General features: G+C 44.1%; 3 protein-coding genes across 3 annotated transcripts in view; all 3 read left to right on the plus strand.

Annotated features, from left to right (window-relative positions):
• Window positions 1-2,323: 2,323 nt before the first annotated feature.
• PLCXD3 (phosphatidylinositol specific phospholipase C X domain containing 3) lies at window positions 2,324-153,928 on the plus strand. Its single transcript, XM_028524017.2, has 3 exons — window positions 2,324-2,673; window positions 93,762-94,470; window positions 147,308-153,928. The coding sequence occupies exons 1-3, from the start codon at window positions 2,571-2,573 to the stop codon at window positions 147,459-147,461; spliced, it is 966 nt and encodes a 321-aa protein (XP_028379818.1). The 5' UTR covers window positions 2,324-2,570; the 3' UTR covers window positions 147,462-153,928.
• A 56,371-nt stretch (window positions 153,929-210,299) lies between these two features.
• On the plus strand, window positions 210,300-272,208 carry C6 (complement C6). Its single transcript, XM_028524271.2, has 19 exons — window positions 210,300-210,361; window positions 215,074-215,146; window positions 215,538-215,699; window positions 217,119-217,275; window positions 218,538-218,682; window positions 225,568-225,709; window positions 230,961-231,099; window positions 235,204-235,404; window positions 240,735-240,975; window positions 247,859-247,981; window positions 251,204-251,370; window positions 252,790-253,015; window positions 253,891-254,062; window positions 254,550-254,661; window positions 256,189-256,321; window positions 257,221-257,409; window positions 262,335-262,425; window positions 264,706-264,947; window positions 271,655-272,208. Exons 2-19 carry the CDS (start codon window positions 215,115-215,117, stop codon window positions 271,834-271,836), a joined length of 2,856 nt encoding a protein of 951 aa, XP_028380072.2. The 5' UTR covers window positions 210,300-210,361; window positions 215,074-215,114; the 3' UTR covers window positions 271,837-272,208.
• Window positions 272,209-286,654: 14,446 nt separating this feature from the next.
• The window catches only part of MROH2B (maestro heat like repeat family member 2B), an 85,726-nt gene continuing 84,022 nt past the window's right edge, over window positions 286,655-288,358 (plus strand). The window contains exon 1 of the mRNA XM_036020055.1: window positions 286,655-286,715. Coding sequence (XP_035875948.1) covers window positions 286,655-286,715 — 61 coding nt within the window. The remainder of the gene's footprint in view (window positions 286,716-288,358) is intronic.

Raw genomic sequence — 288,358 nt, forward strand, 5'->3', positions numbered from 1 at the left:
CTTCCCAGGCTGGCACTCTCCCCGTTGCCCTCTGCGATGCCCACAGAGCACCAGCATTAGCCAGGAGGTGGGTTTGTAGGTCTCATGACTGAGAACCCCACAGTGAGCTAAATTCTCGCTCTCATCAAAAGCGCATGTGATTCTACTGTGTGAGCAAGAATACTAATATTAGAGAGATACAAATTAAAACCACAATGAGATACCACTTCACACCTGTCAGAATGGCCATCATAAACAAAGCAACAAACAACAAGTGTTGGAGAGGTTGTGGAGAAAAGGGGACCCTAGTGCACTGCTGGTGGGACTGCAGACTGGTACAACCACTGTGGAAAACAGTATGGAATTTTCTCAGAAAACTAAAAATGGATCTGCCTTTTGACCCAGCAATTCCACTGCTGGGACTATATCCTAAGAAGCCTGAAACACCAATACAAAAGAACCTATGCACCCCGATGTTCATAGCAGCACAATTTACAATAGCCAAGTGCTGGAAGCAACCTGGATGCCCATCAGTAAATGAATGGATCAAAAAACTATGGTACATTTACACAATGGAATTCTATGCAGCAGAGAGAAAGAAGGAGCTCCTACCCTTTGCAACAGCGTGGATGGAGCTGGAAAGCATTATGCTAAGTGAAACAAGCCAGTCAGTGAAAGACAAATACCATATGATCTCACCTTTAACAGGAACCTAAACAACAAAACAAAGACACAAGCAAAATATAACCAAAGACACTGAAATAGAGGACAGACTGACAGTGACCAGAGGGGAGAGGGGAGGGAATTTCAGGGGAAAAGAGGAAGGGTTTGCAGGGACAAGTATAAAGGACACATGAACAATAATAAGGCAGGGAGGAAACAGGAGGGAAATGGGGAGGGCTGGGGGGGTGTGGGCTGGGATAGGAGTAAAAGGCAGAAAACTGTACTTGAACAACAATTAAAATAAAAACAAAGAATTTAAAGAAAGGAATATTAAGGCTTACCTTGGAAAAAAATCCCAGTACATCTCCTTTTCATTCTTAACAATAATCGCACCATGTCCTCCTGAAGCTATAAACTGATTCCATGGGACAACAGCAAATAAAGAGAAGGCATTATCTCTCCTCTCTCCGTGTTTTCCAAAGTGCTTCCCCTCTGAAATATTCCCTGAATTCTACATCCTTGTATTATAGGCAAGCCTTAGTTGTTGTTGTTTTAGATTTTATTTATTTTTAGGCAAAGAAGGGAGGGAGGAAGAGGGAGAGAAACATCGAGGTGTGGAGGTGTGGTTGCCTCTTGCGTGCTCCCGTACTGGGGACCTGGCCCATAGCCCAGGCATGTGCCCTGACTGGGAGTTGAAGCGGTGACCCTCTGATTTGCAGGCTGGCACTCAATCACTGAGCCAGGGCTAGTTGCTTTTTTTTTTTTTTTTTTAGCACTATATGGCTTACTGAAGTGAAATAATCATTCCCGTGTTTCACAGCTCTCTCTCCTACCTCGGTTTTCATCTTCTCATCACATTTGCAAGACCTGATGATTTCTCTTCTCTTTCCCATCTGAGAGCAGGTGGGCCAAGACAGTTCTTTGGAGGCTCAACGAGTGATTTCTCTTGAGAGAGGCACATCCCCCTAGTCTGCCAAGGAGTGAAAATTTTGACAGTCACTCAGATCATTTTGAGTGGTGCCAAATAAGTTCCACCAAATGCTACTGGCAAGAATGACAGCATGTCAGCGAGAAACGTGGTCCTTTTCTTCCACCATCAGGCTTCGGGCTTGACCTGAGAGCCGTGATGGTGACTGAGCAGGGCCACAGGTAGCCTTCCCCACGGAAACCACATAGGCTTCTCCTGACGGGAGAAGCGGAGTCGAAGGGCTTCTCTCCCTGGACATGTCTGGAACCCAGCGCTAGGGATTAAGGAAGAAGCACCTAGACCTTACGCACACGAGTCACCTGCTCCCCAGATTAGGCAAGAGGTTGACGTCAGGCCATCATTTGGTTATTAGCAGGCCTGGGGGTGCCGCTGCAAAAAACATAACCTGTTGTCGCTTACAAAAAGGAAAGCTCTTTGGCGATAGCACGGAGTCCTGAAGCCAGTGGGTGCGTCTCCCCTTCCTGAGATGACAGCATCCCAAGGTCTGCTAAGATTTCAGGTTCAACCACAAGACTGCCCTGTACACGGCAGGACCAGGTAGTCACATCAAAGGGCGGAGGAAGACCACGGGCAAAGCAGCTGCTTGAACCAAGTTAAAAAAAAAAAAAAGAAGAAGCCAAGAAGAGCTGCAGAATGGCGAGAAAAGGCAGAGACGCATAGGAGGGAAGGACGGGCGGAGGGAGTCAGGGAGGGAGGGGAGAGAGGAGAAAGCCGAGCGCGGACGTCAGGAACCAAAGCTCCGGAGGAGTCTGGCAGAGGCACTGGGGAGCATGGGGTGTTTGGAATAATTATTAAAATCCGCGTGTGCCTGCGCCATCCTGTGGGTGTGGCGCAGAGCGGAGTGTAAACTCTAGCGGGGCTGGAGCAAACATTGGATTAGCGGCAGCAGCCTGCCAGCCTGCCCGAGGAGTGCGCGGACCCGCAGCACGCCACCGGCACCATGGCCTCGTCTCAGGGGAAGATCGAGCTGAAATTCGCCGACTGGATGGCAAGTCTGCCGGAGAGCATCCACAGCATCCCCCTCACCAATTTGGCCATCCCAGGTAGGCGCGCAGCATAGGCGCTCCCTCGGTGCCCGCTCCACCTGCCCCGCCCTGCTTTATCTGCCACTCGGTGCTAAGTTGCCACGGTGCCCTTGGGAGGCAAACTCACCCCCAGAGGTGGATCTCGGGCCACGAGAGCGCGCCCTAGGAGCCTCTGGCCTCCTGGCCTTTTCCAAACCTCTAGGGGCTGTGGCGCGGAGAGTCAAGGTGACTGGTTTTCCACTGGGCTTTGGAAGAAGGCTGTGTCGGAGGGTCGGGGCAGGGGGAAGCCTTGGCTCTAGGTGGGCGCCTGGTGTCTCAGTTTTCTCTGCAGATTTGGGTGGGGGGGCATCTGGGTCTGTGGGGTGACCGCGCGCACGCTGTCCTAAGGGCTCAGCGCCAGCGCGTGGACCTCTGATTCCATCCCTATCACGGAATCCAGAGGATCTGGTCGATTTCTCGGTACAGCCTACCTGAGTCATTTATATCTGTCCCCAGTCTCCTTTATAGAGACAAACCGCTTCCCCAAGAGTGACGAAAGTTGAGGAACCGGCAGCGGTGTGATCGCTGCCCTTGACCTAGGAACTGCTGGGGGCGAGGTGCGGAGGGCGCCGTATTGTAGTCTGTGTGGACCCGGAGGGCCTGGCCGGGGTGGCCACCCTCTGGATCGCTGTCCCGGCGCTGGTAGCAACGAGCACCCGAGCCCTCGGCTCAGGAAAGCGAGCCCTTGCGGACTCTGGGTTTGATGCTCCGGGCAGAGCCAGGCAGCGGAACCTGCGTGAGCAGTGGCGGAGGGGTGGTATTAGTAACAGGCACGCCCGGGGAGAAGGTGACTGCACCGTGTCCAGACCGCCCGGGAGACAGAAAGCCTGGCAAAGCCAGGGAGAGGCAGGAGGCATCCGCGGGCTCCAGCATGGCGCGCGCGACTTGGACCAGAGGACAGGGCAGGTCTCTGGGGCGTGTGCGCACAGCAGCCCCTACCTAGCTCAGGTGTGCAGGGGGGAGGACATCTCAGGACAGCGTACCATGGTGGTAGCTGGGGACATAGCCATACTTCCGCACCAATTTCACTTTTCACTTGGGCTGAGGGAGTGGACGCCTCATCCTTCTAGGACCTGGCTGCAGGAAAATCATTCAGGGACAGGTAGTCCCCCCACCCCTTACCCTAGCTGAGCCTGGTTATCAAGTTCAGTTCGGCCTTCTGTTCTGCCTCCTCTTGATTTGCCCCATCTAGCACCCTCTTCCAGCCACGGGGTTTGGAGGGAGGGGGGCGGCGGTTTGCAGCAATACTTTTTTTAAAAAGCAAAAGAAAGGTTCTCTTAGAATAGTGTGGTGATGAGTAGAGGGAAGCTGGGGTCTGGATGGATGTGGGCCACGTGGGGGGAAATGGGGACAGCTGTAAAAGTGTCAGCAATGGAAATAAAGATTAGAAGCCCCCCCCTCCCCGGGGGGGCTCTAACCAGCAGTGCTGGAATTGATCAGTAATGTAAATCAATGGCCGTTAGGCGAGTGGATCTGGCCGCTCTAACAGGAGCACCAACTCGGAAGCGTTTGTTTTCTTGTTGCTCTGCTTCAAGACGTAGCTTCCCAAGAGCCCAGGTGTCTCCAGGGAAAAGCACAAGCCAGCTTCCCCATTCTACGGTCCCTGCTACCTGGGTGAGCCTGGGGATTGCTCTTTTGAAGGAGATGGTAGAAAGTACACACCTTAGTTGGCAAAATGCCACTCTCCCTTCCACGGGCGTTCCTACCCTCTTTTCTCCTTTGGTTTTCCAAGTTGCCTTCCCAGGGCCTCCCCTGGGCATTTCTGTACACACGGAAGGTGGGAGAGGCAGCGACTCGGACACTAGGCTTCTGCTTTGTGGCTCTCCAGAGACGCAGGGAGGTTAAAAACTTAAATTCACATGGCTAGTTCTCAGAGATGCGATGACACCCTGTCTGGACCTCTGGCATTTCTGTCACGCCTCACTTTCCAGGGTGCATACCCACAGACTACCCAGTCCTTCCCCGCGCCTCACAGAGCAGGCGTTGCTGGGACTGTTAACTCCATTTCACAGACGTGAGAATTGCAGCTCCAGGAAAGCAAATGACCTAGTATCGGTTCAGGGATCTGACCCCCAACGTGGGCCTTAGGGAAGAGCTCCCAGGACATCTGGAGCACAGCGCTTCGGCATTCGCACCTGGGTCATTCAGCAGCAACAACTGCTGACCCAGCCGAAAGGGACACGGGGATGTGCATTAGCAGGAAGAGGGCGATTTTCCTTTTCTCCCCACGGAACACACTGAAAGCCTGAGGCCAGAGACTTTGACACTCTGGTAGACTTAGAGACAGAAGGGTGATGGCATTGGATGCAGTGGAAATTTCTAGTGCTTCCCCAGCCCCTGTTGCCATTATACTCCCTGCAAGCAGATCCCTGCAAAGCTTTCCGTGGCCACCCCCCAACACTTCTGAGAAATAAAACTGTTTCTCCGAGTCTATACCCCCCAATTCCTCCGTGATTCTGTAATGAAGATTTGGTAGGTCCATATATACAAATCCAGGTCTAAAAAATGGGCTGTGGTGCTTTTCTGCATTACTTATAACTATGAGAATTCTGGGAGGAAAAAAAAGACATTCAAACTGCCATCGTCAGAAAAGACTAATTGGAGACTATTAAACACTAATGGAATAATTGCCTTAAAATCATGCTAATAGCTTCCTGGCTGCTACGTGTTTACTTGGCCAGTTGCTACAGCGTGAATTAAGTAATTATCTCCACCATTTAAAACCACTCCTGACACGCCACGCAAGTGCTCCCGTGGAAAGGAGCTGCTCCTCTGTCGTCCTCGAAGCGTCAAGTTTTCATAGGTGACACAGCTGGAGAGTGAAGAGCTGCCTCCTTACAAGGCCACCCACTCGGGGCAGCTAAGCCAGGTGGCAGCAGGGCCAGTGCTCAGGGCAGTCCGCAGGTGTGTGATACTGCCCGGCATGCGTGCTGAGGCTTCCCGCCTCTAAACGTTCCTCGGCATCGGCATCCTGACTGTTTTCAGAGCCAGACCTCTCGGTAGGCTGTTCTGCATCTAAATGGCCTCATCCTTTGCGGCTGACTGGCCTAAGGAATGAAATTAATAGTTGGTCCCAGTAGTTTTGCTTGCAGGGATCTTTCAAAGGAATGGTGCTCTCAGGACACGTGGACAGGCCCTCAGATTTCGGTGCCATTTATAATTTTTTCTCTTCTCTCTGATGACACCAGACTAGGTTTTCATTCATACATGTTTGTTGAACTATACCCTGGTGTGCTGGGTTCTGAACGATGCTTCCTCTCTCCACGGGCAGGGGAGAGAGGATAAACAGGATGGAAGCAGGGAGACAAAGTGTAAGATGCAGGTGCAGGGGAGTCTGATGAATTCCTGGTGAGTCAGAGGGGTTTCTGGCATCGCCGAAGAGGTCTTGACTTCTGTGACCATGGTGGCCGCAGAACCATTGTACGGAGATCCATCAGGGTGGGGGTGGGACAAGCCAGTTGCTGCTTAATCTGGATAAGGTGTTGGCAATCTAGGTCTGTAACGGTGTCACACGGTCCCAAACCTCGAAGATTGGAAGGGTTTCGATTCCGCAGGAGGGAGCTGCCATGCGTTTTCTGATCTGTGATGAAAGTCTCCTTCCCATAGTTATAGTCCGTTGACCACGTGATCATAAAAGATTGGCCAGAATCTTGTGGGACTGGAACCCCGGAGAGAGTGTGTGTTTTGTTGAGGCGGGAGGGTTTCGTACACAGGATGTGACTGCCGGTGGACCCACAACTACAAGCAGGACTCAGGCAGCGGGAGGTCCCTCACACCCTCCCCCATCCTTGGTGTTTGTTCTGCCCACACTCCCAGCGCCCGTGTCATTTGCAAGGTCCCAGCCTTGCAAGAGCAAGGTGCTGTTGAGGCCGCCTGGATGGTGCATGTGGCTGAACCCAATGAAGGCCTCTGCCCAGACTTCTAGGAGTCTGGCAGGCTAGTGGGGAGATCTCATCTTGCCGCCCCGGGACAGGCCTTGTCTGTGAGTTCCCTTGCTGGTTAAAGCTGCCACCTACCAATCACACACCCGTCTGGAGTGCCCTGCCTCTTCCTGTGATCTCTCCCTGCCCTCTGGGCACTGTGGCCAATTTGCGAACCAATATTTGAACAGCCATTCTTGATTATACTTTACATAGGAACAGAGAAGTGCTTTGGGAATCAATAAATGTACTTGTCTGTTTTCTTCATTCCTTACAGAAAATGCCAAGACCCATGAAAAAGAACAGTTTTACTTCGGTCAAGTAGTTGTGCACACGGCCACACAGCTCTGACCTCCGTGTTCTTGTGCTGGCTTTCCCTCGTTTTTAACTTCTTCCCTGAAAGCAACCTTTTCTTGTTGCCAGTGCTCCTGGAGCCGACCGTCTCCTTCCTTTTCCTTGTAATGCACTATGTCTGTTTAGACTGGGGTGAGACAATCTACCGAACAAGTCTGGCACTGGGTCTAATGCACAAGTTTGTTTTTAAAAGCCAGGTGTTTTTTTTTTCATCTTTTAGGTTAAGATGGTTATATAGAAGTTAAGCTTTCCAAGCAACCCATAAGCAACAATATTATCAAGGATGAATATCTTTCTTGTGTTGCCTTTCCAATCCCCACTTTTATTTTTGATTTTGCTAAAGAGAAAAAAAATGGAAGAATGTCAAGAACATAATTTATTCTACTAGGACTTTTTCTTGAACAGGAAAACTGGTTCGCCAACTGTTTATAGTCAATATAAGGTGATGTGTATGTCATTCCAGACTTCATGAAGTGTTGTCTTGTGTACACATGTGCTTTTCACATGTTCTATCCATCATCTAAGGCAGCAGTTTTCAAACTTTTTCATCTCACGGCACACATAAATTATTTATAATCTCGATTCATTCACACCGATGGCTATTGTTGTGTTGGCTGTTGTCTTTTTTTTTTTTCATTTGACACTCTAAGGGCAAAGAGATGAGTGCCCCAGACTAAATAGTCAGGTGTTGCGTGTTCTAGAAACTCTGGCGGCGCACCGGTTGAACATCGCGGATCTGAAGGCTTGCTCCTCACAGCCGGGCCAGGCACCAGCTGCACGGGAACTCGGCAGAAATGCAGCCCCTCAGCCCCTCCCCTCAGGCCGATCAGCCATAGGCTGCATTTTAACAAGATCGCCAGGTGATTTACATACACATTTACATTTGAGAAATGCAGCTATAGGGCATCTCTCAGGCGTTCCTTTATGTACATGACAGAGCCAAATTTAAGTGTGTGTCTCTGACCACGCTCTGTCCTGACCACGGTCTATCTATGAGTGTTCAACTTCGCCATCAGGAGTCAAAGAGCCAGAACCCCCTATTCACTCCAGGCTAATGGCCCGGGTCGGGAACATTTCTGATAACTGATGTTGCAGTTCACCATGCTCCTCGAACAATAGATGGGACTTAATTGCTACTCAAGTGTTCAGATGAGGTCCTGTGATAAATGTAAAACCCTTCCCTTCATTTCCTTCAAGTCCGGCTGTTCATCGACATCGGCCATCAGCAGCACTTAAAATCGGTCCATCTGGTGATGCTGGTGGTCACTGATGACGATTTAGAAAACATCCTGCATTGGTTCTTCGTCCATCCGGGCTCCTCCCCTGTTGTGTTGCAGGCCCAGCTACCGAGGTTATGTTTATAGGTTACAGACTCATGCAGCTTACCTGTATGTTGGAACTTCTCAATACTGCTCTTGAGTAAAACAAACTTTGTGTAGGCAAAAATTAGTAATAGGCAGCAGCAGAAAGCAGTCAAAAACAAAGGTATGCAGTACATTGGTTGTTGATAGAAAGAAAACAATCAATCTTGTTTGTATTTGCTGACCACGCCTCATTTACTAGAAGTGTGGGGTACGTGGAACAGAAACGTGCATAATGTAGTTGTAGCTCACTTGTTTGAATTTTGGAGGTTTGGCGTAATCCACGTTCTAAAATCACTAAAATTTAAAAAAATACCATTTCAAATCGCTAAAATGCATACTACCATGTTGATGTGTTAAAAACCCACATGCTTTGCTCGTAGGAAAGTTTCTCATATTATTTCTTAGAGCTAATTTTTTCTTGCTTAATTCCACCCAACACCACCCAATCAAAGCAGAGTAAATTACAAAGAAGAGGGCTAAGACTATTAAGTGCCGTCCATCAGCAGTAACAACAGGGAATGTTCATGAGGAAAGACTGACAAATGAAGACACGGGGACACAAAAGACAGTGTTCTCCAGACCCTGCTGGCCCAAAGGAGAAATCAGAGTCAGTTTCGACGCCTCCCAGCTTCCTCCTGAATGGACTTCTAGAAATAGTTCTAGAAATCTCCGGGTAAATTCTTCAGTCTTTTTGAAGCCAGCTGTGGGGGCTACCACGCGGTATCTGCCATTGTCCTTCTCTCCCAATTTGGTTGTCACCGTCGCTGCTCTGACCCACAGAGGACCTGTGCTTCCGTAGTTTTGTACCCCCAAAACCGCCGCTGCTGGCAGTCCCACCAGGGCCTGTGCTCGGTCTGCAGAGGGCCAACCCTGGGACGTTCACTTGTAACAGGGCCCTGGGCTCCACTGTGGCCCAAGGTCCCTCACTGTGGGAGTTGCTGCCGTCCCCTACTCCTGCGGCCCCTACTGCTGTCACCGCTAAGCGGGGGGTGCCAACACTGTCAGACAGTTCAGTCTTCTGCGTAGTATAGATGCCAACCAAAGAGCTCTTGGAGTTAATAGTGATTCTTTTGTCGTTGGCCTTTTGCCCTAAGACTCAAGTGTGAATTTATGAGGGCGGGGCAGAGGACACCATGTAGGATGGATTTGATTCTGTACCCTGCCTCCTTCTCAGTGTTAGCTCTCTCTCTGTGTGTATGTGTGTTGACTGTCTCTTAAGAGAACTTCTTTGCCAAGAAGCTTCTTGACTTTTCTATAAGTAGATCTCTGGTGGGTGCGACCTAATGAATCATTCCCCCGGACAGGTCCAGAAGTAGGAATACAGCTGGGGTCCGTATTGTTCCAGGTGAGCAGCCTGGGGTAATGTAAATAGGGACAAATAATATGATATGCTTAAAGTAATCTCTAATAGTTCCATTGTTTTAAAGCACATTAGTGGAGTAATTGCTTTGAGCCTTCAAGAAAAGGTTAAATTTTATGCTCACATGCACACATATACACACATGTTAATTATTGTTGTTTAAAAGTGTCAACTCTGTTCATCTGGAAATTTCACCAATTACTACCAGTGAGGCTGTCCTCTTACCCATAAGCATTAGCTCTGGAAACCAGAGAACATGTCATCTTGAGAACTCCTAGATCTCAGATCATGAGATTTGATAGCCTCAAGAAGCTCGTATATTCTCTTACCTCTCCTTGTCTGTGTAGGATTAAGATCAGTCTCAAAAAATTGGAGACCAGAAAGGTATCAAAATCACATATACCAGAAGGCAGGGGAGAAAGCAAGAGAGAAATTTGTCATGGTTCAGACAGAACTCCGCCACCAGCCACTTTCTACAGCACCATATGCTTTTATTATGCTCTATTAAGAGAGGAAACTGGGTCAGGAAGAGGGGCAGGAGGAGATGGTTAAACGTTCTTGAGAATCAGCCAGGATTAGTCACCTCCGGAGATCAGGTGCTGGAGCAGATGGCCCATTGATTGGGTGGATGTGCTCTTGTTGTGTTCCTGCATTTCATTTCACATCCTAGGAGTGGACAGCTCTCACGCCGCTCTATCTTCAAGTCCAGCTAGGAGTTATGTTTCCCATAGAAGGATTCTTCCTATGAATTGGTTTCTATGAAGCAGCCATGTTCATCCTTAGTCAACATTATAAAGGATGGTTGTGCTCCTTCACTTACTTGGAGAATTTTTATTCCATGAAGGAAAGTGCACGATGATGAATGGCAATCTAGTTGCCTGCTAGGCTCCCTGGAGCCCCTTCTGGCTCGTTGTGTGGTAGAGAAGTAGATGCACTTGAAGGAGTCCTGATGGGTGAATGGGAACTTATCTCAATGCATGTCCCAGGTCATACTCTCCTGTTGCCATATGGAAGAGGAGGAGGAGGAGGGGAAAGTAGAGGAGGAGGAGGGGAAAGAAGAGGAGGAGGAGGGGAAAGAAGAGGAGGAGGACGGAAGGGCAGAGGAAGAGGAGAAGAGGAAGAAGACCAGGATGATCCTAGCACAGCTAGCCCTAAGCACACTCCTGCCATGAACTGCCCTGAGCTTTTCTCAGAAAAGAAATGTGGTCAGGGGATGTAAAGAGCCTGCCTTAAAAGCTGCTGGAAGGGTCACAGACTGGCAGCTATAAGAGGGGATGGGGGAGGTGGGGAATGGCTGAAAGAAGGTGAAAAGCATAGTCAAAGAACATATGTGCATGACCCACGGACACGAGCAACCGTGTGGGGATAGACTGTGGAAATGGAGAGTGGGCTGGGAGGAGGGGGATGAAGGGGGAGAAGTTGGGACAACTGTAATAGCATAAACAATACAATATTTAAATTAAAAATTAAGAAATGTAAATGAAAACAAAAAAAAGTTGCTAGAAGGGAAGACTACAAAACTGAAATTTTGTTCCATCTTTAGCATTAGAGTCCTACCCTTGAAAATGTCCTTAGTTCTTCTGTCTTACTCTTTTCTCTTCTGCTTTCCTGGAAAAACTCCAACTCTGTTAAACTCAGGGAACTTCAGTGGCTAAACATTTCTGGAAAAGTTATACAACCTAAATGCCTTGGACTCACTAGGAATGTCTGACTAGGAATCTTACTGCACATCCCTAGTAAGGTTATATTCTTTTTTAAAACATTTTTTTAAGATTTATTTATTTATTTTTAGAGAGGGAAGGGAGGGAGAAAGAGAGAGAGAAACATCAATGTGAGGTTACTGGGGGCCATGGCCTGCAATCCAGGCATGTGCCCTGACTGGGAATCGAACCTGCGATGCTTTGGTTCACAGCCCGCACTCAATCCACTGAGCTACACCAGCCAGGGCCATAAGGTTATATTCTTATTCTCTGAGATGACCATTTGGTATTTCTTTTTGCTCCTTAAATCACCTCACCTCTTACTTTATATAAAAAAATAGATGCAGATAAGAACTTTTTATTTTTCATCATTGATTCACCAACTCCCCTGCCCCTCACACATCTATTTCTGCTTTTTTTTATTGGGGTAAGAGGAAGAGATGGGCCTGTTTATACCCAAATCCAGCTTCTCCTCTGTGGTCTGGATCCCATTCATTCAAATCTGAAAGCTTACTCCAAAATGTATCCCTTCTCTCTCCTGCATCATGGGCTGTGTCTCTACTGCATCAGTTTAGTTGGTGCACAAACATATGTTGATATTACTCTTCTTTTAAAAAAAAATGTTCCCTTTGACTCCACACCTGCCTCTCTATACATTGCACTATTTCTCTAATTTTTATAGAAATATCTCCTCTGTCTTCAGGTTGTTGTTGCCCTTTCAATCTCTAGCCCACAGTAATGGCATTATTTCTTCACCACTGCACTAAAATTGTTTTTATCAAGTTTGCCAAAAATAAAGGCTAATTATTAAATTATTTGACCTTCCAGCATCATTTGATGTGGCTGATCACACTTCTCTTTTTGAAACATGTCCTTCTTTTGCCTCCTTAATGCACTTTTTATTTATTATGGTAAAAAACACTTAACGTGAGATTAACCCTCCTATCAATTTTTTAAGTGCATAGTATTGTTCGCTGTAAGCACAACAGTGTACAGCAGATCCCTGGAACTTCTCGTCTTGGATGACTTAAAGTTCATGACCATTCAATACCAACTCATCATTTTCCTTTCCTACCAGCTCCTGGCAAACACCCTTCTGCTTTCTGGTTTGATGAACTTGACTACTGTAGATTCCTCGTGTAAGTAGAATAATGTAGAATTTGTCCTTCCATGATGGGCTCAGTATCTTCAGGTTTAACCCATGTTGTAGCATCAAACAGTGTCCTTTTTCACAGATAAATAATATTCCATAAAACTTAAAGCAATAAGATAAGAATAGAAAAAAATCCTAAATTTTGTATGAAACCACAAAATACCCTGAATAGCCAAAGCCATTCTGAAAAAGAACACACCTGAAGCATCACAATTCTTGATTTCAAACTATATTACAGATCAACAGTAATCAAAACAGTGTGCTACTGGCATAAAAACAGGTACACTGATCAATGGAACAAGACCAAAACCCCCAAATAAACCCAGGCACACATGGCCAACTAATATTTGACAAGGGGGCCAAGATTACTCAGTGGGGATAAGATAGTCTTTTCAGTAGCGGTGCTTCTCCCAGCACGGGAAAACTGGCTGTTCACATGTAAAAGAGTGACATTGGATCCCTAGCTTACACCATACACAAAAATCAGCTCAAGATGCATTTACTTACATATGGACATAAAACTATAAAACTCTTAGAAGAAAACATAGGGAAAAACCTTCTCAATATTGGCTTTGACAATGACTTTTTGGATATGACACCAGAAGCACAAGCAATGAAAGCATAAATACGTGGGGCTACATCAAACTAAAAAAATTCTGCACAGCAAAAAAAAAAATTATCAACAAGATGAAGGAGCACCCTAAAGAATGGTAGAAAATATTTGCAAACCCAGTATCGGATGAGTTCATTTCCCAAATCTCTAAGAAACTCTTACAACTTATTAGCAAAAACTAAATAATAATGGTCTGATTAAAAAATTGGCAGAGAGGACCTGAACAGACATATTCCAGTGAGCATACACAATTGACCAATCAGTACATGAGAAGACGTACAAATCACTAATCGAGAAAGTGCACATCAAACCCACAATGCGGTATCATCTCTCTGTAAGGAGGAAAGACTTGTTTCAATGCCATATTTTTACTTGAGAATCATAAAGGTGAAAAGTTGGAAAAAAAAAACAAACAGGTATCACCTCACACAGATTAGATAGTTATTATCAAAAAGACATAATCAAGTGTCGCAGGTTCGATTCCCAGTCAGGGTACATGCCTGGGTTGCAGGCCACGGCCCCCAGCAACCACACATTGATGTCTCTCTCTCTATCTCCCTCCTTTCCCTCTCTAAAAATAAATTTTAAAAAATCTAAAAAACCCCCAAAAGACATGATCAACCTGGTTATAGATTCTGGGGTCCTCTCAGACCTCTTCTGAACATGTGCTCTCGGATTCCTGATCGGAAGGAGTTGCTGGTTATTTTTCCAGGATCTCATAGCCTCTCGCTCCCTGTGGTGTCCGTCATCATCAGGCTGCCCGTCTAGTTTTTGTTCTCAGCAGCTCCCAGGTGTCTCATGCCAGGTCTCATCAGGTCCCCAGGACAGGCGAGACAACAGCCAGCTCCCGCAGGCAGGCCCCCCCGCCCCCCAAGAGCCAGAGTGCTGGGCACATACTCTCCTCTTCTCCCCCGACCCCACCCCTGAGGCACGGGCTGCCAAGCTACGTTGGCGTGTGTCCGTGGTACTGCGGGTCCCCTGGAGAAGGAAAACGCCGCCCAGCTGTTACGCTCCCAGGGGTCCAGTCTTCTGGAGCGCGCTGGATTCCAGCTGCGCCCAGACAGGCAAGCCCGAAGCCGGTTGCTCAGGCAGCAAGGCGCCCCCTCCACCCGCACACAGTCACACTGAGAGCACGGTTCAATCTTCTCACCGCAGAAGAGGAGCTGGGAGCTGGGAGTTTCCTCTCACCTCTGTGGCTCTGTGTCAGGGGGAGACGCTTTGGTGAGACCGTGCCGCAGAAGTTTCCTCTCCGCTTCCTCGTAGCAGATGTCAAGCGTGTGTGGGCGCAGGCGCCTGTGAACTGGTTCCAGGATTTCTCGTGCGTCGTTGCATCCGAGTCTCCATGGGAGGAAGACGGGTTTGGGGCTCTCTGTTCTGCCATCTTGCCGATGTCACCCCTTACCCAGCTGTCTCATTTTCCAGACTTCACTGGTTGTTTTCTTTTAGGCCATCTTTGCTAGGCGTGTTTCTTTTTTCTTGAAAGAAATGTGGGAGCACCCAGGGCTCAGGCCTTGATCCTTTTTTTCCTATAATTTTCCCTTGGGTGACAATATCTAAACCGATGGCTTGACAACATATCTCTGTGCTAGTGGCTCCCAAGTCTGTGTCATCAGTCAGACCTCTCTGCTGCACTCCGTCCTCCTGTGTCTCCCTGCCTCCCCGTCCCTTGCGTTTTGATGCCGTGTAGACACAGGAGACTGAACAGGACCCCCAAAGAACTACTGAGTTCACCATCCATTGCCACGTTTGTTCCTAATCAAGTTTTCCTTATCTAAGTATTTTGCATCATTGTCCATCAGCCTTCAAGCCCAAATCCTTGGAGCAATTCCTCATTTCTCCCCCCCCCCCCCCCCCCCCCCGCCTTACCCCTTCAAAGCACCCTACCAGTAGATCCTGTTGGCTCTTCCTGCAAAATGTATCCTAAATCCTCTTATTTCTCACCACACCTATGTAACAACCCTAATCCAGTCACTCACCTCCCACTTGATTTACTCAAAGGCCTCCTCACCGGTTTCCCTGCCCTCATGTTTGCCTCTCTATACAGCGTATCTCTCCAAAGCATGAGTCCGGTATATCATTCACCGGTTCAAAACCCTCTGTGCTCACTTACTGAAATGACTGGAACCCATCTATCTACCTCTCCGACCTCAGCTCCGTCCACCCTTTCCTTACTCACTCATCGCGGTGGCTGGTCTTTCTGGCTCTCATACCCGCCAGGTTTTGTCTTACTTGGATCCAGACTTACTTGGATCTTCCTCCAGATTGTCCCTAGCTGGCCGCCTCCTCCTTCGGACCTCCAGGCTGATGCCTTCTCCCCAGGAGACACTCCCGGACTGTGCCGACCCGGGCAGTTTACCTCCCTCCTCACCGCTCCGTCCAATGGTTGTTTCATTTGTCTCCTTCAGAGTGTTGGAGTGGCAACAACGAACTGTTGTGTTCACTGATGTATTTATTACCTGTCAGCCGGGTGGAGTATATGCACCTTGAGAACAGGACCTCGTCTGGATCTTTCCTGGTGCCCAGAACATGTCTGGCCTATATCCTTTTTTTTTTAAGATTTATTTATTTATTTATTTTTAGAGAGGGAAGGGAGGGAGAAAGAGAGAGAGAAACATCACTGTGCGGTTGCTGGGGGCCGTGGCCTGCAACCCAGGCATGTGCCCTGACTGGGAATCGAACCAGTGATACTTTGGTTCGCAGCCCGCGCTCCTATAGTCCTTTTAAAAAAATATAATTTGTTGACTAACAAAGGACACAGCCAGTCTAGAGGGACTCTGATCCTACTAAAGTCTGTCCTTCTGTTCACTTGGAAACAAGGCAACCTGAAGAAAGTACTCAAGTCAGCTCCATTGACCAAAAACAAACTAATTTCAGCAAAGGGATTATCTGTAGGAACTAGGACGCGGAGTAAACTGGACCCGATGTCCTTTGAAGGAGACATGTGACAATGGAACAGAGGGAAGCAGGACTTTGTTTTACATGGCAGCTTTCAGTCTTTATGGCATGAGGTGTTCAACCAATGTTCTTATAGTATCTGCGTTTGTGGGCTTCATGCTTATTGAGCATAATAAAGCCTTTGAAGAAACATCAGCTTGGACTGTGTCTTCAGGAAAAAATAATGATGCTATCCTAGTACTGCTTTGGTTTTTAAGATGTGTATCGAAGTATTTATGGGTTGGTAATTCAAGTGTGATCTGTATACTGACTTATTTAACCAAGTCTAGTAATAATATTCAATCTAACAATTGTACTGAATAATGCTTTACGATCTTTGTAGCCTCTATCAAGGAATATGTGAAATTCTATTAAAATACAACAAAAGTAAACATGATAGCCAAAAAGCAAAAAAAAAAAAAAAGAGGATTTGTGTTAGAAGCTAATACAATAGATTTAAAATGCAATTTACAAAAGGCGTTTTAGAACCAGCATTCAGTTCCAGAAATGTGTCGGCACTGCTGAAGTCAGGGAAGGGCTGAGGCTGCAACGAGGAACAAAATACCAACATCTCCCTTTGCTGTGCTGGGAGCCGGTTCACGGGAGGGCCAGGACATCAGCTGGGGCGGAGAATGTGAACGAATGGATGATGGAAGGAAATGAGCCCTCCCTACTCCAGGCAGAGGAGGCGTGGTCTAAGCATGCCGGCTCTGGTTCCCGGGTCCTGGGTTTAAAGCCTGTCTTCCCCATCGACCGGCTCTGTGACTTGGGGAAATGCCTGAAATCTCGCTGTGCTTCAGTTCCGCAGCTAAAACATGGGGATAATAATAGTGCTTGCTTCTCAGGTTGTGGTGAGGCTTAAATGGGATACACGTGACGTGCTGAGCGGGGCCTGGCATCCGCTGTTCATATTTTATTTGTGACTTTCCATCAGGGTGAATAATCTTCCGTAGAAAAGGGAGAAGACGGGAAGCAAACGTGTTTTCAAATGTGTTCAAGCTTTCGTGCTAAGGCGCAATATATCTCCAGGTACTAAGAGAGTAAAAAAAACCTGATAAAATATCACAGAACCAAACAGCCATTTCTAGAAATTGTAAAAACTGAGGTGTGGAGATATGTAAATGTTACAAGGTCCAAAAAAGGAGAAATGGACACCAGCAACTTTGTAAAGGGATGCATGAAAGGTTTGTGGGCACCTCAAAAAGGAAGTGATAGTAATCTGTATCCCGGGTAAGGGATCACTTTATGTTGGGAAGAGGATACAAGATATTCTTGGAAGATGCAAGGCTCCTGTCTCAGCCCCAGATCTGCAACCAAGTCTTGGGCAAGTTACTGAACTCGGCCGGGTCCCTGGAGTTACGTCTGAAAACCTGCTCAGCAGGGGATGGTGTGGACAGACTTGGTTCAAGCCACGGCTCTGCTATTTACCCACGGACTCAGGGGAGCCACACACACAAACAAACAAACAAACAAACGCAAAAATACCCCTCTCTGGGTTACAGTTTCCCCAGCTCTGAAATGGAGATGGCAGCACCAACTCACACCTCCTGTGTCCTGAGAACTCAGTAGGGTGATACATGTAGTACGCCGGCCACAGAGTGAGGATCCATAAAGGTGGCTCTTTTGATCATTCCGTCATATCTAAGTAGCCTCATGTACTCTGCCATCAGGGTGTCTGGCAGTGCTTACCTGGTTTCCTTCCTCTCTAAGCCTTTTTTCTTTTAACCTACCTTCTGTTAAAGCCTCTTGACTTTTCTCCCTTCGATTTTCAGGCTCCAGAACCAGCTCAACCATAACCAGGGAATGGGAAGAGGGCTGTTTAAACGGCTCCCTTCCGTGTCCAGCGCGTGGCTCCTCTGACGTGGCTGGGTGCAGAAAGTGGGGTGCAGAAAGAAGGTGCAGAAAGTGGGGTGCTGGGAGAGAGCTGGCCGTGAGGAGCCCAGACAGGGAAGCAGATCTTCCTCTCGGTGGAGAAGATGCTGGCCAGGCAGACGCAGTGATTGGGAGAAGGTCCATATTCAGACAGGACGGTGAGCAGCAGTAGTCCTGGTCCAGCAGAGGGAACAGGATCCATTAAATGGACAGAGATCCTGGGAAATCACAAGCAGATCTCCCAGAAACACGGGAAACCTTTGGCCATGTTGAACTCCCTTGTAGGAAGGTTAGTTGTCCGGGTCTGAGCTTTGGACACCACTTTAGGTGACTAGACTCTTCTCTCTAAGGTTCGGTTCTTCAGCCCCGGACTGTACCCACCTCCGGGCATGACAAAGGTTCTGTGTGATTCCTCCTGCTCAGTCCCAGAATGCCTTGCACCTGATGACTGCTCTCTCACTGTGATTTATGAGAAAACGCCCATTTGTTACAAAACTGATTGATTCATGAGGTAATAAAGCCAAAGTTAAAAATGATTGATAATCATGAAAACTCATTGGAGGAGCTATTCTGATGAGCTTTAACAAGAGTAAAAAAAAAAAGAAATACAAACTATGTAAGAGGGTGTTAACAGAAGCCGGGGTTAAGTGTGGTTTGCGAGAACAGGACCCCAGGCCCATGCCCCCCGGACCCCTCCCGGGGCTGCCTGGAAGGCGGTGGGGGTGGGGCAGTGTGTGCAGGGCCTGCATGGCCAGGCTGAGCTAGTGAGCACGGCGTGCCATCGCCTGGCCGTCCCTGTGCTGGGCAGAGCCATCGGCAACACGGCGCTCAGTTCTGGGCTTCCGACTTTCACAGGGACTTTGGAAGGCTGCAGCCAGCGTGTTGGGGGAGCCAGGAATTGGGGGTTCCGGGGGAGACTCCGCCAGCCGTTGACTCGGGAGTTTCTGGAAGCCAAGTCACGCGGGAACAATGCCGCCTCTCTTCAGGCCCGAGGAAGAGGTTTCTGGAGCTCTGCATTGAAGCAATCGAAAATCGAATTTAAAGGGCTGAAGGTTCTGACAAAACGAAAAAAAGGAAAACCTTTTTTCACTGTGATTTTAAAGAGTGCATTCACCGTCTCTAGTAGGAGTGTGTAAAGACAGTCTCCAAACGTCTTCAATGACACGGCGTTGGAGTCTGGGGACCTCTGAGGCCTTCTCTGGGTCTGAGCTACTGTGCGTCTTGGGCGTGTTTCTTCTATGCAAATGGGGCCGGGACAGTCCCTGCCTCCCTGTGATTGCTATGCAAATTACGCGGAATCACTGGTGTGAAACATTTAGCATTGGGCCTGACATTTACGAAATTCTCTATGAATAAGTTATATAAAATTTCTTAATGAATTCCTGACAGACTGAATACATCAAATCTTCTCACCTATCTCCACTTCTACCTTACCTGGTTCGCTTCTATAGTGTGTTTTTGGTCTTTTACTTTCATTTTTAAAAAATAAGATTTCACTTAGGTTGTTTAATTGCCTTGAGGGAGTTAGCAATCTCTTTTAGAAGGCGGGATACGGACTGAAAATGGCACATGTACAGCAGGAATGAGGCCCATTTTCATCTAGGGCCTGAGTATGATTTCCCAGGCTGTTGGAGTAAGGAGGATATTTCAGCGTATCAGGAGACGGAAATTCTTCTTCTCTGGGTCAGTGTGACTCTGGGGACCGAACTCCTGTGACAGGTGCTGTGCAGAGTGCTGGCTGTGACCAGTCTGTCACCCACCCAGCACTCCGGGTCCCCTGGGGCTTTCCCGGAGTCAAGGTGCCCGAGTGACCCTGTGAGCAAAGTTCTCGCAGGAGACGCAACAACCCTGAGTTGAAATGTTCTGAAGAACGTTGTTCTTCCTCAGGCTGCCTACTGTTCGGACATTTCATTATGTCAGTGGACAGTTCATCGAGGGACCATTTCAACGATTTGATGGGGGTTCCTTGTAGTGTTTGGCAACAATAGCTGCTTATGAAATGTGGATAGAATGAAAGATGGGAAAGAGAAAGAGCTGCTGCTCTTAAAGCCTAGAAATAAATGTAGGAACAGACATTTTGCAAAAAAGTTGCTGAAAAATAAAGGTGTGTGATTCCTGGAGGCGGTGACTTAAACATGGCTCATCTACTTTGGTCCAATCATTCGGGGAATGCGCATGTAAATATTTTAGAATACTGAGCGTGCATGCACGTGTGTGTGTTAGAATCTTAAGTCACACACTTTATTAGTATCAAGAATTAACCTTACCAATCAACCGGCTTATAAGCTCTGGAAATCATACACAGGGAACCACCTCCCGACCCCCCTCCCCCAGTTAAGAAGTCATTACCTTTAGGGGTGATGGCTGGCCTGGTAGATGCCTAGGACGGAGCAAACCACTCAACATCTTTGTATTTCTGTTTTCCCACCTATTAGATGGTGCTATCAATAACTGCTTTCTGCAACTAAATAATAATAATAATAATAACAACTGCTTTCTCAAAAGGAGAAGAAATCTGTGTTAATGCATCTGGAGTCTTTACAATTAGATATGCTAATACCAGCATCTGACTATTTAATTTTGTGTTTATGGTGCTGCTAGTATTTTCGAGAGAGGAAGGCGAAAAATGGCAATTCAAAATCTAGATGCCACACATGACTATTAATTGAAACAAAATAATAAAACCTTTTACTTCCAAAATATGTGATCTAATGGAGAAATCATTTTTCAAGATTTAAGCAGTGTTATGTGTATACATTGAAAAATAATTTATTTTTTTAAAATTGTGGTAAAACACACGTAACACCAGGATTCACCACTTGAACCACTGTTAAACGAAAAGCTCAGTGGCGTGAAGAACAGCTGTGCTGCTGTATGGCCATCGCCGCCCTCCATCTACGGGTCAGCTTGCACCTCCCAAAGCTGGAACCTGTACCTACGGAATGAGAACATTTAAACACTACTCTTGAAATAATTTTGTCTTTCATCTGCAGAACACTTTTGATATTACAAAGGCATAGTAGATACAGTATACATTTTATCTTGCTTGCATATCGACAGTCTTAAGAAGGATGGGGACCCAAGGCTCAGAGACACTTGGTGCCACCAGCTGCCCCCGGAGAATCGGAGCGGGAGCTGAGGGCATTAGGCTCCCAGGCCAGTGTTCTTTCCTGCTTCATGCCGTGGCTAGGGACTCCTTTGTTTCCCCCGATCTCTCAGGTGGCCAGGATTACTTTTCTTTGTGCTAACTATTGTAAACTTTATACATACTTGCTTTCCAAGTTCTCTCTCTCTCTCTCTTTTGTAAAGATTTGATTTATTTCTTTTTAGAGAGAGGGGGAGGGAGGGAGAAAGAGAGGGAGAGAAACCTCGATGTCCAAGAGAAATACAATCAGTCGCCTCTTTCAGGCCCCCAACTGGGGACCAGGCCACATCCAGGCATGTGGGAATCTGGTGACCTTTCACTTTGCAGGGCGACACCCAGCCCACTGAGCCACACTAGTCAGGGTCTGGGTTCTCTTTCAATGCCTGGTATTTGAGACTCGTGTTTTTCTTTTTCTGATGGGATCATACTAGGTTCACTTTGAGATCCCTTGTGCTCTGGATGATGGATGCAGACACCCATCTAGAATAGTCAAGCTGCTAGAATGGGAGAGTGGAAATGTGGCGGGAGTACACTCCCGCCAGCCCCAAGCTACCCCCAGTTGTTGAATGTGCAGCGTTTTTGCTTTGCAAGATAACATTCTGGAGATCTGTTGCCCAAAATATGAATATACTTCACACGTTGAACTATACGCTTACAAGTGATTAAGGTGTTTTTTTTTGTTATATGTTGGTTTTTTTTTTTTTACCACAAACGAAATAGAAAAAGAACGTGCCCCATTAGATTGATTTATGATTTTTGAAAATAGGTTTATGGTTTTTGACATAAGCATCTCGAGGCTTGCTCCACGGATTTCTGTAGTGTTTGTGATTCTTTGAGGCTCTGACTCGAAGGAAGAGCTTCCTCTTTAGCTTTGCTCCCAGCTATAAGGCTAATCTTGTTTTGCCCTCTTCTTATCCATTCCTGATCTTACTGAAGATTAGTGGGATATCGCTAATGTACTTTGTCCTCTTAAGTGTCCTTCTGGTAAGGGTTAATGCAATAATATATGGGAAGCTTTCAGATTGCTTCTATCGAAAACACCTTTTGGGATTGTAAACATTTAGGATTCACTCTGCCCACAGTTATCTCCCAAGAACAGTTTTTCTTGGATGGAGTTGATGGCACCATATTGCAACTCAGACAAGATCAGGATTCATTCATTTAGAAATGACATGCTAAACACTAAATACATTGTATTCCAGGCTGTCCTAAGGGCTGGAAATGGAGTTAAACAGCTAGATGAGGCAATTTCAGTTGGTAGTAGGAAGGAAACCACCAACAACTGCAGAAGAATAACCCTGTGGGAGAATTCACCAGTGTCAGACGATCAGGTTGATTTTTATGGAAACGTCTGAGCTCCCGGTCAAAACAAGTCCTTCTGCGTGACTTTGGTTTTTTACTCACATTCAAATTTACGATGTGGGCAAGAGGTTGGGCCCTGTCACATGTTCCCAAAGGCATTCTTCAGCCCCTGTCCCTGCGGCTTGGGGCCTGAATAGCCAGTGACATGGTGAAGATGGCACTCTGTATTTTAGATAGTCCTCAGAACCCGGATGGAGTCCCTTCCTTTCCATATTCCCTGGGATGTTTCTGTGGGCTCGCCTCCTGTGCTTCCTGCAGGAAGTTGGGAGAAGGGAGGGGGCTGTGGCTGAAGTGCCCACCCCAGAAGCCTCCCCGATGACCTTGTTCCACACACACGGCCTCATTCAAGTCTGACGGGCTCCTTCCAAGCCCGGCGACAGTTGCATGCAGTCCCAGTGCTCTCTGTTTACCTGGGTCCTTGACTTCAGCCCTGAAGCAGGGTGACAATGAAAGAGAGTGTGTCTTCTTTGGCCTGGCCTTTTTAGAAACTGTTGATCTGGCTGGAGAGCACTTGTTCAGTTGTAGGGTCACCCCGAACCCTATAAGTTGGAAGGAAGTTGTTTCAGAGGTGATGGGAAGGGAATGTTGCTCCGTGTGTGTGATTCCGAAAGCATAACCTGACACCTGCGCGTTAGGCTGGAGGGTCTCCCACAGGCAGAAGCTCAGCTGCAGAGTTATAGGGAGAGATCCCGGCGATACCGACGGGAAGACCATTGTCAAGAGATGGCCCGTGGGAGGCACCTCCATACGTGGTCTCTAATCCTTGTGACAACCCTGTGCAGTCAATGTTATTTCCATTTTACAGATGCGCAACCAGAGCAATGAAATACTTGGACTCATAGAGGTACTAGGGGATGGAGACAGCTGCTAATTTTTGTAATCCAAGGCTTTTAAAAAAGTTAGATATTTTATACTGAAAAAAAACTCCTAGGTTTTGAGTAGCAGTGTTCATGATTTTTCTAGGGTTTCTTTCATGACACTTATAAATTCCATTTTTCTCTGTTGTTCTCATTTAAGTGAAGTGTATATTTATTTGAACTCTTTTAGAAAGAATCGGTATTCATGTGTTCTCATTTTTTAACTTACTTTTCCATTATGCTGTAACTTTAAAAATGGACCTCGGTATTTTCTTAAATCCTCAAACAAGTAAAACTCCAAACCTAATGGTACTTAAATTTAGCAGGAGTGAGATTGAAAGTTCGCTCTATGTCTTCAACTCCAAATTGTGTTTTTTTTTTTTTTCCTTTGCACCGTACCCTAGCTGCAAGATGCAATTGGGCCACTTTCTGTCAGACAGGAAGAAGCAAATGTTATAGATGAGAAAAATGTTCAGTGCAGCTCCGTCAACCTCGCAAGCACCAGAGGGAAACTTCAAACCCCAATGTCACGTTCAAAAGCACACTGCTGTGTGGGGAAGCTCGGACGCCTCCCAATGGGCGCCGTGTGGGTCCCTAACCCAGCATTTTGCTTTTGATTGCTTTTTTATCGCGAGTTTAAAACCTTTCCCAGAATATTACTTTGGGGGGATTTTTTCTGGGCTAATGTTTGGGCAAAAATCATTTTTATTCTTGCTAAAAGGAATCTTGTTTTTTTTTCAACCAGAATTCAGAATAGAAGATGACAAAGCTTTTGCTTCCTGTCTCTCTAAAATGGTTTGATTTTATGGTGGTATTTGCTGACAGTAATAACAAATGCATTTCCCAAACTTTAAGGCAATACTCGAATAGAATATTAAATGAAAGGAATTAATTTTGCTAGATTTGTTTTTCCATTCAAAAAACGCATCACATGGAACCAATGTTTAATGATTGCTTTCTATATTGTAGGCAGTGTGTTAGATGTTTTGGCAAATACAGGCTGATGTTTATATGTAATTAACTCATGGGGAATCATTTTTTTAAATTATAGAATTTGTCCCTTTATGATCATGATTAATGGTAACTATTTTAATTTAAAAAACTTTTTAAAGGAACTTTCTGCAGGGTGTTGAGAGCCCATATAACTTAACCATTTTATTGATACAGTATTATTGTTATTAGCATCAGTATTGAACTAAGTATCATGCAGGGATATTTGGAAGAAGCTATTGGAATGTGTAAGTTGTGCAAAAATTCTCTGAACTGACAACTATGTTTTTAAGTTTTTGTATTTGATTGTTACAGTTTTTTGGCAATTAAAATATTGCCAAAATTTAATTTAATTTAACAGTTTAATTTAATTTAAACATAGTTGATATACAATACAGTTTTTTTTATTGTGATAAAGCATACACAATGTAAAATTTAGCCCTTTAACCATTTTTTCTTTTTTTTAATTGTTGTTCAAGTGCAGTTGTCCGCATTCCCCACCCCCACTCCCTCTCACCCCAGCCACCCCCACCTCCCACCCTGGGTCCTACCCCCCTTTGGCTTTGTCCATGTGTCCTTTACACATGTTCCTTGACAACCCTTCCCCCTTCCCCCACATGATCCCCTCCCACCTCCCCTCTGGTTGTTGTCCGTGTGCTCTTAGTTGAAATTTAGTGACCATTTTTGAACGTATAGCTGTCTGGCATCGAGGGCGTTCACCCTGCAGTGCACCACCACCCTCCCTCCCCAGGACTTTTTCGTCTTCCTCAGCTGAAGCTCCACGACCATTAAACACGAACCCCCCACTCCTCCTCCCCGCCCCCTTCCCTAGCAACCGCCGTTCTTCTTTTCGTCTCTACAAATCTGACTACTCGCCGTCCCCCGTCTAAGTAGACTCCTACGGTATTTGCGCCCTTGTGACTGGCGGGGTGTTTCACTTAGCCCAGTGTTGTTCAGGGTCATCCGCGTTGTATGCAGCGCATGTCAGAGTTCCTTCCCTGTTTACGGCTGCGCGACAGTGGCCTTGCGTGTCGGACCTCCTTGTGTTTCCCCACTCGCTAGCTGGCAGACACGTGTTGCTCCCACCCGTGGGCTCAAGCTGCTGTGCACACGCGTGCCGGATATCCGTTCGCGTCCCTGCTTTCGCTTCTTTTGAGTGTATTCCCAGAAGTGGACTTGCTGGCTGCTGGCGTGTTTTGATATTCAGGGTTTTTTTTTTTTTTTGAGGAACCTAGTTGTTATAGTTTTGATCTCTCTTCTCTTCTGCCACGTCTTTGTACTGCTAGTGTGCCTGCCTCCGGAAAACTTTCCCTACCTAGCGATGTATACCTCTTAGGTGAGGAGGAATTTAGCTAAGTTGACTACAATTGTGCCTAGAAGTCAATAAACTCTGAGGGTCATTTAATGAAGTTCCTTAACTTTAAAATATAAATTTTATCACCTGTATTTTAACGCCAAAAGCTTTTTTAATTTTGTATACTTTAATGGGTGTAATTCAAAGTGTTGTTAGTGGTGTTTTAGATAATTAAGATCATACGAGTGGTATCTTCTAGATAAGTAGTATATTATAGCTATTTGAATCAAGATTCCTTAATCTAGATATTAACTGTGTGATTATATGTCCTGATAATGGACCAAACACTGGGTTATATTCACAGCAGAACTTTTTCTGAAAATCTGCGAATTGTTATTAGCTATAGTTGCTTCTTTTGTGTCCAAGGCAGTCCCGTAGCATGGTTTTAGATTAGCACGTGAAAATACTGAGTCTAGATCTTGAGTATAAAATGCAAATAGAAGCCTTTGTGCACTTGCCAAAAAAGTAAACAAGGCAGAATTTACTGATGCTACAATTGGCTTTAATAATAGCCAACAATTTCACTCAAAATAAATACATAACATGGCCAGAAGAAAAGGGGGTATATTCCGTTTGTTACGATAATTCAGTGTTAGATCTTTAGCCATGATCCACGCGCGTCCTCCGAGAGAGAGAACCTCTCAATGGTCTTGGTCCTTTTCCCCAGACTTTTGGGGACTCACCAGCACTGGGGCAGCATTTCAGCAAAGTGACTTCCCTGGCTCCCCGCCGTTTCTAGGCGAGCCAAACCGCCCAGCCGACACTAGGTGCCTCCCACTGCCGCCCTGCCCGGGACTGGTCTTGGGTCCTGTCTTTCCTTCTTCACTCCCGCTTCTGCTCTGGGGCCCCATTTCCATCCAGTGTCTGTTTCAAGTCTGACCCACTTGGCTTTGTCTCTCATGTCCACTTGCCTCTCGAAAAATAGAGACCTCTGCAAAACAAAATAGGGAGAATGATCTAAATTAGGACCTTTGTAAAAACAAGAACTGACATAGAGAAGACTTCCTTCCCTGAACTGGAGAAGCTACTGTATTGACGATTAGTAGCAGCAAATCAATATATCCTCCCTCCCTCCCCACCCCTCCTCCTTTTTCCTCCTTCTCCCCTTCTCCTCTTCTTCCTCCTCCTCCTTCTTCCCCTCCCTCCCTCCTTCCTTCCCTGTCATTCAGCCAATCCGCATTTACCTTATAAGACTTATTAGACCCTGGTAGATTCTATACTAACAACAAAAAGTAAGATAGCCTCTACCCTTAAGTAGTTCATATTTTTTGGAATAAGTGTGCATGCTAAGAACTAATTAACAGTACGCATGAACAAAACAAAAGTGGAGATCTGCCTGGCTTCTCTGTGATATATAGGTCCCGGGGGGAGTGGGCAGGGAAGATTCACCGTAAGGGGTAATCCTAAGGTTGCATCTCAAAGGATTAGTTTCCTTGGCAGAAAAGAAGGCCCAGGGGCAATTCCAGGGAGAAGGGCCGAAATGTGCAAAAAGCATCAAGGTATCGAGTAATATGGCACATCCAAGCAATCGTGAGTTGTCTGACACAAGGCGACACACCTGGAGATGAGACAGTGGTGGGTAAGAGCTCAAGGAGAATGAGACCGGGTTTCGGCTGAAACCGAGAAACATCCTTGCACCATGCTTAAGGAGCAATTCTGAGGTGGTACATAAGATATCCCGTGGTGAGGACTGCCAAGTCAGACGTCACTTCAGAACACCAGTAACTCTGGAGAGTCCTGGCTGGCTAGTTCAGCCGGGTGGAGTGTCCTCCCTATACATGAGGGTTGCAGGTTTGATTCCCAGCCAAGGCATGTACAAGAATCAACCAATGAAACCAATGAATGCATAAATAAGTAGAACAACAAAGCAGCGTTTCTCTCTCTCTCTCTCTTTCTCATCAACAAAAAAATAAAAACAAACAAACAAAACCCGTATCACTGCATTCCTTGGTGTTTACAACTGGGACCACTCAGACTTCACAGTTTGGGCTTCTGGCTCCGGTCTTGGATGAGGTGCCTGGGCAACGAGGACCCTCCCGAGGGCTTAGTTCCTGAGCAGCAGTTTGCCTTCCTCTCCACGTGCATTGGTTTCTCAGTGTCGAAGAGGTTTTGATTTAGCTTCTCAATCCGCCTGATGACCTCACTCGGACTTCTACAAGGGACAGTGCTGTGCCGGGAGCCTAGGCTCTCTGCCCTGTGTTGCTAAAGGGGGAGGGGGGCTAAGAACAGTACTCTATTTCCAAATAATTTGAGTTACTTTTGGAAAAAGTGGTTTATATTTGTAAGCAAATGGGCTTCTTAATACAGAATCCTGGAGTTAGACTGGCTTCCTGGCATTTAACTTTCCTGGTACTGAGAAGATTTCTTTAAGATGTGGGGGTTAACTAGATGGCCCCTAGATTCCTATCACATTCTATGACTCTGTAGTAAATTGAAATATTGGCTTCAGTGTTTTGCTTCTTTATACATCCACTTGGAATAGCCTCATTATGAGCAGAGGATGCCTCCCTAACCCTCGACTTTGGACTTGGCCATGGGACTTGCTGAGAATAGGACAGAAGGCACAATATGCCAGTTATGAGCCCAAGCCTCAGAGAAGCCTACCTCTCCCACCTCTGCCATTCCTATTTGCGTAAGGCTCCCTGGGTAGCCCGCCAGTCTCAGGAGGCAGATGAGAAATGCGTGGAGCGGGGCCATGCACACCGCTGCCGCCTAGAGCCGGGCCTTCTCCGTCTCTTCAAGTTTGTAGATGCTTGTGGTTGTGTGCCGCCGAGATGCGGAAGCTGTTTGTTACACAGCGTTTTTGTGGGAACACCTAACTGATACAGCCTCTGTCGCTGCAGTGTTTTGCACATCGTGACACTTGATAAACATTGACTGAATGATTTTATTACTGGGAGTTATTGCATTGTACTGTTTTTGCATGAGTTGTAATGGTCAAAATAATAATCCATGAAATTATTTGTATTATTTTTAAAAGATTTTATTTATTTATTTTTAGAGAGGGAAGGGAGGGAGAAAGAGAGAGAGAAACATCAATGTGCAGTTGCTGGGGGTCATGGCCTGCAACCCAGGCATGTACCCTGACTGGGAATCGAACCTGCAACACTTTGGTTTGCAGCCTGACTCAATCCACTGAGCCACGCCAGCCAGGGCTTGTGTTACTAATCTAAAGTGTAGTGACTAGGGATTCTTAAAAACACAACACTTGTAGTGGGGGAGAGGGGCAGTAGTTACCCAGTGCTACCCTTCGCAGACATTCCATAAAGCACTTTTACCCCACGACTGTACCTGATCCCACCCCTAACGGGGACGTGCCTATCACCAGTCCTTAGAGATGCCACTCCTTGTGAACTCCCTTCAAGAGGTTCTTGAGTGACTCTGTAATTTTCCCAGCTGGCTGTATTGGGCCATTCTGACCTAGGTCATTTGGGGGAGAAAAGAGAGGCTATTAAAAAGATGAAGGCTTTTAATGAGACTCTTTTCACTGGATTCTTTGCAAATGAGGTCAGTTATAATCTGATAAAAGCAGGAGAGAGTCTGCAGCGGATAAGTAGAAAATTGCACTGAGATACAGAACAGCCTCTTCAAATTGACTTCTCATACCCAGATGAGGTTTTCTGGAGCAAGCTGCATTGCTGAGAAATCCAGAGTTTGGAAGTTAATTATGGAATAAGGGGGTTGGACCTTAGGGATCACAGAAGAGAGATCTCAATCCTGAGTAGCGTTTTAGACGGTGAGTCTGAGGATGATAGACCTGACCCTTTGACAAGCCTTTCAAAGAGAACTGGGTGATGTCACAGACCTATTAGCAACGGAGCTGCTGAAACTCAGAGAAGGTGAGAAATTGGCCTGAATTCTCTCAGCTACCCAGTGCCATCCTGGTGAGTTTCTATAATGCCACGCTAATAAAGTGTGTTTTTATCGGTCATCTGCCATAAGCTCTTCACTGCACTAAGATATTTAAAAAAGGGGACTCTAGGACAACAACTAGCAGTACAAGTACCATTTCCTGAGTTCTTACTTTGAACTAAATGATTCTGATCTATATAATTTCATTTAATTTTCACTGTTCTACTCTAAGGATAATAATACCACTCTCATTGCTCAGATGAGGAAACGGAGGCCCAGAGAAAAGAAGTGATTTTTTTTTCTCCGAGTACATAGGATCAGATACGTAAAACAGCCTTCTGGCTTTGAGAAGACAGGGCATTTGCTCAGGATGCCAGGGCTAGAAAAATGACACGTGGGAGGTGAGAACAGTCCAGGTGATGGGAGGTTGGCAGGGAGAGAAAGGCCTTGGATAGAAGGATCTAGAATAGGGCACTCACGCTGCCGGTAGAGGGCTTTGACGACCCCATGGTCTCCGCGGCTGCTCAGCTCGGCCGTCATACAGGGCAGAGCCGTGGAAGCTGGTAACGGATGGACATGGATGTGTTCCAGGAAAAATCATATATGGACACTCAGATTAGAACTTCTCAAATGGTACAAAATGGTATATACCTCTTTTGTCTTTTTCAGCTATCTACGACTGTAAAATCATTCTTAGCACGTAGGCTGTACAAAAACAAGTGGTAGACTAAGTTTGGCCCGAGGTCTGTAGTTCCCTGACCTTGGTCTAGGGTCCAGCAGGACATTTTTGTGGCAGGAAATGGGAAGAACGTTGCCATTGGATGCTGGCACGGCGGGGGCGTCTAAGGGACCTGCACCGGGTCACCAAGTCAGACCCGGAGGTGCCTGGAGAGTAAACACGGCTGGAGTACTGGTTTATTTACCTTTTCCAGAGGCCTTGGTGGAAACGTGGGGGTTTCTAAAGCTTCCTGCCCGTCAGTTTCCTCCTCTGTGAGAGGCGGGTGACCAGAACACTTACCCTCAGTGTCGGTGTCGGGTTTCCCACGTTCAGCAGTGCCCTGGCGGACTCCCAGCACTCAGCACCCGCTCACACGCACAGCTCTGATTTGCTGCGGTGGAAGGATACGGACCAAAAGCCGTAAAGAAAAAGGGCCCGCGGGTGAAGTCAAGGAAAATCAGGCACAAGCTGCCAAGGGCCCCACCCCAGTGGACTCGCACGGGACGCGCGTAGCTCTCTCTGCAGTGAGTGGTGACCACCCGTTGGAGACGCTGCCAACCGGAGAAGCGCATCAGGGTTTATACTGGGGGCAGGTGTGCCTGGCAGGTATCCAATCCCAGGCCCCAGGAAGGAAAGCAGGCGTTCATCGTAAAACCACGTCTGTGCAAATAGCTTAGGCGCGGTGAGCCGCCGCCCATCCAGTGAATTCTGGAAATGGTGGAAAGCCTCCTGAAATCCAGGTTCCTAGATGCCCGCCAGGAGTGAAACGTGGGAGAAGGTCTTTCAAAGGAGGGCAGCTCACTCTTTTCTGCACACTCTCCCGAAGTGCTGGGGACTAAGTGAGATAACATATTGTACTTGAAGAATGCCTGGCAGGGAATGGATGCACAAAACTCCGTTTCGCTCTCAGCCGATCAACCGGGAGGCTAGGGGACAGAAAGGGACCGTCTCACAGGGGTGCGGGTATGGCACGCTATTTTGTGGACATGTTTATTTTTGTGTTATGGATCATCACACACTCATGTACACCATAGTAACATGTTATAATTTCACTTGTCAACCTGTAGCAATGAAGACGATGGTCTCATTGGCCAAACAGATATTTAGAGAGGGCCGCCCACAGTGTCATTCTGATGGTCAAAATTCCCACGACAGTGGAAGGATACTCATGCTTCAGGACACCTGAGGATTTTCAGATATGTTTGAAATTTACAAAGAAGGGAACTTTCGCTGTAAGTTTCCCCAGAAGAGCCAGAGGGGACATCCAAGTCATCAACAAGGTTACCCCTGTGGACTGTTCCGCTCTGTGTCTTTCTCTCCCCTCACAAAGCCGGAATACTGAAAGGTCCTACGGTTTCAGTCACTGCGGTGTTCACAGTCGGCACCAAGAGGAGATGTTAAATGCACTATCAATTTATATGAGGGAGCAAGTCATTACTTCGCTGTGCGCTGCAGAAATCCCAGGGATCGTAAATTGATTCATTAAAGGCCCAAGATGTCAAAGTTCCTTTTCTATTCTGTTGCGATACTGTTAATCCTCAATTACCCATTAATGCGTTTCCACTTTATGGCTAATTTAGATGCTAATTTGTAAGTCCAGGCAGAGTTTCCCCTGCCATCCGGAATATTGCCCTTCATGTGCAGGTTTTTTTTTAGACAATAAAAATCCCTTAGAAAGTAAAATAATAAATTCTCTGCATAAAATACCATGCAAAATATCGAGGAGGTAGGAGACGCTTCAAGTTGTGTTTACTATTTTGGATTATCCACAGTCTCAATGCTGACATTTGAGCCAGCCATGCCTTTTTTCCTAAAACATGTGTTCTTAAAAGGAAGCCAAACATATTTTATTCTTCCACATAATAAAACAATTATTCCTTTATAATGGAGATATCATTGAAAATGTATATAGTTATCTACCCTGAGCATTTCTGTCTTTTCTGGTCAGCTAATGAATCTCCTGAATATTGAGAAATTAGTACCAAGCTATAGAACATCCATTCTCTAATAATTCCATGTGGATTTTTTGTAGTGAAAAAACTATGACCTTCAACCCACCATCACTTGTGCAGCCTTTAAGCTGTGACGATGTCATCTCTGCAACAGAGCGTCATGGCCTGCCTATTCTGGGTTGAGATTTCATCTTACTTTATTACATACAAATTATGGTCCAGATTATTTATTTTCTCTAAGAGCCTGCTTTAATGATTCAAGGGCTTTAGGAGAAATCCCCTTGGTTGAAATCTCAATAATGCAGCCATCTTCAGTTCTATCCTGTGTAATTTAATATAGTCTGTGTGCTTTTCCATCACCTTAGATCTCTCACTGAGTTTTATAGGCCAGGAAGTCTAAGTCACGAGGAAAATGGTATTGAGTTAGACAATGAAGAGAAAGAATGGCTTATCAATTCTTTGTCCGTCGGCCGTCAGTCTCCTTACCAAATGGTCCAGAAACCAGAGGGGTAGATCGAATGCAGCTACTGCTGTTTACAGAATAAACAGAATAGGGTATCCTTTACTCCATGGGACTGCGTCCGTGTGTCCGTCATTCAATTTGAACTCACTACATTTACACTCTTAGGGGGAAATAGATCTGGATTTTAATTCTGTGGCATTGTTTCGGGACTGCAGCAGAGGCTTGGAGTCCCTGCTGCGGGACGGAAATGTGATCCTCATTAAATCCAGCTCCAGAGAGAGGGCAACAGGGAAGGAAGGCGGTGCGACAGCGGTGTCCTTGCGTGTGAGCAAGTCAACTGCAGTTTGGTTGGCTCACAAGTATTTCTGTAGGTACTAAGGGAATGGTCATCGTTAGGTCTGATATCACTCATATTGGTGTTGCACCTGGGTTTAAAATGAGGGATTAAGTCCCGTGGGCAAATAGAAGCTCAATCTCAACATCGAAACCTTGGTCAGTGAAGTAGGGTGGGGTTTTCATTTACCTTCAAAGATTGGCTCACCAAAAAAGTTCCTGCCTTTGTTGATTTAACTAGACTTAAGATCAAAATGCCCATTTTATTAAATCCATGTGGAGTTGTTACGGGTGTTCACGTTAAGTTATCCAATTTAAAAATCTGACACTAGGCTAACTTTCACTCTAGGTATAAACACCCTTTAAAATTTGCAGCTACCCCTGGCTGGCGTAGCTCAGTGGATTGAGTGCGGGCTGGGAACCAAAGTGTCCCAGGTTCGATTCCCAGCCAGGGTACATTCCTGGGTTGCAGGCCATAACCCCCAGCAACCGCACATTGATGTTTCTCTCTCTCTCTCTCCCTCTCTCTCTCTCTCTCTCCCCCCCTTCCCTCTCTAAAAATAAATATAAAAAAAAAGAATTAAAAAAAAAGAATCTGTTTAAAAAAAATTTGCAGCTACCTAGTAGGTTCACTTCTAGGAATCATTCTACTGCTATTATATATTTGCAAAGGGATACCTGTACTAAGAGGTTTCAGCATCGTTTGCAGTAGTAAAACATTGAAAACAACCTAAATATCTATCAGTCTGGGATCTGTTCAAATAATTTACGGTATACTATGATCCTTTGTCAGCAGTAAAAAAAAAATACTAAGACAGCTCTACAGGTCCAGTGTGGGATGATTTTCACAGTTTTTTTAAAAGTGAAAAGCTATCAGCCAGAAATCTGTATGATGTGCAACTATTGGGATGCAAGTATACTTGTAATGCTTCTATATATGGATATATGTTTATATTGATGCTCAGAGTGCATGGAACATCTTTGGAAGAAGACCCAGTAATTGGTAACAACTGTTGCCTCTGGGAAGGAGAGAACTTGTCAGAGCCCAGGGATGAGAGGGGGATTTAAATGTCACCATATACACTATTTTACACCTTTTGATAGTTGTAATACATATGTGGGATCCAAACATTGTTTTCAAAAATGGATTTGTCACTTGTTCTCCAGAATACTTTGTTCATACTCCTATGATCACATTTATCAAACTGTCTCCCAGCAAGACTTGTCTGTTGCAGTCCTTGCTTTGTGAGCTGGCGGAGCGGAGCGCTGTTTTGTGCATTTTAACACACTCAGGACCTCACGTGTCTGGCATGCGGTAGGAGCTGACCGACATTGGAGTGAATGAATACACCTTTCTATGCCGTGATCCCCTATAATTACTGTTTTTAGTTTTTACTGTATTAATTAGTGATTACCTCTCTTAACTTCCTTTTAGCTTTGTCTTCTGATACTTACCTCCCTATCTCTAAATAGTAAACTTATATGGACGCTTACTTATTTGTCAGTTTTGGGCACTACCTATTGGCTGCTTGACACAGTGGTTGCAGACTTAGCTCTCTTACTGACATCATCCCTTCGCATCCTTTATTGTACTTGCACTTACCACTTCTGGTTAAATCCCATCGTTGATGTTTGCATTCCTAGGACTAGGCATCTCTTGTTCCCTAATAAGCCAAGTCATGCACGATGATTTTATTCCATAGACTGTTTTCCTAAAGCTAAAGATTGCACTTTTAGAAATTGTTGTTTTATTTATGCTTATGACTATTATGTTCTAAAGAGTCACCAAATATTGTCACTTGCACAGGATAATTTTTCCAGATGCTCACAATTCCAAACAGTACATCACCTCTGTTCCCTGAACCCCTCACTGCGGAGTACCCTGACCTCTTGTTACAGTGTGAGTTGCTCTCTAGATCGGCATCTGGACTCACCTCTTCTGACCCTGTGTAGAATCTCTGATATCCTGGATACTGAGTCTGTATCTTCTGTGCTATGATAAAGATAACGATGATACCAATGAACATTTATTGTGTGCCAGGTACTGTTTGTATGCACGGACTCAGGGAATCCTAGTATGCTCGTGAGATAGGTACTATTATCTCCAAGTTACGGAGGAGGTGATTGAAGTACACACAGGTTACATGATATTTCCAAGGGCACACACACAGAACACGGGAGAGTCAGTATTCCAGCTCAGGATTCTGATTCCGGGACCTGTGCCTTCATCATGGTGCTGTATGTTCTCAAGACGTGTCTTCCTTACATACGAAATGGTGTTTAGGAGGTAAAATTTTGAGTCCTTGCCTTTCAGAAAATACTATCTTATGCTCATGATTGATTGATATCTAGGTTGAAAGTCATCTGCACTAAGAACTTTGGAGGCATTATTGTTTACTTTTAAGAAATAAAATGTCTAGCAAGCAAAACAGAGACAGACTTATAGATGGAGAGCAGTACATGACCGCTAGTGGGAGAGGTTCGCGGGGAGAGGGACCGAGCAAAAAGGAAAAAGGACTCACGGACGTGGACAACAGCGTGGTAATTACTGGGGGGAGGAGGGTAAATGGTAATGGAAAAAATATACAAAGATGACATATTTTTTTAAAATGTCATTTGTGCATGACCTGTTTGTAGATAAACTCTCTAAACCCTTTGGAGCTTCTGTTTCTCTCTCGTGTTTTGAGCTTCGATGATGATTTCCTTTCACTTGTTTATTCATTTTTCTGGGTAATTGATGGTTCTTTCACACTATAGGCTTACATTGTTAGTGCTCAGAAAATTTCTTTGTTGCTTCTTTGCCAATTTCCTCCCTGTTCTTGTTTGTTGCTTTATGAAAATCCCACTAGTCGGTGTCCCTAGAGACCCCTTTTCTCATTTGGGTTTGGTCTCTCGATTGCACGTTGGAGACTGGATTCCAGTGTTTGGTGACCCTCGGTGTCCACTCTTGTTTAAGAATGAGGCTGTATAATAGTTTATTGGGAGCTTGATGATGATGATGTTCATGTGATGACCTGGGCCACAGGGGGCTTGAGGATGTGGTTTGCCAACTCTTACTCATTCTTATGTGATTAGATGATGAATATGTGTCTATCTATCCACCGAGGCAGATGCCTCCTCAGGTTGTTTTGTAGAAGCATCTTTTTGTTGTTGTTTTTTTCTCAGAAGCTCTTTGGTTTTTCAGAAACGAACATTCTAGTCTATTGCCTTTTGGGATTGCTAGCATTAAGGCAGCTAGGCCACTAAAGGAGCTGGGATTTCCTCCGCTGGGTGGCATTTGCCCACATTCAATTTCGACCATAGACATGCCCCTCTGGGAGCAAATTCTTCTGAGCAAGGTCTTTCTTCTCCATTCATTTTTGGGGTTGGAACCCTTGCTCATTTGTATGGGATGGAGAAAGGGACCTATGGGTCTAATGGCGCTGATACTTAGACTTTGGACGCAGGCTGTCCTCGTTTTCAGCTTGTCTCGTTGCATCTTCCACGATACCTGGTGCTGCTAAACCTGTAAGTTTTCAGGGTTCTGTGGCATGATTGTCATTCTTTTTATCAGTATCCTCCTCATCAGACCCTTGGGTTTCAGCATCCTCTGCTTTTCTAAGTCGTTTATAATTCATTCATTCATTCACTCATTCATTCACTCACTTTTTACCTTCAGATATTTGTTGATGTCACTTTGTTTGCTTTCACATTCTCATCATTATTGTAATTTTTTAATCTCTCTTTCTCTCTCTTTTAGTTTTTAGTTGAGAAGGGGATAGAGACCAATGCTATTTAATCTGCTGTATTTCCTAAATTAATAACAGATATTTCTAAATGATGCCTTGGCTAGCAAAATCATTGGGCAGAGAGGCTGCTCTGGACCACACCAAGGAGGGCTTGGTTGAGTTCTTTTTACACTAGCTCTTGTCAGCCTGCTATTGCTTTGGGTCCCACCGTTCTCATTCTCCATCTCACCTAGAGAAGTGAGATGTTTAGGATGACGGGAACTGTGGATAAGCTCTGCTGGTGCCTAAAACCTTTTGTTAGGGTGAAAAAATACGGCAGATGAGTCTATGACTCACACCATGAAGGAAAGTATGAAAACAGCATATGTTATGATACAGAAAGAACATTTTCCTACCAAAATGATATATAAGTATGGCACAGATAAAAATACATCTGAATTTTTTTTCTTACTCATGATTTCTTTGATGGTAAGTTTTTAAAAATTTACTGCTGTCTTATAAAAATGTTACCATGATACATTTTTTAAAAAAGATTTTATTTATTTACTTACAGAGAGGGGGAGGGAGGGAGAGAATCATCCATGTGTGGCTGCCTCTCACATGGACCCCACTGGGGACTTGGCCCGCAACCCAGGCATGTGCCCTGACTAGGAATCGAACTGGCAACCCTTTGCTTTGCAGCCTGCACTCAATCCACTGAGCTATACCAGCCAGGCCATAATACATTTTTATAATACCTACGTTTTTTTCTTCCCACATTGCTAGATTCAGTTATTAGCTTTGCAAGAATTTGTAGAGGTATTTTTTTTCTGTCTGGTGCTTAAATTTCTTGCACATTTGAAAATTCTTTTCAATGAAATCTTAAAACAATTTTGTGACCCTTAAAATCGGGTTTTATTAAAAACATACATAGTATTTTAAGGTCAAATTCTTATAAGAATTCTATTCAAGGACTACAACACTTTCAGAGATTGGAAAAATAGGTCATGAAAGGGAGCAGTACTATACTCTTAAGTGTTGGTTAATGAGATCTGAGGAGAAAGATGAAAGAAATGGGTTTCCTTTTTTGCCTGCAGAAGGACAAGGGTAAAAAAAGGAAATGAGACTTAATTGGGTAGGTTTTGTTTTTCTTATTCAAGGTCTTATTTTTGTGGGAAATCTGGGACTTAAAAACTCTTAGCCAGTTTTATAGCAGAAGTTTATTTTCAAATTGAATTGAGGGACAAGGTCTTTTGAGGTTAGTAAGAAGTGTCAACGGGGGAACCGAGATGGCAGCTCTTACCTCAGGCCATTTCCAAAGTCAAGAGCAGAGTTAAGAATAGATGTTTGTGGTGGCCCATCCAGCTCTCAGACCACAGAGACATGTTCTTTGGTCCTCAGGCTTGCTTAGAGCATCATTTTAGAATATGCAGTGTTTGGCTATCTCTAAAGAGACTCTTAGTCACTTCCCGACTCAACCTCATTTAAAAAAGAATTTTTTTTGCTCCCGGCTGATTGTTGGATTGAAAGGAAAGCTGGGGCAAGGACCAAGGACAAGGTTTCTGCTTCAAGGGAATTAATGGAGATTGGGCACATGCTGAATGCTCTCCCATCTGCTCCAGACTCACAAAACATGCTGAGTAAATACTTACAACAATGAAGAGAACACAAATGTTTCAAACACGACGAAAGGAAAATCTGGAGGCCAAAAATAAAAATGCTTTAAACAAACAAACAAAAACCAGGAACCCATGGAGATAAGTAGCAACTGAAGATTAGGAATGTTCTTAAGCTGAGTTTCCTTAACCAGGTTCAAGTTCGGGGTGCTGTACTGTCAGTGCTGTATTGTCAATGCTGGGGGCACCTCTGGGACTGCTATATATTTACTTACACAGAAGATGACCTCTCAAAGTATACGAGAAAGTCAACTTGTGAAAAACATGCAAAATATTGAGCAAGTTTAGGAGTCTACATCCCCCAAAATAGGGATCATTAAACCACCTGAAAAGAATTTAAAGTACATACTTTTTAATATTTTTTAAAAGATAAAGAACAAAATGGAAACACCAATAAAGTATAGCTGAAACAGACTGGTGATTATGGAGGGGGGAAGGAGTATAAGGGGGCTAAATGGTAATGGAAAAAATGCAACAAAAAGTATGGGGGATAACAAAATAAGAACAAGTAATAATGAAACAAGAAGTCACTGAAATAAAAGGAGAACACAATCATGTACATTGAATAGGAGACGGGAGATTGCCGAGGAGAGAACAAAGAACTGGAAGAACACAGCATGAATGTGGAGGAATGGAAACTATGAAAGAAGAGCTATGAGACATGGAAGGTTTGGAAAGTCCAACACGCGTGTGCTACAGACCCAGAAGGGAGAAAACAGAGACAGTGGCTGAGAATTCCCCAGAACGGAGATCATAAGCCTTCAGACTAGAAACACCTTGAGTACTGAGCAAGGTGAATAATGACCAGGGGGATCTAAAGAAATACTTTTGAAAGTGGAGACTGTTAAGTACATATGGTGTTTACCCATATTTATTTTATCGTGGTTCATTTCCATTTTTAGCACATGCATTATACTGTTCACAAGATAGAAAGCAGTAGTACACACACACACACATACTTTTTCTTCTTATATGCTTATAGTGGTACACAGTCAAAAAGTTTGGAACTAACTGATATTTATTTCCCGGGAGCATAATCATAGGAGTGCCTTAATAAATGGGTAATTGAGCTCAACTCAAGCTGTTGGAACTTATATAAATGGAACCTCGTATGCCCTAAAGCAATAGACCACAGAGCTCTGCAGGTTAAGCTGACTGACAAGTCAACACAGCCAGTGCTGAGGGAGGGAATGTGTCAGAGTGAGAAGATGGAATGATGGTCATTTTACAATCAGTACCAGGCATGATGTCAAACTGACCTGTGACTGGCAATTGGATGGCACCATTACAGGAGCCAAGGTAGTCAACAAGGACCTGACTGGAAGAGTCTAGAACTATGCCTGTTGCGTAATTGCAAATAAACATTTACATTAAACATTGTCACTGATTTTGTTGAGTTCCCAAGGATCAGGAAGCCTAATTGTCTTGGAGAGGACAAGTATTCAAAGAGGAAGGGTAGCCCTGAAAATGAATGCTATGGCTGGTAGAAAAAGAAGGAAGCTCAAGGAAAACCAAGACCAATAGTGGTCCATGCCAATGCCCGACACAAAGAGGCTTAGAGATGATAGTGAGACGTCAGTGTAGGGGCACCTGCTGTGGCCAGGAATACCTCTGTTGAGGCCATTTAAACTCTGGGAAAACCTGGAACCTTTGCATCCAGAGAGCAAGGTCTGAGAAGGTCCCTGAGAAGTCACAAACGTGGATCAGAGATGGGAGCAAACATTCAGACTTAGACCAGAAATGTGACTCTCCTACCAGCAGAAGCAATACAGTATGGCAACATTTTGGGAGGGGGTGTGATTTGTGTTTAGGTGAGACCACAGTTGTTTCATACAATTGGTTATAAAACATACAGTGTATAAACTTTCCTCAAAGACAAGTTTGCTCAGAATTCTATACAAGTCATTTCCAGTTTTTTACTTGTCATCCCTTTCCTTACCCTGATTCATCTGGCTACTCAGCATTCTACAGAAAAATGCTCATTCTAATTCACCACCAACTTTAGGGTCACGAGGCCAGCCACCATCGCAGCATCATGTCACAAAGTCGAGCACATCCTCTTTCTTGAAGAAAACCTTTCACTCTGCCTCGCCCCTCTGCTGTGTGACAGTCTCTCGGACTTTTCTCCCACCTTTTGACTTGCCCCCATCCCCCCGCCAGGCCTTCTCTACTATCAGATTTCTAAATCTTTGATCTAGGCCTTGCCTTGGACCCTCTTCCCTTCTCACTCCACATTCTCACTCTGGATGAGATCATCGAACACCACCTATATGCACGTAACTCCCGAATTTATATTTCCAGTCAAGATCTCTCCTGTGTTCCATGACCACCCAACTGCCAACGTGTCCACCGGACTGTCTCACAGGCATTGCACATACGATATGTTCAAAATCTGCCCACACCCCATTTCCCTTGGTGTCAGAATCTGACCTTTGGTTAACCTGCCAGCTCTGTTCCCCTGGTAACGTGATCAGAGTGAGATACCAACCCTATTTTTAGGCAAAATTGCTCATGATAAAAATGACCTGCATTTCTAAGCTGAATCGTGGCCAGGAGCAACTCTGTGTACCTGGGCGGACAGCACAGACTTGGCTGTCCTGAAGATGGTGACTCTTGTAGCTGGGCATGTCTCTTGCAGGGGTGTGACAGCTACTGCCTGGGCTACGTGTCCTGCTGAAGAACTAGCCTGAACGCACACGTGACCCCGAGGTCCTCTCAGGCCACTGGGTGCAGTTATCTTCTCAGGGCTGTGGATAGAACAAAGTTATTGATTATGAGGAACTTGCTTCTTCAGTGAATCTGATACTTAAAGTTGAGTTTGTTAATGGAGAACAGAAATGTGGGATTATATGATCATGACTGAATTATTAAAGAGTCGTCGCTGTGTTTGGAGTGGTCGGCTGGTGTGTTGGTGAGGGACCCTGTTGGGTTCTGACCATGGCACTGGGTCCATCTGCTATAATTTGAAGGCAGGATAGTTGCTTTATTCTCCCACATCCAGATCGCTGGGACTGGTTTTACCATCCCTTCTCCTCTCTCGATTGTCGTACGACTTAATCATTTGAAAGATGATCAGCCATCTCTGAAATACTGTAAAAGTAAGGCTAAAAGTAGAAACATCAGTGTAGGTTTTTCAGTGGGACAATGACGAAAAATCCTCCTGTAACCCGGTGTCTTAGGAAGCAACCACCTCGGTTTCACAACACACCTTATGGGAAAGGGAAAGTGGAATTCCCAAGTGTTAGTGAAACACATCGCAGTGACTTAGTGGAGAGTTTTTACTCCAAAAAAATCACATGATTCCTTCTCCTCTTTTACAGACTTCTGAGGTAGAAGGGATAATTTCCTGATCTGTTGTAGGATACCAGAAAAAAAGGAAATTACTTTAGTCACATGCTACATACTTTTCCTGTAGGCTTCTCTAGCTTAGAACCCTGTTCCCTGCTCCATATATGACACACGGAGGCACCCCGTCCGCTCACAGGTTGAACAGGAGAGTGCCTCGGTATACAGAAAGAACATTTCACTTCAGCTTGTTTGCCACTAAACCGATATAGTACCAAAATGAATTATATAACTCGGTTATCCAATTTCAGTCTCTAGATGTGGTCCAGATAACCGTGGGTCCTTTCGGAAAATAACACACTGATTTTTAAAAGACCAAGCTTTAACACTACTGGGACATTCTGAATGTAGTCGCTGATAAAGTAGAAAAAAAAAATTAACCTTGTACCAAACTTGGAAGCTAGAACTTTTTATAATCCCTTTGATCAAAGACAAAAGATTTAGGCCAGGACCACAACAGGAGCAAGCAAACAACCTTACAGTTCCTAAACAATCAAAAAATAGTTCCAATAACTTTTACACATTCATTGAAGAATAATTTTAAATTACAGAATGCAAATGGTGAGCCGCTTGTTACTACATGAAATCTAATTATCAAAGATTTCAGATTAAGTTTTATTTTATAAATAGATAACATAGCTGTCAAAAACAGAGCAACAGGATCTTTCAGTTCCTGCAGGGTAGTGAGGACTCACTAGGTAAAATTGTCTGCGTAGAAACACATTGCATCTCTTGGTTCCCGGACTACAATGGCCGCCTGTGTAGACAGCTTGGCTTTCACTCAGTGCGGGGCGTTCTGTTCTCAGTGTTGACAAGCTGCAGTAAACCCTGGAGTTTCTACGCTGGGGTTTGACAGCTCCCACTCCAAAGTTTCTCTAACTCAAAAATAAAAAAGTAACTCTTATGGTGCACAGGTCCTAGTGTACTTGGACTGCTGTATCACATTATCATAGACTGGGTGGCTGATTGGCAACAGACACTTACTTCTCTCACTTCTGGAGGCTGAGAAATCCAAGATCAAGGTGATGGCAGGCTGTGTATCTGGTGAGAACCTGCTTCTTGGGTCATAGGTGGAAGAAACAGGAGAGAGCTCTCTGGGCCCTCTTTATGAGGTCACTTATCCCGTTCACGGAGGCTCTGCATTTCCCCAAGGCCTCACCGTCAAACGCCATAGCACTGGGGGTTAGTTGTCAACATACGAAAGCATTTGGTCTATAGCAGCCCTCATACTAACGGAGGATAAAGAGCACATTCATATTACCTGTGCCCCTGAGTACTTCTATTTATCCACATTTCGAATGGTTTAGCCAATATTATTGAGACTAACAGTATGGTCATCCTTGTGGTAGACGATGGAGTGCTGAAAATAAAAATCCCCTGTTTGTAAACATTTACAACACAAATGGGAAGATAAAGTGCCCATAAAAGCACCTTTTAGAGGAGACTGAGGACATTACATTACATTTTATCCACATCCATCTTTGTTGGAAAATCTAGGTTAATTAAGTCTTCTGAATTGTAGTTCTTTGCTCTCTGCACGGCATAGTAAACTCTTTGTTACATATGACCTTGACCTGGGATTGTTTCTTGAAGCTGTACCTTGACCTTGAGCATTAGCTCTTTGCAAGATTTGTGTGTATGTACCTAATCATCCCTCCTTTTCATCTTCTCTATGACACCTTAGCCCCAAAATAGGCACAGAATAGATGCTCAGTCAGTACCTGCCACTAGCCTGCTGAATGGAGGTGAGCCTGAGGTTAGGCCCAGAAGAAGTTTGTAAGAAGAGGTCAGAGTCTGCCAGGAAGATGGAGGGTGTTGATTAAAGATGATGCAGAGAGAGAACACAAGGGTGGAGGGGGAAACGGCAGGGAGGAGTCTCTGAGGGAGGGGTGGACTTTGTGAGGAAGCAGTCAGAAGAGAGAAGGCAGCCAGGGCTCTGCGAGTTTGCTATTGACCTTACAAACGTGGTGTTCTAGGAGGAGTGGTTTGACCAAAGGTGTTCCAATAAAGGGACCTGCATAGTGTGATGCTCGTTGGACCTGCCCCATTTATTCCAATGAGGTTGCCGTTCTTTCAAAATTAGAGAGATTAATCTGGACTTGAGAGTCATCGTGACATCACTTTTTGGTCCCGGGTGGTGAAGATGGGTCTCACCTCCGTCTACAGCAACGGAATCGAACCGAAGGGCTTGGAAGGAAGCGGCCCTGCCACGCTGATGTGGGGGATCTTTACAGCATCCCTGAGATCCTGGAGGCGAATTTTTTTCCCTTTTGTCTAATCTGAATGCCACTACATGGGGAAGCATGAAGACATGGGAATTCTTCTAACATGTTAGTTCAAATGCAAAAGTAGCTGAAAATGTTTTTGTAATCTGTCTTCTTAAGCCATATTTGTCTCTATAGACTTGATCCTGAAGTGACTCAAAGAGAGAAGACAATGTTTAATCAATAGCTACTCTTCTTGTATTTTGTCATTTGAAAAATTACTTGATATTTAAGGGAAATAGGTTTCTTAGAAAAAAATAGACAACAAAGAAAAATATCAAGCAGTGCTCTATGGAAATGTCCAAATAAAAGATGCTTTTAATAAGGATATAAATTTTAGTAGGAGCAGACACTCTGAAAATATAAACATTTCTTTTTAATTAGAAAACGTACAGCTAACATGGAGCGTATGCTGCATTTGTTTGCATAACACCATCCGACATTTCCGTGTCAATTATTTCACGGGCTCTGATAGGGAACTTTCCCCATTCAATGTGTGTGTAACTCCTGAAATACATGCAATTTCCATGGATGTCTTTGAATGTTTTTCCGAGGAACCCTCATTTTTCATTTCACCCCGTTCTTCCTGCGTTAGCTTTCCCTGGCCTCACAGCACAGAGAGAAGCAGTGAGTGACCTTAGAAGTTCGGAAGTCCACGGTCTCTAAGCTAAGGACAACCTGCCTACCAGGCTCTGGTGTTTGGGAGGTGAATACAGTTTTTTGTCTTTCTCTCTTTCTCTTTTTTGTTTTTACTTTTTTTTCTGAACAAAGCACTAGCTAGCCTGCATGCATCTCTTCATTCCGTGTGTCCCACCCAAGTGTACTCCGGGAGAGCCTGCTCCTGACTGGGAGGCCTCCCCGGGGCCAGAGCTGAGGACACAGAAGCCCTCGCCCGGGCCATTCCTTTGGCGAAGGGATAGACGCAGGCTCCAGTTCCATCTTTGCTGATCGGCCCCGCTATCTCTCTTCTGTGGTTTTCCTGCTTCCGTCCTTCCCCCTGACTGTGCTGCAACCCATCTCCTTCTTCCTCCTTCCCACCGCCCCTCTGCTTTCGGTTTGGCTCTGTCTGGGAAAGCCCTGGAAACAGGGGTGTCAAACTCATTTTCACCGGGGGCCACATGGGCCCCTCAGAGGTTTGCTTCCAAGGGCCGAATGTAATTTTAGGACCATATAAATGTAACTGCTCCTTAACTAGGGGCAAGGAGCTCTGCATTCTTCCCTTCAGAGGCAACTGGGAGGCTGATGTGGCCCCTGGGGAAATGGAGTTTGACACCCCTGCCCTAAAAGGAGAGGAGAGAATGAGTTGACTCTGCTCTTCTCTACACTCCTCAAGGAGGGGGAGGGTCAGTGTGTACAGGCATCAGAGGCTGCCCCAGGGTCTGGGAGACCTGCATTTAGAAAATGTGCCTCCAATAGGGAGCATTTATAGAAAGTGGCAACAAGTAAGTCATTCTTCTGCAGATGCGGGCTAAATCGGAAACCAGTAAATTAGCCTTTCTCTTTGCTGCTGGGGAGGCCTAAAGCCAGGTGTGTCTCGGCAGGACACTGCCAGCCTACTTGCATCCATGTTGACAGTCTCATAAATGGTGGGAAAACCATCAGCAGCTCTCTCACTGCCATTTTTCCCGGGAAGTGCCCTGAGAACTTCCTCTATAAACTTTTGATGAATAGGAGGTTAAATTTCAATGCTCTGTCAACTGAAACGTGCTAATTAAAATTCCATGTTCTTGTATCTTAAAGACATTTGAAAAATAGAGCACAGAGGCCTCTGTAGAGGTAATGTAGCTACCACCCAGCTTGAAGCGTTGGTGCCCAAGATGCTGTAACTGTTCATTTCCATCCATTGCAATTTGGGGGAACATCAGCGGTTTTTCTGTTCTCCTGGCATCAGTCTTTTATAGAGCATCTTCCCAGGCCTATCCATTGCCCCCACCTTCACCAAGCTGCTGAGTATCTGGAGGCTGGGAAAATCAAGGGCAGCTTGGAAGATGGAGTAAAGGCTAGAGTTGCAGAAGACAAAGTCACTTTCCTTTCTTCAGTTTGTTTTCACGGTGCCATTTCTGTATGTAGACGTATTTACTGTATTGTTGCTCCCTTGTGTATTCCCCCAAAGAATGCCATTGGCATCTCCTTTAGAATTACAAGGATAAAAGTGTTTGGTGGCAATATCACCTCTCGGGTAAGGGTTATACTTATGCTTTAAGATACATGATCTAGCAGCCACCATTGGTGTTCTGTCTATATCCTCGTGATGCCCCCATCCCCGTGCCCACCAATAGCCTCCACAGGCAAGGCTTCTCAACCCAGGGCTGATTGGGGATGGGTTGCAGGCAGACCCTTAACCAAGAATGAAAGGAAGTTGGTAGATAAATATCTCAGCCTCCTGAACCCCCCAGTAAGACAGCTCTGAGAAGTGTGATATATTATATTTTAGACATTCTCAGTCATATTGAAAATCCTAGGCTTAGCATCTGCTTTTGGACAATCCAAAGGAAGCTGCAAACAGAGAATATATTTTATACTCTGAACATGAAAATCTACGGTGTCATAGATAATAGTAAGAAAATCTGTCTTTAGTTTAGAAAATTAGAATGTTATCTTGAAATTAGACCTGGGCCTATGCGCTAAGATTTCTGCTTTACAATCTCAGCACAATCTTTGGTTACTGATTTAAATTTTTTTCTGAACTCTGATATAAGTGGCATTATTGCAGATGGCTATGAGGAACTCAATTAGTCTCTTTTCCTATTTATAAGATCGTTAGCTAGTACATTTGAGGAGAATAGAGGGAAACATAAAAAGCTCGTAGATAAAATAATATGCAGAAAGTGAAGGTGTGAATGTTAAAAAGTAACAGGAAAATAGAGATACTACATCGTGTAGGAGTTCAAAGAGGAAGGCATGGATAAGGAAGGCGTCCTACAAAATATCATGGAAGAGAGTCCCTGAGGGCTACAGGAAGTTTTACAGGTAAGGGGTGGGGGAAGCGCATGCGTGGCATTCTGGTTCTGGGATGGAGGATTCTTTTAGGGGTGCACTGCAGTTAGAAATATGGAAGTACATTGTCTCTAAGTTAAGAACAGCCTGCCTATCGGGCTTAGGTGTTTGGGAGGTGAATAGAATTTTTGTTTTTCTTTCTCTTTTTTTTGTTGTTTAAAATTATTTTGCTGAACAAAGTACTAGCACTCATTCATCTCTTCATTAACCAAATACTGAACTTCTGCTCTACTTAGAGACATACACGGGGTTTTGTTACCTGGTGGAAAGGAGATAGAGAGGAAGGAGAAATGGATGACCCAGAACTTGGGTGATTGAGAAGTTAGGAAAATGAAGGGAGAATTGAGTTTGGGTTTAGATAAATTATGCATTCATTTAGTTTTCCTTAATTTTTTCGAGACAGATTTAAGGCAGGCTACACTGAACCCATGTACTCGTGTGGTGTGTTTTTGCAAGGCGAAAGGCCTCACATATTTATCTTGTTCTCTTATTCTATCCATTTTCTCAGTTACTTTTTTTTTAAAGTGAGGTTTTTTTTTTAAGATTTTATTTATTTATTTTTAGAGAGGGAAGGGAGGGAGAAAGAGAGAGAGAGAAACATCAATGTGCGGTTGCTGGGGGTCATGGCCTGCAACCCAGGTATGTGCCCTGATGGGGAATCAAACCTGCGACACTTTGGTTCGCAGCCTGCGCTCAGTCCACTGAGCTACGCCAGCCAGGGCTAGTTACTTTTGCAAAACCTAACTGGTACCAATTCTCAAGGCATTTTTCAAAGGATTAAAGGATTGGCTAGCAGCCAGTTTGGGATGTGGGAAGTCAGAAGACTCCAGCCAAAGTAAAACTTCCCTGAGCTTGGCCCAGACCCCTCCTCTTTGAGGGAAGGTGACTTTTCTCATCTTTCTCAGCTCACTGAGGTCAGCAGGTGTCCTAACTTGGATCAGGCCTTCAAACCCCAGGAGTGATGGGAAAAAGGGACTCCAGGTGCCAGTCCAAAGCACCTTGTCAGATGCATTGATTTCATAAAGACTTTCAGGGCCATTTTGGTCCTGGAGGCCTGGGGAAATATGATCTACAGAGTTGCCATTGCAACTTTTTCTGGCATTTTAAGAGCTGTTATAAGGTTATCAGTTACAGCTGCACAGGTGCCTGAGGGTAGGCATCTCTCCTCCTTGCTTATCCCCCATAATTTTGGTGTGTGAATGCCTGATGGTGCTCGTACTGTGATACTGCACGTGAACCAACAACAGCCGGAATGCTTCTGAATCTGCATTTAATTTTATTCACAGCGCAGTGTGCAGCCAGATGACGATGGCAAGTTAACGGGCTCTGCCTTAATGAAATAAATGTTCTTCTCCCAGGTTTGGAGATTGATGTTAGTTTTATTTGTCAGCCTTACCTAAGTGTGTACAAGAAGAGGTTGCAGCTTTATGCCGACATAGTATCAGGTCCATTTCCAGAGAGAGACAGATGTGCTGACTTCCTCCTGCCGGTCTGCTCTTTGGGCCACTTCAAGTCGCCCTCTCATTCTAAGCAGTTAAATGGGACTCACCCATATGACTTAGATGGAGAGGCTATTCAAGTTCCATATTCCATGGGGTTGCAACTTAATGCCAATAAGCTGTTACCAAACAGGGTCTATAAATGTGCTGTCTTTCTTTCTCTCCCCCTTTGCTCCCTCCTTCCCTCTCTCTTTTAATCCAACAGGATTTAGGGTCCTAGAAATAATATTACATGAAGACCTAACGCCTCCCCAAGAAAGAGGAATTGACAAGATGCTTAGCCTTAGCTTTGAAAACATTTTGGCCGTGTCCCTTTTCTCTCAAACTCTTCTTTCTCCATTCCCTGTAATTACCCCGGAGCCTTTAAACCTGGCTAATGACCACCCCTGTCCCAGCCTGCCTTTTTGGGTAACTTATTAATGTTTAGCAATGAGAAGAAAAGGGCAACAGCTCTATTAACACAACCAAGTTGATTCACGACCAGACGTGAACAAGGAACTGGGGTAGGAGTTTTACAAGCACTAAAGGTCACTGGCACATTTCTCCAGCCCATTTTCCAACCCAACCTTCCCGAGGTTTTCTGACCTCCACCCCCAGTCTTACGACCGTTGCACACAAGCTTTTGGCCTGGGTGGCTTATAGGTAGAAGTTATTTATGAACATTAATAGATTTTACAACTACTGAACACTGATTAGAGTGCCCCTACGTGTAGCCTTAGCTAGGTTTAGAATAAAGCAATTATATAGTTAATTTAGCATTTATCCAGAAGAGTGGCTTCCAAATTAAAAAGCTTGTTCAGTTGAACCTAGCACTTACTCACTCCATGGGGATTTTTATGCAGACTCTATTTGCTGGTACGAGAGACTCATGTGAAGCTCTTTTTCCGAATTGACTAGTTGAGTCAGATCACAGTCCAATCAATTGCAGAATGAACAGCCAGCTGGAGAGAAGCCATGCTTTGCATTACTGGCTGATTGCTGCGCTATGGATGTGATTGACTAATCCATCCTCCAAAGCCAAGGAGACTTGAAAATAGATTGTGCGTGGTAGTTCCCTGGTAGGAAGCAACCGACCAGCCACACTCCTCAACATCCGCCCCCGCCCAGCCCTGTTCTCTGCTGGTTCTTCATTCTAGTTTCCCCTTCTTCCTTCTCCCCCCAGATGTACTTTGTCTTGCATTTTGATTGTGGGACACATTATTTCATTGATCTATCCCCCAAATCAGTCTCTGCTAGCGTTTCGGAGTAGAACTCAAGGATGTCTCTCCTCACTGAATTCAGTCCTTGCCTCCTAGTGAGAATTGGTGGCATCATTGCCATATTCCCACTGAAGGAGTCTTGAAGACTTTAGTAACCCTTTATCTGCTGAGTGACTCAGTGGTCGAAGTTCCGTCCTGTGTTTGAGATGTGCTATTGGTTTTTCTTTGACGCACTGGATAAAAGGGGGCGTACTGAGCACATTCTGAGCAGCACAGTTCCTGTGCTGTGAGCCAGGATGGTCTATGTGTGCTTCCCTAATGAGAGACCCCGAACACTGGGTATAAATAAATTGGTACTTGAAAATAGCCTGTCACCAGACATTACTCCCCACAGTGCATTAAACCAGCCTTGTTATTAATTCCGTTGGCAGGATCCTCAAAGTCACAAATCAAAATTGACCTTAGCCCGGTCGACTCTGCTCAGCACATTAATATGAAGAAGCAGGTTTCTCTTCAGGACCATAGGCTGAGATTCTCATCCATGGAGACTTTTTCCCCAGCTGTGTCAGGGACAGCATGTTACATATTTCCACATTATTACTAGCTGTCTGTGTGACAAAAGCTTATTGAATAAGCTCCTTCTCTTCCTTTACTTCAGGGATGTGAACCAATTATTACTTCCCTCTTCCCCTTTTCCTTTGTTAAAATATAAACCCCAAGTTGCTCTACTAATTCTATTGCCAAAATTGATACTCATACTAATAGCAAACTCTTATACAGAGCTTACTATATGCTATTACAACCAAAAAGCCTACCAGGTGCTAATAAAATAACTTGGGCACAGACTTGCCATGAGTAATTTGTTTGTGTCTGTTCAGTTTGATGCCCAGCTCATGGACTTCAGCCTATTGTACCCATTTAAACTTGAATTGATCATTTAATTATTCATTTGTATTAATATCATTACCTGCAGCTGTGAAACCACTGCTGCAAATGTGTCCTCTTTTTTTTAAATTCACGTATTATTAACCCCCCAACATGTATTGCAGCTTAACTGGTGTTACAGGACCTGAGTCATTTGTTTACATAATGAGGGACAAAATAAGAAAGATTGGGCTTATATTTCAGCAGGAGGAATTGAGTTCAGTTACAGATAAACAGGCTGTTCTTGGCAAAGCTGACATGACCAGCCCCGTGGAAGCTCCCGGCTAGCGCTCTCCGAGCAGCACTGAACACGTCCTCCTAACCCCAGCCCGGAGCGCGGGTCCCATCTGTCTCTGCTGGCAGCGGAAGCGCCATCAGCATTTCTTCCCTGTGACTCCGACTTCGCCGTCCTCAGACAGGAAGGCGACAATCTCAGTACTCCTAGAAAGCTCGAGGGGGTCTTGGGACATGGGCAAAAAGAACCCCCCCAGAACCCCAGGAGATACTCCTGGGTAGACTAGGGGACATAACATTTACAATACCGGACAAATAACCAAATGGGTATTATGTGAGAAATGTGATTGTCACCACTGTTCCCTTCTACTTAAGGCCACCAATTTTAGGATGAAACCTAATTAAAAACACTGGCCTAGAGATGAGGAGCACAACCTGAGAAGAAAATGTATCCCCAGACTGATTTGCATCCAATTTTCCCATTTAACAGAATGATTACAATAATTTAACCCGGAAAAAAACCAAATTCCAATCTTTTACCAATAAAATAGCTCAGGAAAATCCATCCATCCATCCATTCATCCATCCATCCATCCAATAGCCCAGGAAAAGTATCAAGACAGAGCAGGGTTATAAAATGAAACCCTAAAAGGTGCAGAACAGTCCACATGGATCTCAGACGAGTCTATTATTTCTCAGCGCAGGCGCGGGCTGTCCTAGTGCTTTCACCTGAGTCCGGTCGGGCTGCGCCTCACCCAGCTGGCCCTGACGTGCTAGTCAAAAAGGGTGGTCCTTTTGTTCTGTCAACACATCCCAAGTTTGCCGAAGGGAAGACTCAGTTCTGATTTCTTCCCTCACACTGCTCACCATCTCAGCATCCTTGAAAGGGTTGGCATAGGCTTTCTGCCCTCCTTGCCGTATTTAATAGTAATAATAATGATAATAATAATAGCAGCAACAACAACAATATACTGAATGCTTACGAAGTCCCAGTAAGGGATGACTGCTTTTATCTATCTTACCTATTGATCTATCTAAATTACCTGACACATATTTATATGTGAAGACTCCCTGGATTTCTTCTTTCCTTCTCCTTCCCCTCCTCACAATAAGGAGAATTCTGTCTGTCTTTTTATTTTTGTGGCTTGTAGAACTTGGAGGAAGGTGCAGGGGAAGACTAAAACAATCTGTGACAAGTGACTGAGTCACACTGGAAGACAGAGAGAAGGAGGGACAAGAAAGACAAGAGTCATATGGTCAGGTTGGATTTCAGGAGTTCAATGAAGGAGGGGCATTTAGGGGCAGCTGATGAGACTGGGAAAGGAGACCATGAACTTTCCTCCTGTGCGGTGAGTGGATCTTCCCTTTGGCATTGTTTTGCCACCACAAGGTAGTGTTTTAAGTTTGCTCTGTTGAATTATTTTTGGAAAAGTGTTACTTCCCAATGTGACTTTGTGCTCAGACAGACCATAAACCACCTCGATGATATATATGGTTTTCACAGTCAGTGTCTACTGCAGTCCTCACGGTGTTGACCTATTTCCCCTCCACTTTACAGGCGACAAAACTGTGGCTTAGAAAGATGGTGACGTGGGTGGGTTGGCTGTAGCTTCATCCTCATGGGTGTGTATCGCTGTTTCCATGTGTGCCAGGGCATGTAAAGGGTTGGCATGCACTGACATACCAGAACATGTCAAAGAACTCCTTTGGCCCTAGAAGCTGTCCAGTAAACTTGGAAGATCATCGAATACTGTCAGCTCAGCCATGCAGAATGCCTGCTTTGTGCATTCACTTCTCTGTCCCCTCACATCTGTCTGAGTCACTGCGTGTGGGTTCAGAAAGGAGATCCACCATTATGCTGGCATATGGCAGGTTTGCCCTTTTTAATAGTCATTATTTTCCTTCTAGAAAAGAACAATTATCATGGGATGATTAAAGTTCCAATATTATCATCTAATTAAGATTCTGAAATCTTTTGTTGATCTGCATTTATATTCTATAATGGATGTCAACAACTCAGTTGACTTAGGGGAGAATCTAAAATGGTTGTTCCTCAAAAACCTAAATTTTGCTTTTACAAAGCGGGTACACGGATGGGCTAAATAAAAGACGACACATCCCAGCCACCTTTGCAGCTGGTAGTAGCCATATGGAGTGTTTCAACCGATGAGATGTCAGAAGTCCCCTTAAATGTTTCCCATTGGGGAATGCCCTCCCTCTTCTCTGCTACCCATAGGGCATGTGTACTATCTGACCAATAGGTAGCCTTGAGGATGGACACCAAGAACTAAGGATGGTAGAGCACAAAGACAGGAGCCTGGGTCCCTGAAGAAATCATAAAGCCACCTTTCAGCCTGGACCAACTTCCTCCAAACTTCCGTCAGGGGAGAGGAACAAAAATCATCTTGTTTAAACTAGTATTGTTTGGACTGTTTTCTGTTATATGCAATGCAATTTATTTCTAAATTGATAATCTCCCATATATTTAAACCTAATTTCCAAAAGTTCCAGTATCTTGATTTTCCATTGACTTGTATATTAGTCTTTTATCAAATACTACATTCTCCATGGACACAAAAGAAGCATATAACATTGTCTCTCTTCATAAATTCACCCTGGCTAGTTGGGCAGGCAGAATCTAGAAAATAAAGGGTGAAAGATAATAGTAACTAGTGTTAAATTGGACAGAACTGACTATGACTTTTCAGAATGGAAACGAGAAGTAAATTGGGGCAGAGGTAGAAGAAGGATTCATAGACAAGTGAGACACGGGCTTGGCTCATGTGGTGGCCATTTATAGAGAGGATTTGAGGATGATGATTAAGTTTATGGAATCAGGAGCCAGACCACCTGGGTTCAGATCCTACCTTCACTACTTATTAGCTGTGGCTTGAGCAAATTATGTAATCTCTCATTCTTATTTTCTAATCCATTAAATAGAGAAAATAATATCTACCTTACAGAGTTGTTATAATGCTTCTATTAGTCAATATACATCATAAGTACAGAGAGGACTCTGTAGCATATCATAAGTGTTCTGTAGGTGGTAACTACTATGATTCTGATTCTGATTCTGATTTGGACCCTTTTTTCTGGTAACATAACTCCCTTCATTTGGGGAAGTTGCTCATGCTTCATGGTAATCATGGTATTCCTGTCCCCCACCACCTCACAGGTAAATAAAAAGACCCCAAATGGGAGAAACCCCCTGGCCACTTTGATTATTCCAAGAAGTAGACACATGATGTAACCTAAGATACATGATCTAGCCTGACAAGAAAAATATTCCCTAGAATTTTTAGAAATGAAGCTAAGAAAAAAGGCTTCACTCTTAGGAGGACTGGAAAGAGATGCAAGTAGAAGCTATTGGTCTAAACTTTCTGAAGAAACTGGTTGAAGAGGAAAAAAATCAATAGTCCTGAGCAAACAGGACCATTGCCCCAGGCCATGTGCCTCAGGACCTTCTACTTTGAAGTGCCTTCCTTGATATGTTTAAATCTTCTCTCGTCTAGTCTGGGACCAGCTGGGTCTGACAGTGACTCCGGGAAGCCTCTGAACCTGGATGAGGATCCTATGTCCCTGCTCCTTGTTTCTCCCCATGGGGCATTCTCAGGTTCGCTATCCCGGAGCATAGGGTTGACCAGATGCTCTGAAAAAATGCCAGGATTTGTGCCTATATGGTCATCCCACAGTCCCATGCCCAGGCCTTGGCTTCATAACTTGTCACTAAATCCTTTCCATTTGTCTATTCATTCATTATTCACTCATTCAATTTTTTTTCTTAAGATAGTTCAAGCTGGGCTTTTGGCGACAGACCTGAAAAATACAGTTTGAAGATACAATGAGAGGGGAATAGACACCTAGGAATGGCACTATCCGCGAAGCAGAAGAGAATTGGTTTAGAAAACCCACTCGTACAATATCAATGTCATCACTCACTAAATGACATGCAACTCTACCCAAGACAAGCATCCTCTCGGCCACCGTTTGCAAGGTCACTGTTTCTCATAGGGAAAGGTACACATTTCACACCCTTTGCCTCATTCTCATAGGAAGCCAGTTTCTCTTTCTAAGGCCAAGAGAAGTTCCTCACTTGAGATAGCTATTTTTCCAGTATTTTCCAAGGAAGAGCACTAGGTGGACCCAAGAGACTTCTCCAGGGCACCCCCACCTGCCCACATGAACCTCCACTCCTCTCTGTAGATTTACATATTCCCGACTTCACCACGCACTTCTGAGGAAGTTCCTTGACTCTTTGTCTTCATGCCTGCCTTCTCTATCACCTGTCCAAGAAGTTCTGCCCAAGTCTTGGGGATAATCTCAGTTCTGCTGAACGAACATGAAGGGATCATCTCACCTCCTATTTTAACTTCCCTGCCTGTGAATAAAAGTTACGGTACATGCTATAAATGCAAATGTCCAGTGCTTCTTCACACATAGTTCACAGACGCTTGCTTCAATTGCCTTTAAACAATCAGAAAAAAATGTTTAAATCTATCTGAGAAATAAATATTATGGAATCTTTGGGGAAGAATGGATGTTAGATAGGTAACTAAAAAGTTTTGCCACAGAAGAATAAAACATAATTTATCAGTTTCTCCTTAGCAACCTTTTATTTTCATGACCCATGAAACAAATTAAAAGGTACTCCGGGTGGCTGCCGGGAGGTTCAGGATACCCAGAAAGCAGCTGGGGCTCCTTTCTATGGACATGGTATATCGGGAAGTGGCCCAGAGCACCGCTGTTACTCACCGATGAGACGGTCTTTGTTTTGTTTGCTGAGATTGTTGAAGACGGGGCCCTCCTACACTAAAACAAACAAAAGCCTTGAAATTTACTTTGGTAAATGTACTTGTATAGTTTTAGGAATAAACGCATGTCATGCTTTGTTTTCTTTGGCTCTTTTCCAAGGAGAGAAACATTTTGGCTGATCACTTAGATTTTTTGATGCTCTGATTCCAGCTGATAAAAATAGCCTGTAAAGTTGCTTTTCTAATCATAGGTTCCATACTAAAGAGCAATTTCCAAAGAACACGGCCAGGTTAACAACCTTGGCTCTTTCTAATGGAGAGACTTTCCCATGTGCCAGTGGCCGCTCTCATTGTCTTGTGCCTTAATGGAGGTAAAACGATTAAGCTGCTGAAATAAGAAGCCCGACAATACCCTGGATTTAAAAAAAATAAGGAATTTAATTCCCCTCTCACATAAAAGCTGAAATGAGGATTCCAAGCTGGTGGGAGATTTGCTCCACATGGTCATTCCAGGACTCAGCAATGATTTGCCTAGTGGTCACCTTTGCAGCCAACCTAAGGCAGAACAAACCAAAACCTAGGGCTAGGGGTTTCTTCCTGAACAAATTACTTTCCTTGCATTCCAATGGTGAGCATTATCCATGGCTACGATAGAAGGTGGGGAATGTTTTATAACCCGTGTCCAGGAAGAAGGAAAGACAGGATTTGGGTGAATGGCTGGCAGCATTTATTGTACTTTGATGGATAGTAGTCTTCCTTCTCTCACTCTGTACATCATAATCTAGTTTCCCCCAATGCCAAAGAGGCCTTTTGAAAGAGTAAATTATATCATACTGCTCTCCTGATTCCATCTTTCCAATGGCTGCCCCTAACACTTGAAGAAAGTCCAAACTTTTCCCCACATCTACCAGATATGGCGTCATATGGTCAATGACTTCTTCTTTTTTAATTTTCACCCAAAGATATGTTTATTGATTTTAGAAAGGGAAGGGAAGGAGAAAGAGAGGGAGATAAACATCAGTGTGAGAGGAAACATCAATTGGTTGCCTGTCATATGCTCCCCTACTAAGGGCCAAACTTGCAGCCTAGGTATGTGCTCAGACAAGAAGTCGAACCCACGACCTCTCAGTTTATGGGATGACACTCCAACCAACTGAGCCACACTGGCCAGGGCAATGACTCCTATTGACCCCACTCCTTCCACGTTTGCGTCAGTTGGATCACAACTTGGCCATGTTGGCTTCTTTCTGTGTTTGGACCTCACTATGCTCTTTCAGCTTCAAAGCTCTTGAACATGCTGTGTCCTGGGTCCTGGATGGAGCACCCTGAGATGCTCATTGCTGCTCCCCTCGCATCATTCCAGTTTCTCCTCAAATGTCACCTCTGCAAGAAGGCCTTCTGCAACCTCTTCCCACTGCCACCAGTTATCACAACACTGTCATTGTGGCCTTCTTTCAGGACATTCTGAAATGCCCTTCTTTTATATGTTTACTTATTTAGAGCATTTGTTTATTTGCTAAGTGTTTACCACCACTTAATAGAATGAAAGTTTACAGGGTCACAGCTCTTTCCAGTGGGCCCGATGTCTCGGTATCTCACATCTCTATTAGTTTTGTGTATGTTGTCACTGTATTTAGATTATAAGCTACGCAAAGACAAGGGTGATGTTTTCCAATTTAACTGTATCTTTAGATTCCCACTAGAGTAAGTTTACTAAATGAAAGATGAAAGGGGACAAATAGGGAAGGTTTTTACAGAGAAAATGGGCCCAGGGCGAAACATATGCATCAGAAGGAAAGACTCAGCATCACTCCCCTTTCGAACCCACGGACACTCTGTGACAAAGCCTGCCCATATAATGCTTGAGTAGAGGAGCTTTCAGAAAGAACTAACATGCCAATTTTTTAAGTTCATATTTTTTCCTTGACTATACTAAATGTACAAAAGTACAGAATCCATAAAATAACTGCACTTGAGTTGAATTCCATAGATAAATTATTGTAGTTTTCATTAATTTTAGTTGGATTTGAGAACTCCATTCTGAAGTAGGTTTTCACTTCTGCCCAGTGTAGCCCACAGAAACATGGAGTAGTCTTCTGTTTTCTCCAAGCTCCAGGTTTGGCCCTGCGTGCCATGTGCGGTGCGCCTGCAGAGTAAGTGCTTCAGAAGCAGTGTGGTATTGAACTGAAAGAGTGCGTGGCTGCTTGTTGTGGCCCTTGAGGGGCGTGACTTTCTACAGCTGGAATTTCTTAGTAGAATGCCTACTGATGCTCTTACAAAGAGATGCCTCACAAGAAATTTTCATATAATTCAGCAAAATATTCAGTAATAGCTAATATTTATTGAACATATTAAGTAACAAACTCTGAACTTGTGAGTGTCATTTAACTATTTAACCAAGTCTCTAGTTGGGGATGAATCGACCAAGGTTTAGAGACATTAAGGAACTTGCCGATGATCATGCAGCTGGTAAGAGTGAAGCCATGATTTGAAGCCAACTCTGTCTAGTAAGGGATTCCATTCTTTTACACAAAGCTACATTGCCTTGTATTTATGGGGTTAGTGTTCAGTGATATATACCTTAGGAAAAGCTGTACTAGGTAGTTGGGAAGGTAGGTTTCAAGGTTGACATTTATGAGTCTAACCAGTTGTGGTATTTAAAATATGTATCAGCCATCCCGTCAGAACGGGGTTAGCCAGGCATCTACATGGAGGCCAGCACATCACACCTGGTGTTTGCTTTCTGAATGTCATTTCAATATCTATACCCTCCTCAGAGGCTACACCAAGAACCTCTCATCCATGTGGACCCCCAACCAACGTGTGAGGATCCAGTGGAACCCACAGGGCCAGGCAGCTGTCAGGTGCAGAGATGCCATCCAGAGATGGTATAGAGTGACTTCAAGGGCCATGAGGCCAGAACGGTTCTGTGCTGCATGGTGCTGATTGGTGGTTCCTGCTTCTTCCCAAGAGAAAGACAGTCTCCTTTCTCTGATAAATTCTAAGTAAGAACCTCTGCTCCTTTAACTAGTCCTCATAAGTCTTATTTTCAAATTTATTTTGAAACTTATTTTACAAGGGAACCATGATGTTCACCAAAGAACAGCTATTAACTTTGCTCAGAATTAGTATTTCGAGGAGTGCTATGTGATCTCAAGTGTCTTCCCCTCCTATGCATGTCCATCCACCCGCCCACCCCCTGCCTCATTTACATATGAAAATATTCGGAGTCAGAGAGCCCCCCCATGACTTTTCTAGGATGTCTCAGGCAAGAGCTGAGGCTTGAGTTATCAAAACCTTCACCATGTAGCCCACTGTTCTCTCCACTGTGTCTCCACCTGCAGCCACAGCTGACCAGTGTGCATGTGGGTGACACCCAGTGAACTTCAACTATTAGATAACAAAACCAGATACTAACTTTGGGTTTCAAAGGCAATTTGAATTTTTTTTTTGCATACTCCGGCTTCTTTAAGGATATTTGTCAGAAGGGTACTTACAATAGTCAAAACTTAGAAAATAATATCCATCAACATGGAACTAGTTATGTAAATTGTTGTACAATCAGATAGTGGCATCTGCCGTCTTCATAAAAATGATGACCAAGTTGTATAATTGCTGAATTAGGGCAATGCCTGGGGCATATCAAAAACTGATAAAGGCAGGTTGCAAATTAGTATTCTAAGTATGAGACCAGTTAAAATCATATGTGCCTTTGTATATTTGCATACACATGGCTATGCAAAGAAAAACATCTAAAATCCTTTACGCCAAAAGACTAATAGACGAGTCTTTGAATAGTGGAATTATATGTAATTTTTGTTTTCTTCATGTACTTTTGTACGGCTGGAAATGTTTGGTAATGAGTGTGTACTGCCATTACAATTAAGAGGAAAAAGCTAGGAGGAGATTTTCCTTCATAAAAACAGAACATAAGACCCCGTTCCTTCCTGTTTACAAATCCCAGCCCTGTCTACTTTTCCCTGGTCCTCCGCAAAACCTGCTAACACGAGGGACGAGCACAACCCGAGGGGCCCCTGGAGACAACCCCTCCTGTCCCCATTGTCACTAGGTACACTTCTGCCCAGGTCCTTGATAATGGGTTTCCTCCTTTTTCCCACAATGCCCCTCTCTTTCCCTCTCACCAGATTATCTCCACCCACCAAAATCCTATCCGCCTTTCAAGGCCCATCCCATGATCCACTCCGGAAAATTCAGACTCTTGGTGTCTTTGAAATCATCGACTGGGTTCTCCTTCTGCGTTTACGAGATTCCACATCCCAGGGTTAGATACAGGGCCTGTGTGTTCACAGTAACTTGCAGAAACACACGTGACTGCGGGAGCGAGTGGAAAATAAAATCTAGGCTGCAGTCACACCACCGAGCGGGGCTCTCCGACTTCTTAACCAGGTCAGATCCCTCTCTCATCAGCCATCGCCCCCACTGCAATCATACATTATCAGTACCCATCTCTCCGTGACTCCGTGAGAAGAGGCTCACCCACGTCAAGTGACTTGTCCAAAATCACACACAGAAACCAAGCGCGGGGTGCTTTGCATGTAAAATAGTAACTTGCCTAGCAGCCACCAGGGCACACGGATGTAAGCAAAGGTATGTGGAAGATCCACCCGGGATCTTTCTGCACGGTCTGCGCGAGCGCCCCCTGCCGGGAGAGCGGAGTCAATGGCTCTGGTGCGGGCGGCTGCTCCTCCTCCGCGCTCTCTTCGCGCCCCGAAGCTCCATCCCAAGAGCTCAAGTCAGATCATATCACATCACAGCCACGCCGGTGACCCATCCTTTCTCCCTTCCCACCTCCAGGCTTTTGATGGAAGGAGATTAGAGGGCGTTCAAAAATTACACCAGCCCAAGGGAGAGGAGTCATTTTGCGGTGTTGTTTCTGTGCATGAAAGAATTGATTCACGAGGTTTGGGATGTATTACCTGATATTGCAGCAATGCCCTGCCTCCAGCGAGCGCGCTGATGAGATCAACCCAGACAGCTCGGCTGCGTTCGGCCGCTTTAATCATTCTCAGGAGGAGCGTTTTATGGCCTGATTTCTACTGTCATCTCTGTGAGTCAGTAATCGAAGGAACACTTCGGCACCAGGAGCTCCGGTCTCGTTTCTCCTGTGCCTGAGCAAACATGGAAAAATCTATAACCCTGTCCTCAGAGGCTACTGAGAAATTAATCTGGCTGCCTCCATCTGGAGGCTGAGGACAGGGGTGCCCGGCCCTGCTGCGGCCGGCTCTTGACGACGTCGGGGAGGTTTTTCAGAGCCATCCCAGGCCATTTCTCTGACTTTCTCTTTTAGCACTACTTAGGTACGCAACAAGGGGTTAAAAGGGGCAAAAGAAAAAGAGATAACTCTCATTCCACAAACACTGGGATGACCCAGGTTATGAACCTTAGGGAGACATTATCACATACTCCTCAAACAGGGTGACAAGGCCGGTTGGATTATTTCCACTTAGGGAGTGGATCCGGAGGCTCAGAGGCAAAGATTTGCCCAAGGTTGCCTGGCGGGGAAGTAGCAGTGTCCTGATTCTCAAATCAGAGTGGCACTCTCCAGAGAAAAAATCAAGAAGGCCACTATCGCATGGGTCTGATTCCAGCAAAGGGGCAGCTGCAGAGGCAAAGGAGGCAGGTTGGTGCTGTGCACTTGACCTCGAAGCTCCCCTCTCCAGCGTGGGGAGAGCTCTGCTACCTGCCCATTGAGCAGAGCCGGCTGTGCTCAGCCAGGCCGCCGGCCCAGAGCCCTGGCTGCACCAGCTCACTGTTGTCTCTGGACCTTGAAGACAAGGACAAGTGCCTTGTGACATTAAAATAAAAAAAAATGGTTCTGGGCTAAAAGAAAACGACAGGCAAGACAGGCTGAGCTGTGGGCCCAGCAAGCCGTGCCTTGTCCTCTTCCATTGGAAAAGGAAAGAAGCACCCATCCGTTCAGCTCTAAGCAGGTCAGTTCAGCAAAAAAAAAAATCAAGAAGGCCACTCTTGCACGGGCAACGTTTTATTGGAGGCAAAGCCTCTGGTTGACTACATTTTTCTCTCCTTTTCTCCCTTCGTTGCATTTATATTACAATAAACAGAGTCTTCTTGCTCCCATTTATTTATCAGTTCCCGTCTGCTATGCCGTGACCAAGGCAGTTCTGCCAGATGCTCAGGCTCCGCAGACGCGGCCCCTTCCCTCGTGGAACTGGGCTTTCTTGCGTGCTTTTCTCTGGCGAGTGGCGCTTGGGGAAGGATCGCTGTGAAGTATTTTCTGGAGGAGTGGACATCAAAAGCTGGCACACAGTTTGTCACTGACATGTTAAAGAACTTATCAAATCAATAAGGAATAAGCAGCTTCCATTCAGCATACCTCCCTCCTCCTCCTCCGGCTCCCTCCCCTCCCCTTCTCCCCCTCCTCCGTGTCCCCCATCTTCTGAAGGAACTCATGCTGGCCACCAGCAAAAGCAGTGATGGCCGGAGACAGGAGAATTCTCAGCTTCGATAAACTTCCTCTTATTTCGCCATCGGAACACTTAGAAGGGAACACCCCTGCTTCTGTAGAGCACCAGTCTGAAAGCTGCAATGTGTTCATTTCTGAGTTACACAATAGACGGAGGGGGCTCCCAAGGCTGCGATCTGCTCTGGAGTATAAAATCGATATGAGCCGTTTCACAGCATTCCAAGACAGGAAACCAGAGGGCACTGGGTCCTTTGTGGCTGGACACTGGGTCGCTGGGAGACACCCCTTTTGTCTCCTGGGGAGGAATCTTTCACCTTTGCTTGCCCTTCTGTCTCCCCCACTCTCCTCCTCCCCCCGCCACTCCTCCTCCTTGCTCCTTTTGCTCAAGGTCCCGTAGGGCTGCCTTGGACCCTTCAGACACAATAAATCCCTTGGGCCCAGCACCCAGCACAGGCCACTTACAGGAGAGTGACTTGAAATGGGAGGTAATCACATTACTATCCCCCTCCTACATTTTCTAAAGAGCAGTGTCATCTGAATTCTGAAATTATCTGCTCCTCACCATCCAAAACCTTGTTTCTATTGGAGATTTGTAAGGAATGGCCCAGCAAGACAGCCAGGTCCACAAGACCTCCCTCTGCGGGGAAAATACTCCACAGTGTGTCTGAAAACAAGCCAACAAAAAGGATGATTGGATTTAGCTCTGCTTGTTTTCTTTTTGAGTGAAGAATGGGGAGTAAAATATAAAAAAACAGGCAGCCAGCCATTGACTATAATACCTAGGGAGTATTTCCCTCCTAATTCATGTTGTATGATTTCTGGAACCTCTCTATAAAATGATCTACCTTGACAAGGAAATTTAGGATCAATTTATTATGCAAGTGACTGTGTGGTAGGAATAAATCTGTAGCTTAACGATACAAAGTTGCCACCAAGCAATGTATGAGAATCTATAAGTTTAATTTCAAAAATTTTATGGCTGTGTTTATGGCGCAAATTGTGGTGATGGTTTCATGGATGTGTACTATCTCCGAATTCATGAACACATTCAATATGGACAGCATTTTGTACGTCAATCATACCTTAATAAAATAGTATGAGCAATATCAAGAACTTTATATACTTTTACAAACTCTTAGCAGAGTGTCTTGTATACCCAGAGAAATCTACATAAATATTTTTCTCCCTCCTGTTCAACCCAGAGAATAGGTCAGTAGTTCTATCCATGGCTATTCTTTCATTGAGTAAAATTTTGAGTCATAACCCAAAGTCTGGTGCCTGGAACCCAACACGCTGGCCGTGAGAGGTGAAATTTCTCTCATGAGAGAGACAGGTCGATGGGGCCCCGACCAGGGAGCTGGCAGGACTCTCCTCTTGCCGTCGTCTCATGCACCTGCTTGCTGACTCCTGCCCGCGGTGTAATGAGCTGCTCAGTAGAGAATGATTGTGTCCCTTGTTTCCTAGTGAGGACAGTGTGGTCTCAAATACCCATTAGAGAGCAACCAACTGGTCAGCCAGGACTGGGGGTGGGGGATCGTCCTCCCCAGAGCCAGCTTGGGTGAGCAGCAGATGGGCACAGTGTGCTGGGCTGCGGGACAGAGCTCTAAGGGCCAGCATGTCCTCCATCTTTGACGATAACTCTTGTATTTTCTCTACACTTGACCATACTATTTTAAGCATGATTTGATTTAAATATTTTATTTCCCCTCCCAAAGCTTTTGGGTCATTTATAGCTTCCAATTATGTGAGCCCCGCGTCCCGTGAGCCCCCAGGAAAGTGTCCTGGTGAGAAAGGAGGGAGGGCCACTCCACAGGGATGGGGGGGGCTTTTCCTCGGCCCACCGCCCGTGCCAGGCCGGAGGAGCGTGCTCCCGCAGGCGTGCCAGGTTGATTTTGGACAGGTCCAGGCCGGAGCAGAGAGGCGGGCGGGACCCAGCCATGCTTGTGAGGCCTCTTGTGTCTTCCCTAAATATTCCTGCCTGGTGAAACCCCGTTACCACTGGAGGATGTGGAAATTTTTGCTGCTTCAAGCTGCAGCTATTTTCAATAAATTGAATTAGTGCTGTTTCCATATTTAACCTTGGAAAACTACAGGCAGGCCAATTCTTTCTGAGTTCGCTATGTTGGTTTTATAATCGAATCCCACCGGAGTTCTAAGCCACCGTGTGGTTCGCTTCGATTCAGCGAGCCTCTCTTCAAGTGCATTGCTCTCCTGGAGAAAACAAATGAATTCAGTGTGCCCTTACTTTATTCACAAACATGTAGACAGCATTTGCTGTATGCCAGAGACTGTGAAAAGGGCCTTACAAATGTTCGCTCATTCAATTCACAACAACCCCATCAGGCAAGTGCCATTATTATTCCTGTAAGTGAGGAGCCTGAGGCCCAGGCAGCTGCAGTCACCTGCTGGAGGCTGCGCAGCTGGCCAGGGGCAGAGCCAGGAGTCAGGTCAGAGGGTCTTGCTCCAGAGCTGGTTCTCTCGCTTTAAATCGCTGGGGGATGGGACAGATGGGACAGTAGGCCCCGTCTGCGACATTTGCTTTCCTCTGATATAGGGCAGTGATGCCAAGGGCATTCAGGTTGCTGAGAAGCAAAATATTTTCCTCACATGATGATACTTGTAATGAATTGGTGCTGAATTAAAACATTAAAGCATACGTTAAAACTTACCTGACTTCTCAAATGCATTTTATAGAATTTTGGATCAATTTGGGTATGAATAGATGTTATCTATTTACCGAAAGAGTCTCAGAACATCATCCTTTCTCAATATCTTTTCTCTTTTTTTCATCCTCCATCCCTGTCATATTTTCTGTTTCTCTTTCTCAAGGACAGTCCCTTCCCAAAGCACCCACGTATGCACAGCATCCGTTCACAGTAAACCCGACTGTGCCTCCTTTCATTCTTTGAAATCATGTGAACCCGTTCATGTTCAAGAGGATTCAGTGCCTTAGAAGGCCCGGACCTGTCAGATACAAGCACTCAAGGCTTTCCTTAAATCATGTGGCATACACTCCTGTTAAATCCATCTTCGCAATTCAATTTGGCCAGGTAGTTGCTAAGGTAACACGAGATAACATCATTAATGTTCTCTCTCCCTCTCTCTTTCAGTCTTCCTGCCTCCCGTCCCTCTTTATGCCCCCCAGTAGATAATCTCCAGATACTGAATGTGTCCATTCCCCGCCCCCTCCACCCCCAGTGGCAGTGTCTCCTTTGTCCCATCCCACTGAGTTCTCAGCTTCATCTCTTCCTGGCTTCGTGGGAGGACCGCGGGGTCCTTCCTGAGCAAGCCCCAGGGGAAACCAGAGCATAAGCCCCTCTGTGGCTTCTCTGTGTGGGGAATGTTTTTACCAGACAACCTTGCATTTTTGTTCTGGTAGTTGGCCGTATGCCTAACGTGATCTCGGGAACGCGTTTTCTCCTGGCTGAGGAGAATCCCAAAGTTTGGGCCGCACGGGCATGTGCTGGGTGGCACAGAGAGACATTCGGAAGAATTCGGTCCATCTGCAGGGTACAGAGGCTCTCTTCCAGCCGTCCACGTCCGTCCGCACGTGACTGTCTCCGTCTCCGAAAATGGTCTGAACTCAGGGAGGGTTTGAAGTATCATCTGGATAACACAGACATTGGTTTTACCCCATCTTGTTGACCTTACCACGATACCAATTTTTTGAACTCTCTTTTTCACCAGCTGTTTGTGTTTTTTTTTCTTTTATAGCATATGAAGCTTCTATAAAGCATTTTCTTCGGGTAGAAAAATGCCTTTAAATGCAATGGGGTGGAAGCAGGGAGGATGAGGATATTGATTTTTTAAATTAAGCAATTTCTGAACAAAAAGATAAGAGCAGGCTGGGATAAAGACTCTTGTGCTAAAACACTATGTTCGTGTGTTAGGGCTGTTACAACAAAACACCACAGACCGAGTGGTTCAAGAAACAGATTTATTTTCTCCCAGTTCTGGAGACCGGGAGTTCAAGATCAAGGTACCAGCAGATTGGGCTTCTGCCGGAGCCTCTGTCCTTGGCTGGCAGGTGGCGGCCTCCTCGTTGGGTCTGAACATGATCTTCTCTCTGTGCTTTCACCCCCATGGGGCCTCTCAGTGGCCTCACTTTGACATCCTCATTTCTTTGAGGGCCCTATCTGCAAATACACTCACACTCTGAGGTTATACGTTGGGGGTTACGGCTTCAACATATGAAATCAGTGGGTGGGGGGGGGGTGTGCGATTCAACCCAAAGCAAACATCTAGGGATGTTGTTGAAACACAATATTTTAAATACATGTCCAAGCTTAGAAGACAGACATAAAAATTCCTGTAAGCCAGAGAGAGAGGGAGCTAAAAGCTGAAGGACTTGTCTTCCGTTTAAGATGGCAGGTTGGGGTACGAGGTGTGGGGGATGGAGCAAAGCTTAGGTGTAAATGTCTTTCTGGGGCCAGGTGACAAGAGAGCCGACACAAAGTGATCCCCCCAGAGGAGGGAACTGGGGGCTGAAACTCCCACTGGGAGACGGAATCCGGAAGGACTGCCACCCCAAGGAAAGGTGGACTCAAAGGACTCACCATGTGGCTTCTGAAAAATGTAAGATACTTGTTTCTTACATTAAAAAATGTCCCCCATGTACCTTTAATGGGATTGGAGCCCAAATCTATCCTACCTAAGCAGTACTTCAAACCCTAGGTTGAGAAATTAGCATAAAAATCGTTCCCGTGTGAACGATACTCCTGGGGGTGGATGGAGGAAGACGATGCTAAATTGTTTGCAAGCAACTCTGAAACAACCCAGACTTCCTGTCCAGCCCTGCGTTGCAGGCCCAGATAGTATATTAAGAAAAACACCTGGCCCGCATAGCTCAGTGGATTGAGCGTGGGCTGTGAACCAAAGTGTCACAGGTTCGATTCCCAGTCAAGGTGCATGCCTGGGTTGCAGGCCATGGCCCCCACCCAGCAACCGCACATTGATGTTTCTCTCTGTCTCTCTTTCTCCCTCCATTCCCTCTCTAAAAATAAATAAATAAGATCTTTAAAAAAGTGACATTCCATCACTTAAAAAAGAGAAAAATAAACAAAAAACATACTTATTAGAAAGGAAGAAATAAAACTGCTTTTTTGAGGGGTGGGGTAAACCAAACTAGGATATGTGAAGTTTTTCTACACAAAGTATAACGAAAAGTGCATTTTTCTACACAAAGTATAATGAAAGGGGCATAGAAACTTCATGAACAAATTTTAAAGTCTCACTGAAGAGCATTAGCGCCCTGAGCAAAGGAAGGGAAGTGTGATGGTAGAAGGTGGGAAGAGTTTGACATAACAAAGATGACGAGCCTCCTCCCAGAATTGCTCTGTCAGTTAATGCGATCCCAGTCAAGATCTCAGTAAATGTTTCAATAGGTCTGACTGATGTACTGTCAAATTCATACGAAAAATGAAACTCCAAGATTAGCCAAGACAAGTTTGACCAAGTAAGGGGAGTGGAAGGGTGGGACCCTTCCTATCCAGACAGGCAGACCAAATGGTGGGTACATTTCGCAGCACCTAGAGTTTAGTAAAAGGCAGTGTTAGGGTTAAACCCTGGTTTATGCTGCTGCCGAGTTCACAGTCTTACCTTTTTACACAGCGCTCCTCAAGGATATGGGAGTCATAATTCAAGGCCAATTTGGGGACTGATAAAATGAAAAATGGGCAAGTAAAGGAACTGTCAGGGACAAAGAAGTTGTTCATAGGAAAGAGCAAGCCAATAGATTTGGCTGTTGACCGGATTGAACCTATGTCCTGAGTAATTATTCCAAAGTTCAGAATTCTAAAAGTCTTTAAATAATAAAACACACTTTCTATTGTCTGTAAAGATATTGAGTAAGGATAAAAATATGGTAAGCATATTAAAAAGAATATATATGTAAGTAACTCTTAAAGCAAGGTTGATAACTTTATATATACATTAAAATTATATTAGAAAAAACATAAAATAGGTATTTGGAAGAATCTCGGTTGTTTATCCCTTCATGAGTGATACGGGGAATCATAGCAAACATGTGAAGAGCAGCGTGTCACCACATCAAACTTGTCTTATTGATGGGTTACAGGGACATGAGATGTCAGTGCTCAGGGCACCTGCGTTGGCTTGAGTCTGAATTTTTGTTACAATCAGGGGACATTAGAATACGCATATAGTTAAGCTTTCCTTTCCTTTGCTTTCTGTCACCTAGTCTTTGTTTTTAAATATCTGCTAAATATCCAGCACTATAATACTCTGCAGACTACTAAAAGAAATACAATTTATGGACCCTACCAACCCCCAGAGCCCTTATATTTTAGAGAGAGGAGCCGGAACACCTTTAGAGAGGAATTAAGGATCGAGCAGTGTGGGTCTGGCACATTTTACGAAAGAGTTGCACACACAGAAATGTAAGCAGGGAGGAATTGAATACATTCTCATTTAGCGCTCGGAGTCCTGATAGCAGGCATATTCTCCCAATTCTTTGTGACTCAAGAATAACTCCATGGCTCCAGAGATTAGATAACGTTACTGGAAAGGTCTTTGCTTCAGCTTGGGAGAGCAGAAGGAGATCAGGGATCCACTTGGTGGGTAGGATTGACCTGAAAATAAAGCGAAGAGAATGCAGGGGAAAGGGTCTCAGTCCATGAGCTTAATGACGGGTAGGATTTGATTACCTGGAACCTCACGTAATGGAGTGAACTCGTCACGTGATTGCAGGGAGAAGCTGCCTGAGTTGGCACAGTGGAAACAACCGATAACTTGCAGACAATATAGAGTTGATGTGACAAATTAGGGAGTGGGGGGAAGACTAACAATGCAGAAATAATGTCCTTTTGTATCCGTGTTCCCTGGCCTGGCCTCTTGTCTGTAATTATCCCGCTGCGTGAAGATGAATTCTCTCCCGAGATCTGGAGGTGCCGCTTGCCAGAGCGGGGCCGGGGCGGGGGGGGGGGGGGGGCAGGGGGCGGGGGGGGGGGTTGTACTGCTGAGCACGGCAGGTTCTGCAGCAGCGCAGCCTGAGAGATTTAACCTGTTGGCTGATTAGGGAGGGGAGGAGTTCCACAGCCACCTACACACAGCATAATTCCTTTGCATCTTTTCGTGGTACCCTTCACACCCATAGAAGAAAATGTGATTATCATCATGTTTCATGGGGCGTCTGAAGTTGGCGGTTTAGGAAGATGAGGAACACTGAAGTTGTGCTAATAGATCTGTAGGTGGTTACACAGTCTGGGCTAGGGTTTCCAGAATGGCCAGATGACTGTGAAGGATGTGCACATTGGGGCTGGGGAAGACTCAGAGACAACAGATAAACACGTCAAGTTCAATGACACACGCGAGTTTCCTTCTATTCCCTCTTGTTATGGCCCCTAGTTCATATACATCCAGAAGTGTCTTCTTGTTCTGTAAGAACTGTATATAAAGAGAATCCTATTTAAAAACTCATAGGTGAAATACTTAATAAAGGTATAATCATGGTCTTCATTTTTATTTATAAGTTACACCCCACATAGTTTTTTTAAAGATTTGAGCATATTATGGCAACTCCACATTTGGCACCGAATCAGTAAAATAAATAATGAAAGATTAGTAATTAAGGAAAAGAGATTAAAGGAAGTACAGTACTATGTACCACTAACATGAAATTATTTAGCTACAAAGTAAGTTGGATAAGGAAGCTCAGAGAAATAATTTCCCAACAATAATCATAATCATTATATCTCAGGCATTTAAGCACCGTGCTACATGCTTTACTTGCATTACCTCTTTTAATCCTCATAACAGCCCATTGAGTGACAATGGTCTATCGTACTTTTTCCCTATTTCACACCTTGAAAAACTGAGGCACAACATGATTAAGTCATTTAACCTGTTGTCACTCGGCTAAGAAGGAATGGAACAGGGCGATCGAATTCAAGAGTCCTTGCCATTCACTCCCTATGACCATTGATGTGAAATGATTCAGTGGACAATAAGATTATTTTATTCAAAGAAATTAGGATTTTGCTCCACCTCTTTGATTCTAATACGGTGAACGCATGGCATAGAGCATAGGCCCTAACATGTGTGAGGCTCTTTTCATGATCCTAAACCTGCCTGTCGGGAGTGTGATCACCGAGGGTGGGGAGTTTTACCTGATTTGGGGGAGACTCGTGGCTGTAAAAGCCTGAGCAGAGCTGGAGAGGGAGAGACTCTTACCACTGGCTGTGTTTTCCTATTTTTCCCCCCTAAAGGCCCCATCAGAGGGCATTTTTCTTGAAACGATTCCTTCCCAACGCTCCTACCACCCTTGCAACTTTCATGTCTCTGATCTGCACATGGTGGGAGAGGGGACTGACAATGACAGTAAGATCCCGTGTGTGTCCATGAAGGGCTGTGACCTCAGTCCCTCCCCCAGGATGGCAGAGCCTGGCACTCCGCAGCCCGTGGCTCAGCCTCAGCCTCCACTTCCTTCTGACTCCATTGCTGTCCTCACACAGGGCGATGTGTATGACGCACAGTGTGACCTTCTGGGGCGTAATGGTCCATCATTTCACTGCGAATCATAGGAAATGGCAAAATGCTTGGGGGGCGTGTTCTTTCAGAAAACAATGACTGATTCAAAGGCGCTGTTGGCATAACAGATGGCTCGGATCGTTCAGGAGTGGATAGTTTTTGGTTGGAGGCTGGGGTGGAGGATGGGGTGGCAGGAAGAAGAAGGGGGACAAGAAGCCATTACTTCTGCTTTAGGGACCCTTCAACCAGGTTAATGCACAACCCGGAGGGTTTGGGCGTGAGGTTCTGTAGTTAGTCCCCTTTATCTTGGGCTCAGTGGCTAGGGTGTTGCCAGGTGCATGTAAAATATTGAGTCAAGATTAGCAAAAAAAAAAAAAGTCATGTGTTATTTGTCTATGGCTTCTAGGTTTATAAAAGACCTTACGGGCTCTTTGCACTGCCTGTCCCTTTGCTTCTGCGTAGGGCCGGACGTCTCCAGGATTCCTTGAAATGTTCCACCCAAGTGATTCTGACGCCTGTATTTGAACAGCAGCCCTCACACAGGGGAGAACGTGGGTCTGCGCGTCATTCAGGGCCGCTTGCCGCAAGGGAGAGAGTCTTTGCCTCCTCATGTTTTATCTTAAAATCAAAAGTTTGTCCTCTGCCCCTTTGTGTGTGTGTGTGTGTGTGTGTTACACAAATAATCTCTTCATCCTTCACCTGTGAGGCGAAACTGATGCCCTAGACATATGCACCATGCTTAGGAATTGGCTTCTAGAAGGCTCCACTGCCACGTACGGATCTATGTTTCTGTTTGAAAAGACGACCCCAAGCTATTCTGGACGAATTGTTTTTTTTTTTTCATCACGAAGAGGCAGTTGCATCGGTTGTCTGATGGTTTGATGGAGTTTATGTTCGGGCACCTTGACCTGCCCCTTGAACCCAGAAAGCCAATGAACAGATGACAACGAAGTGCCGGTGAGCAGCGAGCTGAAACGATACCCGAGGATGCTGGCTGTTCTCAGTCCCACGTGCCCTGCTGTCCCACTCAGCCCATCCGGCCAGTCTGAAAGGTTGCTGGGTCAGGCTGCACTGTGGGCAAGTTTCCCTAGCTGCCCCCGGCCCGGGTGTCCACGGTCACTGGCCCCCGGCACCCACGGCCTCCCCGAGAGGTCTGGTCATGCAGGTGTGCGCAGCGCAGACCTGTGCCCAGCGCGACAGCTCTCCTAACTGTCAGGGAAAGGGGCGGTGACCTCGTTTGCAACAGTTAGCTGCTGATCAGAGGGTAGTTCACATGAATGTGGTACTCCGTTCCAGCATTTATTTATTTTTCTTCCCTTGGGTTATCTCCAAGGATGTCTCAGAGGCCTGATTGCCCCTCTCCTGTTGATTCTTCGGTCACCAGCTCTGCCTCCTTGCCTTACTAGGCAGACTGAGTATTCCCTCTCAGTCTGATCAAGCAGCACCCTGAGCCCGTCTCTTGGTATTAAGCCAAGCGTCATCATCCGCTTCTAGCTACTATTTCCTGGGGTGGCAAGGAGGGAGCTGGCCCAGAAATTCAGCTGGGCCATGTCTAGAGAAGACACGCCCTATGACCTTATCCACCCAACTGCAGTGGGAAGCTCCCTTAGTGATGCAGGCACTAGCAGTGAATCCATCTCCCCAGATGGCAGCCACCCTAAGTGGCGGGATTGGGTATTCCTTCCTGGGACACTTAGGAAGCCCACAGTGTGTTAATAATAACCATGGTCATATACTGAGAGCCCTACAATGGACACAGTGCTATTCCACTGTTTTACTTGATTATTATCATTGACCAGCAAGGTATGTCCATAAAGGAATAAAGCACGCCATTCGTGTTAACTGCAGATTTGCGAAGGGCAGACAGAGGTCTGGTAGACACTTCCTGTATCACCCTGAAAGGTCCCACCATTGTTCTTTCCATGTGCACGCATGTCAGTGTTCTCGGGCTGATGGTTGGTTCTGATAAGTGGCTTTTGTTCATATTGCATTAATTGGTATCTCTGGGACTTTGCTGTAGTGGAGGATTCGGAGGGCTGCCCTCAAGCTCACAGAGAGGTGTGCATCGACTCCTTCCTCCTGGACTTCAGTTCTGTCTCTGGCTGGGGCAAGGATCCCAGTTGTGGGTGAGAAGATGCCAACGGTCCTTGAACTTCTTCATCTGCCAGACCTCGCCTCATACAGAGGAAACACTTCACGGAATTAACTCTAGAATTCTGCAAACGAGCACATCTCTTTTCAGCTAGACCAGATCTGTCTCTGGCGATGGTCCCACACTTCACAAGTGTCTGGTTTGCCATATGCTGGGTTGTGTCACTGTTTAGCAAAAGAGGATGCTGAATGGATCTGGTTGTCTGGAACATTCTACTCACTTGGCCCTGGGTACTACTCTGGCTTCCCATCTGCTTCTGAGTACAGCTCTTGGATCTGATTCTGATTCTGAAAGGTCCGAGAACCACCCTCACTGGGCCCCGACTCAACATTAGGTGCCCACATCTACCTTTAGGTTGAGGAGCTTTCATTCAGTTTAGCTGAACTCAACTCAGTTCATTAGGCATTTTGAGCAACGAGAGAAGAGTTACGTTTGGGTGGATGGTGGACTTAGAAATAGGAGAGCTCTACTTCAGCTCAAGATCTATGTCCTAGGTATTATTTCTTTCCCTCAGACCTCTCCACCCTCCTTGACCTTGCCCTGGGCTCCATAGGATTCATTAATAGGCTTCTGTGTTCTCCAGCTTACAATCGGATTGACCAATGGAGTAACTTGAGTGGTTATAGACAGTGTTGTTGGGGATGATTGCCATGGGTCTCTCTCTGAGCTTGCTTTGGGATGGGTGAGTCTTTTCACTGAAGGCCCCTGGTCCTCTCAGGCCAGCCATCACTGCAGCCCTCCCCTGCCAGTGTCTACTCCTTATCTTCATTCTTTGCTGCCTGTGTGGTGGGGTAACAGTCCTTCAGCCATTTCTGGTCCTGAGACTACATTATAATCTGTGGTCTCTCTGTACCCCATTCACGTGGTCTCATTATAAATAAACTCCCCTTGAATTATCCCATTTAGGTTGTGCCGTTGGTTTTCTGCTGCTACACTGTGTGATACAGAGCAAGTCACTTCATAGGATTAGTTAAGTCAAATGTGATGGCAGGTTTAAAGCAGATAATACCCCTTCCAGCTGTAAGTTTGCTTGGCAATGTCGGGACTGCAAAATGAATCTGTTCTTTGGAAGCTTGAGGTCTCATGGAAGAGATAATCTACATATCTAAGAAATGAGGAATAAGAGTAAGTGTGTGGTTAGGGTGTATGCATGCTCTAAGAATTCAGAAGTGGGCAAGATCAGTGTGAACTGAAAGGTCAAAGGAAACACGGATCTGCCAATAATTCGGCCCCAATACCGAAAACCACTTGTCGGTGGATTTTCCCATCTAGATCCGAGATGGATGTTGTCTTCGGGGCCGTGCCAAGCAGGAAGTCTGTGCTGGAGCTATCCCAGAGAACCACACGGTATTGGCTAATCTTACACAGGCCCCCTGGGAGTGATTTACTCTTGAGACTGAACTCAGCCGCATGCCATGGTAAAATACATAGCTTCTAGGATTTCTTGAATCGAGACATTCTTTTTTTTAAGTGTACAGAAAACAGAGTGTTCGAGCTCAATATGCGAGGCTGGAGTTCTCATCTTCATTGGCATTCATTAGTCATGTCTTAATTTTTTTTTTAAATTTGAAAATAATGGTTTTCTTTGTTACAAGCTACTTCTGTTTTTTCCCTTTGACTCAGTGATGCTAAAGACATAAACACTGATAGAAGAATAATATAACAATCACTCTCATAACCACCACGTAGGTTTAAAACAATCCCCCAAATAATTGAACCCACAGTGTGTACTTCCCCAAGTGAATACTTGTTTTCCCACCAAAGGTAATTTCTGCTCCCTTTTCCACGTATTGGCCCTAATCTAGAGCCACAGCCAAGATGGACACATTGCTTTGCCAACTCCCTTGATGTAGCAGAGCCTCACTTCGTTGAGATTATAGGGCTGTGCTGTAGCCCTTTGTGGGGGCGGGAGGGTCCTAGCTTTGTGTGAACACTACTTCTCAGGCCCAGACCTTTCTCCTTTGTGTCTGTGAACACCCACAGCCCTAGGTTTTTACGTCAGTAAACATCCTCACGACATTCAAGGCTTCAGGGCTGGCTTAGTCTCCAGGAATCTATCTGCTCTTTGGTTAGGTTTCGACGATTGGAAATTTTCCTTATATTCTTACTAATCCAGCTGTGTATTTTTAAATAAAATATTGTACAAAGATATATTCATATACTTCTTTTATAGTTGGAGACTAAAAACAATAAAACCTAGTTAGCATGTTGTGAAATGAGGAAACAAGGCTTAGACTCAAAGACTGCTAATCGCAGAGTTCAAAACCCTGTACCCACCCCAAAGTCAGGATGATAGCTGCCTGAACTAATTATAAAAACAGAAAAACTTTCATAGCCAGGAAGCTAATTCACGAACCCAAATCTGAGGCTAGTTAAGCACTGTCACAGTTAGAAATGAATAGTGAAAAGTCAAATAATCCTCCTGGACACTTCTCTAGAACTTAACACTTACGTTTTCTTAAAGGCAGAGACTGTTCTTGTGAAACCATTCGTTGGAGTTTATCGGAGCCAGAGGTCACCTCCTTTACTTTGACCTCTCCCCCCGGTGTTCAGCATTGCGTTTCCTTTCACGCTGCAGGTGTTCAACATGTCTTTGCTGGCTTGCTTTGAATGGGCTCTTCCAAGCCCAATGCTAAAACCAAATGGTGCTTGTATCTCCTCCTGTCTGCCTGTCCTGACACTGAGACGGAGCTGGCTCAATGCAGTCCGTCCTTTATGTTGCCCAGGATTTGCGACTCTTATGACCTAATCCTGGGTTCACTCCTTTGCAGAGTCTTTGCTTGGTTTGTGTAAGATAAGTTTTAACTAGTGAGTTGTTTTTTTGTTACATGCAGTCCTGTGGGGTCAAGTGTTAACTCCCAAATTAAACGTAAGCTCTAACAAGTGCCATACCAAATGGCAGGCTTTAGGATGAAGAGGTCGCGAGGGAAGGCCGGGTCGTCGTGGGAGCGCGCATTGCGCCTTTCATTGTTCCCTTGCTCCCGGAGAGACCGCCGTCAGTAAGAACGTGGAGTGCGTGTTTGACCACCATGTAAGCCCAGCCTGAACAGTTCTCCGCAAAAGACAATACAAACAGTCTTCTAAAGAAAATAAAAAAGGCTTCTTAAGAAAAAGAATTTTCTTAAGAAGTGAAACAACAAAAGGAGGCTGGGGGCTTGGTTTGCTGTGTCGCTGCCCGAGCACCGAAGCCGGTCGAGCTGTGGCTGTCACTCTCCCAGCCGCCGCTAGTGTCGTCCGCTCCAACCGGGAGAAGAAGGGAGACGGCCGTGCCCCTGTCAGCCGGCCTCACCGTGAACAGCAGCAGGGGCAAGGATCAAGGCCATGGCCAAGGGGGTGGGGGAGCTGGAACCCATCTTTCCTCATCCTCTATCCCCAGTGGAGACAGAAGATTCTTTTGGATGCACAATGTGAACCGGGACAGAGTAGTTCACTGTGACAGCCCTTGCCCAGGGGGAGAGGCGGATTGCACTGGAGGTCAGAAAAGGTTGTAGAAGGAGAGAAAGCAGTTGATGTTTTACAGGAAAGTGTGGACTGGGTATCCGACCGGCCCAGCAGGCCTGGAGACATTGCACATAAGGAGTTCCATGTCAGGCCCCTGAACCTCCTCTTTAAGGGTGGGGGCGGGGAGTGTGCCTGAAGAAAGGCACATTTTTTCTGCACAACTGTGTAAGGTGTCCATTCCGTCTCCCTTCCTTGCTCATGCTTTGGCCCTGGGAGGAGGCATCTATGTTGGAAAATGAGGGCGCCCACCCTCTGCCGGCACCTGCCGAGGGAGGGAAGGCCCTGGGGGAGCTTGTGACCTTGGAAGTGGTGTTTTCAGCTTGACACCATTGCAGGCGTGACCCATCCCACAGCCCTATTTCCGCATACCCAAGCTGCAGGCAGTCACACTTACATCCCGTGTTTTATTCAAACTCTGCTGCAGCGTTTTCCTAGCCACATTCCCTTCTTGGTCTGTGAGACACCTTACAGGGGTGTCCAACCTCTTGGTGTCTCTGGGCCACACTGGAAGAAGAACAGTTGTCTTGCCCCACACATTGAATACACTGGGACACAAAAATCACAAAAAGAAATCTCAGAATGTTTTAAGTAAATTTATGATTTGGTGTTGGGCCACGTTCATAGCCATCCTGTGCCACATGCGTACTGTGGGCCACAGCTTGGACAGCCCTGCTAGAATTTTCTGACAGTTTACTGCCATTTAGAAATTTTCAAGGGCTTCTTTTCCACAAATGCCACCAGAGAATAGTAATTTTGTCAACAATGCTGCTGTCTCCTTTTAGTACCACTGGATGCAGACCGGCACCATTCATGGGGTAACTTTGATCTTTTGCAAGAACACGAGCATCTCGCTCTTAAAATGAGGTCAGGTTAGCGAACGATATGAAAGCTTTGCTCATTTTTGTTTTTTTCAAGACAAAAGCAGGCTTCCTTAAGCTTGAATTTATACTTATTAAAACATAAAACAAGAAAAAAACACAAGACACAATGAAGGGGTCATTAAAGTATTTATCAGCATATGCAATGTAATACAACCCTTTCAACAGTGTTTGAAGACTGTCCTACTGTGGAAAAACGATGATGTAAGCAAATGAGTCTAGTCTGCAATGATCGAGCTGGGTAAAATGGGAGTACATGCGGACCCGCACTGAAAGGATATGTGGGTAAATGGATAGTTTTCCTTAGTGCAGTTAGGGCATGAAATTGCATATCTCTTTACTTCAAAACAACCCCTCAATATTATCACATTTGCTTTGCAGCCAATAAAACAATGTGTGTATGCTGGGGTGTGGAAGAAGGGTTGGGGTGAAGGTGGAGAGCAGACCACCAGTCCCTGTGTGAGACCGTTGGTACCATTGCTCCCACAGTTTCCTTTGCTGTCTTGGTTTTACCACGACAGACTGAAAAATGTCCTGAATGTCAGAGAACCACTGTCTTCTCTAGTATCTGGTACTAGCCTAGTGCAGGACACAAACTAGGTGCCTATTAAATACTTAGTAAATCAGTATTCAATGGGTACATTTTGAGTTTTATTGCATAACATTTTCATTTCACAAACAACAACATTTGTTATCCATTTTTAGATAGATAGATAACCTCCATGATTAATTAATGCTCCGTATCACCAAAACCATTGCAAGAAATAATGCTTTATAATAAATATGTACTTCAGAGTGAATGGTTTGTGAATGTTTTTTTTTTTTTGGACTGTAATAGGTATGAGTGTTCTTGGAATTTTGGGACAAAATTTCCTGTAGCATTACCGTGATGCCATTCAGAATCTTCTTAAGTCCAATAGTGCTCATTTTTAGAAACCAGTTTATGTATGTGCCTCAGATGTACAGATATTGCTTATAATCTTAGCTTTGCCGTGAGGTTGACAGCAAGAGGACATAATGCTGTTCTCGACATATCCAGAGCTCCAGACCCAAGGCTGGAGGAAGGGGGAGGGAGATTGGAAGAAAGACCAAAGGAATAAATAATCCTCATGCTGCAAACACTTGTTTGATAAGAAAATATCCAGCTGTTGGCAAGAAATGTTGTTTTGTGAGGGCATTAGAGAATCAAAGGCTTATATTTCAAGGAGATGTTCTTTCTGTCGCACAAACATGATTAACAGTAATGTTGCATCATTTCAGATTTTCATTATTTATAAAAGGAAAACCAGCCGTGCCAGACATGCGAGAACAAAGCTAAATCGGCTTCAGAGGCCTCTGGCTCTTGAATCTAAGAGAATATAATCGTTGGACTGTTGATTTGCCATGTTTCAAATTTGTTTTCTTCTTAGAGGAAAAACTCAACAGAGATTTTTTTTTCTTTCGGAATAGTTGGTTTTAATGATACAAATTGGTTTCATCAAATCTGCTCCTCCCTTTCCCCAAGCCATTCATTCTGTCTGCCCGGGTACCAGAGCTGCTTCTGCTCTTACAGATATTCAAGGCTGCCTGGGGTGGGGGTGGGGGTGCCCATACAGGGAGGTTCTAGTGGAGAAACCAGGGGATGGAGGTGACATTTCAAAGACATCAGCATCTGAAATATCATATGATATCACTTACATGTGGAGTCTAAAGAACAAAATAATTGAACAACCAAAAAAAGAGAAACTGACTCCTAGGTACAGAGAACAGACTGATGGTTGCCAAAGGTGAGAGGCTTGGGAACTGGGTGAAAAGGGGGAAGGGGCTGAGCAGCACAGGCTGGCAGTTACAGAACAGTCATGGGGATGTAGAGCACAGCAGGGGGAATAGAGTTAATGATAGTGTGATAAATGTGTGGTGCCAGGTGGGGGCTGGGAATATCGAAGGGAGCACTTTGTAACTTGTAATGAATGTCTGTCCACTGGGCTGTACACCTAAAACTAATACAAGCTAGAGTTGAATGCAAACGGTAATAATAAAAGCATCAGCATCTTAAACAACCAGCTTCTAAAGAGGAGTAGGGAAGTCTGGGCTGTGTGGCCATCACATCTCTCTTGCCAACGTTTCTTCCTTTTCCAGTGAGCTGTGTTGCCTAGATATGACTAACTCTCCTTCTTTGGCTGCCACCGATGCTCAGTGTTAGGTATAAAACTCATATTGAACCTAAGTAATATTCAGCCCCGTTGCCACCAAGGGTAAATTCTAGAGGCAGAGGCTGGTGGAAAAGGAAAAGGTTTTTATCCCAAGGCAAAATGATCTGGGATAATGGAGGACTACCCATCTCAAAGCTTATCTCCTCCCTAAAACCCAGACAAAACCCAGCTGTCCTCAGCCAGCCCCAAAGAAAAGGCCTGGGATCCTTGTTCCATTTTAAAGTACTACCCTCTGGCACCCCAGGTGTGTCCTAAGCAGTCATCCAGGCAGCTTAGCTTGTTCCTGGCTGCTGTCTGGCCTCAGGCTCCCTCCTGGAGGCTCCGTGTGGGACCAGCACTGCCACTGGCCATGTGGCTTCTAGGGCCACAAGGTCCCATGCCCCCAGGCGGGAGAGCACACAAAGGCACCAGTGAATTCAAGGGAGAGAGACTCTCTCTTGGGGGCCACGGGCCACGGGACTGCCCTTGCAGAGGACAGGCCAGTATACCCATCTGGGTGTTTGTCCTGAGCAGCAGCCACGAGCAAGAGAGAGATCTCTTTGTTCCCCTGGGTTTATATTAGTTATGGGTGTGAAATGGACCAGGTGCTTTCTCAGAATGACCAATTCACTTTCCACATTTTTGTGCACTTTGGAGCAGGTCCACCTCCCAACCAATCACTTCTTTCCCCTGGCTAGACTGATAGGCCTCTCTGGTCCAGAACCTCCCCTGCCACCATTTTAATTTCTACTGGGCATGTGCCTGCCTTCCCTTGGCTCCACCTCCAATCTGGTACCCAAGGACATAGGAACCCTCTTATCTAATTATCTTGCTAGCCTTGCACATGCTCAGTGTAAGGGCTTCCTCCTACCACCATCTTGTCCTGAGGGTGGGGGGCCCATGGGCTTGGTTACCTGGGCAATGTGGCTCCTCCCAGGAGAATGCTGCAAAACTCAATGTCCTTGCCATGGTCCCAGGTGGTTCATGCAGGTATTGTCTGGCTGTATGTCATGCCCTCCGTCTGCTCTTGGAAGTCCAGACAGCCTGTCTATAGGTATCAAAACTACTGGAGGAAGAGATGGTCAAGGAGTAAGCTGTCCTACACTTGAGCCCTTACAAGTGGCCTGGGTTTAGGGTGAGCAGTGGGGTCCGTCTCTGGATGTCAAACCTACATTTGTGCTAAGAATCTAGAATGACATGTGCAGAAGGACCAGAGCCTTCCAGAGATGGTTAGCTTTGGCATTGCTGCATCTGGTACAGGAAAAGCAACTCACGGTCCAGCACATTGAAAAGAGAGAGGACTTGAAAACAATTTCTCTATCTAAAACACAGCTGGATGCTACGGCAATATTTTCATTGAGAATTCTCAGAGCTTATGGCAGCTACAGTGTTTACAACTTTTTGGTGCAATTCCCAGTCATTCATTCATTCATTCAGCCAACACTTGGTGAGAACCTACTTTGTTCCAGGCAATTAGAGCTCAGAATTACTAATGTAGAATCATAATTAATAGTGATAATAAAAGCTAATATTTATCCAGTATTTTCTGTGATCCTTGTCTAGTGGTTATTATTGATTTTATTTTATTATCTTTATGTGGAGGGTAGAATTTACAGATGGGCATATTGAGGTTTATTTCACACAGCAACTATTTGTTAAGCATCTCTTACATGCCAACCACTGTGCCTTTCGCTGGGGGTGTGGTAGTGAGCAAGAAGGATTTGATTCTTATTCTCATGGAACTTAAAATCTAGTGAGGGGAGATAGACAATAAGCAAACAGGTAGTTAAATAAAATGAAACTTGGAGCTAGTGATACATACTATGAAGAAAATAAAACGTGATCATGTGAGAGGGACTGATAGGCATCTGAGAGGGTGGGATGGACTAGATTCTTCAGATAAAGGAAGATCTGCTTAAGAAGGTGACTTTCAAGCTGGGCTTTGAATGGAAAGATGCCGCCATGCACACCACCCCGGGCAGAGCGCTGCTGGCAGTGGGAACAGCAAGCACCAGGGCTGTGTTGGAATGAGCCTGGTGTATCTGATAAGCAGAAAGAAGCCTGGTGTAGCTGGGGTCCAGCAAGCGAGGGAGAGAGATCCACCTTGAGCAGCCTAGGACCCTGGGCCAAATGCTACTAAAGGCTCCTGCGAGACCAACTCCCTTTGAGCTCACTGAATGTCCTCAGGGGCAGTGAAGGGGGAAGAGCCCGACAGGCTGCTGTGTGCATCAGATTGTGTGTGTGCTCCTCGATAAAGCACAGTTCTCTCTAGCTCTAGGCTCACCCTTTCTTTCTTGGGCTGTGCAGGCCCTCTGGAAGTGGAGGTGGAGCAGAAGTTCGGGGGGAGCCTGGCTTTCTTTCCCAGGTGATTCGCCAACGGGCTGTCCTTTTGAGTTCCTCTCTAGGCTCCACTGAAATAGCAGAAGCCCACATTGCTGACAAATGTGCCATTTTCTCCCTAATCTTTGCCACATTTTCTTCATGGACACTCCCTTTCATTTTTCTTATTTAGTCGTCCTTGGTTCATTCTCTCTCTGACTCACTGCATCAGGCAGAGTGGTCATCATGCATCTGGAAATACAGGCATTTGAAAGATCCTCTAGTGATCTATATGCACACTGACATTAAAAAAATATAAACTTAATAATTGCATGGGTTTGGGGTCTTATTCCCACTCTTTAGCTTTGATTATTAATTATCTCTAGAAGACCTTATTCAGCTCAGGACTGCACCTCTGTTTTATTGAAAGGTATCATACTGTTTATCATAGCATGTATCACACTTTATGATAATGGTTTTCCTTGCACATTTCTCTCCCCCTGTGATGTGAACTCTACAAGGACAGAGTCTAGACGAGTCATGTATGCTATTTTATTTCCATTTCCTGGACCCCATGCATGGCATATAATAGATACTCAATAAACATCTACCAAGTGCTTGCTACTACAGAGAAGGAGAAGAGGCAGAAGAAATAGTGATAGAAGGAGCCCACCTTCCCTTTCCTCACCCGATAAGTGTTGTTATCTCAACCTCCCTAACGCCCACCTCTCCTCAGCCGTGTACACGTCTCTCCCCACAGCGCCTTGCACACAGTAGGTGCTCAATTTATTTAAATTAAATAAATTAAATTAAAGAACAGGTAGATAAATTATCGTCGCCACAAAACTTGTGCTACACAGAAGCTTCTGGAGCAGAGATGGAGGTCCATGAATAAAAGATGGCCATCTGGATGGTCTCATTTTAGCCTGAAAGATTTACCTGGAGAACTTGTCAGCACAAGTGAAAGGAATTTTGAAGCAAATATCTAGAGATTAGTTAAAAACAAGTGCCAAAGCCACATATTTGTTGGACTTCAGGCAAATTCAGGAGCCGTGCTTCCCGTGTGATTGTGTTCAGTCGCTGCAGGTTTTGGAGCGGCTCCAGGGCAGAAGGGCACTCTGGGAAGCCTGGGAGAGGCGATCACAGGCACAGGGGCGACTCGGAGTGCATGGTTTCTGCCTCTGGAAATGACTGGATCTGCCTGTGAGGTTTCCCCTAGCACAGGCTTTCTCAGCCTTGACTTGACAGACATTGGGGCCACTTGAGTCTGCAGGGGCAGATGCTAGGTGCACTGCGGGGTGTTCAGCAGCATCCCTGGCCGCTACCCACAAGACGCCAGGAACCGCCCCCTTCGGTGATGACAACACAGACTGTGTCCACTTGATGTCACATGATACCCGCTGGGTCAGAATCACCACTGGTTCGGGGCCCCTGCTCTAGGGAAGCAGCTGATCATTGCTCTTTCTAATTACCTGACAAATGTTGCCGATGGACTGATTATCCTCTCAAACCATCCAATTTTGGATGCAGATTCTCGCCGGCCCCAGAACCTTTTGTTGTTGGAAGCTGCGCTCGCCCGTGCTGTGTTGCCAGGCTCAGGAGCGTGTGCGCTGGTGTCGCTGGCTCAGCGGCGCAGTGCGCACAGCCTTGGATCCCACACGGCTGTGCAGGGCGATGAGATGCCGCAGAGGGAGGGGGAAGGCACGGCAAGCTGGGTTTGACAGCAACTTCGGACTTCCCTGTTTCTTGGGGTCTCTTTCAATTCGTTTTCTGGCATCTGTGTTGATAGTCCCTGAGAAGTAACTCCTGGGAAAAGAAGGCTTCGTCGTCTCACCCAGGGTGGCGATGGGAGCGGGCTTTCTTTGCTGCCCTTTGACAGGCACGCTGCTGTTCCTGAACTATTTGCTGTCGGCTGATCCGTTGGACTAAAGAGTCCACCCAGCACGTTTAAAGGAGCTGTGACGAATACCCAGCTTCTCTACTCCTGGGAGACATCGGTGCAATAGCGCTTCTCAGATTTAGTCTCTGGGATCCCTGTGCTGTGTGAAAGACCGAAGTAAGGAAACCAGCGCGCTCTCCTTCAGCTCACTGCCTCGGACGTGTGCCCGAGGCGGGGGAAGGCTTTCCACAGCGTGCAAGAGACAGGCTTAGCCGGAGAGAAATCCCAGCACGACCCTTCATGTTTCCTTTACCGAAGGGTTCACGTCAGTCTTCTGTGGGATCGATGGGGTTTAATATTTGAAAATGTCTTTATTTGCCCTGGCTGGTGTATCTCAGTGGATTGAGCATGGGCTGCGAACCAGTGTCCCAGGTTCGATTCCCAGCCAGAGTACATGCCTGGGTTGCAGGCCATGACCCCCAGCAACCACACACTGATGTTTCTCTCTCCCTCTTTCTCCCTCCCTTCCCTCTCTAAAAATAAAAATAAATAAAATCTTTAAAAAAAGAAAAAAAAGAAAATGTGTTTATTTGAAAATACATGTTTATGTCGTGTGAAGAATACATATTAAATTACAGCAGTGTCATTTTTAATGATCCATTCGATTCTAGAGGTGTTTTTGGCTTGTGATGCATATCGTGTGTTATCGCTGATGACACAAGTTTCCTTGTGTCATTCACGAAGACCTGGTCATGCGTTGGGAGACTGAGGCAAGATGGTGTGCCGGGAACAAGGTTAGGTCTTCATCTCCAACAAATTCTAACAGTGGATCAGTTTAGTCAATGGGGTAAACGAAAATTAATGATAGGAATTGTATATTGTCATGTAAGAACTAAGTAATTAAAGTAGAACTGATGGACTTCCGAAATAAATAAAAGTGATTGGGTGAGTCATTCCAAAGAGAGTTTGTGGGACCAAAACCAGAGTGCCTGGAAGTACTTCAGTAGTCCCCCCCGCCCCCCGAAATCCAGGCCTCTGGCAATGGAACGGGAAAGAAGTGGGCGTCTCAGAGAGGGCATGTGGGGGTCAATGCAATGGGACCTTCAGACCGACGGACTGCGGTTTGAGAGGCAGGCAAGGACTGAAACTGCACCCAGGGATCATACAGAAGGACGACGCAATAATTAAGTACGATAGAGGTACGTGACAAGGAGAAGGCACCGGTGTCCATCTGGGGCATTTGAAGTTGAAGATTTTCATGGAGCAATGACGTTTCATTGCCTGGCAGGTGGGCAGGGGTCTGGCATGCAGGAGAGGTTAGATGATATCAACTTACGATTCATCTTTTAGAGGCATGAGGCCATAGACATGGACAAGACCACCCAAGGGAAAGCATGGAGCAAGGTGAAATCTTGACGAGAGCTTTGGATAAGACATTCGTTTACACGATGAAAGAATGAGAGCCAGTGAAGGGACAGTAACAGCGAGAGCAGAGAAACTAGAAGAGTCATGTCGCAAAAGCCCAAAGGGGACAACCGTTCAAGAAGGGAGCATCGCAGTATCACGTGTTCCAGAAAGGCTGCGCAGCGTTCACCCATTTACTGACCCAGCGGCACTAACTGCATGCCTACCACGTTCTGTGCTGGGGTTTAGGAATGCGGCCGGACACGTGGCCGGCGGGCTTCCTTTCGTAGCGACCGGTGATGCTTTATAGAGAATGTATATGACTCGCCACAGTGGATTAAAGAGGGAACCAAATCTTTTAAATATATGAAATTTTAAGAAAAGATGGAACCAAAGTTAGGGAGAGGGAGCCAGTCGGTATAGACTAATTTTCTGAGAAATTTGAGCAGAAATGGTCAAGAAAAAAGTGGGCCAGTAATGGTCTAGCCTGCGAGAACGATTACGAGTGGAAGGAGTCATTTCACTTCTGTGGCACATCCCGTGGGAACGGTTTTGACCCACTGGCTGGAATCCAGTATTTTTGTATGAACAGAGCTGGATGCAGTAGCGGACACAGGGGATTATATGGCATAGTTGATTTTTTTTCTTTTTAGAAAACTTACAATCGAGTGTTGGGAGTTGCAGGTGGCGAGCAAGATATAAAGACAGAAAAAAATGAATGAACAAGTGTTAGTAACAACATCTAATAGCAAGTACCAGTTGATGAGGGGGAGCTGCAGCCGCAGAGGATGTGAATTCTGGGAAAAGGAAGCCTCCGGAAGCGGGGACACAAAAGCTGGGGCGCAGAGAAGAGAGTGCGTGTGCGCTCACAAAGGAAGACCGGCACGAGGACTTCCATAAAGGGAAGGCGAGAGGGCGAGCACTCCAGAACTTTGTGTCTCCCCGTAGGAAGCGAAGAGGGTGCCTCCTGGCAATCTTCCACCTTAGAGAAGGGGGTCTCCAAAACGAACCCCACCCTTTCAGTCTTCTCTTGGTTCACGGTGGAAGGTACCCATGCCCCCCACTCCTGTGGTGTCGGCTCTATTATCACCAAAGGTACCGAGGTATCAAATATGCGGGGAACCTGTTACCAGGAAGCAGGAGTCTTAGGAACCTCAGCACTGGGTCCTATCACAGCGACAGAAGAGGGGGGCATGGGGTGCCGTACGCAAGCCAAGTGAGTGCTCAGCCGAGGCAGGGGAGGGCAGTTCCGATTCCGATGGAGTCAGCCTGCATTCTCAGGTCGGGATACAGATACTGAAGTGCTCTGTCATGGGCACGTCAGACCTCAGCCTCCTGGGCCTTTCCATCTGAGGGTTCACAGACGAAATTGACTTGGTATGCTTTTTTATAAAAAAAATATTTTATTTATTTATTCTTAGAGAAGGAAGGGAAGGAGATAGAGAGAGAAACATCAATGTGTGGTTGCTGGGGGTTATGGCCTGCAACCCAGGCATGTACCCTGGCTGGGAATTGAACCTGAGACACTTTGGTTCGCAGCCCGCCCTCAATCCACTGAGCTACGCCAGCCAGGTCTTGGTACACTTCCATTGATGTGTATTAAACCTGTACTTTTGCAGAATTTGAAATGGAACTAGAGCCCAACTGAGCGACCAACCAGAAGTTCCTCCCAAAGTGATTTCGTGGACAACACTGGAAAGATCCTGAATGGAAGAGGGTTAGCACTTGGTCTACGTCACTGGTCAATTTTCCTAATATGGCAGCAGTCTTTAGTTGTTCTTTCAGATGGCGGGAAGTGGGGTAATTTTGATTGTTCATTATTTGCTAAATCATAGAGAAATGACAGAAACAAGTCTCGTTTTGAAGACACATTAACAAACCTAAACTCTGCCATTTAGATCATTATTCTTCCTGCCCTCCCTTATATGGGAGCTCGTACAGCCAGCCTGGTGTAGGTTCGTCTAGGCACTGTTTTCCAAAACAAGTGAATGAATGTTTTGTGACTAGCTACATCACCAGGACAAAATAACAGTAATTTGATTTGTATATATACCCCTTTTATGGAACTTCTGTGAACATGGTTTCACACGTTCCTTGTAAGAATCCTGTGATGTCAGTGTGGAGAGTATTTTAATTAAAAACTTTGAAAACTCAAAACCAGAATGGTTAGGAATCTGATGAGCCTCCAGAATTAACTGAGTTAGTGATTGAGCTTGAATTTGAGCCTAGTCACCCGTCACCCCCTTCAACGCTGCTTTCAGTACAAAGCCTTGCCTGATTTCCTTTTACCTGAAGGCCCGACTGCACCAGACTGAAATCACCGTGTTGGCCAAGGCTATCACATCATTTGAGGCTGAGGCCCCTCTTGCTATCTTGCTGATTGTTCATGGAGTGGAGTTCCTTGGGTTGTACAACCATGGCCCTCTGCTTGTAGCGGCTGTGCATTATTCCTTGTGTTGGGAGGAAAACTTTCCCTCTTCCAATGCGGCCAGTGATCGGTGGCCTGCAAATTAATTGACAGTAGGCACAGCAGGAGAAAAGGCAACGTTTACTTACTCATGCACAGTGTACACGTGGGAGCATTCAGAGGTAGTGGCTCGCTGAATAACCAAGAGAAAAGGCTTATATACTGAATTTAACAAAAGGGGAAGGTGGGTAAGGCATTAATGGGGGAAGATGGAAAGTTCTATTGGGCGTTTTTATTCTAAGGAGCAGTTGAATTCACACTTTCTGGTGTTAAGGGTCAGCCTTGTCCTAAACAAGAAACTCCCTGGGAGAGAAGTCAATGGCAGCTTTATTTTCAGAGGCTCAGCTTAAGTTGAGGTGTTTGTTTCTGTGGCAGCTGACTGTTTAGATATTATCAGCTTAAAGGACCACTTCCATACCACTTGGGTGGGCTGTCAATCCCTCTGCCTGCTTTGTGGCTCTCTCTACAACACTGCATTTTGCTTCTTCAACACCAACAGAACATCTATTGCTATTTTTTGTCTCTATTTTATTGGCTTACCTGCTTAGGTCCGTCCCACCCAGCATAATCTCTCTTTGGTTAACTCAAAGCCAACTGCTTAGGGACCTTAATTACATCTGAAAAAAATCTCTTTTTCATGTACTGGGACACAGTTATAAGAATGATACATCATCATATGCACCACACTCAAGGGGAAGGGATTATTCAGGGCATCTCTACCCAGAGGGGGGAAATTTGGGGGCTATCCTGGAATCCTTTCTCCCACACACAATGACAGGATGAGAAGCTCAGTCCAGTGCTACGAGGGACCAGAAAAACGAGATGATCGTGCATGTTCCTTGCACTGTGGTGTTAATGAAATGGGTGCTGCGTGCTTGTTGATGACCCCAGGGGCATTTAAGGTCATCCTTAACAGTGTGCAGAATGGCATAACTCTGCTTGTGTATTCAAGAAGACTTTTTAAACCAACTTCCTTTCATCCTTTTTCTTACTTGATACCTAGTTTTCAAGCACATAAAGATGCATATGACCATTTTGAATTCAATTAATTTCTCTTAATTAAAATTCCAAGATCTTATATTAGGCAGTCATGCCTATAGACCTCAAATCCCCTCATAAATTCGTGAGAGTTGTGGTAGTCTGCATCAGTTATCTATTGTTGTTAACAAATCACCCTAAAACTCAGTCACTTAAAACAATACCCAGTTTCTATAGGTCAGGAATTCGGGCAAGGCTTTACTGGATTCTCTGCTTCTGGGTTTTTGCAAAGGCTGCAGACAAGACCCCACCAGGGAAGTATGTGCTTCCAGCTCGCTCAGTGGCTGTCGACAAGGTTCAGATCCCTGAGGGCTCTTGGACTGAAGGTCTCAGGTCCTGGCTCCCTGCTGGCTGGAGGCCATTCCCAGTTCTTTGTCTCCTGGCCCTCTCCAACATGGCGCTTTGCTTTGTCAGGGCCAGCAAGGCAGAGTAGCAAGCTGGAAGTCACAATTGTCTGTTGCCAAGTCTCAGAAGTAGTGTCCCGTTGTGTTTGTGGTATTTATTCAGTAAAAACCAGTCGCCAGATCGGACCCACATCCAAGGTGGGAGGTGACTGCAGGGAGGGCAGGGTCACTGGGGTCCGTCTAAGACGTCAGCCTACCGCCTGAGTGAGGGGATAATCTACCAGGCTCAAAGGACATTAATAAAAGTACCTGTTTCGTTTTTTCTTTTTTTTTTTAAATTTTATCTTCTAGTTTTTTTCTCTATTAGTTTTCCAAATGTTTATTGTGGAGCACTAAATTGATTTTTATTATATTTTATTGATTATGCCATTACAATTGCCCTGATTTCCGCCCCCCCTCTGTCCCCCTTTACCCAGCACCCCAGGGAATTGCCCCACCATTATTCATGTGTGTTTTTCCTGCGGCCACCCTGCCTGAGTCATAAAGCAATTTGAGATGGCTGTGCTACTTGTGCTGGGCTTGGAGGTTTCCAGGCAAAGCCAAGCTGTGAATCTAGGCTGGCAGCTACTAGTGCTGGGCCTGGGGCTCACTGAGGCCTGCTGTTGCTTGTTTGAGAATATATAGGGAGTTGTGTGGCATAAGCCAAGATCAGCCACTCACAGGAAAAAGCAGCTTGGGTGGGCTCATCAGTTGGGTGGGGTGGAGTCTCTGGGGATCTCGAAGATGGGTCAAACAATGTTAGCCAGGCTGATGGAGTCTCAAATATGGCACCAGCTGGCCAGCTCTGTGGCTCTGCAGGGGAAGGGTTTAGAAAAGGGACAATTGCCTCTACTCACCTTGCTACCAGACCCTTCCATTTCCCCCAGTATGCCACTGCTGCCTTTCAAGCTGCTACCCCGGAGCCGGAGACCAGAGGCAGTGAGTCTGAGTAGGTGAATCTGTGTGTGGGTTCTTTAAGAGGAACTGCTTGGGACTCCAGAAGTTTCTTTCCACAGACTCAATCCCTGCTGCTTTTGCAGGCAGAAGTTGGGGGGACTTCTCTTCCTGGCACTAGAACACTGGGCTGGGAGGCCTGATGTGGGGCTGGGACTCCTCATTCTGGGTATATCCCTCACCATTTTTTATCCACCCCATGTGAGTGTGGGATCCGCCTGTTCCACACCTGAGCCCCTCCTCGCAGTCTGGATGGATGTGGTTTCTTTCATGCCGTCGTCGTCAGACTTCCATTCAACTCGATTTCTGTTGATTATGCGTGATGTTTTAGTTGTGACTTTGATGTGGTTGTGTGACAAGGCGAGCCATGTCTCCCTATGTGGCCATCTTGACCAAAAGAGAAAAGTGCCTGTTTCTAAGAAAAGAAAGAAAAGAATCTCCTGCATTCCATTCACTGGTTCCGAGCCAAAGCAAATGAACGTGACTGGGCTGGATTCCTAATGGGAGTGGTGGTCAGCTCTACTCAGAGCAGAGGTGCACATCAAGCACAAAGTTGAGGGGCTCAGTTCAGAATCAGGGGAGCAACGTTAAATATGGGATCCAAGACATGAGTTTGTGGCTATAGACAAGTGAAGGGTAAGAGCTCAGGAACCCAGGAGTACTCAGCTGGTACAGAAGCAAAGTATTAGACCAGAGAAGTCAGGGAGCTTGTGGTTGTAGCCAAGAACAAAAAAATAAGTCAGTGAAAGACAAATACCATAGGATCTCGCCTATGAGAAGAATCTAATGAAGAAAATAAACTAACAAACAAAGTAGAACCACAGGCATGGAAACATGGAACAGCCTGGCAGTGACGAGAGGGGTGGGGGAGAGGGACAAAGGTGGGCAGCAGGAGGAGGGACTCATTAAGGAACATGTATGAATGGCCCACGGCCATGGCCAACAGTGTGGGGATGGACTGGGGGAGCTGGGGGCGAGATGGGTGGAGGAGGGCAAAGGGAAAAATTTGGACAACTGTAGTAGAATTACAGTAAAAAATCGTTTAAAAGGGTATAAAATAAAAATTTTAAGGAACAGCAACAACAAAATAATGCGTAGCACTCTCTTGCTGGTGGGTAGGACTGTGTTTTTAAAGACACAGAGTGGGGCCAGACTTTTTCTCTCAGTTACCAAAAGGTCATAAAGCACTACTGTATTTTTAAGTTCAAACAAATAGAAAATGTAATGGTTTTGTAAAAAAAGATGTTTAAACTGTGGAGGAAGTACTATTCCGAATGAAATTAAAACTCATGAAAATATAACTTTTGGGGCCAATATTAGATATGTATTTTCTCCCAAAATACATAGGTAGTGTTTTGTATCTATTGATGATTTCGTTTTCCTCTCCAAATACCATTGGTACCTGGTGCCTCATTCTGACGCAGACACTGTGCATGCACCTCAGAGTCACCGAGCTCAAAACAGGTGTTGGGGCTGCTGACGCCTTCTCCTTCTGACCACCGGCTGCTTTCACTTTTAGTTTTGACATGACCTTATTTTACCTCATAGCGTATTTTCCTTAAGTGCCAACAAGTAATTTAATGTAGAAACTATAATGTCCTTTTATAGGATTTTTAAAGTTGATGAATTTCCTAGACTTTAAAAAAAATTGCCATATAACCATAAGATAGAATGGTGGAATTAAAGTCACATTAAAAACAGAAACCCACTTGTTTCTGGGAAAAAGAAATCCAGTCATAATCTGGTTTTCTCTCTGCTTGCGTCCAGTGACGTGTTCGACCAGCTTACAGAAGTAGCCAGTTACTCTCATCCACTTTTTTCACATACCTGGGAATTAAATTTTTAAAAAAAGTTTCATAGGCCCTGGCTGGCATAGCTCAGTGGATTGAGCGCAGGCTGCGAACCAAAGTGTCACAGGTTCGATTCCCAGTCAGGGTACATGCCTGGGTTGCAGGCCATGACCCCCAGCAACAGCACACTGATGTTTCTCTCTCTCTATATCCCTCCCTTCCCTCTCTAAAAATAAATGAATAAAATCTTTTACAAAAAGTTTTATAAATTAGCTCTTGTTTTTTAGTGTTTATTAATTTATTTACATCTTAATTATAACTTTTCTTAAACTCACCTATGTATTTTTCTTTAAACACTCTCTGTATATTCAGTCATAGTACAGACTATTTAGTCTCTCGACTTACATTAGCAATTGACTGAGTAGCAATCATTGAATCAATACACCGAGATTTTAATCCCTATTAACATTTGCCAATGCCAGACCCAAGCTGCCAGATTTGCAGATGTAGAGAGTGCTCGCATCTTCCTCCTGTGCACTCTACTAAAGATAACTATATCAGATGGTCCCAGATTAAATGAAACATGACATTCTCTATTTTGGGGTTATCTTTCATTGTTTGAAAAAAATCATAATTCTGAGGGGCTATCTGTTGCAAATCTTGAAGGTTATGATTTGCAGGGTGTCAAAGTACTTTTGAAAATATTTTCTCTAACAACCTACCATGGTGCGTGAAACCCATACTCGCATGACTCCTATGGGCCACTTAACACTAGACATGTAGACACACATATAGGTAACAGATATAGGTATATACATGTAGAGACAAATACAGACTATCATAGAGTATGGACGATGATAAATATTGCATCACTAAAAAAATCGCTTCAAATAGCTTATCAGACAAAAGCCATGAGGTGAAGAATGATAAACTTGGAGGGTAGGTGTGTGGGTTTTTGTGTGTGCATGTGTGTGTGCATGCATGCATGCATGCCCATGGGCGGGAGGAGTGAAAACCTCGGAAAAGGTGCACCCTAAGGAATATCAATTGGGAGTGAGGCAATAAGGCTCAAGGAAGCCTGAGGAACAGATGGAGACGGATGACATCTGCCCTTTCTAGCGTGTTGAAAAGTCCAGGATTTGTGCATTTAATTTTACCTGTTTAGCCAGGCATGCCCAAGAATTGAAGGAGGCTTTAACAACTATAGTGAAACTTGAAATAATTTTTCTTTACCTGGTCCAATAATATTTTAAATGGCACTCTGTACTTACAGGTAAGTTGTACACATGTTCATTGCTACATTTCTTGACATTTTTATTTTTTATTTTTTAAGATTAAAAAAAATTGTTTTTAGAGGAGAAAGAGAGGGAGAGATACATCAATGTGTGGTTGCTTCTCGCTCACCCTCAACTGGGGACCTGGCCCACAACCCAGGCATGAGCCCTGGCTGGGAATCAAACCTGCGACCCTTTGGTTCACAGGCCGGCACTCAATCCACTGAGCCAACACCAGCCAGGGCCATTTCTGGGGTTTTAATATTCGTGAATGCCAAATATAAATAAATAGGTTGTCCTTATTCTTCTAGAAAGAAATTTTTTAAAATTTGGAAGCCAACTCCAAAAAGAGATTTTACTGTTGAGAGGAAATATCTGTGAAGAAAATGTCCCGTTAGTTAATTTTTTAAATGCTGTTCTCATATGTGTTCACTTGCAGCCTTATCTAAGTTGACAATTTCCCAAAAGCAGGGTCAGAAATGATGTCAGATATCTCAACATGGGACTGTCCACTTTCCTTTTTCTCCTTTCTTCTGCCCTGTGACCTTTTGCATTTTCCAAGGGGTATGAGTTAGCAATTCTTACAAGGATCACCTGTTGTGAAAAGAGATTCTTTTTATTTATCAAAACAAACCTTCCAGCTTCAAATCAATCCAAAAGAAAGAAAAGGGGCACCATTATAGATAAAGTATTTGGGAACTGGTGAGTCCTCTTAGGTCTTATTCTTGAATGGTTACTATATGGAAAACCAGCCCAAATAAATCCATTCAATGCCTTGTCTACAGAAGTAGAAGACGATCATTTGAATTTTAAAGCATTATCAGAAGGAATTTTCATCACTTCACAACTGATTTACTCTGTGCACTATGCCAGGCTATGAAAAGGACCTCCTTGAGACATGAGAATGAACTTGGTACATATTGCCTAGTGTTTCCTTTGGCTCACTTCAGGGAGAGATGCAGACCTGGCAGGAGGGAAGCTGGGGGGACAGAGGACCAGAACGTAACCACACTGTGCCTTGTTCCTCTTCCAGGGTCTCACGATTCCTTCAGCTTCTACATCGATGAAGCCTCCCCCGTCGGCCCCGAGCAGCCCGAAACTGTCCAGAATTTTGTCTCTGTGTTTGGAACTGTGGCCAAGAAGCTGATGCGGAAATGGTTAGCCACCCAAACGATGAACTTCACGGGCCAGCTAGGAGCCGGGATCCGTTACTTTGATCTCCGCATTTCCACCAAGCCCAGAGACCCCGACAATGAACTCTACTTTGCTCATGGCTTGTTCAGTGCCAAAGTCAACGAAGGCCTTGAGGAGATCAATGCGTTCCTCACGGATCACCACAAGGAGGTAGTGTTCTTGGACTTCAACCATTTTTACGGGATGCAGAAGTACCACCACGAGAAATTGGTCCAGATGCTGAAAGACATCTATGGCAATAAAATGTGCCCGGCCATTTTCGCGCAGGAAGTCAGTCTCAAGTACCTGTGGGAGAAGGACTACCAAGTGCTGGTCTTCTACCACAGCCCCGTGGCTCTGGAGGTGCCCTTCCTCTGGCCGGGGCAGATGATGCCCGCTCCCTGGGCCAACACCACAGACCCGGAGAAACTCATCCAGTTTCTGCAGGCGTCCATCACGGAGAGAAGAAAGAAGGGCTCGTTTTTCATATCTCAGGTGGTGCTGACGCCCAAAGCTAGCACTGTGGTCAAAGGGGTGGCCAGTGGCCTCAGAGAGACAATCACCGAAAGGTAAGTGCCCTTCAAGTACTCGGGGGAAAGTTTAAATATATGACCACACATTCATAGGTCCTGTAGGGGATGGAGCTGAAACTCATACCCGCGTGTACTGAGTTTCGTGGGGCTGCCAGAACACAGCACCAGAAAGTCGGTGGCTTAACACAAAAGATATTTTTTGTTTGTCTGTGAGCTCCAGAAGCTGGGATTCTGCAGTCAGGGTGTCAGCAGGTTGGATTCCTTCTGAAGGCTTTGAGGGACAGTCTTTTCCATGCCTCTGCCCTACCTCCTGGGGACAGCTGGCAATCCTCGGCATTCCTTGGCTTGCGGGTGCATCCCTTCAGTCTCTGCCTCTGTTTCCACCTGGCGTTCCGCCCGTGTGCCTGTCTTCTCTTCTTATCAGGAGCCCGGTCCCGCTGTGCTAGCGCCTTCTCTAGTGCCCTCATCTTCACTCGATTACATCTGCAAGCACCCTGTTTCCAAATAAGGTCACACTCACAAGTGTGTGGAATTAGGGCCTCGATAGACGTTTCTAGGACACAGATCAACCCATGGTGCCCTGTGTTTTGACTCCACATCCAGTTCTCTTTTCGTAGCACCCCTTTCCCCTCTGTGTAGCACTCTACAGGTTACAAAGCCCTTTGTCTGCTGTTCACAGGGTCTTTCTCCGTACTTAGTTACATCGGGTCTACGTAACAACCCCAGGCAGTACTCTCTCACCAATAAAAATTGAGGTTCGTAGAAGTAATAGCTTTTGCCTGAGCTCACTTGGACAATGAATGATGACACAGAGTCTTGAGCGTATGCCTTTACGTGACACCATAAGCAAGAGTCAGCCTCCAGAGAGAGGGCATCCGTCCCATTGGCCAAGTGCAGCCGTGCATGTGAAGTGTAATTACACCTGCAATCACCAAAGCTCTCTGTGGCTCTTTCCTATGAGTGTGATCAAACGTGAGAATCTGTATATACTATTTATTCTTGTGAACTAAAGTCTGAAACAATGCAAATAGTGTCTGAAGATCAAATACAGGTTCTATCAGAACTTTTATCTGTAACATTGACAGTGTGAATTATGGCAAAGGGACAAAGCATAACTGTTTTGCTAGGACTCAAGGTCATTGTAGGGAAAGACAAGAAGAGGAGGAAAAGAGATTTGTAGGTGAAAATAATCCATGTGGCCTTACAGCACAGCACGTAGGGCGGGAAATTGTAGGAGGGGAGGCGTGTAGTAGGGCAGAAACACACTTTCAAGAACACTTTCTCCAGGCTGCGGGGAACGTGATCCTGTGAGCAACGGGAGGGTGCTCGTGGAGTGACTTCACCAGGTCTGCCTTCCGATCGGTAACTGGCACAGCTTGGAGGATGGGTGGAGTGGAGAGAGGGACCACTTAAGAGGTGCTTAGAACTGTTTGAGCGACGTAACGCAAGCTAAACGGAGGAAGTGAGCAAACACCAAGGCAATTTATGCAAACAGCAATATTAGGATGATTCAGTAGCTATTAAGCTATGTGGTATGTGGCATGGGTGGAAAGATTTGAGAACACGATTTCTTCTTAAGCAGCAGGGGTGATAAAGACACATTCACAGGGGCAGGAAACACAGACATGGGGATGTGAGGAGGAAGTTGGGAAGATATCATCAGGGTCACTACATTTAAAGTGCTGGTAAGGCACTAAGTTGATGTGGCCAGTTGGCTATAGGAATACAGCCCAACTCCTTTGGCGGTTGTTGGCATTTTTGGGTAGTCAAAGGCACAAGATATTGGAGCGTAAAGTTTCCTCCATACAAAAGCATAACTTCATTTTGTTATCCAGACATTAGCTGGGACCTCCCTGTTTCTTAAGATCTAAATAAGGTCCCTAGCCCTTCCTTGTATACCCTATGTACGTACAGAACCTTCCCTGGGATTGTTTATGTCCTTGCGGTATGAGCCTGGCTGTCTCTAGGCCACATACGTTGTTTTATGGATTGATTGTCCCACGTGACCTTTCCACACCTCACGCTGTACAACCTGAGTCCTGCACCTCGCTCCTTACCCAGCTTCCATATTGGTTTGGAGGTTTTGCTGAGGACCCAAGGAGACGGGGAGGTTTTAGCACCATAACAAGGCACATAATTTAAACTTGAATTTTAGACTTGTCTGTGGTCACAAATCTTCTAGCCTGGACTATCTTCCTCTGACCACATCCCTATTCCTTTTCACCCCAGCTTCCATTCCTCCACCTCCTTCTCCTTCTCTCGTCTCTTTTCTTCCCCTACCCCCACATTGCCTTGGAGATTGCAAACTCTTCCCTAGATTATGACACCAAACGCTTCGCCTCTTTCCTGGCCGCAAGCCTCCGCTCAGCTAGCCTCTTCAAAATTTTCCGCAGAATAGGAAGACTTCGAGCACCACTTTCTACTAAAGTTAATCGTCCCAGCACATAACAACTTACCGCCTCCCTTATATACTTAAAAATGAAGGAGCTATATTACATACACATAAGAATGTGTCCTTTTCAGCTTTACCCCATAGGCCCCCCAGATTCTGAGGAATCACTGAGGGTCCAGCACAGGTGGGAGAGAGGCGGTTGGGGCTTGGGATCAACCAGCTCCAGCTTTCTCCATTCTCCCTACACATGGAATGAAAGCGGCTTCTTTTCCAACATTTACACACTGGGCAGGAAGGGAGTCTGCCCACGGCCCCTCCAGCCTCACTTTGCTGCACTCAGAAGAACACACATTTTCATACAACAGGCCTGCTTGGCACTTGACTAAGAGAGCCACGCCCCGATTTTACCTGTGTAGCAAATAGTCTTTGGTAAGTTAAGGAAAACCTACTCAAGAAATAAACAACTTTTACTTCTCTCTTTTATAGCATTTCACAGAGTTTAGGACTTTGCAACTTATGAGTTGAACTGCTTTTTGGGTTTTTATGCACTAGTGCAGTGTTACTGAAGTAGGATTTGGGGCAGGGGAAGAAGATCAAATAAGTTAGGAAAGTACTGGAAAGGTTTCCATATATATCTACACGTCTCTCCCAAGAGATTCACAATTCACATTAGCATATAAAAGGCACTAACAAGTGTCTTAGTGGTGAATCTTATTTAAAGATAACTAATGCAGTGTTTTTCTAAGCACTTATTTTTTTTTCAGGCCACACTTAACAGCCCATGAAACTAATTTTTACAAACTGCCTTAGCCAGCAGCTCTAATTCCAAATTTCTCACTTGCCTCTGCCTTGTATATCTGGAAGAGTAAAGCTGGATCATTGAAAAGAGGAAAAGAAGTGGGTGAGGAAAGAATTTATAAAGTAGAAACAAAGAGTTTCTACAGGTAGCATCAACTTTTTTTCTGTCTAGGATTATAAACTTGACTTGCAAATGTACAAAAACACAGCTGTGATGTTTGCGCTATAAGCATTGTCGATGTGGTTCAGTCTCAGAAAAACCAGAAAGGCCTCTTTCTAAACCAGGTGCAGACCTCCGGGATTAATGTGAAACTTGGAGGTTTTCTTTTGTCTTGTTCTCAAGTATTTCAGCTTCCTGCATGAGGTCCATGGGGAAAGGTCATTGTCGGCTGTTGCGTGGTGCCTTGCGGGGTGATTCACTGACCTCTGAGACAGCCAGGGGATGAACCCTTGAGTCCCCAGGAATGTGTCCCCTCTCTCTCCTCCTCCAGTGAAGGAGAGGACTTCTCTGCCATTTTCCCCTTGAGGCTGCACCACAGCTGCTCAGTCAGAAACGCTACGTGAACACCGCCAGAGGGGACGAGCCTCTCCTTTGCCCCGGAAGGAGAACGGGCCAGGCACTGTGAAGGCCATTCTGAGCCCTATGCATGTTCATCTGCAAGACTGGGAGTTTGAACTAGAATATCTCCCAGATCCTTTTCCATTTCAAATTCCTCCAATTCTAAGATCCTGCATTTGACTAGTTTCTCTAAAAACTTTTTATGGATGTCTGCTATTTGGTTGACAAAACTCTGAGCACATGAGCTGCTTAGAAAGCAGTGTTTGCAGGGACGAGTGTCTCTCAGGGAAACGGGATGGAGGTAGCATAGCTTCCAATCTGGCCGCTGGGTCTGGACGCTGCAGATGCATTTTCTACAGTTTAGCAATGCTGGAAGACACAGATTTTATTTCTTAAAGACCTATTTTTAATTTATTTTTCAAACACCAGCTTTTGCACCTCACCCCCACGGAATTCACACGTTCTCAAAAAGAAGGTGTGCAATTTGAGACAGTTTTTTTTCCCTAATTTGTGGGAGTTTATTAAATTATAGGTTTTTCCATTAAAAAATAGTCATACCACCTGCCAGAATTTTTAAGGAGCAATGCATTTGTGCAAGTAAATTGATATTGAGTTAATTCAGACAATATTTCTATAGGCCAACAGTTTAGATGATACCAACAACAAGTTATTTTTTTAAGTTTTTATTTATTTATTTTTAGAGAGGGAAGGGAGGGAGAGAAAGAGAGAGACAGAGAGAGAGAGAGAGAGAGAGAGAGAGAGAGAGAGAAACATCAATGTACGGTTGCTGGGGGCCATGCCTACAACCCAGGCATGTGCCCTGACTGGGAATTGAACCTGCGATGCTTTGGTTCGCAGCCTGCACTCAATCCAATGAGCTACACCAGCCAGGGCACAACAAGTTATTTTAAGTGCTCTCTGCCTGTTCAATACTATGCTAACTGCTTCATAAGCATTGATTGGTTTAATAGTCACAAAACTCCCCAAAATAGGATTGCCATGCCATCATAAATGAAAGGATGAGTCTTAGAAAGTTCAGCAACTTACCCAGATGGTGGAGTTAAGAAAAGATGGACTCAAGATTTAAATCTAGTTTGCTCCATTTTTGTGTTTATCCATAAAACAAACACACTTGGGTGCCTGCTCTTCTCCAGACACAGTGCTCAAGGTGTGACTTCAGATACAGGGTCTCAAAACCATTGCCCCGCTCTAGCCTTCTGCTTTCCGTGAGAATCCAAAGTGGTGACTGGAAATGTGTTTTCCTCTCATTATGTGGCACATACCTCGGCGACACTGGCAGTGTATCCAGGTGGAGGGTTCAGTTTGGTACCTACCTGCTGAGCAGCTCCCGTGAGTGGAGCTCTACACTCAGTGCCATGAGCACATTAAAATCAGCAGGATGCCATTGTTCCGAACCAGCGTCAAGGAGGTTTGAAGAGACAAGATCAGCCCTGGCTGGTGTGGCTCAATGGATCGAGCCTTGGCCTGCAAACCAAAACATCACAGGTTCGATTCCCGGTCAGGGCACATGCCAGGGTTGTGGGCCAGGACCCCAGGTGGGGCCGAGTGAGAGGCAACCCATCAATGTAGCTCATGCACGTGGATGTTTCTCTCCCCCTCTTTGTTCCTCCCTTCTAATAGCTCAAAAATAAATAAATAAAATCTTAAGAAAAAAAAAAGACAAGATCATCCATGACCTAAAAATGGGAGGACTAAAGACCAAGGCCTGTGGTGACTTGTAGGAGAGAGACACCTGGACAGATGTCGGTCGGCTTTGAAGAAAGGACAGGATTGTGGTAGGCAGAGATCAGCGGGGGTGGCTTCCCAAGCTGAGGGAACAACACGAGAAAAACACGGAGGCAGGAAATCTTGAGGGACAGAAGTCAGGGTTGGCCGGGGCAGAGTGAGGTGTAAGGGGACGTGAGAGGCGAGCCTGGGAAAGGCGAAGGGGAAGATCATGCAGGATTCTGCATGTGGTCTGGGGACTCTAGGCCTAATCACATACGTGTTAGGAAGATACTGAAGGGGATATATCAGAATGGAGCCTCAGGGAATGAACCAAAATAAACTACATAGATCAAATGAGGATAGAAGATCCTGAAGGTGACTCACCAGTCCATGGCTGGAGACGAAGCAAGACGTCCGCGAGAGGTTGGGAGGAGGGAAAAGGAACAGATGCCGACGTTTCAGCGCTACTGACAGTGCTGTCCTTAGGAGTCCTGGGGACACCATTCACGGTGTCCTTCTGTGTGAGTGACACCCCTTGGAGCTGGACATGGTGCAGCCCACCCATTTACCCTCGTGACCACAGTCTCGGCCTCGGGAGATAAGGCAGAATTTTCAGGATGTGGTTAGTTGTTAAGAAGCACCGGTGTGATCCAGGTGGGAACAGGGAGGCCAGCACAGATATTGAGCTCACGTTATGTGCCGGGCACTGTGCCTTACAGGAAGTGTATTCACTGAATCTCCCTGCAGCCTTACAAGGAAGGTACTATCAGGTCTACTGGAGATGGCAAATGCAGGTTGAAAATGTCTAGTACCTTGCTGAAAAATCCCATGTTAATGTACCAAAGCCAAGATTATAATTTGGGTCTGTTTGACTCCATGTCTTATGCTTACTCCTGCAAATTAGGGAAAATTCTTAGGATGTATTATATGCATCCACATTTCTTTTTTTTAAAGATTTTATTTATTTATTAGAGAGGGAAGGGAGGGAGAAAGAGAGAGAGAGACAGAGAGAGAGAGAGAGAGAGAGAAACATCAACGTGCGGTTGCTGGGGGTCATGGCCTGCAACCCAGGCATGTGCCCTGACTGGGAATCGAACCTGCGATGATTTGGTTCACAGCCCGAGCTCAATCCGCTGAGCTATGCCAGCCAGGTACATCCACATTTCTTAGAGGTGGGTGCATGTAATACATTATCTGTCATCTTGGGAGGCGAAGTCAGTTTAGGGGTCTGGGAAGGTAAGAATGCTGGGGCTAGGGGGGGCCAGGCTGTGAGCAGAGCAGCACTGAAGTTCATGGCTTTGTCTCAAGAAAGTGCACGGAGGCAGGACGCTGGCCTGGGCCCCAGGCCAGCACTGCCACAGAATAACAGAAAGGGAGGGAGCTGAGAGGGGACTGGGCTCCATTCTCCTTGTCACGTGCTTACTGCCCATTTAACTGTTTTCCATTTGGAAAGGAAATTGGGCCAGAGGAACGCTAAACAATCAGCCGAAATCACATTTTTGCTAACTGGCAGAAAACCGGGATTACAGTCCAGGTCTCCTGGCTCGAAGGCACAGTGCTGCGCCCCACCCCCCAGGGAGCATGAGGGCAGGGGCGGACAGGAAGACAGGCAGCGTCAGAAAACAGCAGGTGCAGAGACCAGTGTGGAAGGCGAGCTGGCTTCGTCTGCACTGTGCACCGTGGAGCGTGGTGGCTGGGGCCCTGACTGGGGGTCGGAGGTCGGGCCTGGGGACAGGCTGTGGAGTTTGTGCAGGGCCATCCTTCCCCGGCCTCTCCCTCTTTCTGCCTCACAAACGCAACAGACTCTATTTTTTCCATCTAATCGGGACACACTCCAGCTCACACCAACACCCCAAACAACACTTCTGCTGCCCGATTTACCTGTCGTTGCCCAGGCCCCGCAGGGGTGGGGCAGGCCTCCGGGAGAGTGTTTGCCTGCACGGTCTCAGCCATCTCAGCAGCTGCAGGGGGCCAGGAAAAACCCGCACGGAGAGATGGGCTGAAAGGTCACAACAGGGTGACATGAGAGAGCGTGTCTCCATGAAGAGCAGCTTTCTGCCTCTGTCCCCAGGCCCTGTCCCCAGATAAGTGAGCACACACTAGAGCAGCGAGTCATGGACCAGGCTGTTCAGCTACTCAGTAGAATGGGAAGCTGCCTCCTTGGGTTCCATATGCCTTCAGAGAGAGAATAGCAGAGAGACCGTGGAGGACTAGCATGAGAATAACCACTGTTTACAAGATCCTTTCATCTTGAGATGTATTTCTTCAACCTGTGTCTATTGGAGGCCTCATTTATTCGATAGCTGTTATTCCCAATTTGCAGTGTAAGACACTGCCTGTCAGAAAGGCTAAATAACGGGTTACGGTGGTGTCATGAGCCAGTGCTGGGAGCAATTCCGAATCTAGGTGTTTGAAAGAGGAGCCTGGCTTGGACATGGAAAGAAAGCTCTAGAAAGTAACCCTTTTCCTAGCCAGAGGCTTGGCCAACTGGGAAGAGCTCATGGAAGAGGTTTTGTTGAAATGTAAATTCCAGAACACTGCTCCCCGGAGCTTCTGATCCAGGCGTCTGGGGCTCAAAGATGTTCATTTCTGACACCAGGTGACCGCACCTTGCGTACCATGGCTCATGTCTGTCACGAGCTGCCCCTCAACCGTCCCCCCAACAGATGAACTTGGCTCTAAGAATTCTGGAAAGTGTCAGCCTCAAGCTGTATCAGTCCCCTCCTTATCGCTGAAATCTGTTTCCTTAAATTCTTCTTTCATCTGAGCTATGACTCCTTCACCCACAGGCCCTGCCAGATTTAAGTCCAAATCTGCTTGTTCTATCGCCAGGGTAGATCGACTCATCACCAATTTCCAGAAAATGGTCCTCAGCCATTCTCCCCCACGCATCTCCCCTCCCATGTCACGGAGCTGGACTCTGGGGTTCTCCTGTGGCAGAGGCGCGGGCAAAGGCCACCGCGAGGGGCGTTTTCTTTCCCTGAGCTCTGAAGCCAATTGCCGTGGAAGAAGCCTCCGTCATTTCCAGCCTCAGTGTCTTCCACCAAAACCAATTAACTTCGCAGCACTTTGCAACCCAACCGCTTTCCCAGGCCCGCTCTCCAACAGTCAAAAAGATGCGATAGCAGCTTCCAACCACGAGGCCGTGTGACAGAGGATTGGTGTCAGCCTGGGTCCTGCTGGGGTACGGCAGGGGGGACGGATGTCTGTAACTTGCTGTTCGAACAACTTTTGACCCAAGGATTTTTGAAACAGCGGTGCACATCCAAGCTCTCTCTCTCTCTCTCTCCTTCATTCTGCGGATGCTGGAAAGATTAAAGGCAAATCCGGGCAGGCACCTTTCATGGTCTGTGTCAGGAGAGCTGGAAACTGGGGGGAGTTGGAAGCTGTGGGGAAGTCAGATGCGTATTCAGTACCTGGTGCGTGTGTGCGTGAGAGAGAGGTGGGGGCATGGGGGAGAGAGAGAGAACACATATATTTTTCTAAAAAGCATGGCATAGGATAGAGTTCACCCATTTCAGTGACCCTCTCCAGGTGTCAGTTTTCTTATGCATCGAACTTGACATCCAAGAAGGAGCTAGCCTAGCCTGCAGCTGGCACTCAGAGGAAGCTGAGAGCAGGCGGGTTGACTGGGGAGAGTCAGAGGAATAAAGGCAAAGAGTCCGTGCCGCAGGGATGTTTCGTGAACAGGCCGTGGCACGACAGACTGGGGACGTCCGCCAGCAAACGGGGGATCAGGGTGGATTGTCTGGGGTTGGAAATGAACCGAAACACGAATTGTCAGTAGATGAGCACGTCAGAGGTACCTGCGCCTGGAAGTACAATGGACCGGACCTGGACAGCTCGGGCCCCTCGCCCGTCTGCCCTGTGCAGGCGGGGCTCCTGGAAGTGGAGGGCAAGGCCATTCATCCACGGGGGAATGGCCCCTTCTGGGGGGACCTTCTCACCTTCCAAGGGGAGCATTGTGTGACTGCCAGACCACCAGCCACAGATGGATCATTGAGCACGCTGAGTTTGCTACTTACTGCAGCAAGGGAGAACCCACACCTTGGGAACCACGAGACCCCTGGGGAGCGGGCGATGGAAAGAACCTCTTACAGAACCAGGGCTTAGGCGGGTGACTAGCAGAGGGGGGGCTGAAGGGAGCAGAGCTTCTCTCTAGAGTGGATGCAGGCAGAGAGCGAGGGCGATTCCGCAGTTGGCTCTCTCCGTAGGTCTTGTCTGTGGGGCTGGAGAGAGGACCAACTCGGACTGGTAAAGAGGTCTCAGTCATTCATTGTAGTCTAGACTGGTAACTGTCTAGACTATTTTGTGGGATCTTGTTTTAGTGCGTGGACAACCTCCCAAAGTATCCTTTTGAACCTCGCTTCCCCTTGATCTTGAGTAACCTTGTAGGTGTTCTGGGAGGTTGCTGATTGCCAGCAGGAGAAGAGCATGGCCTGTGTGTGAGGGTCCCACTAGCTTCCAGAGGTTGGGGGTTGCTTCGTCATTTCTCTGCCCCCTTTCAGTGCAGTGCGAGGGAAGAAATGCCACCTGTTTCTCTTTGGTTGGAAGCCCTCTGGCGTGACTTAAGCTTCCATGTACTTTTTCCTTGTGGTTTTTCTCACTGAAACAGTCCAGGCTGTGTCCATGCAGAAGCCAGGACCATTGGGATAAGAAGGCAAATCACAGAGTTGGTGATGAGCCCCTAGCTCAGGGCTCGCCTACTGAACATGCAAACTTCAGATCGAGCCATATTGATAATTAACTTCATATTTTTTTTACCTCTCGGACCTTCCATTTCTTCCCATCTCACTGGGCAAGGGCTGGGCATGAGTGGCAAGTACAAAGAGTAGCCAGGGACAGAGGCCGAAGGGGATGCATGTATGGAAGACATGTGAGAACACAGCACTCGGGAATGGGAACTGCTCATTCTCTAACATTTGCGAGCATCCCGACGTCCGTCCCAGGTGCTTACCGACTCGTCCAGGGCACGGAGAAGCAGAAGAAGGTGGTCCTGTATCCACCTGGATGCTTTTCTTGCCCTTTGTGTCGGGGAGGCCTATTTTTCTCCACTTTGTGTGAGTGGACGCCCCTGAATGCTCATTCGTGTTGGGTGTACTCGGTAGATACAGCTTCGGGTGGCTGACCTATGGATCACCAAGGGCGACTCGGACAAGTATAAGCGCTTATGTAAGTGAGGTGATGTACATGCGATCCTCTCTGTCATGCGATGAGAAGGGCTAGGAGTTGCGTTAAGTGTGCCCCATCTGACAAAATTGTAAGGAAAATCTTCAATAACTTACGCCACTCCCGACAATGACATTTCAGCTTTTTTAGTGTACTTTTTCCCGTGACCATTTATCCCCGATATACCCTCTCCCACCTCCATCCGCCTGCCTCCCCGAACACTGTTGTCTATGATATGTCACATTCAGTTGATAAAATGTTTTCTTCCACCCTGGCTGGCATAGCTCAGTGGATTGAGCGCGGGCTGCGAACCAAAGCATCGCAGGTTCGATTCCCAGTCAGGGCACATGCCTGGGTTGCAGGCCATGACCCCCAGCAACCGCACATTGATGTTTCTCTCTCTCTGTCTTTCTCCCTCCCTCCCTCTCTAAAAATAAATAAATAAAATCTTTAAACAAAATGTTTTCTTCCATAATATTTTCAATATAACGACAACATAAAGCTGGAAATAGGAAATTTCCTCGGAATATGTAGCCGTGGAGGATTGCAGAGGAAAATGCTGCACGTGTCGCCGGCAGACGCGAACATCTGGCTTCCTTGTGGAGAGCCCCGGCCCTCTGGCTCTCGCTGAACTGCCTGGGACCGTCGCCTTTCGCTAAAGAACTTATTTTAAAGTACTGAAAGCGATTGGACAGGAATAGCCAGAGACTTGCTTGTCATGATTGATTTTTATTTGCAGAAATCACAAGCATAGCCTGGATCTTTGCTTTAAAATATCCCTTCCTCTCACCCCCTCAGCACTTATTTTCCCGTGGCCTGAGCTGTTAAAAGAAAAGCAGCTTCTGAGCTGCCGGGTCGGTGGAGCGCTGTGACATCCTATCTCGATGGGGCGGGTGCGGCCGTGAGACCGGAAAGTGTGATTTCCTTAGTGAATGCGAGGAGCACAGGCTGCCCTTCGGAAATGGCTGTGAAGTGTGGCCAGCAGAAAACCAAGCAAATGCGCCCTGTGGCTGCTGCTTATCTGAACATTGTACAGAGAAGCTGTTACCGGTATGATTTAGCTCAGGTTCAAAAGTGAACTGGCCGTGGCAATAAATAACACAATAATGCTATAGAAGACTACTCGTGGAAATTACATCTTTCAGATATTTCGGAGTTCGTTTTTGAAGGGTTTAATTTATGTTGCCTGTTTCTCCAAACACAGTACGTGTAATGATAATTTGGATAGATGGTAGAACAATTTGGCTGAGTCCATAGTTCACTCGAAGTTCAGTCTGTTAACAGAGACCATATGTGGATTCGGGGAGATGTGCTGAGTCCATTGCTAAAAAAAAAGCCTGGAAACTTAGTTTGATTCTGGTCTCATTTTACATTTACTGGTTAGCAGTTAAAGGGCTATTGCATGAACTTGACTCATTGTCATTCCCAAGCAGAGCGGGCTGCCACGTGCCTTTCTACATGGGTTTTTATGGCAAGAGGAGAATCTCACATCTTTGCATGAACACATAGCTCATTGCCGTGTGTGCTAACACTTCACCCGTGTGTTCAGGCAGCCCCCCAAACAGAGCATGGCCAAGGACCCTTGTATCCGAGGGGCTCCTTGGTGCCACGAACCACGGGCAGGGATGTTTTCAGGTGTTGATGATGTGGGCTGGGCACGTAGAAGCTCTTTAGATGATGCACCAGGTTCTGCTCCAACTACCACTAGGTAGCCTGCTTTACATTGAAAATGTGTGTGTGCTTGTGTGCATGGGTGTGCATGCATGTGTGTGTGTTGAAGGTGGTGGAAGAAGTAATGAAAGTAAGTAGAAACCTCGTCTTATCTCAGCACCTCGGAGAGTACATTGTGTTACTTCTGCTCATGAGGAGAGGAGAGTTTTACAAACTTGCTTCTGTCTTCATCTTCCACTGGAGGGTAGTGGGGAAAGTGCTCATATACCCATTGTGCTATTTTCTATGTGGTCCACATAGTTTCACATGTTTACATTTTTTTAGCTTTCTCCAGGCCTCATATTTTTAGTGTTTTTCTTGAGGCTGTTTTGTGTGGCCATTGTAGTTATGAAAGTGTTTTGTTTTTCTTCCCCAATGTTGCATGGTTTATCTCTGGAATATTTTGGGTCTTTTGTCCTTCTACAGTCCTTGATAAAAATTCAGACAAAACTTAGATATGGTGGGGTAGGGAGGGGAAGAAAGGAATATAACCCACTTGGTGTCCAGGATGTTATTTATGTTATGACTTCAGAGAATTTTAATTTCTCTTTGTCATAGTTGACCAAAGTAGTGTTTTCCCCAGGATCCCAGCATGAGAACTTGCCAACAATGAGAATGTATGAGGACCGTGCTGTGGGCTTTGAGTGGGGACAGGAGAGGCATGGCGTAAAGTCTTATAAGATCTTGACTCATGATCCTTGTCCTGAGTTTCTGGGTGATCTCTTTGTTTTGTTTTGTTTTTAAAGATTTTATTTATTTATTTTTAGAGAGGGGTAAGGGACAGAGAAGGAGACGGAGAAAAATATCAACATGTGGTTGCCTCTCACGTGCCCCCACTGGGGACCTGGCCCGCAACCCAGGCAGGCATGTGCCCTGACTGGGAATCGAACTGGCAACACTTTGGTTTACATCCTGGGCTCAATCCACTGAGCCACTGGGCGATCTCTTTGGAATGTGAGATTTGTATGAGGCAATTGGGAATGATACAAGACAGAATTTGCCACTGAGCAGTAACTCTTTGACCTGTAGATTTCCAGGGACTCAAAGGAAGGGAAGATGACAGAAGTGACTTCTCCAATCTCTCCGGACAACAGCACACTCACCTTTGCTGCCCTTTCTTTACTCACTGCAGTGTAACGTGAGGCCCAGATACCGAGAGCGTGTCTACTTTCTTAAATGTGATCTGCTTGTGTGGTTGTCTGACCATGGACCATTGAAAATGGCACAAAGCGTCTTTTCTTTAGTAGAAAACTATGTTCAATTTTGGGAACACTTCCAGACAATAAGGTTCAGACTGGGCCAAAACAAAGTAAGAGCTCTGTGGAGGTTTGATGGACCGGCTGCAGACATTCAACACTGTGTGTGTTTATTGGTGTTAGCAAAACCATGATGGGGAAGGGTTCTCTTCTGACCACAAAATTCAGCAAGTCCTGAGAAAATTGGATCACTACATGTTACATACTTTATTTCAAAAAGTTGAGGTGGAAAGAAATGCTTTTAGGTGGGACGTTCTGTCATACAAAGTATAGATGCCAAGTCTAATCCTCTATTGTCAAAAGTAACCCTGACCCTAACCCTAACCTACCTTTCTTTGTTGAATGGACTTCCTAGCAAGGGAACCACTTCCCAGAAGTTCAAGGTGACTTCTGAAAGACACGGAGAAGCTACCCTTAGACCAGGGTAGCTGGCCTTGGCCCTGCTTGCTCCTCTCTTCCTCGTTAGTTTTGCAGTGAGGAGGGACGAATGTACAGCAACACGCCAAAGCGACAGAGCAGGAAGTCCCAGCTGGCCTCGCCCCAGCTGCCTCTGAGCTGTAGTGATGCGGGGTGGGAATAGCCCATTGCCCTGAAGAGCACACACATTTTGAGTTGCTTTCATTTTCCTGCCAAGTAGATTTTTCAGATGCCAAATGCATGTCCAGGCAACCTCTGTGACAATTTAGTATCCTTTGGTAAACGGACCTAAGGCAAAAAGAGACACTCAAGAGGCAAAATAGCATGGAAAATTCACTCTTTCATCCCCAAAGAGAAATACAGGAAGATACTTTTACTTTCGGAAACATGAGGACACTGGGATAGTCACGATGACATTAGTGAGGGCGACCAAAGAGACGGGGAGTCAGGATTCTCAGTGTAGAACCCAGGTTCTCAGCCTCAGAATAACCGACATTTTGGACAAGATCATTCTTTGTTCTGGGAGCTGTCCTGTGCATGGCACGTCACCCCTGGACTCTGCCATGCCATTCCAGCAGCACAGCCCCCTGCCCCAAGGCATGACGGCCAAAAGTGTTTCTGGATTTTGCCAGATGGCCACCCTGGGTTATGTGTGTGAGAGAGAGAAATCCCCCCGGTTGCAAACCACTAACCCAGAGCAGCCACTGCACGGAAGTTCCCGTGAAGTCGCTTGTCCAGGATTTTAATTTTTTTCTTCTTAAGCAGATGATACCAACTGCCCAGGGATTAAGGAAACATAAAATATTTAGTCATATGGCTTTTTGTGTGTTTAAATGGATATGCCAACATGTATACATTCCAGCATCTGCTGCCTGTAGATTAGTCACCTGGGGGGGAGGGGGTTATTTATCCATCCAAGTGGTGCTGAAGCAACTGTAGAATAGTTTTCCTGCGTTGGGCGGGAGGTGAATCTTTATCCTTTCAAGGTGAATTGGATTTTGAACAACTACACTTGTTCAGAGCCAAGTCTAGTAAACGAGGTGGGTGAACAAAGCTGATGAATGCTGGGTGGAGTCCAAATCCAGGGGGAGCAATGACGAAATCGATTTTCCTCCTCATGTGTCCCGTGCACACACTCTGGAGGCAGTTTCAGTGGCGGAGCCGTGCACAGGCATGGAGCCAGCCCACCACTGATGAGGCAGGCCGACAATCGTCTCCACAGGCAACAGCTCTGAATGGGGGCTCACTTTCAGCCGGTACGTCTGAGAATGTTCACTCTCAAAGGAGAACCCCACTACTTTTGAGTCGTAGAATAACAGAATATATAAGAAGCTATTCTTGATTCTTGAAAAAACTCTTTAAATATATTTATTATTATTTGTATGGCTTAAATCAAACGATAGATATGTACAGACATTTTATGAGTCTTTGCTCACTGCCTGGACTTCAGAATGACTAAGACACCATCCCTGGCCCTCCAGGGGATCGCTTTCTAGGGGCGAGAACGGTTTACTTCAGCTGAGGGTGCTAAGTGCCTCTATGAATCAAAAGCAGGTATTTACCTGGTTTCTCCACCCAGCATTGCTGCGTACTGTGTAAGCTGGAGGAAGTCACTTAATTTTACCTGCCTTTGGTTTCCTGATCTTGTAAAGTGAACGTATCAGGCAACCTTTGTCCCCTCTTCTTGCATCAATAATCCGATTCTATGGCAACAGTGGCAATTTCTAAGCATGTGTGTACCACAGTATTTTGCCATGGAAATCTAATCGTATGGTGTCTAAAGTCTAACCACTAGTTTCAGTTGAATCATTACCAACACAGGAAGAAATGCCCAACTGGATGTTCATGAACAGCAATGTCGAGAGCCCTGACCTGTTACCGGTAGTTCATTTTTAAAGAATGAGCATGAACCAAATGAATTATCCAATTTCCTTCCTGGACTAGGCAGGATTATAATGAGCTACATGTATCCTTAGCGGACCAGAACTTGCTGCATACTAGAAAAAAAACAAGCAGTGGAAAGTGAAATAAAATGTCGATATTTAAAACTTAATTGATTAATCCTTTATTATTTAAATTAATGCATTATTTGAAAAAAGTACAGGTGACACCCATAATCCTAGGTTTAAATTTGCATGACTTTCAGGATATCTTTTTCTGACCTCAACACTCTCAAGTATAAGATGAAGGGACTGGGATGAGAAATGATAGATTTCGAATGACTGTAATAGACCCGTACATATGTTCTCATCTTAGACCTTGTAACAACCAAATGGTGAGATCGTTTCACTTCCGTTTTATATGTGGAAAAAAAATGAAGCTTAGCAAAGTAAACTTCCTCATCCAGACTTACTCAGCGTTTACCGCTTCTGGAGCTGGGATTCGAACAGGTCCAATGTCAGAGTGTGTTTCTTCTTTTTCACCTTCTGCACGTCACTCCGCCCTCTGCGTTGTCTATGATTACGTTCTGAAATTATATGATTTTTTCAAAACTAACCCAAAACACTAATATGAAAGTATCTCATATTTACTAATACCTACAGGAGGAAAGAGAAGAAAATGTTTCTCTCTACTTCTAAATTCAGGGATTTCCAATGACAAACAACGTCCAATTCTGTCAGAAGAGTAGCTTCCCCCACATTTGAAAACGGCTTCCAAGGAGTGTCACTGGTTCTTAGCCAAAATATTTTAATTCCCGACGTTTCAGCAATGGAGGCAAAGGCAATCTGATTCTCAGGTGATCTCCTTTGGTCCGTGCTCTACCTGACACACTAACATAAAAATAAACGGGGAGTACTGCTCGGTGGCTTGACTGAACAGCCACCACCTCCCTCTCTAGCTTTTCATTTTCAGCTGTGAGGGCTCTGCTGATTCAAGAGTTTGCATATTACAATTGTGATAATTAGTTTAAGATTAAAACAGTCAATGAAGTGAAATACCTATTTTAACTACATTACTTTTGTATCGTGTTGATCTTTTAAACAAAATTGTGGTGAACCGTAGAGCTAAAATTACCTGCTACCGCTGTGATGTGGCTTCCAGCCGAGTGACAAAGCTGTCCAGCCACTCATTTCTTCATTCCTTTATTTAGTCCCCATCTGGGGCCTGAGTGAGGTAGACTCTTGTTCATTCCAGGAGGCATCTCGTTCACGTCTCCAGTATGGTTTCATATAGTTTGTGCTTCCAGTAAGTAGTTCAGGCATTCACTTTGGACAAAGAGCGGGACTTCTCCTGACTCTGCCACTTGCCATTGTGTGTGCGATCTTAGGCAAGTTCCTTCAACTCTCCAAGCCTCCGTTCTTCCTCTGTAAAATGGGAATGAAAACACACGGACAGGGCTCTTGTGAAGCATGAATGTGATAATCACAGAAGGTGTTTGGCTCAGAGTTTGGTCCATAGTGAGTCATCAATAAATGTGGACTTTCAATATTATTATTAGCAACAATAGTTTTGCAAGAACACTCAATGGTACTCTGCTAAATTAAAAGAGTAAATAATCCTCTTTGAGAACCTAATTTCCTAGGAAGAGATTTCATTACTGAGACCAATTAAGTTCGCTTTAAATATAACCTTATTGTGATAGAGCTTATTATGATGGTTTGGATTTTTCAGGAGATGTTGGCACACATGACGATTCTGTACATTAATTGGCAAAAGTTATATGGCCATCTTGCAACAGATACCTTGGGGTTTTGTTTTCCTCTAACACTAATATTACAGATTTCTCTTGTGTTTATTATTCTTGCTATTTTGTTGCAATCATTTTTAGAACTAAGCTTAAATTGTTTACAAAGACTCCGTGCATCAGAAGTGCCAGTGGGACTTCCAGTCTTCATGTGTTCAAGCCCCATCTCTGGATCCCAGGGTTGTTTCAGTGTTGGCTCAGGATTGAAAGCTACTGATTGACGTATACCATGAGTTCCTTGAAAGCAAGGACCACGAGCTTTTCAGTTTCGTATCCCCTAAAGTGACTTTTAATAGCTATTAAGTATTTACTGAGCAGTTTGGGGAGTCAGATACCATAGAAGACAATAAAAGAAAAATGAGTTCCATATTCCAAGCGGAAATCACATCTTGCATGTTTTAAGAAATGAATTAACTTCTGGCCAAGATGGAGGCGTAGGGAGACACACTGTGCCTCCTCGTACAACCAAAAGAAGGACACAACAATTTAAAAACAAAAAACAGCCCTGGCTGGCATAGCTCAGTGGATTGAGCGCAGGCTGCGAACCAAAGCATCGCAGGTTCGATTCCCAGTCAGGGCACATGCCTGGGTTGCAGGCCACGACCCCCAGCAACCGCACATTGATGTTTTTCTCTCTCTTTTCCTCTCTCCCTTCCCTCTCTAAAAATAAATAAATAAATAATAAAAATAAAATAAAAACAAAAAACAACCAGAACTGACAGAAAACCAAACTGTATGGAAGTCCAACAACCAAGGAGTTAAAGAAGACACTTTTATCCAGACCCAGTAGGAGGGGAGGAGACAGGCAGAGAGGATTCAAGACAAGGCAATGGCTGGTGGACCTAGTGAGGTGGTGGATTGTGGAGTGGGGCATACAAGGCTGCAGCTGGCCAGCAAAGCAGCAGCTGGCAGGCCTGGCGAGGTGGCAGACTGCAGTCTGGGTGGTCCCACATTTGCACAGATAAACTGGGAGAACCAACTGGGGATCAGGATGGACTGCGCAAGCCAGGGTTCTAGCACAGGGAAATAAAGTCTCAAACCACCAACTGAAAACACCTGTAGGGGTTGAGGTAGCTGGAGAAACTCCCAGTCTCACAGGAGAACTGGTTGGAGAGACCCACAAGGTCCTAGAATGTACACAAACCCACCCACATGGGAATCAGCACCAGAAGGGCCCAGTTTGCCTGTGGGAAGTGGGTGAAGTGACTGAAACCTGGCAGAAAGCAGAGCAAGTGCCATTGTTCCCTCTCAGACCCTCCCCTACATTCAGCACCACGACACAGAGATGTGGGTTGCCCCGCCCTGGGGAACACCTAAGGCTCCACCCCTCACTATGTAACAGGAGCATCAAAACAAAAAAAAAAAATGGCCCAAACAAAAGAACAGATCAAAGCTCCAGAAAAAAATACAACTAAATGATGAAGAAATAGACAACTTATCAGATGCACAGTTCAAAACACTGGTAATCAGGCTGCTCACAGAATTGGTTGAATTTGGTCGCAAATTAGATGTAAAAATGAAGGCTATGCTAAGTGAAATAAAGGAAAATGTACACAGAACCAATAGTGATGGTAAGGAAACTGGGACTGAAATCAATGGTGTGGATCAGAAGGAAGAAAGAAGCATCCAACCAGAAAAGAATGAAGAAACAGAAACTCAAAAATAGGAGAGGCTTATGAACCTCCAGGACATCATTAAATGTTCCAACATATGAATTATAGGGGTATCAGAAGGAGAAGAGGAAGAACAACAAGTGGAAAAGTTATTTGAACAAATAATAAAGGAGAACTTCTCCATTCTGGAAAAGGAAGTAGACTTCCAAGAAGTCCAGGAAGCCCAGAGAGTCCCAAAGAAGTTGGACTCAAAGAGGAATATACCAAGGCACATCATAATTACATTACCCAAGATTAAAATGAAGGAGAGAATCCTAGAAGCAGCAAGGGATAAGGAGACAGTTATCTACAAAGGAGTTCCCATCAGACTGTCAGCTGATTTCTCAAAAGAGACCTTACAGGCAAGAAGGGGCTGGAAAGAAGTATTCCAAGTCATGAAAGGCAAGGACCTACATCCAAGATTGCTCTATCCAGCAAAGCTATCATTTAGAATGGAAGGGCAGATAAAGTGCTTTTCAGATAAGGTGAAGTTAAAGGAGCTCATCATCACCAAGCCCATATTATATGAAATATTAAAGGGATTTATCTAAGAAAAAGGAGATAAAAATATGAACAGTAAAATGACAGCAAACTCACAATCATTAACAACCACACCTAAAACAAAAACAAAAGCAAACTAAGCAAACAACTAGAACAGGAACAGAACCAGAGAAATGGAGATCACATGGAGAGTTATCAACAGGGGAGTGGGAGGGGGAGAGAGGGGGAAAAGGTACAGAGAATAAGTAGCATAGATGGTAGGTAGAAAATACAAAGGGGGAGGGTAAGAATAGTATAGGAAATGTAGAAGCCAAAGAACTTATATGTACGACCCATGGACATGAACTAAAGGGGGAGAATGTGGGTGGGAGGGGGTGTGCATGGGGAAAATGGGACAACTGTAATAGAATAATCAATTAAAAAGTATTGTACCACAAATTTAAAAAAAAGAAATGAATTAACATCTGATGCATTCGTAATTGGTCAATGCCACCTTAAATTATGACAATAACAATTTTCTAATTCATAAGAGTGTTCTCTAAAATCCAACCTCTCATCTTTTTTCTGATATCTGTGTTGTGTTGTACCAAGGAACAAAGACTAGCCACAAATAACAAGTAGTTTAAATACCTGTCCCTCAGGGATCTATTGACAGGTGGAGCTACCTGGACAAGGTTGACAAGGCACTGTGCTGCAAAGGACATGTTGTTGTCATTACTGCTAATCACATTTACATTATTTGAATACATCAGCCAACCCAGCAGATCCTATTGCAAATAAACATATGCCCAGCTCAGGGTGAGGTCATGCGTGTCCGCATATACATGGTTGTTATAGTAAAATTGAAAATGGTTCATTAAGTTGCTCTTAGGATCTCTGTTGCCCCGGTTGACAACTTGTTGTGACTGGGGTAATTGTGCAGCTAATTGCAGGAGCTAATGGTGGGCCCCTGGGATGCAAGTCTCCGCATCCCCCACCCCAGGCCCTCTCTGTTTGCCATGCAGCTTGAGATAACAACATGTGCCCCTCCAGATGGACACGGCCTACAGAATCTTCCCCACTTTGGCCCCGTGAGCAGAGAGATGGGAAGGGAGAAAGGGAGGTGTCATAATACGTTAATGGCAGAAAGAGTTGGCCAGACGTGGTGCTCTGTAAACTGGGTTATATGTAAACTGAATTAAAATGAGAGGTCATTTTCATTTTCAAAACCAGGAATTGACATAGTTTGGGGATCCCGGCTACTTCCAGCAACAATAAGCCTAACATTTGTGTTAATGAGAGAACAATGAAAAGCGCGTTGATAATCATAGCACCTCCACAATATCTGATGCCCATGCTCTTATGTCCACACCCCTGAAAGGACTTGCCCAAAGCCACTTGATAATTTTTACCTAGATCAAAATCTCCCATAATCACGTCCCGTTTTCTGTCCACTAATACAAGGCCATCTCTGAGTAGTAATGCTTGTCACTGTAGTAAATTTCTCAGGAACATCAAGATGCTCAGCATTTTTTGAGGAAAAGGTGATTGGATCGGAAAGATAAAGGACCTGGTTTTGCCAACAGTCATTTCATAGAAGTTAAAACTTGAAGCCAGAGGAAACTGATGTCCAAAGGGAAAGGATACACTAGTGGGAAGAAAAATACGTCCTGATGTATGTTGAGTGGAAGTTATTTCCTTCTCCTCCTGATATGATCCTCGCCTGTCCCAATCCAAACTTCACCTCGACCAATGCTCCCCTGTGCTCACTCTCCCTGTCTTATGCGAAACCTTATTCTTGTGACTAGGCACCGTGGATGGGGAAGAAGACATCATTTGGTGCATAAAAACAACTTAAAGATGCCCATTTCCTCTAGATATAACATGTCTCAAAGCAAGTTCAGAAAAATCCCTAGCTGAGACCGACGTCCTCTCCAGGAGAGGTCTGGAAGGAGTTCAGAAGAAGTATACATGGGTGTTGATTGTCCCTGGCATGGCTCTGCTAAGAGTTCAGAATAAGGTGGGGCTTCCGGCTAAAGTAGGAGCATGAGGGCTGATGTGGATTGTGATGTTATTGTTGCAGACCAGTGCCATGCTGCCTGGAAAGAGAACTATGCAAGCCGAAGTGTTCTAGAGTGAATCACCCCTGTTCTGGTCTGAAAGCTGTTGCTGCAGGTGATGGGTGGCTCTTTGTAGCTCTGTAAATTTTGAAATATGATCTCCAGCCCTGGCTGGCATAGCTCAGTGGATTGAGCGAAGGCTGCGAACCAAAGCATCACAGGTTCGATTCCCAGTCAGGGCACATGCCTGGGTTGCCGGCCACAACCCCCAGCAACTGCACATTGATGTTTCTCTCTCTTTCTCTTTCTCCCTCCCTTCCCTCTCTAAAAATAAATGAATAAAATCTTTAAAAATTTTTTTAAAAAAAGAAATATGATCTCCAAAGACAGAAGAATTATTTACATCACAAAATCAAATGTTGGGTTAGGAGTTGTGACCTTTGGAACTCCAAGGGCATTTTCTATATCTAAGGGGCTCCCTGCATGTACAGTGTTAGCAGACTGATGCCTGGTGCCAGGCCAGTGTCTGGGGAGGAAGGAGATGACAGTACAGTGAGGTTTGCCTTGGAGTAAACACGGTTGCAGTTGGGGTTACCGGAGGCTTGCCCTGTGCCTGTCTCTATTCTGTTGGGAGCTTTTTCTTTAGACACATTGAACTGCATGTTTCTGGAGGTAAGACAAAATACACGTGGCATTAGGGAAATTGCGAGGGATTCTGTATGCTGTATTATAGCATTTGGGATTAGAGCAAGAGATAAGTCTAGAGAAAGAAAAACAGTGCCCATTAGGAAGGGTCCCTTATAGTTCCTGCTAAGAAATTTGAGGGTTTCCTTGAGAACTAATTCAAGTGCTTTATGAAGGGAAGTAATATAATCAGAATCGGATTTAGATGAATCAGTCTGTCTACAATAGGGGGAATAGATTTGAGTTGCACAGTACTAGGGGCAGGGAGACCAGAGAGAACTTATCAGACCAAAATCCCTATGGAGCAGGGACTTTATCCATTTTTGCTTCTCAGGATCTAGGTATGTGATAGGTGGCAGTAATTTAGATACCTAAGACTATAACTAAACTCATCTGATGGCTATAGGGAATAACAGAGAAGAGGTGGACAGAGGTTCTGAAAGTGTCAGCAAGGTAGACTCCACAGGAGGGGCACAATCAGCTTGTCATGGGGAGATCAGAGGGGAAGAGTTTGGGGAATCCAAGTAAAAACACAGGTTGCTGGCTTGGGCCACTCATGATTCCACCCGTGAGGTTGGAAACCTTGGATGTAGAACAGGTAGAGGGAAGGACAATGACAGCTGCTTCAGCCATGTGCACTTGGAGAGGCCTGTAGGGCATCCATGTCAGCTGACCTCAAGGCAGCCTGGATCGCAGGGTCTAGCGGGATTGATCACTCTGGAGAGTGATCTGGGCCGCGGAAGTCCTTAGGGAGGTCACCATCCGACAGACTGGAGACAAAGCTATGGAAATAATAAAATTGTCGAGACAGGGCATAAAAATATAAAAAGAACTGGAGAGATCTCTGAGAACCACCAACATTTTATAGGCTTGGGCACAAAAAAAAAGTGGTTGCAGAAAAACGGAGGAAGGACCAGAGGTTGGAAGAGAATGACCTCAAGGAGTATGGCTTCCAGAAGCCAGAGGAGGAGATTTCAAGTGGAAGGGTCACATGTTCTAGCACTGGAGTTAAAAGGACAAAAGAAGCAGAGTCCTTCGCTGGGGAAGTTGAGGTTCTGGGGAAGGAGGAGACAATGACCAGATCCTCAGAGGACTGGTGCTCATAGTAGAGAAACAGGAGCCCAGAGGAAAAAACGTCTCCACCAATCCCTCTGCTCCCGAGTTTCCAACCAAAACAGACGGAGAAGCAGCAGCATCCTGAACCACTGCTCACCTGGTGAATGGTTTCGTAGCACAGCATGACCCTATATTTTACCTAATATTTATTTATTATACCCCCCTTCAGATAAAACTGAAACTCCACAGAGGCATGGGTTTTTGTCTCTTTTACCCACTTCTGTATCCCTAGCACTTAGAACAGTGTGTGGCACATAGTAGATGCTCAATAAATATTTTTGAATAAATAAAGTGCCAGTCATGTATCTGAACCAGATGTGTGCTGACCTCAGACCATATCCAGGAAAGCCTACTTAAATAGAACCCCTAATACGAATTCATTTTCTTGTGTTTGGCTTTATCTCTTAAAAGCTGAGTCTTCAAGATGCTGGTTCTGACAGAATTTTCCAGTATGCTGTGCTTTAGTTAACCGAGAATTCACTGTGTTGTAAGAATTATTCAGTCCCTCCAGTACAATTTCTTAGCATGATGTGCACTGTCTGTAAGTCATATGAGAGAAATCTTCATTATTTTCCTGCTCTCTAAATTTTTTACTGAGAGAATTCTACAGATAGTTCCAACTCCGGAAGTATTCTGTAGCCAGTGATGACATAATGGGACTTTCAATTTAACTCCACTTATGTAGAACTCCTTTAGAAAATTACCTAAAAAAAAACTCTCACGGCTCCAAAAGAATCATTTGTTTAAAAAATTTGTCTCATTTTAAGCTCTCTAAAAAAAAGCAGTTTTCAGCTGTCAAGGACTGTTCAGATGTATGTTTGTTTTTTGCTTGGATAACTCAAAGACAGCTAGGTTTCAAAAAATTCAGACATACTAGTGCAGAATTCTAAGCAGAGAAAGGTGGTTTGTGAAATAGATTGCTGTCCTCACTCCAACCGATTACACTAAGAAAAACAGGGAGAGGTTTAACAGTAGGTTCATTATCATTCATTCATATCTCAAGCACCCGATTTGGGCAGCGTTTGCTAGATATTGTTCATTTAAAGTTAAATAAGATGCTGTCTCTGCCCTCATGAATGCAGAGGTTTCCAGGAAAACTTCACAGAGAAGGTGATTTTTGATCCTGGAATGATAGTGAGTAATAATTTGCTAGATGAGTCTGGGGAGAAAGAACTTTTGAGGCAGAAGGAATACTAATGCCAATTGTAAGAGGTGTAACATAGGCAAGAATGGGCATGTTCAAGATGGACAAGGTCTTTAGTGGGTCTTGAACATTGGCTCATGTGGGAGCAAGGCAGAGAAAATAACTAAGAGGTATGACAATGGGGTGAGTCCCTTGTGTCAGCCAAGTTCACTGGTTAAAATTCTCGGGATCTGCCCATTCTTGGGAACAGGCTATTTCTGGCCTCATTATGCCCGCGTGACTTCATGTTGCAGTAGAAAAACTAGGTAAACATGACTGAGTTCTGAATGCAATGGTCACCGTGAAATGTAATATCCACCACACCAGAATATTGCATTTATTTTGCTCCCTTTTTAACATCTTTCCACAAAAAAAGGCATATTTTCGCATGTTTCAAAGGAACAACATGAAGCAAGAATGTTGAGTGATATAATTTAATTGAGAAATAATATAGACCCAACACCTTGAGACCAAGATCTACTTGGTCTTTCTGGTGTCATGGGCAGTATTAATGCTGACATCTCTTCTTTGTTGAATGCGTCAAGAACTGTTCATTACACAGCCGTGGTGAGAACCTGGATTTGAAAACTAGAAGGAATCTTTAAACTTCATTTGAAATATATGAAAGCTAAGGGCGGCAAGACAAGGAGAAATTTAGCAGACTTGGTCCTTTGTAAAAGCAGGCTCTTGGGCTCGGAGTCCAGTGACTCCTTTCTACTCTTTGTGTCCCCGCATCGCTGAGGTTATGCTCCACCTGCTTCTGTCCTGCGAGGAGCCCAGGTAGGAAGCTGTGTGAGAGCTTCCCTTCCCTTGTATGCTTGGAAGTCCGCCGTGTGGTCAGACCTTCTGCCAGGTTCCGGGGGAACAATGGCGGGTCAATGGAAACAGGGGCCCTGCTGGTCTGTAGCTCATGCTTCAGTGAGAATAGATACCTGTGTTACACCAGCAAGTCACACTGGTGTGAAGTGACAAGCTGGAAGGAGTGCTAAGTGGGAAGGTACGTGGTCCAATGGGAGCACATATGATGGTGATCAGCATATTTGCTGATATTTTTATTTTTCTAAAAATCCTAGCACTCCAAAGATTAGAGCAAGTTTGTCTCACAACAAAGTGTCTGCCCTGAGGATCTGGGATTTCTTGGCGAGTTTCTCCAGTCCTTGCCACAAGCACGGTTCGGTGGATTCTGCCCCCTGCAAGAGCGGAAACCAGTTCTTTGCAGAGCTTTTGGTTTCAGGGTGCTGGTGACGGCATGAAGTTGTCCGAACTAGCTCCCAGCCCCAAATTCCAAAACTAAAAAACAAAGAAGGAGGAATTCAAGTAACAAATGAGAGGTGGTGATTTGCAACATATTTATCAGACTTGAAGAGGCGATTTTCTGGGGAAAATAATATTGTCTATAGTTGCTCTACTTGACAAACATCCAGGAAAATGTTCTTCACATTGTCTTTAGACAAGGTTGTGCACCTGATCTTCCCGATTTATGTTACATGCCCGGATCACCCTTATTGCACTCCGTTAAGCATGGTTTAAGAAAGGCAAAAGTTTTACTTAGCTACCGGCTCTCTATTGCCTCGAGAGTCTTTCTAGTGGAATGCACATCTGAGCCCCAAGATGAGAGATGGCCTCCCATGAAAAGTCACAGTATCCTCTGTATAATGGACATAGAGCCTCATGTGTTAAGATTAATTCCCTTTCTTAAGCTGCAGGTGGACATAAAGGAAAATGGAGGAAAGGGGTAAGCGAAGATGGAGTCCCCAAAAGAGACGGGGTGTGCTGTGGACGTGGGGTCCGGTGGTGGGAACCGTAGCAAACAGTGCTCTCCCAGTGCATCCCCACAAGACCTGCTGCAGATCTGGCAGAAATCAAACACACCTCCTTCATTTTCGATTAGCAAACAGAGAGAAGAAGCAAAAAGATGAGAGATTTGGGCTCTTACAGGGGGAGACGGGGAGGAAGGCGGGTGTGGAAGACAGTCTAAGCCGGGTTTAGGGTGTTTCAAGCCCAGTTGTTTCTAGGCTTGAGCTCACTGTGGAAATGACCTTGAACCTTTTAAAGCAAGAGCACTCAACCAGCATGTTGCAAACTGCACGCAGAGCTGTCAACGTGTGACCCCTGTGCAGAGTTTAGACTTTGTTGTGAACATGAAGAAGCGGGCCGCTCATATTATCTACTGTACAAAGAAAAGAAGATAGCAGGTACTTAGCTCAAAGGAGAATGGTTTGGCTTCCCCAGCTCCTTGGCCCCTTGAGTTAAATATGTTCTATGTGGAGCTACACAAAAACTTGAGCAAGTGGCAGCTTGTGACACGGAGGACAGTGGAGACTTCTGGCCCTGGATGTCTGCATGGGGTCTTCATCAACCTCAGCCATTGTGGGGTCTTCTGCAGACAGCTCTCAGCTCAGCTGAACACAGCAGGCAACACGGGCTAGAGCTGGACATGAGTCCTTTGCAGAGGTCAGTTCTGTGGGACTGGCAACTAGTTCTGGGTGCAGAGCACGAAGAACAATGTAACACCTGCATGTTTCCTGGGAGGCCCAGGCCTCTGCCCAGATGGAACGGGTGCAGTCAGGGCAATGCCCAGAGCAAGCATAAAGGACAACCAAGGGACAAATGCTCCATAACTGGAGGGTGATTTGGAGACACTGAGATACATGTCATTGAGCTGTAATAATTAAGCACTTGCTTCATGCTTTTTTGACTCTCTTAATCTCCTCAAGAGTGTAGCAAAAACTTCTAGCATTTCAAGGTGTCCTTTAAATGTCTCAAGTACAAGAAACAGTGCTTTAAACTATTGGACCTTTTCATGCAGAAAAAGTGGGGGATGCTTTGGACAACCCTCACTTCCACTCCCTTCCCCACCCACCTCACCCCCATGATCCAGGATGAGCTCTAGTTGCACAGTTTAAAGGAATGTTGATTTCATGGGGATAATAAAGTCCTTTTAACACACTCTGTGGCAGAATTTAGTATAATCGAAGGATAAAGGCTCTGTACACTTTTCCCAACAAAAGTACTTGACATCTCGGAATGTGGGAGGAGTTATTTCCCTGAGAATGACGGTCCTTCACAGTAGCTGTTTGATGATCACAATGACATGTTTCATCCAGACATAGCGGTTTGAACCGCTGATGGCTCCTTTTTTCCTACTGCCACGTTTAGTATGCTAACGGCCTCTAATGAGCCCAGCCACCCCTTTGACAAATAAATCCTGATTTAGAAACCACAGAACAAACGTGAGAGCAATGTTCTGGGCGCACTTAAACAACCCCTGAGGACCTAGGGGTCTGTAGCTTGCAGATGCATGAAGGCATGGAGACTCTCCCTCCTATTTTTGCACTACTAGCCACTACCTGTTATGGGTATTTTTAATAAATCATAGGGAAGATTAGCAAATTATATCTCAAATCACCGAGAGATTTTGCATTTCATGTTTTAAAGTTACTAGGTAATGAGAGCAGGTACTGGGATGTGTGATTATTACTTGACCTTGTTGAACCCCCCACTTTGCATTGATCTGGGTGGGCTACCCAGAGCTCAGTGTTTCTGTCCTTCCTCCGGAAGTGGTGGCTTGTGCTTGTTCTTCTCATTTTTTAAAAAATTTTACTTATTTATTTTTAGAGAGGGAAGGGAGGGAGAAAGAGAGAGAGAGAAACATCAATGTGCAGTTGCTGGGGACCATGGCCTGCAACCCAGACATGTACCCTGACTGGGAATCGAACCTGTGACACTTTGGTTCACAGCCCGCGCTCAGTCCACTGAGTTACGCCAGCCAGGGCTGGTTCTTCTCATTCTTCATTTAAAAGTCTTCCTGCTGGATCACCGGCCGCTCTGGATGTTGCCCGGTGATTTTCCACTTAGTGAGCCCACTTTTTGGAGGCGGACAAGCACCTAATGTATTCAGCATCACCTCTGGCCCAGAGCTCTGGGGATCTGAAACAAAGCCACACCCAAACCCTGGTAATTTGTTCTCTTTGTAAGTTGTCACTTTATAGGATGGTTATGGCATTTCCGGGGGAAAATTGGTTTCCCAGTTGGAAGACCTCTTGTCACTATATTTGCAAAAGCCTCTTTGTCTTGTCCATTAACCAGTTAAACTAGAGTGACAGACACTGATGTTGCAAGAGATTACCAGGAATGGCTGGATCCCCCTCAGCTCAGAATCCTGTTCTCACTCCCGGGACGTCAGATGCGAAGGCACACCAAAAACACGGAGTTCCTCAGTTCTTCTGTGATGACTTGTTTTCATCCTCCTGCGTGTATTCAAGATGATGGGCCATGGGGGTCCATTCAGTACCCTGATTAGACCATAATATCACACAAGTCGTCATGCCTTTGCTTTGAAAACAGCACCCACAACAGATGCTCCCTTAACTCGTTTAGGAAATGAAGCTGGTGCCGTTAATTTACCCAAACAAAGCGAGAAACACGTCACAAGAGAGAATCCCATGAAGCGCTGAACAACCGTTTGGGAGCAACAACTGGAGATTTCTCCGAGTCCCCAGCAGAGCTGCAGGGGATCAGGTCGGAAACATGGCCACGGCACCGGTTCTCCTAGCTGCCCAGGAGCCCTGGGCAGTGTTGCAAGGGCCATCCAGCATCTCAGAGAGTGACGTCCGTGACAGAGGCTCTGTCTTCACTACTTGGACGGGTAACAGGGCAGCAAAGAGTGATAAGTCAGCTACTTCCACGCGTGATGGACTAGTTACTTGTTTGGGGGTTGTTTTTCTCGCAGTCTTTTTTTCTTGCACCTACTTGGGGATTCTTTGCCTAATAATGCCTCCAGATGATCTGGTGCTAGAACGGGGAAAGCTGGGAATGACTGCCACTCGGGCAAGGTGGTGAGGGAGAAGACAGTGAAGCTGGAGGCCAGGATGGGTCTGAGTTGGTCTCGCATGTGTTGCCCTAATGTCTGCCACAGTCAGGAATGACTCGAGGCTGATCTCCTGATCACCGCCACATAGACCGTGTGCTCGGCTCAGGGATACAGGGCCCGCTACATCAGGTGTCCTGCCTGTAGGACCTGAAAGTGCACTGACAAAGGCTGGAGGAGCAATGCATTGTTACAGTGTAGTGCGATGCGTCGGTAATACAAGTATGCACAAGGTGCTGTATGAGTCCAGAGAACAATACTCTTGCCTCGGAGTGAAGGCTTCAAATATTCAGAGCAGACCAGCTGTGCTGGGGGCAAGCTTTGCTCACAGTGGACAGTGATCACTTTAACAAGTGAAGCTTTTTTTTTCTGTGTTGAGGCATCTTTTCAATATTTTAGTTTGCAAAGTTCTAAAATATCCATTCAACAATACAAGGAGGTACCACTACACACCTATTGGAATGACTACAATCCAGATAAAATGCAAACATCCCATCAAATATGGAGCAGCCAGAGCTCTCCTTCTTCCCTGGCGGGAATGCAAAATGGCACAGCTCTTCTGAAAGACAGTTTGGCAGTTTCTTACAAGCTAAGCCTCGTCTTCACATGTGATCCAGCGATCTCACACCCAGGTGTTTTCCGAAACGGACTGAAAACGTATGGCCACACAAAAACCTGTGTGTGGATATTCATAGCAGCCTTATTCATGATGGGCCAAATTTGGCAGCAACCAAAATGTCTTTCAGTGGGGGAATAGAAACACAAACTATGATACATCCACACAAGGGGATATTACTCAGAGATAAAATGAAATGAGCCATGAAAAGGAGGAAGCATAAATGCGTGTTCATAAGCGAAAGAAGCCAGTCTGAAAAGGGTACGCGCAGTATGATTTCAGCAGCACGACATTCTGGGAAAGGCCAAGTTGTAGACAGTTGGATAATAGTGATGGTTGCACTAGCCTGGGCATGTGCGGATGTCCATGGACCCGTACACACACTTGGAGTGATTAGAATTGTTAATGCTATGGTGTGCGTATTTTACCACACACATGTGCAAACACACACAACTGTAGGGACAGTGATAGATCCGTGGTTGCTCAGGTTCAGGGGGAAGGAAGGTGGGTTGAACAGTGGGGCACAGCATCTTCACGGCAGTGACACTGTGACATTGTAACGGTGGATTCAGGACATTCCGTGTTAGCCCAAACCCACAGAACTGTGCAACACGAAGAGTGAGTCTTAAGGTAAACTGTGAGCTTCGGTTCATGAAAATGTGTCCGTATGGGCTCGCTGACTGTAAATACACTCATTGAAGGTGTTAATGGTAGGAGACACCGTGGATGTAGGGAGCGGGGAGAGAGTGCTTATGAGGCTCTGTGCAATGTTTCTGTAAACTTAAGACTTCTCTAAAAAAATTGGATCATTAGAAAATACTTCCTTTGGATAAAATCACACAAGTATAGAGCAAAAGTTAAGTGTGGCGTTGGCCATCGGTTCATGGCAATTTTGATTTAAACAAAAGAATAAAAATCTATAAACATTAGCCTCTTTAAAACGGAATATACATATGTATTCAGTTGGCATACATAATTTAGGGAAAATAATGAAACATGGGGTTTGGTTGTATGCATCGCTCTTTTCTCTTTCACGAGTGGCGTGAGCGGAATGACAGATTGCCCCACGAACACAAGACTGACTTCACGAATATTCTCATCCCCTGGAGCGGCAGAGTGGCTGGCATTAGACACGCAGGCGCAGAGAGGCGCGGGTGGGAGGCACGGGTGAGAGGGAGGCGCTCTGGCCGGGATTTTCCCATCACCGGGGCCACATTCCGCCTCCGCCGCCCAGTGAGAGCCGTTCGCTGAGAGCAGGCTGCTCCCCGCCCCCCCCCCCCCCCCCCCCCCCGCGCAGTTTCCACGTCTGTCCGAGAACGGGGTTGGACTACTGGGTGCCTAAACTTGACTCGTCCTTGCAAATTCTTTTGCTTTGCCTGATTAAATTTAACAAAGACCTAATTTGGAAAATCTCAAAGAAAACCCGTGTCTGTGGAGATCATTTCATTCCAAGACAAGTCTAAGGATGACTTAGTTCATTACTAATTCGGACTTCTAAAAAGAAATTTCCCACTTTGGTTTCCTGGCCACCAGGACTGGGTCATTGTATAGTTTTATAGAACCATTTACCATATTTTTCTGTGTATCATGTGCACTATTTTACCCAGATTTTTGAGGGAAAAATGAGGACAGGCATTATGCACATATAGTACTAATTCCATACCTATATAAATACTTTTGATTCTTTTATTTATGCTTATGTGTTAAAAGTGTAACTCTAGAAAGCGATAACTATTTCCTTCTGCAAAATAATACCCTGGAATATGCTAATTGGTTTTGTGTCTAAATATAAATTAATTAATTAATTATAATGAAAGATTTTTTTCGTGAAAGTGTGAGCCAAAAACATGAATATGCATTATACACAGCAAAATATGGTAACTTCCTTTCACATGTCTCAGTTTGTCGTTACATTTATTCTTACGATTACCTTGTTCCTGCACACACATCTCTGAACTGTGAGCTCTGTGAGAGCAGGGGATGAATTGATTTTATTCAGCATTAACTCCCCGTTACCTAGATCCCAGTTTTGGAGGGCAACACATATGCCTTGAATCAAATGAATGAATGAATGAATGAATATTTAATTGAATGCAACACAAACACTTGTTAATCATATGAAGCAAAAGAAAATTGTGGTTTTAAAAATGTGGCTTACTCTGCATGAATCAGGGAGCTTTTCTTAAATGGCAGCCAACGCAGATTGCAAATTCGAGCTGAAATTTTTCAGGTGACCCGTAGGCACCGGTTGCATTTATACATTTGTCACTGAAAATAATTCCTAGGCAAACTAATAAATTAAAATAGAATTATAAGAGAAAAGTATCAAGAGCTATGCTGAGGATAAAACTTATAACAAAAATAACTATTTCCTCCAGTGGCAAAATGGAAATAGACTTTTTATTTTAGATTCAAGAGTTTTCTTAGTTAATCATTTGGAGTTCATGTTTTCATTTTGCTGTGGAAAAGGAAATGGAAATAAATGGAAGGGGTCCTACCTGCTATTTGAACAAGAGCTGAAGAAATCAAAAGCCTTAATTATTGAGTCTGCTCTTTCTAAAAATAAGTTGCATTTCTGGGTGGTTGACTTGGCATTCCTTCTTTTGGTCAAATATGTCAATAAATTGTTGGACGGACTACTGTTTGCCTTCTCCTATCCTGTGTTCACGGAGATGACTCTAAATGCCAGCTTCATGCTTGGCCTTTATGACCAATTTATTATTCATGTTTTAGAACTCCTTCTGAAATCATTCCTTTTAAACATGTCCATTAATTCAGAACATCGATTTAGAAAGATTATTTCTTCAGTCCAAGATAATGGTTTCTGGCGAATGGAGAATCACGGATGCCATTTAAGACTTAGAGCAAACACAAGATGGTAGAAAAACTATAGTTTTTCTTACTTATCCGAAATTGAAATACATGCCCAAGGTATAAAGAAGAAACTGTCTTCTCAAACAAATGAGCCATCCAGCTCAGCTTAAGCAAGTAAATAACAGAATTCATGAAAATGTTTGCCTTGTGTATAGCAAATATATGCTTGGGCTTTAGCGGGAAATGTTTTATTTTGACCGTAACTTGACATGGAAAAACATTTTCATTAAGATCAGAAAAATGTCAGAATTTACTATTACATGATGCCATTCTATATTTTCTCCAGGTTTAAACTTACTGGATTTTTACTGTGACAAAAAATATTCTTAGTCTAGACTTATGTTCTAGTTTTAAATTATTTAAATCCAATGCTCAGGATGTAGGTACGTACTAAGTTTAGTGATTTTTGAGATGTAATAAACATGAAACTACCTTCTGAGATTAGAAATTTTGACTTTGGAACTGAATTGACTATTTCAGCCCAAAGGAAGAGATTTACTTTGTATATAAACAAAGTTAATTTTCCTTTTGCCTAAAACCAATTCATTTTCAAATCATTCATTGGATACTTGGAAATATTTTGTTTGGGCTTTAATTTTTTTTCTATTTATGTAAAAGAGTTTTAGAGCAAAACAACTAGACTTTTAAGTAAACAAAAACATTAAAGTTGTTTGATGAAGGATAATCTCTCTATCTGAAGGGGAAAACAGGCTCTTCGTAGATTTAGGTCAGCATCTCTATGTCACATGGGTGCATACAGTGGTCCCCACAGACCCACACCCACAGTGGGATACTCTGCTTGAGCTGCCGTTACCACGGCTTGATTCTTAGAGAATACGTGGAACGACCTGTCAGGGACAGGGCTCTCAAAGTCACATCCCTACACCGCTGCACTCATTTCCAAAAGGGGCGGATCCCTTTCTGGCTACCCAGATTTATTATTGGGTGAGGACAAGGGCTCACTGGATCTCAGCCCCAGCATCGAGAATCATTCATTACCATGGACAGAACAAAACCTCGTTGTGGATGGTGGAAACTCCAGCTAGAGAGGGCTGTGGACTCATCTTGGTCAAGAAAACGTGGCTAAAATCAACTCCTATGCAACCCAGCTGAACTGTTTGGGCCTCACATAGTACTCGCATCTCAGTACTAACGGGATGGCTTCGACTCTTTTGAGAGTCAGGTTATTTGAGATTAGTAGCATGCAGGAGGTTCTAAGAAGTGTCGAAGGAAAGAGTGATAGAAACTCTTTTCTACCATGACTTTACTGTTCCTCCACCACCCTTGAGAGCCTTGGAATAAGGTGAGAGGAGCGATGCACAGTCAAGGCAGGTTGGGCGCACAAACATGGGGAACCCATGGCCATTTCCAAGAGAGAAGTTCGGCTGAGAGCCAGGAGGATCTCCAGTTTACGTAATCCCAAATAACTTATTTAACAGCGTAAATTGGAGGGCACTTGGCAATTTTCAAGGGTGTTCACAGTCATGATTACATCTGAGCTTCCTAGTAACCCTGAGTGGGAGTGCTGTCTTTTCATCCTGCACTTTGCACAGGGAGTCAATGACTTGCAGGCGTGGTTCGAGTGGGGTCACAGCACGGGGTCAGGACTGACTTTTTATAGTCGGGAAGGAAGCTGCTCCTTCTGGACATTGGTGTGGCGGTGCAGAAATGTGATGTTGATCGTGTCGTCCTCCGTGGGTGACCTGTTAGTAGCAGAGCCAGGCTGAGAGTCAAGGATTCACAGTTCTCAGGTCAACCTTACTGATTTCGTTGTCCCCTCAATCCCACCAGATATAATAGCATAATGTCACCAGGAGAAGTAAATCAGCACACGTACCTTCCTGTAGCATTCAAACATGGTATTTTTGGCAGCAACATCATTTACATTTATTTAAAATACCTCGCTTCAGTAGGATATTAAGATTTTTGATTGTTTAATTGTCAGACCCTTTTAACCCCCTAACAAGAAACCGAATGCCAGGAATAAGACTTGTTATAATTTACATTCTATTATTAGTAGCCAAGAAAGCCGCACATTTGAAGATATTTTCAAACGATTTCCACTTAATGGCTTCCAGTGGGATAGGAGTTCCTAAGAAAATGAGCAGCAACATTGTTTAAGTTCCTCCCCACTGATTTCAGCCTTTAGTTGAAAAGTACTTGGAAATAGCCCTGGCTGGCATAGCTCAGTGGATTGAGCACAGGCTGGGAACCAAAGTGTCCCAGGTTCGATTCCCAGCCAGGGTACATGCCCGGGTTGTAGGCCATAACCCCCAGCAACTGCACATTGATGTTTCTCCCTCTCTCTCTCTCTCTCTCTCTCCCTCCCCCTTCCCTGTCTAAAAATAAATAAATACATAAAATCTTTTAAAAAAAGAAAAAAGAAGAATTGTTAAATTATATTTTTAAAAAAAAGAAAAGAAAAGCACTTGGAAATAGCACCGTCCTCCTGAAGCAGGTCTCTGTCAGGGAGCCTTGCACACCTGGGGAAAAGACTCGTCCATGGCCTTGCGCCTCCGGTACTACTGTCGGCTTCATCGCCAACTTCCCTTTGTGCATCCCTTTTCAGATCTGAACTTGGCTTTTTGAAAGACAGTTTCCCAGTCTGCAATGGAGAAAAATAGGTGGTATTTCTATCATTGTACTTCTAATGTAGAGCAGAGAAACCGGGAACCTCTGGCATTCACATCGTTGTACGACTTTTGTTGAGTTAATAAATTGTGTCGATTATACATAAAATACAGTTTGTTGCCTCTAGGATAGTTTTCATATTTGAGTATATTAATGATTTACTTTCATAGTGTCATGTTCTCTGTTTTTCAGAGACACTGTGTGCTGTCAACTCCCAAATTCACTTGCAGGCAAACGCACTGATACAGGGCAGGTTGGGCACACACGGGTCCCCTCAAACCCTGAATGAGGCCTCTGCCTTATCTCCCAGGGGTGCTGCAGACAGAAGGACCCAGGAGAGAAGCATCTGTATAAAATCAAGCAGTTAATGCATTGTTAGGTATAACTATGGAACTTTGCAATTTAATGAAGATTCCAGAACACACACCCCAACCTCTTTTCTGAGTTTTTAGCAACTCTTCATGTCCCCACCAGAAGGCTCCCTCCTCCGGCCTTCTCTGTGTGAGTGTCTTTTCTTCTACTTCAGCCCGAATCAGTTCTCTATGTAATGACTCTTAAGGACTTACCCCTGCGGACCTCCCCTGAGATAATCCAGTGCTCGTCTGTCATGCAGAAATATTTTATTTTACTTTTTTTTTGGTGATGGGAGCATTTTTATAGCATTATAGATTAATGTCAAGGGGCTGGATGGAAAAGCTAAAGGTATTAAGCCAAAAATAAATAAATAGATAGATAGATAGATAGACAAATCCTCCGACACAGACAACAACATGGTGATTGCTAGAGGGAAAGGGGGGTGGAGGAGGTAGAAGATGATAAAAGGGAGGGATGGTGACAGAAGGAGGCTGTGTGTGGTGAACACGATGCAATACACAGATGACATTTATTACAAAGCTGTACACGCGAAACCTGTATAATTATTTTAACCAATGTGACCCCAATAAATTCAATATGAATAAGTAAGTAAATAAATAAAGAAGTAGCAAGGGTTCTCTAAGGAGCACACTCTCAAATGTTTCTCTAAAATGCAAGCAGACGCGGTTGCTAATAATGCTCCTCTTTTATGTAGCCCATCGTGTGTTCAGTGACTCTTAGGCTCCACAGCTAGTTAATCAATGACTTCATTACAGCTAGACTGAGCACCAGCCCTGAGGAAGGACAGCGTTGTTGTCACTATGTCCCCTTACCAGACCCTGCTGCCGCCACGTGCGGAGTGCACACTCAGTCAGGTGGGCGGAGAGTGCACACGGCCCACTCTGCACACGCATGTATGGTGACAGGTTTTGAAAACGAATTGTATCCCTAATGGCCCCTGACAACAGCATTGCTACTGCCTCCTACAGGATCCCGACTTCGCGTCTGTCCTCTGCTCCCACTTCTCTCCAGCCTCCCGCCACCCTCCGGCCACAGACCGCTGTGAGCGCGGGGCTGCAGGGCTGGCGGACCTTGTCTCCTGTCTCCTGCGTGCTTCCCAGCTTCTCGGGCAGCAGGGAGATTCCCTGAGCTGAAGAGGAGGAAGAATGGGGTGACTCTTCTGGAAGTAGAGTTTTTTTTTCCCCTTCATGGCTACTTCCTAACACCTTCCTGCCCCCTTCGGAGAAGCTGTGAAAGAATTCCAGGGGAAAAGTGACGATGGAATGACCTTGGAGGCGATAATAGAGAAATAATCAAAGCAATCTTTTGACTACACTAAGAGAACAACAGTACTCGGAATGAGGGTGGAGATGCTCTCTTCTATGCTACGCCCAAGTTAGAAAGTTGCATGACATTTTAGGTGTCTCTTCTGGGGGAAGCATAGACAGAGTGGAGGGTTTAGAAGAGCATGACAAGGATGATAAGAAGGTTCTGAACTGAATGGTTTAAGGAAAAGAAACAGATGTTTGAGAGGGGGAAGGGGTCATACAGATGGTGGGATAGGAGAGTCCCGATCGTCTTCCAATATTTGAAAGAATATCCCGTTGAAGAGGAGTAGGTCAGAAACCACCTACTCGTAGTGGGAGCAGTGCAGAGACGGGAGGGTCTGACTCAGGCGGCCGTGAGACTTTCAAGTCCCTGAGACATATGGCAGGGCTGAGCCCTTCAGAAGGACGCTGCACAACAATAATTCCAGGGCAGTGTTCTGCAGAACACTGGGTCCACTCGGGGTCTGTCGGCGGTCTGTAGGGAGAAATAAAAAGTGTGTGTGTGTGTGTGTGTGTGTGTGTGTGTGTTGGTGGTTCTGGGACTGTTCTTGGGAACAGATAAGTCTGGGAAACACCAGTTCAAAATCAGGGAAATAAGTTCCTGACTTATGTCAACAACATCTCAATATCCTTAATATGGTAATGGGCTTAATATGCTATTATGTGCATTGTGAACATCATAGAGGCTTCGACATTACTTACATGTATTTGACCGAAGGCATCTTGATTTGTCTTAAGAATATCTTTCAGTATCTCGTGAGGCATTGTCACGTGGAACTCAAGTGTAGGAAACATTTTTATGTGAAATGTGGTCACTGGTTATGAACATCCTAAGGACATTGTCACACCTGATACCTCCTGACACTTTAGCAAAGGTGACAAGGAGGCCATATACAAGGAAGAGGGAGGCTGTTTGAACAAATAAGACACTCATATAGCGCCTGCATGGTTCGGCAATATTTATTGCATGTTATTAAGTTCCTAGGAATTTTCTATATTGTCAAAGAATGCTGAAGTGGCCACCGTTAAACAGTGCCAGGGGACATGGTTTCCCAAAGATGTAACCAACAGATAACACGGCAGAAAACTCTCTGCTCAGCCTAAGTGACTTAAAATTTTGTGCTCTTTTTGGTGCTAATAAAAGACTCTGACTCGTAAGACTGCTGTCAGGAGGAAATTATAGAATCAGAGCCTAATGAATATTATTATCTTACAGAACATATGACATACTCATCTACCCTTTGCACCTGCCATTGTCACTGATTAAAGAGGAAAAGGCCAAAGAAATCTCCCCTGATGATTATGCGTGATTACATTGCCCACAGACACTGGACCATATTAGCACCTGGGTTATCAGGATCCAAATTACATTTCGTTTGTGTTCATTCTGCCCGGTAGCTTCTTCTCTAAGGAACGGGAAATTTCTGAATGTGGCTTTTTGGAAATGGAACATCTACTTTGGGGGTCTGGACATCTCCTTTGTGTGCTATGGCCAACTCTTTGAAAGCATGCTGTCACCGACAGGAAACGGCACGAAGTACTGTGTGCACAAGGCTGTGATGATAAAGTAAACACCCCAGCCTCGGCTGGGCGGCTGGGACTGCAAACGTCCCCCAGCAGAGTGACCATGTTTTTCTTAGAAGTCCGGGTGGGTTTTCTGAGCCTCTGATATGCGATTCAAAGCTTAATGTGAGTATACAGAGGAAAATCCTAAAGGAAAACTGAAAGTAAGACTACACGGTCACTATTTCTAAGTAGTCTGGCTTTGCTGGCCTTTCTTCTCTGCCAGAGGCGGTAGGAGTCCCCACAGGAGTCTGCACAGAGCGTAGCACTAAATGTAAGTGCAGTTTTTCCCGGTGATTCCTCTCTCCACCGTAAAAGCACCACCGCCAAACCCACCCTCAAACCAGCCTGCCATCTACTTCACAGTTCTGAAATGGAGATGTGACTTGAGTCTCTTTATCTCCTTAAGGTTGCCAAAGGCCACGCCGGATGGGGTGGAGGGAGCGGAGGGAGCAGGAGAGAGCCTGCCGACCACAGTCTCCTGCCATCAGTCATGGACCTGCAGGCAGGGTTTCCCCGGAGACAGACTCCGAGGTGCTGAGATGTGCGTGCGGCAGTTTTGTCTGAGTTCCCCGAGAGGCTATGGGACCCGTGTCCGTGGGAGAGGGAAGAGAACAGGACTGGGTGGAGGGACACGCGACGCAGTCACAGCCAAGGCTTCACCCGCGTCTCCAGGGAGCTCTGGAGCTTGGATGGGCTGTCAGAGCTGTTCTCCCCTGGACGCAAGTGACGTCACACCCTGCTCCCCAAAAGTCGGTGGTTGGCTGCAGGTTGCCTCCAGAGAGGGTGTGTGACCTTAGCTGAGGTGGCTGTCTTTGGCTGAAGGCAGTTCTTGGACAGAAACCCAGCGGAGCACTAACAACCAGCAACACTCTGGCAGCCGGAGGAGGGGCGCCCGGGATCTGGAAGGGAAGGTGTGGGCAGCTCACCCCAGTAGTCCCTGCACATCGATACACAGACCGACTCTGCCAGCCACTTGCCTTAAAGTGACCTAAAACTAGGAAAAACGAAGGTGACTAACATTTACTCACCGTGTCCTAGGTGACAAGCCCTTTGGGCATTAACACTAAAGAAGGGCTCACAGCTGAGATGTATTGAGTTTTATCTCTCAGGTATTGTGTTAAATTTCATATGCGTGTTTTTCCATTGAATCTCCACATTCGTTTACTCTTTTTACTGTCTTTCATGAGAGAGGAGACTGAAGCTAGAAAAAAGGTGAGGGACTTCCTACAGGAACACGAGTCCATCTAATTGAGAGGGCCCTGGTCTGAAATCAGACAGTCTGCCCTGAAGTCCTCATTCCTAACCCCTACGTCATACCTCCTATATATGTTATTGTTACGTTTCATTCTTACAAAAGCCCTGTGAAATGTGTACCATTATTACCCCCATTTCCAACGAGGAAAGGAAGTGACAGGGAGGTTAAGTACCCTTCCCGGGGTCGTGCGTTATTAGCAGCTCACACAGCTCAGTCTGACTCGAAAGCTCTTGCCCCTTCAACTGCCCCTGTATTGACTGTAGCCGGTCATTAAACCCTGGTAAATACCTACTTAACGTAGTACTCCCCGGAGAGCAGTTTCATTTAGCCTCATGAATTTATGAGAGTCCGTGGACTATTTCCACTGGAATTGGACTTTGTGCCAAGGAAGAGGCCAGCAGCCAGTTCATGAGCCAAGAGACTTCATGGACATCCTCATTGTTTAATGGTTCCAGGCAAAGAGCTATTCGGAGTGACTAAACAATTTCTTTCTTTTTTTTTTAAACTCATGGACTTTAAGCATATACTCTTATTTTTTTAAAGATTTTATTTATTTATTTTTAGAGAGGGAAGAGTGGGAGAAAGAGAGAGAGAGAAAGAGAAAAATCAATGTGCGGTTGCTGGGGGCCATGGCCTGCAACCCAGGCATGTGCCCTGACTGGGAATCGAACCTGCGATGCCTTGGTTCGCAGCCCAAGCTCAATCCACTGAGCTACGCCAGCCAGGGCTCGATTAAATAATTTCTATTGGTAGCAGCGCAGGCGACTCTGGAATTAATCCCATGATTAAGGCAAGAACCATATCTGATCCATCCCTAATCCACCCCAGCAACTGCCACATAGTAGGTGCCCGGTGAACATTTGGCGACATTATGAGGAACTATGGGAACATGCTGGAGACCAACGGAGCCCAGGATCTCACCCTCAAAGCCATTGTTCTTACACCATTTTCCCTCCCAGAGCCATGTTCCCCTTAATAAAGGTATATAAGTAACAACTTACTCCCCATTGTTAAAACTAAAGGCCTGCAGAATTCCACTTAAATTTCCCATAAGCAACAGGTATCTGAGACTAAAACTGAATCGATAAAATGATCCTGCCGACACTACAGAAGAGTGGCAATTCGGCTCACTGGCGGGACCACACTTCTTGGACGACTGACCTCTGTCATGGCTCCCAACGCTGCCACCTCTGATGTCTAGGTCCAGGGTGCTCAGCGTCGGCTGGGAACCATTGAAGGCCGAGGAACAAATCTAGGTGGTCCTGAAGATGTATGTCTCAAGTGAAAACACAAATGTGACCTTTCCTTTTAGCACGAGCTTAGCAGCAACTCTTTCCGAGCAAATGGAAATCTCTCTGCAGAGGAGGAGAAAGGCAGGGCAGGGCCAGCACGCAGAACCCCTGTGACTGGAACAGAGGAACTCGCCTCTGGGCTTTGGGTCCCCCAGTCCCCGGGCGTTTGGGCTGAGTGTGGGGGGCTCTTCGGTACTGAGGACGAGGCTGAGGGGGGAGAGCAGCCCTTGACCCCACACAGAAGTGCTCATCCTGTGGAGACTCTGTTCTGGAGAAAAACCCCATTATCTGCCTGCTGGCAATCTGAATCTTAATGCGCAGAAGGGTCTCTTTGTTTAGAACGTGCAAAGCTTTCTTGCTTCCTGGGCTCCCTCAGAAAGTCAGCAGACAGAAGAGCGGCACAGCAGGAGGCCCGGTCGGTCTGTCGGAGGGCCTGTGAGCTCAGGGGCCGTCTCCTCACCGGTTTACAGCTTGTTCTGAAGCATTGGCTGGGAGCCCGCGAGGAGCCTGAGGACAAGGACACTCTGTGAGCTCTAAGCAGCATTTTTCTAGGACTTTAGATGAGCCTTATGTTAACGGAAAGTGGATTTTTAAGGGATTTCTTCCATGCCACAGTAAGGAGGGCTCCTGTTGCCTTCATCAAAAAAAACAGAAGGCACCCTGGCTGGTGAGGCTCATGGATTGAGCACAGACCTGCAAAGCAAAGGGTTGCTGGTTCGATTCCCAGTCAGGCCACATGCTTGGGTAGCAGGCCAGGTCCCCAGTAGAGGGTCTGTGAGAGGCAACCACACATTGATGTTTCTGTCCCGCTCTTTTTCCCTCCCTTCCCCCTCTCTAAAAATAAAGAAATAAAATCTTTAAAAAAAGAGAATAAAACAGAAGGTGTCTTTTGCTTTGACTGCACTGCATCGATTTTTGTTGAATGGAAATAAAATAAACTAATAACCTGCCAGGCATGGGGAGGAGGGGAAATAGCTCTTGTGTGCTCCCAAAGACTTGGGCTTTGTCTCTTGGACAACTGAAAGCTGCTAGTATAGTTGGGGGGGGGGGGGTGGCGAAGGCTCGCCCTTCCCAGTGCCAGTACTCCTGGTGTGACTGCAGCTCTCGAGACTCCTGGGACGTGTCTGTGCTCAGGGAGGGGGCCGGGTCTTTACGCCTAACTCCGCACCTTACGTTCACGGCGCACACCCGTCAGTGCCTTGTGTGTGGGTGTGTCTGCCTCTGAGTGTGACTACTCCTAGTGTTCCAGTTAGGGGACTTGGGGACTGAGGTGTCTGCATAATTTATGAGAGATATGAATAAAACCCATTGCTGTAGTCAAGGGCAGATTCTCTCTTAACACCAATAAAGCTGATGCAATTGATTTTTTTAAAATTTATTTTTAGAGAGAAGGGAAGGGAGGGAGAAAGAGGGGGAGAAACATCAATGTGTGGCTGTCTCTCACATGGCCCCCACTGGGGGACCTGGCCTGCAACCCAGGCATGTGCCCTGACTGGGAATCAAACCTGCGACCCTTTGGTTTGTAGCCCATGCTCAATCCACTGAGATACACCAGCCAGAGCAATTTTGTTTGTTTTTAATATTAAGTTCTCTCTTCTCTACTACACTGTAGGTACCAGGGGGGCAAGAAGGCTTCGGTTTGTGAGCACCATTGCTTCCTCAGCACACGCAATAACGCACAGCACATAATAGGTGCTTTATAAATACTCGCGGAATAGATGTTGCTATCAAGCTGCGAATGGAGTTTGAACTTGGTTTGAGCAGAGACCCTGGGAAAGTCAAGTGGAGAGGGATTTCTTTCTTTCACAGACACTAAGGGAAAAATCCAGATTGGACTGTATGTTCAGTGGGACCTTTGATCATTGTTTTCTCCCCAGGCAGTGATAGCAATGTCAGTTTGAAGGCACATGGCGCAGGTGCTGGGAAGTCTTGGGAGGGCCTTGGTCTCCCCTGTGGGAGAGCACAGGTCTTCTAAAGTCTCTGGAGTTGCTTGTCGGGCCGTTGTTTTACAGCGCAATCATACGACTTACTGCTGTAAGTGCAACTTTAGGGGAAAACAGAATTTTTTTTTAAATGAGCTTTTTTTCATCGGACATAAATCAGATATGCTGCTTTTTGAACAGAAACTGTTTTAGCCAAAAACGATATGCCCTGTGTTTACGGAAGCTATGGGTTATGGCCCATGCGGGGGGGGGACCCACCTGAGGTGGTTCTGAAGCCCCCCAGGGTCTAACCCGCAGGTGCGAAGGCGCTGCCTTTTATGCTGGTGCCTCCGCGTGTGAGATGCCGACCTTTCAGGCAAGTGCTGTTTTTTTCATCTTGTCTTTTTTTAAATTACATTTTCTTTCTTCCCTTTTATTTATGTAAGGTCATTTTACTTATTTTTATTTTTGTCACTATTGCAGATGTCCCCATTTAACCCCCCTTTGCCCACCTCCACCCAGCCCCTGACCCACCTTCCCTCCGGCCATCACCACACTGTCGCCCGTGTCCGTGGGTCATGCATGTGTGTTCTTCGGCTGATTCCTTCCCGTTCTTTCATGCAGTCCCCTCTCTCCCACCCCCTGAGATCCGTCCGTCTGTTCCATGTCTCCGTGCCTTCTGTTTCTATTTTGTTCATCAGCTTATTTAGTTCCTGAGGTTTCCCATGTGAGAGAGGTTGTATGATATTTGTCTTTCTCTAACTGGCTTATTGCACTCAGCACAATAACCTCCAGGTTCATCTATGTTGTCACAAGGGTAAGGTCTCCTTTTTCTGGCAGTGTAGTGTTCCGTTGTGTGAATGTCCCACAGCTTTGTTCTGAGCTTTCAGAAATGGCCGAATTGACGGGAAAATCACATTTTAAAATATGTCAGACTTGATTTTAATTAGTTGCTCCTGGCTGACCCAGTTTTTCAGGAGAAGAAAAGATCTGTGATCATTATTTTAAGCTTTGTCAGTTAAGCCTGCGTGTCTTGGGAGAGGCCGAGTGTGGGGTAAGCAGTGATCAGGCTCCGATGCGTTCATAGTAAAGTAGTCTTTATCCCCAGGCCGTCAAAGAGCTCAGGAAACACTAATGAACTGATTTCGAAGAGGTCTATTTCATTCACTTAAAGAACATTTCATTCAAAATAAATGCACTCAAAGAAAATTTGCTAAAAGATGTGCTTTTTTTAATCTACAATTTTTCATTCATAACTAGAAAATATAAGATTAGGGAAGTGAGAAAAGTAGGATAGAAAAATGCATTCTTTGTAAAAGTGTTCCGTGTGTGCACGTGCACCCTTGAATAGGAACTTCACCTCGATTCCTAATAAATGTCTAATAACTCACATCTAATTAATTAAATTAGGTAATCGTATTTCATAATTAAAGTTAATGAGACATGAATAACTAAAGAAATCCAATGAATTAAACTTAACTCTAATAAACTTAGCATTTATGAAGATGATAATAATTCCTGCTAGCGTCATCATTAACGCAGCATCTCATGGCACCACCAGAGGTACAGTGCAGAGGGACTTGTTTTGCAAACTGAGTGGTGAACTTGAAAATTTGCAAGTGAGACCTGCCAAGTACAGAAAAGTTAAAATCCTTCAAGTGAGTTTAAAAAAATTTTTTTTATTCAAACAAATAGTGAAGTTACAAACTGACGTCCGTGACAGTAACCATGACAAGGAAAACAGAAGAGGCTTTTCATGAATTATATTACTGCGTATGCTTCCATTTGTTTTTAAAAGTCAAACTCATTCATGTGTTTTCAACAAGCATTTACTGAGAACCTGCTGCGCCAGGCCCTGTGCTAGGGACTGGGAGGACCACAGTGAGAACATAGACAGTGCTGGTGGTCAGAGAGACTGCGGTCTAGTCGGGGAGACAGCTGTCTGTTAGACACACCAATATAGTTACAGCTCTGACCAGTGTTGCGAAGGGACAGTTTCAGTGTCCCCTGAGAGATGAGTGAGTTGTCCAAGTGAACGGTGGTGGGGCGGGGGGGAGAGCGAACAGACAATGGCAGCATTCACGGGTCCCCTGCAGAAAGTCAGGCTGGTGGAGACACACAACTGAGGCTGTGGCTGCAATTCGGTGACGGAGAGAGTGACCGGAGATGCCACCAGAGGAGCCCCTGGTGGCCGTCATTCAGGGCTCTGTCGGTCAGTGAAGGATTGTTATCATCTTCCTAAAAGCATGGAGAGGTGACTGACGCATTCTGAGTAGACCGAATTAATCTCATGACCCGGACATGAATGAGTAAGCCAAGGTCAGCACATTGAGGGTTACTGCACTTCCAACTCCTAAACCTTTTGCTCTAAACCTTTTTAAAGCCAGCTCTCACAGCCAGAACATCAGACGATCTCTGGCCCTCTCGTCTCCCACCTCCTGTTGCCCCCTTGAAGGGAGCTGTCTGATTTCCGTAGGTTTGCCTGTTTCTCTTCTGAGAAACCCGAAATGTGTTTGAAGACGCCTTTCCTCAGCAGAGCTCCACACGCCAGAGAGGGGCTTTGAGGCTCCGCGTACCAAGCTTAGTTCTGCACCTGCTCTTTTACCGACCTAATTCAGAATCTGTGATGGGAAAAGCATGCTCGGATGTTTGCCACAACGAGGCGCCCAGAAGCAAACCGCTTCCAAGGATGTTTCCCCCAAGGCCCCATCATCAGTCCTGCCCTGACAGCATGAGGGTGTCCCCCAACCCCCTTTCCGACTTTGGCTGGAATCAAATTAAATCAGGCACCTTCTTACGTTACAAGGGTATCAGGGCTGGGCATTGCTTTCAGCATTCCCTGCCGCCTTCCTTCTTTCAGACCCTGTAGCTCCTGGAGAGGGCAGCGCACAGGTGTTCCTCGGTGAGTATTCAGTACAATCCACCTACAGAGAGCCAGGCACTCATCTAAGCACTCTATATGCTCTAGCTACTTTAATGCTCATTATTACGCCCACTTAACAGGCGGTGAAACTGAGGCTGAGAGTGTTAACTAACTCATAAAAAATGCTGGTGCTGGGACTTGAGTAGAAATAGTCCTGATCCAGATTAGATACGTGCTATGATTTTACTTAAATTTTCACTTACCTTGACATGATTCTCCTGGTCGTCAGTGAGGCCTCACAAGTGAACAGTCTAAATCTACACTATAAATCCAGCATCTAATAAAGCAGAGAGAATAAGAAAAGGGGAGGGGCATTTGTAAGACGCCATTACAGTATAATCACATCTTTCTGTACCAAATGAGACCATTCCACGAATAGATGCTAAGTTATTAATGTACAAATTCAAAGGGAATTTAATAATCACTTCAGATTATATAACTTAAAATATTATTTCTTCATAATGTTAGTGAACATCATTCAAATTTCAGCTAGCGACTTTTTGTCTATAGAGGTGGAGGCAATATGAGGAATGAATGAATGAATGAATGCTCTTTAGGGTCTCGTGATAATCTGAGAACTTTGAAAGGGAGACAGTGAGCTCGCTAAATATGGACAGAGTGCAAACTTCATTGTCACCAGATAGTACACTTTGTTTGGAATTAATATTAGACTCTTCTTCGCCTGGGGAGCCAAAGAGCTCCTGTTTAATTGGATGAAGTCCATGACAAACCTTCAAGTGCACACACATGACTCCACGGGCTGTCTACCGAGGCTCTTTGCAGTCTGACCGAAGGACCTTCCTGTCCCGTTCCTACCCTAGTCGGTCAGCCTGCTGTCCCTGCACCTCCAAGGCCTCTGCTCTCTGTCACCTTGTCCTTCCCATCATCACATCATCTTTTTCATGCTCATGCATTTTTATTTTAAACCATTTCACTGGGCTCGTATTGACATATAAAAAGCAGTCCTACAATAGACAGTTGGATAAAGAAGATGTGGTACATATACAAGTTCTCTCCAAAAAGTATCCAGCCATGTAATATGAAAAAATAGAGACATTTGCTGAAGAAGATATAAAATGCAAAAGCATTGTTCATAGGACAGTGACATCTCAGTCCCCTTGAAAATAGTCACCTTGGGACCTCACACAGATCTTCCAATTGCCATCAACTGTCCCGTTTTATTTTCCTAAATCTCATTGAGGGTCTGAAATCTCTTCCCTTTCAAAGGTGATTTTAGTTTTGGGAAAAGCCAGAAGTCACAAGGTGCCAAATCTGGGCTGTAGGGGGGCTCAGTCACCTGGGTTATTTGATGTTTCATCAAAAATCTCTGCATGAGACATGACGCGTGAGTAGGTGTGTTGTTGTGATGAAGCTGCCAATCACCAGTTGCCTGTAGCTGCGACCTTCTGAATCATCTGAATAGTTTCCACACAAGAATGGTAAAGGCTCAACCTAACATTTGTTGCAGATTCATTGCTCTATTCACTTAATCATTTTGAATGCAACGGCCACACAGTACACATCCTCACTCAATGGCATCTACCACCCCCGCTGACTAGTACAGTGAAGTTGTCATTGTTTGTATATGCACACTCCAGTCCACTCTCCTTGGCTTCCAGGTTTCATCAATGTTGCACAAACTGTTCTCGTTTTCTTGACAATGGCTGGACTTTTTCCAGACAGACTTCATATACTAAGTCATAAGAAAAGATGGACTACTGCCATTTGTGACAGCATGGATGGATCTCGAGACTATCATGCTGAGCAAAGTGTCAGACAGAAGAAGCTAAGAGCCATATAGTTTCACTCATATATGAGACATAAAACTGAAAGTAACAAATGAACAAGTAAGAAAAATTAACAAACAGAAACTCACAGACACAGACAAAAGTATGGTTACCAGAGGGATGAGGGGTGGAGGGGTAGCAATGAGTGAAAGGGGCCAAATACATTGTGACAGATGATAATTTGACTGTGGGTGACAGACACACAGTGCAATATGCAGATCACGTGTCATAGAAATGTACACTTGAACCCTCCTATATGACTTCATTAATCAATATCACCCCAATAAATTTAATTAAAAATAAAGGGCTTCATGGGGGGCAATAATGAAAAATAGGTTAAAAATGCTTTTCTAAATAATTGTTGTAACTTGAGTTGCATTTGCTAGTATTAATCCAGTATATTGAGACTTACTGTTTAGCATTTAGCATGATTCTACTTAAGACTTCTGAATATTTAAGATTCAATTTGGCATTATTGGTTGTTTTATCTCTGGTGGTGTATTGACTTTAGGAAAATGCATCTGAACAGAAAGGTAGAAATACTCCCATTACTCACAGAAATGGTATTTGAAATGTAAGACATACTTCATATGAGGACTATCAGCTATTCCAAGAGGGTGTTTCATCCATTCTCAAGGCAATCCGCTTTACAGAAAAACACAGAAGAGCACTCTTGTGGTCTAATGCCTCCCCATGAAAACCACAACGTACTGTTCTCCATCCAGGCCCAGGAATTCTAATCTTAGAGTGGCAGAGGGCATCTGAGCAGGGGCTTCTGCGGTGGTCATGGCTCTAAGGCGGGAATTTGGTTGCTCTGGAACCTTCCATGACTTGGTACCTCGGTACCCAGGGATCTGGTGAACTGCACACTCAGTTAAGGTTAAATCAGAGGCAGTACTGGCCTCGGCATCATGCTGGTCCACTCCCCACTCTCCCCTCTCCAGCCGAGTGTATCCCTTGGACAACCGTTCTTCCCAGGAAACGCACTGGTTCTGATGCTTTCTGCAAAGACTGTCTGCTTTCCTACGATGCCCAGGTGATGCCGCATGTACAACAGGAATATGCCATCTGCTCCAGCAAGGCCAGAGGAGAAAGTAATGCAACTCAACTTCGAGTGGCCACACACACATTACCACAGCATCCATCTTTCTTTCTTTCTTTCTTTTTTTAAAAAAGGATATTATTATTTTTAAAGATTTTATTTATTTATTTTTAGAGAGGGAAGGGAGGGAGAAAGAGAGAGAGAGAAACATCAATGTGCGGTTGCTGGGGGTCATGGCCTGCAACCCAGGCATGCACCCTGACTGGGAATAGAACCTGTGACGCTTTGGTTCGCAGCCTGCGCTCAATCCACTGAGCTACTCCAGCCATGGCGAGCATCTATCTTTTTAATGAGCTTGAATACCCTTGTGTCTGAGTGCTAGGGATCCAGATTTTTCATCTTAACATAGCATTCTCTTCTGAAACTGTTGCCAGGAGGGACCCCATTTTTTCCACCTGCCAGTTTATTTTCTGGAGGCATTGGGCACTTTAGAGACATTACATGCTTTTCTAGAAGCAACTAGATCCTCCTCTATCTGTGTCTAACAGAAAAATGTCTATGCTGAAAAATATGGATCATCATTTTCACAATATTACCTGTAAGATTAATGTAGTTCAAGGCCGTTGATCCAGTTTTGCCTGAGTGGGTTGAGCGTGTTTTGACCAGGTGTACTTCCCGAGATCCAGAGAAATGCACGTGGATTACATGAACTGCATTCCATGCTTTAACATCATGGGCCTCAAACAGCATGGTGTCTTTTTACTGATCTTGATGACACCCTATGCTCCTGATTTTCCTCCTATCCTGTGCCTACTTCTTTCTCTTTTGTTGAATCAACTTTTCTAGTCATCCCTTATCATCTGCTAATCAACTTTTCTACTCATTTCTGCTGGTCTTCAGATTTTCTCTTCTCTTTCTCTCTACAAAATCTCCCCAGGTAATGTGATTCATTCTCGTGGCTCCGACTAGGAGCTCTGTGTAATGGCTCCCGCCCAGCTCCGTGTTCTGAATATCAGACCCGACTGAACCACCAACTGAGGTCTCAGCTCATGTTTCTGAAGTCACCTGGAATAACCGACTGACAGCATGTCTCAGACTGAACTTGGCACGTCCCCTGGAAAGCCTTCACTCCCGTCTCTGCGGGATTAGTGAAGGATGCGTAGCTGCCAGAATCCCGCCGGAAATCTAGGCATCGTCACCGCCTATTTCTCCCTCCCCGTCCACATCCAGTCCCACGCCAATCAATATCGTCGTTTTTCTTTCCCCAGTTCTTTTCGAATCTCTCTATTGCTGCCACGGAAACTTAAGATACTGTTGACTCATCCGGATTGCTAGCCTTCCCCTCTCCCATTCATTTGTCCACACTGAAGGCAACTCAGCTCTCCCAGCTACAAATGTAAGCACATTATTTCCCTGGTCAATAGCTTTCAGGTGTTTTAGATTTCCGAAACCCTTCTCTCATCTCGTTCTTTCTTATCTCTCCAATACCTTCAAGACTTCTTTAAATTTTGTGATATAACTCTTTGAGATTCTTAACCGCATCCTTTTTTCTTCCCCTTCCCCCTTCTCTTTGTCTTTGCTCCTCTGTCTCATGCATGAATTTAATGTTCACGTGTGTGTCCTCACACTTTCTTTGTTGCTGTTCTCTCAACTCTCAGGCCAGTTTATTTATCCCTCCTGTCATGGAGACCTCCTTTCCTGCCACCTGAAGTCATCGTAGATTTTCCTTCCATGTGCTGTCATAGGATATTGTGTATCATTCCTAACATCACCTGTACTTCTGTGTTTTGCATCTTCTACTCCTGAGGCCATGTGTACCTCTGCCAATGAAGAAGTGGTATGTCCTCTGCCTGCAAATTCATTACACCGTCCTCCATCCTGCATTCGCACCTGTACTCCGCTACATCTCGCTGCTCCCGCCACATTCAGGGAGCATTCTTGTGGAAAGCTTTCCCTGACTTCCCAGACTGGGCCAGGGGACTCTCCCCTGTGCTGTTCTGGTCGTGAACCGTCTTCTATAATAAACGTCAGCTCCCACCACTCTTCTGCTCAGGCTCTCCCACAGACTCCCCATTTCACCCAAAGCCCTTATAATGTCCTGTGGTGCCCTACCCCCTTTCCTCATCATCCCTCTCACTTCGACTCTCGCTGCTCTCTTTTCTTTCTCCAAGCTTAAGCCTATGAGCCCTTTAAGGCTACGGCAGTATCCGAAATGCATTCCCTGGAAATCCACGTGACTAACTTCCTTGTCTCCTCCCAACCATTGCAGAAATGCGCCCTTATCAACGAGGCCTACAAACTGCCCTATTTTAACTTGTGATTTGCACCATTCCTCTCTGCCTGCACATTCCTATCCCTTTTCTGCTCCTTTTTAAAAAAAGATTTTATTTATTTATTTTTAGAGAGGGAAGGGAGGGAGAAAGAGAGAGAGAGAGAAACATCAATGTGCGGTTGCTGGGGGTCATGCCTGCAACCCAGGCATGTACCCTGACTGGGAATCAAACCTGTGACACTTTGGTTCGCAGCCCGCGCTCAATCCACTGAGCTACGCCAGCCAGGGCTTCTGCTCTTTTTTTTTATAGCACTTATTCCATCCAATCAAAGGATATAATGTATTTATGATTATTTTTTAATGTCTGTCCTTATTAGAATATAAGCTCCATACTGGTGGAAATTTTTATCTATTTTGTTCATTCAAGTTTTCTAAGTACCTCCAATGGTAACTAAAATGTAATAGGTGCTTGCCCTTGGTGGGTGACTCAGTTGGTTGGAGCACCGTCCCATACACCAAAAAGTTGCGGGTTTAGTTCCTGGTCACGGCACATGCCTAGGTTGCGGATTTGATGCCCAGTCGGCCGGGGAGCACACAGGAGGCAACCAACTGATGTTTCTCTCTCACACACCCATGTTTGTCCCTCTTTCCCCCTTCTCCTCTTTCTAAAATCAATAAGCATACCCTCAGGTGAGGATTAAATATATATAGTAGATGTGTTTAAAAGAACATCCCCGATTGCAATATATTAATATTTTCTTCTCTTGCCCACCTGCCTTCCCACTACCAAATCATTAACTCTTCAAATGCAGGGATTTCTGCTGTTATGTCTATTTACAGTATCTAGCACATTTCCTGAAAATATTGGGTTTATAATAAATGTTGGCTAAGCGCACGCATTCATCTCTGACCCTAGCCACCCATCGCTTTGCAGAGCTTGCAATCACATGGCGCCAGACCAAAACACAAGTGCCAGAATGTTCTCTTAGAGGAGAAGCTTCACTCTAGACTCTCACAGCACCTGAGATCTCCAAAACGCCGCGACCAGCAGAGGCCAATATGGTGAATCCTTCTCCCACAGAGTCTCTATGGAAGTTAAGCGTTTCCCATTGTCCATTCGGCCCTGTGTCTCCATTCTATAATTGGGACGTTTATCTTAATCAGGTGGAATACTAAAGGGGAACCTGGGGGTTGTGAGCTGGAAAGGCCGTCTCTTGCCCTCTGTGACTTCTCTTTTTCTCTCCTTTCTCAGAGCTCTCCCTGCCATGATGCAGTGGGTCCGCACGCAGAAGCCAGGAGAGAGTGGCATCAATATCGTCACCGCCGACTTTGTAGAACTCGGTGATTTCATCAGCACCGTCATAAAGCTCAACTATGTCTTTGAGGAAGGAGAAGCCAACACTTGATAGTACTGTCTGAGCCTTCACGAGTAAGATAGAGAAGACGCATTGTATTAGGCATATTATCTACAAACACGCTGATCTTCCTGTTCCACTGAGTCTCGGAGGGACTTAGGGCTGGTAGTGGGTGGGAAAAGGGGGAATCCATTTCTCGAGTGATTACTATCATAGTCTGCACTAGTATAAATATTTCGTTTCCCATTGGATGAGCAACATCTCCTTCTAGTGTTAGAGGTTTTAAAAAAGACCAGTGAATTTTGTTTTTCAGAATTAGTCTTTGTAACGTGTAACTCGCGAGTGTTGACTTGATTGTGTTTCTGGTTTCAGCCTAGATCCCCTACGCGCTCTCCATATCCTCTGACTGAACTTTCCCGCTCCCCCTCCCGTGCTCTCTTTTTAATCAGATGCTGTATGGGGCTCAAAACGATGGACTGTCCCAACAGAACATGTATTACATTGTTGCACTAAAATTTATTTGTTGTGTGGGACTTGGCATAATATTCTGTCGTCATCTGCAATCGGGCAATCATTGCTAACTTTGGGTCATGGAAAATATGCAAGTCATTTTCCCTGCATCAGTAATATTGGAGGCCGTAACCAGTGATTTTTGTGTTATATGAAAATAATAGTGTTTCATAGTATTTCTATTTAAGGCAGCTATAAATATAGAGTAAACAATTCTGTGGAAGAACTATTCGTGCCAACTCTATAGTGCAAAATGGGGGTGGGGGATGGTTGCTGTTTTAACTCAGAATCTCTTAACAATATTGCCCTGCAAACACCCAGTCAATGAAAAATGATGAATGAAAGTGTGCTAAAATCAGACGACTTTGCAGAGAACTCTCACAAAAGCTCTCCTGACAATTCCTTTGATCTTTTTTAAAAAGGGGAAGAAAAGAAAGAGAAAGAAATAAAAGATTGTGCAAGCTTCCTTATCAAATTGGGATTTCCAATGATATAAATCTAAATTCCAGATTTTGAGGAGCATATTTGAAGAAGCTTTCATTTGAGGGGTTTTTTTTTCCCTTAAAGTTGAAGGAAAAGGAAGGGTGACAGAAGGAGTCAGGATAATGCTTTTGAAACTATGTCCATGAGATTTCAAGGATCTATGAACCGCCTTTGGCAGATTCTTAAATACGTGTGGTCTGAGCAGACTTAATGAAAACTGATTCGGCCCTTCTGGGTTCCATCCCCCCAGCCCCCAGGGTCAAGAACGAGGCACAGGAGAACATTCCCGTAGTCCAACATTTGACAGTCCAGTTGTACAGGGAAGAAAGAGGGAAGAAAAATGATAACTCAACTACGAGTACTGATTCCTTCTCGCTGTCCCTGTGATATTTAACAACTCTAAAATAATCTTCAAAGAGCACAATAACCTTTACCTATATGCCTAACAGGAATTTTGTGAGGCGTTTATAAAAATCTATAAAATTTGCTGAAATTCTTACAATTATGAATTATTTTATCTCCATGTTTAGAAATAATTGCACCTCAGTCGTTTCTTGGGAAAACACAGTCCGTGTATAGTGGGCCATAGAGAAATAAAAGCATGCCCTCAGCTTTTAGTGAATCTAAATATCAGTCGTGTGGTTCAATCTCTTAGACCTAGGCAAGGGAGTTGAGTCCAAGATGGTGTATGTCAAGATTATAGGTAATTAAGAGTTGATAAGATTATAAAGGCTCATTATCAGAAAATATTATTCATTAGCAACTGCAGGGAAGAAAAACTATTTATGCTGAATAGAATGTTTATGAAAAGCGTGTAAGTATGTGTGGCAGACCAAGTAGCACGTGTGTACGTGCAACAGATACGGTCTACATTCCAGCAGTGTGTATGTTTCACCCCCCACAGTGAGTCATTACATACCCACTCGTGTGCAGGCAGAGACACGCAAACACGTGCAAACACACGCAGACACGGACAGACACAGTCAAATTCTTCTTTTCAGTGGAGACATCGACAACATTAAATAATTTAATTTTAAGACTGTGAAACCCTTAACAATGTATGAAAAAGAGTGGTAAGACCTTTGACAATAGAGTTGCTGATTATATTCAAATATTTTTGTAAAGATGATCTAGCTTGGGGCTAAATTATTTGCAAAGATAGTTTCCTTTCTGCTTTGCAGTTTTATTGTTTTTCTATCCCTTTCACTTGCTCCATGTGTACGGAGTAAACAGAAATCCTTTTTAAGGGACTACGGATTATTGAAATTTAAGTCCTGTAACGTTGCTTTTGGGGCAGATTTTCTCCGTGACTACTCATTATTCATCACTCCTCAGGAGGACCTTTAGCCAAGCACACTTGAAATGACACAAGGATTTAATTTATAAATACGACAGGAAACAGATATTTCCACGTACTCGTGGAAAATGAATAAAATAGCGGAGGTAACTATGTTGTATTTTCTTGAACTTAGATGCTTTCTTATAAAGTTTGCTTAGAGTTAGCTTTGTTGTATTTGTCATTTCGGTGCTGGAGAAAAAAACAAACAAACAAACATGCTGAAAGATTAGACTGACTGTGCAGTTTCTTAACTGGAGGAAGTTTTCTATTGCCGCTAAGGACATGCACAAAGGCACTTGTTTGACAAAAGGAACTTTCAAGCCCAGGTTATTGTTTCCACGTGGATACACAGCACCCGTGGAGCAGGCACTGAGAGGAAAGGGACTTGCCTTAATTTCTAAGGGAGGAAGCGTGTGGAAATAAACTGTGGGCCTTCCAACTGGGGAGTGTTCACTAGCAGGGATTCCTTTGAAAGGGGAATAGAGAGAAGATGCCTGTGGCTGCCTTCTGTTTATTGGTCCCACGCTGGAGCACACTTAGGGAGCTGGCCGTGGGCCTTAAATAAAGAGGTGGAGGTGAGGACCGGGGAGATGCAGTCGGAGCTTACCCTCTCAGCCTACGCTGCTTTGTCTTGGCTGGGCACTGTCTTTCCAGACAAGCTGGGGGTCCAGGGCTACAGAGAGGCCCCAAGATGGTAGGAGATACTTCTTGGTGCAATTTTCGTGTTGCTCGTTTCTTAAGACTTCGTGCCACAAATTCTGCAAGGCAAAAAAAAACAGAAACAAAATCCAGCTTTTACATAATTGACAGCAGGAAGTTGAAGGAGCGGATGGGGTGAGGGAAAATATGCCAAGAGTATCATTTTTTGGTTTGCTTTCCTGTCTGTCCTGTTGAAGGACCAAACTGAGAGCTCCTGCCATTATCATCTGTGTCTCCCTTATTACTACACAATCGGGTGAGTGCAGAGATGAGGAGGCATCTCTCAAAAGCCTTAGGATATTCTGTATGATGACCTCGATCTTCACTTTCAGCCATATTGGGAAAATCACTATTTATGGAGTGCCACCTAGCAGCGAATGTACTGGAACGTAAGGCGTTGGCATGTATACACCTCTGTGTCCACGCACATGCAAATACATGCTCACACATTATTCCAGTTGAAACTGTCACCACTCGACCTAATTCTGTTGCCGTCTTAACTCTTAACATCAGTGCCTCCAATCTGAGTAGGCATACACTGAATTCCAATATTGAATTATTTAAGGAGAAAAGTCACTAGGAAACCAATGAAAAAAAAATGAGACCATGATAAATAAGAAATGCCTAGCAGTAATAAACTCACTGCATTGGCCATTACCCTGCGAGCTGGTGAATTAAGCGCGGATTTGAATATAAAGGACAAACAAACCAACCCTGATCTTTACTTCAAGTTGCTTTAACTTCTTGGAGGTTCTGACTTATTTTAGCCAGGGTTGTCTGTTCAGGTTGCCCCCTGTTTGGCTTGTAGACCGGAAAGTGGGACGTCTCAGGAAATGCATGTTTTCAGGGGTTTTTCAGTTCTACAGTTTTGCGGGTCCGGCGGCACAGTCTCTCTCACGCCCATGAGGGCTCCTCAGCGAGTGTGCTTGCCTTTTGACCTGCTCATAGAAAAGTATGCACAGTGCCCCTCAGGACATGCTAAACAAGGTTTTGAAAAGTCATTTATTTTACTGCACTTTAGTCTTTTCAGCTAGAATTGTGACACAGTGGTGTAAATGCTGTATTTGCCGTAACTTATCGGTGGCGCCTCTGGTCCGTGCAGTTCCTCATGATGCTCTAAATCGTTTGTTTCGTTTTCCCTGTGACAATGGTACAACGTTCTGTATAATCTGTAAATTGTGTTGGTTGAGTCTGTTGATAATGGCGTAATTTTTATTTCATGTGTGAGACTATTTTCAGGTATTAGTTCTACACGTATATTTGTATGAGTCAAAAGTGTCTGCTTGTATGTGATTTGCGTGTAAGCATAGTGTATCTTATAAGAAAATCAAACTTATCCTAAAGAAAAAGGGCACATTATGACCAGCCTTAATTCATTGCCATTTTTTTTGTTGTTGTTGTTGCAATTCGGGATTCAAATTTAAAGAGAAATTATGTCTTTGTTAAAAAATGGCTTTTAAACAATCATACGAGGGATGTACTTTAGACCTCCTCCTAGTTCCCCACAAACCACAGACCATAGTTCAGCTTGCGGAGTGCCCCGTGCTGCTCAAAAGTTGCGAACGTCCATTCGTTTATTAAACCCATAGTCAGGCAATGAGGTTCAATTCTCATTGGTTTCCATCACCAACAGAACCAGCTCATGTCTAAAGCTGCTCCTCCAAACACGGAACCCATTTTGCTTAGGAGGATAAGTTGCCCATGAAAAACATTGTTTCTGCAAAGCATGACTTTTTAAAAATTGGATCTTCTCAAGAAGGATGAACTGCCTTGTCTCTCTGAGAGGCGCTAAAGACCCGTCAACATGAAGTGGTCCCAGCATGGTTTTCTTTCCCAAACACAAGCGTGCAACACTCTTTTGCACTCTTGCTGCTTGCCCGTGTGTGGTCCAGGAGTAGAAAACACGTGACTAGTTCGAGTATCTGCACAGGTTCTCCTGCGCCAGGCGAAGACTCCGTGGGCTTCCCTGGGCCTGGGGGTCTGGGTCGGAATGTTACTCTTCTTATTTCCTCTCTTTCTCCATCCTCATTACCTTTTTTTCTCCTGGATTGAGGGTTGCCAGATACAATACAGAACACCCAGTGAAATTTCTATTTCAGATAAACAGTAAATATTTTTTTGTATAAGAATTTCCCAAATATTTCATGAAGCATACTAAAAAAATATTATTTGCTAATCTGAAATTGAAGTTTAACTGGGTGTCCTGTGATTTCTTCTCTTATCTGGCAATGCTGCTCATCCTGCCTCTCTTTTTCGGCTGGGCTACCTAAAAGGGGTGCAATCCTACCTCCTCCCACACCCTCATGTTAATTCATACCCCTCGTGAATATCTATAGTCCTAATACCCTTCCTGACAGAAATTGTCGATTCATGCCGAGTCCCACAAATGCTTTGTGAAGGACCAACTCGACTACAGATGGAATTAGCAAGGGTGGAGTCTTTATAAGATTCCTGCCACCCACATTCAAAATTTCTCTTCATGGGCCTGTTGTGAGGTGCAAATTGTCCCCCATTACTCCCTTAGAGGAGCCTTTTCCAGTCATTGGGACAACCAAAACCCTCACCCAGGAAAAATGCCTCCATTTAGAAAGTGACATCACCTTTTAACTTAGTACCAAGACCTCTTAAAATTCAGTTTCTTTCTTTCTGAGACGGAACAAGCTAACCCATTACTCACCTCATTATCACCTTACCACAGATGATTTTTATTAGGCTAGAACGGGTCATCAGTGGAATTGTAAAACATCTGACCCAGAAAGGAACTCCCTCGATGGCCAGAAGAGGAGGCCAGAGTCCGGGGAATAGACACGCCCCGTGGGTGCCTTCTCAGGAGATTCGGTGGAGGCTGGGCAGCAGGTGGGGGACTCAGACAAGGAAGTTAGCGCGTGGCAGACAGACTTGCCCAAGCAAATTGTTAACAACCAGCACTTTTCCTGAGGACCCCCAAGTCACCCCAGAGTAAGAACAGGGAGGTGTAAGGCCAGTTTCTAGAACAGTTTGCCGAGAAGAGAACCATGGAGGAATTCCTAGAATCGGGTTTTCAAATACTGTTGTATTCAACAGCAAATCCTTGACACAATCTGAATGTGCATGGAGTTTTAGAACATTTCTGGTACCTACCTCCTCTCTTGAAATTCCCATGAGTGGTAAGAAAATCCCAGTCCTCTAGTAGAACATTTCCCTTTCACGGCCCCGCTTGCACACATTTGGGCTGATCTGCTTCATTTCTAAGGGATGGGAGTGTGCAGCGCTGGTGACATTTCCTGCGTTGGACCCCAGAAATTCACCAGAGGGAGACAGACCTGTGCCTTCTCTTTTTAGGATCTGGTCATCGATACTTTAATAAATGTGGTGTAAAGAAAATACATGCCGCCAATTCTGTTTAGCAAATGTGAACTTTTTTAATATGATTGTGTTCTTCATGTAAGACAAAGTTTCTTTGTATCCAGTGAAATGCCTAATAAACTCCTGGTACCAGTTACCCTTCCGTTTTCATTTCCTATTTATCAGTACTTCGTTACAAGATCCACAAAAGCGGAACTCTTCAATAGGACATGACTCAGAACATCAGAAAATATAATTCCATTTAGAAAATCTGAATCATTATATTAGGATCTCCTCTGTGAAAAAATACACTCTCCAACAATAACGGCAATGCCATGAGCATTTCCCTACATCCAAGTCAGGTGTCTCTGAAGTCTGGTGCTCTCAGATTCTGATATTACCACAAAAAGCCGGTATCGATGTAGCATTATGACAGAAGTATAGTGTAACAATAGTATAAAACACCATCTTATGCTGGACTTCCATTATGCTCAATGCACGAAACACTTCAGAAGTGAAGTTGCCTTTGTCTTTCACCAAATAAACCCTCCGTGCTGGGGTTCAAATCATGCTTAAAACAAAATTTAAGCATTATAATAGTATTATAAAGATAATTCAGCAAGAAAAGATGTGATCCAAGGTTATCTTTGAAGTTGAACTTGGTTAAGTCTCCCGAAAGCTCTGCCTGTTATATACACTAATAGGTTCATAACATTAGAGGACTTCTATTTATAAAGCCGTAATGATCTCCACATTTATGAAACAGTCTGCATCTGCAAATAACACCGCACATAATTGTATCTTTGTCCTTAACATGACAGCGCTGCCATTTCTTCAGAGCCATTACACGTTTGTTTGGTCATTCCGCAAACACTTGCCTGCTATTTGGCCAGCTCCCTGCTGAGTACCACAGGCATTTCTAAGATGTTTTTTAGGCAAATGCATGAAGCACATCTTTGCCAGTTTCTTTTTTTAAAAACGATGTTATTTATTTACTTTTTTAAGAGGACTTTTTTATTTTTTAAAGATTTTATTTATTTATTTTTAGAGAGGGAAGGGAGGGAGAAAGAGAGAGAGAGAAACATCAATGTGTGGTTGCTGGGGGCTGTGGCCTTCAACCCAGGCATGTGCCCTGACTGGGAATCGAACCTGCGATGCTTTGGTTTCTTTGCTAGTTTCTCACCAGAGCTCATAGGGGACACCATTTTGTCCTCAAACAAATAAACATAAATTTATTCGCGATGACCTTTCCAAGGTAACGTCCCTAGGTAGCAATACTGATAGCCTGAGAGGGAAGGCCCGTTTCTACAGTGGGCACAGTTGGAAGGAGGTCAGTCACGCAGAGCGGACCCCCCTTCTCTCCCCGCCACCTCCACGCCGCTGTGGACAGGAGGCCGGCGCAGGACACTGTACAAGTCAGACGCCACCTTCCACTGGCGCTCCCTCCAGCGCGCCTGATGAGACTGCTTTTTCTGGACAGAAGAGGCTGACCTCATAGGGGTGAGGAAGTGTCTCCCCCACACAGGGCACAAGGGCTGGTGACGCTTCCCAGATCAAAAGAGAGACAAGATCATCTGGAAATGGAGGAAGGAGTTCTTTCCCAGTAAAAAGTCACACTGTGACGTTCTGTACTGCGATGGCAGGTTTCATCACTGGCTCTCCCTGCCTGCGGGTCAATGGATGATCTTAGTGATGAGCCGTAATGATGGCTGCCCTGGAGTTAAGTGGCAGGAAGTGAACTGACTGCACCCAGGCACCTTCTACCATAGCCATCCTTCAGTCCTGTGGATGGCATTGCTCCTGGAAGCATCCGGAGCCACTGGGCAAAGTAAACGACATGAAATTGCAGAAGGTCGGAGGTCATGCCCTAAGTGACAGGCGGGGGCGGGTGGCAAGAAGGCCGAGGCGGGCAGTTCCCAGGGCAGCTCTGGGAAGAACATTCTCTCCACTCACACTCTTCTCCTCGTCGGGATGGGTAAGCTCTGCTCCTGGGGTTTTGCCTAGAAATAAGTGAGAAAAAATTGTGTGCCTCAACACAACGGCTCAGCTATCACTCAACTGTGCTCTTTCATTCTGGGGACAAAAAAAGAAAGTTCCTTCAGACTGGTTTCTATTTTGACATGAGGAAAAGGCAAAAGGTATTAATTTAGAGCCAATCATTATTTTCTCATTCGACTATAAGATTATTCACCTTTGATTTAAGCTTGGAAGGTAAGAGGCACATCTTAGCTATTTCTGTTTTCCCGGGGCATGGTGGTTACTGAAACATATTCAGAACCGGAGGAATGAAATTGTGAGTGCTTGTGACCCAATCCAGTGGTGGACCAGTGCTGGATAAGGACCATGGATATGCTGAGCACGGTGAGGTGATCACGAAGGTTCAGAAAAGTCCAAGTCAGTGTCCTCCACCTCCTGTGATCCTCGGCGGAATACCCACAGCACTGAGAGAATGGAGGGGTGGGGTGCACTGCACACCCTTCTCCCCGACTTCAGGGAGACCCGGTCTCTCAGCTGTAAAGCCAACGCACGCTCTGCAAAGAAGATTTACCCAGGGGAACTTGGCTTCTGACGCATCTGTTTAAAAGGAGCTGAGAAGGGGTGGAAGAAGTACGCTTTGCACTTCGACACAATCTCTTGTTGAATTTTTCATTCCTCATCTGCTTGCAGATGCCAGTGGGGTTGCATGAACACATTCACTAGAATTCCACAGCCTCCTGCTTGCACGCGAGACCTCTGCTCGCGCACCCTTTCGGAAGACTGTCCCCTTCCTCACCTTTTCCTGAGCCACCAGATGTCTCTCGTGTGTTTAACTTAAAAACCCCACGGCCTCTGCCCATTGGCTTCTGTTGTTCTCTCATTCCGATGCTGTGCCAGGCTCCACTCGTGGTGCCCCTTCTCCATCAGACCCGGCCGTCGGCCCAGCTGGCACTGCTCCTCCCCAGCTCAGCATCACTGCGAAGGTCCTCGTGGCCTGTGGGCAAGTGAAGGTAGGTGAGGAAATGCTTCTCCTCCCTTCAGGTTACACGCTGACAGAAGGGCCCCTGTGTTCCAATAATTACCCAAGATCAGGGGTGAAAAGCTCATTCAACTTTCAGATACAGCCCTGTCCCCTGTTCTGTCCCTGTCTCTCTCTCATCCATGGGCTCAAGATGGAAATTATCCCAGAGAAAGCCATCATGTTGTTCTCAAGGTCACTACCCTCCTCTGAGAACCAAGGTTTTATTCCTGGTCGAATTTACCTTCCTGGCCTTTTCTTCTTCCAAGACATTGTCCTAAAGGCCCCTGAGGGACTCATCCTCCCAGTTTTGTTATTTTAGGCTCATTCTTGGACTACAGAAGCACATGGCCTAAAAGAACATCTAATACCAGGCGCCATCTCCACACATGGACAAGTGACACAATTGGAGAGGGGACTTGATATTCAAGTTTCCAGCTTCTCCTTCGTGGGAGTCACCCTTCCCCTAACAACCCCGAACAAAACCTGTTTCCTCCCAATTAGATGAGCTCATTCAAAATGAAGTATTGATTGGACTTGAAGAAGGGGTTTTCAAATGTTTCTTCCTTTAAAGAAACATTTACAGAAAAGCAAAACTCACAAAATAATATACTACAGGATGGTTTTCATAAGGGAGAGACCAATACCCTTGTGTCCCTCCCCTCTCTTACCTTCCCATTTTCTTGGGGTGCCCTACAAAGAAGCCTAGGACTTTCTGGAGCTGCACTTCTCAAACTTACTGTGCACGTGATCATCAGAATTTTAGTCAAATGCAGGTTCTGATGCAGCGAGTCAGAGACGGGCCCCAGATTCGGCCTTTCAAACAAGCCCCCAAATGACGCTACTGCAGGCGCTCCACTCTGGGCAGTGCGGCTGCGCGGCCCACCTTAAAGCAATCGCTTCACAGTATTGGCTTTTCCACGAGATATTTGGGATGAGGGGAGAATAAATGAGCAGATCTTTCATTATAAAACCAATTTAAGTGCTGGAGTTATTATAGAAAACAAGGCTACAATAATTAAAACACTTTTGTTTCCCAAACCTCGTTGACCTAAAACCACCAGTAACTACTTGTGGTCCGAAGAGATCAGGCCTATTGGCCCATCACTATGACAGAGGTCACACCGGAGATGAAATATGGACCAGTTCACCAAACCAAAAAAAAAAAACATCTAGCTTTTACAGAGCTCTGGGAAAGGGTGAAGTCTGGATGCACTTCAGGCACAATGCTGTTTTGATAGGCTCGAAGCAAACCAGGTTTATTTGCAAAGCAGTCCCACAGCCCTGTTGCCCCTGGACCCACAGAGTCAGGAGAGCTGCGGCACGTGGCCCCGTATCTGAAGCTCCGCTCCCGGGCTGTGAATCCAGGCTGCTTCCCCGTGCCAGAGTGATTACGCCCTGCACGTCGAGTGGGGTGTTTCATGTTTCCTGATCTCATTTCACATAGCCATAGACACCCCCGACAGGGGTTGTCACGGCACCTCAGAGCTGCAGTGTGTGATTGGGAGGAAGGGCATTTCCCGTTCACTCCGCAGAGCTCGCTTTGTTTCTGCCTGTGAGTCCGGCCTGCTGCATGGCCAGGCTGGTGTCACCTTGTCAGTCCAAATTCATTTTCACCTTCCCAGTTTGTAAGTGGTGGAAATCCAGCTCACATCAGTGTAAGCCCCCAAACTGGGGGCACACTTCTCAAGCTAATCCAATCTGAAAAGGAAGTAGCCTCGGGGATGACAGGGTCTGGAATCTCACGTCGTATCCCCAGGGCTTGATTTCCCCCATCTCTCGGTTTCCCTGACTTCCGTGCTGACCGTGTTCAACTAGGATTTTCCCACACTGAGACGTGATGACCAAAAAGTACTTGTTTTCCCCACTAGTTTCAACCAAGAAACAGAATTGAACCTCACTGGTCTGATTTGGGCCTGAAGTCAATTTTCCGAGCAAGCACGGCACCCGTGAGCGTGGCCTGAGAATGGGGACACGGTGGCTTACCTGGGAAACCAGAGCCCTGCCACTAGCAGGTGTGAGAGGTTGCCCTGGTCAGGCGCAGGCACAGATGTCCTCTGCAGAGACTTCACCAACCCCCGGAAATCACGCCCTGGGGGAGCCATTGCCTCTACTTACCCTTCAGGTCGTCCTCCGTGGCTTTGACTTCAGTTCCACATCCCAGAGACAAGAAAGAATTCAGGGAGGGGTACCAGAGTGCGCAGAACCTGCCCAGTCAGCCAGTCCCTCTATTTCCCACGGGCTGCTTGGGAGGAGGCTACGTGTGGGCTCCGGTTTTATCATTTAAAATCTTTTGAGCAACAACTCATCCATCTCCATGTCCAGTCCCTGGTCTGGATCAGTTCTGTGAGTGAGGAGTGGAGTAGAGCTTTTTTGCTTTCTTAGAATGCCTTGCAGGCATCCATGGGATTCTAGATGTGTTGATGAGGCAGGAGGAGTCCAGGGTTTTCTTCCTTCCTTCCAGGATATTTACCAGAAAAGGATGAGTTACAGTTTCTATGCCCCAGGAAACTCTAAGAATTGAACAAATGTTGATCTCCTTCCTCTCTCTCTGCTTCCATTGGCTAGCCTTCATCATAGTTTTTTCCAGATACATAGTCCCTCTTCTGCAGATGCTGAAGAAGGCCTTATACTGGGAATCACACTTTGCCTTCTCTTAAGGAAAAAACAAATGACAGCATTTAGAATGCTTCCCTTGTTGAAATAAACTTTACACGTGCATTGTCTCATTTAACACTCATAAAACCCTGCCAGAAAAAGACCTCATTTTGTAAATAAAGGAACTAGGGCTCAGAGATTTTAAATGACCTATTCAAGTTGACATAGCTGAGGAGCAAAGGATGATTTTTTCCCCATGTCCTCTTACTACTGAAGACCTCATGATTCTCCACTAGGCTACGTTATAACTGCGCATCCAAATTTCTCTATGCCATTTCCTTCCCTCCCTATCACAATTATACCGCTACACCAAAGCAACGGGATTCCAGATGAGCTCAGCTACTAATCTAAGTTTACGTTCTCCAACAGGTGTCCATAGAACATACTAAAAAAAGATTGTAAACTCATCAGTCAATGGAAACAGACTCTTCATCAGAAAAACAAAGAAGTGGAATTTTTCACTAGTTACCAATGTGCTTAAGGAAGGCTTGAATTTCCCTCACCTACAGGATTCTGTAGAATCTAGAAGCCAATATGCTAGCCACCCAATATCCTGGACATTAAAGAAAGTCACCAGGAGCCTCACAGACCAGGAAGACCAAGACAAAGGAGTTGGGGTAAGGAAAAAGAAAGAAGGAGAAAATCAAGGGGTGGTGTGTGGGAAGAGAAAGCTAACTTTACCCAACCTCTATTATCTGCCTGGCATTTTATACTTGTTATTTATTTCAATCAGAACAGCCATGAAGTAGAAAAAACAGGACCTCTCAAAGAATAAAAATGTCAGAGCATTGCCAAATTTGTAAGTAGGATTTCAACCCAGAACTGCCTGACTTCCAAGCTCATATTGTTTGCACTAAAATAGAAGGTATCAGGAAAAAAAGTCCTAAAATCTAATCTGTTCCCAAGAGTGCTGAAAAAGTTACCCATAACAGCATTGTCACAATAAGTATATTTAAGCCAAAAATACATTCCAAGTGACCTGAAACAAGCCAGACAATACGAAGTCTAATTACGCCACCTCTTTCTGCAATTGCTCTAAGCCATCATTATTGATTTGATTTGATTGCTCTGCATTTTTCCATTAACAGCCGCTTAGAGGTGGCTCTCAGTGATTAGTTACGACCCGTATCTGCCCAACAAGATATAAACACATATTTACTGAGCCACTTAAACAAAAAGACAAGGTCTGACTCCCCACTGATGTACCCGTGTAGGCAATTAACTAACACAGGTTCAGAATCACAAAACCTCTCCTTGTTCCGAGAAGCCCTGAGTAGAGCTTGTTGTCTTCCTGTCTATGCTGTTTTCGAGTGTGAATAGCTTCTTATCGAGGCGGTTAAAAAGAAGTCAATTTTGCCAAAAAGAATAACGTTTAGTCCAATATTTTACCTGTTTTCAAATCAGTTTAGCCATAAAGATGTATAGCCAAGCCTAATGAAAAATTTAGAATCTCAATAAATAGCTGAACACTCATATAAAAGAGGCATTCATTTTGTGGTTGAATTAGTATTCTAATTGAAATACCTATTTTCCAGGTACTCTCATATATGCTATAGATACAGAGGTGAACAAGATACAGGAGTACACATCCTCGTCCTCCTGGAAATTTCTACACTATAGCAGAGGAAGCTAAAACTAATTACTATACAATAATGACATAACGACAAATGTAATATGCCATATGGATTGAAAGTCATGAGTTGTGAGTGGACGTACAAAAGAATTATCTGACTTAACCTGGGGGTCATAGCAGGCTCCGAGGAGGGATGCTCTCATTGAGTATGAAAGGACCAGGAGGCGAGGGCCAGTTGAAGGAGAAGAAAGGCCCCAGGGAGCACGGGGAGCAGCACTCAACGAAAGCATGGGAAGGTCATGCATCAGAGAGAACCCCAGGGAGGACTGTGAACTGGGGGAGGGAGGAGCTTGAGAAGAAGGTGTAGAGGTGACGCAAGGTCTTGCGACTGTATTTTAAAGGCAATCTGATGCCACTCAAAGATTTTAAGCAAGAGAGGGAACTAATCATATTTGTTTGTTAAAAAGTTTCCCTGGGCCCTGGCCGGCATAGTTCAGTGGATTGAGCTCGGGCTGTGAACCAAAGCATCGTAGGTTCGATTCCCAGTCAGGGAACATGCCTGGGTTGCAGGCCGGGTCCCCAGTGGGGGCCACATGAGAGGCAACCGCACACTCATGTTTCTCTCTCTCTCTTTCTCCCTCCCTTTCCCTCTCTAAAAATAAATAAATAAAATCTTTGAAAAAATTTTAAAAAAAATTTCCCTGGATACTATTTGGGAAATAAATTAGAAGAGCCAAATAAAATATTTTTCAGGAACTCAGGAGATGATGGCAGTTGGATTAGAACAAAGGCAATGAGCTAGAGAAAAGAGAGTGGATTTGAAAACAGGATTTAGTGTCTGGTTCAGTGTGAGGGCTAAGAAGAAAGAGGGTCCAATATTACTCCCATGTTTTTAACTTGAGAAAATCAATCAATTGTTATGCTGATTATGCACGTGGAAGAAATTTCAGGATGTGCACCTTTGGAAAGGTGGGTCATTGGTTCCCACTTTGGACATGATGAATTGTAGACACTTGTGTAATGGGAGGACTTCTTGAGTCGATGCTGGGTAAACTGGCTGCAGTACACAGTTAGGAACCAGGTGGGCATCTCCAAGTCTCCGTAGGAAAAGAGCCCGGATTAGAACAGGGTTCCCTCTAAACTATTAGGGCTGTATTGCACAATGACAGCAGGACACAGACATGACCAAAGGCAACACCGATAAAGAATATCTCTTGTGACAAGTGTTCTCCCATAGGGGTCCTCGAGCTAGCTGCCCTTGCCAACTTTAATCCTTCACCATCTAAGCGACGTTCTTGTTTCAGTTCTATCGGACTAGGATTGGAGCCATTATATGTAAAAATAAAGATGTGGAACAACATTGCCTAGGATTTTATTACCCTGAGAAATGGTGAAGGCTAAAAGTTCAAGTATGACAGGATATATTCATAGATGAAAATGTCACAATATAGGTTAAATATAAACCAGAGGCTAATATTAAGAAATAGACCATAGTTCAAGTATAAATCCTCAAGATGACCTAGGTACTATATAGGGTAGCTTAAAAATATTTATTATACATCATGCTTATGATTAATCAGAGATAACAATTCACAAACAAAAAATAATTATTAGATAGTACAGGTAAAAAAATAAAGATGTATTGAAATATATGGTGTAGGTTATTTGTTCATTCAACAAACACTTGTTGAGGAACCATCATCTGACAGACTCTGTGTAGAAATCTCTATCTGAGGATAAAGAGATAAATAAAATATCAGCTTCTTCTATTGTAAAAAATCAAATTGTAGGGGGGAAAACAGACGAACATTAGGCAGTTGTAAAGCATCAGTGCTAGAAATATATATATGCATTTCCGTGGGAACACATAGTTAGGATCAATTAAATTGGTTGAGGATGATGATGTCTGAGTTTGATATTAAAGGTTGAAGTTGTCAAATGAAAAATGGTGAACAGCATCTCACAAGCCTAAGCCATGGCATGGCAAAAGAGTGGGAAGACCGCGTGGGTTCAGTGGCTGCCGCTGAGCTGTGCAGTGGGAAAGGGTAGACGAGTGTGGCACGGTGGGCTGGGGTTCTGTGTACGATGCCATGTCCTGCAGGAAATGAGTGGTATCTGGTGTGCTCCCAAGACGAAGGCGAGTCATGTTCTGGCATGAGGCTGCGTCTGGATGTCTGTTGAGCAGAGTGGTTACTCAAGTGGTCATAAGACTACTACAAATCACATTCAAAAGAAAATACAACTGTTCAACATTAAGAAAGCTAAATATGTCAACTTGGAGGGGTGAGCAGGATAGATGAAATCAAGAGCATCACAAGGCCAATGGTTGCAGGAATGCATGGGTAAGGAAAAGCAAGGATAGCGTAAAACCAAGGGTCCCAAGACTGGGAGAGCCAAAGGTTGGTTTAACTGGCCTCAGGCTAGAACAGGGATGAGTTGGCCTGCTTAAAAGGTGTGCAGCGGGGCCAACACAATCAGGTTGGCTGTTTACAGGATTGCCCTGGCATGTGGGGAAGGATGGCATGAGGGTACAGTAAACAGGGGCCAGGATAGTATTCTTTTGTGAAACAGAGAAAGACCTTGTTGAAGGTCTGAGCTGGGGCCATGTCCGTGGGCTGGAGTGGTTTATTCAAGAAGGGGAAGATAATATGATGCCAGCGTGGCTGGGCAAGATGTCAGGGTCGCTTGCAGGGCGGGCAGAATTCAGCTCAATGGTGAGGCACAGGGAAGGGACTCTGGATCAGAGGAAAGGGCAGCAGGACACTCTATAGGAGAGTGAATTTGGCACACTGCTGAGCCTGATCCTGTCCGACATTTCAATAGTCACCTCTGGCTCTGGGTATGGGCTCCATCTCCTGGACAGAACTTGTAAGTGAGCCTTGGCACCATACTGCTTGCTGTTCGGTGGTTCCCTGCATCAGCCCCTTCTAGAAGTTTCAGCACGCATACATGCCCGTGGCTGGAAACGAACAAACAAAAAGACCAATAAGAGCTGGTCTGTGGGCTTGCATCTATTTGAGTCTACTGAGAAATTTCCGAAGGTCCCCCACCATCCATTTCCACCATGCCCACAGGACAGGAACACCTCTCATACATGGCTGGCTGACCATGGATAGAGGATTATGTGGCATGATTTAATGGGGGGGGGGGGAAACCTTGAGATTGGACCGCACATTAGCTAAATGATAGATGAAAATTATCTTGCAACAGGAGAAGATGGCTGTCTGTCAAAAGGAAAAATGATGCGGCTTTGGTGTCTGCACACTGACCTTCAGCCGCTTCCACGGAGACAGTCTGTGGACTGGTCACTGCTTTTTAACGATCCCATTGACGTCAGACAGCGTCTAGCGCAAGGAGCTATTTTTATATATCAATTGAAAATGCAGCAGCTACCTCTCCCCTGAATTAAATCACAGAGCAGCCACAAAGCGCTCGCCTCGGCCACAAGGTACAGGAAGAGACACTTTTGGGTTCTGTTCGAGAGCATATGAGCTTTTCCCAATCTGCCCTGGAGCGATGGTTGCAGCTGTCAATTGTACAAACCACAGGGTGCTTTTTCTTGAAGTATTTGTGAGGAAGGAAGAAAGGGGATGTGTTTTCTTTGCTCATCACCTGCAGGAAATGTGAGCACAGTACATGGAGCAAACCAATCTTCAGGACAGCAGCAAGGTTTCCAGTGCAAGACAAAGAAAGGAGCGAGGATAAAAGGGTCGGTGCCCTTTTCTCAATCCCAAGGACGATTCCTTTGATGAAAAAGAAAGTGGGTGATCAGGTTCAGGGCCCAGAAGATTATCAGGGCTCAGGGCTCTCAGGGGTAGCTTCTGTGATTTTTGAGGCTCTGGATCTTGAAGAGTTTCTGCAGTTGGATATATTCTGTGGCAGATGTTACCGAAAATATCTCCTGATATTACCAGAGAGGAATGTCTGGACCAGAAAAGCTTATGCATAAACACACAGCAGCATCACGACTATTATTGACATTCTGAGCAGAATCCTAAGTAGCTCGGAAGATGTTTTCATATGCTTTCATATTCTGATTACAAATAAAACAAACAAATGAGCAACAAACAGCACCCGATAAATGTTCCAGGAAAATTTCCTAGCTGTGATGGCGAAGGTCATACAGATTTTTGAATCCTCCCATATAAAAATCAGTCTCTGGCACATACAGTTCTGTTTGCTGCAGAAGGTAAAAACTCATTATTTTACAAATGTTGGGGGTGAGGTGGGAAGAAATAAATGTTCAGATTCAGAACCGGCAGCTTTGTGTGCCTCCGTGCTGGCTTCCCAGGTGAGCCCGGAGGTTTGTGTAAGGCCCTTTACTCGCTGCGCCGGAGGACATGACTGCACTTTGTACATTCTGAGTTTTAAATTGCAGAAGATAATAGCAGCTCCCAAATGTCAGACATCATAATGAACTGGCGTTTCAACTTTTCAAGACGTTTGCTATCCTCGCTTTCCAAATGTCAAAAGTAGAGGCTCCTGATAACAATGCTGTGCAAACAATGTTACTTTTTATTTTTTTGCAGCAATCATAATAGTTAATGGACAACTCTTCCGGAGCTTGTTGCATATGTAAAAGCCTGCGTTCTTTGTTTGATATTCCAATTGTTCAGACTGAGTCAGTTTTTAAGTAATTAATGAAATTAAAACCTCCCAATATAATAGCGCATTTGACATGATTGATTTCACCACTTCTAGTACTGAAATTTGTGTTTTTTTTAAAATATCAACTTAACGCTTAATTAATCTTATTTTTAATTTGTCTTTTGTTCCAGACACACAGCTGTTCAGTTACCCTTTTGAAAGTGAAGGTTGAGCAGCTAAAAAAAGCATTTCAAGGCTCATTGAATTTTTCTTCGTTAACATCTTAATCTAGCAAAACTGACATAAGAAGTGCACCTTGTAGTTCACGGAACGTTATCATGAAGTACTATTAAAAATGGACTGTTGTGCCTTTTTTCTGTTCTCATCAGTGCTCAAATGGAAATACTGCTTGTTGAAAGTATAGACATTAAAGCACAGATTGTTTAACGGGTTGGCTGATTTATTTGTACATGTACTCATTTTCTCATTTATCCAACATGTGTTTGTAGACTACCTACCTGGTAAGGCTAAGCTCAGTAAGAAACATAAGGATAAACAAAGTACAGTTTCTGACTTTGAGGAGTTAGAGTTGAAGGTGAGAAGAGGCTATATACCACAGCCATAGGTAATAAATAACTCAAGGCGTCAAAGACTGTTCATTTTTTTCTGGACATGCTTTTGAAATTGTTTCTAAAATTCTGAAGAGGAATATTACACGGTAATCCTTGAAAAACTTACCTAAACCATGATCTAACATAGCTCTACCAGGAACCCTTCCTTTGTTGAGGTCCCATTACTCCTCAGGCTTTCTCTGTGGTTCACTCACGTCATCTCTCTTCTGAGGTGTGTCCAGTGACGTGCGGCAGGGCTCAGTGACATAGTATGTTCCGTCGTGCATGCACCTGCAGATTTCTAACAGTGACCCTCATCAACACATCCGTTGTATTGCCACATTCGCAGCAATTTTTTCCTCTATTTTCTTCTTCCTCTCTTGGGAAAGTGAGTTGGCCTTCTAGCCAATTCTGACGACCCTCAGCTTGCCTTCGGTTACAGGGGAAGCACCTAAGTTTCAGATGGCTGAACTGATGAGCAAAGCGGTAAGACTCAAAAACCCCTGCCCGCCGTACAGACAAAGGAAGCAAGTCGATGTGGTCATGTGACACAGGTACAGATACCTCTGGAAGGGCGCACATGCAACTGGTAACATGGGTGTCATCAGAATTGGGACAGGGGTGGCTCAGAGAAAGTGACTGCGGGAATATTTTCACTGTGTGTCTTTGTAAACCTTTTAAACACTTAAAATATGCATATATTACCTGTTTACACACACATATGCACACATACATATGCAAATATTTTGAGATTAGAAACGTTCCAGCCCCACTAAGCAGTGTATTCACACTTTGTTTCAAGCCCACTGAGTGACCTCCTCTCGTCTAAACCAGAGGTCCTGAAAGTCTGTTATTTCCTCTCCCTGGTCAAGCCGGCATTCTATTCTTCACTCTATTTTTCTCCTCCTCCTCCTTTTTCTTTTTCATCATCTTTCTTGGAATCTTAAGTACCTCCCACCTCCAGCTCTCCATTTGCCTCACCCCTACCCCTTCCTTCTCTCCTCAGGCACGAGGTGGTTCAAAGTCTCTGGGCCCCTTCGTTAACCAAGTCAGCGGGGCAGCATTTCTGAGAACCCGCAGGTGGTTCACGCACATTGATTTCTCCTACACTCAACTCCTGCCCCTGCCCACCATGTAGAAATCAATTTTTTATAAACTAATTAAAATGTAAGTGGACATGGGAAAAACATATGAAACATTGTATCTTCTTATCTGGCTCTCTCCACGCTGACCTGTGACCCCAGGTGAGGCCACTGATCTGTGAGCCTCTCAGGTGCAAGGATGACGTCAAAACACATGTTGTCCCGAGACGAAAGGGGGTCAGCCTCTCTCACCCATCCCAGACAAGGCGGCCAAAAACAACGCTCTCTTTTTCCCAGTTAAGGACTCCTTGGGCCACACAATTTATCCCCATCCCAGACAAGTGGTAAGTAACCTAAGGAAGCATTTTTTCATCTTCTTTAAAAAAAAAAAAGGTGGCTACATTTTTCTCTCTGAAATTCCTTTTATAGAGAGTACTGCTGTCTTTGCCTGATTGAGTCCAGGGACTTAACTATTACATCTAAAATGACATTTTAAATGTCATATATTAGTCATACATTTTAGGAAAGACGTGTCTTTCTAAGTGAAACTCTATTTTGAGTCAGTGCCAGCGATAATGAGTCCAGAATATGGGGTAAATCTATTGTAATAACCCCAGGAAAAGAGAAAATATCACTGCCTATAGAACTCATGACTGCATCACCTTTTCAGGTGTCATTCTAAAAGAGAATAAAAATGTATTCTTCCTCCTTTCCTTTAAAAGAGATTTCAGAGGCGTCCTTTATTAGAAACCAATCTGTTACTGGAGAATTCAGGACCATATAATTGTATCACTAAATTGGGTCTGTTGTAATTTGACTTTGAAACCTCTTAACAGCACACACAGTAGGAAATGTATATAGAATGTCTTGAACTCTCATTTAAATTATGCATTGTGTAGTTTTATGCCTTGTCCCCCCAAGTATGGAGGCTCTGGGAGAAAAGGAGGAATCAATTATTTAATCTATAGCATCTGTGTCTCAGTGTCTGACAGGTAATAAATTATCAAGACCCGGTAGTTAAGTAACTTGACTTGAGAAGCTGTAGGGAGTTCGCAATACAGAGCCTGGAGGAGAAACGGCTGGGCCAGGAAGAATAAGACCCTTCCTTCAGTATTAGTATCCTTCAGAGGAAAACCAATTAAATGTAAAAAAAATACGAAAGTTCTTTGTTTATAGAGAAAAAGATTCAATCTACCAGCTTTTAAAAGGGAAAATGGTCATCCATTAAATGTGTAATACACTCGAAGGAAAAGTAAGCTACCGTAGTCCTCGAAACATGATCGGTTAAAGCAAGAGATCCAGGAAAGCAGGAGAATAAAAAAGTAGAGGATAAAGGGGTGGAATCAGGGCAGACTAAGGGAGGAAACCAATGACAGGAATAAGAGGCAAGAGTGTGCAGGGCAGCGGTGAGGGTACAAAGGGGCGGAAATCTTCAAGGTGTGGGTTGGTTGCACATTTTTATTGTTTATTTGGGTTGTGAAGCTCAGAGAAAATTACCATTAATCGGCTTAGTCCGCTATTCAATATTGTAAATGATAGTTTTTACATTTCCTCATTGATGAATGAGTTAACTGACCACTGTTCAGGACTCGTCTGCTTGACTCTCAAACAGTTAGCTGCCACATCCCACCGCTGCCTGTGGGGGCAGGGAAACAGCAGCCGAGGATCCCCTGAAATCACTCTCAGAACGGACATTTCCTGAGATCTAGCTGGCCATCATCCCTGACTCAGGCTCCAGATTCAGATTCTGGAGGCCTCGATCTGCAAATTAGAACGATTCTGCACCAGAAGAATAAAAAGACTCAACAGGAAAAGCAGTATCAGTTGAAGATCGTTAGGCTGACACCTACCCCTCGTTAAATGACTCCAGACCACAATGTACTTACTTTCAGGTTCTGCGATCTGCCTTTTGCAGTTACTGCCTCACAAAGACTCTCATTTTCACAGCTCACAATCCTAGAAAAATCCTCCCTGAGCCAGAGGTAGCCTGATGAACCTCTGCCATCTGCAAACACTGCTACCCAGCTGTGAAGGCCAATGCAACTTAAGTATGTAAAGGTAACTTGGGGAACAGGGCCAAAGATAGCTTTATCACTTTATATCTGAAAACAGAGAGGCCAGGAAAGTTGTAGAGGACTGAGGAGTTTAGAGGGTGTTGAAAGAAGGCAGGTGCCGAGAAAATGTCCCCAGTGGTTTGGTGGCTAAAGAACTTCTCAATCCCAAGATGTCTGATGTTTCATTTGAATATGTTCATGTGTATGCAACGTACATTTCCACTCTGATGTACTTCAGAAGTGTCTTCCGCTCACACAAAATTATCTTGGGTGGGAGTATGTTTATTTTTGTTGGTTAAATCTGGGGGGCGGGTCGCTCTTTTGTGTATGTGTAAAATAAGGAAAAGATCCGAGCCTTTCCCCAGATGGACTCAGCGGGGAATTGGAACAGCATGCACAAGGCAGCAGGTCAACTTCAGAGTCAACTGGCATAAGCAGGTGTCCAAAACCAGGGGTGACCGTGAGGACACAAGCCCTCTGAAGCTGATGGCAATCTTGAAACAGGCTGTTTTCCTCAAACCAGGGAACGAGGCGCAAATCAATCTGCTTTCAACTGGAAGGATTAGGGAGATCTACAGATTTCCAGATGGCGTAAATATTTGCTTGGAACAAAGCACCTCCCGATGAAGTGATTACAGAAACCACAGACAAAGGTTTTGTGTGTCTCTTGCCTGCTAGAAGGCCAAAGGAATGTAAGACTGTGTCAATTGCATCCTGAATAAGGGCTAGCCTGCTGTTCTCCATATAATGCTTCATTGTTGAAAAGAAGTCGATGCTAGAGAAGCGATCCTTTGACCTAGAGCTAGCACATTAAATATGCAATTATTTCTACGGAGTTTCAGTGTTCTCTCTTCTTGAGAAAGGCTCAGAGACCTGGCCAAAGGTGGTATAGATTGTGGTCATAGAACTTTTTTCATTTGTCTCTGATAACACATTCCATAAAACCCAGATTTGAATTTTCTGTAAACTGGTTATTGAAGACATTGTCCATTTTGCCATTCCCTGTCTGCAGCAGACAACCCATTGCCTGTCTAATATGGTTAGTGGTGTAAATTACTACCCACAAACAGACCACATTTCCCTGCCAGCCCTTCATCTTTATACGATGTGACATGGGACTGAATTCTAACCAATAAAATCGGCGCAGAAGTTTTGGGTGAGATTTCAGGCAGTTTTCTTAAACTTGAAAGGACAAATAACGTGGGGCTTAGTCTTTCTTGCTCACGGCCGGAAGCACAGATGCAATGGCTCATGCTTCAGCAGCTCTCTTGGACCAGAAGATAGTCTGGGGCGGAGATCACAGATCTCTAGGGTGGCAGATCGGAAAACAGGAGACTGGGTCCTTGGTGACACTGTGAAGATTCTCCAGACAAGGTGGAATTCTTTACGTCTGACCTTCTTTCACAGGAGAAATAGCCGCTAATTATTGAAGCCATTTTTATTTGGGTTTCTCCTGCTTCATGCAGCGAATCTCGTTGTCTCTTATATAAGGATATGCACTGTGAGTGTCTTACAGAGTTCGGTGCCAGGAAAGACTATTTTTTCACTGGTAGGTTTACTTTATATTGCACTGCCTTTGCTTCTTCTGGCCTCGTCTACCAGGAAGAGGAGGGTTAAATTCAGTCCTTGTTTGAAGTAACGACTGTTGCCCTGGGCTGCTGATGTAATGATTTCCATCCTTTCCCTCCACCCCCAGCCTGACCCATTCCCACCTGTTCTAGTAGTTTAACTCCATTTGAATAGTCCCATCGCATTAAAAGATATATATGTAGTCAGGGGATTTAGTATAATCTGCTGATTAGGTGATGTATTGTACTTTAGAGAGAGTAAAAATAGAGGAAAAGGGAACTGTTACTTAAATCACTGTGCAGTCTCTCTGAGCTGAAGGGTAGTCTGTCTCTCTCTCTCTGCTCACCAAACAAATCCAAGTCAGATGTGACCTATGTACATTTATGAAACAATCCGGGTTATAACTAAATAATGTTCTTATGCTGTTGCTTCCTTCGTACACACAGAACTCAGAAACCAAAAACATGACTATTTACAGGCACAAATTAATTGGTGTTGGATCATTAATTTTTATGATAACAGTAAGTGGCACAGCCGGGATACTGCTTCCTACATGCAGAAAATAATTATTTATAAAGCACAGTCTCAAACAAAACAAAACAAAACAAAACACTACTCTGCTAATGGCCATCACCTCCTCTCCTCTTTGGATGGTGGTTTTTGTTGTTGTTTTTTTTTAATTAGAAAGAACATATAACGGACAATAAACTTACACAGATTCCGCAGTTGCACCCCAGCCTCCACTGGTCAGGAGGCGCCAGCATCTTGAAATCAGCGACCTCACATTGACACACCTCAGCTCCTCCCCTACCTGTTCTCCTCATGTTCCTCCCGGACTCTGGGAACTTCTCAGACCTTCGGGGACTTTCCCCAGGTATAAATACTTGGGAGAGAAGTACGGGGTGATTTTCATCACATTATACAAGAAAATGCAGCTTCATTTTTATTGGAACATGATTCAGACTTCCATCTCTGTGGGGGGATGAAGTTGTGCTTGCCAGAGACGATTCTGATAAACCTGCTGTCAATAGGAGAATGAAGTTGTATTTCCTTCGGGCAATGTCCTACTTAAGCACAAAGGTTTTCTTAAGCAGAGTATTTGGTAAACATAACTCAATACAGTAACAAAAGGTGGTTTTTTTTAAATCCTCACCCAAGGACATGTTTACTGATTTTTTTTTAAGAGAGAGGGAGGAAGAGAGAGAGAGAAACACTGATTGGTTGCACCCCAACTGGGGATCAAACCTGCAATTTAGGCATGTGCCCTGACTGGGGATCTAAGCAAAACCCTTTGGTATATGGGACAAGGCTCCAACCAACTGAGCCACCCACCCAGAGCAATGGAAGGGTGTATTTCCCCTAAGACATGTCCTGGAATCCCAGAGTGAGAATTGGCTTAACTTCTGCACATAGGTTTCAGTTTCCAGAATTGTGCTGGCCCCTCTATCCTCGCCTTGGCCCGCACTTGCCCTCGCTGACCTTGTCATGTTCCTGTGTTAATAAGGAGGCTCTCCAGGACAGGCACTCCAGCACAGCGCTTCTCATTTAAGTCCCTCTTGCCAGCTCCCCGTTCTTCACAGAAAGAGGGATCTGGTCATACCCACACTCGGTCTATTTTTTTACTTGAAAAAATATACAGTCCCCATCTACGTTCTCCTCTCCTGGCCACTCATGTTTACTTAATTATGTTTTGCTTTCCTAGTTTGATGTGGGTCTTGGCGTTTTGCCCAGGTCCCTCCCTGGGAACGAGTGGGGAACTAGCTCACTCCTTCATTGACGAGCCAAAGGTAGTTCCAACAGCAATAACAATAGGGCAAGCCAATGAAATGTGAAAGAAGATTCAGCAGGTTGGCATCAATGGCTGCCTCCCATAACACCCGGTCTCATCACTGAACCCTCAAGGCCTAAAAACCAACTCTACAATGCACGTGCCCTCCTGCTACATGGAGGAGGTAAAGCATGAGTTTTTATTAATCAGTTATTCTAATTAAGAAAGATTAGCCTGATTAGTCCTTCAATGGATTGCCAATTTCCAAATAATTTAAATACAATAAATATAATAAATAGGAAAAATACATTGTGCAAATATTTTTTTTCAAAATCCAGAAAGCATTTCCTGATTGGATGTAAACCATTTTGCCCATTTCCTGGTATATAATGTTTTCAACTTTAACTGGAATCAGTTTTATGTTATAATGGCAATTATGTTCAGACCAGCCATTAAAGAAAGAAATACAGATGAAGAACTCATTATATTGACCCAGCTTTGAAAAAAAAATATATGATATATAATATATGTATATATATTCATATATACATAGAAGAAATGGAAGGAAGAGGCTGAGGTATAAATGACTAAGACATGATGAGGAAGATATATATATTTTAATATATTTTATTGATTATGCTATTACAGTTGTCCCATTTCCCCCCTTTATTCCCCTCTGCCTTGCACACCCTCTCCCATCTGCATTGCCCCCTCTTAGTTCATGTCCACGGGTTGTACATGTAAGTTCTTTGGCTTCTACATTTCCCATAGTATTCTTGACCTCCCCCTGTCTATTTTGTACCTACCATTTGTGCTTCTAATTCCCTGTGCCTTTTCCCCTATTCCCCCCCTTCCCCTCTGATAACCCTCCCTGTGATCTCAATTTCTGTGACTCTGTTCCTGTTCTAGTTGTTTGCTTGGTTTGTTTTTGTTTTTTTTTAGGTTCAGTTGTTGATAGTTGTGAATTTGTTGCCATTTTAATATTCATAGTTTTGATCTTCTTTTTTTCTTAGATAAGTCCCTTTAACATTTCATATAATAAGGGCTGGGTGGTGATGAACTCCTTTAACGTGACCTTATCTGGGAAGCACTTTATCTGCCCTTCCATTCTAAATGATAGCTTTGCTGGATAGAGTCATCTTGGATGTAGGTCCTTGCCTTTCATGACTTGGAATTCTTCTTTCCAGCCCCTTGTTGCCTGCAAGGTTTCTTTTGAGAAATCAGCTGATAGTTTTATGGACACTCTTTAGAGTAACTGTCTTCTTTTCTCTTGCTGCTTTTAAAATTCTCTCCTTATGTTTAATCTTGGGTAATGTAATGATGATGCGCCTTGGTGTGTGCTTCCTTGGTTCCAATTTCTTTGGGACTCTCTGAGCTTCCTAGACTTCCTAGAAGTCTATTTCCTTCACCAGATTGGGGAAGTTCTCCTTTATTATGTTTTCAAATAAATTTTCAATTTCTTGCTCCTCCTCTTCTCTTTCTGGCACCCCTATGACTCTGATGTTGGAAAGTTTAAAGTTGTCCCAGAGGTTCCTAAGCCTCTCCTCATTTTTTTGAATTCTTGTTTCTTCATTGACCTCCCAGCCTGACAAGAAGGGCTTGTGTCACAGAACCTGAGATGAGATGACTATGTAGGAAGTTTATTAGGGAGTGTCCCTGGGATCAACAGTGGGGAGAAGGAATTAGTATTGAATAGAGGAAGAATTGAGGTGATGTTGCATTCAGTTCAAGGTCTCAGCCAAGCCCACTGGAAGCTCCAAATTTAGCTGGGAGTGCTTAAGAGTTGTTTCAAGTTGGTTCCATATGCCCAGGCCATTACTTTCCCAAGCCAGCAAGTCAGGGGGTTAAGCTGCCCTGGGAAAGGGTTGTGACCTTGGCTGGGTTTGGCTCTCTTCAGTCAAAGGAAGGCAGCTCTTTACAGCTGGGATGTTGTTACCAAAGCAAAGTCCATGTGCCCCCTGCTTCAAATGGCCAAGACTCAAACCATCAGGGTTTGGAATAAGGAAATGATTGTTGATCAAGAAGGCACCAGCCGAGACGATAGGAGACCTAATGGTGCCTCACATTTCACCTTCCTTGCAGGACCATGCCAGGGGTTTTTTAAGGCGCTGTGCGGACAGGTATGCGGAAGTGCTGGTGGGGCAAGTTTGAATTGGAGGCCCTTGGAGCTTGGCCATGTATGATGAAGGGACATCAAAATGGAATCACCCTGGAAAATGAACGTGTTTTCACATGTTTCAGAGGGGGCTTCTGGAAGTGTTCCGTGTTCAAGTTCCAGTTCTGTGCTGGTGCTTTGGGTCTGGATGTGTATTGGAGCCATGGGCGGGGGGGGGGGGGGGGGGGGGGGGTAGGTGCAAGACTTTGGTTTCTGGTTCAGCTGCAGGTCAAGATTTTGGTCTATTGTCTCTCAAAGATAGTTCAGCACTTCCTCAAACTGAGTGGGTTCTGCAGGTACAGGAGAAATAAATCTTTCCATCCTGGAGGGGAATCAATCAGAGTGTCTCAGGCCAACATTCAAACTGGTTACACATTTTTGCCATTTAGGTCTCCCCAGGTTGATCAGTATTTTGAGAATTGCCTTTACTCACTTTATGCATGTACTCAATATATTGACGTCTCCTGATTAGTATTATAATTAACAAGTCTAAGTGATAAGAAATACTGTAACCATGTAGATGATAAAACTTGAAAGCACCGAATCATTATGCTCGTGCCTTCTTTTTCTAACAGAATAGCTCTTCCTTCTCTCTTGCCCAGCTGTTGCGAAGTAATTTACAGCTCAAGAAAGGCTAATGGTGCTATAAACAATGCACAGATGTCTCTGATTTCTTTATTGTGTTCATCTGGGAGATGTTAGGAAAATTGTTTCTCAGTTTTGCCAGAGCTCCGTGAGGAGAGGGATCACGAGGGCAACGAACGGCTGGGTGCGAACAGAGAGCAGCGCGCCCTTCCTGCCAGAGGAGGTGATCAGAGGCGCTGCAACAGGAAGCCATCCGAAGCTGGACCTCTGAACAATTGTTTCATAGAGACTTTAACTTTGACATATAAGCAGCCATGTATATAATAGAATATGCAGAAATATGACAGCAGCTGGTTGAGGTTCTCACTTAATAACTGTAGTAAACCATTCTTCATGGCATGGGCCCAGCTCCCACTTGAAGATGCACAGGACCCACGCCCATGGATAGGTTCTCCCGTGGGGAATCAGGCCTGCAATGTGCCTAGGCCACTATGAATCTTGCTCTTGCTAAAACTCTCTCACCCTGAACTGAGGACATTTATTGCAAAGCAACTTCCTAAAATCCATGCTAAACCTTCCAAGGATGAGTGTAACCAGTTCAACCACTTTTGCCTTTTCATTTGCAAATATCCCTCTTCTGTGATGTGATTAGCAGCATTGGCTCCTTTGTTTTCTGTAAAAGGTAACCACCTAAAGCCAGCCTGTGCATAGTTAATGAGGATCTTCTTGTAATGTGCCCAGTAAGACCATAAAAGCTCATTGGAGCAAGGGCTGAGGCTTTTGCTCCCCTTGAGAGAAAAGCCATGCGGTCCCTTTTCCTCCACCGGACTCGGTAGTCCGTGTGAATGTCTCATTTCACCCATAATGATGCGAGTCAGTGTCTGCCTCAATAACTTTGTTCATTCATCAACACATTTCTGTGGATCCACTAAGAAACTTAGAAATACAGTAGTAGATACAACAGATACAGCCATGGCTTTCATGGAGACTACCAAATAGTAGAGTAAATAAACATTCTTACCTGAAGAAGTGACATTGAGACCGAGACATGAAAAATGAGTTGGATTTAGGCATTCAAAGAGGTCAGAGGAAAGTGTTCTTTTAAAGAATATATATATGTGTGTGTGTATTATTGATTACATATTATTGATACATATATATTATTGATTATGCTATCACAGCTGTCCCAACTTTCCTCCCATTATCCCCCTCCACTCACTAACCCTCTTCCCTCCAGCAATCCCACCCCCCTTAGTTCATGTCCATGGGTCATACATATAATATGACCATTTCCTGTATTATTCTTAACATCCTCCTGTATATTTTGTACCTATCAATTATGCTTCTTATTCCCTGCATCTTTTCCCCCATTCTCCAAATGGTCTCCATATCTACAATTCTGTTCCTGTTCTGGTAGTTTGCTTGGTTTGTTTTTTTAGGTGCAGTTGTTAATAGTTGTGAATTTGTTGCCATTTCAATGTTCCTTGTTCTGCTCTTCTTTTTCTTAAATAAGTCCCTTTAACATTCCATGTAACGATGGCTTGGTGATGATGAACTCCTTTAGCTTTACCTTGTCTGGGAAGTAATTTATCTGCCTGTCCATTCTAAATGATAGCTTTGCTGGATAGAGTAATCTTGGTTGTAGGACCTTGTTGTATTACTTTGAATATTTCTTGCCAGTTCCTTCTTGCTGGCAAAGTTTCTTCTGAGAAATCAGCTGGGTGCTCCTTTGTAGGCAACTCTCTGCTTTTCTCGTGCTGCATTTAAGATTCTCTTTTTATCTTTAACCTTTGGCATTTTAATTATGACATGTCTTGGTGTGGTCCTCTTTGGGTCCAATTTGTTTGGGACTCTCTATGATTCCTGGACTTGCAGGTCTATTTCCTTTACCAAATCAGAAAAGTTTTCTTTCACTATTCTCTCAAATAAGTTATCAGTTTCTTGCTCTGCCTCTTCTCCTGCTGGCATCCCTCTGATTCAGATGTTGTGAGGTTTGGAGATGTCCCAGAAGCTTCTTACAGTGTTCTCATTTTTTAAAATTCTTGTTTCTTCTTGCTGTTCTGGTTGAATGCTTATTTCTTCCTTTTGTTCCAAATCGTTGATTTGAATCCTGGCTTCCTTCCCTTCACTGTTGGCTCCCTGTAGAGTTTTCTTTATTTCACTTAGCATAACCTTCATTTCTTCCTGGGTCTTTTTGATTTTATTGCCATGCTCAGTGAGTTCTTTGAGCAGCCCGATCACCTGTGTTTTGAACCCTGCATCTGATAAACTGGTTATCTCTGTTTCTTTTAGTTCTTTTTCTGGGGTTTTGTTTCATGCTTTCATTTGAGCCATATTTCTTTGTCTCCTCAATTTGGCAGCCTCCCTGTGTTTGCTTCTGTGTATTGGGTAGAGCTGCTTTGACTCTCTGTCTTAGTAGTGTGGCCTATTGTAGAGAAGGCACCTGTAAATTGTGTAGGGAAGAGCCTCGGGTAAACACCAGGGCAGGGCAACCCACTTCACTGCTTTGTGGCCCTATGTTGGGGGAGGGCTTGGACAGGTGATAATGGTGCTGCCTACCTTCCGGAGGTTTGTCTGCACTTGCATGATTTCCAGTCCTTCACCCATTCCCCATATGTGACTTGCGTGCTTCCAGCTGTTGTCTTGGTGCTCAGAGAGTGGGGGTGTTTGCATATGTTGTGAGACCATGAGAGCCCTGTAAGTGAAATCTCCTGAAAATCTGGCAGTTTCTCCCACCACCCCAATCCCCACTGGATTTTACAGCCAGAATTGATGGGGATTTATCTTCCTGGTGCTAGAACCCTGGTCTCTGGTCTGGGTGGGGCTGGGATTGCTTACGCCCAAGGTATCCCTCCTGATTCTTATTCACCACATGGGAATGTGGGACCACAGTGTTCCACCGCCACCACCACCTCTCCATACCACACAGCGTCTCCTAGCCTCTCTGCCATCTCTGTGTCGACATCCATCTCTGTGTCTCCACCTTTCCTACCTGTTTAGATGCATAATGAATGTGGCTTCTTTAAATCCTTGGTTGTCAGACTTCCATATGGTTGAATTTTATGACAGTTGTAGTTGTTATTTATTTAGAGGTTTAGTTGTAATGCTCTCTGTGGTTGTGCAAGGAAGTGAAGTGTGTCTACCTACACCCCCATCTTGACCGGAAGTCTGCAGGGAAAGGTGTTCTAAGTAGAGGAGAGAGCATATGCAAAGCTCCAGAGGAAAAAAAGGAGCATGGCATACTTTAGAAAGTGACCAAAATAACATTGTTTTATCAAGGGCAACAGTGCAGGGGAGGAGTTGGAAGTCGGGGGAGAGAGGGACTAAAATCATGAAAGACACCATAAACCATGTTAAATGCCTTGGGCTTTATTGTCCAAGGGACATAGAGATGCATTGAAACAGTTGAAGGAGAAAAAAGCTTAGGCCATAATTTAATTTCATAAAAATCACTTTGGTGGCAATGCAGAGAGTGAACCGGGGAGAGCAAAGCTGTGGGTAGAGATCAGGAAGGAGGAAAGAGACAATGATGGATTCTATCAGGGTAGGACACCGGGGCTGGAGAGACATGATTACAGTGAAGAGATGACTGGCATATGGAATCACAAGTGGTTGATGATTGATTGAATGGTGAGGGGAAGGAGAGAAAACTCAGGGAGTGCTCCCAGATCTCTAATGAGGTAATTTGGTAGAGATCCGTGCCTTGTACTGTGTCAGGGAAGGCTGGGAGGAGGAAAGATTCAGGATGGAGCCAACAAGTTCACTTCTGTACATTTGAGGCCGAAACACCTTTGAGACATTGAGGGGTAGCTTTTCAGGAGCAATTAGACCTTGCTGACCAGACTCCCTGGACTGGAGGTGTACATTAAAACCATATGAAAGAATGAAATGGACCGGGGAAAGCTTAGAAACCAAAAAGCAGATTTAAAACAGCCATGAAAAAAATCAATGTTCTGGGATTAGGTAGAGAACCAAGAGTCACAAATGCACCAGAGAAAGAGCATGCAAAGAGGTAGGAAGTTATTACTGAGTCCATATTAGTAGCTGAGCACCAATCTGCTTCTTTATTCTAGACCTTTTCCAGTCTCCCAGGCAGTTCAGCATTGCCATTAGATTGAGTTCTAACTAATGCAATGGGAGCAAAAGTGATGAAGGCCATTTTCAAAGCAGACACGTGAAAATCTCCGGTAATGATCTCTCTCCTCTCCATCTGGTGGTTCAATGTCAAGCCCTAGAGGAAGTGAGAAGCTTTCCTTATCCCTTGAGTGAAAACATTACATGAGTGAGAAATAAACTTTTGTGCTAAGCCCCCAAAATTTGGGGGGTTATCTGTTGTAGCAGAATGGGCTTCACTTACACAGTGTGGAATCACAGAAGCCAAAATAGGAGGCTATTTCTAACAGGAAGGAGTATTCAACGATATCAAATGACTGCTGAGAAGTCAAGCAATTAAGTACTGAAAAGAGTCTCTTAGGTCTAGCAGCATACGGGTCCTGAGTGACCTGCATGTGTCCATATTTGCAACTGAGAATCTTTAGGACACACTGACACATGTCCACAACCTTGATGGTGGTAGTTATTTTAAGGCTGCTTCTGCATTCATAAATCAGTTTGACTATTTTGACAAACTTTGAGTATGGGGTGTTTTAAATGTCATCTTTCAGTTAAATACTACTTCTGAGATCGGTTATGTAATTGGATTTTGGTTCCTTGATTTAGTGCTCAGTTTTTGACTGACCAAGTCGATGATTTGATGCTCTGAGTCCATTAGGTAGAAGAAACAAGGTCTAGTCAATCTGGTAGAGAAAACCCTGAAATCTGTAGTAATCGATCAGCCAGTGGCTGGTTTGCCTGACTACAACCACCACACCTATTGTAAGTTCTCTGGACATTCTAAATCAGTTATCGAAACCTAAACTTTATATACACTAAGCCTTGGTGTTTTTAACCAATATAGGGGCCTTGTTAAAAATTTAGGGATCTGGACCCCCACATCCAAACATTCTAATTCAGTAAATAGACCTGGGGTCTGAGAATTCACCTTTTTTAACAAGTCCTTTAACTAATTCTGATCAGCATCGTCCTTAACCCATACTTCAGTAATCATTGAAGTGCATCTATTTGAATGCTTTAAAATCCAAAATTTTTTTTTCAAAAGAAGAACTATCACTAACTTCAGATACGTGGCACCAAAGTGAAACTTTGAAAAAAAATCAGAAAAGCCTGTGTCTTCCAATGAAATGAAGAGGAGAATTATATAAGGCAATGCCACATTTTCTGCCCTTATAAATTTACAGTATTATTTTCTTCATTTTTATACGTTGCTCCTTCACTGTGAAATTTTAAATAAAAGGTTAATTCAGCGATGACATTTTCTTTCTTCTGAGGCCCAGAATATAATTAGCAGGTAATGCAGGAAGCTCCTGTAGTACTTGTTGTATTAGGAACACATTATGAAAACAAGACTAGTGTTTACGAATCTCCAGATGTACAGAAAGGCAGCTGAGGGCAATGCTGCCTATTACGCTATTACGTTCTGCTGGTGCCTGAAGCCGATGCCTTAGGCAGTTCACATGATGCCTGTTTACCACTAAAATTTCACTTATTCCCATTAAATCCGTTTCTGAAAGAATTTCTGTGTCTGCAGAAATGTCATATGTAAAGAAGTATGCAAGTGAGCCTTTTAGAAGCTTGTATACAAAAGATTTATGCAAAAAGTGTCCATATAGTATGCCTGGCCTGATTTTATGCATAACTTATCTCAGGAGCCCATCCAATCTGGAGAAGGAAGGAAGGAAGGAAGGAAGGAAGGAAGGAAGGAAGGAAGGAAGGAAGGAAGGAAGGAAGGAAGGGAGGAAGGATGGGAGGTTGAAGTTAATTAACTTCAGGTGACCAGGATCACGAGTTTTAGTGACACAAACCAGTGCAAAGACAGTGATCCACCACACACAGCATTTCTTCATATGGAGTATCTATTGACAAACTTGAAAAGACTAATAAGTACCTCATTGAATTAAAAAGGGAAATTGGTCATGAAGTTAAACATGTGGCAAAACTTGAAAACCAGTTTTTATTCAGTCAAGTTGTCTGCTACCTTCTACATGGTAGCCTCAGTCTAACAGAATCTTATTTCCCAGCAAACTCACCTTTTAAGATAGCCCTCCCATTGTATAACTTAAAGGATAGGATCTCAGCCCTGGCTGGGTACCTTAGTTGGTTAGGGCATCATCCTAATACATCAAGGTTGTGTGTTCGATCCCTAGTCAGGGCACATGCAAGAAGCAACTGATGAATGCATGAATAAGTGGGAAAGCAAATTGTTTCTCTCTTTCTCAAATTAACTTTTAAGAATTATAAAAAGGAATTTATTTAAAAAACAGGACCTTCTCCACCCATACCATCCAGATGTGTATGTGCTTTAAATACTCATTCTTCTGTTCTCCATTTATTCTCTCTTGATCTCGGTTTCCTCATTGGTAAAAATGGATAGTAAGAGAACCAGCCTCATGAAGTTATGAGAATTAAATGAGATAATGTATGTAAAATGCTTAGGGAAATGTCTGGCATTTTCTAAGTCTTATACAGTTGTTGTTCAAGAGAAATCCTAGCTAGCCACAGAAGTTTCTGCTGTACCACTGTATGCATTCTTAAGATTTTGCAAAATCATACCGTAAACACACTAGCACTCATGGGGAAAAACAGCATTAGGAGCAAGCGAATCCCCAAACACCTACGGGACGTTTTAACCAGGGCACTAAGGAAAACAGGAAGAACCCTAAAGATAACTCCGGCAGAATGACCTCTCCACTGGCCTCTGCCCTGAGAACCTGAGTCTGTCCCCACCTTGGTGTCCCCAACTCTGGGGAGCAGGCTTCTCCCTTGGAGACGTAGGTCTTTAGCATCAGCCACTGGAATGAAGAACGGTTACATCCCAAATAAAAATGTAATTCAGAAGCTTGTTCTTTGTCATTGTTATTGTCTTGGTTTCCCACGAGGACACGTCTGCCCAGGTTCTTAACCTGCACGCACGAACTGTTCAGGGAGCTCAGTGTGAAGACAGTATAGCAGGTCTTCAGGCCACGACACCCGCCATTCGCTAGAACTAAGGAACAATATTTGAAACTTTTCAACTTTAAAAAAAATGTAACTGTGAAAAAGCTTACGTTTGATCACTTCAAACAACAAACACCCTGGGGAAAACCGTGTTTGGTCCAATTTGTTTTCTGTGGTTGGCCGATGTGACCCCCTAGTTATCAACTGCATGTGAGTCCATTTGCGTTTAAAATGCATGCTGTAGCAGAGCTGTGCCATGACAAACAGTGTCTTAGCAGTCCAACTACCACTCTCCCCCACCCAGTATTCTTTTAAAAGTGACTAGAGTTGGATCTTGAAGGGTTAAAAACGCTGATCCTGTTACAAGTCCGGACTAGTGTGTGCGCTGGTGCACCCTGGTGGTGAGCAAAGGGCAGTCAGACTTGAGGTGTTTGGCTAAGGAATCAACCAGAGAAAGCAGCTCTACTGTGTGAGCCCCCCTTGCACCTCAGCCAGTGGTAAACAAAGAAGACTCAACTCGGAGCTTTCTCCAAGGACATTCTTTCACTGTTGGGGTTTTTTTTTCCCTTCTTTTGGTCATCACTCATGGCTTGTTATTTTTCTTTTCTCATTTCTCCTTCAAAACTGGGTAAAAAATAAGTAGACATTTCTGCTGTTTTATAAGCAAGAGCTGTTTTCCGGAAACATTTTAGGTCCAAGATCCTTTGAGGGGAACTAATGGGAATGTGATGTTACATCGAACAGCAGGCTCAAAAAGCTTGTGGACCCTCTTTTTTTGTTTAAAGTTGAATTCTTATTGAAATATAATATGCATACAGAAAAGCGCACACATCCAAAGAGCACAACTCAATACCTTTTTACAAAGTGAACACACCTGCATAACCAGCACTCAGATGAAGAAATAGAATAGTATCAGCTCTCAGAAACCCTTAAATGCCCCCTGCCAGCCACCCCACACCTTAAAAGTTATGCAGTCCTGACTTCTAACACTATACCGTGCATGTAATCTTAGTGGCTTTGCAATAGTCTAGAATAGACCATATTTTATGTAACCATTTTCCACTTTTCTAATTTGGACCTTGAAGATGCTTTTTTATTCTTAATGGCGAGACCCTTTGGGCATACACCTTTGCTGGGACTCCTCAGAAAGATAAGGGATGCCCTGAGAGACCACTGGTCACACCTGCTCTTCCTGCTCCTTATTGGGAAGCAATGGCCCCAGATAAGAGAAACCAAGGACTGCCATGGATGAGGTACCATGTGCTCAGCCAGCAAGGAGGGCGAGAGTCTTGCTGTACATTCGGCATTTGTTCTGCTAGTGCTGCAGCTGCAGCCCCCGCAGCACAGCCGCACTCTGAGGATCCCAGTGGCAGAAAAGTCACCACGCAAAACCAAGTTTGCCTCACTCACTGCCTCTCTCCAGGGTGGGAGGCCACACAAGTTTCTTTGAAAGGGACATTGTTCTGAGATCCTGCATCATAACAGGGTGGGGCAAAAGTAGGTTTATAGTTGTTCATATGGAAAAGAGTTCAATAAGTAATAAATGCTAAGCTAAGAATAAACTCTGTGTTGCGTGCACTCACAACTGTAAACCTACTCTTGCCCACCCTGTGTGAACAGTAGTCAGGCGAAGTGGGGACTTGTTGAGCTGCACATACGTGAGGTTGATGCTGTGTTACCAGTGTTAGGTGTGATCATTAGTAAAAGAGAAGGCAGCAGAGCTCAATTCCTCCTCAGACTAGGGCAAAAGGAGTGGAGGGAAAGCAGTAAGCTACTTAAAGAGAGGGATGGCCCATGTGAGCACCCTGCGAATCCCTCCTTCTTGCAACCGTTTCCCACGGCCTGACCACTGGGCAGCTGAAGTCGCCACTACCAGGATTTCATGTGCTTATGTCGCAGGCACTCCCTGTGCACTCAGAACTCCAAATAGTAGTGTCAAGACATGGCCACATGTGCTCTGAGCCTGCATTCCTGCTGAGGTCAGTTATAATTGTCAGATCTAATGGATACAACGAAGTCGTCATCTGGCTGATGTCTCTACCACATTTGGCCTAATCGTCTAATCTCGCACCCTGCTCTCAGAAACGGTCCCTCACACTCTTCTTGTGACTCTTCATTTGCTCCTCTCTCTCCTCTCTCTCTCTCTCTCTCTCTCTCTCTCTCTCTCTCTCTCTCTCTCCCCCCTCTCATTTTCACTCTGATCCCATGGTCCTTCATTTCTGACTCTCAGCAGGACAGCTTTGTTTTCCTGTCCACAGACTCGGAAGCATTAACTTGCTGGTGGCTTTGGCTTGTCATGAAGCCAGAGCTGACCTCATGTTTGTATGACCAGTGTGGGATACTATATGGTCAGATAGTCACACCCCTTAAGGCAAACATCTGAGATGGGAAATCTGCCCGGTCACAATCAAGCCAAAGGATGGAGTGGCTTTGGGCCAGGTATACACCTCTGGTCTCCTTAGTTTTAGATGGTGGTGGGCAAGCTACCCAATCTGTAGGCCCTGTGGGGAGAATTAGGTGAAGGCCAATGGACTGTAAGTTTATTTATAACAGTTCTTCACTCTGTGCCCCCAACCCTATCTCCACCAAAACCATTATTTCTATCTTAGTCTCCGGCCCTTCCCTTTCCTACATCCACGTGGAAGTTTTGCCATTTTTGCCTTACGTCCTCATGTCTTTGTAAATGTCCTTATCTCTACCTGAAATCTCCTTTACCGTTTCTTTGTCTGCAAAATGTATCTTTCAAAGTCTAACTCTACCTTCTCTGGACTAACTTTCTCTACTTTTGTAAGCTTAACTCCCATTCTCTTCTGTACGCACTTCCATTTCAGTAGTTACTATGCACTATGGGCCCGCTTTATCAATACAGCTAACCATGGGCATATAATTGTATCACATTCAAGAAGATGATTTGATTCAGGTTTAAATCAATCCATAAATAGTTATTGAGCATTTACTGAATACTCAGTTTTATGGCCTTCTTTAAAGTCCTTAGAAGGTCTGTTTTCATGAAAAAGATGCCATTGCTAATGATTTTTTAATCATCTAATTTGGTCTTAAAGAAGAACCATCCCTCCCTGGCTTGAGTCTCATGAGGGGCAGAAGCTCCCTTCTAGATGCATGTGTGGCTTTGGGGGACTCAGCAGGCCTTTTCAGGGTTTCGGGGGTTTTGGTAACTGCAAAATTTATTTAATGAATCTTTACTTAGTACCTACTCTGGATCTGTCCTGGTCTAAGTACTACGATACGAAAAAACAGAAGACTGTTTACCCCCTCAGGGAACTCACAGGGAAAGGAGACACTCACAAGTAATGATGACGCTGTGTTCTAACAGCTCGTGCTGACTGCTAAGGTCTCTTTCGTCTCCAAAGTTATGAGGCTCTATGACTTTTAATGAACTTATAAATCATGTATATGTAAATGAGTGTCTCTGAGGAGCTTACTCCCTTAAGGATTTAAAACATGCATCTGTAAAATTTGTTTACATTTTCAATTCATGATCGACTGTACTTAAATCTCTTCTTACAGATCCCTGGGGCTCCGTAACTGAGAGTGGTTGGGAATGCAGCCGCTCCGGTCTCCTCTTCTGCGGACAAGGAGACTGAGCCACGGAGAGGCTCAGGGACTCGCACCACACAGCTGGCTCCCGGCGAAGGCAGACCGGGCCAGCGTGGTCCACACTCACGCACCTGCTTGTCCGCCCGTAAAGTCAATTCGGTCCAGCTTCTCCGCGCCAAGGTGCGAAACTCCAGAGCCCTGCCGGTTTCCCTGCAGTTCGTTTCCCTTCTTCACGATGATTGTGCTGCCTTGAGGGACAGAACTTTAATCTTTCTACTTCACAGCTGTTGAAATTATATAGTGATAGGTTCACCATATGGTGAAATTATATAGTGAAATTATGTAGGGATAAAGCGGGCCCACACACTTCTATGGCCATAGAGAAAGGCCCATAAATATTGATATACACACACGAAGACACACAGTTCCAACTGCTTCCACTTGCCCTCTAATTCCTAACTAGAATGCGCTTAGACAACATGGTTGTTCCCAAGTACAAAAACATCTTCATTATTCAAACCACAGTGTTATCCCAGATTTTTAACTTCTCATAATCAGTAAGACTCTACTAGAGACATGGTTTCTATGAGCCTTTGTCTCCGAGCTGTAGGAAGAAGTACAGATTTCCAAAAGGGATCTTAGAATATATCTGATTTAATCTCCTCATTTTATGGACGTGAGAGCTGAGGCCAGGGGGCGAGCTGCCTTTCCTGACCTGCCGTAGACAGTCCCCGAAGCTCTGAAGCAAAGCCCAGTTTCCTGGCCCCCAGGCAGGGCGCACGTCTCAATGAAAGCGTTCTGTCGGGACACTCTCAGAAAACAGTATCCACATGCTGGGTGAATGCAAAAATTCAATTAAAGTTATTTTTCTCCAAAAAAAAAAGTCAGAGGAAAGCTTTCAACAGCTTTCCTGGCCTCTCATTCACAAGATCCCTTTTTTCTCGGGGGGTTCTGTGGGTCCATGCAGATTTGCTCTGGATAATAGGGAGACATTCCATCTGTCTTAATGAAAGAGGAGAAAAAGGATGATCCCTCCATAGTTGCCGTAATGATATTTTTGCTATTATGAAAATGGTTTGTTATGGAAATTCCTTGAGCCATTGTTTTCTGCCCACAGATGGTTTCCTCAAAATTTTCCAAATTAAGGAATTGTTGACACTGTATCTTAAGGATAAATATTTGCACAAATTCGATCTTCCTTAACTTCAGTCAGGGCCAGTGTGGACATGCTGTGACCCAGACAGCCCGTAGGAGGCAGCCCTCAGTTCTGAGGATGTCGGTGCTCCGTACGGACACACCTGGTCTTTGCGCTATTTCTCTCCTTTTAACCCCGAAAGACCATTGTATCTTCCTCAGTTTCCTTCATCCCCTGCTCACTCTTCTCTCTGAACATCTTCCCCTTATCTTCCTGTGGTCCTTCTCACGTTTTCTTTTTCCCAGGTTTCAGCACAAATCAATCCTAAGACAGGGCATGATCAGGCACCACGAGAATTTGTAGCACATGAGCTCATCATTGGGGACAAAGAAGGAATATCTCCCTTTTATTCTCTATATGTTGATGTTAACTAGACATAACCTTACTGTCCCTGTGTGTTGACTTGGATGGTAAGCCTTCAGTTTATTTTAAAAATAGGCTCCCAGTGAGGAGGCTTCTGTCTCTCACCTAATAATCATGAAGCAAACACCAAACCCTTTCAGGAATATCCTGGTTCTGACTCCCAGACAGAAACGCTATTGGGTGACATCTGATCTTTGGGGCCCGAACGCTTGAAGCAATTCACTTACTCTTCTCGGTGGGATTGTATTTGCTAATATTTTCCTTTCATTCTATTGCAGCCTGAAAAGTCCTATCTTTAAGAAAGCTCTTAAAAATTAGAGAAAAAAAGAAAAAACAAACACAAAAACTAGCCTCTAAGACATAGGCAAAGAGAAGCCAGAGGCAGGCTGGGAAATCTCCGTTTGGTGGTGGCAGCAAAGCCTAATGAGAAGAAAACCGTGAATTAGGCAGAAGGCCGCTGTTTGATCGGAGGAGGCAACACAGGCCGCAGCACATTCGTCAACTTCCGGCCCGTGCTAGAAAAGAACCCCATGTGTCTGAAGGAGTTGATTTGGTTTAACCCACTACGATCTCTTCCAGAGAAAGCACTGCACTTTTGCCGTGTATAACGCACACCCACGATCTGTGCACATTATACAAGGCACACTAGCATGTCGGAGTGCACGCCTCTGAATCGCCAAGCCCATCCTGCACCCTGCCTTTAGGGGCTCCAGTGCGACTGGACTATCTTGGTTGCATCCCCACCCCACGAGGAGAGCCTGAGAGACAGACCTATCCCAGTCTTCTGTTTTAGGAGATATCCGAGCTAGAAGAGTTACGTGGCTCTTTTCTCAGGCAGCTTCGCTTGCTGGCTCCCACATTCCTGGCATCACATGGCCGGCCCTGGGAAGCTGGGGCCGCTGCACTTGGGGTCCTGTCTCCTCCGCACTGCGCTATTCCTGGCGGAGGTGGGTGATGGCAGAAGCCCCGAGCGCTGTTCTTTCTCTATTATCTGCTCTCTAGCGCAGCTGTGGTACCTCCCTGGAACCTGGCCTAATGGTTTTGTGCAGTCAGATAATTACTCACTGGACTATCTTCATTGAGCACATGCTGGGGAGAAAAATACCAGCAGGATCCAGAAAGCATTATCTGCCTCTGATTCGAAATTGGCTTCCGACGACTTGACTGGGGTTCATGGTAGGAGAGGAAAATGAATAGTCTGCCTTTTACTGCTAGGAATGCCTTGGCTGGGCCCTTGCCCCAGAACTTCACAGCCATGCATCAGAAAAGGCAGGTGTTGCAGGCACTTTTCCAGGGGCGAGGATGGATAAGAGAACCATCTACGTGGCTGTCCCTGTTGGTTCTTGTTGGGACCAATGGCATGTGTTTGTGCCATGACATGGGGAGAGGGGTGTTTGTGCCATGACATGGGGAGAGGGGTGTCCCCTCTGTATTTGAGTTTGTGTTACGGCTCCAGGTGACCTTTGTTAAAGCACAGGAATGTTACCTGGAAGGGGGACACTCAGACACATCGGCCCTCTGCTGAACACTTTAGAAGGTTTGGTTAAGGTAATGTGGCTTGAATATCCAAAGCCCTAAAAAGAGGCAAGATTTCATGAGAGGAAGAAGTTAAGAAGGATATCTTGGAAGTTTAGATGTTTGTAGGCTGTAAAAACCAGGACACTGTGCATTCAGGGGCTATCACACAAGGTCTGAGAGCCTCGGCAATGTTTAGAGACAAACAACTAAGCAGCCCCGCGGTGAAAGACAAAAGTTTCGTTTAGCGTAACTCCAGGAGGAGGAAAACGGTAAGGAAGTTCGAAGGGATGATAGTGGTAAGCGATGAGGTGAAATAGCCCCAAAAGCAAATATTTTTGTTTTGTTTTGTTTTGTTTTTCTTTTGTAGTTTTTTTTAATTGTTCAAGTACAGTTGTCTGCATTCCCCCCACCCCACCCCCACCCCAGTCACCCCCAGCTCCCTCCCATGATCCTGCCCCCCTTGGTTTTGTCCATGAGTCTTTTATAGTTGTTCCTGAAAACCATTTCCCTCTTCCCCCACATTATCCCCTCCCACCTCCCCTCTGGTTACTGTGTTTGTTCTTAATTTCAATGTGTCTGGTTATGTTTTGCTTGTTTTATTGATTAGGTTCCACTTAAAGGTGAGATCATATGGCATTTGTCTTTCACTGCCTGGCTCATTTCGCTTAGCATAACTCCAGTTCCATCCAGCTCCATCCATGCTTTTGCAAAGGGTAGGAGCTCCTTCTTTCTTTCTGCTGCATAGAATTCCATTGTGTAAATGTACCGTAGTTTTTTGATCCACTCATTTGCTGATGGGCATCTTGGTTGCTTCCAGCACTTTGGCTATTATAAATTGTGCTGCTATGAACAAAGGCAAATCTTTTATTTTAAAGATTTTATTTATTTTGTTTTAGACAGAGGAGATGGGGGGAGAAAGAAAGGGAGAGAAACAGCAATGTGTGGTTGCCTCTCTTGTGCCCCCTACTGGGGACCTGGCCTGCAACCCAGGCATGTGCCCTGACTGGGAATTGAACCCATGACCCTTTGGTTTGCTGGCCAGTGCTCAGTCCACTGAGCCACACCAGCCAGGGCAACAAAGGCAAATCCTGATGGAAGTTCTCCTTTGATTTGAATGTGAGCTTTGAGGAAATCAAGTGACCTTAAGAGCAGGAAATATTGTTAAGATATATTACTTGAAATTAAGTTTAGACTTTTTGAAAAGCCAAATAATCGTAGAACATTAAATACCTAGCAGCCAACTTTCTTGAAGTTTTGATTCATCCTTGTCAAATAAAACACTGGGTCTGTTTGGCCATTGATGAGCAGTGCGTGGTCACTTACCGTATTGGACACTGTGAGAAGTGTCAGAACGTGCCACGGTCGATGTTGGGGAGCCGCATGCACTAAATAACCTCCTGCCCCACTGCCAAGTGCCCATATGGGTCAGTGCACACCCTTGTTAACGATTTCAGGCTTCAATCCAATCCCAGCCGCAAACACAAAAGCAAAAAAACAGACACTGACTGGCGTACCGCCGCAGTTCACATTGCAGTAACCACCTTCCTTAGGCACCAAGATGAAAACACTTTAGCCGAAATGATTTGAAATTAAAACTGGTTATTTTACCTCCTGATCCATGGGTAGAGGTTTAAGTACATAGCAAATTCCTCTGAAGGGATGCTTTCCAGATAACAGGTGCAACTAATTCGTTTTGTGTTTGTATCTCCCGCTGGAGGTTCCAACATACTACCCGGTTAATTCAGTCTGCATAGTACTGTAATACCTGTTTTCAGAGGGACTCCAAACAGCAGTGACAGAAAACGTCCAGTCATGACCAAATGGGTCAGTACCCAGAGAAGTGAAATTTCTAATAATCTCAGTTTTCTTAAAGAATGCCCTCCGATTTTTTGGGTGTCACTAAGAATGGAAACATAAAAAAAATAAATTTCATCTTAAAAATTGGCATGTGAGTTAGACAAGCCCTACCCACATGCAAGCACAATCTTAAAATGGTCTTCTAAAGGATCACAGAAAACTCAGACTTCCCTGCTTGCTCCCAGGCCTGGAAGACCCCTTCTGCACCCGCCCCCCCACCCCCAAGTGGAGGAATGGATGGACGCCCTTCCTGTGGGGAGTCCTGGGGAGGCAGGGTGTGGGGGGGGAGGGAAACGGTGTCAGGTGGTGAACATCTCCCCACCCTCACACCGCAGGGTAAACCTGGCTCCTGCTCCACTTTCAGTAACTTCAACCTGCTTCTCCCACCCTGGAGTACTGCCACGGACTTCGCAAACTGTCCGTTTGCAGCAATTTTCTCTGTTTTCTGTTCGCATGTTCCCTCTCCTTCCTGCGCACCTTGGCTCTTAATTCCGGTTTCGAGAAACAATTACTTTAGGGAAAGTGGTTTTTGAAAGGCAGGAAGGACAAAAGAAAACAAGGGAAGGAAGAAAGAAAAAGGGAAGGAACAAAGGGGGGGGGGGAGAGAAAGAAAAAGAAAAAGAAAGGACCAAAAGGATTTACTTGCTTACTATATAGTGACAAGATTTATTTACACCTCAAGTTTTTCTCCCTACAAAAGGATGTCTTGCTATCACGGCATTTAGTATATTTTATTCAATGAAACGTTTTTTATTCAATTGCTATGTATTCTAAAAGCTTGTCAGAAACATAGAATCTAAAAACTATTTGAAAGCAGGAAAAACCACCTTCTGGTATAGGGATATCGCTATTTTTTAAATCTCATTAAGTTGAAATAAAAGATAATTTGGGGGTTGATAAGTAGCCATTAAACAATGTAGAAATGACTACTTTCACCATTTAAAATGTTAATTGTAAGACTTTAAATGTTTATATGCAACTCTAATATTCTTTTCCTAGACTCATGATTTTTAAAAATAAAGTGAAAAGTTATTTCATTTTGGGAGATCCAGCCAAGCTGGAGGCGTAGGTAGAAACCCTTCGCTTCCTCGCACAGCCAAAAGGAGGATAACAACCAATCTAAGATCAATAAACAACCAAAATCACCAGAAAATCAAACTGCATGGAACTCCAACAACCAAGGAATTAAAGAAAAGATCAAACAGAACTAGCAGACCAACCAGATGGGTAAGGGGATGTGTGGGGCAGGCAGCTCAGAAAAACCTCGGAGACACTGCTGGGGGGCGGGGCTGATTGCCAAGTGCATAGGAGGGGCTGAGTTAAGGGAAAACTGAGACTCAGAGCTGACTGCGGGCTAAGGCTGGGGTGGCCCCAGTGAGAGATACTTCCAGTCTGACACGAGAGTCTGTTGGAAAGTGCAGTAGAGACCAGCAGGCAAGCTGCACTGCTCCCTCTCTGGCCCCTCCCCCACAGGCAGCACAGCAAAGGGGGTTGCTATACCTAAGGCCCCGCCCCTTACAATCTGTCAGCTGTGCCAAGACAAAGAAATGTGGCCCAAATGAAGGAATACGGCAAAACCTCAGAAAGAGAGCTAAGCGATGAGGAGATTGCCAACTTATCTGATGGAGAATTTAAAGCCCTGGTAATCAACATGCTCACAGGACTGATTGAGCTTGGTCGAAAAATGAAAGAATGAATGAAAGATACCCAAAATGAAATAAAGCAAAATATTCAGGGAACCAACAGTGACAAGAAGGAAACCAGGATTCAAAGCAACGATTTAGAACAAAAGGAAGAAATAAACACCCAACTGGATCAGAATGAAGAAGGAAGAATCCAAAAAAGTGAAGAGAGGCTGAGCATTCTCTGGGACAACCTTAAAATGTTACAATATCTGAATTGTAGAGTGTCTGAAGGAGAAAAACAGCAGCAAGAAATTGAAAACTTATTTGAATAAATAATGAAGGAAAACTTCCCCAATCTGGTGAAGGAAATAGACTTCCAGGAAGTCCAGGAAGCCCAGAGAGTCCCAACAAAGTTGGACCCAAAGAGGAACACACCAAGGTACATCATCATTAAGTTACCCAAGATTAAAAACAAAGAAAATCCTAAAAGCAGCAAGAGATAAGGAGACAGTTACCTACAAAGGAGTTCTCATAAGGCTATCAGCTGATTTCTCAAAAGAAACCTTGCAGGCAAGAAGGGGGTGGAAAGAAGTATTTCAAGCCATGAAAGGCAAGGACCTACATCCAAGATGACTCTATCCAGCAAAGCTTTCATTTAGAATGGAAGGGCAGATAAAGTGCTTCCCAGATAAGGTCAAGTTAAAGGAATTCATCATCACCAAGCCTTTATTATATAAAATGTTAAAAGGACTTATCTAAGAAAAAGAAGATAAAAATATGAACAATCAAATGACAATAAACTCACAACTATCAACAAATGAACCTAAAAGAAAAGAATAACAATGAAAACAAAAACTAGGCAAACAACCAGAACAGGAGCAGAACCAGAGAAATGGGCATCACATGCAGGGAGTTCAGTGGGGAGGGGGAAGGGAGGAATAGGGGGAAAAGATACAGGGAAGAAGAAGCACAATTAAGCATAAAATAGATGGGGAGAGATAAAAAAATGGCATAGGAAACAGGACTCAAAGAACTTATATGTACAACCCATGGACATGAACTAAGGGGGAGGATGCTGGGAGTTGGGCGGCAGGGTGGAGGGGGGATAAAGGGGGAAAGATTAGGAAAACTAATAGCATAATCAATAAAAAATACTTAAAAAGTTATTTCATTTTTAATATGTACTTTTTAATTTTAAAGTAATGAGAAGAAAATATAGCTATGTGTTTGCTCTGCCAATTTCTTTTGAAAAAAACTTCAAAATTTAGACATTTTAAATTAGGTTTAGAGTATACAGAAATTTCTCTCTAAGATATATTTGAGTCTCTTTTCATTTTAAAAGCTTAACTTTTATTAAATTCTATTTTGAAACTAAGTCTTCAAAACTAGACTGCTTTTGAAGAGAAATGCTTCTGACCTCAATATTTCAGTATATATTGAGATTCCTGATGAGAGCCCATAAAAAATATGAAATTAGTTACTTTGGCCTTGGCTGTTGTGCTGAATCATCTGCTGCTATTCCTTCAAGTCATAAGTAGGTCCTCCACTTTTTCGTTATGTCCTTTCCTTTATTGGTAAGGATGCCCATGAGGTTTGTGTTTCTTAGAATGGCTGATTTAAAAAAGAAAGATTTCTAGATGAAAGTTGACTGAGTTTTATAGACCGTTATTAATACATAATACCTTTTAGAACATGTGATTGATGGTGACAGGTCTGTGTGAGGTGACTGGAAATTTCGTTTGCACGTTTGGGAAGCAAATCTTTGTGTAGTGTGGTGTCATGACTAACTGGAGTGCAGACTTGTCAAATCTAACCAGTCAATATTTTCATTTATTACATAATCCTCATTCTACTAGGTGTGCATCTTTGAGACTAGTATTTGAGACTAGAGAAGTTGTGGGGTTATGATGTTTTTTAGTGAACAGGTTTGGAAGTCAGAGGTACTGACTGAGGTTTGACATGATATGTTTGAAACTCTGTTTCTCCAAAAATGTGGGTGTCCTTTCCCTGGGTAAAGTTGCGTGACTGAGCCACACAGCTGTTCTGCATGTACACCAGCTCTGTTCGCTGCCAGGGAACCCCTTCGTGAGCCCAGATGAAGAATTTAAAAGACATTTGAATTTTAGAGCTTATGTTAAGTTTGTGGTGGAATAGAAACAAAATGTGGGCCTAAATTACTTTAGAAAAAAATTAAACCACAGTTAACTTCGGCTATAATTGGTAAATGATCTAGAAGTCATCATCTGTATGTGCATAATAAACAGAGACATTAAAAACTACATTAGTTCTTCCTCCTCTGAGGTTCAGGGTTCCAGCTGGGGGTGGTTTGCTCCCTATGGGACTTTTGGAAATGTGTGGAGAAGCGTTTTTATGGTCCAAATGACTGGGGACAGCCCCAGGCATTTAGGGAGTGCGCGCCAGAAACACCAACAACCACTCAACGCACACAAGACCATCTGGCTTAATGAAGACCCGTCACATCACAATGCCGACAGCACCGCTGCTGGGAACTGATGGTGGCCCTATTCTTTTTTTTTTTTTTTTAAGATTTTGTTTATTTACTTTTAGAGAGAAAGGGTAGAAGGGGGAGAGAGAGGGAGAGAAACATCATGTGCGAGAGAAACATGGATTGATTGCCTCTTGCACATCCCCAGCCCTGGACCTGGCCCGCAACCCAGGAATGTGGCCTGACCGTGACTTGAACCTGCAACTTTTGGTTTGTAGGATGACGCCCAACCCATGACAAATGGGGAGATAGATATGAGGAGACTAGAATGGCTCTTCCTCTCTCTCTCCTCCTTCTTTGGAAGTGCAGCCTCAGGACAATAAAGTGAACTAATTGGGAAACAAAAACTTCTCTCTTCCAAAAAGCATAGTTAACACCCACTGTAAGGAGTTTGTCATTTAAATTCTCAGTGGTGGTGCCCAGGGGTTCGATGGTTTTGTGTAAGGTGGTAATGTGCTGGAAACTGTTTAAATCTTGTTAAAAAAAACTGCTATTATCTCAGAAAACAAAAGATTTCCTATCATTTCTCTTGCTCAACATGGGACAACTGTGGAGATTTAATAGCACTGGATCTGAAAAAAATAGGATTTAACATTAAAATGAAGCCTGCTAAGAGCCTAGACATGATTGTTTGCATTAATATGGAATAAACATTAAGAGATTCTAGAAACCCACATGTATATCAAGGAACAGAAGGTTAAATGAGCTATGTATTTGGTTCATCCTTGGTCAATTAAACATTTTTCCATCAACCTCCTATGCTCATCCAATGTTTGAATATAATCATTTTTAAGTTGGGTAAATAATCCTTCCAAGTCCATTAGAGCAATCTCCCCTAAAGGCAACGCCAATTTATTACATTACTTTTAATTAAGCATTAAGGATGTAATTTCTCATCCGGGATCATGATCCAGAGTTCAGTTATTTATTACTGAACTAAAACCCATGGACATTTGGTTAATCTCACTGTATGTCTGTAATATGATTACTTTCATTTAGCAAGTCTCTAGCTTTAAAATCTGTTTACTACGACCTCTGAGCTTTCAAAACTATTTTTGTAACCTTTGATAGTGAAGTTGGGTTTCAGCTGTGTATTTCTCTGTTCTGAACTTTCTGAGCTATTGCTGAAAAAAGCAAAGTGGATTATAAAAAATTTATCTGACTTGGGGCTGAGTTTAGGCGGTTATGTTGCAATCAGTTGAACCATAGTTTTATGTTAGAAAACAGACATTATCCTAAATAACCCTCATAACAACCGTGTAGGCGCAGTGGTGTCATCACCAAACCACAGCATCTGGGCACCTAAATGACTGGGTGCTAGGGTCTGTCACTTGGAAAGGGGCAGGTCTGCCTTCCAGTTTGCAGCTTTCCCTGTGATGTTATGTAACCTTCCCAATTTTATTTAAATGTGATTGCCTCATGATTTAGCTGATCGACGCATTCAATAAAACTGTGAAACTACTACAATGCAGACACCTAAACTCAAAAAGAAAATTATCTTTGTGGTCTTCCATACATGTAAGCCTAAGAAAACACTGTTTATTCAGATAGACTGCCTCACCTTACCTATGGAAGGGCTGAGCCAATGCGATCACACAAAAAGTCAGGTAGGCACATTCTGTGGTGTCAGGGAAAGGTATTGTGAGCTGTCGTCCTGAAGGGCAGGGCCGTGGCAGTACTGAGTCCAAGTCATCTTGTGAGTGTTGCTTGGTGACTTGGTATTTGGGGTTGCTCATCCACCCAGCCTGTTGTGTAATCGTTGTTCCCGCTGATTTCCTCTAAACTCACTGGTGAGAAGAGCGGGAAGACAGCACTTTTACTCAAGCGCAGTTCCATTTGACTACCTAGTCCTTGTAGAATAATGAATGCATCCCAGGTTTCCGGCTAATTTGCTCCTGCTCTATCTGTTTTCCTGCCTCCTCTGACATGTATCTACCAAGCATCCTTGGGGTAACAATACCTATTGATTCCTAAATGTCAGCAATAGGGGAAACCATAAAAACCAAAGCCTTTGTTTATTGCTGTAGTGCCTGAGGCTAGTCCAGCTTCAAGCTGAATGTACATCGCCCCCTCCCATGTTTATGAATGCTATTGTTTTTATATCTACGATTTAAAAAGATCAGAAAGCATAATTTACAGTAGAATATCAAAAGGATTTGTGCATGTTCAGGTTTCTGCAGATGGGGGAAAGGAATAAGGCAAGTATTGAATTAAATACATATAGTTAAGAGGTTAAATTTGTTCCCATTTAAAGGACTACATGAATTTCTATTGAACAAAGCAATCGCTCATATGGGGTAAGTTTCTCAATCTCTCATTATAATAGGAGAGAAATAAAATGTTGCAAACCCAAGGAAGACAAGGAGAATAGAGATCTCAGGAGACATACTGCATATTTCAACAATGTTTGGAAAACAGAAAGCCGGTGGAAGAATGGTCCCTGACTTAGATAGAGCAGAGGAAGCGATAGGCTAAAAGGCACAGAGGTGAATGCCAGAGGGCAGAGAGGCAGTTTGCCTCTGCAGGACCTTGTGCGGGCAAAGGACCGGGAGGCACTAGCTCACCTCTCTCAAGATAAGCAACTGCCTTCCCACCTTTTCCCAGCAAGAGGTCTAGGCTTGGAAAAACAGATCTTACACATGGACTGAAGAAGGTCAGGAGTGACAAATATGTGGACACACATAAAAGTAAATGATTTCTTCCTCCTCATTTCTCTGAAATACGTAGGATGGTTAAATTACTTTCCCAACCGTTTTTCATTATCGCTCCCTGGGAGCCTTGGTGGACTCTTGCCCCCAATCACTCACTTCCCCCCACCAATGATTTATTGCTAAGTAAAGTTTCATGTAGTTATTTAGTTCTATAAATTATAATTTATAAAATGAACAACAAATTAGCCACATAGGTAGTACACAGTAAGAAGAGCAAATGACACTATTAATTGTTACAAAAGAAATATAATTTAAACATTAGTTTTCTTAAAATTATGTTTAATAAACTTAATTTTTAATTTTTGATTGATATAAGAAAGAGATGTTCATTTCAATGTAGCCAACATTTTTTTTCAGCACTTGACATGATGGGTTGAATCATATATACAGAATTGAACAATATAAACTACTTTCACTTAATTCTCAAAGCCAAAGTCACAGACAAAAGCACCGAGGATCAAACAGGCAATGTCTGTGAGGCAGCCAACAGCAGCCAATACACGTGAGTAGACCACCTCTCGCCTCAAAACAGAACAATTGAAAGAAAGAAGCCATCTCCTCCCCGGAGTTATTCAGCCCTGATCTTGCATACATTATGCCTATCTTCCGTGAACTCAGTGTCAATGCCGCTCATGAGATATGCAAGAAAACCCAACAAAAGCAATTAAATTCTTAGGAAAGTAGTTTTGTTGGGTAGTGTTGTAGGGCCACAGACAACAACAATACCTAAGAATTTTCATCACCCCCTACCAACAGCCTCGTTGTCTGCTTGTGGGGATGATGTTACCCCTGTTGAGAATACATGGTTTAAAGAAAATACAACAGTATATTATGGAGTTTGCATGAAGACCAGAGCATAAAGACCTGGGGTCAGAATAAATGGGCGTGTACAGGGACTAGCAGTAAGAAATACGGAGATCAGGACAAAACAAAACACCCAGCTCTAAACCTAAAGTGGTGCTAAAGAGAAGACTGGAGAGGGAAGAGGGGAAGTAATGGCTCTGGTTTATCAGTTAAGACTTTCATTCTATTTAATTCTGTAAATAGATGAAGAAAACATTTTAGTAAAATATTAAAATTAAACTACCAAGAATGTTTATTATATCCTTGCCCTTTAAAAAAATCTAGTTTATTTAAAGGCTTTTTTTTTTAAGTACACTCAAAACATTAGTAAGTCCACGAAAGGAAAACGGGCATCACGGATGCTTTGGGTGGCCCTGGGAATGCAGGAAGACAGGGGAAAGCAAAGTGAAACAGGCTCCACCAGAGAGCAGCAGACCTCCAATTCCCCTCTGACCGTTTATTGTTTGCATTAACTTGGATGCTCACGAAAGACCCAGGACCTCAGAGCCTCCTTCCTTAATAATATTGTACCTGCATAAAAACAAAGGCTGTACAAATGGCAACAGGTACGTGAAAAGGTGCTCGATATAAATAATCACAAGGAAAATGCAAATTGAAACCACAGTGAGATATCATCTCACACCTGTTAGAATGGCTATGAGAGAGAGGGGGGGGGGGGCGGGGAGGAGAACAAGTTTAACAGGAATGTGAAAAAAAGGGAGCCCTTGCTCAGTGTTGGTGGAAATTTGAATTGGTGCAGCCACTGTGAAAAACATTGTGGAGGTTCCTCCAAAACTTAAAAATAGATCTACCATGTGATCCAACAGTCTCTCCTCTTGGTATATATCCAAATAAAATCAAAGCAGAAGAATGAAGAGATATCTGTACCCCCATGTTCACTGTGGCATAATTCACAATAGACAAGACACGGAAGCAACCTGTGCCCCTCAGCAGATGAATGAGCCAAGCTGTGGTATGCGCACAATGGAATCATAGTCAGCCATGAAAAAGAAAGGGGACCTGCCATTTGTAGCAACATAGATGAACCTGAAGGCATTATGCAAGTGAAATGAGCCTGGCAGAGAAAGACAAACACTGCACTATGGTATCACTTATATATGGAATCTACAAGTAAAAAATAATGAGTCTAACTCTTAGACACAGAGCTGGGGAATAAGGAAAATTCAAAGAGGTTGGTAAAAGGGTACAAACTTTCAGCTCTTAAATGAATGAGGCCTGAGGATCTAACATGAAATATGGTAACTATAGCTGATACCATTGTATTATGTAATTGAAATTTCCTGAGAGTAGAACTTACATGGTCTCACCAAAAAGAGGAAGACGTGTATCAGGTGACGGGTATGTTCATTAACAAGCTGTTGGGAATCTTTCACGATGCGTATGTGTATCATCACATCACCATGGTTTACAGGCGAAATAATAATTTTGTCTATTATACCTTAATAAAGCTTACAACATCTTTTTAAGCTTGAAGAAAATAATTCTACAACTCTTCATCTGTCTCCCTTTATTCTACTTACTGAATTCTTTAATCTAATAAAATTTCAGCTCAAATGTTTGTCCTCCAACCTTCCCTGGTCTCCAAACCTAAATTCCATATTCCATAGACATTCTCATAACATCCTATTATTTTTATGGCACTTATCATATTTTATTAAAATGCTTTAAAAATTATTACTTAAAATAATATGTACTTTAAGTTATTATATACTTTTTGTGTGTGTTCATTTGTTTTACATCACTTTTACCTAATATACTATAAGTAAGCGCATGAGAGCAAGGATCATATCTGTTTAATTCATAATTATGTTAAGGGTTTCATCAGTTCCCTCATCTGTAGTATGCACTCTATGACTATTGAAAAATGAACCCAGAAAACAGGCTTTTAAAATAATTCCAAACTAAGGGTTGGTTGGGAAATAGTTTGAGTTCATTACAAACTCTCTTAAGATAAAATGTGTATAGATGCATAAGAAAAAGTGGCTTTTATCAAGTCTTAAGAAGGATAAACACAGCTAAATGATCAGTCCCATTTTGGCAAGTGTTTGAAAAACATGTCAAGAAATCAAGAAACTCTTTGTTCATGCCAACAGAAGTTGTGTTTTTCGTCACCGTAAGACTGTCTCATCAACATTTATGGAAAACACAACTATTCATCAGAGTTTGGTGATTTCCAAATATGACCTCGCTGAACACTTTTCCGTTTGTTCCATCTCTTTCATTTTTCTCTCTCCTTTGGCCGCAGACCCGGTGTCGTGCAGAGGGTGACAAGGAACTGCCGTCTTCCACTGCTGGGTTCCGTATGCTGGGCTGTCAATGTGCCTGTTAGGCTTCCAAGCACTTCACTGAAACAGCTCCCCCCTGGAAGAGCTTGGAAAAACTTGATATTTATTCATGGGAGCCAAGTCTCACTGCATCTTCAACTCAAACCCTTGTTAAAACTTGGACTTGTTTACATGCCTGGACACAGTATTTCTCCCTGCACCTCACAGCCACTGGCCCCGCCGTGACCCCGGCGACATCTGACCTGGATTTATTTCTTCCTTTGTTCGTGCTCCTTGCCCAGAGCATCAAATCACTACCGCCCTTAACATTGTGGGAGTTTTCCACAGCCTCAGAATTCAGAATAAAAGTTTTCCCTTCGAGTGCTTGGTTAGGACCATCTCAAGGACCTCTCACATCTGCCTACATAGCTGTAGTGCCTCATGTAGGAGCTATTCACAACCCAGGAAAGAGACAGTGTGTAATGCAGCCCCTCAAAGCTCTCTCAACAGCCGTACCTGAACTTGGGATGACCTTTCTCAACCTCTTCCTTGCCATTGTATAGACTGACCTTAGATGACCCGCCTCCAGGAAGCTGTCCAGATTTGGAAGCACAATTTCTACCTTCTACTTTCCACACTCTCCTAGGAGAGAAAAATAAATCATTTTTAGCAAATATGTAACTGTTTCATTTATTTCTACAATTGCTGGTGGTTGTATGTAGCTCAGAGAAAGCAGGCAATACGCACCATCCACGTAACTGTGGACAGGGCTGTGGGCCAACATCAGCTGGGATGCATGGCTCGGGTGAAATGGATAGGGTTCATTCTGATTGAACAGCACCCTATCATACCATTGTGAAGGCGTTTGAATATATCGTTTGAAATTGCAATTATTTGGAAATCACAAAATTTATCTTAGTCAAGGATCATTTGCAAGTAACAACAAATGCATTCAAAGCATCATAAGCAAAAAAAAAATCATTTATCCAAGGAAATGGTATACATTATGGAAATCAAGGAAAGTGCACCCGGGCCTCATGAGGGACCATGTTTACACCCTCTGGGGCCACCTGATCTCACCTCTATGCATTCCTTCAGGTTCCAGTTCATTCTTCGTCCTGCAGAAAGGCATGCTCTGCTTCTCCGTGCATGTAACATAAGTAAGCTTCCCGTCATGTCTAATCGGAGTCTCAGTCCCATCCCCAGCTTCGGCACATGAATTCCAAATGGCTCCTACCCGATTTGGGCCCACAGTCCTTCCTGTCCAAAAGGCAGAATTATGAGATATGCAGCCAGCTCAGCAGGTCCTATAGTGTAACCAGAAAAGACACCAGCGTTTGGCTGCCTGTCACTACCAAATCCAATAAGCAATGACAGTCATTGAATCTTTTATAGGCGCTTTATTCAGATGGCCGGTGATCCGAGAAGATGGCACGTTCATACCCTAACAAACCATCTCCCCCTTACTTTCCTGGCCAGATCTTCTATAAGGGGGTTGGGGGAGGACCAACGGGTTGGTGAAAGCCTTGAAATTCCCATCTGCAGCACTCCTATCCTGGGCAATTAGCTGTCTCCAAGTGGGAGGGGCAGTCGCCTGCTCTTCCCGATAAAATACGGATGTCTCCAGGCGGTAATCTTTAGCCAGCACCCCAGGAGGTCAGCTGCTTTTTCTCAGGCGCCAGATGGGCCCCATCTGTAGTTTCTGAAACAAAAAGCTTAACATACACATTACTTGCTAGACTTATGGCTATTTACCTTAAAGCTGAAATTTTCCAAGTTTTGAGTCCCCTATCAGTAGGATTAGATTTTCTAAGACAAGACTGGACAGATTATTTTCCAAGAAAGCCTAGGAGTGAAAAAAAATAGGTAACTCCATTTATCTATTAGAATTAGATAGTTATCTATTGGTAGAGTTATCAATGGAGTTATCTATTGGAGTTAGATTGGAATTATCTGTTGGAAGTAGATAAAATAGCTGCTGAAAGAAAAGAGGCTGAGGACAGACTTCCAGAATGACCTGCATTTTTATAAGATATAATGTTCAATAAATATTAAATAAGTCTCCTTAAAAAGCTATATAATTCACATTCTTAATTTGTTTTTTTCTGTCCTCTGCTCAATAGCTTGTCAATTCTACAAAGGCAGGATTTGTTTTTCCTCAATTCACTGTTCAAGTGCTTACAATAGTGCCTTGCAGCAAACTTTCTGCTGAGTGAGTGAATAAAAGGCCCTGGGTAATGTTAGTGGTGATAATTACAGTGAATGTGACCTAAAGGCAAGAGAATGGGTGACCTCAGGCACAAGAGGTCATGCTTTCTGGGATAGACTTCTTATAATATCCAGCACTTCTTACATTCATTTTTTTTTCTTTACAACTACTGTTATCCTTTAACAAAACTTCTTGAAAGAACTAACCAAACTTGAAGTTTCAACCTAGTCCAGTGCTTAGTGAATAATTCTGAATTGATGAGAATGGGCAAATATATACTATTGTTCCTTTGGCGCTTTGGAAAATATTTTGCACGCCGAAAAATGCTACCCAAATACTAGATTGCCATCATAGTGGAGCTTTAGGAAAATGCTATACATTAAATATTTGTGTCCCCAACAAATTTGTATGTTGAAACCTAGTCCCCCGTACGATGGCATCTGGAGGTGATTAGCTTGTGAAAGGAGAGCCCTCATGAATGGGATTTGTGACTTTTTATAAGTTAGATCTCAAGGACCACTCTTGTCCTTTCCACTATGTTAAGTTAAAGAGAGAAGGAAGCTGTCTATGAACCAGGATTGGGACTCACCAGGCACCGAATTTTCCAGCACCTTGATCTTGGACTTTCTAGCCTCCTGGACTGTGAGGACTGAATTTCTGATGTCGATAAGCCACCCAGTTTATGGTACTTTTGTTTCAGCAGCCAGAGTGGAATGAGGTAGAAAATTACCTTGGTCACAGTGGTCAACATGCATGGGACAACCAGAGGCCAAGATGCGCAGTGGGAAGTTGACTCAAGAGTTAAGACCTGTTTGACCTCAGTCAGCTTTTGTTGTTGTTGCCTTTTATCAGAAGGGCCTGAATTAAAATCTAATCCAGGTTCCTCTGTACTCCTCAAAGGGGCAAAAACATGCAGAGGTTTGACTTGTTTTACCTCAAACTAGATTTCTATGATACAGCTGTTTACATTCAATCCATTTTAGATTAGGAGCATAAGGAAGGTGCATTTTCTTTTCATTCCAAAGAATCACCAAAGGGTTTATACAATTTAATATCATTATTATGCCTTACTTAACAGTTCAGCAAATGTCTAAATAAAAACAATTCTTGAAGCACTTTGCTGCAGGGAATATTATTGCCTCTTATGCCAAGTGAGTGAAAACCTGTGTGGTAGAATTTTTAGCTAAGAGCCTGCATGTAAAGGCATAATGTAAATAAAATTCAGCAATTTTCTTACAACTTCATCATTATAGACAACTCCATTCAATCAGCATTTATTCAACTTCTATGTTAATTCATTATAAAGATGAATATTATTTAGGTCCTGTCATTAGGAACTTTGATATATTAAATGGAGTAAGAGATAGTAGGTAATAATATAACATACTAATAATCATAATACCTGGCAATTTCAGGTGAGTTCCATGTAAGAGGTAAAGCTATATGAGCTTAAAGGATGGAGGAATCATACAGTATCTGATCTTAAGAGTGAACATATCTGTAAGATACAGGAAAATTTAAGAAGAAAATACATTTTCTTAGAAGAGCAGACACAAAATGCACTGACATTTCAGAACTTAAAATTAGGGGAAAAAAACACACTGGCAGGAGAAACCATAGCCCATTTGGAGAAAAAGCAAGTTGTCACATTTGGCTGGATGATGAATTATGCAAAAGGGAGGGGAGAAAATAAATGTTAAAAGGTTACATAGGATCCAACTGCTCAGAGTTTCGCATACCAGGTATCTGAAGTCTGATCCCAGTTGGATGGTGTGTTGGAGAGAGCACTGTTGAGATTTGGAGTAGAGCTGTGTCCCTGAGAGGCTCTAGGAGACATGACCTGGCCGGATAGTTCAGGAGGAATGGTAGGACCAGTGACGTCACCAATGTTGTCTTCACCTTCTGAGTTCTTTGGGGGCTGGGCGTGAAGCTGTAGCTGCAGACAGGATAAAGAGGTGGGACAGATGGGAAGTACACAGACAACAGACCCTTCAGAGATGAGAGCTACAAGCCTCAGCGTCTAGAACGGAGGAAGTGTGGGAGAGAGGCTGCCACCCCTGTGATCTGTTGTTCTATCTGGATACTATTAGCAAACATTAGAACGTGGAGGTTCCGTGGACGAGGATGCAATCAACACAAATGTGATGGATAAACTCACCGAGGTAGATAAAATATCTGATGAGGGAAAAGAGGCTGAGAATCACCTTCCAGATAAGAATGGGAAGAGAATCATAGTGGTGGGAAGAGAAATTTCCTCAGAGGCATCTCTGTCCAAGAAGCCAATAGCGGATTAAGGCAAGGTCACTCCATTCAGCAGTTCAGAGGTCGCTGGTGGTCACTGGGAGAATAGTTCCTGTAGGCTGGTTGTATTTATAGTCCAGATAGCAAAGAGCGAAGTTAATGAGGAATCGATGGTAATAAATCAAATGCAGCCAATTTAGACTATTCTAACAATTTTCGTAGTTAAAAAAGAGAGAGAAAGAGCATGGTAGCCTGAGGTCCAGCACAAACTTCTGTTTCCTCCATTTGAGAGTCTTGATCTATGAATCACCACGTGAAATAATTCGATTTGCCATTTCACTTTATCCACACACACATTGACTGACCACGCGCACATGAAAGGACTTGTGAAATAGATGGGGTCATTAGCCTTGGCTCTAATGAGAAATCATAGTATTTTTGCTGTAATGATCAGATGGCATGTGAATACTTAGCGTATGAAAAAGCCTTCAGGTAATCAGCAGCTTCCGCTGTTCATTATCTCATGTTTGGGCTTATTTTCTTGGCAGAAAATACCATTTGGCTGTTAATCTATCATTATTAGCAGAGGAAGAAAGATTTTTGAACAAAATGCTATTCTCCTTCTGGGAAAATTGTCATTGTTCCATCCTAACTTTCCGTGTCCCAGCTCTGATTTCCTCCCATACCCTTCTGTTCCTTGACAACTGAAGGCTTTTCATGCGGGTCCCTCTACATGCAAGCTCACTAGCAACTCTCTGCATTATGAAAACAGAGAACATTTTGTGTGCAAATGGTATCCCATGTCCTCAACCAACACTTCGGAAGGCCTGCAATTGCTGAAACAGCTCAGCTGGCGAATTTCATAGTATTCTGTTTCTCAGCACCATGCATCCCAATATTGCTTAGAGAACACTCATATTCTTGCACAATTGCACACAAGCATTTGATTTCCAGTTCTGGAACAATCTCCCATCCGTCAGTCCCAAGGAACACTACTTCTACCTCCTGGACCTGGACACTGTGCTTATATGGATCAGACTAAAAGCCTCAATTTTCTCTGTAAATGGCCAGGTAGTGAATATTTTTGGCTTTTCAGGCCAGACTGTCTCTGTTGCCAACTACTCAACTCTACTGTTGTAGCACAAAAACAACCACAGACAATGACGATGTATAAGTTTATTTACAAAATGAGTAGCTGGCTATACAGTTTGCCAGCCCCTCCTCTAGAAAAGGACCCTGAGTGGATACATTATTGAATCATCCGTAAGGACCCACGATGGGGAACCCCAACATACATTATTGAAGAGATGCTAGATTCTCAGCTGACGCCAGGTCAGTTCCAGTATTTGGATCACAGCCGTTTGCACTCCGTCTGAGGAGTTCCTCCACAGCACCTTCAATTCTCTCCACCTGCGTTTTTCCTGTGGCCACCTGTGTGCCACGGCACACAGCCTTCTCATTTCTCTGTCCCCGTAGCCCAGGCTGCCTAACAATCCCATCTAGGCTCATCTGATTGGCCCCTAACTTTCACATCTCTAACTTATGGCTTCTAGAACTTGCCTTTAGCTCCGAACACCATGACCTATGAAAAATGTGTTTAATATTAGGGTTTCAAAGAACCAACAGCAACAAAAAAAGAAGTGTATATATTTAAGTGATATAGTTTCTTTCTAGTCACCAGCTATTTTCTCTGCTGTTTATCATCTCACGTACTCAAGGTGAATCTGCTACACCAGCCCCAAGGGGTCTTCAACACACCAGTCTGCTGTCCTCATTAGCCTGAAATTTCCATCTTGAAAGTCCCAGCCCAGTGTAGGAGAAAGAAAACAGACTATAAATCAGATACCTGTATTCTGGGTGTGACGTGCTCCAGTCTGGGGCATGTAACTACCATGCATGTTAAAGCATGTTGCAGGGAGTACTGCTTCCCACCTGTCCTCCAGAGAAGACCTGCTGAGATCATCCTTCCCTTCCACAAGGTGAAAATTGAAGTTTTCTGGGGAACATTGTTTTGCTGTTTCCCATATTGAGAATATAATTAAGATTTTAAAATGTTTTTACTATTTTGAACAAAATATGAAAAACATTTATTTTACAAGGAGGAAACAGTTTCAATGTAGTAAAGCTACTTACTGAATATCACGCAACTGATTATTGCTGAATCAAAAGTAAAATATATGCTCCCGTGTTCTCAATCCTTATCATTTTCTTAAAAAAAAAAAGATTTTATTTACTTTTAGAGGGAGGACAAGGGAGGGAGAAAGAGAGGAAGAGAAATGTCATGTGTGCTAGAGATACATCAGTTGGTTGCCTCTCATACACCCCCAACTGAGGATCTGGCCTGCAACCCAGGCATGTGCTCTGCCTGGGAATCGAACCTGTGACCTTTTAGTTGGCAGGCCAGTGCTCAGTCCACTGAGCCACACCAGCCAGGGTTCATTTTATTTTTTTCTATTGAACTATTTTGTTCCATTTTAACTTGGCATAATGTCCATAGTAGTCCACCACAAGCTATATTGTGAGCCATTTATAAATGCAGAATCATCATTAGATGTTAAAAAAACCCACTTGACCATTGTTATTTAAATCCTTTCAAATTAAATATCCTATTGCATTTAGCTTGTATATGGAAACAATTTTTTCTATAATAAACTTGTATCCAGCAATCTTAACTAATTTTATTTATTAATTCTAATATATGTCTGTAGATTTTGGGGGATTTTCTACATACACAATCATCTATAAGTAATACCATTTTATTTACTTTCTTTTCAATGTTATGCTTTTTGTGTCTTTTCTTTCCTTATTGCACTGGACAGGAACTCCAGTACGGTGCTGAATAAAAACGGGGATAGCAGGCATTCTTATCTCTCTTCTGATCTTAGGAGGTAAAGGTTCAGTATTTTCCCACTAACTATGATGTTAGTCTCCAGTTTTTTGTAGAACCTCTTTGTCAAATTAAGAAGTTCTCTTCTGCCCTGGCTGGCATAGCTCAGTGGATTGAGCGCAGGATGCAAACCAAAGCATAACAGGTTCGATTCCCAGTTGGGGCACATGCCTGGGTTGCAGGCCATGACCCCCAGCAACCGCATATCGATGTTTCTCTCTCTCTCTCTCTCCCCCTCTCTCAAAATAAATAAATAAAATCTTAAAAAAAGAGAAGTTATCTTGTATTTCTAATTTGATGAAAGTTGTTTTCAGGAATAAGTGTTGAGTTTTAATAAATGCTTTTCTACATGTATTAATTGATAAATTTGGGGGAGTTTGTTTTATTTATTTTATTCTACCTTATACCATATGTAAAACACAGTATCACAGCAGAGGATTAAAGACTACCTTATAAAATATAAAACTATAGTTCCTTAAACAAAATAATTTCATAAACAAAAGAAAAATTACCCAAAGCGAAAACTATCAGGGGAAAATAAGCATATTAGATTACATTAAAACTAAGATTTATCTCTCCAATCAATGACACCACAGATAAAATTAACACACAGGTGAGAGAAGAAACCTGCAAAACCCCGAATTTACAAGACATTAGTATCTGGGATGTGTGGGGCATACCTGACAGTCAGGCAGCAAAAGTAAGTAAAGACATACAGTAGAAAAACAATCCGAAAATATGAGCTCTTCAATGACAGAAAATTGGAGGGTCTGACGAGAACGAAGGGTGCTGAAGTTCACGAGTGATCACAGCCAAGCTATTTAAATAACTGTGAGATGCCACATGGGATAAATCCCATGTTACAGCAGGGGGATGGCTGACAGCAACTGCTGGTAAGAACTCGCCGCTGAGGAGCCCTCACAGGTGCTGGCGAGAGCGTAAAGGTGTGTCGTTTTTCTAAAGAGCAACCCAGAAGTCTGCAGACATTTCTCCCAGGCTCACAAGGGAAGAGTGCACTGTGTTTCCATCTGCAGGCATCTGCAGGCAAGGGAAGTGCACACTAAAGGAGTTGAGAGTGAGCTGTGGCTTGCACACTGGGTGTCTGGGCTCCGGTAGATGCACGTCCAGTGGGGCTCAGAAGCATACTGCTCCATCAGAAGAGTAAGAAATCAAATACAACTGTTAGCAAAATGCCATTTCTGGAAATTGCAAAAAAAAATATACATGGAGAATGAGACTTTATATTTTTGAAGGCTACACATATATGTCAATAATGATATGTAAGGACAAACATCAAATACATTAATACATGCAACTAATCTGGGAAAGAAATGAGATAAGATCTTGGGTGTAAATAGTAATAGAAAATAAAAAAGAACATTTTTCACAGGCCAGGGATGATATGGTTCTATAAACTGTGGAATGTGATTGATTCTATACATTTAAATCCTTAAAAAAGTGTGCAATGGCATTTACAAATTATATATGTATGTTTATGTGTATATTTACACAGAGACAAATACACATGATAAGAACAGAAGTATTTATTCCAAATATTAAGAGTGGTTTTGTCTGGTCATTAAAAATGGTTTTGCTTTTTCTCCTTCTACTTTTTCATGTTTTCTAAATCTCCCTCAATAAATATTCTATAATCAGAAAAAAATAAGAATCTACATGTTTTAATTAAATAAACATTCGTACAGGGGAAGGAGAAGGCAATTTTAAGCAACTTAGTCTAAAGAGATTTTTTTCCCCCGATGGAGTCAGAGTGTTCTTTTCTCTGCAGTAGCCACGCTTACTTCGAGAGCCCTCAAACGGGGCGGTCGCTGGAGAGTCAAATCCCTGGGAATATCGCACTCTTAGGAGTCTGCTGATACCGACCAATTAAAGCAATCATTTACAAAGTCCAGAGTTTCCACAGAATGTTTGTACAACACACTCCAGGAGTGGCAGGCCTCTGTGATGTGACGGCCGTACCTGGTGCTAGGAAGCCGCAGGGGCAAAGGGTGGCCTGGATTACCATTTAAACCCTTTTTATGGTGAGCGCCCATTGTTTCCCCAGGCACTCAGGGATTTGCTCCTGGGCCACCACAAACTCCGTTGTAAAGGTGAGTGGCAAAATGCTTTCATTTGTAATCTTCATCTTTCGGAATTGTAGATTGTGTTTCTAACAAATGTACCCTTTCACGTGTAAAACGCATTAACTTGGATTCTCACCATTTCTTCCTCTTTTTAAAATGAGCTGTAACGACTTTGCTTAAATTTCAAAAGCCCCAAAAGTTCCCGTTTCTTCCATAAATTTTCTTCCGTAGAACTAACTACCTTGTTGTTCAAAACTTTAGCAAACACACCCTTAGCTAAAAGTTTAGTTCTGTGCTGGGGGCGGGGCTCCTCCGTCTACTTTAACAACGGGAAATCGTTTCCTGAGCTCCTGGGGCAGGCACAGAAGAAGAAGCTAAGAAGTAGAAGATCCGGGGAGCTCACAAGGAGATGGAGAGGGAGAACCCGTATTCGAGAGCGGAGGAGATCATCCCGCAGACCTGCTGGCGAAGACGCGCTGAGCCGCCTTGCAGACAGGCCGATCAAGGGAGGGTCAGAGATCAGAATCAGACAGACTTCACCCTCCACTAACGTTTCTCTAAATGCTCACAAAGCCACTTCCAGTGATTCAGTGGGCTCGCTGATTGTTAGGGTTCCAGAGGGGGTGACAGTGACGAGAAGCCGCAGAGGGGCTGCCCTGCCCCCTGGTCCTGCAGTGGAAGGTTTCCTCGCCATCGTCTTTTGTTCCACGTTCGCATGAAAACCGTGTGGCAACGCATCAAGTGTCCTCACATAAGTTTAGCTATCTCCCGCAGGCCCAGAGATGTTAAACATGAACAAATAAGGAACCATTTGATATTATATGCTGGGACACGACTAAAAGAACTTAGTGAAGTAATTATATTTATTGGAATGAAAATTATCTTTTTTCACATAAAATAATTTCTCCTCCTAACAATAAAATGTTATAAAAGGAGGTGCTACCAAGTGGCTCTTGTGTGAGCATCCGCTCAGAGGAGAGGCCTTGACGCACCATCCTAACTGAGGGCGGTTTCTCAACTGCCTTGGAGCAGCTGTAGCCAAAGAGGAGACCAGAATACTGATTCCGGGTTCTGTGCTTGCAGTTTCTGATGGGAACTGGAGTAAAATCCACTGTACTTTTCAAGCTCTGGGGAGTTGAAATAGCATCTGCTGAGAACCAAGAATGGGCCGCCTCTTCTAATTCAGTCTTTCCCAATCACTTGCAAGCTGAGTACACATCAGATACTTCAAGAATTTGTTCTCGCTACAATAGAGAGGATTATTCTGGAAGATACCCATTTCTTCAAAATCTAGTAAGAAAAAAAAAAATAACAGCAACAACAGCCAAACACTCCGTTTAGATTTCCTTGTCGAAGCCGTCTTGTATAAGAAGACCCCAATTTAGGGTGAGGGGGATGGGACGGTGGTCTGTTTAGCGATTAAACAGGCAAAGTTCACATTGTTTAAAAACTTTAGCTCCCACCTGGCTGGCGTAGCTCAGTGGATTGAGCGTGGGCTGCGAACCAAAGTGTCACAGGTTCGATTCCCAGTCAGGGCACATGCCTGGTTTGCAGGCCATAGCCCCCAGCAACTGCACATTGATGTCTCTCTCTCTCTTTCTCCTTTCCTTCCCTCTCTAAGAATAAATAAATAAAATCTTAAAAAAAACTTCAGCTCCCAAGGGCTATAATTGCATAAATAATATATTTAAATTTTTAAAAGCAATATTTAAATGTAAATAAATAGGAAAAGTTTTGGAAATCTATAATCAAAGGGGTAATAGTGGTTACTTCTGGAAAAAGGAAGTAGACATTATGAGTAATAAAGAAGTCATATGTAATATTTTCATTTGTATGAGAAAATGTATTCATCCATTACTTGTCTAATTTGTAATTTCTTAAGAAATTACCCTATAAACTACGCCCCCCACCCCCGCAAAAAAAAAAAAAAAAGAAAAGAAAAACAAACCACCCAGTCTGAACTTGGGTCTGGTGTTTAGGCCTCCCACCCTTCCCCTCTGTCTGATCACAACCTAAACTCTGTCTAAACACTCTGGCCCTAATCTCCCATGCTGCCCTGCTGCTGGGGGAAACCAGGCAAGTTCCTTACCAGGAAACAAAGTCAGCAGGCAAGTGCCGTGCTCAGTTTAGTGACGGAAATAGCCTTGGACTGGAGTAGCTTGTCTATGAGCTGGAGAAAAAAAGCTTGGAGAGAAAACATGGGAAGCATCTTCCGTGTCTGTCCACTCCCCTCCCCCTCCCACCCCCGACAATGACAGTGGATTCTATTTCTCTGTATCTCACTCGATGCCTAGCGGCGCACAGTGGGCACTCAAAGGGGCGCGCATTCCACTTTAAACTGAAGGACACATTTAGCCATGTGTCAGTGAGTTTGGTGGCTTTTATTCCAGCATTCTTCTCTGAGCTTGTAGGCAAGTTCAAAAAGTGTACTGATTTATTTATTAGGAATGCTCTCATTTTTTAGCATATTGGAGAAACAATTTTTATATCTGATCTCAAGCTTCTGACTTGAACAAAAATGTATACAATGATGAACCCCTCTTTTTTAACTGAAGTCCCTTTTCATCACAACTAAGAAATGTAAAATAGCCACATTAAAATGTAATCAGAAGCTCACTCTTTGAGACACTGGAAGGAGCCATATATTTCAGTAAGGCAATTTGGCAATATCTATCAAAATTTTAAATGTATACAAAATGTTTGAGCCATTTTGCTTCCAGGAATACACCTGTTTACCCCATGGAGGCACCACAGAATGACGCTAAGATACATTACAAAGATGTCTGTTGCAGTGTGTGTCTAAACTAAATGTTCACAATTAACATAATGGTTAAATCTAATATAATGCATCCATAGGGAATAAAATTATACAGCCATTAAAAGGAACTAAGTAGAAAGGCCTATGTTATTACGAGGATGTCTTCAAAGTGTTTCATGGAGTACAGAAAGCAAAGTGCAGAGCAGTGCATATCATATGTCCTGTTTGGGGGGATATAAATAATACATATATGACTAAGTAAATTACAAGTATTAAAAATTAATCTGAATCTCAAGAGTTCTAGCTTTTTATTTTAATCAACTATCACAAGGTAGAGATTAACCAGATCATCACTCTTGCCAAAACAGTGAATGACAATTAAACAGAAAAGTTCATTTCTAAAGTCTATTAAAATATCCTTATCTGGCAGAAATATTAAGAGTAGTATCACAGAAGTTTCTGTTAGTGTGGACTCAAATTTCATTAAAACCCATTTGTAAGCTGTTTCTTCTACTCAGTCAATTTAACAATATTTATTGTTATATACTATGCTTGCCCTCATTCTTCTACATCCTAAAATGAACAAAACAGGCAAAAAAAAAAAAGATTAACCTCCATGGTGTTTACATTCTACTGAAGAAGAAAGGGAAGAGGAAATATTCATTTAAACTTCAATAATAATGTGTACATAGGAAGGGATGCATAAAAGGAAAAAATAAAGCAGTGAAGGGAAACATGAAACACTGGTGGGAAATTGCAATTTCCAATAAGATGGTCAGGGATCTGATTTTATTTGTAAGATGAAAAGTAACTGAAACCGTATGTCTAAATCATTTTGAGTATTCGATATGAAAACATATTTTTGATTTTTACTTGATATTTCCTGTAATTCAAAGACCCCTTAATTTTGGAAAATGCATGACCAACCGCTGCAATTAAATTTGCAACACGCTTAAGTGTTATTATTAATTTTAAAAACTAATACTGGGTGATGATTCTATGCTAAGAATTCTTTTAAGCACTTTACATGAATTTTCTTACTGAATTCTATCAGAAGTTTTATGACAAAGGTAAAAGTACTATTCCTGTTTTCCAGATAATGAAACTGAGGCAGAGAAATTAGGCAAAAGGGATTTTACTTCTTTACATGAAAGTTACTATGTTAATTACAGCAGTATTTTCTCCATGCATTTAAACATGTGGCATGTTTTCTTAGAGATATAAAGGTCCAAATGGCAATATTGTGGGGCAGAGATGGCATTGCAATTATCTTGATTGTTGGCATGTGCGCAAAGGCAGGAAGACTGTGCTGACTTGATAATCAGTTACTGAATTCCTTTCAGTGACTCCCGACCCTCAAGTGCCCACAGCATACCAGTGGGAACTACTGGTTGAAGTTTTCCCTGGCGTTCCGCCACCTCTGGGAAAGCCTCTTGTGGTCTGCCTGCGTGGTAGAGCTCCAAGCATGGGGAGCTGCTCCAGTAACACAGTAACGAGTGTCACTACAAATTCAATGAAGGGACACATCTCATCTAAGAATAAGGGGTCATGGGCTCTCACTTGCCTTGCAGCCGAAATGTCAATGCACCTCCGTAAGCCTCAGTGTCATCACTCGTAGAATGAGGGAGTTTAACCTGCAGATTTCAAAGATCTATTCCAGCCCCAACTTCTATGACTCTGAAGGTGGACGTAAATTGGACAGTGAACTCCCTGTTTTTAAAATTTCTTGGCTGTTTTTTCCTTTTTTATTGGCTTTATTGGGGTGACATTGGTTAATAAAATTATATAGGTTTAAGGTATACTATTCTATAATATGTCATCTGTATATTGTAGTGTGTGTCTACCACCCCAAGTCAAGTTTCCTTCATCACCATTTACCCCCCTTTACCCTCTTCTACTGCCCCCTACCCCGTTTCCCTCTGGTAATCACCATACTGTTGTCTGTGTCTGCGAAGTTTTTGTGGGTTTTTTGCTTTAACATGTTTCCAGGATGCCAGGAAACTGAATAAATCTTCCAGGAGAATGGTCCTAACTCATTTCCCAGGCCCTGAAAAGTATGAAGAACTGAAATGTACTTGAGGGAGCTGCCCACACAAAATGAACAGTTGTTTTGAAAAAAAGTATAAGGTTATATAAGAATTCCCATTTTGGAATGAAATAGGTTTCAAATACCTACTCTGTACTTTGCCTTGTAGCCTATCACTAACAGTTCAGAGAAATTTACTTGTACTGGGGGTTGTAGCCACAGGAATCTACACCCTAAAATTCTTTAGAAATAGGATTTGTACTCATGAACGTGTAAGTTGGTAAGTGTTCACTTGCCTCAAGGAAGGCAGGGAGATGCTGATGTTTTCTGAGCTAATGTCTGCATCCCTAACTGAGAGTGATTTGTAAAGCTTTACACTAATACGTCTTGGATGCATTTTATGCATCATTCCTTTTCAGGGCCCGGAGGCTCTCGAACATGGCCAGACACTCCATCCTGTATTCCATCCTGCTGAGTGCTCTGATTGACAACGGCCAAGCCTGTTACTGTGACCATTACGTATGGAGTGAGTGGTCCAGCTGCTCAAAAACCTGCAACGCTGGAACCCAGACCAGACAGAGGTGGGTGGGAGCTACGTGACTCTTCCCACATGCCCTGGCAACCTCGAAGACAAGTGCGATATCAAAAGTACCGCCCTAAGCAATGGGGGAAAACGGTGTGTCTCAAAATAAGAACTCCCGAATCTGAACGGAGTTTGAGGTCTTTTCCACGTAAGGTTGAATGAAAATCTCTTTTTGTTCTCTCCATAAAATTGAGGCCTTTCTAAGACATTTAACTAAGAATCTGTGCAATATTTTCTGTCGACTATTTACTTAGCATCACCACTCCAGCTTTTTAGTCCATCAGCACATAACCCTCCTTGCCACCAGTGAGTGAGTTAATTATAGAGAATTTGCTACTCGTTAATGAGTCCAACAGGAGGACCTCAACTGGGCGGCACCCCCAGCTATTATCTCGATTGTTGGCATGTGCGCAAAGGCAGGAAAACTGTGTCAACTTGATAATATGCAATAATGCAGTCTTTTCACCAATTCAGGCTACTTATCCCCAGCAGTTTTTAAGAATCTGCTGAGTGTGTTCCACGGAGACGCTCCCATGACTTGAGGGAGAAAGGCATGTATTTAATGTGGTGTAGCTATTACAGCAGATCTATTAGAGAGATTTTTTTTTAGAGATCTATTTTAGAAAACTATTTTCGCACATGTGGTGTGAGTCTCATTGAAATAACCAATTGACTCCTCCAGTAAACCACCCACTAAGTGTGCAAAACCAGACTGGTTTATAATAGTCTTCTACTGAAGAGTCCCTCAGTAGCTCTCTCAAGCCCTACCAACTAAAGTGCAACAATAAGTCCAGTTCCTTCCAACCGTGCACCTCACCAGCCCACCTGCCTCCACAGACCGGTTGTGCTGCCCACCTGTCACCTCTGCACATGCCACTCCCTCCGCGTGCCCTTCCCCTGATTGCCTGGAGAATTTATGTCAATTTTTCAAGAAGTATCTCTCATGTCCCTTTCCCTCCGAGTCTTTGGCCCCACTCCACTCTGACTCCAACCACTGCGCTATCACGTCGTGCCGTCACCAGTTAAGCTATTGGCAGGGACTTCCTCCTCTCCCTTCTTCCCTGTCCAGCCTCTCCCAGGAATTCCATCAGGGCCCGCTGCACAGCGTGCGAGCCCACACTGAGAAGGGCTTCATGCTCCGCTTACTGCTCTACTGTCACTGCCTCGAAATTCTTCATGTTTGAGGGAGAGCCGCCCCCTTCCCCATTTGCATTTTGCACTGGGCCCCATGCATTCGATACCTGCTCCTGAATTCCCTGAAGGGGTAAGATCTGCCCAATGCCAACCCCACTGATTTTTTCATGAAAACCTGCTTTCCTTTTATTCATTGTAGTTAATGGCTGCTGATATTTTTCTTACTGGGCTGGAGCCACAGTGAATGTACTCATTCTGAGCAGATTTTCCCTCACTGTTACAGAAGTGCAGTAATAAATGATTACTTTGTGAAGAACGACTGTGGCAAGCTTTGCGCCTTCCATGAGAGCAGAGAATGTAACGTGCAAGCTTGTCCCATCAACTGCCTCCTGGGAGATTATGGACCATGGTCAGGCTGTGACCCTTGTGTTGAGAAACAGGTAGGTGACCCGTGCACATACTCAGGAAATCTGAATCACCATAAAAAGGCTCAGACTCCTTGAAAGGCTGCATCACAGAAAGGCTGAATTTCTTCAATTTCTGAAAATAAGCTTTCCCACCTTCCACTGGGGGGAAACTTCATCCAGTAATTTTTTTGGAGGGACGGAAGGTTCCATTTTACATGTTGCTGGGGTAGGACCATCCAAAGGAAATCCTGCCCCCAGAAGTTGTATCGTAACTGCCCAGGTCTGTGCCGCTGAGAACCCCGGAAGCAAAAGCAGGTGCTAGAAGGTGGGGATTTCAGCCCAAGATTTAAAGTCAGACAGAAATTTGGGACATTAACCAAGAGCCTGCCTCTTTGCCCTTCCTCTTGTCCACCCCCCCCCCCCCCCCCCCCCCCCCGCCATGGGAAAGTCCCTCAGTCTGTTTATTGTTCCCAGCTGCAATGTTTACCCACCAGTGAGGACCTTGACCGTGTGAACCCCAGTTAGGACAGGTGCTGAGCAATCGCACGTTTGGGGGAGAAAAAGAAACTCATTTGTGGGGCACCCACCCTCTGAGCTGAACTGTTGCAGGCCCTTTACACACATGACCTTATTCGAACTTCACACCACCTTGTGGTGCTTTACTCGTTTTACAGGTGAGGAAGTCATGGCTCATTAGGAGTTAAGCGATTTGCTCGAGAATACGCCACTACTGGATGTACGAGCTATATTCTGAACCAAATGTTTCTGACGTCAGTCAGAACTCTTTAATTCTGTCCTGTTTCTATCCTTCCCCGACTCTCTGTTCTACTCCCAGCTTAGAATCTTTTAAAGTGTAGAGAATGTGTCAACCTTGCTTTCCACGCTGACTTGCTTCTGCAAAAGAACCTCAAATCCGTTCACATTTATCACTCACGTCATACTGTCTTTGAGATACGGAAGGGCTGTTATTATTATTACCTGGAAAAATTTGCACTCGAGACAGTCAATACTTGTGCATTAGATTTCAATTTAATTTAGAATCATAAGATTTTAGAGCTGGAAGTCTTAGAAATCCTTTTGCTCCACCTCCTCATTTTAGGGAAACTGGGGCCCAGAGAGGGATGACTTCCTTCAGGACACACAAGAATGGAATCAGAGAAATCATTAGATCATAGAGGAAACACCACTGTAGTCAAAATCACTGCTGTGAGCGAGAAGCCCAGTTTTCTTAGCTACATTTCGGCTTTCACCCTGCCACAGAGTTACTCATCTCTGTCTCTCTCCTGTTGTCTCAGTTCAAGGTTAGATCTATGCTGCGCCCCAGTCAGTTTGGAGGGCAACCGTGCACTGAGCCCCTGGTGAATTTTCAACGATGCATTCCATCCAAACTCTGCAAAATCGAAGACATGGACTGCAAGAATAAATTCCGTTGTGACAGCGGTAATGTACTCTTGGAAAACATTCAGCCTCCACTAAAAATGACTTGGCTCACATAAAGTTATTCCAATGGGCTCCAGTAAAAGCTAGAAAAATCCCACCCTATTTTAAGCATGGTGAGATGGAGGAGTTATACCACCGATTACCAAGCTATTTAAGTGTGAAATTAGAGCTTTTAAGCTATAACCGCCTTGACCTCTTACCTGATTCATTTGCTCACCAAGTGCCCAGGTTTCTACACTGTTACAAAGCAGGAAAAGAGAAAGGAGGGGGCAGGTACTTTTAAAAGTCGGCTGTTAATAAGTACAAATCTGTCATCAGGAGGAGCAATTGAAAAGCAGCAACAGATTAAAAAGGTTTTTTATACTTTATTAAGCTAAGAATATTGATGTCAGGGTATTGTGTCAGGGGCGTGATTAGATGTGATGTGACTGGTGTTCTGAGGTGCTCCGTTGAGTGGCTTCGAAGAGAGGAGACTAAAGATGACTTAAATAATGGCAACATTCCCTTCAAGGACAATTTCCATCCAGGTTTATAAATTCAGTTAATCTTCAGTAGATTATAATCAAATCTTGAATATACTCTTTAATTAATGTATTTTCTTGCTAATTAATAGCTCTTCATTAATAGCACCCATCATTTTGTTTTTTGAAATATATTTTATTGATTATGGTATTACAATTGTCCTATTTCCCCCCTTCACTCCCCTCCACCCTGCACACCCTCTCCCACCCACATTCCTCCCTTCAGTTCATGTCCATGGCTCATACTTATAAGTTCTTGGCTTCTACATTTCCCATACTACTCTTACCCTCCCCCTGTCTATTTTCTACCTACCATCTGTGCTGCTTATTCTCTGTACCTTTTCCCCTTCTCTCCTCCTCATCCCACTCCCCTGCTGATAACCCTCCATGTGTTCTCCATTTCTGTGGCTCTGTTCCTGTTCTAGCTGTTTGCTTAGTTGGTTTTGTTTTTGTTTTAGGTGTGGTTGTTAATTATTGTGAGTTTACTGTCATTTGATGGTACGTTTTTTATCTTTTTCCTAGGTAAGTCCCTTTTCCTAGATAAGTCCCTTTAACATTTCACATAATAAGGGCTTGGTGATGATGAACTCCTTTAACTTGACCTTATCTGAGAAGCACTTTATCTGCCCTTCCATTCTAAATGAAAGCTTGGCTGGGTAGAGCAATCTGGGATGTAGGTCCTTGCCTTTCATGACTTGGAATACTTCTTTCCAGCCCCTTCTTGCCTGCAAGATCTCTTTTGAGAAATCAGCTGACAGTCTGATGGAAACTCCTTTGTAGCTAACTCTCTCCTTTTGTCTTGCTGCTTTTAAGATTCTTTCCTTATCTTTAATCTTGGCTAATGCAATTATGATGTGCCTTGGTGTGTTCCTCCTTGGGTCCAACTTCTTTGGGAGTCTCTGAGCTTCCTGGACTTCCTGGAAGTCTATTTCCTTTGCCAGATTGGGGAAGTTCTCCTTTATTATTTGTTCAAATAACTTTTCCACTTGTTGCTCTTCCTCTTCTCCTTCTGGTACCCCTATAATTCAGATGTTGGAATGTTTCAAGATGTCCTGGAGGTTCCTAAGCCTCTCCTCATTTTTTTTGAATTTTTGTTTCTTCATTCTTTTCTGATTGGATGTTTCTTTCTTTCTTCTGGTCCACTCTATTGATTTGAGTCCCAGTTTTCTTCCCACCACTATTGGTTCCCTGTACATTTTCCTTTATTTCACTTAGCATAGCCTTCATTTTTTCATCTAATTTGCAACCAAATTCAACCAATTCTGTGAGCATCCTGATCACCAGTGCTTTGAATTGTGCATCTGATAGGTTGGCTATCTCTTCATTGCTTAGTTGTGTTTTTTTCTGGAACTTTGATCTGTTCTTCTGTTTGGACCATTTCTTTTTTGTTTTGATGCACCTGTTACATAGTGAGGGGAGGAGCCTTAGGGGTTCACCAGGGCGGGGCAACCCACGTTGCTGGGTTGTGATGCTGTATGTTGGGGCAGGGTCTGAGAGGGAACAATGCCACTTGCTCTGCTCTCAGTTGTATTTCAATCCCTTCCGCTGCTTCCTACAAACAAACTGGACCCTCCTGGTGCTCATTCCCATGTGGGTGGGCTTGTACATGTTCTAGGACCCTGTGGATCTGTCCAACGAACTCTCCTGTGAGGCTGGGAGTTTCTCCCAGAACCTCAACCCCCACAGGTGTTTTCAATCAGTGTTTTGAGGCTTTATTTCCCTACGCCGGAACCCTGGATTGAGTGGTCTGTCTTGCTCCCTAGTTTTCCCTGGTTTATCAGCGTGCAAATGTGGGACCAGACACGTCTCACCCCTCCACAATCCGCTGCCTTGCTGAGTCTGCCAGCTGCTGCTTTGCGTGTCTGGGGTCTGCCAGCCACCCTGCCACAAGCATCCTCAGCCCGGCTGCCCTGACTCCTCCCCTCCTACCAGTCTGGATGAATGTGTCTACTTTAACTCCTTGGTTGTCAGACTTCCATACAGTTCAATTTTCTGTCAGTACTGGTTGTTTTTTTTTATTTTAAAATGTTTTAAAAGTTATTCTCAATACAAATTATGCTATTTTTTAAGATTTTATTTATTTATTTTTAGAGAGGGAAGGGAGGGAGAAAGAGAGAGAGAGAGAAACATCAATGTGCGGTTGCTGGGGGTTATACCCTGCAACCCAGGCATGTACCCTGCCTGGGAATCCAACCTGTGACACTTTGGTTTGCAGCCCATGCTCAATCCATGTTTTTAAATTTTTGTTGTTCTTATTTTGGTCGTGCGAGGAGGCACAGTGTGTCTACCTATGCCTCCATCTTGGCTGGAAGTCAACACTCATCATTTTGAATAGTCTAGATCAGATTCCTGCAAACATTTTCAGTGAAGGCCCAGCAGGTAAATATTTTAGGCTTTGCGGGTCCGAGGTCTATGTTGCAGCTACCCTGCTGTGGCATCTTCACATCAAAGCCTCCATAGACTGTGCTATGGACTAAGGGGCATGGCTGTCTTCCAGTCAAGTTGTGTTTACGAAAACAGACAGCAGGTCAGTTCTAGACCACGGGCCATAGTTCACGGACCTCTTATCTAAGTAGGCCATTCAAAGTTAAATTTAGAGTTCAGATGAATACAGTTTACATCATTTCCACGTACTCTGGAATACACTGGAAAGTAAAGAATTTATAAGTACATAGTGGATTTCCAATTCCATAGAAAACAGACCCCAGACCTTAGACATAGAGGTTTTTCTCCTTTTTCTCCTTGCTTCCTGCCTTCAGCTTTGCCAGTCTTTTCTAAATGTCAGACAGAAATGCAGGTGTCAGGATTTTCCCTCTGTGCCCTGCTCCTCCAAATGTGGAATTAGAGGGTGGGACAGAGGGTACTAGATATCATGCCCATATGAACAAGGTCATGTGAGACACTGATGAAAGAAGGACTAGAAGAAAGATCTTCATGGCAATGGCTGAGGACAATACAGACCCAAGTATTATACCCAAAATATTAAGATAAAGACTTTGAACTGAAGTATAATTATTTGAAGCTTGAAGGAGAGTTTTTAGAACAAATTAGCAGGAAAAACTAGTTCATTTAATACATGATAAGTTCTATAATTTTTTTTGAAAAAGCTTTGTTTAGGCCAAAATATTTACAAGTTTAAGAAGGCTTTAAATATATCCATAGGCCACCAATTCATAAGGAGCAATTTCAGGAAAGTTAGTGGTGTACAGACAACTAATCACTGGTTTATCAGCACTATGTCCACAGCCGTTGGTAAAACAAAACAGAACTAAACTAAACTAAACCATTGAAATGAGTCTGCAGTGGTTAGAGAGCAGCTGCTAGCCTGAGTCTCCAGAGAACTCCTGCCCTGTTGTCCAGGTTCCTTCCCCAGGAACCCCAAGATCTTCCCATGATTCAGCCATTCATTGGTTAGTCCCTGGCACAGACTTCAGTGACAGCCATTCTGATTGGGTTGTGCCATGGCCTATTGGTTGTTAAATATTCTATTACTATGCCCTCCTAAAACCACCACAAAAACCACTCTCAAAGGGAATAAAAGGTTGGATGGACCATAATTTGTCTGACTCAGGGTGATATTTAATTACCTTTAATTACCAAAGAACTATCTATCCTAAAGCGTTTCCCTCTTCCTGTTCCTCCCTCACAGTTTCTGTTCAGAGTCTTCCAAGAGTTCCCCAAAACTAAGTATATTTGTTTAATGAATCTTTGAGAATTACCCACGAGGCTAGTCTTCATACACTCTGCCAACTCCTCTCTCCCACATTTAAGCATGGAAGGCTAGAGGATTTGCAGCTGGTTATAAAAATAAATATGTCATTGCAGTAACAAAAATCCATTCCAGTATAATCAACAAAACAAACAAGCGAGCAAAAAGAGCCAGAGACATGAAAATAAAGAACAAACTGACAGTAACCAGAAGGGAGGGGGAGGGGGATGACAGGGGAAGAGGGGAAGAGGGGAGGGCCCAAGTTAAGGAACTTGTATAAAGGAAGCATGAACAAAGACAAAGGGGCTGGGGGAGGATTGAATGCTGGGGGATGGGTAGGGCAGGGGAAACTAATGGGGAAAAATGGTGACAACTGTAATTGAACAACAATAAAAATTAAAATGTTTAATAAAAAAAATAACAACAATAAAAATAAACATGTTTATGCAACTAAAAAAATCAGTTCAAGCAGACAGCAAAAACATGTGTAATTTCTAAATGATTACATGGCTCCAAGTGTAAGGGTGCATGTACATGACGTGCACATGCTGGCTAACGGATGACTTCTGCAGTCCCGCACTGTCCAAACTGCCCGTCACCTTTCCTACCCCTTCTCTGGTATGGGGTATACGTGTGGCTGACATTCCTGCTCCCTTGGTGCTTTCTGCTGCATTGAGTTTCGTGGCCTGGAACCATCCTTAGCTGTGTCGCATCAGGCCTGTGTCACACATGCCGGTCACTCCTAAACAACACTCAGGAGATGTTCTTTGCTTTCATCCTACCCGTGCTAGTGGGTCTTCTCCAATACGCCTAGAGGTACAAATAGAGTTTCTGTGTTTTCACAAAGCTGGCACCCTGCTCAGGAAGCTAGATTAATGAGAACAGTATCCTGCATGTGTTCTGCCTGCTTGATAAAATAGGAATTATTTTAGTGTAACCATATCAAAAATTAGCTTTTGTCCAAATTTGTAAGTGCCAGATTCAAAACATTGAGAAATGTAATATTTGGGGATTTTTCTTTAGTGAAAGCATCTCTATTTCAAACTGAATGACCTATTCTGTTCTGCCCTGTAACAAACAAACAAACAAACTAAAACTGTGCTCTTATAAAATAGAGCATCTTTCAGGCTATATGCTGGGAGTAATAGAAATTCTATTCTTTCTACATTTTCCATCTCGTACGATTCTGGGGTGCATAACCATAATTCTTTGTAGTGTTAGTCCAGAGACAATACAAGGTTTTGAATAATCGAGTGACTTAATTACTTCAATTACACCCTACCTTCTTAGCAAAAATTATTAGCCAAAGGAATTAAAACTAAGTGCTTTCTGGGGAACTCTCCAGTAATTTAAAAAAAAAATGTATTCAACAGAGTACCCAGTTTCTCCAAGCTTTCCATTGAGTGGAAATAGTCTCACATAGCTACAGGGAGGTGCTGATCACAACCTGAAATAGTTAGCCAGATGACCCTGAGTGAAACATTTCATTGTCATCGGTGTGGCCGGCATGTGACGGTAGGACGCCGGCAGCACCCCTGATTACAGGCAGGAGAGCGAGGGGCAGCAGGGGGGCTGTCATTCCGTGTGCATCAGGCATTTCCACGTCTGTAGCATACAGTTACTGATTCCAAGGACCCTTCTGGAATTCCGTAAGTTTAAAAGGGAAAGGAATCACCTAAGTGCATGACGTTTGTCCTGTTCCCTACACTCACCAACTTAACCTGCCGGCGAATACTGTATCACAGAGGCATTTGACTTGTCCAGAAAATAATTAGTTTTAGTAAACTACAGGTAGTAAAACAATTCTATGCAGTCCTTATACATAGTGGCTACATAATAAAAATGGGGTAATTATGTGTGGTAAAATAGTTACGTATCACGAAATACACGGATAATAAGCTCGCAGTTTTATTTGGAAGAATGTGTGCATCCATGTAAACAACCCCCAATCAAGATGTGGAAAATATCCACAAACCTGAAGAACTTGCTGTTTTCTTTACCCAGTTAATCCCTCCACTTACTCTTGAACATCATGTAAAGCGGTCATGTGGCATGGCTCTTACGTGTCTGGCTTTCTCAACATAAAATTTTAGAGATTCATCCATATTACCATACATACTAGTGTGTGTGTAAAAATTTTAAGATTTAAAAAAATAAAACAGTGACCTTGAGTCTGCTCTACTGGCTCAGAACAACATTCTGAACCTACTGTTCATTTTTTCCTCCAGCGTGTGATTTCTGCAGAAAGCTTACTGTAATGGGAATGGGATTCTAAACTTAATTCCCTTATGTAAGACAATCAGCCCCCTGGTGACTAAATAATCATTCCGCTTTCCATATGTTCCTAAATCTTTATCAAAAAATAATAAAACCTTAGGTGGGTGCTAGACTTACTAGGCAATCATTTCGTAAGTTATATAAATATCTAACCACTATGCTGTGCTCCTGAAAGTAGTATAATATTGAATGTCACCCATAATGGGGAAATTTTAAAAAAATTTTAATGTAAAGCATGAATTTGAATGAGTCAGTTAAAAAAAATGAAAACTTCTAACTTTTTCTTGAAATTTAAAGCACTCATATTTCAAATTAATAAATACTGTCTTAAATGATCATTTGTCCTCATTTGTGCTATTGTTTGCTTTTCTCCACCAGGCCGCTGCATTGCCAGCAAATTAGAATGCAACGGAGAAAATGACTGTGGAGACAATTCAGATGAAAGGGGTTGTGGGAGGAAAAAAACAGTCTGCTCGCGGAAATTCGAACCCATCCCTAATGTGTACAGGATGGGCACTGGGTATGTAGCATCTTTTTGTTATTGGGGGGGATAACAGCATCTCAGAGCCAATGACGGGGAAGCGGCAATGGAGCAATGAGACGCATTGCTCCCCCGTCAACCCCCTGCCGCTCTTCCCAGCCGCGTCTCCAGCACTTGGCTGCCATGTTCAGGCAGCGTGTGGCCATGGCCCTTGCTCCTAGGCAGAAAAATTATTTAGCCTTTTCACAGTTCCTTTGTACCAGGCAATGTTATGGGCCCTCCGTACTTGTTGCTGGTTTTAATCCTCACACGTCCTTCCTGACAGCTGTAGAGCAGATCAGGGCCAACTGGTGGGGGGCGGGCCACGCTGGGAGGTACCGGGATGGGTCCTGCAGCTGGGTCTCGAGTGGGTGAGGAACCACCCAGAAATGCCAGGAGCCAGTGGAGAACAGGGGCATCTGAAAAGTACGCCTAAGACTGTGTCAAAAGTCCAAACGCTGGAGAAGCGAACCTGAATTAGCATGAAACAGTGCGAGTCAAGCCCTGGATCCATAATGGGAGACCACACCCGAGGAAAGGATTTAGGCAAACGCAGAAAAAAGAGATGATACAAAAAATGGTCTGAAAAAGTTTAGAGGGTTAGAGGTGAAATGGACATGGCGAGGACGTCCAAAACTTTTTCTCACATAAACTATGTGATGCGTGAGGAGGTCAGTACAGTTTAAAGGCCAAAGGTCAGGCCTGCATGACTATCTGGTTCTTGTTCAGTTTACAAACTGTGCCTCCGGAAGCTTCAATAATCTGCCCAAGTCTGTCCACTAGTACATGGCGGAAACGAGCTTCCAATCCAGACTTCAAAATCCAGGTCATTGCCACCCTTTCGTGCTAATTCAGAACCAGAACCTCCTGAACAATGCGGGCCGACTGGAAGAAACCTCAGGAGACCATGCAACAACGCAATCTTTGACTAGTCCTCAGAGATTCTAGTGTTCCCATTTCAGAAATTCTAACATCCCTACTTTAAGTCATGAGAGCGTTGGAGGTTCAGCAAGGGATTCCACATCTATTATACTGAGCTATGGTTTAGAAAACTTGAGAAAATGTGAGAGCAATCAATGGAAACAGAAGAACTGAACCTGAGTAGGAAGCATGAGGAAAATCAGTGAAGATAATCTCCTGGACGCTCCCAGTCCCATGCTAAAGATATCTCCCTTTGATTTTTGACCAAAGGCAAACAGTTTGCAATGGGCTTTTATTACTCTGTATAGCACTTGTTTTTTAAACTCTCCACTTATGCTGCCAGACTCGCATAACACGAAGCCTTGAGGCAGCAAAGACAAACAGCAGCCACTGCGAACACAGCCTCCTTTGACGGGAATGCAAACTGGCAGCTCTGGGGCCAGGGAAGCAGTGAGAGGGAGCAGCCATTAGCTTGCAAGTACGGGGAGCCGGGTTCTAACCCCGGTTCTGCATGAACTCACCACATCCTAACCAAGTCACTGAATATCTCTGGGCTGCAGTTCCTCCCTGGTATGCTGGATGCCGACAAACTTATCTGAGGTTGTGCCCTAGGAATTCCTCATTAGAGCTGATGTCAAGGAGAGCGTTTCAACAGCGACGTCTTCTCAATGTGCAGAACTGGTTTCCGTGTTCTCCTTTCCCTGGAAGGAAACCTCAGCCAGGACCCCCACTTGAGAGTCGTGTTTTCCAGCATCCTGATTGATGAGGGCTGACTGACATCACGCACTCACCTCTTGCTCGGCTGGTCTAGACTCTGGAGCTCCAGACGCGGAGGACCACATGCTGTGTGTCCTTCCACGGGAGGACTGTGCGGCCCTCCGCCAAGGGCAGCTGTGGTCCCAAGGATTCTCAGAAATGAGCGAAACCCGCTGGCTTGGAACAGCCAGTTCTCTCCTTGCTTCCCCAAGAACTGAGTTTTGACAGCTTCTTACTGGAATCCCTCTCTAATCTGCCCAAGAACTGAGTTTTTGAGAGCTTCTTACTGGAATCTCTCTTTAATCTGCTGGCCTTAGAATCTCTCTCCCCTCTCTGATACATTACTATCCTCCAAAGGTCACTTCCTGGGTAGCTGTACCTCTTTTTAAATGACATCTCCCCAAGGAGGAGTAACAAGACAAAAACAACATTCTTTTCTTGTCCACATCAGTCACCGAGTCTTACATCTGAAGCAATATAAGCATGCTATTTATTTTTTTTCTCAGGTCTAGCCAAGATACAAACACACACACAAGCATATTTATTACATATGTATATATAATTTTAAATGAGTTCAAAAAATTACAAAATATGATGCACTAAGCCAAATTAGACAAAAGCCATTTAGAAATGGATAATATTAAAACCCATGATGTATTTGAAACATCAAGATAAAGTCAGTTTAAATATCACAGCGGGGAGGAGACAGAATAAGGCTGAAAACTGCTGCATCCTTGACTTAACTGGTGAAGGGCTCCTTGGGCGTGGCTCCAGAGAGCCACCTCCTTGGGAATCCTGTCTTCGGGCTCTCTGCCAGCAGCCAAGACCTTCAGAGCTTGCTCAGGACCTGGGAGCCATTTTTGTTCTTTCTTAGCTTGGGACAAACTCACAAGTCCTCGGCAGAAAGCAGTATAAGGTCCGCAGTCCTTTTTTCCTCATTGACCCATCTGAGATCAAGAAATGAAAAGGAATGAGTCTCAAACACCTGTGTTTGTCATGCTAACTTAAGTAGTTCGGAAAGTTCTTTCCGAACCAGCTCTCTGTACTTGCTCCCTCAATTACCTGTGTTGACACCATTTCCGATGTGAATGAGAGCACACCTGGAGTTGTGCTCGCAGCCATTGGGGTGTGCGATGCATCTTACAGAACCCGCAGGAATCCCTCCCGTTTCGTACCGCATCGCTGAGCTGGGACTCCCGTACCAGTCCTCCCCGTGCGCCTGTTTCATTCTCGCACCGCACCACACTCACGCTTCTGACAGCAGATACGTGGGAGCTCTCCCCAACGAAGCAACTCTCTGGGACACCAGCTGGCTGTCCTGCAATTTAACTCAATGGCGACACTGTCTACCTGGAGATAGAGTCAGATGCCACATGTGAAGGGCTCAGTCCCTCAAGACTGCCCCCCACCACGCTTCAGGTGCCACTTCACCTGCACTCCCGATGTCCTGAAGGTTCCCACCACCCCCTCCTTGGGTTCGATGAATGCGCTACAGCAGCTCACAGAGAGAGCCCAGTAAAACAATTTACTTATTGCTCACCAGCGTATTGCAAGTGACCATGATAAAGGAAGCAGATGAGCACATGCGCTGGGGGAGGTGTGAGCAGGGCGAGGTGTGTGGGAAGGGGCTCTGAGCTTCCGTGCCCTTCCTGGGTGCACCTCCGTGTATTCACCCAAACGGAAGCTCTCAGGACCCTGCATTTGGGGGATTTTTTTCCTGAAGCTTCATCACGTAGGTGTGATTGATCATGAACTCCATGTCATCCCCTCTCCTCCCTCTGGAGAATGGAAGGTGGGGTCAAAATTCTAAGCTTCTCCCATCCAAGTACTAACCAGGTCCGACCCTGCTTAGCTTCCGAGATCAGATGAGATCGGGCGCGTTCAGGGTGGTATGGCCGGGGGAAATGGGACAACTGTAATAGCATAATCAATAAAATACATTAAAAAAAATTCTAAGCTTCTAATCAAAGCTTGATCTTCCTGGTGGCCAGTCCCCATCCCAGAGGCCACCAAGAATCACCTCATTAGGAAACAAACAAACAAACAAAAAACATGGCACATATAGATACTAGATTTATCAGGTTGATTACGCCTTAAATTATATAAATGCCTAATCACTCTGTTGTATGCCTGAAAGTAATATAGTATTTTCTGGCAACCATTACTGAAAATGAACTTTAAAAAGGAAAAAAAGACAGTGTTATCACCCAGGAAATCCCAAGAGACCGAGGAGTCGTGGGTCACAATCCAGGGTCAAAGACTAAACATTAGAACAAAAGACACACTCAGTGCTCTTTTTTTTTTTAAGATTTTATTCATTTATTTTTAGAGTGGGAAGAGAGGGAGAAAGAGAGAGAGAGAGAAACATCAATGTGCGGTTGCTGGGGGTCATGGCCTGCAACCCCGGTATGTGGCCTGACTGGGAATCGAACCTGCGACACTTTGGTTCACAGACACTCAGTGCTCTTATCACTGGAGAGATTGCAAGGGTTTTAGGAGTTCCGGGCCCAGCAGCAAACACTGTTACATATATATATTCTGTTATCTCACCATATGCATTCCAGCATTACTGAACATTTTGATGCAACACTTTTTATTCTTCCCCACAGAACACATGTTAAGATCTATTAGAATTTGGAAAACTATTGGCATCATGGAGAACTTTCTATCTACCAAAAGCAATTTCTTAAATATTTGAGTTGTGCCAAGCTAATTAATTTCCACGCTTCAATTTCCTCATTTGCAAAATGAGTATAATAATTCTATCGGCACCACGTGGTTATCATAAATTGTTAATAACTAATATTAGATAGTGATAAAAATGCTCAACTTATCGTAAGTAGTATTGAGTATTAAGCATTTTTAAATAAATTTTAAATATTGGTTAATAAAAACAATATTACTACAATTCTATTAAAATGTTGCTGTTACTATTTTATTTAGATCTTTACAAGAATCTCTCTTTTTTTAACATTTTTTTAGATTGTTTATTTACTTATTTTTAGAGAGGGAAGGGAGGGAGAAAGAGAGAGAGAGAGAAACATCAATGTGCAGTTGCTGGGGGTCATGGCCTGCAACCCAGGCATGTACCCTGACTGGGAATCGAACCTGCGACACTTTGGTTCGCAGCCCGAGCTCGATCCACTGAGCTACGCCAGCCAGGGCTAGAATCTCTATATCACACTGAAGCAAAGCAGGCCAAGAATGGCATTAGTTATGTAGTAATTTATTTCATAATCTGCTTCCAAAGTTAGTGCTGGTTTTATACGTCATGAAATAATCATAAACTCGAATTTTCTTTCAGGTTGAAAGCCCAACACATCTAAGTGAGTGGAATAAGGGGAACCTGACAGGCCAGAAGGGTTAAGTTTTGGCTTCCAGAACTTTCTGGATGCTTCACCATAGACAGAAAGAAGAAAAAAGAAAGAAAAGAAAAAAAAAGGGCTTTCTTTCCTTCAAGCCATTTGTCATGAGTTAAAAAATGTCTCAGAGAGGGATTTCTTTCATGTAAGTAAAGTAAGTTTTAAAGATTGCTGTACATCTATTGAATTCTTGAAAATTGCTTTATCTCCAGGTTTGATCTTCTGGCCGGAGAGCCCAGAGGAGAAGTCCTGGATAACTCTTTCACGGGAGGAATATGTAAAACTGTCAAAAGCAGTAAAGCAAGCAATGCATACCGTGTTGCAGCCAATCTGGAGACTGTCAACTTCGAGGTAGGACAGCCTGTCTCGGTGGCATTCCACCACCAGTGGTGATTATAAGCTAAAATCAGTGATGAATGAAGGGACAAAATAAAAAGTCAATGAATATTTTTTAACAATCTGGTCTGTGTTAGCGTTTAATGCTTCCACAACCCAGTGAGGTCAGTGTGTTATTGTCATCAATTTACAAATGAAAAAAAACTAAGGTAATTCATTTGCCCAAAGTCAAGCGGCTGATAAGCAGCGGATTAGAGATTCAAGCGGATTAGCGCTTCCCAAACTCCTGAGTTCATGCTTTCCCCAGAGAACCCTCAGCTGAGACACATCCCCACCCAGAGAATGGTTTGATTTATTCAGAATTGTCTCCTACTACATAGCTCGTTCTCTCGGGTAACCACTGAATTTAGACATAAAAGAGTGCCTGCCTTCTGAAAAGTCGAGAGGAATCTGAGGATAATGGGGTAGTTTTGCCCACCTCCCTTTCTATTTGATTGGTGGATTTGGTTTTCTGTGTGTTCTCCTCAGTGGTGGTGAGCATCACACTGCACACTCCCAGAAGCTAGCCCAGTGCCTTGCACGTGATAAGTGCCCCATACTTGTTGAACGATGTAAACAGACCTATTTACTGTATGAGAAGAGAAACAGAAAAGACACGACTTTAATGGCAACACCCATGCATACAAATTGACATGCGAGAGGGAATTTCAGAAGGTTTAATGATTTCCGAAACCACTTTATGGAGAGTGTGAGTTCAGCAAAAGTCATTCGACCCTTTTCTTTAAAAATAACTTTTATATACATATAAATACAGACATTTTCCAATGTGATAAACTCAATTTAACACCATCTAATATTTATTAATGGTGTGGGGTATGTCCTTAGGATCCGGCTGCCAAATTCAAACATTTTGGGGGAGACTTTCCCTGAGAAGCCTCGTCTGTGGCTGAAGGTAGACGTGACAACAGTAGCAGGTGACCTCTGACCAGGCAAAGGGACCACCCAGAGGCAGATGCTAACCCCTGGGGGTCCTCCACCAACAAGGGAGGCAGGACCAATCTTGCTGACACGCTAACCAGTAACTCAGAAGAGCTGTTCTTCCAAAGAAACGATAGCATCAAAAATTCTGTCAGGGATGGTTCTAATCTTAAAATGATATTGTATTGAATAGGTTTTGTAGACAGAACTAAAACCCAAATATTAACATATAATATTGTCATTACATGTAAGCATCCTATTTCAGGATGCTTTCCTGCTCTGAAAAAAGAAATGAAGCCTACTTTCAAAATACGTTAATTTCCAACAACAACAACAAAAAAACCCACACTGCCTGTATCCTCAGCATCCACTTTGTGTAATTTTACACGTAAGAGAGATTAAGCTCAGCTTGAGGTTAGGGCACATTTGGGCTTAGATAACAGTTCACACTTACAGAATAGAGTCTTCGAAGTACTTGCATACATGGTTTTACTCGATCCCCATAACAGCCTGCCTAGAAAGGTGGAAAATGCTTTATATCCACTTTACTAGTAGAAGGCTTGGGCTCAGTGAGGGTAGACAACTTTCCCAGGGATGTGCGGCCAGCACAGGGTGGAGCAGAGGGAGAATCCCGGCTCCCCGCTCCGCGCTGCCTGTGCTGGATGAGACGGTGATGGTCGTGAGAAGATGGACATTAACAGCCGTGCTCTGTGTGCCGGGTCTGTCTGAGCACCTTTCATAAACCATCACTGGGAAGGTATTACCCATGCAATGTACCCACGGAGCCAGGCCCTCCAACTTACAAGAGGCAATTGTTAAATTTTCGGAAATTTGCGAGCTGATTATTAAATATAGCCATCACTAAATATTAAATATGTAATCTTACAATTAAATAAAAATATTAAAACCACGGACGATAATCACTCCAAATGTATCACTTCTTAAAGGTGTCGTTCCATTTTCCTGTCCATTACGCTCCTGAGGTCACCCGACATCTACTGAGTCTGTATCATGAAAAGGCTATATAATAATTTTGCTTCTGGGCACCATTTCCCAAGATGAAATTCAGAGGCACCGCATCAGTAGCTTGGAATCAGCTATGGTAGGAATATATACACCATGAAAAAACGCAAAGGCTGGAGTAAATCACCGTATTTTTCCCCTCCCAGACAACTGGTTGTTCAGCATTTAGCAGCAGGCTCCTGGACCCACCGGCCTAACTTGATAACCCAAGCCTAGAAGGCAAGTAACATCAAGAAATACAGCCTGAAAACCCTTATTCAGAACCAAGTAGGCTCATTGCATTATCAGGGTAGCTCCGAAACTTGTCCAGACTGTAGACGTCGCGTGAGCTGATCTCCAGCTGCGCGTCATTGAGTTCTAGGCGATATTCAACTGCTGAGGAAGGTCATGGTTACATGTGTGTCTTCAAACAATGGTTTGGAGATGACTAGACCCAAGGGCACACACTATCGGCTTCCTTTTCACTGATTTCTATATTACTTTCATGCCTCTAGCAGGCGTGTGCAAATCTAAGCTATACCTCCTAGAAAACAATAGAGAAGTTCAGCAGGCATCTGACCTGCCTTCTCCCGCAGTACTGCTTGACCTACCTCCTAAACATCTTTTCAATCCACCAGTTTTGTCCTACCCAACCACCACTCCCCTAGACCTGGCTGTTATCCTGTCCCACCTGGCTGATTGCACCAGCAGTGTTTAAATCACTCTCCTCACCGCCATTTCAATTAAATCTAATGGACATGATCTTTGCAAACCACAAATGTGGTGGCAACCCTCCCAATTCTTCATTCATTCAGTTAATATTTTTAAAGATCTTATTATATGCAAAAGCTTGCCTGTGGAATCTGATCCTGGCATTTTAGCAGGGCCTACCAGACCTGGCCCAGTTCCCCAGTTTCATCTCATTTTCCAGCACTGTTCACCTGTGAGCCTATCCTCCCCCCAAGTTCATGTGCATGGTCAGAGTTCCTCTGAGCTTCTGCCCAGGACATCCAAGCTCCTTCCTTACATGTTACTATCTTTTTATTTAACCTGACACTTCTTTGCTTGTGTGAGAGCTAGTTCATGAAACAAAATCTTTGTAATCTGAATTTTTTAGGGAAATGGCACAGAAATGTTAGCAACTGTATCTAACTATGATCGCATTGCTTCAGTGTGAAGAGCTTTATTCATTTCCATTTTCAATGCTAACTGGCATACAGTGCAATGTCTGAAAGTAACACTGAACTTTTGACTGTTTTCCTGTTGAGCAAGAATTTTTGCAGCTGCATTATTTTGTCTTTGCTTGACTAATTGTGCAAGCTAGTTAATTGTGACATGTGGTTTGCCTCACAGTTTATTTAAAAACTGAGTATGTTAAAACAAGAAGGGATTTTTCCATCGCAAAACAGACCAACATCTTTAACATAAGGAAGTACTCTTTAATTTGCCTTGCAAATTAAAAAAAAAATGCATCCATTGTTCTCTTCTTACCAGCCTAACCATAATGAGGATTTGACTTGTACTTAAATCCAGCTTCACTGAGCTGAAGTCTTCCAAGACGAGTCATTGAAGACCGATAACCACCCACCAGGCAGAACCAATTGATTATTTGTCCTCTGCCTTGCAGGCATGGCCAGTAGAGTGCTGATGCCCAGCACTGAGACAAGGCTAAGAGGATGGGGTTGATCCTGGAGCAGAATCAGACACGACCTATCTCTCCTTTTCTAGGCCTTAATTTTCTGAAAGATATCTAAAACTAGATTGCAAACTGCATCAAATTCACAGGCAGACTGAAAATAGTTACTTATTATCCTACAAAGTCTCATCTTGGGAGTCACTTCCCTGAGCTAGACTTTCCTTTCCTGGTATGATCTCCCTGGGTTTTATAGTTATTTGTGGCAATTCCATCAGCAGCACCAGACATCATATAGGGAATGAAGTGTCTGTGATTTTCTTCCTCCCTAACTAAACTACTGACGCCCCGCAGGCAACAACTAATATTATTCCATGTTCTCTAGCGGAATGGGTCCTCAGGAAAGATGTATCGAATATTCAAATGAGTGATCATTGCATTCGGTCTTTACAGGAAGCTCCAGCATTCCCTAAATTCTGCTTTATTTCATGTGGATTTTTCTCCAGGAAGAAACTATCGAAGATGACTTGGAAACAGATTTCTATAAGGATTTAACTCCAATCGAAAAGAATAAAAATCGAGAAACCTTGGTTTTGGGTCAAGCAGACAGAAGTTCTTATGTGCCGATTTTTTATTCCTCAACACAGAGTCAATCCTCCACCCAAAATTCTGCCTTCAAAGAGGCCATTAAAGCCTCCCACAAAAAGGTAGTTACAATGGTTCCTGAGAGCGAATACCACCCACGATCCTGCAGCAAGAAAGGGGTTTTGATATCAAGCAAGTAGGATTTCTAATTCATATTTAAATAGTTCTAATGGTTTTTTTTGCGGTTGTTGTTTTATCCTACTTATAAAAAATTATCAAAAATTATCAAAAATTATAGAGGTGCTATATATAATGATGCTTCCTTTGTGCATGTATTTAGCTGTATTTATGGTTGTTTTCTTTGTCTTACTGTTTTAGGAGTATGTATTTCTTATAAAGCACATGTTAGCAGGACTTTGCTTTTTTAAATGCAATTTGACAGTCTCAGCTCTGTGATAGAAAAAAACAGACAACTTACTTCTAGGATGTTCACTGAACTACTTGATCATTTTCCTCCCATTTTTGGTTTTTCTTACTCGTTTCACTTGGTTTCTGTTTCCTGTTTCTCTAGGTCTGCCATCTTTGTCGTAATTCTATCTACCCCTTTGGGGGTCACTTTGGAAGTTCTACTAGCTTTATAATTCTGCTTGTAGTCACCCTTCTCCTGTTATAAAGCGTAATTATGCCTCTGCTTTCCTTTTGTCACAGTAAGTGATACCAGCACTCCCCAGAGATGTGCTACCTGTTGCCACACCCCATGTCCACTCTCTCCTTGAGAACACATGTGCCCGCTACTTCCCCACCGCTGTCCTCACAGGCCTTCAAGACCTGTTTTGTTGAGATAGCTCAAAACCTTTGTGTTCTGTAAAGATTTTTTTAAAGATTTTATTTATTTTATTTCTAGAGAGGGAAGGGAGGGAGGGAGAGAGAGAGAGAGAGAGAGAGAGACATCAATGTGCGGTTGCTGGGGGTCATGGCCTGCAACCCAGGCATGTGCCCTGACTGGGAATCAAACCTGTGACACTTTGGTTCGCAGCTCCCGCTCAATCCACTGAGCTATGCCAGCCAGGACCTAAGATTATTTTGTTTTAGCTTTTATATTGTATGTATACATTTGTATTTTATTCTGACTCTTATCTTCTTTACTTAAAGGTCCCTAGTGTAACACTTATAAACTCAAAGTTTTTTTTATTTTCTTTTATATATGTGTTATATTTTATATATGTATTTGTATGTATATGTGTGTGTGTGTATTTTTTTCCATTCACTCATCACCATTTCCTGTCCTCTCATCTTCCCTTTCTTGACATCCTTCTTCTCATTTAATCATCATGTTTTTAGTATCATCCCTAGGTAGGGTGCCTGCAAAATATATTCCCTAAATTCTTATAATATCTCTAAAAACGCCTATATTTTCTCTGAGCAATAAAGATAAAAGGATATGTTGGCTAGATAAGGTATCTGGGATCATAGCCTTCTTCTCTTGATGATTACTAGCTGTTATTTCACTGTCTCCTGATCTCCACACTGATTTCCACAGGAAAAAAATCAGTGTAGCGATGATTTTCTTTCTTTTGTTCTGTCTGGAAACTTACAACTTTTTATGCTGAGAATTTAGGTTATGTCTAGGTGTTGGGCTTTTGCTATTAATCTTGCCAGAAACCTACAGAATTCTTTTAATATGTAAAATATATCTTCAGCCATTAATCTTTCTTCTCCTGCTCCTTTTTCTCCTATTTTTGCATGTTAAATCTCCTAGACATGTCTTCCAGCTCTTAAATGATTTAGAGGAGAGATTTTTTTATTAGATATTTTTAGACATCCGGAGGGCACCGTATTATGGCTCCTCCTGCCTGTACTGTAGTGTCTGTCACATTTTTATCTACTTGCTCATTCATATGCTGATGTAAATGAGACCTATAGCACTTTATAGATAAATTTCCTAAACATTTCATTTATCTTCAAAAGAACCCTAAAAGGTAGAGCATTTTAAAAAATTTTTTATTGTTGTTCAATTACAGTTGTCCCCCTTTCTGCCCCATTACTTTCCCCTGCCCTGCACACCCCCTCCCATACTAATCCCTCCCTGTGTTGTCCTTGTCCACGGGTCCTTTATGCATGTCCTTTGACTTGGTCCTTCCCCTTCTTTCCCCCATTATTCACCTCTGCACTGCGCCCCGCGCGCCCCCCCCCCCCCCCCCCCCCCCCCCCCCCCCCCCCCCCCCCGTCACTGTCAGTTTGTTATTTCCATGTTGTTTGTATTGTTGATTAGTTTCTATTTATAGGTGAGATCATATGGTACTTGTCTTTCACCACCTGGCTCATTTCACTTAGCGTAATGCTCTCCAGTTCCATCCTTGCTGTCATGAGGGGTAGGAGCAGATATTTTTAACACCATTTTTCACATGAATAAATTGAAGTCCATCTATTTATGTTTAATTCAACACACGTTTGCCAAATACCTAATGTGTCAGTCCCTACACTCAAGTCCAAGAAGCTAAGGAGCTCCCGTGATTTTACAATGAGCAAATGCCAGAGATCAGAACTGAAATCGGTTTGTCAATCTTTGTTCACTATTCTTACCCACTACATCACACTTCATTTATTTATAGTTTCAACAAACTGTGAAAAGAGTATAGCTCTGATACGAACATATGAAAAAATAAGAATAAAATAGATTCCTTTTATAATATAAGGTTGCTAACTCAGTTGAAATGGGCTATGGGTCCTATAGTGTCCCTCAAATTTACCAAATTATATTCATAAGACAAGTTACTATCAGAATTATGAAGATATAAAAATACATCCCCACCCCACCCCCACCTACATCCATCCATCAATTTACTGATTCAGGGTATCTATCATTGAACATGTGATTCTGGCTTCTTTTTTTTTCCCCTTAAGTCCTCCAGCTCACTCTGATATCATACCCAGGATTGGAAATAACTGCCTAAAAATACAGTCAAAGATGGGGAAGGAAATGGAGATGTTGAAAGATATATGTATAGATTGACATTAAGATTTGTTTTATGACGAATTGGTTTATACAGAATTGTGTAATTCTGTATAATTGGTTAACCAGAATTGGCTTACACAGACGGTTTCAAACATGCTAGAGGACACTTGTAGAACTCTCATCTGTAGGTAAACGGCTGTTATTTGATCCTCGAATAGTCTGCCCTAAAGTGGAAACATTTAGGGCTATTACAGTATCAGATTGAAATATGTGAATCTTTTGATAGTCAACCATTTCTGATTCATAAAACTGTCAACTTCATATGGTTCAACCCAATAGCATAACTGTTGCCTCTGATTAAATCAGAACAGAATGAGGAAATCTTAATCTAAATACTACTGCAAACTCTTAGTCTTCGAATATTGAAAACAAGGTTCCATAAACTTGAAAATCAATCCAAGTCCTTTAGTCAAGCTTAATGTTTTGTTTATTAATTTTGTCAATCTGAGATTTGACTAAACGTATTTGTTGAGCATGCAGTCAGTTTCAACATCAAAATATCAGTTTTCTCAGTAAGAATTAGTGCTTTTCTGATTTGCTTTGCAACAAAAGATCTCACGGAATGTTGAAGTAGATCACACATTGTTAAAAACATGCTGTCACGTAATTTTTTACTCTAGCTGTCATGCACCGGCAAGTGGAACACCATGGAGGTGCTTGTACTGAGCTGAGGTACCAAAATTTTACCGGTACTTTTTACAATTTAGGTTTTAAAGCTGCCTGGAAACTTTGAACCCCTCATTTCAATGCCCAGATCTGAATGGGTATTTCAGGTACTTCAGGGAGTGATCATGCCTCTTATTAAAAGCACAACGTCCCTCCAATTTTCAAAAGCTATGTTTCTAGGACAAAATTCAAGTTTGAAACTTAAAAATAGCACTAATGGGTACTTAAAGTCTAAGCTGCACAGAGGCATGAACTTGGCCTTGTTCACGTCTGTGTCCACGGCACCTGAGACAGTCTGGCAATAAGGATGCCGGCGGGAAGAAGGGAGGAAGCAGAGAGGGAGAGAGACAGAGAGGGGGAAAGGGGAAGGAAAAGAGGGGAGGGGAATGATGACTCTTTTTCAGGCCTTGTGATGATTGTTTTTCTCTTGCGTTAGCAGTGATATTGTGCCAGAATTCTGGCACACAGGAAGATAGTTGTTTAATAATTTACAGCTATAATAAGGTTCTGTTGCTAAAGTGTGCTCCTCTTTCCGTGTCTTTTGCTCACATACTGTGATTTGCTAAAACTGAGAGATCAGATAAAGCCCATAACAATTTTTGAAAATTTTATTTTAATTGTTGTTCAAGTACAGTTTTCTGCCTTTTACTCCCATCCCAGCCCACCCAGCCAGTACTCCCTCCCCACCTCCCTCCCATTTCCACCCCCAGCACATAACAATTTTTAAAAAGAACAGTTACATGGGTACACTTATCACACTCAGTGGCTGTGTAGAAAACCAATTTAATGGAATGAGATTTGCAGCTTAATACCAACCACCCAATCCTAAATCAACCAGGCATGACAAAAAAATGATTAAAAAAAAAACCCAAAAAACCTTTCAACAGATATTTTTGCTTATGAGTGGAGGAGAGAAAGAATACAAATAATATTGGTTAATTTAATTTTACCTCTTAGTAATTTTGAATCATAGTGTTTTGGTCCATGTGACATCGAAGGGTTGTGAATGGTCATGGTGCACAGCCCCCATCTGTGCAGCAGGGGGCGCAGGCCATGGAGGCCTAGAGAATTTAAATGCTTCAGCCCCGTGACAAAGCTGTGACTTGACTCTCAGTTACATAACTTCCAGTCGAAGATTTGTTGCATGGCCCTTATTCAATCACCAGAGGTATTTGCATTAGCAAGGCTCTCTAAATAGAAACTCAGTAGGAATGCAGCCATGATGGACAACCGCGAGAGAAAGCATGACTTTGCTCATCACTGATCTCTTTCTGGTAGAGAACATGCTAGTCACACCGCTTACATCACTGAGATAATCTCATCTGTTTAGCACTGTGAACATCTCAGGAAAAGGTACTGGGCAACAAAATGAACATGATAGTTTTGCATGTGAAACCATGCGAGAGAGAGTTAAAATGGTTTGTAACACTAGATTGAAATGAGGCTTCCCTGGCTGGCGTAGCTCAGTGGATTGAGTGTGGGCTGTGAACCAAAGTGTCGCAGGTTCGATTCCCAGTCAGGGCACATGCCTGGGTTGCAGGGCATGGCCCCCAGCAACCGTACATTGATGTTTCTCTCTCTCTCTCTCCCTCCCTTCCCCTCTCTAAAAATAAATAAATAAAATCTTTAACAAAAATAAATTTAAAAAAGAAAAAAAAAGAAATGAGGCTAATGATCAACGGATGACATTTAGGTGCTGGATCCCTAAAGGCAAACTTTCCTGACCTTTACTCATCGTTTCTTTTTACCCTTTTCTGCTGTCCCTTTCAGGATTCTAGTTTTATCAGAATCCATAAAGTGATCAAAGTCTTAAACTTCACGATGAAAAGTAAAGACCTGCAGCTTTCGAACGTCTTTCTGCAAGCGCTTAACCACCTGCCGCTGGAGTACAACTACGCGGCGTACAGCCAGGTATTCGAGAGCTTCGGCACGCACTACTTCACCTCGGGCTCCCTGGGGGGCGTGTACGACCTCCTCTATCAGTACAGCCGCGAGGAGCTGCAGAACTCGGGTATGCTGACTTCCGCCCTCGTTTTCATGAACCCATCTCATACAATGCGATATACCCTTTTCTCTTACTGTGTCACTTTCATTCTTTTTTATTAACTTTATTTCCAAAATGATATGAAGAAAAACCAAAAGTATACAGTCAAGTAAATAGAACAAAAATAGAAAATTGGGGCCCAAAAAGAAGGAAATATAAATATGCTTAATCTCTTTGGGGGGGCATCATTTTTGTCTCTGAATGTCCTCATAAGCTACACATTAGTGGTCCCCCCAAAAGAGAGAGGCATGCCTTACCTCGAGAAAAACAAGATTGGTGCTGGAAACAAATTCTAAAGGATAATTTACTTATAGCATTTTATAGGCAATACTAAATTATATAGAATAGTAATTATAGCAAATTCCCTAGCTGTCTTTTTCTTTTAACAATTTTAGGCTAAAAGCCAAGGGCATAAGATGAAAGAACAATTAAGGTGTTGACACGGGACTAAGTTCATGTGGGCCAGACAGGCACCTGCTGGTGATAAAGCTTGAAACCAGATAAGAAACAATCTTATTTGAGGAAAAGTCAGAACTTTATCTCTTGGTATGTAATCGGTGATATTTCCCTGGTTCTATATAAAATAATATAAACCTTAGTTTATAAGCCCTGGCTGGCATAGCTCAGTGGATTGAGCTCGGGCTGGGAACCAAAGTGTCCCAGGTTCGATTCCCAATCAGGGTACATGCCTGGGTTGCAGGCCATAACCCCCAGCAACCGCACATTGATGTTTCTCTCTCTCTCTCTCTGTCTCTCTCTCTCTCTCTCTATCTTCCGCCCTTCCCTCCCTAAAAATAAATAAAATCTCTAAAAAAAAAGATAATCAAGTTTAAAAAAACAAAAAAAACCTTAGTTTATACATAAACCTTGGTTTCTTAACTATTTTTTAAAAGATCTTATTTATTTATTTTTAGAGAGAGGGGAAGAGAAAGAGGAAAGAGATGGAGGAAAACATCAATGTGTGGTTGCCTCTCACACACCCCCTACTGGGGACCTGGCCTGCAACCCAGGCATGTGCCCTGACTGGGAATCAAACAGGCAACGCTTTGGTTCACAGGCCCACATTCAGTCCACTGAGCTACACCAGCCAGGGCATGGTTTCTTAACTATTATCGTAAATTGTAAATATTAATTCTTATTACAGCTTAAGCACCTTTGAAATAATTTGTTTTCAGACTGCTTTGTTAAATGGCACAGGGCCCTTGTGATGATTCTATCATGTGTCTCTTGAGAACATAGTTAAGAAGCTGATGGTAACAAGAATCCAATAGTGTCTGAGGACTGGACTTCCGGCCAAAATGGAGGCATAGGTAGACACACTGTGCCTCCTCGCACAACCAAAATAAGGACAACAAAAATTTAGAAACAAAAAAAACAACCAGTACTGACAGAAAATTCAACCGTATGGAAGTCCGACAACCAAGGAGTGAAAGTAGACACGTTCATTGAGACCAGTAGGAGGGGGGGAGTTGGGTGGCTGGGTGGAGAGGAGTTGCGGCAGGGTGGCTGGTAGATCCTGGGAGTGGAAGATGGCAGCGGATGGACCCAGAAAGGCAGCAGATTGTGGAGGGGCACGGCATCTCCAGTCCCACATTCCCACACAGATAAACCAAGTGAAACTGGGGAGGGAGACAGACCACTCAACCCAGGGTCCCAGCTCAGGGAAATAAAGCCTCAAAACACCAATTAAAAACACCTGTGGGGTTTGAGGTGGCAGGAGAGACTCCCAACCTCACAGGAGAGTTTGTTGGAGAGACCCACAGGGTTCTAGAACATGCACAAGCCCACCCATCCAGGATTCAGCACCAAGAGGGCCCAATTTGCTTGCAGGAAGCAGGGGAAGTGACTGAAATGTGGCAGAGAGTGGAGCAAGCGGCACTATTCCCTCTCAGGCCCCTCCCCCACATATAGTATCACAACCCAGTGATGTGGGTTGCCCCGCCTTGGTGAACACCTAAGGTTCCACCCCTCACTACATAACAGGCATGCGGAGACAAAAAAAAATGGCCCCCACACACAAAAAAAACCAGATCAAAGCTCCAGAAAAATTATAACTAAGCAATGAAGAGATAGCCAACCTATCAGATGCACAGTTCAAAGCACTGGTGATCAGGCTGCTCACAGAATTGGTTGAATTTGGTTGCAAATTAGATGAAAAAATGAAGGCTATGCTAAGTGAAATAAAGGAAGATGTACAGGGAACCAATAATGATGGGAAGGAAACTGAGGCTCAAATCAATGGAATGGAACAGAAAAAAGAAACATCCACTCAGAAAAGAATGAAGAAATAAGAATTAAAAAAAAAATGAAGAGAGGCTTAGGAACCCCCAGAACATCTTGAAACATTCCAACATTCGAATTATAGGGGTACCAGCAGGAGAAGAGGAAGAGCAACAAGTGGAAAAGTTATTTGAACAAATAATAAAGGAGAACTTCCCCATTCTGGCTAAGGAAATAGACTTCCAGGAAGTCTAGGAAGCTCAGAGAGTCCCAAAGAAGTTGGACCCAAGAAGGAACACACCAAGGCACATCATAATTGCATTAGCCAAGATTATAAATAAAGAGAGAATCTTAAAAGCAGCAAGACAAAAGGAGAGAGTTACCTACAAAGGAGTGCCCATCAGACTGTCAGCTGATTTCTCAAAAGAGACCTTGCAGGCAAGAAGGGGCTGGAAAGAAGTATTCCAAGTCAGGAAAGGCAAGGACCTACATCTCAGATTGCTCTACCCAGCCAAGCTTTCATTTAGAATGGGAGGGCAGATAAAGTGCTTCTCAGATAAGGTCAAGTTCAAGGAGTTCATCATCACCAAGCCCTTATTATATGAAATGCTAAAGGGACTTATCTAAGAAAAAGAAGATAAAAAACATGTACTGTAAAATGACAGCAAACTCACAGTTATTAACAACCACACCTAAAACAAAACCAACTAACCAAACAACTAGAACAGGAACAGAACCACAGAAATGGAGATTACATGGAGGGTTATCAGCAAGGGAGTGGGAGGAGGAGAGAGGGGGAAAAGATACAGAGAATAAGTAGCATAGATGGTAGGTAGAAAATAGACAGGAGGAGGGTAAGAATAGCATGGGAACTGTAGAAGCCAAGAACTTAGAAGCATGGCACATGCACATGAACTAAAGTCGGGGAATGTGGGTAGGAGAGGGTATGCAGGGAGGAGGGGAGTGAAGGGGAGAAAATGAGACCATTGTAATAGCATAATCAATAAAATATATTTTAAAAAAGAGAAACAAAAAAAAAAGAATCCAATTGACCACTTCTCCCCCCCCAAAATTATAATTCTTGATCATGTAACTTTATACAAAAGAAACCAGGAATTAAAAAGACAACATCAGAGTCGATGGAGTGTCAGTTCCTCTGTTCTTACCTGTCGTATGGCCAACACTCATGTTTCCTGTGGCTGCCTGTGTCCTTCCAAACCTTAAGTGACCAGAGGTCGCTCATGATGTGCTCCCTAAGGGGGGAGTTGAGACAAGTGTCTTTGAGAAGCACTTTCAGCAAGAGGGTCTTAGAGGAATCTCACCCGGCAGAGTCAGTGAGGTCGAAAAGATTCATGCTGTGACGTACTTTCCGCACCTCCTAACCTTCACGTTCACGTCCACTGTCCTTTGCATGGAGCAGTGTTTGCGTGATGCCGTGGATGTCTTCAGCCACGGAGAACAGCATCCACATCCACGCTGAGCAAACACGGTCGGGCGGAAGTCCCTGGCCCTTTCATTCACCCTTGGGATGAAATTATTCTGGTCGCCGCTGCTGTGGCCCAGAGGATAATTTTTCACTTGATGAGCTACAGTAGTCACGCCTCAGAGCAAAGCCTCTCCGGGCTTGGAGATCAGGTCAGTTAAAGAATGATGTGAGTCTTTAGTCACCCCTCCAGCATTTTAATAGCTGAAGCCCCATAACCAAAATGAAGAGTGATGAGCTACACTTCCCTCTCTTTGGAACATTCTCGCCTTCCCTCTCTTTCTCTACACATGGAGGCGGAGACTGACAGTCGGATATACAGAATAAGGGAAAGAAAGGGAGTTTGAGATGTGACAGGAAACTGGAAATATATTACCGTACACACACCTGCATGCATACACACAAACACATATATGCTATATGTATATAGTGTTTATAGTGTGTATGAATGTATATTCAATATAGTCAATAAAACACAGTCATATTTGATGTTCTTAGATATATATTCTTATGTTTAATGAATAGATATTTTTATTCATTTCTCTGAGTCATAGTAATAATATTGGTGCTCAATTTTAATTATGGTTAAGATGAAGCACCCCCAGACTGAAACAAATTTTAACAAGATAGAATTCTCCAGGGGATGTGCTTAACTGTTCCCCCCCCCCCCCCCGCCACTCTCTAGATAAATATATATCCTGGCCTCTTCCATTTCTCTCTTTCTATTCCTTCTCCCTTTACTTAGTCACAACATGGGACTGGAATGTGAGCTCGCCTTTTGTTTGCTTTGTCCAGCAAGTACCACATCCCTTGCCTTTAATTTCAAAACATGACTTGAATAATTCCTAGCACTTTGTCTCTCTCAAGAAAAATAAACAAAGTTCAGTTGCTTTTTTGTTTGCATCCCTTGATTTATTCTATTGTTCAGTGTTCTCACAGTCAATTTAAACCCTTGAATAAAAGTTGACATTGCTTCAGTGTGCAAGGTGAAAAGAATTTCAGTAATTTGGGGAAACATGAAACAATTGAAATACCATAACATGCAAAATGGTAATTTTAAACTCTTTTTGTTGAGAAGTCACGCCCTGCTCTTCATCTGAGGAGAAAATTAATTGCCTCACTATTGATCGGCATGACATTTTCCACCAGCACTATTGACCTTGGCCCAGTCAGAGGAGCTGAGGACATTTCCAAAATACTCGTCCCTGCGCCACGTCCGAGGGGCACTCCGGTTAGAGGGGCCAAGTGCCGTGGCATCACACGACTCCTTGGTCAGGGTGGACAGAGGTCCGGCGGCGAGCCAGAGAACACAGTGCGGGGAGGAAAAGGCTCCTGCAGAAATTCACGGATGAAGTCTTGATATTTTAATCACTTTATGGCCAACCCCAGGGCTCATGGAGAGGATTCTTTATTCAAATCTTCAAGGAGTCTCCTCTAACCCTCAGAAAAGGAAATTAGCTAAGCTTATGGCTAATTAATTATGTTACAATCACTGAATTGAGTGCATAAATTTCATTTTAATTTACAAATAATCGAAACCTAACTAAACAACAAGAACACATGGGAGTTACGTGCTATATGTACGGCAAGTTCCTAACGTGGCCAAACATTTGATTTTGACCCACGTAGAAGAGCAATACTTTCAGGAGAAGAGTGACTCATATTGATTGAGCTTGATCAAAAGAGCCATTTTTTTTCTTGTCAAGTTAAAGGTACAAGGTAAACATGAGGACTTCAAACCGAGAATTTTTTACTCCCAACTTCTAACGCATCTCTTCAAATGTGTCAAACAACTGAAAAAAAAACTATGGGAAAACTGTGAAACGGGCACAGCCCATACCCGTCTCCTCGGCCTCCTTCCTCGGCGAGCTCTGCCATTATTAGTCTTCAGTTTCAGCTTCACACCGGACCGGGCCTCAGGCTCAAAACCTGCTCTTTCTTGCCTCCGTACCCTGCAACCCTAAATGTCGGTATTTGATAAACTACTTTGCTTTAAGGTGCTTAAGAGCTGATATTAACAGCTCTATCTCTCTTGTGCTTATGTTTTGCAAGGCAATCTTTAACTAAACATCAAAAAAAAACAACAACCCTGGATTCTAAACTTGGTGTTTCAGGTCAGGTGGCTTGGGAAGCCGTTAAGAAAAAGGAAACATTGATTCTTCCCAGGTGACCCCAGAGAGGCAGTACCACCTCGGCCTCCAGATGGCAAGACCTGTTTCCCCGCGGCGTGCCCCCCTCACCCCGACACCCACACTGATGTGGAAGCCATTGAGAATAATGGCAAGCGTGGTGGTGGGAAAGAGTGGTTCGGGTGATGACATCTTCCACAAAGACGCTTGGGGTTTGGTAAAAGACAAGGACAATGAAGACTGAAGGTACTAGAGCTGGGTGGCCGCAGCCTCCAGGTACTGCGGTCTTTATAAGACTCAGCAGACTGTGGAGAGGCATCGTCCTGCCAAAGCAGCGCTGGGGAATGAGGACGATAGTGCCAACCCCACCAGCTCCCACAGCTGAAGGGGTGGGGATGAGGACAGCAGGAAACATATCAAATTCAGGTTCAAATTCACATGAAAATGAGAGCACAGTCAGTGGGGATGCTGAAATGAGGAGTTCATAGGTGAGAAGTCAGAATTTCTGAGAGCAAAACGAAAGGGATTTGGAGGTGCAGGTGGAGGTGAGTGGGCCGCTGAGTCGGGGAGAGGAAGCACAGAGAGGTGGGACAATGGGTGTTCAGGGAAGGAGGGTCGACCCACAAGATTGGCAATTTAGGTGACGAACAAGAAAAACGCAATGGACTGAGGTCTCACAACATGAGGTGTGTGTGTGTGTGTGTGTGTGTGTGTGTTGGGGGGGTCTCTCAGTGGGGCTCCACATACAGTGTGTGTTCGTGTCTTGGTGTGCAGGCTGCACACAGTGGCAGTGCCCAGTAGGATGGGCAAGCTGGGAGGTTCGTTCTGTGTAAGCGACACGGAGAAGCCAACGTGACCCGTGGGGTGGGCCACAGGGAGCCCATCTCTTCTCCCCAGTGGGAGCCGCGCAGCAGCCCCTGACGAGCGCGCGGGGCCCTGTGGCTCCCGGAGGGCCGGGCCCTCGTGCTCTTCTCTGCGGTGCATTCTCAGGAGTCTGTGTTTGTACTCCACTGCCTAGGTTTAACCACGTCAGAAGTTCAAAGTTGCATCCGGATCGAAACAAAGAGACGCATTCTTTTCGTTAAAACAACAACCGTGAGACACGAGTGCACCCACAACAAGATGTCAGAGAAATACGAAGGTAACACACCCTCTCCTCGCAGCTTCCCTTGCGTGCCCTGCGGCTGACGATACTTTAGGTACCACATCGCACAGGACTGTGCTGTCTTTAACGTCACGTGTCTCATTTTTCTCCCTCAGAGCTCTGTGTGTGGTGGGGAGAGAGTGCTATACAAAATATCAGGAGCACCACTTGAAAGGGGGATTAGTGAAGGCTTTCATCTTCAGTTGTTTAATTTCGTTAACATTGACTGATTCTGTCCATGGACGGGACCCAATATTAGAGATCGTGATGTAAAGATGAACGTGAGTCAGGCCTTCCTTACCAAGGAGCTTACACAGTAATGATGTGTGTAAACAACCATTTACATACAGACGGATAAAGGGCTAAGAGAGGGATGTGAAAAAGCCCAGGCTCCAAGCCAGAACCCTGAGCATTATATCCTTTTTTCCCCCTTGGCTTCAACGTGGCTTCTTCCTTACATCTTACAGAAGTTCTGTTCTGCTGGTTCTCTGGGGGATGGTTCTCTAATTTAGGGGTAATTTTGATGTGTTCATGGGACAGGGTAAGCACAGCGGTCACCTACTCCGCCCTCTTGACCCTGAGTGCCAGCTTTTATTTCTCCCTCTTTCTAGCCTTCACACCCACCAAGCAATCATTCTGCCTCCGTAATATTTCTCCCGGTTATCTCCATCTGCTTCCTGTCTATTTCCAGGCACACCCCCCATACCCCCCATTCATTATTTCCAACCTGGACCACCACAGAGGCCTTCCGACTGGTCCCTGGCCACGAGACTTGCTTTCCTCCAGTCTATTCCACACACTTTTTAGAGCCGTCCTCTTCAAGGCAAGCCATGGCAGGAAGCTCTGATGCCGAAAGCACATCATGGTTTCACAGAGCCTGAAAGAGAAGTTCCTGCCTCTTTTCCTCTGCCTGGCTACACTGTAGGTCGTCCCCTAAATAAGTCACACTCTCTCCTGTGCCTTGCCTTTATAAATAACTCCTTTCTCTGTCAAATTCTCTTATTCTCTTACGCCACCGGACTGACTGCTACTCATTCTGCTTAGGACAAAGGGAAGCAAAATCACAGAAACTTCTGAAATATGAAGCTTACCTTTTATGAAGAGTTAGGTAAGGAACACATAAAAATATGATATTCACTCTCATGATAAATAGAGGATATAAAACCTCAGAGCACGTAGATGGTCTCTGTGCAGATCTCACACTGAATTAAGCACGAGCAAGGTGAGCACTGGTTTGGCAACGTGCATTCATATTATATATAAAAAACAAATGGATCAAAAAACGATGGTACATTTACACAATGGAATTCTATGCAGCAGAAAGAAAGAAGGAGCTTCTACCCTTTGCAACAGCATGAATGGAACTGGAAAGCATTAAGCTAAACGAAATAAGCCAGGCAGTGAAAGACAAATACCATATGATCTCACCTTTAACAGGAACCTAAACAACAAAACAAAGAAACAAGCAAAATATAATCAAAGACACTGAAATAAAGAACAGACTGACAGAGTTCAGAGGGGAGAGGAGAGGGAATTTCAGGGGAATTTCAGGGGAAAAGGGGAAGGGTTTACAGGAACGAGTATAAGGACACATGGATAAAAACTAGGGGTAGGTGGACAAGGGAGGGAGGAGGGGAGGGCTGGGTGGGTGGGTTGGGATGGGAGTAAAAGATAGAAAAATTGTACTGCAAAAACAATTAAAATAAAATTTAAAAAAAAGAAAAAAAAACAGCCCAGAAAAGGAGAAAAGCGTACAAAACAGACAAATGACCGAGTAAAAGAATAGTTACATGTTCTATGCTAGCTTTACATGTAATGGAGTAACTTAATAAGAATATAAATTCAATAACTTAAAAGCTCACAGACAAAAAATTAATTTTAAGAATTAAGTAAAAAGGGAGATTTCAAAGCTAAGGTACAAGGGCAAATAATAAAAAATATCACCATTATAGTTACAAATAAATTAGATGTTGTAAAGACAAAATTAATTGCCATATTTCAGAGGCACTAATTCCCACATCTTAAATTATACTTGCCATTCCATTTTCATTAGATTTTTAAAGTAATTGTTAATATCTGAATTTTCTCTGCATTTATTTTGAATTACTTTAAATATTTTCTATATGTAATTAACTTTATCAATTTTATTTTCTGACCATTTTTATTTTGTCATTGTCAATTGGTAGATGCTATATGGGCAAATACTAATTTTTCTCCTATTTGTATATGAAAATGAATACAAAAATCTTTAAAATTTTATTTTTATTACTCTATTATTTTACAAGTCTCACTTTGAAAAATATACTACTCTCCATAGGGAGAGTATTTCACCCATTGCTCCATCATTTCAGACTATTTTATAGTAGGGGCACGGCTAATCCTTCCTGGCACTGAAGAGTCAACATATTAATGGCATTCACTATTACCCATATCACTAGCCTGCTTTTCACTTGATTTCCTTTCTTATTACAATTTCCTCTTACTCATTTCCTATTCTTTTAGTTACAGACACCATTGGTTAAGAGGGATTGTTCTGAAAATGTGCAGAAAAATCTGTGCCATGTACATTCAATGTCACTGCCTCCAAAGAAACATCGTGCCAACTCTTAACTTGACGTTTAATTTCTTTTTTTCCCCTTTAGTTAGTTGTGCTTGTACTCCTGTCTTTCAGCGTAAAAGTTCTGGGTCGACTTCTTTCCATAACTGGAAGTCTCCAGCAGGCAGAGGGCTGGCCCGCAGGAGGCAGGGGGTTCATACCATCCCCAGGCGCCCAAGGCATGCACTGATACACATCAAAAGTGGGTTCTGGCGTCAGGGGGCACAGGGAGCAGCATCCTCAGGACTTGGGCTGCATTTGCATCCCAGCCCCCCACGCCCCCTTAGTCACCACGCATTCTGGGCCAAACTGCTAGCCTTTAATGTCCTTGTTTATAGCAATACCTACTTCTCAGGATTGTTGCGAGAATGACATAACATAATGAGTTCAAAGTGCCTGGCATATATACACGAGCTACTTAATAAATGGTAGCTCTTGGCACTGTGGTTATCATTGCTGTTATTAAACTCTCTGCAGGGTTGAGGAGCAGTGTTCTCCTGCTTTTCATTTAACTGAATGGAGCTACATGACCATACCATCTACTTTTGTGCAAACAGGCTTTTCTTTAAAGGTTGAATTTGCAGTGGAATTACATGAGTGATTTTTCTTAACGCATCTTGCAGGTTCGATGATTCAGGGAGCAGAGAAATCCATCTCCATGGTTCAAGGCGGGAGGAGTAAGGAGGCAGCGAGTCTGGTGTGGGAGAAGGGGGCCTCAGGTCTCAATGAGAGGGCCTTTACTGAGTGGCTGGCATCGGTGAAGGATAATCCTGTCGTGATTGACTTCAAGGTAAGATGAAAAAGTAGTATGGCTGAAAGAGCTAAGGTAGTTCTCCAGCAGCCCACAAATGTCACAGTATTCCTTTCGCATTTCTCTCTCAGATGCTAAAGGAAATGTCTTCTTTACTGTGTATCGCACAATGGGCCTTTTCTTAAGTGTTAAATTACATGTCTATTGCTTTTGCTATTCAGGCAAGCATTCCCTAGTATAGTATTAAGCATTTCTATCATACATAGAATATCAGGAAAGGGAGTTTAGTGAATAAAACTGCTCAAGTTTGCCATGGGCAGTGTTCTTCATCCCCCCAATGTATACAATAAATTTGATTTCTGTAGTTTTTTTTTTTTTTTGCAACTCTTTATTTGACAGGCTTCCTTAAATCTCCATTTATAGCCCCATCGGGTCAATAGGATTTGAGAGCGATTTGGCTTTCTGGTTCTCTCACCTTTGATTAAATTTACCAGTCTTGTATTTGTTGTAATTACATAAAAAATGGATTTTTATTATTTATGGAATCCTTCGCCCACATGTCAGTCATAGGCCATTTAGAACCAGTTTTGCCTGAAACATAAGCTCCTTTTAAAATGTCTGCTAACAAGCTATTCTGCTCCTTTCATTTAATTGAAGACAAAAGGGGCTCCATCATTATGAACGTAGAATGGTTTCCACGCAGCACGAAGATACATCAGGCTGTGGGGGGAGAATGAGATCCAGCCCCCCGTCTGGGCACCTGTGAGTCATACACGGCACTAGACAGTCCTTCCTTTGGGGTTTTAAAATGTTAACAAAATGATCCCTGGTTTTGTGTTCGCCCTGTTACTTGTTACCGTAATTCTTCCACTCATCCTACCAGTGAGTTCGTCTGTCCGCTTCCTCCCACTCTACCTGTTCTCCCCTGGTTCCCCCGAGGCCAGTGCTGCCCTGGAAAAACAAAGAACTCAGAAAGCCTGTCTTCATCCTCTTTGCATTTTTCTGCTCGGGTCAAACATAATGGGGTTTCGGCAGAGCATTCCTGAGCTGCTTAACTTAGGGTCACCCATCTCAGAATTTTCATGCATGCATTTGGTGCTTAATAAATAACATGATGCAAGTCCAAGCAAGTGACACCTCACCTGAGGCTTCCTCCACAGTAGAATTCCAGGGAAAGGAACCTCCAGGCACCTCACACCTGCCCTACTTTAGGGAATACCAAAGCAAGCTGATCTTGCTAGGAGCTGCCCCATCCACTGTAGCAGAGTAGGAAACCCCTCTGTCCCCTCTTTTTCTCCACTGGTTCAACTGCAGATGCACTATATTCTACCACAATCCCTTTGAAGCGCGGGGGTTTTCCACGCTTTGCCTCCCGTCCCACGGGAATTGGGCAGCAATGACAACATGTGCAAAAGGACGTCACTGTGACAGGACCTCCTCTCTGCCATCTGCTCTTAGCTCGCCCCCATCACAGACTTGGTGAGAAACGTCGCCTGTGCCGTGACCAGACGGAACAACCTCCGCAAGGCTTTTCAAGAATACGCAGCCAAGTTCGACCCTTGCCAGTGCGCTCCCTGCCCAAACAACGGCCGCCCCACACTCTCCGGGACCGAGTGTGTGTGTGTGTGCCAGAGCGGCACCTACGGTGACAACTGTGAGAGACGCGCCCCGGATTACAAATCTGGTAAGTGCCAATGACTGACTTGAGGCCGGCGCCTTTTCCAGTAAGAAAGATCTGTGAGGTTGGTCCATTCGAACAAAAACACTTCTAATTGCATCTTCCACTTGGTGCAAACTCAGGGGGAAATAGGCCTGTAAAAAAGCTAGATGCTAAGGCCAAACAGCCCTGGGATGTGTCTCTTGTGACCTCCCAATGATGTGGCCTTGGGAAAGTCACCTGGCCTCTCTATGCCGCCATCTGTTCATCCATTGACATGTCCAAAGATGTATCATATATATGTGTGTGTGTATACACATACCTAGCACAATGCTTAGAATATGAAATAAAATAATAGAAAATATTATGAAGTAAAAATGTGATAGTATTGTGATAAGCCTTTTTTATGTATTGTAATGTAGAATGAAGATGGCTTGGTGTTAGGGATACATTAAGCCAGAACCAAGGCTTTCTTACAGGACTAAGTAACGTCCCTGGTTACCTGTAATTCTTCTTAGAAAGGGGAGGTGTCGTGGGAGTAAGAAAGTATTGCATTGCCTTTAAACACATGGTTTGATATATATATTGTATTCAGAAGAAGTTCCTCTTGCTACACAGATGCATGCATATACCTGTAGATGTATGCACATACCTGTGTGTGATAGGTGGCAGATAGTTGAAGATGATTCATAATAGTTGCCATGTCATCCAGGCTGTGGGAACAGGACAAGGACATCAGGCCACGTGTCAGGCCCTAATGTCTCCTTGCCCTCACAATAATCCTGTGATATCCCGCCAAGGGTGATACAGCTAAAAAGTGGGGAAACCAAGGTGGCCAGGTGCCAAAGCCCACACCCTCTCAGGCACACTGTGATGTGTGGGTGGGTCTTCCCACGTTCCAGACGCAGTGGACGGGAACTGGGGCTGCTGGTCGTCCTGGAGCCAGTGCGACGTCACATACAAGAGGTCGAGAACCCGAGAATGCAACAATCCTGCCCAGCAGCGGGGAGGGAAGCCCTGCGAGGGCGACAGGCGGCAAGAGGAGCACTGCACGATTTCCATAATGGAGAGCAGGTAGGGAGGCAGGATGGGGGACGGGAAAGGGTGGGTCGGCAGGGCTTAGTGTCCTACTGCTAAATAAAGAAATCATTAGAGTTGTCTCTATTCCCACCGAGCATGTGAGGGAGATATTGTATCTGCTGTTACCCTTTTCTCTCATTTTTCTTTTCTTTTTTTTTAAAAAGATTTTATTTATTTATTTTTAGGGAGGGAAGGGAGGGAGATAGAGAGAGAGAAACATCAGTGTGCGGTTGCTGGGGGTTATGGCCTGCCTGCAACCCGGGCATGTACCCTGGCTAGGAATCGAACCTGTGACACTTTGTTTCGCAGCCTGCACTCAATCCACTGAGCTACGCCAGCCAGGGCTCATTTTTCCATATATTACATATACACTGTATAAGGTGTATGCATGCATATGCCTGCACATGTACGTAGACATGTGAATATGTGTTACAGACATCATGTTTATTGTATTACGTACACCTTTACTCTTCCCTTTTAGTGGACAACCATGTATCCATGACGATGAGTATGTGAGAGAAATCGACCTCCCGGACACAGAATCCGATACAGGGTGTCTTCAGCCGGTTCCCCCAGAAAATGGATTTATCCGAGTAAGCATCCTGACTTTCACTTTAGGTGTGGCATTCAAAAAGTAGAACTTAAAAAAAAAGTATGTTTTTTTAAACTTAGAGCTATTGTTTTCCTAGTTGGATAATCTTCTGTTGCCTTAAACAAGTAAAGAAAGAGACCTCTAGAAACGGTTGGCCACTCTTCCACCTTGAACTCCCTGGAGATGTCTCGATGCCTGGTGGTTAGGGCAAAGGCTGCAGGTCCCCCGTGTCCCCGGGCACTACTAAGTCACGTGCTACTAGTACAGTCATGTGAGCGTGTGAATGGAGAGTGGAACTTAGCGCAATGGAGGTTTGGGTGATGGGTGAGAATCTGCAGCTGCGACCTGACTGCTCCGTTCTGAGTCTGAGCAGACTCATGGCCGACCTGAGCGGATGTCAGGGACGCAGGCTGGTCTCGGCTGTAATCGCGGGGGCGGTGTGTCCGTAATGACTTACTAAGTTAGGAACCGATAGCACCCTTAACTAGTCAATACAATTTTAACATAATTAGTATACAATTAATCATTTCGTTTTTCTCATTAAGCCACAGTATGTTGCTTTGATTAAAAAAAAACAAATATAAGCCCTGGCTGGCGTAGCTCAGTGGATCGAGCTCGAGCTGCGAACCAAAGTGTCGCAGGTTCGATTCCCAGTCAGGGTATATGCCTGGGTTGCAGGCCATGACCCCCAGCAACCGCACATTGATGTTTCTCTCTCTCTCTCTCTCTCTCCCTCCCTTCCCTCTCTAAAACCAAATAAATTTTTATATATATATATATGGTCACACTAGTCAGACAGGTCTGTGCTTCAGTCATTAACTTTCAGGAAACAATTTAAAATGGAAAGATATGCTCCCTAAGCAAGTTTACCTTTCTTTTTGTTTTAATTTTACCTTTCTGTAAAAAAGTCTTTAAGTTAATTTTTTTCAACGGTATCATTTTATCTTGAAATTTTTAGTGCCCTCCTACACACATACATATGACAGTAGTTGTATTTTAATTACCCATAGTTGGGAAAATATATAAAGACCGATGGCTTACTAGGAATTAACACTTTTAAATGATTTGTAGTCAATCAGTCCTCATAGCACCTGCATGTGTTTGCATATGTAGGATACATTATCTATTCAGTTTATAGCCGCTAAAGGATAAGCGTGTAGTTTTTCTTTTTCTTTTTTTTTAAATTCTTGAAATAGTAGGCCATCCCATATGCAGGGGAGCAAGTTTGTAAAGAAGAAAAAAAAAAGAATCCTAATCAATTTAGATTAGCACTGTGGAAAGCTGGATTAGAAAAGGGACGAGTTAGGAAGTTGCCCTTGTAGGAGATAATAAACGCCACGCACAAAGGTGGTTTATTGGCAAAGGTGAGGGGAGCACGCGGAGAGACACCTGAAAGTCGAAACTGAGAGGCCTCTGTGACTGGGCAGATACAGGGGTGAAGGAATAGAAAGGGCCCAGGATGACCCCACGGCGTTCGGAAATACTCTACGTGCCACTAACACCTTGCTGGCTTCGCTTCTGGTTCTAGAATGAAAAGAGACTGTACTCATTTGGGGAAGACGCTGAAATCGCATGCTACACCGGATTCAGACTCGTGGGCTACCAGTACTTCCGCTGCCTGCCAGACAGGACCTGGAGACAAGCGGACGTGGAATGCCAGCGTGAGGACTGGGCACCCCTGTGGCGGGACTGCTCTAAGGGAAGGATGCACCCAAAATGAATAGAGCAAAGTCACCCCCGTAGATCAGTCCATGTTACTGCTTTCTAACAATGCTGGTTAAGGCTTTAGCGAGGCAGCAAATAGGACTCATCGGCTAAAATTAGGTTTCAAAGGATCTTCACGTTTCAGTTCTGCCCCTGCGTGTTAGCCTCATCCACAGAGGGTGGCAAAACCTGTGCTTACAGAGGAGTCTGGGAAGTCTGCTCCCTGCATCTAACCAGGGGCGTCTGCCTTGCCTCCTGTACAAACCGATGCAAATGGATGAGTCCCAGGAAGACGATACTTAACACCCTGTATGTGTCAGAAATGGGATTTTACGGGAGATGCCGTTTTCTCCCTGGAGCACGTGTGCATCCTTGCCTGCGGAGGAGGGGAGGAGTTTGTAGGCTCCGCACCTGTCTGTGCCGTAGAAGCATCAAAACGGAATTCGAGCAGGGCTCGCGTGGGGACCCCAAAGAGTTATTGTGGGACCCCATGAGGCAGAATTGAGATGAGCATTAATTACCACATCCTGCCCCTGTGTCACTCGCAATGTGGTGACTCGCTCTGGGGCAAACTAGAAGCGGAAAGAAAAAGAGATCCCAGTAATGCAATGAACGTTGGGAGTGGCTGGAGCCCGCTCCTTAGCAAGGGAACGTCAGATAAAGGAACTAGAGGGAGGCTTGCGGGGGAGGCCTGGGATCCTCCACCCCCAGGCTTTCTGATCAAAAGGCAGCATTAAAGCAGACCAAATGCAATAAATCACATTGAAATCCCCTCTTGGGCTGCATAAAACCTGCCTACAGCCAGTGAATATTCCGAGCCTCACTAAACACGTCGCGAATGTTTCTCTGCCCGCAGGAACCCGGTGCCTCAAGCCAGTCGTGCAGGATGTTCTGACACTGTCGCCATTTCAGACCTCGTATGACATTGGTACCTCCATTGACCTAACCTGTCCCAAGGGCTTTGCCGTTTCCGGGCCGTCGAGGTACACGTGCACAGAGGATTCCTGGGCACCGCCCGTTTCAGAGTCACTCACCTGTGAAAACGGTGAGTAGCTGCAGCTCAGGACTCTGGGTCTGCCAAGGGGGCACCTCCCAAGATCGGAGCACAGCTCCTCGCACGGTGCTGTATGTCTCACGAGTGTGTTTCGGGAGGACAAGGCAGGTCATGTAGAGAATGAGATCGTGTGTCATCCTGTGTAGGTGAAGAGGTCAGGCAGAAATGCGAAGTGATTGGCCAAGTGGATATGTTCAAAGTTCAGAGATCGAGGTCGTTTTTCTTTCTCAGTGGACTTCAGTATTTTGAGGGAGTGCAAGTTCCCTCGTTTAAACACAGTCAGATGTGATGGTTAACTGAAAATTGGTTAAAGTAGAGTGCCATAAGAAAAAAAGCAGGGCACACTACTTTTCAATTATGGAAGCATTTTATTTTTACTTGACACATAGAAATGCACATTTATTCACCAACTTTCTGATGTAGGACCCAACTCTTATTTCTAATGAGTCTCCTACTTTGAGTTCTCAGACTTCTTCCTCATACAAAACAAATGCAAGTCTTGCCCCATACCAGGTTATCTCATGCCAGTTGCTCCGAAACAATTGCTTTTAACTCCAGGTGGGGCGCGTCTTCAAACCCAAGTGCCGTCCCCTGATTCTGATGTCATTAAGCTAGGGAGGGGCCAGTAGTTAGACTTGGTTTAAAATCTGTCCTAGCTCATCCAAATGTGTGTAGAGTTGATAAGCATTGCTTGAAAGGCACTTTTAAAGCAAATTAACCGGGCACTGCTTTACAATTTTTATATATTTTTCTTAGTCTTTCATAGTACTCTAATTTACAATGAATTCCAAACAAAATTTTGCAAATTACTTTTACTCATTCCAAGTTTTTTATTTAGTTTGTATGAACATAACTCCCCCTTTTCTCATTTCATCAGTTGATATATTTAATCGACGTATACATTCACAATAACAACGGGCATAAATAGATTTGAAACAAACCAGACTGACTCTTTTTTTTTAAGATTTTATTTATTTATTTTTAGAGAGGGAAGGGAGGGGGGGAGAGAGAGAGAGAGAGAAAGAGAGAGACAGAGATGTGCGGTTGCTGGGGGTTATGGCCTGCAACCCAGGCATGTGCCCTGACTGGGAATCAAACCTGCGACACTTTGGTTCGCAGCCCGCGCTCAGTCTACTGAGCTACACCAGCCAGGTCAGACTGACTCTTGATAAACCTCTCGTTTGACTGGTGGGAACAAAAGTGTGTAGCTCTGGGAGGGAGGAACCGTAAGTCTTGAAGTTTAGTGTCAGACAGGCGGCCGGCACAGAAGGACCGGAGAACAGCCCGGCAAGTCAGTGACTTAGATGGAGGATGGTCACACGGTTCACAGAGCTTCTACCAATTCTTGTCTTCTGAATTTCTCAACATGCTTGTTCAGATAATGTCTCACTTTTAATCAGAGAACCCTGGAGGCTGTGACTGAGATCCGATGTGATTGGGCCCGTTTTGCTAATGACGACACAGGAGGCACAGGGAAGGGAAATTAGGCCCGAGGCCAGGCAGTTCGGGTCAGGCAGGAGTTGTGCTAACTCCCCAGGCTCTTCGCCATCTCGCCCTCTTTACCCTCTTCTGAGTGTTTCCAATGTGTGAAGGAGAGGGGAAAAGTTAACCTGCTACATAACCTCAAAACTATTGATACAGAGATCTCATGGGAATGTGTAAGAACTTCAGGTAAATACTGTAGCTTGGTCTCAGCTGACTCCTAACCATGCATGTGAGAGGGACAGGAATGTTCGGGATGCGCAGGTTGCAGAGCGCTGAGGTCCTCTGGGCATCTGAGGCGGCGTCCTCTTCCCTACGCAAACAACGCACACGCACGCACACCCACACGGGGCATGACTGTGTATGAAGAAGAAATTGCATTTGTAATCCAAACTGAGGGATAATGAGATGTTCTGCATCGAGATATTGGAAACCAATATCCTCTCCTATAAGCTTTTTCTCCAACAACTGTGACAAAAATGATTAATGAAGGAAGTCACAGAAGGAAAAAAAAAAAGCTCATCAGTGAAACTGGGCACTCTTTCAGTGTGGGGGGCGGAGCTGTGAGGTAAAGAGATGTTCAGGCCATCTGTTGGCCAGGGAAGGACTTTGGATTCTTTCAACATGAAAAAATGAGATGCTGCACACTTTACAGTTACTATTTTCCTTCCTCCGAGAAATCATCATCCCCAGAGGATCCCCCAGCCTTAGCCCCTCGCGCAAGGTGATGTCCTTATTTCCATGTTGCTCACAGACTGTGCTGGGGGGTGTGGGCCGCTGAGGGCCAGCTCCGCCTCCAACGTGACTCTCAGCAAGGGAACAAAGACTCCTTGCGTGTGACCCCTGACAATCTCAGCCCCCCAGGGACAGAGCAATGCTCTGCGTCTTTGCAAAGGTGAATTCTCTTTGGAAACAATGTGTGGCTTGCAGCCCCTCCCTGACCTAAGTGTGGACTTATTTCCGAAGGGCAAAGAGATAAAGCTATACAAGAAATGAAACACAACTCTGAGCAGGGTCTCTTGCTCTATCATCCAAAGGGGCAGAAGACACAGATAGCTGCCCACTGCCCTCCTCGGACAATCACTTGCTTGTAGAGGCCAGCGTAGTTCTACGGCTTAGTCAGATTCAGTCCTCGGGAGTGTTTCAGCCCCCAGGCCCCAGGGGTCGGTTCCAGGAGCGACTCAACCAGGGGAAAGGTTCTCCGGACGAGCCTTAAGGTAAGCAAAGACATGCAAGGGTTCCCCTCCCTTATAATACACCTGAGTGCTATTCTCTCCACCTTAATTTCCCTTTCTCACATCCACACTAGTTACTTGCTCCCCTTAGTTCAAGTGTCATTTCCTTATGGATGTTTGCTTACATTTCTCAGTTGGGGTCTTTTTTTATGTGATCTCCCAGAACCATGTTCTCTTTCTTCAAAACACCTGTCTGAGCCTTTAAGTGTGAACCCATTACTACGATTATGATTCATGTCTGTTTCCCACTACCCTTTAGATTCATGGAGCAAGGGACCACTGCTCTTTCTTTCTTTCTTTCTTTCTTTCTTTCTTTCTTTCTTTCTTTCTTTCTTTCTTTCTTTCTTTCTTTCTTTTCATCATAATATCCTAGTGCCCAGGCACCCATTTGCAGAATTGTCACCGCTGTTACCTGCATTGCTAACTGTAATGGACAATATTTTGGTCCTCATCTTTCCTTACCTGTCAGCCACATTCAACAGTGTTGACCGTCAGTATATATGTTCTTTCTGTGGTTTCCAAGATGGGACACCATCTTCTTTAGATTCTAACTCTCTGGCTATCACCCTCTACTTTTGGCATTAAATGCTGAAGCTCCTCAAGGCTCTAGTCTGTCTCCGCACCTATGCCGCTACGCTCTCCTGCTGGGGAGTCTCACCCCTACCCATATTTGGGGATGGTCCCCCAAATACTAATGACAAGTGTAAATCTTCAGCACAGACTCCACTGAGCTTGAGACTCGAGTATCCAAATTTCTATCTATCTATTCTGTTTAGATGTCTTAAACATACCACACATTCAATATAGGCAGAGAGAGACTCTTGAGTCATCACGCTCCCCTCCCTAAAACTAACATCCAGTATTTTCTATTTCAGTGAAGGGCCCATGTCTAGTCTCTTACGCAAACGAGAATCCTAAGAATCGTGCTCCACAGTTCTCCTGTCTCACCCATAGTACGCAACGTCATCTATTGTACCTTCTATAGTAACCTCATAGGTTGTCTACCCACAGCTCTCTTGACCACCATGCCTCTCCATCCTCCACACAGGAGCCAGAATTCATTTCTTTTTCAAAAACCAGACCTGATTTTGTCACATCTGCTTTTAAACCCATCAAAGACTTTCCACTGCTTATAAAATAAGGACAACCATCCTTCCAAGGCCTTGTAAGACCCTGCCCAAGGCCATACCTTGTTCCATGCTCTTGTTTTTATGCACTTTAATCACTTTGTGTCCAGTTCCATATGCTGCTCTCTTGAGTGCTTTAACAAAACAAAAGATTTTATTTACTTATTTTTAGAGAGAGGGGAAGGGAAGGCGAAAGAGAGGGAGAGAAACATCAATGTGTGGTTGCCTCTAGCATGCCTCCTGCTGGGGATCTGGCCTGCAACCCAGGCATGTGCCCTGACTGGGAATCGAACCGGCGATCCTTTGTTTCACAGTCCAGCACTCAATCCACTGAGCCACACCAGCCAGGGTCTTGAACACTTTTATAATGATGTTTCCTTTTCTTTGAAAAGTTCCCCTTTTCTCATTTTACCATTCCTAACCTTCCTAGATATATCAATTTTCTTGATTATATGCTTCCTCTTTAATAGTATTAAGGATAGCAGTTCTATTTGTATCAGTATATATTTTTTAAATTTCATTGATTTGAGAGAGTGAGAGAGAGAGATATCAATTTGTTGTTCCAATTATTTATGCATTCATTGGTTGATTCTTGGATGTGCCCTGATTAGGGATCAAACTCACAGCTTTGGTGCATCTGGATGACACTCTAACCAACTGAGCTACCCAGCCAGGGCTGTATTATTGTATTTTTTTTTATTAATATCTGTCCACCTCCATAAGACTATAAGCTCCGTGGGCATAAGATCTGGGTAAAATTTTGCTCAGTACTCTACCCCTAAAATCTAATGTAGTGCTGGGAATACCATAGTTGCTGAATTGAAAAACAAATGAACAGAAATTTCTATTTTGTTTAGTTATCTGAACCTAATAGGAATTTGAGATTGGAAATGATAGCTCATGAGAGCTAGAGAGGACCTTTCAGATGGGATATTTCATGACTGCTTGTTTAGAAAAAGCCAAAATGAATGCTTTAACTGCAAGAGATAAATTGCCTTTGCTCCTAAATCCAGGTTTATCCCTGGGAATCTATACTGTGCACTGTTCTTTACTCATTTTTCCCTTCTTTCAGATGTCCTGAGCAAATTAAGGGGCAGTTGTAAACTAGGAGAAAAAGAAACGGAATCTGGATGCATTTGCATGTCCCCAGAAGAAGACTGCAGGTAAGAGACACTCCGTAGACTGTGTCTGGGAACTGGGAGGACCAGTCTAGTGTAGCCAGCTTGCCGGAGGAGCTGAGCTTCTTGAAGCACAAACATAAAATGTATTAAGTTTTCATATACTGATAGCCTCCGTGTTCCATTGAATTCCTTCTTCCCCCCTGGCTGCAAGCTTTCTCATCATCTCTCAGCTCAGTTCCATAAGTTTTCATAGACTTTGTTTATTTAAGTCTCATTTTTATTATAAAGACTTACTTCTGTCTATTTGAAAACTGCAGACTCAATTATCTCAAAGCCCTCCTCTTTTCCAAGTATGTGGCAAAGTCCTGACTCCAGAAGCTTGGAGAAAGTCATGTGAGGGTGGAGTTCACACACAGAGACACACACACACCTCTGTCATTTTTTGGTCTTGTCAGTTTATTTTTTCACGCAGGAGCAGAGAGCACGAAGAATAAAAATTATATATCTTTGTTGCTATAACTGCCTTTTCTTTTGTGAACAAACCCAAGAGGGTTGAGGGCACTTATTACTTGAAGGGCTACTTTCAGCTGAATTTAATCTTTGGATTAAATCTTTGCAGCATTGGTTTAAGATGGTATTTTGTTTCTCTGTCTCACAAAATACACCCAGAGGGAGGCTATCTGAAGTCCATTTGGTGATTCGCTTGTTTCAGAGGGTCCTTCCACTCTCTGGCCTGCCACCCTAAAATTACCTTCTGGTTCGAAATTGCTCTGCTGGGCCAGGAGGAAAGGAAAACCAAAAACAGACATATTCTCTCTTTTAAGGAAAGTTTCTGAAAGGCCCATCATGTGCTTTATTTTCCTTAATCTTCTCTTATTCACATGGCCACATGTTCCACAAAGGAGGCTGTGAATGCAGTTCTCTGGCTGGACATGTAGGCATTTATGAGTGAAATTCAGTTACTGAGGAGGAGAGAGAATGCATGTTGGGGTAAGAAGCCCACAGACTGTGCCCAGTCATTACACTTAAACATGACTAGCTCTCACATTCCTCTGTGCTGCGGGTGCACAAAGGCTTGTAGAGATTCATTCACTCATTCATTTAAATGCTACAGCATCTTTTCCTGCATAATTCCCTGACATAGTTCAGCCCAAGGTGGCTCTATTTACCCTCCTCATTGTCTACCACAAATGGTCCACCATGCACAGCTTCCTGCTGCTAGAGGATCTCACCCAGCACATGGCCTGGTGGGCGGTACTTATAGCCTTCCTAGTGCCCATTTAACCCAGAGGAAACGTCTTTCTGTATCTTTGCAATACCAAACCATGAGAACACAGACTGCCCTCTGGGACGGTCTGAATGCTAGTTCTTCCCTCCCTCGCTAGCCTCTTTCTGTCGTCCTCAGCTCTCTTTTCTGTGGCATCGAAGGAGCTGGTGGGAGTGACTGGCCCCACAGCCTAAGTTCTCCAAACCGAGTGAGCGGGCTTTTCTTCTCTGCTGTGGGCTCTAGTTCCTGGCAACACTTTTAAATGCTGGTACACTGATTGTTAACTCGAAAACTGACATCAGAGAAGAGACCCAGATTTGCAGTAACCTAGGTGTTCTTGTCCTCTCAATAAGACAAGGGCCATGGCCACTGGGTACCTCTTGGTAACAGGATCCATCCCCTGCTTAGAGAGATGAAGCAAGTTAACAAAGAAGAACTTAGAAGTGCATGCTCTTCATCCTAACACACACCTAAAAAGCTGTATAATGACATAGGATTCTGGTGTTGCAGTTCATGAGTGTTACTGAGTTCAGAAGAGGTACAGACCGCCATGTGCAAGGTCAATGGGGGTTATTTTCGCAGTGTAGACAGGAACTGGGCTGCACACAGATAGGCAGAGAGGAGAGACTACACAATGCTGTTTGGGCTGTGAATGGGAGGGCAGCAAGGGAAAAATGATCTTCCCAGTTTAGAAAATAAGCTGTACAATTGTCAGGTGATAAAGAAGAATTAAGGGGGGGTGGGAAAAAATAATTCCAGAAAGGCAAGTTGATTGGAGTCAAAATATGGGAGATCTTCATAATCAGAATTTAAGAATTCAGATTTTATTTCAAAGCCATTGAAAGTCTTGGTGATACCAAGACTAAGATGAAATTTTGGAAAGATGAATCCCAGAGCATGCAAGAGGATGGAAAGAAGAGAAACTGGGGCGGGGGGTGGGGGATGAGCAGGGTAAAGATAACTGAGTATCAAGGTAACACATTAAACTGGCTGGATGCCTTTTCTCGTTTCCTGGTCCTCACGTGTACGTGCTTGCTTTCCTCTCCCTCGGGCAGCCACTACTCGGAAGACCTCTGCGTGCTGGATTCCCAATCCAGCTCTCCCATTACTTCACCAGTTTGTGAATTTTTGGCCAAGAAATGCTTAAATAATCAGCAATTCCATTTTCTACATATTGGTGCCTGCCAAGAGGGCCCACAATTAGCCTGGGCTATCGAAAGGCAAACACTTGCACTCAATGGCACAAAGAAAGAACCCTGCGGCTATGACACCTGCTATGACTGGGAAAAGTGCTCAGGTAAGCTCCGGGGGCAGCGCCCTCCTGGAAATGCTCTCGCCTGAAATCCGTCTCAGCTAGTGTATCCTGTTTGCGTCTCTACACTCTCGCTTAACTAACACGAACCTTTCTTTAATCAGAAATTATTCTGTGTTAGTGTACAAAAAATGTATAAAGTTATTTAGAGAGAAAAGAAAAATATGACCCGCCCACAATGAGAAATAACTGCTTTAACCACTTTGGTGTAAATCTTTCTACTCTTCCCACGCATGCACCATCAGCAGCACCGTTAGGGCCCAGGAAGAGGAGTCCTCCCCCCAACTGCGTGCACCAGGCACGCTTCCCCACCCCCAGCCTCGGAAAGCATGCATCAACGTTGTCTAAGCTTCCCTTTGGCACCGGGGACCTGCTGGGTCCAGCACACACAGGGTACTCTGGACATCGGGGTTCCTCATGGGCAGCAATTACTGAAGTAGCCCCCTCAGTTTTTTTTTTTACATCCTCTGGTAGTGCCTGGCACTAGCCAAGGCACAATGTTATTCGGGCAGGACACCCTGAACCCACACAGGGTTCCTCAGGGACTCAGGGACTGTTTCTCCCTGTGGAACATTCTCAGACCCTGGCCTACTCCTCTCCTCCACCATGTGTGGGGTCAACCAGATGTTCTAAGAGGTTCCATCCACAGAGTCATCCCCAGCTCCGAGCTAGACTCCCGTGCCCAGAGAGCAGCCTGCTGAGCCCCCACCAGCAGGGCAGTCTCTCCCGAGATTGCTGGGGACCGAACAGTGGGAGTGGCATGGCCACTCTGAACTGGGGTGATGTTAATCCTTTGTACAGACAAGCATTCCATGGAAAAATTTTCTGCAGGGGTGGCCCTGATTATATTACAAATTTTTAAAAAATAAAATAGGATCATACTCTATATATTATTTTACCTGTTGCTGCTTTTCACTTATATCATGAAATTATTTCCCTAGCATCATATACCATATTTTTAGGAGTATAAGATGCACCAGACATTAAGACACACCTAGATTTTAGAGTAGGAAAATAGAGGGAAAAAATTGAAGCAAAAACGTGGTAAAATATTTAATAACATAAGTAACATAATATTTCACCAATGTAAACTACAAATGTAAACTACATTTACCAGCTAGGTAAGCTACATTTGAATTATAAGACTCATCCCCCTTTTCCTCCCAAACTGGGGGGCAGGGGGTGGGCAGAGTGCATCTTATAGTCTGAAAAATACAGTGATCTCTCACCTATCAAGGGAGTTAAGTTCCAGAGACCCCCATGACAGGTGAAAATTCGAGAAGTAGCGACGTTATATTTATTTTATTATTTATATATATTTTAAGGTTTTATAAACCCTTCCCACACTCCTATAAACCTTTCCCACCCTCTTATAAACACTTCATATGCTCTTAAACACTTTCTACACTCTTAAACCTACGTAATTTTAACAACATATAAAATTCTATATGGGTACTCACCAGTGAAGTGTACATTCAGCCCTCACTGTATGGCAGTTCACTTATTGCGGGTTACTGTAAAAAACCTGTGATACAGTGAAGCCGCAATAAGTGAACCGCGATATAGCGAGGGACGACGGTACGGGACTCTTCCACTACATGCTTTTTAACGTCTGCAAAAGTCCTGTATGGACATTTCTGTGATTTCTTTAACCAACCTTCTGTCAGGCATTTAGATTTGCCCCAATGATTTGTTATTCTAAACAGTGCTGTGATAGATAAATCTATCACGGATAAATCTGTAATGTAAGATTATTTTCATAGGGTATACCTTAGAACATGGAATTTCCAGTTAAATGCTATTTTAAACTATAAAGTCTGTCGCATCAACTTGCTTTCCAGAAATATTTTCCCGACATTACATTTCCATCTGCCATGTGTGGTCAAGACTGCGCTCCCACGTCCTCGCCGGCCCTGGACTTACCAGGCCTTTATCGCTTTGCCAGTTTGGTGCTTAGACAGTGAGACAGTGGCAATCTGCCTCCACCTTCTGTAACTGTATTGACTATTTGCATTGTATAGTCAATACAGTTGCATTGACAGTTGCATAGCATTTGCATTGCATTGCTTTGTTTTATATGTATCTAAATGGCTTTATATGTATCTAAATTTTTGGATGGCTTGGCAGCAGAAACTCCACAGCAGTATGTTTGCTCTGAGATAAAGTTTGCCCCTGAAATAGCCTAGATTAGCTTCATATAATGCATAAGTATGGGTTGGAGATTAGAATTTAACAGAACTCACATGGGCAGCTAGATTTTCCTTGTGACATTCTTCAAAAACGTACCTTAAAATGAGGCATGAAGTATGCAATGAAAACTTCAATTGTTCAATTGTTACATCTAACTTTTGTCAAAACCACCTTCCTTTTGGGGGAAAACTTTATCGTTCCCTTTGATGCGGACCACAGCCCATGGGGGTCCGTGTGTTGTGGCTGCGAACAAATTCACATGGACTGCAGAAGTCCTGTGGAGAAAAAGGGACGTCATGGCCACTCTCTAAGTGAGAGAGAGGGTCCCGACCCCTGCCTGGACAGGTTTTTATTGCTTTTCTGGGCACATTACATGAGGATGGTCCTCATTTACTATGCACAGGTTCACTGTAGGTGGTTACCTTTTACAGATAACAAAGGAGAGGAAGTTGCTAATTACTACAAGGAAAAAGGATATTTGCAAATGTAAAGGAAAAGGTGGTTGAACTGGTTCCAGTCCATCCTTGGGAGGTTTAGCATAGATTTTAGGAAGTCACTTTAAAGATATGCAGTAACCATTTGCTGCCTCAATTCAGGGCAAGGGAGTTTTAGCAAAAGCAAGACTCACAGAAGCCTAGGTACAATGCAGGCCTAATTCCCCATGGGAAAACCTATCTGTGGGCATGGGTCCTGTGTGCCAACTCACTCCCCATCGGTTTTCTGGACCAGGGACTGGGCTATGTTCACACACCACGTGGATAGGTTCCCTGTATCCCTTGACCCCTCTTTCACTTTCCAGCCCAATGTTCCTCAGCTCAGCCCTGGTAAAGGGGAGAGGTCCCTGTTACCCAAACACGGTTTCACCCCGATCTACACAAAGCTGGTGACCAACACCCAGCTCCCTCGGCAGGTGGCAGGACTGAACTCACGGCAGGGGGCAGCCACAGGAGCCACAGTCAGCAGGCCATCGGACGTGGTGCTGATGTCTGGGGCTTCCAGCCTCCCAGCCGTGTCTGAACAAGGCCATTCCACTGTGCGAGATGGCACCCCAGGGCCTGCTTTGTGCATTGCCTCCTTCTAATCACCACTAAGTCACCTCACACCGAAACACTGTCATTCATTCTTTCACTGCCTGACCAGCGCCGTTACCCAGCGGCCATCTCTCCCAGAAACAATCACTCATGGCAGAAAAAAGCTGCCGGTAATGATGCAACAGCATTTTGCATTTAAAATACACCCCTTTTCTTTGAAAATGATAGTGCAAGAACAGTTTTGTCAAAAATACATACAGACAATACAAGGAGTTTGGACAGGAGGCCAAATAAAAGTGGTGCCTGTCCGTGCAATAACAGGCAGCTCCGGCGCACGGGGCTGTGCTTCCTGCTGACTCACCTTCCTCCTCATGTATCACAGAGAAAAGGTCTGCAGGGAACTCTTTGACTGCAAAGGACTTATTTTTATGGTTTTTGTTTTTTCACTATTTTTCCACAAATCATTCTTTTTTAAATCTGTCTGAGTAACAGATGAGCTGCCGCTTACAATTGCACAAAAATCTGCCTTTCCTATTCATTCTTTGTTTTATATGTATCTAAATGCCAGGAGTCTACGTTTATCTAAAAGCAACACTGTAAAATGTTGGAATACACCAATTTTGCTCGAGTTAGCAGAATGTCTTAAGGTAATCATGTTAAAACAGAAATATTACTTGATAAGATATTTACATTATTTAAAGAATTCTTTGATCCTGCACGCGATCAGAAAACGGAAAGCATCTCGTCCCAGGAGGTGCGGGCTGCCTCCGGCAGCCTCCTACGCTTACAGAGCAGAAGTCAGTGTCCCAGGGGGTTCCGCCCAGGCAGCTCTGTAGAATCCTGTGCAAACCGCAGCATTCACAAAGAAAGAGAAAGCCGAATATGCGTTTTATACCTAGCGCACTCACGGCAAGTTGAGAGATCATTCATCTTGAGTCGATTTGAATGTCACCATGACTAGAGTGTGTTCTCAATTACTGCATACATGACTACTCCTTTCCTTCCATTTCTAAAATGAAATAAGGAACAGTTTTCAACTGAACTTCAAAGTAACACAAAGTTCACTTTTCAATGGTTAGAACACAAATGACCTGGCAAGGAGCCTATTTTATGTATATTAAGTGTTTTGTCTGAATTTCAAAAATACCCACCGTCAGCCAACAGGAGGGGAGGATTTATTCAGCAAATAGCCATTTGGTATTCACTATGTGGAAGTCACGGTACAAAGTATGATGAGATGCCTGAAGTTGAAGGACTCCGTGCACTGAAATCATTCACCATAACGGAAAGAGCAACTTCACATGAGAATTGCATGAATAATTTTAATGCACAGCCACATCAGAAAAGAGCTGTAGGAGAGAGAAGAACCTCTGGCCCGGAAGGGTTTCCTGAGGTTGCGAGCTCAGGAACTGCATGTGGAAGGACGAGTGAACGGAGGTGATGGGAGAGGCCTCCGGTGCCGGTCCTCTGAAGACAAGCCTGCTCAGAGCACTGAAGCCATCACTGTCCCAAGGGTAGGGGACACTGTGGCTTCTCCAGAGGTGGAACGGTCTCCTGTCCTTCGCCAGGCCCTGACCTTCCCGACAATGCACAAGACTTTCCCATTCTAGAATCTGCTCTAGCTGACCGGAAAGGGCATAGAAGGGAAATGCATGCTTTCTCGTGAAATGTTCCTACCCAGGCCAGAAAGTCCGTGCATAGGAGTACCTCCCCACTTCCTCTCCCTATTTTCTCCCATCAGTTGAGACACATGGGGGGTTAGAATTGATACCTTCCTAAAGGAAGCTACTCATTAATGAAATCAGGGCTGACTCTCAGCCTGACTTAGATGTTTTGGCAACATGAATTATCCCAGATCCATCAGATACGTTTCTTTTTGAATATGTATATCTGCACCTCAAATTCGGAACATGACATCAATGGACAAAGCAGAATTAACTGAGTGCCATCATAAGAGCTGAGTGGGACATGCAGATGGATGAGCCACAGTTACTGGTTTCGAACAAAGCCCTTGTAATCGTCTTGGGAGGAGGACATATGAAAATCTCACTAATGAGAAAGCATGAAAATGTTAGATATCATACTGACAAGTTTATACCATTAGAGTTTAGTTAAGTAGAAGATTGATGTGGGGGGAAGTGGCTATGAAAGGCTTCATGGAGGAGGTAAAACTTGTAGAAACCAGATGTGTGGGGGAAAGTAGGACAAAGCACATTTGTCTGACCAAAAAAAAAGGGCGGGGAGAGAATGGTACGGGCAAAAGGACAAAATGGGAACACCTTTCAGAAGGAGAGAACTGGTCACTCTACCTGGGAGGGAAAAAGCAGGAAAGCTAATGTTGCAAAGGGAAATCGAGGCCAAAGTGTGAAGGGCCTTGAACTTGATTAAAACATATATATAGATAGCCCTGGCTGGCGTAGCTCAGTTGATTGATCACGGGCTTGCGAACCAAAGTGTCGCAGGTTCGATTCCCAGCCAGGGTACATTCCTGGGTTGCAGGCCAGAACCCCCAGCAACCACACATTGATGTTTCTCTCTCTCTCTCTCTATCTCCCTCCCTTCCCTCTCCAAAAATAAGTAAATAAAATCTTAAAAAATATATATATATATAGATAAATGAGTCTCTGGTTTAATATACTTAGCTTTGGTAACTTTATTCCTAGTTGATTTTTTGTTTATTACATTTAATAGAGTAACATTGGTTAATAGGATCAAATAGGTCTCAAATGTACATTTCTATGACACAAGATCTATGCCTAAATGATTATTCTGATACTATTTCAAAAACAAAATTTATATGAATTGTGAAGTGATTAGGTGGTTCTGAAACCAGGCCTCATTCATAAGAGAATTACCCAATAATTGGCATCACTGAGGAATATAATAAACAAATAGATAGAGTTAGGTTAAGGAGTTCAGGCCTATGAGTCATGTAGGATTTAAAACCTGCCTTTGCCCCTTACTAACGTGGGAACGTGGACAAATCGTTTAATGTCTCCAAATTCAGTTTCCTCATCTGTATAATTGGTATGTTAACATGTATTGTACATGCTTGTTGTAAGGATGAAATGAAATAAAACATGTAAAGTGCTCAGCATGCTGTGTGGGGTTCACAGTACATATTCAATAAATGATAAACACAAGTGCCCTTCGGCAGTGACCGTGAGAAAAGAACAGAAGGGACTAACTGAAGACATTGTGGAAAAGGCCGGCAGGATGGAACTGATTGGATGAGGGCAGTGAGCAGGAGGCGGGGTCAGAGACAGCTCAACTGCTGGATCTTGCTTACTGGCTTACTGTGCATTGTGTCCAGGCCACGCCCCTCAGCCACAGTTGGGTATTTTGGGTCATTGCTTTTGTTTCAGCTTTCTCATTTATGGCCACCCAGGAGCTCGCCACTCTGGGGACAAGTTTGGTAAAAGCCAGCTGGAGTACTATGATGAGTCACATGGTCTCTCTCTCTCATTGCAGCCTCTACCTCCAAATGTGTCTGTATGTTGCCCACCCAGTGCATCAAGGGTGGAGACCAGCTCTACTGCGTCAGAATGGGATCATCGACAAGGAGCAAGACAGCGAACATCTGTGAAATAGGAACTGTGAAATGTGCCCAAAGGAAACTGGAAATCCTGCATCCTGGAATGTGTGAGGCCTGACAGTTACTGATAAACAGATTAACTGTCCAAAACTAATCCTTGCAAAAGGGCATTCTTGTGCCAACAGCAGACTGGCATGCCCAGAAGTTACTGACAGATTCTTCTGTGTTAGTTTCTTCTCATTATTCTCCCCACCTCTCCTGCCTTGGCTTCCCCTCCGGCTCCAGCCCTGAAACCCCGCGGCACATCCCTTAGTAACACCCTTCATATCAACCCGGTAAACTCTTCTGTTCACGTTGCAATAAAATGATAGCACTTCGGAGGACCTTATGACACCTGTGGTATTAAGCATCTTCCCGAGTAGAAATAAGGACAAAAGCCACAATTTTCTTCAATGAGTCAATAAACAGAAATCTACAACAACTTGTAAAACACATCCTTGAAACCCAACCTTCACACATTCATTCGGCAAATAGTTCTGAATGTTCAAAATGTGCCAAATACTAGTTAAGGTACTGGCGAAACAGTAGTGAATAAAACAATCAAAACCACTTTTCTTCATGAAACTCACATTCATGTGGAGGAAGACATACAGAAAATAAAATAAGCACATAAATGACATAGTATGTTCGATGGTGATCATTGCTATGGAGAGAATAATGCAGGGAAGGGTGAGTCTTACCCTAAGCCTCATCTTATGCAAGGAAATACTCCAATAGTAATAAGCATCACAGTAAGGATGATTGGACTCTAATGGAAATTATCTGGTTAGAGTGGTTAATAAATTTCTGGAGTTCCAGCTTCTTAGGAAGGAGAAAAGAAATTTTCTTTGCCTTAGCTAAAGTGACTCACACAGTCTTTAAACCAAAGCTTGTGCTGGATGGAAAATCATTAGAGAATTTTCAAGGAGTAATTTTTCAAGTACATCATACCTTTCATATTAGGCCATACTCAGTAGACCCCCATTCCTCGGGGAGTCTTGAGTGCCATTGAGGATGAGCGGTGTCTTTGGAACAGCCGTCCTCAAATATCAATGGGCATCAGTATCACCTGGCTAAGGCAGGGGCCTGCCACCCTCCCCCCGGTTTCTGGTCCAGCAGCCCTGGGGTGGAGCCTGAAGATGTGTATTTCTAAGAACTTTCCGGGTGTTACTGCTGATGATGACCAGGGGTCACGTTTCGAGAACACTTAGTTTAGAAGTGGAATCACTAGACCGCTAATCCTGATTTGGTCACGGATCTCAAAACCTTAGCCCGCCAGTCTTGAGGCAGGCAAGGGGAATGAAGCCGATTCTTTTCCTCTGAAACTCTGGGGATCCCCACCGAGTGGAAGGGGCTACCAGCCACAGACACCCGCAGCACCTTCAGTAGACCGCACAAACTAAATGCAGAGCCTCCTCCGTCTCACTAATCCTAGGATGTGGACGAAATTTAAAACATCTTGCAATATCAAAGGAGAATGAGAAAAAAAATCTAGAAATAGAAAACATACTTTATGGCGTAACGGAAACTGAGTGGGAACTTCTCTTTTCCCCCTAAATCGGTAACCTACCTTGGTCCCAGCCGCGCCGCTCCACTCCCCCCTCACCACGGGAGTGCAGGTCTTCGGCGCTCCTGGGACCCCAGGCAGAGGGCACAGAAGCATTCAATGCTCCCACCGCCTAAGGAGAGCCGCCAGCAATGGCATCCAGAAACTTCCTCGGGACTGAATTGGCTCTGTTCTACACCGCTCACAGCAGCCCGCACCTTCCCAGGCCACACAGTGGGACTGGGGGCGGGGCAGGGTGGGCCTTGCGGATCTGCAGCCACAGGAGTGCCCATGGTGAGAATCGTAGCCTATCTCCCCTAACTCCTTTCCGCCCCTTGCTGAAGGTGTCCACGGAAGCTAGACAAACGAGACCCAAGAGAGTCGTTTGTAGGGTATGAGGTCACCTACAGCCAGAATTGACTGGGCTGCCCGCTCTGGGGAGCGGGGCTCCGGAGGGGTTCTTGGGAGGCGTGGACCCACACTGGGGAGTGTTCTCTGACTTCTGCCCAAGATGGCCTGGGGCTCGGGGTGCGGACGGCGGGAGGCAACGGGCGGCCAGCGCCCCTTCGCAGTGAGGACAAAGACAGGCGAGCCCTTCTCCACCTGCACCCCAAGGCGAACCTAGCGAAGGGAAAACTCTGCCAGTTCTCCTGGCTCTGCGGAAGGAGCACAGAGAAGAAAGGCAGGCGCTCTGAGGCCGTCTGAATCTTGGACGTGAGCTATAGAAAGCACCAGAAGAAAACACGGCAGCCTCTCTCAGGAAGTTCTGGGGGCAGAGCGGGTAGGAAAAAAACAAAACATCGCACCCCAAGGAAACACAGAGACCGCAGGTACCATCGAGTCAGATTGGGTAAGAACAAGTCCAGAGGTGGCGCCTTTCGCGGACTGTTACATCAGACAGCTGGCATCTTGCCTAGTCCACATCCTCGCTTCCAACGCACGGAGCCAGGCCCGGCAGCCGCAGGGGAGAGCGGTGTCCGAGGAGACACGTGCCCCTCCTCACTTCCACGAAGCTGGAGGGCTTGGAAACGTGCCAGCACAGCCCTGGTCCCTTCCCCACCCCCAGTCCTCTGACCCAGGAGCCTGGTTGGCACCAGACGCAGGGAAGGTGATGAGATGTAAATTGGGTATGAGGGTGAAGCTTTACACTGAACTGACTTCTAAACACAGAAACTGGCCAGAAAGTTACACGATCTGTCCCAGGTTTATGTGGGGCAAGGGCAAATGGCATGGGGCGGAGCCTAGGAAAAGCTGTATTAGTTTGCTAGGGCTGTCATGACAAAGCACCCCAAACTGGGCGGCCTAAAACCGTGGGAAGGTTTTGTCGCAGAGCTCTGGAAGACAAAGATCCAAGACCAATGTCTCGGCAGGGCCACGCTCCCCCTGCCACCTGAAGGGTGGAATTCTTCCTTGCCCTTTCTGGCTTTTGGTGTTGGTCGGAATCCTTGGCATTCTCGGGTGCGAAGGTGCACCCATCACTCCCGTCTCCGCCTCCATCCTCACATGGCAGTCTTCCTCGGCTCCCTGCTGTGCACGTCTGTCTACCGGACTGGCGTTGTCTTATGAGGACAGCCGTCACGCTGGACCCGCTCACTCTAACGACCTGATCGTATTTCCATTACCACTGTGAAGACTCTATTCCCAATAGGATCACCTTCCCAGGGACCAGGGGTTTGGACTTCGACACATCCAGTTTTGCAGACACAGTTCAATCCGTAGCACAGTGATTGAAAAAAAGTTTTTTCTATTTGTACCCCATAATTGAATCAAAGGCTTATCCTAGCTGTTACATTCTGCCTTGTTTGATTAAAGTTACCCACGTTGCTTTCAAGGATTTTGTTATTTTCCTTGTAGCAACCTTCCCTTTCTCCCACTTTAGCTACCCTTGTGGCAAAGGATTTTTTGAGTGCATTAATCCATTAAAATTTGCATTAAGTTACTTCGCATACTGCTTACCAGTTGAATTTTTCACACTCTAATATCAATATTAATATAGCAATTTAGTACAATAAAGCCATCCTCATGAAGCAGAGAGCAAACCTGAAACATTAAATACTTGGACTTGGACTTAGACTCTCCACCGCTGTCCTAGAAGATTAAATAAACTTTAGGTCAAAGGTGAAAACTTTATCCTCTTAGGCTATTAGAGATGAATACCAAGCATTCATGCTTGTATCTTAAGTAACAGAAAACCAATTCAGGTCCTTTTTTAGTATGAATTTTAATTTGTGTTGATTCTACAAGATATTACAAGTTATATTTATTTATTAAGGTTTAAAGAACCCCGAGTTTAAAGAACCATATGAACCGTAATGCTATACATTTCAGACATCTTGCAAGCAGAGTTCTAAGACTATGATTTTTAAACTCCAGTCCTCTGGTGAGGAGACATTCAAGCCTCACTAATGAACGCCTCCTTTTGGCAGTCTATGGTAAAGCTCATGAGATTTTAGAATACTGCACTGTTCTTTCTCTTCCTACAAAAGCCTGCAACTTGCACCACCAAGATTCCTTCAAGATCTTGTCTCTTCCGAGACGTGCAGAAGAGCCCCCAGAAGCTGCACCTAATCCACACCCGTTCCTAAATTCCACTTCTGAGTAATGAGAACTAGGTAGATCATGATGAGTGGTTGGTGTTGGACACCAAACACCTTGAAGCTTGATTCATGGGATGCTGAATGACTGGCGGTCTCTAAGGTCACCTTCCTGCTTTGGGGATACGTCACGTGTGGAATCAATGAGGCATCACGCTTCTACCCAAACAAATGGTCTGCAAAATTAGAGTTGTATCTATTTTATTTTATGGGAGTGAGACCGTCGTTGCTACCCTATTTGTCTTCCTGACAGGATCTAGCTACTGAGCTTCTGTTCCATGTGTCAAACGTCAGTTAGCTGAGGTGCGTGTCACTAATCAAGGGACTCCGAGGGACAGATGGCACCTTGAAAGTCATGCTCACCAAGATTTATAGAGAAAGGCGTTCATAACAACATTATTTATAATAGCAAAAAATGACAGAGCCTATGCCCAATAATAAATTATGGCCCCTCCATATGGGAATGGGACAAAGACCATTTTTTTTAAAAAAGCATCTTTTTAAAAAGATTTCAAAGGATATAATAAAAAGTGAAAAACCAGGCTACAACACTATATATGATGAAAGCTGTGTAAATTGTGCGAGTATATAATGCCTTTGAAAACAATGGCTGGGAGAACAAATCTCCGGAATTTGGAGTTAATTTTCTTATTTGCATTATTCTTCATTTTCCAGAATTTCTACAATCACCATGCATTTTTCTCATAATTGAGCATGTAAATCACTCTGAAAATCTTTCTCTTCTACTTTGGTTGAGAAACACAGAGAGTTACTTCTGCTTGTGTAGATACATTGATGGAAAATTGGCCTGAGTTCAAGCCAGCCCCACTGGTCCGGACTCACCCACATAAAGCAGGTAGTAGCTTGCAGCCAGACAGGCCAGCTTCATACACATGCACGCATGCATGCATTCATTCATTCACACGCATTTCTGAAGACCTGCTAAGTCCAAATACAGAGATTTGGGAGATGCCCACGGTGTACAGGGAAGATTTTAAAGTTGTACTTAAACCAACATTATACAAAATAGAAGGCAGTAAGTTGCTATTTAAAAACTAAACAGATACCATATTTTGGAAATTTAAAAAAAACTGGATAATTAATAAAATCGAACAGCCAGAGACACTGAGTAGCTGTTGCAACTTAGGAAACTCCTCTGAGACCGAGGTTCCTCAGGTGAAAATGGGGACAAGACCAGTCAGCTGACTGTTCCGAGAACTGGCTGGAGTGTCTATACTACAACTACTAAGAGCCAAAATGAATTGTGCGTTCAGCTACTTGGGTATCGTTATTACTATTCAGCGCCAATAGATAGAGACTGGACCTCATCCTTTATTCCCTATCACACTAGACACTGTCTCCTGCCAACCTTGCCATTGGAGCCTGATTTATGAAGGAGCTGATCGCCCACGACAAGTGTTCCTGAGAGTAATGGCTGCAGGACCAGACTCCGTAGCTACTCAGACTGGTGGAAGGTGCTGGCTCGCTGTGCTCACACAGGCCTGATCCCAATGAGCAGCATCAGCCGGAAAGGTTTCAAGTGCTCTTTGGAATGGATCACCCTTCCTGCCAAGACAGTGGAAATGGCCCAATATTTGCTGTAGAAAAACTAACCATCTACAATATCAAAGCCACGTGGACAGAAGACCCATTGTAACAGGGTGCAGCCAAGAGGGGAGCCCCAAATAGGGATTTGTAATGGGGTCCAGAAGAGCCTGGAGATAATTGGCTCCACACCACAGGGCCACACCTGCCCAGAATGCTGGCAGCTGTGGCCAATTGTGGGAGGAGCCGGAAATGGGGCTGCAGAGGAAGACTGGCGCTGGGGTTTAAACGGAGGCACAGCAGCCATTGGGTGTCTCCCTTTTGGGGACCATGCCTCTGTTTAGGACCATGTGGCTTTGGTGTCTTGGTTGGGATCACATGGCTTCAGTGAGTGTCAGGACCACGAGGCTTTGGAAGTGCTCCCTTTTGCCACATGGAGGGTGCCGGGAGGACTGTGCGCATTTGTGGGGAACTTTAGTTTGTATTATTTCAAATAAATAATAAATTCCTTTCCTTTTCACTGATCTCTGGTATTAAAAGACATCTTTCCTCAGGCAGCAAGCAAAATGAACCCAGTAGGTGGGGAGGAACCCCTGGAGAAAAAGGGGGGGGTCTTTTATATCATTCAGCCTCCCTTCCCCCGTCTGTTCTGTAACACCATGAACAGAAAATGAAGAGAAAATTAGACTGGGTAGCTGAAACTAAGTAATCCAAGGATTTCCTATTTGATACCACCCCTCCAGTCTGCAGAGATAACATAGATTTTAAAATTTTTATCTAAAATGTGACTCTTAACATGAGGGTAAAACCATATCACAATTTAAAGCCATGAGACCAAAATTTGTTATGCTTCATGAAGCTGCGTTTGCAACATACCAGACTATACAGAGAGTGCCACCGTCACTGAAGCATTTCCATTTCATTTACAACAACCAGAAACAAATGGTTGCTTTGGGGGCAGTGGTACACACGAGGGCATCTCTACAGGTGTCAGCGATGCTGATCAACAGTGTTGCTGGCTCTCCATTTCTCAGGGACCTGGTAGCACCGCACTTCCCGGGCCCCCTGGGTGGGGGCACCAGGTAATCGGTTCTTAGCACTCAAATGTGAGCGGAAGTTCAAGCGTAGCTTGTGGACAAAACACATCATTGCTGCCACAACTTCCCCAGAGCTCCCTTTCCCTGCGGCATGTCTGCAATGGTGGCTGTTCCGTCCGCCTGAGTCCCGGAGTCACCAACATGAGCAGGGTCCTTTATACCCCACTGAACTTCTATGGACATGTGGCATGAGCAAAAAATACACACTTCTAAGATTTGGGGTGGTTTACTGGTTACATCATTACCTAACACACCTACCTGATCTTAACTGTAAGTGTAACGAATGACATTAGAAGCTGATCCCTTTCACTTCCCCAGATTGCATACTAGAACCTGTCCAAGTGTTCTGTGGGGATGACTGAGTAAATTGGGATTGTTATTGCTTCGAACATGGCCTACAATCACTAGTACACTTGGGGGGAAATGCAGAAACAAATCAAAATGAGGAAAGCGGGTTGATTATATCCAGCTCTTAAATACATTCTTGATTGCATCTCATCATTTTGAGATAAATTTATTAGTGGAAAATTAAAATTATAAAGAAAATAAACCCTTATATGGAGAGTTTACCTGCTAGGACCAAAAAGGAGCACATATGCAAAGATGGCAAACACTCTTCTAAGAAACTCCTCATTACATTGGGGGAATTTTTTAGAACCTTAGAAATGTTTATTTAAAAAAACACTTCAATGTTAATTACATCTACTTCATATTTCTTGATTACCAATCATTCCTATTATATTCTATATCAAATGCTTATCAAAAGTGTATTCTAAAGAACTTCAGGCATTTACTAATGATGAAAATATACAAAGTGGATTCTTCATGCCAACTTCTAATGCTTGTGTATAATTTAAAATCTAGTCAGCATATTGTAGCAGGTAGTATTTACTGCCCCTCCACCCAAAAATCTATTCAGCCCCCTGCCAAGGGTCAGTATTTCATAAGATGCTGGTCCCAATCCCAACACCAGACCCAAGAAATAAACCCAAATTGGCTGAAGTCAATCAGTGGGTTCTATTTCCCTCTCACATGTGGCTTAGACATGTTTGGGTGATGAAGTTCAGTGAATGAGAGCTGATGAGCATCTTCTGGAGGGATTCTCAGAATGACTTGCTCACTCTTCAAGAGTCCACAGGCTCTGCTGAAGGCTGCCATGTCTGAATGTGATGCTTGGAACTGCTGCAGCCTTTCTGACACCATGAGGAGATTTTGGTTTGTTGTATAGGCCAATGTGGGGAAGAGGCTCCAGTAGAGATGTAGAAAAAGTCCTTTGTGGGCCTTTTGTGAAATCACTGGGCCATTGAATTACCCAATTGGGAGTGCCCATGCTTTTGGTCTTCTTGTTATAAAATAAATTTTCTCTAGTGTTTAAGCTATTTTGTGAGTTGGGGTTCCTGCTACTTGTAGCCAATGGTATCCTCATTCAGAAATGAATCGTATTCTTGAGGTTTGTACTTTCATGATGTCTCAAAAACGAGGTCACAAAATTCCACCAAAGTTTCAATGAAAAGCCCTGCTTGTCCAAGCCCCAAGAATAAATGATAGACCACTACCCAGTCTCAGCTCAGTTCAGACAATGAGCTGATTAGTGATCAGGTCCACACTTTAACTGCCTAGAAGAAAAAGAAAAAGGAAAAGAAAAAGAAAAAGAAAAAGAAAAAGATTGACAGTTCCCTGATGGGTAATAACATCAACTGAAGACCCTACCTTTTTTAAAAAAATGCAATATATGATAATTAACTAAAAATTGCTAACCATGCAAATAGATAGGAGCATACAATGGTTATATAACCAGTTATCAAGAGAAAAATAGACGATAAATGCGAATACTCAGGTGATCTAGATATTAGAGTTAGATAGAACATTCAAATGAGTATGACTATTATGTTCAAGAATATACTTTTAGCCCTGGCTGGTGTGGAGCAGTGGATTGAATGCCAGCCTGTGAACCAAAAGGTCACTGGTTCAATTCCCAGTCAGAGCATGTGCCTGGGTTACAGGCCTGATCCTCAGTTGGGAACATGAGAGAGGCAACTGATCGATGTATCTCTCGCACATTGATGTTTCTCTTCCTCTCTTTTTCCCTCCCTTCCCCTCTCTTTAAAAATAAATAAAATATTTTTTAAAAGAATATATTTTTTCAAAAGATATAAGGCTGATGTGGCTGGATGAAACAAGATAGTGAAACATGAGACTGCAAGTACAGACTAGGGTGGATCACTTAGGCCTTCTGGGCCGTTGGAGAAAGTTTTCATTTGTTTCCAAGTCATGGTTTTAAGTGAGAAAGATAAAAATAATCCAATTTTCATTTGAAAAGAAAATAAACAGAATCAAGGAGATGATTTAAGAAGCTATAGCTCTAATTCAGGTAAGAGATACTAGTAGTTTCTTTTTTAAAAAATATATTTTATTGATTATGCAATTGGTTGTTCTATTTTCCCCGCTTTATTCCCCTCTGCCCTGTGCACCCCCTCCCACTCTCATTCCCCCCCTTTAGTTCATGCCCATGGTCATACATTTAAGTTCTTTGGCTTCTCCACTTCCCATACTATTCTTCACCTCCCCCTGTCTATTTTCTGTCTACCATTTATGCTACTTATTCCCTGTACCTTTTCCCTCTCTTTTCCCCTCCCCCATTGATAACCCTCCATGTGGCCTCCATTTCTGTGATTCTGTTCCTGTTCTAGTTGTTTGCTGAGGGGTTTTTTTTTAGGTTCAGTTGCTAATAGCTGTGAGTTTGTTGTCATTTTACTATTTATAATTTTTATCTTCTTTTTCTTATATAAGTCACTTTAACATTTCATATAAGAAGGGCTGGGTGGTGATGAACACCTTTAATTTGACCTTATCTGGGAAGTACTTTATTGGTCCTTCCATTCTAAAGGACAGCTTTACTGGATAGAGTAATCTTGGATGTAGGTCCTTGCCTTTTATAACTTAGAATACTTCTTTCCAGCCCCTTCTTGCCTTCAAGATTTCTTTTGAGAAATCAGCTGATAGTCTAATGGGAACTCCTTCGTAGGTACCTGTCTCATTTTCTCTTGCTGCTTTTAAGATTCTTTCCTTATTTTTAATCTTGGGGAATGTAATGATGATGTGCCCTGGTGTGTTCCTCCTTGGATCCAACTTCTTTGGGACTCTCTGAGCTTCCTGGACTTCCTGGAAGTCTATTTCCTTTGCCAGATTGGGGAAATTCTCCTTCATTATGTTTTCAAATAAGTTTTCAATTTCTTGGTCTTCTTCTCCTTCTGGCACCTCTATGATTCGGATATTGGAATGTTTAAAGATGTCCTGGAGGTTCCTAAGTTTCTTTTCACTTTTTTGAATTCTTATTTCTTCATTCTGTTCTGGTCAAATATTTCCTTCTTCCTTCTGCTCCAAACCATTGCCTTTGTGTGTGTGTGTGTGTGTGTGTTTTCATTGTTGTTGAAGTACAGTGTTCTGCCTTTTCCCTCTCCCCTCCCCACCACCCCAGACCTCCCTGCCTCCCTCCCCTGTTCCCATCCCCCCTTGTTATTGTACATGTGTCCTTTATCATTGTTCCTACAAACCCTTCACCCTTTCTCCCCATTGTCCCCTCCCCTCTCCCTTCTGATCACTGTTAGCCTGTTCTCAGTTTCAATGTCTTTGGCTATACTTTGCTTCCTTGTTCATTTTGTTCATTAGGTTCCTGGTAATGGTGAGATCATATGGTATTTGTCTTTCACCACCTGGCTTATTTCACTTAGCATAATGCTCTCCAGTTCCAACAATGCTGCCGCAAAGGATAGGAGCTCCTTCTTTATTTCTGTTGCATAGTATTCCATTGTATAAATGTACCATAGGTTTTTTATCCATTCATTTACTGTTGGGCACTTGGGTTGCTTCCAGCACTTGGCTATTGTGAATTGTGCTGCTATGAACACTGGGATGCATAGGTTCTTTTGGATTGGTGTTCAAACCATTGATTTGAGTCCTGGTTTCCTTCATGTCACTGTGGGTTCCCTGTAGATTTTTCTTTATTTCACATAATGCAACTTTCATTGCTGCCTGGGTTTTTTTTTTTTATGTTGCTGAAGTATCCAATGAGCTCCTGGAGCATCCTGATTACCAGTGTTTTGAACTGTGCATCTGATGGGTTGCTTTGTTGTTTACTTGTATTTTTTCTGGAGCTTTGATCTGTTCTTTTATTTGGACCATTTTTTTTTATCTTAGTGCCTGCTACATAGTGAGGGGTGGAGCCTTAGGTGTTCACTAGGGCAGGGCAACCCACGTTGCTACATCGCAGTGCTGTATGTGGGGGAGGGGTCAGAGAGGGAACAGTGCCACTTGCTCCGCTCTCTGTCTGTGTTCAGTCACTTCCCCTGCTACCCACAAGGAAATTGGGCCCTTCTGGTGCCGATTCCCAGGTGGGTGGGTTTGTATGCATTCTAGGACCCTGTGGGTCTCTCCAACAAACTCTCCTGTGAGGCTGGGAGTTTCTCCTGCCACCTCAACCCCCATAGGTGTTTTCAGTCAGAGGTTTGAGGCTTTATTTCCTCCTGCTGGAACCCTGAGCCATGCGGTCTGTCTTGGTCCCCACTTGTTCTTCCCGCTTTATCTGCACGCGGATGTGGGACCACCCGTCCACCAACCACCGCCACCTTGCTGGTCCACCAGATGCCGCCTTGCCAAAACTCCACTCTGCCCCAGCTGCCCATCTCCGCCTACTGGTCTAGGTAAATATTTCTTCTTTAATTCCCTGGTTGTCGGACTTCTATACAGTTTGATTTTCTGATTTTCTGGAAGTTCTGGTTGTCTTTTGTTTTGAAATTTGTTGTTGTCCTTCTTTAGGTTGCACAAGGAGGCACAGTATGTCTACCAATGCCTCCATCTTGGCCGGAAGTCAAGATACCGGTAGTTTCTACTGCGCTTGTTATAGAAGATATGGAGAGGGATAGCTAGATCCAAGCTATGTTTTAGAGGTGGAATCAACAGGCCTTGCCGATGGTTTGAATATGATTGATTATAGAAAGATACCAAAGATAACTCTCAGGTTTCTGACTTGAACAAAACTGGGTAGAATGATAGTGGGAGAGGTGAGGGAGCCAAGAGAAATCACGTAGGAGTTGAGAAGCTTTCCTGAGAACAACTAGACGGTAGCAAAACGAGAACTAGAATTCCGGTGTCCTAATCTCTATTGCATTACTCTCTGCTGTACTAAATTAACTTTCCTTCAGGAGTTCTTTTCAGTAGCATTATGTCTGTCTGTATTACAGAAAAGTTTTAAGAGTCCAGTTTCCAGGAGTAGTCAGATTTTACCTTCCAGACTTTAGACAAGGGTGTCAAATGCAAATGTCTTCAGAGCCAGGAAACATAAGATGGGTGAGGATCAGGTTTTATGGTCACAGAGAATGGCTGGTGGGGGAGGGGTGCCCTGTTAGTGAACCTGCAGCACACATACCACATAATGACATTCAAAATCAATTTTTAAAGTAGTTTTAATCACTTTCCTGCCAATTAAAACAGATTTGTACGCTGCAGTGTACCAACTCCTGCTAATTAAATGCAAATATGTTTGGTAACACCTTGTTTTGCCTTTGAGCCTAAGGAAATGATGGGCAAGCTTGGTTCAAGGACTCCACTCTTGTTCAGCCACTTACTGGAAATCTCAAGGTGTTTAGCTGCATGAATAGTTGCATGTAAAACAGGATTCTAGATATAATTCCATGTGCAAAGAACTAAAAGAAGGCCATGCCTGATGATCCAGTGATTACAGTTAATCAACCTTTTACAACTCAAATCCAAATAAATTAATTGGATTATTTTACCTGATGGGGTAGAAGCTGCCTGCTGTGTCTGAACACAGAGGAACTCAAAAAGAAACCAACGGGAAAAAATTGTGACATTAGAAGAACTCTTTCCACCTGTTTCATGAAATTGCTTAATGCTCAGAAAAAAACGTTTAATTTGTTTCTGTTTCAATTGGGAAGCTGTTCAACTTAAATTTTTCTTTGCCTCAATGCCTCTCTAAATGCTTAATTTTTGAAAACGTATTTCATGAAAGGTCAAAAATTTAACCCATTATGTAACTCACAAAACAAAATAATTAAATAATGATGAAATGTCTTGAAAATATATGACCCAAGGACTTTTGTTTTCAAGTTAACATGTTAGAATTTGTACTATCACATTTGAATCCATTGTTTTATAACATTTCTTTTCTTTTTTTTGGCTCTCAAGATACCTGAACTTTCTTATTATATGTTGTTTCCTTGGCTACTCCAGACCATTCTGTGGAAGTGGCAGGACAGATAGTACCATCGATAACTTCTCTGAAACCAATCAGTTAATAAGTTATAGAGTTAAGGTCTTGTGAATCCACATGCACTATTCTTATCCCACAGCTTTCAATTTGATATAATATTGTATATATGCATTAATTAATACTAAACCTTTTTGGGGGGAGAATAAAGTTGTTTTACTAAATCATGTGTGTTAGTGCAAATAGTTTAATCTGTACCCCAGAAATTCTATTGTATTTTCTATCTTTACAAAATAGATTTAAAATAATGATTTACTTTTAAAAATGTACTTCTGAAGTTCAGCTTTTTGGAACAATACTTGCAATAAGCTATATACAAGAGGTACTGGGTACCACTGGCGTATTAGCCCTCTGTGGTGGAGTGGCTTCCTGCACCAGAAAATGATGGAATGAACTATATAATACTAACCCTTTTAAAATGAGTGTTGCTAAAGTTTGACTCTCTTCCTTGTGCTTAACATCGATGTTACAAAAACAAAGTCACCCCAGAGCTAGCTGTGACTTGGACCGGCTGATGGTCCGGGGGGTCAGGGGACTTCTATTCCACACCCATAAATACGCCCTAACTGCTGATGGGTTTAGACAAAATGTCATGACTAATATCATAAAAGGGAGGATATCACACCCAGTCAGCTTGCAGTGAATAAAAATGGCAGTGCTCTCGGAAAGGAAATGTGCTACCCAGGACTAACGAGTATAGCAGAGAGGGAGTATATTCCTGGAGTGATCTTTTCACTCGGAGTGGAACTTTCCTTCGGGCTCAGCTGCACAGACGGCTGTCATTTCATGGCCAAATTGGTCTATACAACTGGCCTTTCATATCCATGGCTTTTGCATTCATAAACTCAACCAATGCTTGATCAAAAACATTCACAGAAAGAAAAACACCGGAAAGTTTCGAAGAGCAAAACTTGAATTGGCCAGACACTCAGCACCACACTGAATCCACGCCAGCGAAGTGACGTGTGGGATAGCGTGCTGTAGCCTGTATGCAACTGTAAGTTATATGCAACTACTACACCATGTTATACAAGGGACTTGAGCATCTTCAAACTCTGGTATCTGACAGGGCCCTAGAACCAATCCTTCACAGATACCGAGGGAAAACTGTATTCTCTAACACTGAAAATCTTCCTTCTAGAAACGGATATATTTTTTTATTTGTTTGAGGTGCATTCAGTACAACCCTCGACAATTCTGCCATGACAACTAATGCATTTTCTTCCAGTTGTGTAATGTCACCACCGGCCCTCCCAGCTTGCAACATCCCTCTCACATTTTAGACTTCAATCTGCTGCAGGCTCAGAAAGCACTGTGGTGTTTGTGGAATTTGTGTTTGTTTTTAGAGGTCTATGACTTTCATTAGAAATCACAGCTCTGTTTCAGCCCAGCTGAGACTCATGTCCTGGCAGATGTGTTCACGCCGGGAGAGTTCCAGCAAGCAGGCCCTGAGAAATGACTGACGGACTCAGACCTGGGCAGGCGTGAGGGTGGCAGGGTAGGTTCCTCGTGGCCCTGATTAAGAGTCCTTCTACGTACTGGATTATGCCACCAAATCCTGGCTGGTGAGGGTTTCTTTAAAGGTAAAGATTATGAGTCTGATAAATAAATCGCTATCCCGTGAAGCAAGATGAAGGCCTGTTTGAAACAAAGTGTGTTTGCAGAGGGAGGGACTAAAAACTCAGTAAGTTCCCACCAGGTCCCAAGCATTTTCTGCAGCGTAAGAAGTAGGTATTGTTACTATCCCCACCTTACAGCTGACAAAACTGAGCAAATAAAGGGCAGAGCCGAGCTATGAACCCAAATCTGTGTAAATGCCCAAAGCATGGATGTCGGCAGCCCTACGTCCTGCAGCGCGCTTTGAATGTGAGCGCAGTCTGGCTCTCCGAGGTAGGTGGTATTAACGCTCCCAGCTGCTCCCTGCTTCCTGTGTGTGTGCCCGTGACCGTGTTACTGGATGGGGCCCTCCCACTGGAAGCAGAGTAACCCCCACATCCCGAGTCTGGTCTCAGCCATGTGTCTTGCTTTGGCCAATAGGCTATAAATAGATGTAATGGCAACAGCAGGTTAAAAGCATTTGCATGATTGAGTTTGCCCTCTCGTGCCCTGGCCAGCACCATGAGAATGACTCGCTGGTCCAGGGTGAGGATGAGCATCACATGAAACAAACCCACACAGTCCGGATCAGCTGGACCCAGCGAGTTGCCAACACGTGGGCGAATGAATGTAGCCAAGACCAGCAGAGCTATCCAGTCACATGTAGCCTAATTCAGCCACCCTCAGTCAATCTGCAGGTCCACGAAAATAAATCCTGTTGTTTTAAACCGCTGAGCTTTGGGGTGATGTTTTATGCACAGTTTTGTGGCCATAGGTGACTAATCCAGCTTGCATACCCTGTCCCAATACGGTGCAAGAACTGAGTTGTGGTTTTCTTTTTAATTCTGCAGGTTACAATACCTACGAAAGACTGACTATCACTGCTTTGCACAGTGAAGTGAAAACTTTCAAACAATTAATTCTAGAAATGTTTCCTAAGACTTCTTGAACTATTGAAATGTCAGCCACAATACATATACAGTTAAGCAACTGCAAAATAGTACGTCTCAAGATCTCCAGGGTTGAACTTCACAGAAGGTAATCTCTTCCCAGGGACAAGGTGACATACTTTTAAGAGACAGTGGCAAGCTGCGACTCTGAAGAAGTGGGTATGTAAAAATTTCGACCTATGAAAATTGCTCTTAAAAATAACTGGTGGGGGGGATGTTAGAGTAACTTTATCTTTTATTCCTAGAGTTTCATACAGTTTCTTTTCCCCAAGAGAACTCACTCAACTCTCAGAAAAGGGAAATTGATGATGTGAAAATAAACAGATCCGTTATAAATTCATTTTTCCCATTTTGCTTATGATCGCCCTTGTCCTAACCCTCAGGGCAGGCTTCCATTTTGCACATCCTTTCCTGTCTGCAGATCACTTCTCAGGATAAGGCTTTTTGGCTTTCTGGCAAACTTTTCCCCACGCACTGGGACTCCGCTCCGGTTTCCACTCTTTGTTAAAGAGTGGCGTAAACTGTTCTCTCCTTTCACCCGAACGACCCGCCACCAGCCAAAAATAATCCCACAGATCTCCCCTGCCAACGTATTTGCACTTCTTCCTAATAGCCTCTTAACACTTTCCAATTGGGTTTTGAGCTAATTTTGTGATTTTGACCCATCTGCCGAGCAATCTAAATCGGTTGTAAATGGAACTGCCTCCAGGAGCCAGATGGGGAACGGGGAGTGAAGAGGGCTGAGCGGTGCCAACGGTGGGTGGGGACGCCTCTGGCTGGCTGGACCGGCCTGTCCCATCCGGGCTGTGCGCGGGTCCGCCTAATGTTTGCTGTAAGAGAATATGAGGCTCAGAGGTGGCACATCTATCAGGATTTTATGATGTGAGACTCCAGATTTGTATGCAAAGTCTCCCAACTTTAGATGCAAATTCCCACACGGAGATGTCATCAAGGCAGAGGTTTCAGTATTGTTCTGAGTTGCGCGCC

This window comes from Phyllostomus discolor, chromosome 3, assembly GCF_004126475.2.
Source record: "Phyllostomus discolor isolate MPI-MPIP mPhyDis1 chromosome 3, mPhyDis1.pri.v3, whole genome shotgun sequence".
In the NCBI taxonomy this organism is placed as follows: domain Eukaryota; kingdom Metazoa; phylum Chordata; class Mammalia; order Chiroptera; family Phyllostomidae; genus Phyllostomus; species Phyllostomus discolor.

What these genes read in the sequence shown, in the direction of transcription:
- PLCXD3 (XM_028524017.2), top strand. Translation starts at nt 2,571, where the DNA reads ATGGCCTCGTCTCAGGGGAAGATCGAGCTGAAATTCGCCGACTGGATG. An exon ending in CACCAATTTGGCCATCCCAG is followed by an intron (nt 2,674 to 93,761) that starts GTAGGCGCGCAG and finishes TTCCTCTTCCAG; the next exon opens with GGTCTCACGATTCCTTCAGC. An exon ending in AGAGAGACAATCACCGAAAG is followed by an intron (nt 94,471 to 147,307) that starts GTAAGTGCCCTT and finishes CTCCTTTCTCAG; the next exon opens with AGCTCTCCCTGCCATGATGC.
- C6 (XM_028524271.2), top strand. Translation starts at nt 215,115, where the DNA reads ATGGTCCTAACTCATTTCCCAGGCCCTGAAAA. An exon ending in CAGAAAATGGATTTATCCGA is followed by an intron (nt 254,662 to 256,188) that starts GTAAGCATCCTG and finishes TTCTGGTTCTAG; the next exon opens with AATGAAAAGAGACTGTACTC. An exon ending in TGACTGGGAAAAGTGCTCAG is followed by an intron (nt 264,948 to 271,654) that starts GTAAGCTCCGGG and finishes CTCTCATTGCAG; the next exon opens with CCTCTACCTCCAAATGTGTC.